The sequence below is a fragment of the Aquarana catesbeiana genome, linkage group LG03 (assembly GCF_042186555.1).
Source record: "Aquarana catesbeiana isolate 2022-GZ linkage group LG03, ASM4218655v1, whole genome shotgun sequence".
NCBI classification, from domain to species: domain Eukaryota; kingdom Metazoa; phylum Chordata; class Amphibia; order Anura; family Ranidae; genus Aquarana; species Aquarana catesbeiana.
Window position 1 is genome coordinate 736,261,644 of NC_133326.1, and position 288,358 is coordinate 736,550,001.

Genomic DNA, 288,358 nt, shown 5'->3' on the forward strand with positions numbered 1-288,358 from the left:
TCTAAAGATGATGCACAAGAAAGTCCACAAACAGTTTGCTGAAGACAAGCAGACTAAAGGACATGGATTACTGGAACCATGTCCTGTGGTCTGATGAGACCAAGATAAACTTATTTGGTTCAGATGGTGACAAGCGTGTGTGGCGGCAACCAGGTGAGGAGTACAAAGACAAGTGTGTCTTGTCTACAGTCAAGCATGGTGGTGAGAGTGTCATGGTCTGGGGCTGCACGAGTGCTTCTGGCACTGGGGAGCTACAGTTCATTGAGGGAACCATGAATGCCAACATGTACTGTGACATACTGAAGCAGAGCATGATCCCCTCCCTTCAGAGACTGGGCCGCAGGGCAGTATTCCAACATGATAACGACCCAAACACACCTCCAAGACCACCACTGCCTTGCTAAAGAAGCTGAGGGTAAAGGTGATGGACTGGCCAAGCATGTCTCCAGACCTAAACCCTATTGATCATCTGTGGGACATCCTCAAACGGGAGGTGGAGGAGTGCAAGGTCTCTAACATCCACCAGCTCCATGATGTCATCATTGCGGAGAGGAAGAGGACTCCAGTGGCAACCTGCAAAGCTCCGGTGACCTCCATGATCAAGAGGGTTAAGGTAGTGCTGGAAAATAATGGTGGACAAACAAAATATTGACACTTTCGGCCCAATTTGGAGATTTTCACTTAGGGGTGTACTGACTTTTGTCAGATACTGTATATACATTATATGGTAGGAACATATTATGTGGTAAATATAGAGAGAGGGCAAGGAAAGGAACAGATGCAGAGAGAGGGGGGAGGGAGAGATGAGAGGGGGAAGGGAGAGGTGAGAGGGTATCGGCTGTGGAGAACAAGCTGGGAAGAAGTTGGTAATAATCGCAGAATAAGGTTAATAAAATATATAAATCTTTATTGATTACAGAGTAAAAAACCTCAATGGGGTAAATCTATAGAGAATAACACCTTCCAATAACTAGGTAATAATATTGGTAGCCCAATAATCAATCAGGATAATCACGTCCCTTTGGGTAATGATCCATGACATGAAATGAATTTATCCATGGGTTGTTCTGATTACATTTAGATGATATAATAAATCATGTTGATAAAAATGGCAGCAAGTTGTCAGTGAAAGGCAAAGCGGCTGAACGGACTCGGCACAATGAAATCTTAGTAGCCGTGTTGGCAGAGAGTCATGCAGAGCAGAGATGGGGGAGTTGGCACAAGATGAACTTCTAGAAATGGGATTACTTGGCTAAGCTTGTCATTCAGGGGGATAAAGTTCTGGTTGTGGAACAAAAACTCTGATATAAGGCAGCAGAGAGCCGGCTATGAGATGTCCGTCTCTCCTTGGGATTGCTGATGGATCGGGTTCTGTTCTTATACAAGATAATGTCAGCAACATGGAGAAAGAAATTGTAGAGAGATGGAGCAAGAAGAGAGAGATACTGGGAACCGGGAATGCCGTATATGTTAGATAGAGCCGCATCACTTTATTACATCCAAGGAGAGGAGAGAGAGTATGGAGGATGGAGAGGAGTATGGAGTATGGGAGTAGTATGGAGGATGGAGAGGAGTATGAAGGATGGAGAGGAGTATGGAGGGTGGAGAGGAGTATGGAGGCTGGAGAGGAGGATGGAGAGGAGTATGGAGGATGGAGAGGAGTATGGAGGATGGAGAGGAGTATGGAGGATAGAGAGTAGTATGGAGGATGGAGAGTAGTATGGAGAGTAGTATGGAGGATGTAGAGGAGTATGGGGGATGGAGAGGAGTATGGAGAAGAGTATGGAGGATGGAGAGGAGTATGGAGGATGGAGAGGAGTATGGAGGATGGGAATAGTATGAAGGATGGAGAGGAGTATGGAGGATGGAGAGGAATATGGAGGATGGAGAGTAGTATGGAGAGTATTATGGAGGATGTAGAGGAGTATGGGGGGTGGAGAGGAGTATGGAGGATGGAGAGGAGTATGGAGGATGGAGAGGAGTATGGAGAGTAGTATGGGGGATGGTGAGGAGTATGGAGCATGGAGAGTAGTAGGACAGCAGTAAGAGGAAGATACAGTCTCTTTCTCTGTATTAGTGATTGTTCCAGTCAGCTTTTATTGATGAGAAAGTTTAGAAAATGTCTTTTTCCCACCATGAATGAGTCCTAATAATGAGTCGGATCCTCATCATCATCATAGTAAGTATTGATAATATTGGGAAGAGTGGAATCCTACAGAGGGGAGAAGAGGGAATTCACAATGGGAGGCGACCATTATATCCATGAAGAGTAGAAGGCTTTCCTTTAGAGGGTTGCAGAGAAATCCGAGGTGTCAGGGAGGACATCCTCTATACATGGAAGAGGTCCAGCAGACCCAACACCGGGACACAATCACCAGACAAATCTCTGGCTGTCTACAAGAGATAATTGTACAATTACACAGAGATATTACATTGTATACATTCCATGAAATGTTTCATCAATACATATATATGTGAATGTGATGTGTATTGCCAAGTTGTCTCCGGTGGTAATGAGGATGAAGGAGATGATGATGAGGTCACTGACGTGACTTGGGTGCCGGATAGAGCAGAAGAGGAAAGTGAGGGTGAGGCACGACCCCAATGAGGCAGCCATCATGGAAGAGTAGAGAGCAGCCCCCCTATTCCATCACATTGTGGAGCTGTCATCTCCCGGCCCACTTCCCACAGCTCAGCTGTCTGGACCTTTTTTAGTACATGTGCAGCTGATCGCACTGTTGCAATTTGAAACTTTGTCTCAAGCACATCAAGCGTGGCAAAAACACCAACCATTTGGGTACCACATGCTTGACAAGGCATTTAACCTCCCACCACTCAGCCTATTGGCAAGAGCACCAAAGTCTGCCAAAGAGACACCAGAATTTATCCAACAAATCTCTAATCTTGTTCCCAGTGCACTACATTGTGACCTCATCATACAGACCAACAAGCCGTTATTTATGAAGAAAAAAAATTGACATTTAAATAGTTTTTCCTGCAAGCTTTCTTTTATAAATGTCAGTTTTGCTACAGCAGGTTCTATACAGGGTACAGATGTGCCACTTTACAGGCAGACTAAGGAGACCCCCCGGCACTATATTCAACCACATGCCAACCGCTGCGCGCACATTTATGTTGGCAGAATGGACGGGTAGGCAACGGGACGTACACATACATCTCATTGAATTTGCCACCTAGCGGGCACATGCCCAACTTGAGAGTGTGCCTGCGGGTCCCACAAACTCGATATTCGCCGGCAGGAATTGCGGATTGCGGTGAGGAGAGGCAGAACGGGGAAACAAGGCATTTCCCTGTTCTGCCTAGCAACATGACAGGGATCTACTGATCCCAATGATCGGGAGCAGTGATCTCTGTCATGTTGTAGTGAGCCCATCCCCCTACAGTTAGAACACATCCAGGGAACACACTTAACCCCTTGATCACCCCCTAGTGTTTAACCCCTTCCCTGCCAGTGACATTTATACAGTAATCAGTGGCTATTTGTATTTCTGATCGCTGTATAATTGTCAATCATCCCAAAATAGTGTCAAAAGTGTCCGATCTGCCCGCTATAATGTCACAGTCCCGATAGAAATCACAGATTGCCGCCATTACTAGTAAAAAAAAATGCCATAAATGTATCCCCTATTTTAAAGACACCATAACTTTTGCACAAACCAATCAATATACGCTTATTGCGATTTTTATTACCAAAAATATGTAGAAGAATACATATTGGTCTAATTTGAGGAAGACATTTGTTTTTCTTATATATTTTTTGGGGATATTAATTATAGCAAAAAGTAAAAAACATTGCTTTTTTTCAAAATGGTTGCTCTTTTTTGTTTATAGCGCAAAAAATAAAAACCGTAGAGGCGATCAAATACTACCAAAAGAAAGCTCTATTTGTGGGAAGAAAAGGACGCCAATTTTGTTTGGGTACAACGTTGCACGACTGCACTATTGTCAGTTTAAATAAAGCAGTGCCGAATCGCAAAAAATGTTCCAGGGCTGAAGTGGTTAAAGGATTTTTTTTATTGTTTAACTTTAAGCATCATTAAAATCACTTCTCCTTTAAAAAAGATTGTTTTAATAAAAAAATGTCATTGATGTCCCCCAGGGCAGTACCCGGGCCCCCATACCCTCTTCATGGCCATTTACTTGCATTGAAAGCCTTCTAAATGGGGACTTTTGCAGTTCAGGTCTCATAAACTACAATGGGGTTTGTCATTCAGGTAACATTTTTTGTGATGTTTGAAATTTCTGACATGAAAAGAACAAGAGGGTGTTCCGTCCATCACTAGTGACTACACGTAATGCTCTGCAGTGGGATGTGTGACACGTAATGCTCTGCAGTGGGATGGGTGACATGTAATGCTCTGCAGTGGGATGGGTGACATGTAATGCTCTGCAGTGGGATGGGTGACAGGTGATGCTCTGCAGTGGGATGGGTGACATGTAATGCTTTGCAGTAGGATGGGTGACATGTAATGCTCTGCAGTGGGATGGGTGACAGGTAATGCTCTGCAGTGGGATGGGTGACATGTAATGCTTTGCAGTAGGATGGGTGAAACGTAAAGCTCTGCAGTGGGATGGATGACACATAATGCTCTGCAGTGGGATGGGTGGCACGAAATGCTTTCCAGTGGGATGGGTGACAAGTAATGCTCTGCAGTGGGATGGGTGATATGTAATGCTCTGCAGTGGGTTGGGTGACATGTAATGCTCTGCAGTGGGATGGGTGACATGTAATGCACTGCAGTGGAATGGGTGACATGTAATGCTCTGCAGTGTGATGGGTAACATGTAATGCTCTGCGGTGTGATGGGTGACACGTAAAGCTCTGCAGTTTGATGGGTGATATGTAATGCTCTGCAGTGTATTGGGTGACATGTAATACTCTGCAGTGGAATGGGTCACACGTAAAGCTCTGCAGCGGGATGGGTGATATGTAATGCTCTGCAGTGGGAAGGATGATATGAAATGCTCTGCAGTGGGATGGGTGACATGTAATGCTCTGTAGTGGGATGTATGATATGTACTACTCTGCAGTGGGATGGTTGACCTGTAATGCTCTGCAGTGGGATGGGTGATATGTAATGCTCTGCAGTGGGTTGAGTGAAATGTAATGCTCTGCAGTGGGATGGGTTACATGTGATGCTCTGCAGTGGGATAGGTGACACGTAATGCTGAGCAGTGGGATGGGTGATATGTAATGCTCTGCAGTGGGATGGGTGATACGTAATGCTCTGCAGTGGGATGGGTGAAATTTAATGCTCTGCAGTGGTATATTTGACACGTAATGCCCTGCAGTGGGATGGGTGACACGTAATGCTTTGCAGTGGGATGGGTGACACTTAAAGCTCTACAGTGGGATGGGGGACACATAATGTTTTGCAGTGGGATGGGTAAACGTAAAACTCTGCAGTGGGATGGGCGACACATAATGCTCTGCATTGGGATGGGTGGCACAAAATGCTCTGTAGTGGGATGGGTGACACGTAATGCTTTGAAGTGGGATAGGTGTCACGTAATGCTCTGCAGTGGGATGGGTGACACGTAATGCTCTGCAGTGGGATGGGTTACATGTGATGCTCTGCAGTGGGATAGGTGACACATAATGCTGTGCAGTGGGATGGGTGATATGTAATGCTCTGCAGTAGGATGGGTGACCTGTAATGCTCTGCAGTGGGATGGATGACATGTAATTGTCTGCAGTGGGATGGGTGACATGTAATGCTCTGCAGTGGGATGGGTGACACGTAATGTTCTGCAGTGGGATGGGTGACATGTAATGTTCTGCAGTGGGATGGGTGACATGTAATGTTCTGCAGTGGGATGTGTAACACGTAATGCCCTGCAATGGGATGGGTGACACGTAATGCTCTGCAGTTTGATGGGTGACATGTAATGATTTGCAGTGGGATGGGTGACTTGTAATGCTCTGCAGTGGGATGGGTGACCTGTAATGCTCTGCAGTGGGATGGGGGACATGTAATTGTCTGCAGTGGGATGGGTGACATGTAATGCTCTGCAGTGAGATCGGTGACACATAATGCTCTGCAGTGGGATGTGAGAAATGTAATGCTCTGCAGTGGGATGGGTTACATGTGATGCTCTGCAGTGGTATATTTGACACGTAATGCTCTGCAGTGGGATGGGTGATATGTAATGCTCTGCAGTGGGATAGGTGATACGTAATGCACTGCAGTGGGATGGGTGACATGTAATGCTCTGCAGTGTGATGGGTAACATGTAATGCTCTGCAGTGTGATGAGTGACACATAAAGCTCTGCAGTGGGATGGGTGATATGTAATGCTCTGCAGTGTATTGGGTGACATGTAATACTCTGCAGTGGAATGGGTCACACGTAAAGCTCTGCAGTGGGATGGGTGATATGTAATGCTCTGCAGTGTATTGGGTGACATGTAATACTCTGCAGTGGAATGGGTCACACGTAAAGCTCTACAGTGGGATGGGTGATATGTAATGCTCTGCAGTGGGAAGGATGATACATAATGCTCTGCAGTGGGATGGGTGACATGTAATGCTCTGTAGTGGGAAGGGTGAAATGTAATGCTCTGCAGTGGGATGGGTGATATTTAATGCTCTGCAGTGGGATGGGTGATATGTAATGCTCTGCAGTGGGTTGAGTGAAATGTAATGCTCTGCAGTGGGATGGGTGATATGTAATGCTCTGCAGTGGGTTGAGTGAAATGTAATGCTCTGCAGTGGGATGGGTGACACATAATGCTCTGCAGTGGGATGGGTGACACATAATGATCTGCAGTGGGATGGGTGATATGTAATGCTCTGCAGTGGGATGGGTGACAGGTAATGCTCTGCAGTGGGATGGGTGACATGTAATGCTCTGCAGTGGGATGGGTGACAGGTAATGCTCTGCAGTGGGATAGGTGGCACTTAAAGCTCTACAGTGGGATGGGTGTCACAAAATGTTTTGCAGTGGGATGTTTGAAACGTAAAACTCTGCAGTGGGATGGGTGACACATAATGCTCTGCAGTGGGTAGGGTGGCATGGAATGCTCTGTAGTGGGATGGGTGACACATAATGCTTTGCAGTGGGATGGGTGATATGTAATGCTCTGCAGTGGGATGGGTGACATGTAATGCTCTGCAGTAGGATAGGTGACACATAATGCTCTGCAGTGGGATGGGTGACATGTAATGCTCTGCAGTGGGATGGGTGATATGTAATACTCTGCAGTGGGATGGGTGACCTGTAATGCTCTGCAGTGGGGTGGATGACATGTAATTGTCTGCAGTGGAATGGGTGATATGTAATGCTCTGCAGTGGGATGGGTGGCACATAATGCTCTGCAGTGTGATGGGTGGCACGAAATGCTCTGTAGTAGGATGGGTGGCACGTAATGCTCTGCAGTGGGATGGGTGATATGTAGCGCTCTGCAGTGGGATGGGTGATATGTAGCGCTCTGCAGTGGGATGGGTGACATGTAATGCTCTGCAGTGGGATGGGTGACATGTAATGCTCTGCAGTGAGATCGGTGACACATAATGCTCTGCAGTGGGATGTGAGAAATGTAATGCTCTGCAGTGGGATGGGTTACATGTGATGCTCTGCAGTGGTAGATTTGACACGTAATGCTCTTCAGTGGGATGGGTGATATGTAATGCTCTGCAGTGGGATGGGTGATACATAATGCACTGCAGTGGGATGGGTGACACATAATGCTCTGCAGCAGGATGGGTGACATGTAATGCTCTGCAGTGTATTGGGTGACATGTAATAATCTGCAGTGGGATGGGTCACATGTAAAGCTCTGCAGTGGGATGGGTGACATGTAATGCTCTGCAGTGGGATGGGTGACACATAATACTCTGCAGTGGGTTGGGTGACATGTAATGCTCTGCAGTGGGATAGGTGACACGTAATGCTCTGCAGTGTGTTGGGTGACACGTAATGCTCTGCAGTGGGATGGCTGACACAGAATCTTCCTGGGGTGTGACAGAATCTTCCTGGGGGGTAACACAGAATCTACCTGGGGGTGACACAGAATTTTCCTGGGGGTGACACAGAATCTGCCTGGGGGGACACATAATCTTTCTGAGGGGGTGACACAGAATCTTCCTGGAGGGGTGACACAGAATCTACCTGGGGGGACATAGAATCTACCTGGGGGGTGACACAGAATCTTTCTGGGGGGTGACACAGAATCTTCCTGGGGGGGTGACACAGAATCTGCCTGGGGTGACACAGAATCTTCCTAGGGGTGACACAGAATCTTCCTAGGGGTTGACACAATCTTTCTGGGGGGTGACACAGAATCTTCTTGGGGGTGATACAGAATCTGCCTGGGGGTTGACACAGAATCTTCCTGGAGGGTGACACAGAATATTTTGGGGGTGACACAGAATCTTCCTGCAGTGTTTGCAGTGTGTTGGGTGACACGTAATGCTCTGCAGTGGGATGGCTGACACAGAATCTTCCTGGGGTGTGACAGAATCTTCCTGGGGGGTGACACGGAATCTTCCTGGGGGGTGACACAGAATCTACCGGGGGGTGACACAGAATCTTCCTGGGGGTGACACAGAATCTTCCTGGGGGGAGTGACACAGAATCTGCCTGGGGGGACACATAATCTTTCTGAGGGGGTGACACAGAATCTTCCTGGAGGGGTGACACAGAATCTACCAGGGGGGACACAGAATCTACCTGGGGGGTGACACAGAATCTTCCTGGGGAGTGACACAGAATCTTCCTGGGGGGCTGACACAGAATCTATCTGGGGGTGACACAGAATCTTCCTGGGGGTGACACAGAATCTTTCTGGGGGGTGACACAGAATCTTCCTGGGGGGTGACACCGAATCTGCCTGGGGGTGACACAGAATCTTCCTGGGGGGTGACACAATCTTTCTGGGGGGTGACACAGAATCTTCTTGGGGGGTGACACAGAATCTTCCTAGGGGGTGACACAGAATCTTCCTGGAGGGTGACACAGAATCTTTCGGGGGGTGACACAGAATCTTCCTGGGGGGTGACACAGAATCTTCCTGGGGGGGTGACACAGAATCTTCCTGGGGGTGACACAGAATCTATCTGGGGGGTGACACAGAATCTTCCTGGGGGTGACACAGAATCTTTCTGGGGGGTGACACAGAATCTTCCTGGGGGGTAGACAGAATCTGCCTGGGGGTGACACAGAATCTTTCTGGGGGGTGACACAGAATCTTCCTGGGGGGTAGACACAGAATCTGCCTGGGGGTGACACATAATCTTCCTAATGGGGTGACACAGAATCTTTTGGGGGGTGATGCAGAATCTTCCTGGGGGGTGACCCAGATTCTTCCTGGGGGTTGACACAGAATCTTCCTGGGGGGGTGACACAGAATCTTCCTGGGGGGTGAAACAGAATCTTCCTGGGGGTGACACAGAATCTTCCTTGGGGTGACACAAAATCTTCCTTGGGGTGACACAGAATCTTCCTGGGGGGTGACACAGAATCTTCCTGGGGGTTGACACAGAATCTTCCTGGGGGGGTGACACAGAATCTACCTGGGGGGTGACACAGAATCTACCTGGGGGGTGACACAGAATCTTCCTGGGGGGGTGACACAGAATCTTCCTGGGGGGGTGACACAGAATCTTCCTGGGGGGGTGACACAGAATCTTCCTGGGGGGTGACACTGAATCTTCCTTGGGGGTGACACTGAATCTTCCTGGGAGGTGACAGAATCTTCCTGGGGGGTGACACAATGATTGGTGGTTATTGTTTAAAATAAAACATTTTTTTCCAATGAAAATCGAGTCAGTAAAATGTATTGTCAGTAAACTTTGACACAACAGGACTTTATGAATAAAGTTTGTTGTAATGTTTGGCCCTTGTGCCGTTGTCACAGAACATCATCCAGAAGCCAATCCACATGCAGCTCTGAAAGTGCAAGGGCCGCTGTCACTCATAGAGAGGAGGTGGGGCAGAGGCGGTGCTCCAATCAGATGACAATGGAGGCGGAGCTCTGATGTGCGGTGCAGCCAGTGTGTCACTGCAGGCTTGTAGTACAATAGATGGGAGCGCGCATGCGCAGGTGCCCCTATCAGATCAGTGCTGTAAAGGGGGCACCGGTCACACAACTACTCAGGAAGTGGGCAATACTGAGCAGAAATGACGCCATTTAGAAGAGGAAAAGAACACAAAGATTACTATTACTGGAATTCTATATTTAAGGATCAGAAACAGAAAATAAAAGCTGAGAGTTCATATGACTTTACTCTGATATCATTCCGGATATTCTCTTCATATCTGGATCCGTGTATTACCTGAGAGGGGGAGGGGCTCCCACACACCATCTTCTTATCTTCATCTGGATATATATACTTCCCAGAGTCCATCACCCCTTCATAGAAGAATAAAATGGGAGTGTTAGAGGAGGAAATGTTGCTGTGATGATGTAGGGGGGAGGGGCTCTGTAAGAAATGATGGAAAAGTGAGGGGCCCTCACCATGGCAGGGGCCACACACTCATGTCCATCCAACCATTGGGATAGCAGACTGTATGACTGGTGTGCTGGGCTGTCATGTGTACAGGCTGAGAACACACATCTGATTGGCTCAGTTATACTGACACATTGGATGGACCTCAGGGGATGGGGGGTGTGACAGACCTAGCCAGGACAGAGGCTGTTGGAGAGGACTGAATGCAAGCCTCTTGCCTTTTGATTATGGGCCCTGGATTTTCAAGGGAACAATACTCTTTGTGAGGTAAATTAGAAATCCAGTCTGGACTGTACTAATCGGACTAAGTCGTGTATATATGTATATATTGTATGTTGTTTGATTCTGTTGGGGACTCCTTGCTGTGGTCATCTGGGATTTGTGTCTCTGAAAAGGGAGGGGGGATTCCTCCAGCAGCCCCCTGCTGATAAGACTGATTCATACTGTTGGGACACATCCTGTGAGGAGATGCTAATGTCATCAACTCCAACTACCTGTTTGATGTCAGCTGTAATGTGTTTAATGTAAATGAGTTTAGTCTGGCTTACCACAGGTTCTAGGGGTATTCAACTCATTGTTGTTTGCTCTAATTAACCCTGTGTTGATGTTTATGGTAATGTGTGTTGAATAGTCAATGAGCTAGGAGACGTAGTCACTTAGTCTGGGTAAATGATTTAGTAAATGAACTCATGTTAATTAGGTTACAGATGTATTGTTAGAGGAGGTTCCAACGGCATATAAAGTCTTGTACTTTTGATTCTAAATAAAGTTAGTTCATGTTAGCATCTAAGTAAGTGTCGCCTTGTTTTGTGTTTGGAAGCATTTGGAATATCTGATATCTGTAACCAGACTACAAGGCAGTGGTATATGGACAGAAGCACTCAAGCAGAGTGTGGGACGTTCCGTGACAGGGGGGTTATTTTTCTGTAAAGGTAAAACCTTGTGGAAGATTGTAGGACCTGACTAAGATTATTATTGGTGGATATGATTTTCCCCATCCCCCATCTCTAATGATAAAACTTGGGATGAGGAATAAATTCTCCATCATCTGGGAAATCTGTGACTGGCCCAGGAAATCTCAATCATCTCTCTCATTATCTGTAGAACTACAGAGACCTCCAATGGGTTCTACAGAAATTGTATAGAATGTCACCTGTCCTTCCATTTTCATTATAGTACAGCCCGGGTGTCAGAAGACCTCCCAACAACGTCCCACCTCCATCATCTCATCACCATCCAATGTTGTCTACATTTTACTATTCACATTCTAAGACTTAGTATGTGTGTTACCTCCAATATAACAGATCTTACCGTCTTCTTTTCACAGAGAAGCCGGCATTCCGGAGGACCTCACAACGTTGTCTCACTTCTGACTCCGACATCTTCTTATCATCAACCAATGTTATAGACAGATAGGTCAGAGTTCGGTTTGTGGAGATAACGGAGCAAAGATCATCACAGCACCATAATGTCCCTTTACAGTCCCAAACACTGGAGGGAGAAGCAGGAAAGAAAGAAAGAGGTGAAATGTTCTTCCAGGGAGGGGCAGAAGTAGACATATCCAATGAATAATCAGTGGGCGGGGTCTTAGAAAATGAAATGTTCTTCCAGGGAGGGGCAGAATTAGACACATCCAAAGACATTTATATATATTTTATATCTCAGATTGAAATCTTCCCTTCCCCCTCCCTGGGGCGGAGCTCGTCATTTTCGCTCTGCAATGCCTCCTGGGAGATTTGTGTCATTGATCGGCATCGCCGGGCCGTACCATCCCATTATTTGTAAACCGGAAATGACGTCATGCGAGGCAGCGGCCATTTATAAAAAGGGTAACCAGGAATTTGTTGCCATGGTGACCAAATCTTCTTATACACAGTGATGGGCGGTGGGGGAGGGGCTGGAACATCTCATCTCTCATTACATACAAAGCCTGGGGGGGGCGCGGATGGGACACACCATTACTAATCATTTATAATACAGGAATAGGAGGGGGCAGTTTTGATGGGGCAATTTTGATGAGGCAATAGAGTGGGGCAATTTTGGGGCAATAAGATGGGTGCAGCTTTCATGGGGCAGTATGGATGGGGGCAGTTTTGATGGGGCAATTTGATGGGACAGTTTTCATGGTGGCAGTTAATGGAGCAATTTTGATGGGGGCAAGTTTGATGATGGCAATAGGATGGGGCATTTTTATTGGGGCAATATGATGGGGCAATTTTGGGGCAATAGGATGGGAGCCGTTTTGATGGGGCAATTTTGATGGGGCAGTTTTGATGGGGCAGTTTTGATGGGGGTAGTATGATGGGGCACTTTTGATGGGCGCAATAGGATGGGGCAATTTTGATGGTGGGAGTATAATGGGGCCATTTTGATGGGGAAGTTTTGATGCGGCAATAGGATGGATGGGGGCAGTTTTGAATGGGGCAGTTTGATGGGGCAATAGGATAGGGCACTTTTGAGGGTGGCAGTAGAAAGGGGCTATAGGATGGGGCAGTTTTGATGGGGGCAATATGATGGGGCAATTTTGATGGTAGCAGTATAATGGGGCAATTTTGATGGGGGCAATTTTGATGGGGGCAATATGATGGGGTAATTTTGATGGGGGCAGTATGATGGGGCAATAGGATGGGGCAGTTTTGATGGGGCAGTTTTGATGGGGGCAATTTGATGGGGCAGTTTTGATGGGGCAATTTGATGGGGGTAGTAGTATGGGGCAATTTTGATGGGGGCAATAGGATGGGGCAGTTTTCAGTGGGCAATTTTGATGGGGGCAGTTTTGATGAGGCAGTTTTATGGGACAGTTTTGTTGGGGCAGTTTGATGAGGGCAATAGGATGGGGCAGTTTTGATTCGGCAATTTTTATGAGGCCATTTTGATGGTGGCAGTATGATGGGGCAGTTTTGAAGGGGCAGTTTTAATGGGGAAGTTTTGATGGGGTAGTTTTGATGGGGCAGTTTTGATGGGGGCAGTTTTGATGGGGCAATAGGATGGGGCAGTTTTGATGGGGCAATTTTGATGGGGCAATTTTATGGGGCAGGTTGATGAGGGCAATAGGATGGGGCAATTTTATGGGGCAGTTTTGATGGGGCAGTTTGATGAGGGCAATAGGATGGGACAGTTTTGTTGGGGCAATTTTATGGGGCAGTTTGATGAGGGCAATAGGATGGGGCATTTTTGATGGGGGTAATATGATGCTGGCAGTATGATGGGGCAATTTTGATGGGGTAATAGGATGGGGCAGTTTTGATGTGGCAATTTTGATGGTGGCAGTATAATAGGGCAATTTTGATGGGGCAATAGGATGGGGCAGTTTTGATAGCCGTAATATGATGAGTCAGTTTTGATGGGGCAATTTAGTGGGGCAGCTTCTGCCAAAGGTAATTACTTTTTAAACAATGCTAATTGTAAATGATAAATTATTTCTGTACAGATGTTATATATATATATATATATATATGATATGGACATTCTCTGTATTGGTGATTTAAGCACAAGAGACTCCATTTTGTTCTGACTGTTGAAATGTGTTCTGTGATCTTCACCTCACACACAGACACATCTTCTACTAGAAGCTCTCTCTGTCTCTACTCCCTCTCCCCCCCCCAAGGTTTTACTTTTACAATTGGTCTATTCTCCAGCTTTTAATAATATATTTCTATTTCTTAGCTTGTAATAACATCTCACACCTCCGCTTTCTTATCTATGTATAAAATAACATGTAATAATACATTTTTTGCATGGAACAGACATTTTACACACAGTGATTGACTCCTGTGAATCTCTTCCTACAGCTTCAGTAAACAAGGGATATCATTTACAGTTATCATCTTTTATAAAGTAATTACCTTTTGTAGAAGATTTTTGTTTTTCTAGATTTATAATCTTTGTAAATGTAGATAAACTTCCTGCTTCCTGGAGGGGGAGGGGAGGTTTCCATAGCTAAGGGGCGGGAACTTCCTCTGACACTGCTGTTGCTATGGAAACCCGACCTACAACCTATTACACAGCTCGTGCTGCTCTGAGCATGTGCAAGATCTGGAGGTGCATGCTGGGTAACCATGGAATACAGGAAGAGATACAGTCTGGCTTCAGATGCCCACACATGAGATGGCGGCGGCCTGCTGGGACTTACAAAAGTAAGAAAACAATGCTGCAAAAATACAAAGCGGACCTTGGATTACAGCGTACCTTTACTAGAATACATTCATCATGAGGATTATAGGGGGAGTTTTATCTACAAAGTAACTTTTCTCCCGGAGCTCCACTTTAAATATACACAAGTGCCTTAAAAGTCCCCCTTAGGGGTGTTTATTTTGTTTCTAACAAGTTTTTGGATGTGGCACCACTGAGAGGAAATCCTCACCGACTCCATTTCTACAATTACTGTATAAAGTTCTTACTTTTCTGTATAAAGTGTATCGATATCAATTCATTATTCTGCAGCACATTGTTCCAGCACTGAGGTTGTGGTAGTAGCAGACATATATTGTATGTAGTATTTGCTTTGTATTATAATTGTTGTTGTGTAATCATTATTTGGAAGTATCAAGATCAGGTGGTTCGGTGGTTTGTTACATAGTTACACAGCCGTATAGTAACACTGGGGTTGTGGTAACACTTACCTCTATCTGCAGGTAGGTTGTCTGTCTGTGTAATATAGAGCAGAGCTACACTAGTTTGTTATTTAGTGTACAAAATATGTACAAAGATAAGGAATGACAGAAAATACAACAAAGACAAAAGGACAGACACAGTCTGGCTGTGAGAATAAAACAGAAATAAACTTTTTCTGAGGATTATCCTGTGACAGGAACATGTCAGGAACATCCGCTATTCATTGGTTAGACCGGCACCATGGGAATCACCCTGTCCATATCTCAGGATCCTCAATTTATGGATGTGGGAGGAGTTTAGCCATCAGCCAATCAACCCTGGGGGGTGTTCCCTGCCCAGCCCACAAGCCGGTCCTGTGTTCTGAAGGAACCAGAGCTAAATGGAGCATGAATGGTTCTTCTGGATGAGGATTGGATTTCTAACACCTGCATGTCAGTCTGATCCCAACAAGACCAATCAGTGCTTGTCTGGTGTGATCAGACTCCATAGAAACATTCTGGGAGTTTCTCCTGGATTCTATCCTAACTACACATACAATGTTATATGTACATGTACCCCAACATGTCTACAATCAGGAGGAATTATTTCCATCTCTCTACAACTAATATTTTATTTTGTATGAGAGATAAAATAGATTCCTTTGATCTCTGATATAAATCAATGTCTGGCAGACAGTTCGGGGTCTTCTCACTGTATCGGCCTCGTCCCCTGCTGGGCTTGTAGATGAAATGACTAGGACTTCTCTTTGAGGCTCAGTGAGGTGACAATTTTATATCTACAAGGATGGGGGGATTTTATTGTCATCTAGGGGTCACTTCTGGTCTAGAGACTCGCTCTGTCCTTCCAGATTCTAATTGAGGACCATCTGTCTATGATTGGTCACTGAATGGGTCACTGAATGAAGAGAATACAGAGTCCTGTGCGTCTTCTGGTCTGTTTCAGGTCTGAATTCAACCCAAAATTTGGTCTGAAATCGGACCTGAAACGGTGAATGGAGACGCACTGGACGCCCTGCTGTGAGCTGCTGTGACCTCCAGTGTGAACCCAGCCAAAGTCTGATCTCTGATAGTCAGTGGAGGGGGGAGGGGATGAAAGCCAATAACAGTGATTGACCTGAAGGACTATGATGGGAACTCCCAGTGTAACCGGCCAATCAGAAATCTGTCTTTGTATAACTTTCATCTAGGTCAGTGGCGGAATTATAGGGGTCGCTGAGGTTGCCATGGCGACCGGGCCCCTTGCTGCAGGGGGCCCTTGAGGGCCCCCTGTATACATTACTTTGATAGGGGGAGCGGAGACAAGCCCCCCGTCCTAAGGCGAACTGTATTCGGCACTGTGCAGGGAGCTGCTCACATTGATTACAAAGTGAAAGCAGTGTGTGCTGTGCTCTTTGTCTCCCCCTACAGTGCAGTACCCGACAGGAAGAGCTAAGGTAAAGGTCTGCCGTTTTTTATCTACTGTATGTGTGTTTATGTTTATGTGCATGTATGTATGTGTGTGTGCATGTGTGTGTATGTATGTGTGTGTGCATGTGTGTGTTTATGTGTATGTGCATGTGTGTGTGCATGTATATGTGTGAGTGTGTGTGCATCTATGTATATGTGCATGTGTATGTATGTAGTGGCGGTGCGTCCATAGGGGCACATGGGCGCCGCCCCCTCTCTCCAGGCACCCCTCTATCACAAATAGATAGATTCATGCATAGCGTGAATCTATCTATGGCCGCCACTGCCCCCCTATTCTGGCGCCTGGCCCCTTTTTGGATGCCGGGCGCCTGAATTACACCGGGGGGGGTTTTAAAGCACTAATAGGCTTTAAAATAGGTGAACTGCGAGTGCCATGGTTGGCGCTCACAGTCCACCCAGGTGTGTTAGAAAAGCAAATAAATATTCGCTTTCCTAACACTGAACCGCCTCTCCATCAATCAGGTGCTCGGGTCTGTTACCCGTCACCTGATTGGCTGAAATGACAGGCGCCGCTATTGGATGCCTATCAGGAGGAGAGGATGGGAGGAGACGCATGGACCTGTCTTACCCACCGAGACAGGGTAAGTGCCGGGCAGACTGTGAGCGGGCAGGGGGGTCACAGTGGAAGCATTTGATGGCACAGTGGCTGCGTTTGATGGGCACAGTGGCTGCGTTTGATGGGCACAGTGGCTGCATTTTGATGGGCTCAGTGGCTGCATATGAAGGGCACAGTGGTGGCAATTGATGTGCACAGTGGCTGCGTTTGATAGGCACAGTGACTGCATTTGATGGGCATAGTGGCTGCATATGATGGGCACAGTGTTGACAATTGATGTGCACAGTGGCTGCGTTTGATGGGCATAGTGGCTGCATATGATGGGCACAGTGTTGGCAATTGATGTGCACAGTGGCTGCGTTTGATGTGCACAGTGGCTGCGTTTGATGGGCATAGTGGCTGCATATGATGGGCACAGTGTTGGCAATTGATGTGCACAGTGGCTGCGTTTGATGAGCACAGTGAGGCTGCAATTGATGCGTTTTTTAAAGAATTTTTCAGTTTGCTTGCGCCCCCCAAAAAATTTTGAGCACCATCTGCCACTGGTTTATATGTGTGTGTGTGTATTTATGTATGTATGTGTGTGTGTGTATGTGTGTTTACATGTATATATGCACATTTTATGTATGCGCTTTTAATCCTGACCCCCTATATGTGTCCCATTAGAACCGATTTTTTTTTTTTGCTTGTTCATAGTACCAGCAAAAAAAAATGCTTTTCTTCTGAAAAGTGATCCATGCTCAGATCGCTTTTCAGAGGCATTTGACAGCCGGTAAAGAGGCAATATGTTGCCTCCTGACCACCTGTTTTAACCCCTTAAATGCATCATCACTATGCTGCAACTGCATGCAATGCACACAGTTGCAGGGTGGTTGCAGTGCAGCCACTTCAAGGGTGCCCTGACTGGAAAAAGATTGAGAAACACCGACATAGAGGAACCCATCTCTCCATTTTCCTCCTGCAACCGCTGAATGCATGTGGGAGGGAGAGGAGGAGAAGCGGGGGGGGGGGAGAAATCTATTCCTTTACATGCAGCCACCCACTTGCGACCGGACCCTGGTGTCCCTGGACCCTGGAGAAAAGAGCCCTGTCCGGGGGTCAGGGGGGCCCTTAATGGTTTCTTGCATCGGGGCCCTGAAGATTCTAGTTACGCCTCTGATCTAGGTGACATGTCTGGATCCCTCACATAGAAGATTTATACCAGAATTCTGCAGAATATTATATCATTTATAGGATAATTCTCACTTCAGCCTCTGCAGAGTACAGCCAGGATGTCTGAGCGTCTCACATAGAAGTTTTATTCCAGAGTCTTCCAGATTATTCCATAATAAATACAGTGCGGTAAGGGATCGATTATTGATAAGAATGGATCGGAGATCATTACAGCCGGAGGAAGTCACACCACACCAATTCAACCTTCAGAGACAAATCCAGACACATGATATTATATTATAAGATGAATATGAGTTGTGAATATGAATTATTCCTACTTAGTGAAAAGTAACATAACATCACTAGAGCGGAATATCAGGATATACAGAATGTTATAAAGAGGAAAGATCTCCTTATTAGTGAAGCTGTTGTAGTACTTATGTCTACATAGTATAAAGAGGGGGCACTGTGACAGCTGTCACCCCCTTATGTACCCGGTTATTAAGCAGGACCTCACACAGTGTCTCATACAGGGGCTTCTGAAATTGATAGATAAAGGAAAGGATCTGGGGGAGTTTATGAAATAAAAGAGCAGAATTTCTGATGGTGGATACCCCAGTGACCCCAATATTCCATCACCTTCCTAAAGTCCACCAATCAGGAGTTCATATTGAAGGTCACCGGATTGTAGCAGGAATAGGATCCCTTATAGAGAATGTAGGGGGGAGGGGTGGATATACATTTCCAGCCTTTAGTGCTGAGACTTCTGGGGTATATTAGAGATACTATATTGGTGGATATTCCACATTTACAATGGGATTCTACATTCACATGGGGGACACTTCACATTAAAGCACTTTATTCTTCCATCCCCCATTCTTTAGTGTCTCCAGCAATCAGATATCATCTCCATAGATATAGATCATATACTAGGATGTTACAGGAATTATTACAGAGGATGGAAAGGATGAAGGTTTTTTACCTTAACCACTTCAGCCCCGGAAGGATTTACCCCCCTTAATGACCAGAGCACTTTTTACAATTTGGCACTGTGCTGCTTTATCTGGTAATTGCGCGGTTATGCAATGCTGTACACAAACTAAATGTGCGTCTTTTTTTTCCCACAAATAGAGCTTTATTTTGGTGGTATTTTATCACCTCTGGGATTTTTATTTTTTGCAATATAAATGAAAAAAGAACGAAAATTTAAAAAAAAAAATATTTCTACTTTTTGTTATAAGAAAAATCCAATAAACTCAATTTAGTCATATATTTAGGCCAAAATGTATTCAGACACATGTCTTGGGTTAAAAAATGTAATAAGCGTATATTTATTGGTTTGTGCAAAAGTTATAGTGTCTACAAACTAGGGTACATTTTCTGGAATTTACACAGCTTTTACTTTAATCTAATTTCTTGAGGTGCTAAAATGACAGGGCAGTACAAGCCCCCCCCCAAATTACCCCATTTTGGAAAGTAGACACCTCAAGGAATTGGCTGAGAGGCATGTTGAGCAAATTGAATATTTTAATTCTTTTTGTCACAAGTGATTGAAAAATGACAAAAGAAAGAAAAATTACACAAAGTTGTCACTAAATGATATATTACTCACACATGACATGGTTATATGTGGAATTACACCCCAAAATACATTCTGCTGATTCTCCTGAGTACGGGGATACCACGTGTGAGACTTTTTAGGAGTCTAGCCACGTACAGGACCCCGAAAACCAATCACCGCCTTCAGGATTTCTAAGGGCGTAAATTTTTTATTCACTCCTCACTATCTATCACAGTTTGTGAGGCCATAAAATGCCCAGATAGCACAAAACTCCCCAAATGACCCCATTTTGGAAAGTAGACACCCCAAAATATTTGAGAGGTATGGTGAGTATTTTGCAGATCTCACTTTTTTTCACAAAGTTTTGAAAATGTAAAAAAGAAAAAAAAAATGTCCTTTTCTTTCTTAATTTTCCAAAACAAATGAGATCTGCAAAATACTCACCATACCTCTCAGCAAATATCTTGGGGTGTCTACTTTCCAAAATGGGGTCATTTGGGGGTTTTGTGCTATCTTCATGGCCTCCAAAACTGTGATAAGTAGTGAAGAGTAGGGATGAGCCGAACACCCCATGGTTCAGTTCGCACCAGAACCTGCAAACGGACCGAAAATTTGCACGAACGTTAGAACCCCATTGACGTCTATGGGACTCGAGCGTTCAAAATCAAAAGTGCTCATTTTAAAGGCTAATTTGCATGGTATTGTCCTAAAAAGAGTTTGGGGACCCGGGTCCTACCCCAGGGGACATGTATTAATGCAAAAAAAACTTTTAAAAATGGCCGTTTTTTTGGGAGCAGTGATTTTAATGATGCTTAAAGTAAAAAAAAAAAAAAGTGAAATATTCCTTTAAATATCATACCTGAGGGGTGTCTATAGTATGCCTGTAAAGTGGCGCGTGTTTCCCGTGTTTAGAACAGTCCCTGCACAAAATATCATTTTTAAAGGAAAAAATCTCATTTAAAACTGCTTGCGGGTTTAATGTAATGTCCGGTCCTGGCAATATGGATGAAAATCAGTGAGACAAACGGCATGGGTACCCCCCAGTCCATTACCAGGCCCTTTGGGTCTTGTATGGATATTAAGGGGAACCCCACACCCAGATTAAAATAAGGAAAGGTGTGGGGCCACCAGGCCCTATATACTCTGAACAGCAGTATACAGGCGGTGCAAACAAGACAGGGACTGTAGGTTTGTTGTTAAGTAGAATCTGTTTGTAATTTTGAATGGGTACATTTTTAACGTGTTTAGCTCCAGCCAAAAAAATCTTTTTTAAGCTTTTTGGAAAACATAGGGAAGGGTTATCACCCCTGTGACATTTGTTTTGCTGTCTGTCCTCCTCTTCAGAAGATTTCACCTCACTTTTTGTCCCAATGACAAATGTTTTTTGAAAATTTGGGGTTTTTTGTGGAACAAGGATTGGAAAGCATCAGTGGAAAGGAGAAATGTTTTTCCCATATTAACTCTTACAGGAGAGAATTTCCCTTCCTAGGGGTAGATTTCATCTCACTTCCTGTTGTCTCCTTCCGTTTGCAAGTAGGAGTCGTTTGTAAGTTAGATGTTTGAAAGTAGGGGCCTGCCCTATATACTCAGCAGAAATTTGGGCCTTAGGTGTTGTTGTGGCCACAACACTGTAAGCCCTCACAGGGCCCTGCTGTGAAATATTAGATCAAGAATTGTAATTACATGCCCCTGTTGAACAGGGGCAGAAAAATTGGGCCTTTGGTGGTGGTGGTGGTGGTGCTGGTGCCACAACACTGTAAGTCCTCACTCGCTCTTGGTGGGTGCAGAAATGGGCCCTGCTGTGAAATATTAGATCAAGAATTGTAATTACATGCCCCTGTTGGGCCTTAGGCACTGGTGCTGGTGCCACAACACTGCAACCCCTCACAGATACTCTAGTTGGAACGCAGAAATGATCCCTGCTGCAAAGTATTGCATCAAAAATTATAATTACACGCCCCTGTTAAACAAGGGCTGAAAAATTGGGCCTTAGGCACTGGTGGTGGCGCCCAGAACCAAAAATGTTCTTACAAGCTATCAGAGTGATGATTGAGGAGGAAGAGGATAATTACTCAGGGATAGTCACTCAGCATCAGCATAGGCAGTCTTTGAAGAGATCTGAGATTTCAAAAAAAAATATTTGGTTACATCAGCATCAGGTGCTTGGTAGCTGGTGGTGATCCAAGACTGATTCATTTTTATGAAGGTCAGTCGATCGACTGAGTCGGTGGACAGACGCACCCTGTGATCGGTTACAAAGCCTCCAGCAGCACTGAATGTGCATTCCGAAAGAACACTGGATGCAGGACAGGCCAGTAGCTCAATTGCATACTGTGCAAGCTCTGGCCAGTGATCCATCCTCAAGACCCAGTAACCCAGAGGATTTTCGGTGGGAAAGGTGTCCAAGTCAGATCTTGCCCCTAGGTATTCCTGCACCATGTAAAACAGACGCTGGCGATGGTTGCTGCAACCAATCATACCTTGGAGCTGCAGACCAAAAAATTGTCTGAACGCATCGGTCAGACGGCCACCTTCTCCACCGCTCCTTCTTTGACTCAGCAACACGTTGTCCAGAAACAGGAGTTTGTAACCTCCCAGTCTCTGGGAACGCGTTGCACAGACCTTTCTGCAAGGCCTCCCGAAGATGTTTCATCCTCTGCTCCCTCTGCGATGGCAAGATAAGGTCTGCAACCTTACCCTTGTAACGTGGATCAAGGAGGGTTGCCAGCCAGTATTGGTCCTTCTTCTTGATACCACGAATACGAGGATCCTTACGCAGGCTTTGCAGGACCAGGGAGGCCATGCAGCGTAGGTTTGCTGGGTCACTAAGGACGACATGGTCTGCAGCCACCTCCTCCCAGCCACGTACAAGTCCATGTGTTCCTTGGGACTGATCTCTTAAAGACTGCTGCTGATGCTGAGTGCCAGGCTTCACCTCCATACTGACACAATCTTCCTCCTCCTCCTCCTCCTCCTCTTCCTGTGTGATCAGCGGGCATGCAGGAACACTGTCTGGATAAAGGGGGCCTTGAGAGCTAAGGAAGTCCTCCTCTTCCTGCCTCTGTTCTGTCTCAAGTGCCCTGTCCATTATTCCACGCAGCTTGTGCTCCAACAGGTGGACAAGGGGGACAGTGTCACTGATGCATGCACTGTCACGGCTCACCATCCTCGTGGCCTCCTCAAATGGTGACAGGATAGTGCATGCATCCCTAATCATGGCCCACTGGCGTGGGGAAAAAAAACAAGCTCCCCTGACCCTGTCCTGGTGCCATAGTCGCACAGGTACTCATTGATGGCCCTCTGCTGCATGTGCAGCCGATGCAGCATGGCCAACATTGAGTTCCACCTGGTGGGCATGTCACAGATTAGGCGGTTCTTGGGCAGGTTAAACTCCTTTTTTGGAGGTCCGCCAGCCGAGCACTGGCATTATATGACCGGCGGAAATGCACACAGACTTTCCTGGCCTGCCTCAGGACATCCTGTAAGCCCGGGTACCTGCCCAAGAACCGCTGCACCACCAAGTTAAGGACGTGAGCCAAACAGGGTCATTTGTCCCTGTCGGAGGGCAGAGAGGAGGTTGGTGCCATTGTCGCAAACCACCATTCCTGCCTTAAGTTGGCGTGGCGACAACCACCTCTGAACCTGCCCCTGCAGAGCTGACAGAACCTCTGCCCCAGTGTGGCTTCTGTCCCCCAAGCACACCAGCTCAAGCACCACATGGCATCTTTTGGCCTGCGTACTTGCGTAGCCCCTTGAACGGCTACCGTGCACCGCTGGTTCCGAGGACAAAGCACAGGAAGAGGCCATGGAGGAAGAAGAAGAGGAGGGGGTGGAGGAGAGAGGTGTGTCACAATCATTAGCATTTTGGGGGCGTGGTGGCGGAACAACCTCCAACACTACTGCACCTTGTCCTGCATCCTTCCCAGCTGCCAGCAGAGTCACCCAATGCGCCGTGAAACTTAGGTAACATCCCTGTCCATGCCTGCTGGACCATGAGTCAGCGGTAATATGCACCTTACTGCTGACCTCCCTGTCCAGCGAGGCATGGACATTGCCTTCCACATGCCGGTAGAGAGCCGGAATCGCCTTCCGTGAGAAAAAGTGGCGTTTGGGTACCTGCCATTGAGGAACCGCACATTCCACAAACTCACGGAAGGGGGCAGAGTCTACCAAATGAAAAGGCAGCAGTTGAAGTGCTAGCAATTTTGCCAAGCTAACATTCAACCGCTGGGCAGGACGCACCGCACTAACTTGTAGGTTTAGCTGAACACTGTGAGGTGGACGCACCGTACTAACTTGTAGTTTTAGCTGAACACTGTGAGCAGGACGCACTGCACTAACTTGTAGGTTTAGCTGAACACTGTGAGCAGGACGCACCGCACTAACTTGTAGGTTTAGCTGAACACTGTGAGCAGGACGCATCGCACTAACTTGTAGGTTTAGCTGAACACTATGAGCAGGACGCATCGCACTAACTTGTTAGTGAGAAAAAGTGGCGTTTGGGTACCTGCCACTGAGGGACCGCACATTCCACAAACTCACAGAAGGGGACAGAGTCTACCAAATGAAAAGGCAGCAGTTGAAGTGCTAGCAATTTTGCCAAGCTAGCATTCAACCACTGGACAGGACGCACCGCACTAACTTGTAGGTTTAGCTGAACACTGTGAGGTGGATGCACCGTACTAACTTGTAGTTTTAGCTGAACACTGTGAGCAGGACGCACCGCACTAACTTGTAAGTTTAGCTGAACACTGTGAGGTGGACGCACCACACTAACTTGTAGATTTAGCTGAACACTGTGAGCAGGACGCACTGCACTAACTTGTAGCTTTAGATGAACACTGTGAGCAGGACGCACTGCACTAACTTGTAGGTTTAGCTGAACACTGTGAGGTGGATGCAGCGCACTAACTTGTAGTTTTTGCCGAACACTGTGAGCAGGATGCACCGCACTAACTTGTAGGTTTAGCTGAACACTGTGAGGTGGACGCACTTCACTAACTTGTAGTTTTAGCTAAACACTGTGAGCAGGATGCACCGCACTAACTTGTAGGTTTAGCTGAACACTGTGAGGTGGACGCACCGCACTAACTTGTAGTTTTAGCTGAACACTGTGAGCAGGACACACCGCACTAACTTGTAGGTTTAGCTGAACACTGTGAGGTGGACGCACCGCACTAACTTTTAGGTTTAGCTGAACACTGTGAGGTGGAGGCACCGCACTAACTTGTAGGTTTAGCTGAACACTGTGAGGTGGACGCACCTCACTAACTTGTAGGTTTAGCTGAACACTGTGAGGTGGACGCACCGCACTAACTTGTAGTTTTAGCTGAACACTGTGAGCAGGACGCACTGCACTAACTTGTAGCTTTAGATGAACACTGTGAGGTGGACGCACCGCACTAACTTGTAGTTTTAGCTGAACACTGTGAACAGGACGCACCGCACTAACTTGTAGGTTTAGCTGCACACTGTGAGCAGGACGCATCGCACTAACTTGTAAGTTTAGCTGAACACTATGAGCAGGACGCATCGCACTAACTTGTAGGTTTAGCTGAACACTGTGAGCAGGACGCACAGCACTAACTTGTAGTTTTAGCAGAACACTGTGAGCAGGACGCACCACACTAACTTGTAGTTTTAGCTGAACACTGTGAGCAGGACGCACCGCACTAACTTGTAGGTTTAGCTGAACACTGTGAGGTGGACGCACCGCACTAACTTGTAGGTTTAGCTGAACACTGTGAGGTGGACGCACCGCACTAACTTGTAGGTTTAGCTGAACACTGTGAGCAGGACACACTGCACTAACTTGTAGCTTTAGATGAACACTGTGAGGTGGACGCACCACACTAACTTGTAGGTTTAGCTGAACACTGAGCAGGACGCACCGCACTAACTTGTAGTTTTAGCTGAACACTGTGAGCAGGATGCACCGCACTAACTTGTAGTTTTAGCTGAACACTGTGAGCAGGACGCACTGCACTGTAAATAGTCTAGCTGCCTGACTGTGGTACTAATAGGATCAAAAGAACACCAGCAATTTTCTTCAGGTAGCTTTAAATACTGTAACAAGACAAGCCTGCCTGTCAGTAAGAAGATAACAGGACCAGATCTAGCTAAACTGAATACAGTGTATATATATATATATATATATATATATATATATATATATATATATATATATATGCAACACCTGGGATGCATATATACACAATACACTGTAAGTGCAGCTAAACTGACTGACTGTTCTGCCTAATCTAACTCAAATCAAATGACACTGTCTGTCTCTCTCTCTCTCTATCTATGAACGCCAAAACACACACTACACAGGGCCGCCGTGCAGGCGGCCTTATATAGTGTGGGGCGTGTACTAAATCCCCTGAGCCATAATTGGCCAAAGCCTCCTTGGCTTTGGCCAATTACGGCTCTCTGTTCAGATGGCACTGTGATTGACCAAGCATGCGGGTCATAGTGCATGCTTGGCCAATCATCAGCCAGCAATGCACTGCGATGCCGCAGTGAATTATGGGCCGTGACGCGCCACACGAATTTGGCGCGAACGGCCCATATCGTTCGCAATTCGGCGAACAGACGATGTTCGAGTCGAACATGGGTTCGACTCGAACATGAAGCTCATTCCTAGTGAGGAGTGAAATCAAAAATTTACACCCTTAGAAATCCTGAAGGCAGTGATTGGTTTTTGGGGTCCTGTACGCGGCTAGACTCCCAAAAAGTCTCACACATGTGGCATCCCAGTACTCGGGAGAAGCAGCAGAATGTATTTTGGGGTTTAATTCCACAGATAACCATGTCATGTGTGAGCAATATATCATTTAGTGACAACTTTGTGTGAAAAAAAAAAATGAAACTTGTGTCAAAATATAAAATATTTCATGGACTGAACATGGCTCTCAGCAAATAGCTTGGGGTGTCTACTTTCCAAAATGAGGTCATTTGGGGGTTGAACTGTCCTGGCATTTTATGCACAACATTAGAAGCTTATGTCACACATCACCCACTCTTCTAACCACTTGAACCACCAAGTCCTTGCTGACACTTTTTTTTTTACATTAAAACATTTTTTTTGCTAAAAATGACTTTGAACCCCCAAACATTATATGGTAAATGTTTTTGCCATACCAGAAAAACTAGAGAGTTTGCCACATCCCTGTATATATAGAGAAAGTTAGAATACCCCCAATTGGGAATTTAAATTGGTAAAAACAGTGGAGTGCAGTAGAATACAAAAGTACGTATATAGAGTAGTTTCTCTCCAGTAACCAAGAACACTTTCTGGTAACCAAATCCAGTACCCAACGTGTTTCAGGTTCAAAGTCATTTCATCAGGGGTATTTGTATGGGAGATTTTAAATTTGAGATCTGGTGAATGGCACTGCAATCAAACACACAGAGTATTCAGGCAAGACTGAAATTAACACTGCCAGTGGATGGTGTATGTAGAGGTATTGAACCTATATTTGAAATTTAACGGCCCACAGGAAAGGAACGTGTCAGTGGTCCCTCAGGCCAGGGGATGTGCAGCTGGAAATGATAACTTTACAGCTTCTATGGAGATCTCACAGTAGGGGTCAGAATAGGACATTGGTCAGGGTCCTGTGTAAATGATGACACTATGTTGGAATGCTGTGTACTGTTCCTTAAGCTATGTACAGGGGGTCCATAAGGAACGCCATGCGGTCTGGCAAAGTTTGCAGACATATGTATCAAATTTTTTTTAAAGAGGCCCTACAGATAAAAAAGGTGGGTGTTATATTTTTTTTTCACAAAGTATTTGCGCAGTAATTTTATATAATATAAAAGATGATCTTATTCCGAGTACATAAATACCAAACACATGCTTTAAAATTACGCATACCCCCACGGCGGCGACAAACTATATACATTTTAAAAAGCCTTTAAATGCCTTTACAGGTTATCACTTTAGATTTACAGAGGATGTCTACTGCTAGAATTACTGCACTCGATCTGATGTTTGCGGTGATACCTCACATGCATGGTGCAATTGCTGTTCACATATGTCACGAGACTGACACTTGCATTCACCTTTACGCGTGTGCAAGGGGGGGACAGGGGTGGTTTTATTTATTTATTTATTTATTTATTTATTTAAATCATTTATATTGCTTTTTATTTTATTTTTACACTGTCCCTTTCATTTATTTTTTAATCATTTTTATTGTCATCACAGGGAATGTAAATATCCACTATGATAGCAGTATGTAGTGACAGGTACTCTTTTTTTGAAAAATTTTGGGTCTATTAGATTTTAGATCTCTCCTCAGCCCTTAAAAGCATCTGACCACACCAAGATCAGTGTGATAAGATGCTTTGCCAATTTCCCAATGGCGCTGTTTATATCCGGCAAACTGAAGTCATGAAATTCTCGTAGCTTCCGATTTTTTAGGCCATAGAGATGATTGGAGCCATTCTAGTCTCCGATCAGCTCTATGGTCAGCTGGTGGAACCACCGGCTGAATCCTCGGGTTCCACGGTGGGACAGGAGAGCCTGAGAAATCCATGGAAGACAGCAAAGGGAGACATTCCCTCTCACTGCTTGTAAAAGCAGTTTAGCGACTAATTATCCACTAGGATTGCTTTTACATGAAAGCCGACCACTGGCTGAAATGAAAGATACCAAGATGATGCCTAAACCTGCAGGCATCATTCCAGTATAAACATTCAAAGTCCAGCAACATACCAGTATGGTCCCTGTTGGGCATATATTGTAATGTTCTTTTTTTTCATGCAGCCATGAAAAAATCGGTGGTATGCCCACTGTCACGGAACGTCCCACACTCCGCTTGAGTGCTTCCTGGTTACATATATCAGATATTCCAACTGCTCCCAAGCACAAAATAAGGCGAGACTTGCTTAGATGCTAACATGGACTGTTTTTATTTTAGAATCAAAATTACAAGACTTTATATGCCGTTGGAACCTCCTCTAACAGTACAACTGTAACCTAATTAACATGACCTAGTTTACTAAATCATTTACCCAGACTAGCTGACTATTCAATACACATTACCATAAACATCAACATAGGGTTAATTAGAACAAACAACAATGTGTGGAATACCCTTAGAAGCTGTGGTAAGCCAGACTAGACTGTTCCTCTCCTAGCCAGTCCTGGAAGCTAATGTGATCAGCTCACTCAATTAACAGGTTGAGTTCAGAATCAATCAAACCAAGAATAGTCTCTACATACATCCTCTGAGATATTTTGGACAAATATTACTGACCCATTTTAAGTAGTCCAAGATATATTTTCTCACTCACCCTGTGCCAGGATAGCACAGGGTGACTTAGACATAAGAGGTGTATAGGGAGCTGGAACAAGGGCATCCCCTACTTTTCAAGGGATTCTGAGTTCCACGGGCCCTCCCATCACACCCACCATTAGAATACTGCTCTTCATCCACCCACTTCTAATGATGGGCATACATGCACCGCCCCACGGGCTGAACGGAAAAAAAGAACCTAACATATATCTCCATTCAAATCGATTGATGTGGATGAAGAAATCACTGCCAAGAAAATTAAACAAAAATATATGCTCCTAATGTCCACCCCTGCCCCCATGCTTCGGCATATATGCTTTTTTTTTTAACTGTGGTGGTGAAATCACCTCCTACAGTGCTGGAGTCACGGATTTACATATCGTGAGAGCAAACGCTGTTGTTGTCAGAATAAATAAACCTGTGCTGCAAATGAATGGCGTACCTGCAAAGCAAACAATGGTTAACAATAAAACACAGTAACAGTACAGTATAACAGCAGTGTTAGGGACTTACTGCAGCAAGATGGAGATGCCTGTGTGCGCGCATGGCAGCAGTGTGTGTGTGTGCATGCTAACTTCTGCTTGGTGCCAATGGGCCTTTAAAAGAACAGCAGCTGCACTTGTGCAGTGCTGTTGGATCTGCAGCTTACCCATGTTCTGAAACCTGTACCTGCTATCTGATTACCTGTACTGACCCGGCTCTGCTGACTTACCTGCTATCTTCAATCCTGACCTCGGCCTTCCCTGACTCTGCTAAAGCCTCTCCTGCATGATATCCTGTTGCCAACTACTAACTGTCCATTTGACCTTGCTCCAGCCTGCTGCCTTGCTCTATCTGATTACCTGTGGTGACCCGGCTTGTCTGACCCTACTCCAGCCTGCTGCCTTGCTCTATCTGATTACCTATGTTGACCCGGCTTGTCTCACCCTGCTTCATCCTGCTGCTGATCTGCATCACCCAGCTCACTGGATCGCTGACCTGCATCTTTTTTTTTTCTTTTTATGTTTTTTTTTTTACATATTTATTGTACCTATAAATGTTCCGTGTTAGGGTCTCTCAAAATGTGATGGCCATCTAACATCTTTGGAGACCCTGTGTAAGTGTGCCCTTGGACTGTGCTGTGCTGTACCCTATTCTAATACTCCACTAGTGTATGGTAGTGACAGAAACATTCACCAATGCAGAGACCAGGTTGGTCAGGACAGGAGGGACAATAAAAGCGGGTGTCACGCCTATATCTGTATTTTCTACAGACACAACATCTTCTTTGGGGTGCTCTTTGGGTAGAGGTACCAGGGAGGACATCTGGAAAATGCAGCCGGCTCACTGCATTTGCATTGGGAAGTTGGGCCACAGCACCATCTGGATACAAAAGGGCTGTGATGATCTCTTCCTGGAATTTAAGGAAGGATCCAGTTCTTCCTGACGCTTTGTATAGCACATAAGCGTTCAGCAGAGACAATTGAAATAAGTATACAGACACTTTATTGTACCAGCGTCTGGTCTTATGGGCAATTAAGTACAACGCCATCATCTGGTCCTTGAAGTCCACCCCTCCCATGTTAAGGTTATATTCATGGACACAGAGGGGCTTCTCAACAACACCAGTCGCTGTTGGAATTTGGACCGTCGTATGTGTGTGAATGGAGGACAGAACAAAAACATTCCGTGTGTCCCTCCACTTCACTGCAAGCAATTTATTACACTTCAAGCAGGCTCTCTCCCCTGTATAAGTCAAGAATCTACAAGTCGTTGGGGGAAGCCCTGGTGATTAGATTGTACGGCACCAATTCCAGAATCAAAAAGGTGACTAAAAAGTGTCACGGTTGTGTAATAATTGTCCACATGTAAATGGTACCCCTTTCTGAATAAGGGTGACACCAAGTCCCAAATAATCTTACTGCTGCTCCCTATGTAGTCTGGGCAGTTGTGGGGTTCCATGTTACTATCTTTTCCCAAGTAAACCAGAAAACTATATGTATAGCCTGTGGCCCTGTCTCAGAGCTTATACATCTTGACCCCATATCCCCATATCTGGCATGCTTGCTGGGGGCATACTGTTTGAAAGAAAGGCAGACAAAAAATGTAATTAGGGACTCATCAATGCAGACAACTTGATCGGGAATAAACAAGGCTTCAAATTGTTGGTTGAAGTGGTTTTAGAGGGGCCGAATTTTGTGGAGCTGAAGATGACAGAGTTCATTGTCGTTGAAGTGCATAATCTGCAAGATTTGCTCATATGTAGCCCTGGTCATGGAAGCAGAGAACACAGGCATATGATGAATTGGGTCAGTGGACCAAAAAGACTGCAACTCACACTTTTTAGTAATGCCCATGAGAAGGGATAGGCCCAGAAAGGTCTTAAATTCGGGAACTGTAATAGGTTTCCAGCCACATTCTCTGGAAAGGGTCAAATGAGGATTTGCGGCGATAAATTGCCCAGCGTATAAATTGCTTTTGTCTGCAATAGATCTCTACAGATCTTCTGTGAAAAACAGTAAATAAAAGTCAACGGTAAAGATGAGCTTGATGTTCGAGTCAAACGCCGGGTGTTCGCCTGTTCGCCGAACAGCAAAAAATATGGGGCATTCACGGGAAATTCAAGTTCCATACGGAATGCCCCATAATGCACTGCGAGATCTCAGTGCACTAGTGTCTGATGATTGGCCAAAGCATGCACCTGACCTGCATGCTTTGGCCAATCACAGCGCGCTCTGCAGAGAGAGCCATAATTGGCCAAAGACAGGGTGCCTTTGGCCAATCATGGCTCAGGGGGACTAATCCACGCCCCACACTATATAAGGCTGCTTACATAGCGGCCGTGTATCGTAAGTGACTGTGGACAGAGATAGATTGAGCTAGATTAGGCAGGCAGGTTAGTTAGTTGCAGTGTATTTGATGTGTGTGTGTGCGTGTGTATATTATTATACGAGATTTATATATATACACACACACACACAGTCAGTCTGCATTTAGTGTAGACTAGATATTCAGTCAGTGTAGGCAGTGTATTTGATATATACACAGTAATGCCCCGTACACACGGTCAGATTTTACGACGGAAAATGTGTGATCGGAGCTTGTTGTCGGAACTTCCAACCGTGTGTGGGCTCCATCGGAATTTCCGTCACACAAAATTTGAGATCTGGTTCTCAAATTCTCCAACAACAAAATCTGTTCTCATAAATTCCAATCGTGTGTACACAATTTCGAGGCACAAAGTTCCACGCATGCTCAGAATCAAGCAGAAGAGCCGCACTGGCTGTTGAACTTAATTTTTCTCGGCTCATCGTACGTGTTGTGCGTCACCGCGTTCTTGACGTTCAGAATTTCCAACAAGATTTGTGTGACCGTGTGTATGCAAGACAAGTTTTAGCCAATATCCGTCGGAAAAAATCCATGGATTTTGTTGTCGGAATGTCCGACCGCGTGTAAGCGGCATTAGTCTATATATATACATATATATATATATACGTATGTATATATACACACACTCGGCATTTAGCGTAGACTATATATTCAGTGTATACTCTATATTCAGGCAGCCCAGGCAGTGTATTTGATTTTATATATATATATGAATACACCGCCTGAAGTTTATTATATAATGAATGTACACCACTGAATGAACTATGTATATATATTATATATTACAGTGGGGACGGAAAGTATTCAGACCCCCTTAAATTTTTCACTCTTTGTTATATTGCAGCCATTTGCTAAAATCATTTAAGATCATTTTTTTCCCTCATTAATGTACACCCAGCCCCCCATATTGTACACACAGCACCCCATATTGTACACACAGCACCCCATATTGTCAGAAAAACACTGAATTGTTGACATTTTTGCAGATTTATTAAAATAGAAAAACTGAAATATCACATGATCCTAAGTATTCAGACCCTTTGCTGTGACCCTCATATATATAACTCAGGTGCTGTCCATTTCTTCTGATCATCCTTGAGATGGTTCTACACCTTCATTTGAGTCCAGCTGTGTTTGATTATACTGATTGGACTTGATTAGGAAAGCCACTCACCTGTCTATATAAGACCTTACAGCTCACAGTGCATGTCAGAGCAAATGAGAATCATGAGGTCAAAGGAACTGCCTGAAGAGCTCAGAGACAGAATTGTGGTAAGGCACAGATCTGGCCAAGGTTACAAAAAAATTTCTGCTGCACTTAAGGTTCCTAAAAGCACAGTGGTCTCCATAATCCTTAAATGGAAGACGTTTGGGACAACCAGAACCCTTCCTAGAGCTGGCCGTCTGGCCAAACTGAGCTATCGGGGGAGAAGAGCCTTAGTGAGAGAGGTAAAGAAGAACACAAAGATCACTGTGGCTGAGCTCCAGAGATGCAGTCGGGAGATGGGAGAAAGTTGTAGAAAGTCAACCATCGGGGCTTTATGGCAGAGTGGCCCGACGGAAGCCTCTCCTCAGTGCAAGACACATGACAGCCCGCATGGAGTTTGCTAAAAAAACACCTGAAGGACTCCAAGATGGTGAGAAATAAGATTCTCTGGTCTGATGAGACAAAGATAGAACTTTTTGGCCTTAATTCTAAGCGGTATGTGTGGAGAAAACCAGGCACTGCTCATCACCTGTCCAATACAGTCCCAACAGTGAAGCATGGTGGTGGCAGCATCATGCTGTGGGGGTGTTTTTCAGCTGTAGGGACAGGACAACTGGTTGCAATCGAGGGAAAGATGAATGCGGCCAAGTACAGGGATATCCTGGACGAAAACCTTCTCCAGAGTGCTCAGGACCTCAGACTGGGCCGAAGGTTTACCTTCCAACAAGACAATGACCCTAAGCACACAGCTAAAATAATGAAGGAGTGGCTTCACAACAACTCTGTGACTGTTCTTGAATGGCCCAGCCAGAGCCCTGACTTAAACCCAATTGAGCATCTCTGGACAGACCTAAAAATGGCTGTCCACCAACGTTTACCATCCAACCTGACATAACTGGAGAGGATCTGCAAGGAGGAATGGCAGAGGATCCCCAAATCCAGGTGTGAAAAACTTGTTGTATCTTTCCCAAAAAGACTCATGGCTGTATTAGATCAAAAGGGTGCTTCTACTAAATACTGAGCAAAGGGTGTGAATACTTAGGACCATGTGATATTTCAGTTTTCCTTTTTTAATAAATCTGCAAAAATGTCAACATTTCTGTGTTTTTCTGTCAATATGGGGTGCTGTGTGTACAATATGGGGTGCTGTGTGTACATTAATGAGGACAAAAAAGAATAAATGATTTTAGCAAATGGCTGCAATATAACAAAGAGTGAAAAATGTAAGGGGGTCTGAATACTTTCCGTCCCCACTGTATGTCAAAAGAGGAGGTTAAGCTCAGCAGCTTGGACGTAGCGGGAGGGTTAAGATTAACAGGGATGTTGAAGTCACCAAGAATGATTGTTGGAATTTCAGAAGAGAGAAAAAATCATTAAAATCACTGCTCCTGAAAAAACGGCCGTTTTAAAATCTTTTTTTTGCATTGATCCATGTCCCCTGGGGCAGGACCCGGGTCCCCAAACACTTTTTATGGCAATAACTTGCATATAAGCCTTTAAAATGAGCCTTTTAAATGTTTTTATTTTCACATTTGTGTCTCATAGACTTTGATGGTGTTCGCACAAATGTTTTGTCTGTTTGCAAGTTCTGGTGCGAACCGAGCTGGGGGGCTCATCTCTAGTCAAGGGTTTCCACCTGAATTCTGGGTTGTCCAATGAATGGGGGAGGTACGGGCACTGCAGAAGTGGTGGGCTTCCAATCAGGATTAGCAAACACATCAGGAAGGGCACTATGGGCTCTACAGGCCTGTGTTCAAACTCTTGGTGGCTGCAGAGCACTACTTGTGCTAGCCACTGCACCAGCTTGAACTGCACTTATGGGACTCGCCATGCCATGTCACCAATTGTTACTGCAGTGCTGGTTTGTCTACGACCAGGATGTACTAGGCTGCTGGTGCTTGCCAGTTCACCAGAAGGATGAGCGACACTAGTACTGGCTCTCTGCTCCATACAAGAACCATGCAGTTGTTACACCTCAGCAACAGAAGAACGGGGTCGGGTATGCCTGACCTTAGCAGGGACCACTACTCCATCATCAGAGCTATCGGTCAGGGTGCTCTGTACCAGATTGTATACTGAGCCTGAATCTGACAGTGAGGTCTCTTCAATGATGTACCTCTGTTTGGAATTTTTGGCCACTAAACCTATAGGTACAGCTAGTGTGACTCACAGGTAAAAGAGCACCTGGTTGTCAGTGACTGCTTCAATCGCTACAAATAAAAAGAACTGTTAGTGGTAGCAGGGATCAGGGGTGACTCTGCTAACGCTGCAGTTTTGTGTGCTGTGTTTTGTAAGTGACAGTGATCTTTTGATACTGCACTTGGGTGGGTTGGGCTGGGAGGAGGGGCTAAACACAGGTGCTGGCAGGTGTCTGGGCTGATCCTGCTAATGTCGTGCTTTTGGGAACACTATACTATTGGGGAAGCTAATATAGTTGTGATCATATTAAAGATATTGATCCGTTCAGATACTATACTAGTAATGGAGGTATATAGTGTGTGTGTGTATTAGTGTACCTGGCACTAATCTGACGCTGTCTGGGATTGACGCTGACCATAACTGACACTAAAACCCAACTGATGTCACCCGTGACACTAATACAGTGATCAGATAAGAGATCTGTACACTATACTAGTGACACTGTGACAGGGAGTGAAAGGGTTAACTGGGGGGACGATCAGGGGGTTAAATGTGTACCTACATGTCCTGGTGTCAGTGTAGTGTTGGTGTACTTACAATAGATGTCTTCTCCTCACTCACTGGAAACTAAAAGGGCTCCACGAGGGGAGATGACATCACTTCCTCTGCCTGTGTTTACATTACAGAGACAGAGGACAGTCTGCCATTCACCAGAACTAATCAGCAGGTCCAGGCCAGAAATCATTGACCTGGGCCTGTAGACTGATCGGTTCTGAAATCAATACAACTGTTGTGGGAATGGTGGGGGGGCGTGAACCCCCACCCACCCTTTGACTGATGTACAATGATGGCGATTTGCGCAGGAGAGCCAACCTGCTGCAGTACAACTGTGGCGGCTGGTCAGGAACCGGTTAATGTATTTTCTGTATTCTCTGTATGAAGGTAAAACATCTTCTGCATGCAGCTCCCCCCATCCCCAATACTTACCTGAGCCTGATCTCCATCCAGCAATGTGCACAAGAGCAGAGGCTCTCTTGGCTCTCTCCCTTCTCATTGGCTCAGACACAGCAGGGGGAGCCATTGGCAGAAGAAGACTTGGGACTTTTTATGGCAGACAAGGACTCATAAAGGGGATGGGAGTTAGGGATGTTCATCATTTCTTCTAGTGATGGGGGAGGGGTAACTTTCCAGGATTTATAACTCCTGTCCTGCAGAAGGGAGACAATGACAGATGATATTTCTGGAGTATGAGTTGTATTGGTTATGGGACGGCCTTTTGTACAGAAGTGAGAACTGTCTGAGGTCTTTGTCTTCAGAGGAATGGATCGTGTTTTCTGTCTTTATTATGGTCAGGACAAAACATTCCATTCAGAGATTTGTAAATATGAAATATTCGGGGGCGTGGCCTGGACTGGCATGGCGTAAGGAGTGAGAATCGGGAGCTCCGCTTGCCCATAATCCGCATCTATACATCCTAGCCTTTAAACTACCTTTTTTCGGTTACCGCTGGATTCCGCTCAATCCCCTGCACTCAGGGATCATGTCGCTGCCGAAGCAGAAGACAGACCCCGCTACCAAACTGGCAAAATACCGCAACACAGACAAGGAGCCCGGAGGAGAAAATGGCGCCGGATCCTTCTCTCACACAGAAGCGGCTGCAGAAGACACGGCACGTGTGCTTGAGGCCATATCGGACTGCAAGAGCACACTTACAAGCAAAATCGAGGAGGTAAAGGTGGATGTCTCTTTAATCCGCCAGGATTTACAAAAACTGCGAGATCGGGTCACTGAGACGGAAACCCGAATCAGTAATATGGAGGATGAGATACCGCCCCTACAAAACCACACTGAGCGCCTGCAACATCAGCTTTCCATGGTTCTTGCTAAGCAGGACGACATGGAGAACCGCTTACGCAGGTGTAACCTGTGGTTCATTGGCCTGCCAGAAGGGTCAGAGGGCCCTGATCCGCCTTCCTTCCTGGAAAACCTCCTAATCAACACCTTCGGGAGGACTGAGTTTTCTACTTCATTCGTGGTGGAGCGGGCACACAGGCTGGCGGCGAAACCTCCTCCCCCAGGTGCACCACCGAGGACATTCATCGCCAAGCTGCTCAACTTTAGGGACCGGGACGCGGTCCTCAGGCTCACTAGGCTTAAAGGCAACATTCCCTTCAAGAACACCGAGATCAAAGTATTCCCGGACTTCTCTGCAGATGTTCAGAAGAAGAGGGCATTATTCACCGAAGCCAAGCGTCAACTCTGGCTTCGCCACTACACTTATGCGATGCTCTTTCCTGCGAGACTGCGAGTGGTCAGTGAAGATCGTGCTCACTTTTTTGATACACCAAACGCAGTGTTTGCCTGGCTGGAAGATAAGGCAGCGCCGGAGCGCGAGCCCGCCTGACCCCATTCGATCTATCTCAAACCCCTGCCCACGCCACCACATGCACGGAGGGACATCTGCCAGCTACAACACTTACAGCGTCACAGGAATTAACAGGAACAACTACCTCACTCAGGTACTGTAATATCAGCGTCAACCCCTACCTTGCTGTTTTACCACCCGTGCACTAGTCCCCCTCCCCCTCAAGTCTCAGTGACCCTCCTGCTTTTTTGTCCCACCACCACTCTTTGCTCTAGAACTTATCCTTGGGTGCACACACACCCCCAGCCAAGAGTGCAATGTCTCCCCTTCATTCTGAAGAGATTCGATCAGATACCCAGCGTGTAAACAAGCAGCTGAACTCAAATATTTAAATCCTTATGGCAAGGGTTAACCCGAGGTGACACTTACAAAAGAGGACTCTGGACACTAGGCTTTCTTTTCCAGTAGTCCCCCCCCTTGCTGCCACTGTTTGTTTTACAGCGAAGTTTCGCCCTACTAGATACGGGTTTCCACATGGAACCCGCTATTTTTCAATTTCAATGCAACGTTTATTTTTTTATGTTCACAAGTTGGTTTCCCTGGTCTGCCTGGTCTCGACAAACTGCATTTGTTATACACTGGATGCATTGTTTACCCAGGCATTCTGGCGCGTTGTTACAGTTCCAATCGAACTGTTCTGATTGGGTTGGTGTTTGTCCTATGAATCACTTATTGAAGAGTAACAGTGACAGGTGTTTATATGTACAAGCAATAATAATACAGCGAACTAGAGCTATGTGCAACCTAGAAATTTGTCAACCTGCGTGGAATCGGCTGTCCCGCCTCGCGGGGCCCGCGGGAGTTGCTGGGAGACGCTGTGGACTCCCCCGATTTTGGGGCGGTCTGCGGCGCCCTGGACAGCGAATTCCTGGTATAGGCCTCTACCAAAGTAAACATTATGTCGGAAATTAAATGCATCACTTGGAATGTGAGAGGTATTAGAGCTAAAGCTAAACGGACTGCAGTCCTAGCTTTCCTCAAATCACAGTCGGCAGGTCTCATGGTACTGGTAGAAACTCACCTTACAGGCCAACTTCAGATGTCGCTCAAGAAACCCTGGGTGGGATGGTTGTACCAAGCTCCCTATACGGCTAACTCCAGAGGTATAGCAATATTGATAGCAAAAACAGTGCAATTTGTGTTGCTGACCCTCAGATCTGACCCCCAGGGCAGATTTTTATTTTTGCACGCCAAAATGAATGGGTTAGAAATACTTATATTGGCATTTTATGTACCCCCTCCCTTTCAATTCGGTGCAATACATGAAGGAATAGCGTTTATGTCCCAATTCCCTACCGTGCCTGCCGTGTGGCTTGGCGACTTTAATAATGTAATGAACAGGGAATTAGACCGTATCTCCACATCATCCCAAGTTGACCCCCCTCAGGCAGATACCAGATTTGGTAAAACCCTTACAGACCTGGCACTTGTGGATACATGGAGGCATCGCAACCCGCTCACTAGGATATATTCATGCTTCTCTGCATCACACAATGCCATGTCCCGTATAGACCTGATTTTGATATCTCGCACTCTACCCTTACTGGGAGAGGTGGGTTTCAGTCCCCGTATCCTATCAGACCATGCCCCCTACTGGATTAAACTCAACATTGACTCACCCCCATCAACATACAACTGGCGATTGAATCCCTTCTGGCTGACGGCAATCCCAGACCTAGAAGAGGCTGTTGAGGAGTGGGAGTTTTATTTCCAGACGAATAGGGGTACAGCACCCTTTGGCACAGTATGGGATTCTTTTAAATCCCATGCCCGCCTGGTCCTTTCCCACCGCATCTCACGTCACCGCAAGGCGTCTTCCCGAATCCTCCAACAAGCAGAACAATCTTTAATCGAAGCTGAAAAGAACTTCACAGATAACCCCTCACCGCTCACGGCAGATCTAATGAAACTGCAGGCTAGGGTAGTCAACAACCTGCACTTTGAAAAGGCTGATAGGAAAATCTATTATAGCAAACAAAGACACTATGAATGCGGGGAAAGGGCGGGCCGCCTGTTGGCGTATCTAGCACATCTAGATCATAGACCCCCTACGGTAGTTTCACTTCGGACCACTGATGGCAATCTGGTGACCGACCCTGGGCAAGTATCTGGAGAATTTCGGCTATTCTTTGAGTCTTTATATTCATCTACCGTGAATAACCCCACAGAGGAAATTGTCTCATTACTGTCAGATATAGAGTTACCTACCCTAACCCCAGCCCAGGTGGAGACACTAGAGGCTCCCTTTACTGAAAGTAAAGTCCATCCAAAGTCCATCCAAAGCTCCTGGTGCAGATGGGTTGCCCTTGGAATTTTATACGGCCTATAGTGAATTTTTAACTCCCAAACTTCATGAACTGTTCCAACACATATTTGATTCCGAGAGTTTACCCCCTTCCATGTCGGAAGCAAATATTGTACTAATCCCCAAACCGGGCAAGAACCTAGAATACCCAGAATCCTATCGCCCGATTTCTCTTCTTCAATTGGACATCAAAATTTTGGCCAAGGCCCTGGTGCTCCGTCTGAATAACGTAATCCATACATTGATCCATCCAGATCAAACTGGGTTCATGCCAGCTAAGAACACGGCGTACAACTTACGCAGACTTCACATGAATATCCAGGCCAACCATGATTCTCTAGGCTCCAGAGTCGTGGTGTCTCTTGACGCCGCAAAGGCGTTCGACTCTGTTGAGTGGATATACCTTTGGGAATGCCTTGCCAAATTTGGTTTTGGGCCTAGGTTCATTAAATGGATCAAGTTGTTGTACCAGAACCCACGCGCCAGGGTCTTGGTTAATGGCAAAACCTCCAATTTTTTCCCTCTATCCAGGGGAACGAGGCAGGGATGCCCACTTTCCCCCCTGCTATTCGCACTTGCGGTGGAACCCCTTGCCTCCTCCCTTAGGACTCACCCAGGTATTCGGGGACTGAGCAAGGGAAACATACTGGAAAAAGTCAGTCTCTATGCGGACGACATGTTACTATACCTGTCGGACGCCGGCCCCTCCTTACAGGTGGCTCTAGAGGTGATCAAAAAATTTGGTAAATACTCGGGCTTAAAAATAAACTGGGATAAATCCCAAATACTCCCACTAGACATAAGTGCCCCCACTGAACTGCAGGCCAACTCCCCACTCGTCAGAGTCAGCGTCATGACATACCTGGGAATCGTGGTGACCCGCTCCCCGGAAGACTTTATTCGCCTTAACATAGAACCCTTAATAACTACCTTGAAATCCAAAACACAAAATTGGGCTAAATTGCCACTTGGGGTGATGGGTCGGGTGAATCTAATTAAGATGGTGCTTCTCCCCAAGTTCCTATATGTCCTTTGGCACACCCCACAGTATATCCCGCTAAGGATATTTAAATCCATCGAGACCATCCTTAACTCCTTTGTTTGGGGATCGAGTCGCCACAAATTGTCCTGGCAAGCTCTGAAAAACCCCTCGGAGTTGGGGGGACTGGCATTACCTGACTTCAACTTATACTATTTAGCGGCACAGCTATCCCACTTCTTCCACTTGGATAAGCACGATAAGGAACGATACCTATCCCTTATGAACTCCCCCCTAGGACATAGATTCACACACCCCTTCCAGATTCTATTTCGAGGCACTAGTAAAATAGATAATAAGAAAGGGTTGCTGTATCACCATTGCAGAGTATGGGAAGTGATACAACGAAAACTCAAAATACCAGCTGTACACTCTCATACCCCTCTATGGAATAACCCGAGCTTGGGGGAACTGCTGGAGGTGCCAGGTCACGAATTATGGTTGGACCATGGAGTGGGGTTTCTGTCAGATGTTTATGCTGACAATACACTAAAATCATTCCAACAACTTAAGGAGGAATTCAACCTCCCTAACAATATGCATTTTCGTTACCTGCAACTCCGACACGCCCTAAGAGCGCAATTTGGCGATAGTCCCCCAACATTGGAACAGCTAGATGTGCTCTATATTATGCTAGATTCAGACCATCGTAAACTGATATCAGGATTTTATAATTCCTTACTAAGACCCACAGCGGTGCACATTGCATATAGGCTAAAAATACCCTGGTCTGAAGATATAGGCGAGTTGGAGGATGATGAATGGGAAGATGCCTTGGATACTTGCAAAAAAGTCTCCACAAAGTTATCAGACCGCCTTACACAACTTTACATTATGCACAGGACATACATGACTCCCCTCCGTCTGGCTAAATTTAAACCCAACCAGAACCCGCGATGTCCTAGGTGTGACAGCCCCTCTAGCACTTTCTTCCATCTTCTCTGGTCGTGTCCAGCAATACAGGATTATTGGTCCCAAATTGTGAAATTCATTCACGACGAAATGGGTTCCCCCCTCACACTATGCCCCAAACAATGTCTGCTGGGAATATTCCCAGATCCTGATTCAGATAAATTTCATAAGATCTTTCTCCAAGAAACACTTTTCACGGCCAGACTACTGATAGCCAGGAAATGGCTACAACCCATATCCCCGACACTTCAGGAATGGATTTTAGCCATAAATAATGTCTTACCGTACAAGAAAGAAATATATGTTCATAGGGGTTGCCCTGCAAAATATGGTAAAATTTGGGACACCTGGATAGGTAACGCCTCAACATGTAATGCAATAGCTGAATGAATACCCAAAATATACAAATTGATGAACAGTATGGATATAATGGTTAATGAATATGCAGTATAGACCTGTTGTACAATATATTGTTTTACTTAATACCACATACTATGCCTATACACTTCCCCTGCTACCTCTTCCTGTATATTGATGTCAAATGTATATTGATCAAACTGTTTAAATACCGCTGTCTAAATATGCACTGTATGCAACTTACTCTTCTAATAAAACACCATTTTGTTTTGGAAAAAAAAAAATATGAAATATTCTATATAAATAATTTGCATTTTCATTTTCAGACAGCAGGTGGAGCTGAAATCTATTTTCCACATGTTTACCTGCCTGTCCTTCCCGGATCACTGTACAATCCATGTTATTTACAGAGCTCAGTAGCTCAAGCTGTAATTTCCCTTCATAACTGAATGACTCAGGGGAGGGGGGAGCAGATTGCTGAAACCCACCGGAGGGACCTCACTGGATATTGTGTGAAAATTGAGGATGAATTGATCCGTGGTGTCTGTAGCTACAGAGGTCAGTGAGGTCTCGGTCACACGTGTGTCAGTACCATGTGATTATGTGACATTTATTCAGCATTTCTAAAGCCTGATAACCGTCCTTCCATGCCTGCCATGAATATTACAATGGCAGCACACAGTGCTGGTCACACAGGAGCGGTAGTGTTGTATTATAAATGAAGCCGCATGTCTCTGTCATGAGACATCCACGCTTGTCAGTCGCCTCCATTCATTTCATGGTGATGTCCAATAATCGCTGGGCATTGGAGGACAGACAGCGGAGGCTCCAGTATCCCAGAATGCACTGGGAAATAATAGAGAAGTAGGACAGAGCAGCTCCGGTCACTTCTGGTTGTACAGAACAGCCGTGTGGTAACTCCAATAACTTCTGTGTGCCGGCAAAATCACCAACCAGCTGGCAATACTGACAGTGCCAGGCAGGAAATGTGTCACTGCACAGCCAAAAACCTCTTATGCCCTGTACACACGGTCAGATTTTCCGACGGAAAATGTGTGATAGGACCTTGTCAGAAATTCCGACCGTGTGTAGGCTCCATCACACATTTTCCATCGGATTTTCCGACACACAAAGTTTGAGAGCAGGCTATAAAATTTTCCGACAACAAAATCCGTTGTCGGAAATTCCGATCGTGTGTACACAAATCCAACGCACAAAGTGCCCCGCATGTTCAGAATAAATAAAGAGATGAAAGCTATTGGCTACTGCCCCATTTATAGTCCCGACATACGTGTTTTAGTCACCGCGTTCAGAAAGATTGGATTTTCCGATAACTTTGTGTGACCGTGTGTATGCAAGACAAGTTTGAGCCAACATCCGTCTGAAAAAATCCTAGGATTTTGTTGTCGGAATGTCCGAACAATGTCTGACCGTGTGTACGGGGCATAACAATTATATATACTAATCAGCTGAACACAGAAGGATTCATCCACAAAATCCAACACCAAATACATAGAAAGAGAACTGTGCAGCACTACAAGTGAGACTCCCTAAACCTAAAAATAGTATTTTTATTTCAAATGTTTAAACAATCAACACGTGTTTCAGCACAATTATACAGGAATTTCTTTATCGTACATCACGGGACACAGAGCACCATAATAATGACTATTTAGGTTATACGCTACCTTTAGGTGATTGGACACTGGCAACCAATAGTAAGACGGTTCCTCCCATATAACCCCTCCTATACCGGAAGTGTCTTGAAGGTGATGGTCATGGCTGTTGAAGCTCTTCAAAATTCTTCAAATGATGTCCCAGTGAGGGCGTTATAATCGGATCCATTCGGATGGCATAAGAAAGCTAAAGTGGATGGTACCCGAGCCTCGGTTCAAGAGCAAGGTTTTGCCTGTGACATGTCCTATATGGCGCTGGACCCTTGTTAAGTTGGTATTCCTGGTCAAAACTTGCCCAAGGTAAACCAGAAGGGTGCCTTACAGGTCTAAGGGTGTGGACCCCAATGAAATGGGGGACCCGGTCCTTGAAGGTCCTCAGAGGTGCTACCCGCCATGATGGGGGAAGATTGGGCCTGATAAAACAGGCCCTGCTGCTTGGGACGGTGAGTACTCTCCTTGGGAATTTTTTTATATAATGTGATCAGTGCATTCTCAGGTTAAGCCTTTATAAGGATGGAGCTCCTGGCAGGAGATGGAGCACACAGAGCGATACTGGGGCACGTGAGTCTGGAGGTTTTTTGACAAAGTTGCGACGCTGGTTACAGTTGTGGGGAGTACTTTTTTGCTCGTATGTAAGCAATGTCTTCCAGAAAACGAGGTACAGGGAGCAGGGCAAGCACAGGGGTAAGAGTACCTCCCTTAAAAACAGGGGACCAACCCCATGCTGATGCAGCCTCAGTCTCCCCTGAAAGACCTGCGGCATCTGGCCTGGCTGAGCCATTGCATTTGTCAGGCATAGTGGCCACCACCAATATACCTGCCTCGGCCTATGTTACAAAGGATGATTTGGCATCTGCCTTAGCGAGCCTTGAAGGCAAAATAGCTGGCATGATTTCCTCTGTAACACAGGGTGGGAAAAAGCGTAATAGATCTCCCTTCCCTGAGCCTGGGCCAAGTGGAGAATCACTAGAGCACCAGGACTCTTATAGCCAGATGGGTCCAGGTGATCTGGAACCAGAGTGGGCAGAGGATTTGGAGGAGGTGGTCACAAAGGACCGGGAAGAAGGAGAGGCTGAAGAGTCCTCAGCTGAGGACTCTGGCTCAGAGGAGCCAATTTCAGCCTCCCATTCCCAAAAGTTCTTTATCCAATCTCTAAGTGAGATGGTACAAGTTGTGTTTAAGTTACCCCTGGTTCAGGGGTCTGGACTCTCCTGTTCTACTTTGGGATCCTTGCGACCTCAGCAAGGTTCCCAAGCGTTCCCTCTGGATCCATTATTGAAGCAGGTGGTTTACGCAGACTGGAATCACCCTGACAAGATATACTTACCTCCAAAAAGGTTTTCTATCTTATATCCTATGGAGGAGAAGTTCAGGAAGAAATGGGATATACTTTTGGTGGATGCTGCCATTTCTTCAGTAAATAAGAGTCCAACCTGCCCAGTGGATAATGCCCAGGTATTTAAGGATCCGACAGATAAAAAGCTAGAGTCCTTAATAAAGGCCTCTTTTGTGGTGGCTGGTGCAGCAGTTCAGCCAGCAGTTGCAGCTATTTGGGTATGCCAATCCCTAAAAGACCACTTTAAAAGGTTAATAAAAAACGTACCTTTCCAGGAGCAATCTACCGAGGAGTTTTCGGAAATTCCTCATGCTTTATGTTTTGCAGTAGACGCATTGAAAGACTCAATCCAGCAGATGTCTTGTTTTGCGTTGCTGTCAATCCATATGTGCAGGGTTTTGTGGCTAAAGAACTGGTCTGCTGAGACACCATGCAAAAGGCTACTCGCAGCTTTTCCATTCCATGGAAAACGCTTGTTTGGCGAGGATCTGGATAAGTACATTCAAAAGATCTCTGAAGGAAATAGTGCCCTTCTCCCTATCAAAATGAGAGGTAGGCAACACTCTTATAAAATTCCCAATGCTCCAGGACCTAGCGCTTCTTCCCCCAAGTGGTATCGACGGCCTCAGCTGTCTGGGTTTAAAAGACCCCAGGGTCAGAAGAAGCCCTTGACCCAAAAGCCAGACAAGCCCAACTCCAAGTCAACCTTGTGAAGGGGCGCCCCCGCTCTCAAGGGTGGGGGGCAGGCTTTGGCTGTTTTTGGATGCCTGGGGAGAACTGGTCCAAGACAGATGAGTCATTTCCACTGTAACACACGGTTACAGAATAGAGTTCCGGGAAATGTCCCCAAACCATTTTCTGTACTCAAGGGTTCGGTCGGATCCAGAGAAAAAGAGATCCCTATTCCTAGCTTTGCAGCATCTGCTGAAGCAGGGGGTAATTATCAAAGTTCCTCACAAGGAAAGATTCAAGGGGTTTTACTCAAACCTCTTTACTGTGCCAAAACCAAATGGGGAGCTAAGGCCCATTTTGGACCTCAAGGCTCTCATCCTCTTTGTAAACATCCGGTCCTTCCGTATGGAGTCAGTTCGTTCAATAATAAAATCTCTGAGAAAGGGAGATTACTTAGCATCCATAGATATCAAGGACGCCTACCTTCATGTACCGATCTTCGGTTCACATCAGGAGGTTTCTACGTTTTGCAGTAGAGGGCAATCATTTTCAATTCGTGGCACTGCAATTCGGTCTGGCCACGGCCCCCAGGGTTTTCACAAAGATTCTGGCCCCAGTGTTGGCTTCCCTAAGGTCCCAGAAGATCTCCGTGGTAGGATATCTGGATGATCGTCTCATAAGGGATTGCCCTTGGCCCGTCCTGATTCAAAATGTGTCAAGAACAGTATGGGTTTTACAACGCCTAGGTTGGATTCTAAATGTGGACAAGTCAGCCCTTTGCCCAACCCAAGCCTTGGTGTATCTGGGTCTGGTCTTGGACACCGCCCAAGAAAAGGTGTTTCTACCCCCCTTAAAGGTCATTTCCATAGTGGAACTCATCCAGAGGGTGAAAAAAGAACCAAGACCTTCTATTCGGCTGTGCATGAGGTTGCTGGGCAAGATGGTGTCATCCTTCAACGCAGTCCCATATGCACAGTTCCACTCAAGGGTGTTCCAGAACAGTATTCTGGAAGCCTGGGACAGGTCTGCTCGAACCTTAGATCATCCTATGGTTCTATCTCCACAGGTACTATGGAACCTCTCTTGGTGGTTGAGAACCAGCAATTTAAAAAAGGGAAAATCTTTTCCACCAACAGCCTGGAGAGTTGTAACTACAGACGCCAGTCTTCTCGGCTGGAGAGCAGTCCTAGAGGAGGCGTCTGTTCAAGGAATATGGTCCCAGGCAGAAAGGACCTTGCCCATCAATCTATTGGAGATTCGGGCAGCTCGTCTGGCTCTGCGATTCTGGACATCCAGATTGCGGGGTCTTCCTGTACGAGTCCAGTCCGACAACTCCACAGTAGTGGCATACATGAACCAGGGAGGTACCAGGAGTCGGGCAGCCCAAAGAGAAGTAAATCACATATTGACTTGGGCAGAAAGACATGTGCCGTTTCTTTCGGCAGTGTTTATCCCAGGATGGACAATTGGCAGGCAGACTTTCTGAGTCGCCAAAAATTGTTGCCAGGGGAATGGGCCCTGCATCACGAGGTTTTCCTACAGATCTGTCAACACTGGGGGACCCCAGATGTGGATCTGCTGGCGTCCAGATTTAATGCCAAACTGGACAAGTTTGTATCCAGGACCAAGGATCTGCTTGCTGTCGGGACAGACGCATTAGTGGTTCCTTGGAATCAGTACTCTCTGATATATGCTTTCCCTCTGATCCAAATTCTGCCGCACCTGCTACGCAGAATACAGGAGGAACGAAAGCCATTGATCCTGGTAGCACCAGCATGGCCCCGGAGATCCTGGTACACAGAGATTGTGAAGTTGGCTGTGGGGGACCCGTTGGTCCTTCCGCGCTGTCCAGACCTGTTGTCTCAAGGACCCATATACCATCCTTCTTTACGGTTGCTGAATTTGATGGCATGGCTATTGAGACCAGGCTATTGAAAGACAGTGGTATTTTGGGTTCAGTCTTATCTACTCTGATAAACGCTAGAAAGTCAGTTTCTAGAACTATTTACTATAGAGTCTGGAAATTGTACACTTCCTGGTGTGAAGGAAAGAAGTGGAACCCTCGTAAATATACGGTTGGAAGAGTTCTTGCCTTTCTTCAAGCAGGAGTAGACTTTAAGCTGGCTCTGGGGACAATTAAAGGACAGATTTCGGCCTTACCGTTTTTTTCCAAAGACCAATTGCATCCCATTCTTTGGTACGATCCTTTGTCAACGGAGTAACGCACCTAAGGCCGCCGGTTAAGCCACCTTTAGTTCCCTGGGACCTAAACTTGGTCCTGTCAACCTTGCAGAGATAACCTTTTGAACCTATTAAGCATATTCCTTTTGTCCTATTGATCAGGAAATTGGTCTTTTTGGTGGCTATAACATCTACTAGAAGGGTGTCAGAATTGGCCGCCCTTTCTTGCAAGGAACCTTTTTTGATTCTTCATCAGGACAGAGTGGTCATGTCCCCTCGTCCGGATTTTCTACCGAAGGTGGTTTCCAAATTTCATTTGACTCAGGATATAATTTTACCTTCCTTTTTTACAAACCCTAAGACTAGGGAGAAAAGGTCGCTTCACTCACTGGATGTGGTGAGGGCGGTCAAAGTTTACTTAAAGGTGTCAGCTTCTTTTCGGAAGACTGACTGTTTTTTTGTCCTGCCAGAAGGTCCTAAAAAAGGACAGCCGGCAACAAGTTTATCTATATCCAGGTGGATTCGCCAGACTATTATCCAAGCGTATGGATTAAAGCGCAGGGATTTAAAAGCACACTCCACTAGAGGGATTAGTGCATCATGGGCAGTACACCAACAGGTGTCTATGGCTCAGGTTTGCAAAGCGGCCGCTTGGTCTTCAGTTCATACGTTCACCAGGTTTTACCAGGTGGATGTGAGGTCTCAAAAAGAGACTGTTTTTGGCCACAGCGTGCTGCAGGCAGCTTTATAATCTCAGGCCTGTCAGGCTTAGGGATAATGTGTCCCCCCCTCAGGTGCATTGCTTTAGGACATCCCACATAGTCATTATTATGGTGCTCTTTGTCCCGTGATGTACGATAAATAAAAACAGATTTTCAAAACAGCTTACCTGTAAAATCCTTTTCTTTGAGTACATCACGGGACACAGAGGTCCCTCCTCTCTTTTCTGGGATCGTCATTGCTTGCTACAAAATGGAGGTACTTCCGGTATAGGAGGGGGTTATATGGGAGGAACCGTCTTACTATTGGTTGCCAGTGTCCAATCACCTAAAGGTAGCGTATAACCCAAATACTCATTATTATGGTGCTCTGTGTCCCATGATGTACTCCAAGAAAAGGATTTTACAGGTAAGCTGTTTTAAAAATCTATTTATTACAATGTTCGAAAAAACAATATAAGTAAGATATCATCAAAGTGTTCAATATTGCAGCATGATGAGTGAGACAACCCAAACTTTAGCATACTATGTACATGCAAAAAACCTACTTTGTGGTCGGCCAATTATGATTGGTGATGTGCAGTGACACCTCCCTTACAGGATAGATATAAAGATAGCTGTGCAGCGCTAGAAGTGAGACTCTCTAAACCTAAAAGTGTTAACTACTTGCCGACCGCCTCAGGCAGATATACTGCGGCAGAATGCACGGGCAGGCAAAATCACGTACCTGGTACGTTATCTGCTTCCCACGGGCAGGGGCTCCGATTGGACCCCCCCGGTGCCCGAGGCGGTCGGCTTCTGTCCCCGAGCGATCAGAGGTGAGGGTGAGACCATCCATTCGTGGCCCCCCTCGCGATCGCTCCCAGCCAATGAGATTCTTCCTCTGCTGCTGTATAGTAAACAGCGGCAGAGGAAGTGATGTCATCTCTCGGATTGGTATTTTCCGTTCCGGCGCCGAGGAGAGAAGATATCCGAGTGAGTGCACAAACACTACACACACAGTAAAACACACCAGGCACACTTTACACCCCCATCACCCCCTGATCACCCCCCTAATCACCCCCGTCAGACTGATACCAAGCAGTTTTTCTTTTTTTCTGATTACTGCATTGGTGTCAGTTCGTGACAGTGAGTGTGGTAGGGCAGTTAGGGTTAGCCCCCTTTAGGTCTACGATACCCCCCTAACCCCCCTAATAAAGTTTTAACCCCTTGATCACCCCCCGTCGCCAGTGTCACTAAGCGATCATTTTTCTGTATTAGTGTCACAGGTGACCCTAGTTAGGGATGTAAATATATAGGTTCGCCGTCAGCGTTTTATAGCGTCAGGGACACCCATATACTACCTAATAACCTAATAAGTGTTTTAACTCCTTGATTGCCCCCTAGTTAACCCTTTCACCACTGATCACCGTATAACTGTTACGGGTGACGCTGGTTAGTTTGTTTATTTTTTTATAGTGTCATGGCACCCGCCGTTTATCACCGAATTAAGGTTTAGCCCCCTGATCGCCTGGCGGTGATATGCGTCGCCCCAGGCAGCGTCAGGTTAGCGCCAGTACCGCCAACACTCACGCATGCACCGTACACCTCCCTTAGTGGTATAGTATCTGAAACGGATCAATATCTGATCCGATCAGATCTATACAAGCTCCCCAGCAGTTTAGGGTTCCCAAAAACGCAGTGTTAGCGGGATCAGCCCAGATAACTGCTAGCACCTGCGTTTTGCCCCTCCGCCCGGCCCAGCCCAGCCCACCCAAGTGCAGTATCGATTGATCACTGTCACTTACAAAACACTAAACACATAACTGCAGCGTTCGCAGAGTCAGGCCTGATCCCTGCAATCGCTAACAGTTTTTTTGGTAGCATTTTAATGAACTGGCAAGCACCAGCCCCAAGCAGCGTCAGGTTAGCGCCAGTACCGCTAACATCCACGCACGCACCGTACACCTCCCTTAGTGGTATAGTATCTGAACGGATCAATATCTGATCCGATCAGATCTATACTAGCGTCCCCAGCAGTTTAGGGTTCCCAAAAACGCAGTGTTAGCGGGATCAGCACAGATACCTGCTAGCACCTGCGTTTTGCCCCTCCGCCCGGCCCAGCCCACCCAAGTGCAGTATCGATCGATCACTGACACTTACAAAACACTAAACACATAACTGCAGCATTCACAGAGTCAGGCCTGATCCCTGCGATCGCTAACAGTTTTTTTGGTAGCGTTTTGGTGAACTGGCAAGCACCAGCGGCCTAGTACACCCCGGTCGTAGTCAAACCAGCACTGCAGTAACACTTGGTGACGTGGCGAGTCCCACAAGTGCAGTTCAAGCTGGTGAGGTGGCAAGCACAAGTAGTGTCCCACTGCCACCAAGAAGAAGACAAACACAGGCCCATCGTGCCCATAATGCCCTTCCTGCTGCGTTCCCCAATCCTAATAATTGGGAACCCACCGCTTCTGCAGCGCTCGTACTTCCCCCATTCACATCCCCCAACCAAATGCAGTCGGCTGCGTGAGAGGCATTTTCTTTATGTCCTCCCGAGTACCCCTACCCAACGAACCCCCCCAAAAAAGATGTTGTGTCTGCAGCAAGCGCGGATATAGGCGTGACACCCGCTATTATTGTCCCTCCTGTCCTGACAATCCTGGTCTTTGCATTGGTGAATGTTTTGAACGCTACCATTCACTAGTTGAGTATTAGCATAGGGTACAGCACTGCACAGACTAGGCACACTTTCACAGGGTCTCCCAAGATGCCATCGCATTTTGAGAGACCCGAACCTGGAACCGGTTACAGTTATAAAAGTTAGTTACAAAAAAAAAGTGTAAAAATATACAAAAAAATATATAAAATAAAAAAAAATAGTTGTCGTTTTATTGTTCTCTCTCTCTATTCTCTCTCTATTGTTCTGCTCTTTTTTACTGTATTCTATTCTGCAATGTTTTATTGTTGTTATGTTTTATCATGTTTGCTTTTCAGGTATGCAATTTTTTTATACTTTACTGTTTACTGTGTTTTATTGTTAACCATTTTTTTGTCTTCAGGTACGCCATTCAAGACTTTGAGTGGTTATACCAGAATGATGCCTGCAGGTTTAGGTATCATCTTGGTATCATTCTTTTCAGCCCGCGGTCGGCTTTCATGTAAAAGCAATCCTAGCAGCTAATTAGCCTCTAGACTGCTTAACAAGCAGTGGGAGGGAATGCCCCCCCCACCGTCTTCCGTGTTTTTCTCTGGCTCTCCTGTCTCCACAGGGAACCTGAGGGAACCTGAGAATTCAGCCGGTGATTCATCCAGCTGACCATAGAGCTGATCAGAGACCAGAGTGGCTCCAAACATCTCTATGGCCTAAGAAACTGGAAGCTACGAGCATTTTATGACTTAGATTTCGCTGGATGTAAACAGCGCTATTGGGAAATTGGGAAGGCATTTTATCACACCGATCTTGGTGTGGTCAGATGCTTTGAGGGCAGAGGAGAGATCTAGGGTCTAATAGACCCATTTTTTTTAAAAAAAGAGTACCTGTCACTACCTATTGCTATCATAGGGAATATTTACATTCCCTGGCATAACAATAAAAATGATTAAAAAAAATAAAAATGAAAGGAACAGTTTAAAAATAAGATAAAAAAGCAAAAAAATAATAATTAAAAAAAAGCACCCCTGTCCCCCTCTGCTCTCGCCCAAAAGCAAACGCAAGCGTTGGTCTGTAAACAGTAATTGCACCATGCATGTGAGGTATCACCGCGAAGGTCAGATCGAGGGCAGTAATTTTAGCAGTAGACCTCCTCTGTAAATCTAAAGTGGTAACCTGTAAAGGCTTTTAAAGGCTTTTACAAATGTATGTAGTTTGTCGCTACTGCACGTTTGTGCGCAATTTTAAAGCATGTCATGTTTGGTATCCATGTACTCAGCCTAAGATCATCTTTTTTATTTCATCAAACATTTGGGCAATATAGTTTGTTTTAGTGCATTAAAATTTAAAAAAGTGTGTTTTTTCCCCCAAAAATGAGTTTGAAAAATCGCTGCGCAAATACTGTGTGAAAAAAAGAAAAGAAACACCCACCATTTTAATCTGTAGGGCATTTGCTTTAAAAAATATATAATGTTTGGGGGTTCAGAGTAATTTTCTTGCAAAAAAATATTTTTTTCATGTAAACAAAAAGTGTCAGAAAGGGCTTTGTTTTTGTCTTCAAGTGGTTAGAAGAGTGGGTGATGTGTGACATAAGCTTCTAAATGTTGTGCATAAAATGCCAGGACAGTTCAAACCCCCCCCAAATGACCCCATTTTGGAAAGTAGACACCCCAAGCTATTTGCTGAGAGGCATGTTGAGTCAATTGAATATTTTATATTGTGACACAAGTTGCAGGAAAAAGACAATTTTTTATTTCATTTTTGCCCAAAGTTGTCACTAAATGATATATTGCTCAAACATGCCATGGGAATATGTGAAATTACACCCCAAAACACATTCAGTTGCTTCTCCTGAGTATGGAGATACCACATGTGTGAGACTTTTTGGGAGCCTAGCCGCGTAGGGGCCCCGAAAACCAATCACCGCCTTCAGGATTTCTAAGGGTGTAAATTTTTGATTTCACTCTTCACTGCCTATCACAGTTTTGGAGGCCATGGAATGCCCAGGTGGCACACCCCCCCCCCCCAAATGACCCTATTTTGGAAAGTAGACACCCCAAGCTATTTTCTGAGAGGTATAGTGAGTATTTTGCAGACCTCGCTTTTTGTCACAAAGTTTTGAAAATTGAAAAAAAAAAAATTCTTGTCTTTCTTCATTTTCAAAAACAAATGAGAGCTGCTAAATATTCACCATGCCTCTCAGCAAATAGCTTGGGGTGTCTACTTTCCAAAATGGGGTCATTTGGGGGGGTTGTGCCATCTTGGCATTTTATGGCCTTGGAAACTGTGATAGGTAGTGAGGAGTGAAATCAAAAATTTACGCCCTTAGAAATCCTGAAAGCGGTGCTTGGTTTTCGGGACCCCGAAACGCAGCTAGGCCCTCAAAAAGTCCCACACATGTGGTATCCCCGTACTCAGGAGAAGCAGAAGAATGTATTTTGGGGTCTAATTTCACATATTCCCATGGCATGTTTGAGCAATGTATCATTTAGTGACAACTTTGTGCAAAAAAAAAAAAAAGTTTGTCATTTTACCGCAACTTGTGGCAAAATATAAAATATTCCATGGACTCGACATGCCTCTCAGCAAATATCTTGGGGTGTCTACTTTCCAAAATGGGGTCATTTGGGGGGGGGTTGAACTGTCCTGGCATTTTATGGCCTTCAAAACTGTGATAGGTAGTGAGGAGTGAAATCAAAAATTTACGCCCTTAGAACTCCTGAAGGCAGTGATTGGTTTTCGGGGCCCCGTACACGGCTAGGCTCAGAAAAAGTCCCACAAATGTGGAATCCCCGTACTCAGGAGAAGCAGCTGAATGTATTTTGGGGTGCAATTCCACATATGCCCATGGCCTGTGTGAGCAATAGATCATTTAGTGACAACTTTTTGTAATTTTTTTTTTTGGCATTATTCAATCACTTGGGACAAAAAAATTAATATTCAATGGGCTCAACATGCCTCTCAGCAATTTCCTTGGGGTGTCTACTTTCCAAAATGGGGTCATTTTGGGGGGGGGGTTTGTACTGCCCTGACATTTTAGCACCTCAAGAAATGACATAGGCAGTCATAAACTAAAAGCTGTGTAAATTCCAGAAAATGTACCCTAGTTTGTAGACGCTATAACTTTTGCGCAAACCAATAAATATACGCTTATTGACATTTTTATTACCAAAGACATGTGGCTGAATACATTTTGGACTAAATGTATGACTAAAATTGAGTTTATTGGATTTTTTTTTTTATAACAAAAGGTAGAAAATATTGTTTTTTTTCAAAATTTTCGGTATTTTTCCGTTTATAGCGCAAAAAATAAAAACCGCAGAGGTGATCAAATACCATCAAAAGAAAGCTCTATTTCTGGGAAGAAAAGGACGCAAATTTTGTTTGGGTACAGCATTGCATTACCGCGCAATTAGCATTTAAAGCGACGCAGTGCCAAATTGTAAAAAGTGCTCTGTTCAGGAAGGGGGTAAATCCTTCCGGGGCTGAAGTGGTTAATATGTACACATTTTAAACAAACAACACAAATATACATGATGAAGCCCCGCCTAGGACGTAACGTGTAAGGTGGAGATGTCATCACGCCTGTCAGAAACACTAGAAGAGCCGCTACTATACTGTTATGAAGGAGAGGAGGGTCGCCTGCCGCTCTGTGCATTCTTACATGGATATATTGTGATTCTATGTGAGGATATATTACATGTTATTATTAATAAACTATTAATGACCCGAGTATCCCAGCTATTGTGACACATACAAATAAAACAGGTCTGGTAACAAGTCACCAAGCGGGTATTATCCTCAGACCGGGAAATCTGTCCTCCAGGGGGCAGGAGAGCGATAGTGAGTATGATGACATGGCGGCTGGTTTTCATTTTATAGAATTATTGTAATATATCCGAAATCCACATATCAGAGGAGATCATTTCCTCTACATCACTTCCCCTTTAGGCTCCTCCCACTAGAAGAGCAACCCCTCCCCCGCACATTTCTCCAGCATTCTTCTAGTGTTTTCAGAGCTTCATAAACACAATGAAGACACATCATAAATGTCATAGAAGTGTTATTGAGCATTGCTTCCTTCTACATAATCATCAGACGTGTGAGCGAGTCCTAAGGGGGTCTATTCCATCCTATTTCCTGCTTGTTAGGAATATGGAGGGTCATTCCATATGTACATAGCCTGGTCACTGTTCTACTATAAGGGGAACCCCAAATCCCATGGATGAGATTACAAAGAGAAAGATTCCCTCAGAGAGAGGAGAAGACATGAGAAGAGGACAGGTGATGGAAGATTCTACATGGGTGAGGATGGAGGACACCCAGAGATAGAAGGAAACACCGAGAGACGGGAACAATCACAAGACGTCACATTTCCCCATCACTGCAGATCACACATTTCTCTTACCATAATTCCTGAATTTTACTCTCCGGGTTCATCAGAAAGGAAAGAGAATCAGACTTCCATTTATATCCTGAAGAGGAGGAATCTTCTTCTTCTGCTTTGTCCTCTCCTGGACAATCTTTACTGGAAATAGTACACCACTTAAATCTAAAAGCCAATAATGAGATAATAATTAGCACCAAGAATGTATGACCTCTGACACCAAGAATAACAATGTAACACCCAACATTTCCCTTCCACATGGCTGCCTTCCCTCTGGCTCTACAGTCTCATACTGGACCTGATGAGGACTTCTCATTGCTGGCTATGAGTGGTCTTTGAAGTCACACTCCAGACAAAACTTAAAGGAGGCCCCTGATATGTATACGGGGTCTCCGGCCTTCCTACACAGGGGTCTCCATTCAGTTTCTGGAAAATCCTGGAACACCACTTTCTTTCCAGATATAAAATGCAGTCCAGACATTCCCATCTCCGCCCACTTCTGCAGACAATTGACGTTCAAAAACATGAAGATGCAGATGAATGGTAACACAAGTGTGATGCGCATTGCCACACAAAACACGCAGCAAAGCATGCGTTTTCTTGCGGGTTGCCGTCAGTTGTAAATACGTTTCCATGCATTCACATCTGTACATTTCCAACTGCAAAGCAACCTGCAAGAAAATCCATGCTTTGCTGTGCGTTTCATAAATGTGCGACAATGTGCGTCACACTTGTGTTATTATTCATTTCCTTCTGCACATTTTGAATGCATGGCAGACCGCAAGAATACATGCGCTTTGTTGTATGTTTCAAAAACGCACAGCAAGGAGCATTGCTTTTGCGATACCATTCATTTACATCTGTGCATGTGTGGCGTGCGTTGCTGTGCATTTTTTAGACGTATGAAAAAGCGCACATTTTCTGTGTGGGTCGCCTCGTATTCGGAAACACACAGATATGAATGTCGGCTAATTGTTAACGACACCCCAATCACAGTTATCAGACGCATGTTTTGCTGCCAAGATGCATGACGCTCCATGACTGAGAAGATTCTTGATCTACTTTGGGGTGTTTGTTGCATGTAGGGCAGAACATTTCAGTGAATGGGCTCCCTATACACAATGTGTGCTTACACATGAAAAATACACAAATAATGGAAGTGGGAATGTGGGTTTCCGCTACGCTCAGGTGTGACGGGGATGTGTTGGGAGGAAGATTTTAGGCAGCGAGGATGACCAGGGAGGAGAGGTGAGGGGTAAAGAAGCCTCAGAAGTCGCAGCAAAGTCTTAAAGATTCAGACAAATGTACGACTTTTTGGGGATTTTACATGGAACAAATCTGGAATAAATGGGAATCCCACCTAATATGAATATGCAGAGCTCACCGAATAAATATCGGGGGTGTAATCAGTAATATATTATACCAACAAACAAGAAATAAAAAGAGATGTACAACAATTTATTAGCACAATGACCCCCCCCCCCCAATATACTCCAACCCTCCCCAAAAATATTCCTCTTAAAACCAGACACACTATGTAGGGCAAAAGTACCCCTCATGAGACTGAGGGCCAAAAAAAGTGTAAAAACCCCACAATAGACAAGCCCACCCTCCCCCAATACAAAGCACCCCCTTAATTCCTATATGGTGGCTCAAAACCAGCTAAAACTGGATCCCTGCAGCTCGTTCCTAAAGCGGAGCCGTGTATGTCTGTGGGGCAAAAAAGTATTAAGTCAGCCACCAATTGTGCAAGTTCTCCCACTTAAAAAAGATGAGAGAGGCCTGTAATTGTCATCATAGGTAGACCTCAACTATGAGAGACAAAATGTGGAAACAAATCCAGACAATCACATTGTCTGATTTTTGAAAGAATTTATTTGCAAATTATGGTGGAAAATAAGTATTTGGTCTCCTACAAACACGCAAGATTTCTGGCTCTCACAGACCTGTATCTTCTTCTTTAACCACTTGCCGACCGCCTCACGCTGATATACGTCGGCAGAATGGCACGGGCAGGCAGAATCACGTACCTGTACTTGATCTGCCTCCCGTGGGCGGGGGGGGTCCGATCAAACCCCCCAGTGCCCGAGGCGGTCAACCTTTGTCCCCCGGCGATCGGAGGTGAGGGGGAGGCCATTCATTCGTGGCCCCCCCTCGCGATCGCTCACAGCCATCATTTCCTCTGCCTCTGTATAGTACACAGAGGCAGAGGAAATGATGTCATCTCTCCTCAGCTCGGTATTTTCCATTCCGGCGCCGAGGAGAAAAAACATCTGAGTGAGTTACACCAACACTACACAGTAGAACATGCCAGACACACTTTACACCCCCCTTTACCCCCCGATCACCCCCAATCACCCCTCCACCCCCCTGTCACACTGCACCAAGCAGTTTTTTTTTTTTCTGATTACTGCATGGTGTCAGTTTGTGACAGTGTGGTTGGGCAGTTAGTATTAGCCCCTTTAGGTCTAGGGTACCCCCCTAACCCCCCTAATAAAGTTTTAACCCCTTGATCACCCCCCGTCGCCAGTGTCACTAAGCGATCATTTTTCTGATCGCTGTATTAGTGTCACAGGTGACGCTAGTTAGGGAGGTAAATATTTAGATTCGCCGTCAGCGTTTTATAGCATCGGGGACCCCCATATACTACCTAATAAAGGTTTTAACCCCTTGATTGCCCCCTAGTTAACCCTTTCACCACTGATCACCGTATAACAGTTACGGGTGATGCTGGTTAGTTCGTTTATTTTTTATATTGTCAGGGCATCCGCGGTTTATTACCGAATAAAGGTTTAGCCCCCTGATCGCCCGGCGGTGATATGCATCGCCCCAGGCAGCGTCAGATTAGCACCAGTACCGCTAACACCCACGCATGCAGCATGCGCCTCCCTTAGCGGTATAGTATCTGAACGGATCAATATCTGATCCAATCAGATCTATACTAGCGTCCCCAGCAGTTTAGCAGTTTAAGCCCAGATACCTGCTAGCACCTGCGTTTTGCCCCTCCGCCCGGCCCAGCCCAGCCCAGCCCACCCAAGTGCAGTATCGATCGATCACTGTCACTTACAAAACACTAAACACATAACTGCAGCATTCGCAGAGTCAGGCCTGATCCCTGCGATCGCTAACAGTTTTCTTGGTAGCGTTTTGGTGAAGTGGCAAGCACCAGCGGCCTAGTACACCCCGGTCATAGTCAAACCAGCACTGCAGTAACACTTGGTGACGTGGCGAGTCCCATAAGTGCAGTTCAAGCTGGTGAGGTGGCAAGCACAAGTAGTGTCCCGCTGCCACCAAAAAGACAAACACAGGCCCGTCGTGCCCATAATGCCCTTCCTGCTGCATTCGCAAATCCTAATTGGGAACTCACCACTTCTGCAGCGCCCGTACTTCCCCCATTCACATCCCCAACCAAATGCAGTCGGCTGCATGAGAGGCATTTTTATGTCCTCCCGAGTACCCCTACCCAGCGAACCCCCCAAAAAAGATGTCGTGTCTGCAGCAAGCGCGGATATAGGCGTGACACCCGCTATTATTGTCCCTCCTGTCCTGACAATCCTGGTCTTTGCGTTGGTGAATGTTTTGAACGCTACCATTCACTAGTTGAGTATTAGCATAGGGTACAGCATTCCACAGACTAGGCACACTTTCACAGGGTCTCCCAAGATGCCATCGCATTTTGAGAGACCCGAACCTGGAACCGGTTACAGTTATTATAGTTAGTTACAAAAAAAGTGTAAAAAAAAAAAAAAAATTATATATATATATATATATATATATATATATATATATATAATTAAAAAAAAGTTGTCGTTTTATTGTTCTCTCTCTCTCTATTCTCTCTCTATTGTTCTGCTCTTTTTTACTGTATTCTATTCTGCAATGTTTTATTGTTATTATGTTTTATCATGTTTGCTTTTCAGGTATGCAATTTTTTATACTTTACCGTTTACTGTGTTTTATTGTTAACCATTTTTTTGTCTTCAGGTACGCCATTCACGACTTTGAGTGGTTATACCAGAATGATGCCTGCATGTTTAGGTATCATCTTGGTATCATTCTTTTCAGCCAGCGGTCGGCTTTCATGTAAAAGCAATCCTAGCGGCTAATTAGCCTCTAGACTGCTTTTACAAGCAGTGGGAGGGAATTCCCCCCCCCAACGTCTTCCGTGTTTTTCTCTGGCTCTCCTGTCTCCACAGGGAACCTGAGAATGCAGCCGGTGATTCAGCCAGCTGACCATAGAGCTGATCAGAGACCAGAGTGGCTCCAAACATCTCTATGGCCTAAGAAACCGGAAGCTACGAGCATTTTATGACTTAGGTTTTGCCGGATGTAAACAGCGCCATTGGGAAATTGGGAAAGCATTTTATCACACCGATCTTGGTGTGGTCAGATGCTTTGAGGGCAGAGGAGAGCTCTAGGTTCTAATAGACCCCAATTTTTTCAAAAAAAGAGTACCTGTCACTACCTATTGCTATCATAGGGAATATTTACATTCCCTGAGATAACAATAAAAATGCTAAAAAAAAAAAAAAAAATGAAAGGAACAGTTTAAAAATAAGATAAAAAAGCAAAAAAAAAAGAAAGAAAAAAAAAAGCACCCCTGTCCCCCCCGCTCTCGCGCAAAGGCGAACACAAGCGTCGGTCTGGCGTCAAATGTAAACAGCAATTGCACCATGCATGTGAGGTATCACCGCGAAGGTCAGATCGAGGGCAGTAATTTTAGCAGTAGACCTCCTCTGTAAATCTAAAGTGGTAACCTGTAAAGGCTTTTAAAGGCTTTTAAAAATGTATTTATTTTGTTGCCACTGCACGTTTGTGCGCAATTGTAAAGCATGTCATGTTTGGTATCCATGTACTCGGCTTAAGATTATCTTTTTTATTTCATCAAACATTTGGGCAATATAGTGTGTTTTAGTGCATTTAAATTTAAAAAAATGTGTTTTTTCCCCAAAAAATGCGTTTGAAAAATCGCTGCGCAAATACTGTGTGAAAAAAAAAAAAATGAAACACCCACCATTTTAATCTGTAGGGCATTTGCTTTAAAAAAATATATCATGTTTGGGGGTTCAAAGTAATTTTCTTGCAAAAAAAATAATTTTTTCATGTAAACAAAAAGTGTCAGAAAGGGCTTTGTCCTCAAGTGGTTAGAAGAGTGGGTGATGTGTGACATAAGCTTCTAAATGTTGTGCATAAAATGCCAGGACAGTTCAAACCCCCCCAAATGACCCCATTTTGGAAAGTAGACACCCCAAGCTATTTGCTGAGAGGCATGTCGAGTCCATGGAATATTTTATATTGTGACACAAGTTGCGGGAATGAGACAATATTTTTTTTATTTTTTTTGCACAAAGTTGTCACTAAATGATATATTGCTCAAACATGCCATGGGAATATGTGAAATTACACCCCAAAATACATTCTGCTGCTTCTCCTGAGTAAGGGGATACCACATGTGTGAGACTTTTTGGAAGCCTAGCCGCGTACGGGACCCCGAAAACCAAGCACCGCCTTCAGGCTTTCTAAGGGCGTAAATTTTTGATTTCACTCTTCACTGCCTATCACAGTTTCGGAGGCCATGGAATGCCCAGGTGGCACAAAACCCCCCAAATGACCCCATTTTGGTGAGTATTTTGCAGACCTCACTTTTTGTCACAAAGTTTTGAAAATTGAAAAAAGAAAAAAAAAAAGTTTTTTCTTGTCTTTCTTCATTTTCAAAAACAAATGAGAGCTGCAAAATACTTACCATGCCTCTCAGCAAATATCTTGGGGTGTCTACTTTCTTAAATGGGGTCATTTGGCAAGCAGCTTGGTGTGAAGAAATCAACTGTGGGAGCAATAATTAGAAAATGGAAGACATACAAGACCACTGATAATCTCCCTCGATCTGGGGCTCCACGCAAGATCTCACCCCGTGGGGTCAAAATGATCACAAGAACGGTGAGCAAAAATCCCAGAACCACACGGGGGGACCTACTGAATGACCTGCAGAGAGCTGGGACCAACGTAACAAAGGCTACCATCAGTAACACACTACACCGCCAGGGACTCAGATCCTGCAGTGCAAGACATGTCCCCCTGCTTAAGCCAGTACATGTCCGGGCCCGTCTGAGGTTTGCTAGAGAGTATTTGGATGATCCAGAAGAGGACTGGGAGAATGTCATATGGTCAGATGAAACCAAAGTAGAACTGTTTGGTGGAAACACAACTCGTCGTGTTTGGAGGAGAGAGAATGCTGAGTTGCAACCAAAGAACACCATACCTACTGTGAAGCATGGGGGTGGCAACATCATGCTTTGGGGCTGTTTCTCTGCAAAGGGAACAGGACGACTGATCCGTGTACATGAAAGAATGAATGGGGCCATGTATCGTGAGATTTTGAGTGCAAACCTCCTCCCATCAGCAAGGGCAATGAAGATGAAACGTGGCTGGGTCTTTCAGCATGACAATGATCCCAAACACACCACCCGGGCAACGAAGGAGTGGCTTCGTAAGAAGCATTTCAAGGTCCTGGAGTGGCCTAGCCAGTCTCCAGATCTCAACCCCATAGAAAACCTTTGGAGGGAGTTGAAAGTCTGTGTTGCCCAGCGACAGCCCCAAAACATCACTGCTCTAGAGGAGATCTGCATGGAGGAATGGGCCAACATACCAGCAACAGTGTGTGACAACCTTGTGAAGACTTACAGAAAACGTTTGACCTCTGTCATTGCCAACAAAGGATGTATAACAAAGTATTGAGATGAACTTTTGATATTGACCAAATACTTATTTTCCACCATAATTTGCAAAAAAATTCTTTCAAAAATCAGACAATGTGATTGTCTGGATTTGTTTCCACATTTTGTCTCTCATAGTTGAGGTATACCTATGATGACAATTACAGGCCTCTCTCATCTTTTTAAGTGGGAGAATTTGCACAATTGATGACTGACTAAATACTTTTTTGCCCCACTGTATGTCACACTATCCCGTCATGGAAAGATGTACAGAATAAGAACCACACTCTATAATATCTACAAAACTACCCGAGTCATGAGTCTGCCAGTCAGACAACGGGATTGGACATATCATGATACAGTCAAATATTTGTACATCCGTATTCCATGTGAGTGTAATAATGATTGTATTCAGTCCTGACTGCTTAATCCAGGTAAGTAGACATTGAGAACTAGGAGAGATAACATCACTGGAGAAAAACGGCATAAAATGCACAATACTCATCCAATCTGCTCAGATATTCATTCCTCGTACATAGGAGATTACAACAGATTCAAGTGAAGTAAAGCTCAGCAATGTGAAGGGATTCCCGCAGTGTGCAGATCATTCTATTCACTCCCAATTATAGGTAACATTTCTCAGTGTTTCTTCATGTAAATTTACTCTCAGATCCCTCTGGTCACTGTACAGAGATCTCCACCTACATTCAGGGGAATCGATCTGTCAGTGTGTTCCCGATACATACCGCTTTTCCAGCTGGCAATTTCCTTGACTATAAAGATTCAGATTGTGCTGATCAGTATTTCTGTTTCAATATATAGTATAGTGGTTCTCCAGAGTCCTTGGGAGGAGGTTGGATGATTTCTCCGGTCAGATGGACTTCTCCGGTCAGATGGACTTCTCCGGTCTGTACATAGGATGCTCGGGTTAGATATCCCTGAGAATGGGTGTCTGAGCCAAGTGGGGAAGGGGGGTGTCCCAGCATTTAGATGTTTACATGTTTCCTTCCTATACACCCGGAACTTCATCAGAACACGAGGGATAGTCAGCTGTCACTTGTTTAACCTCTTACTGACCAGCCATCGTCATTATACTGCGGCAGGTCGGCACAATCCCACAAGCCGTCATAGCTATACATCGTCTGCTACTTTAAGTGGGTTAGCAGGCGCGCGCGAGCTGCCGAAGGGTGCCGATGCTGGTGGCCAATGGTCACGATGACCGCCGGTCAAGAGTGATCGCAGGCACAAGAGGCAGAACAGGGACATGAGTGTGTAAACATACAAATCCCTGTTCTGTTCTGTAAGGAGAGAGGTTGTGAGTTCCTAATAGCTAGAACCCATGATCTGTCATCTCCTATAGTCAGTCCCCTCCCCCTACAGTTAGAACACACACAGGGAACACAATTAACCCCTTGATCGCCCCCCTAGTGTTAACCCCTTCCATGCCAGTGACATTTATACAGTAATCAGTGCATTTTTATAGCACCGATCGCTGAATAATTGTCAATCGTCCCAAAAATGTGTCAAAAGTGTCCGATGTGTCCGCCATAATGTCACAGTCACGATAAAAATCAGATTATCGCCATTACTAGTAAAAAAATAATAATAATAAAAATGCCATAAATCTATTTACTATTTTGTAGACGTTATAACTTTTGCGCAAACCAATCAATATACGCTTATTGCCGTTTTTATTACCAATAATTTGTATTATCGGCCTAAACTGAGAAAACAATTAGCTTTTTTTTTTTTTTTAAATGGGGATATTTATTATAGCAAAAAGTAAAAATTATTGTGTTTTTTTCAAAATTGTTGCTCTTTTTTCATTTATAGCAGAGATGATCAAATACCACCAAAAGAAAGCTCTATTTGTGGGGAAAAAAAGGACGTCAATTTTGTTTGGATACAGCGTTGCACGACCGCACAATTGTCAGTTAAAGCGACGCAGTGCCGTATCCCAAAAAATGCTCTGGTCATTGAGCAGCCAAATCTTCCAGGGCTGAAGTGGATAAATAGGGACCACTACCCACCCTTAATTATTCTAAATCAAAAACAGGTGCTGATAACCTATCAACCCCAATATAGCGGTATTACTACAAGTGCTCAACCCATATAAAATTGTACAGATTTGTTATATTATTATATACAATTTTAAATATATAGGCTGAGCTCCCATGTGAAAGTGCAGGGAACTCCAAATACTATGAGATTTTTTTTTAAATCAATATTTTTTATTGAATATTTCACAGAACACAAGTGAAAAAACATGTAGAAATATAGTCACTCAGACATGCACTTCTTCAGCTTATTACACAGTCTTGAGGATTATTCTATAACAAAGTCTGTATACAATAGACATGTAAACCAAACCAAGGTAAAAAAGGTGATCTATAAAGTATATCTTGTTAGATCAAGAGTGAGGAACACCAGTCCCCTGCTCAGGCACCCCAACTGGGAACACACTGCGCTCAGGAGGAGAGCAGCGACCCCCAGCCCCCTTTTGGGGGTTGTTGTATTGTTTTCATTGTTAGATAACGTCTAGTGTTAGACTAAGTAGTATATGAAAAAGACATTGGTGTTCGAAAAAGAAAAAAGCAAGAACTATAAAATATAAACGTATGAAAGAATACAAAATAAAAAATTAGGAAAAAAAAAGAAGAAAAACACAGTCTGATAGTTACTTCCCTTTCGTAGTACAGTATGGTTTATAAGTGATACATTTAGGTCTTATGTTTAATTGTGTACCAATCTACCTATTTTTCCATATTTTTTGGGCTTTACTATGATTGTTTTGGGTTGATGCATATAACATCTCGTACGCTGCGTGAGTGTTAGTCGTATTTATTACTTCATGTAGAGACGGGGTTTGTTGATCTCTCCAATGGTGCATTATCGTTAATTGTGCACTCAGAAGAATGTGCACGTCTATGGTCCTGTATTCTGGTGGAATTAACTCTATGTCTAAGGATAAAATTGCATTTCCCGGGACATGGGTACTTTAATACTCAATACTTGTGAGATTACTCCATAGACTCCTTTCCAAAAGGGGATTATAGTAGGGCAAGACCAGAGTATATGGTACAATGTTCCCATAGCACCACAGTTCCTCCAGCAGGTATTTGAACTTTGTGGTGAGAATTTAACTAATCTATGGGGTGTCAGATACCATCTGAAGAGGATTTTCTGCGATAATTCCAATAAGTTTACACTCTTTGTCACAGCGTGTGTGATGTGACGTGCCTTTCGCCATTGTTCCAGGCAGTAAGAGGTATCTATGTCCTTCTCTCAGGCAATCATATGAGTTATTTTCAAAAGTATATCCTTATTTTTCAGTATATTATAGAACAATGATATACCTTTCATTTTGGTGGTAGGGTTTGTGTAGTATTGGAGTACTCTGCATGGCATCTCAATATTTGTATTCAAGTTGGAACGTAGTAGATGTGTAATTCTATGGTATGTGTAATATTCTGAGTTAGCTAGGTTGTATTCTATTTGTAAGAACCTGAAGGTTTTTGGAGTTGCACCTATCATCATATCTTCAATTTTTTCTATCCCTTTTTCCGCCCAGCTTGAGACGTTTAAGTCAGGTATGATGTGTGTCAAGCTATAGGTAGGCATTGATAGCGTGGAGGTAATGGAGTCCTGAGATGGAGTGTTTAACAAAGCTCTCCAGGCATAAAGTGATGCTGTGATGGTGGGAGAAAGCGATGTGTAGGGATGAGCTTCGTGTTCGAATCGAACGCATGTTCGACTCGAACATCGGCTGTTCGACCGTCCGTCGAATTGCGAACGTTATGGGCCGTTCGCGCCAAATTCGTGTGGCGCGTCACGGCCCATAATTCACTGCGGCATCGCAGTGCATTGCTGGCTGATGATTGGCCAAGCATGCACTATGACCCGCATGCTTGGCCAATCAAAGCGCCGTCAGTAGAGAGAGCTGTAATTGGCCAAAGCCAGGGTGGCTTTGGCCAATTATGGCTCAGGGGATTTAGTACACGCCCCACACTATATAAGGCCGCCTGCACGGCGGCCCTGTGTAGTGTGTTCCGGTGTGCTGATAGAGAGAGAGACAGACAGTGTCATTTGATTTGAGTTAGCTAGATTAGGTTAGATCTGTTCCTGCTATTTACATTTAATGCAGTGCGTCCTGCTCACAGTGTTCAGCTAGATCCGTTCCTGCTATTTACATTTAGTGCAGTGCGTCCTGCTCACAGTGTTCAGCTAGATCCGTTCCTGCTATTTACATTTAGTGCAGTCAGTGCGTCCTGCTCACAGTGTTCAGCTAGATCCGTTCCTGCTATTTACATTTAGTGCAGTGCGTCCTGCTCACAGTGTTCAGCTAGATCTGTTCCTGCTATTTACATTTAGTGCAGTTCGTCCTGCTCACAGTGTTCAGCTAGATCCGTTCCTGCTATTTACATTGAGTGCAGTGCGTCCTGCTCACAGTGTTCAGCTAGATCTGTTCCTGCTATTTACATTTAGTGCAGTCAGTGCGTCCTGCTCACAGTGTTCAGCTAGATCTGTTCCTGCTATTTACATTTAGTGCAGTGCGTCCTGCTCACAGTGTTCAGCTAGATCTGTTCCTGCTATTTACATTTAGTGCAGTGCGTCCTGCTCACAGTGTTCAGCTAGATCTGTTCCTGCTATTTACATTTAGTGCAGTGCGTCCTGCTCACAGTGTTCAGCTAGATCCGTTCCTGCTATTTACATTTAGTGCAGTCAGTGCGTCCTGCTCACAGTGTTCAGCTAGATCCGTTCCTGCTATTTACATTTAGTGCAGTCAGTGCGTCCTGCTCACAGTGTTCAGCTAGATCCGTTCCTGCTATTTACATTTAGTGCAGTCAGTGCGTCCTGCTCACAGTGTTCAGCTAGATCTGTTCCTGCTATTTACATTTAGTGCAGTCAGTGCGTCCTGCTCACAGTGTTCAGCTAGATCCGTTCCTGCTATTTACATTTAGTGCAGTGCGTCCTGCTCACAGTGTTCAGCTAGATCCGTTCCTGTTATCTTCTAGACTATTTACATTTAGTGCAGTGCATCCTGCTCACAGTGTTCAGCTAGATCTGTTCCTGCTATTTACATTTAGTGCAGTGCGTCCTGCTCACAGTGTTCAGCTAGATCTGTTCCTGCTATTTACATTTAGTGCAGTGCGTCCTGCTCACAGTGTTCAGCTAGATCTGTTCCTGCTATTTACATTTAGTGCAGTGCGTCCTGCTCACAGTGTTCAGCTAGATCCGTTCCTGCTATTTACATTTAGTGCAGTGCGTCCTGCTCACAGTGTTCAGCTAGATCTGTTCCTGCTATTTACATTTAGTGCAGTTCGTCCTGCTCACAGTGTTCAGCTAGATCCGTTCCTGCTATTTACATTGAGTGCAGTGCGTCCTGCTCACAGTGTTCAGCTAGATCCGTTCCTGCTATTTACATTGAGTGCAGTGCGTCCTGCTCACAGTGTTCAGCTAGATCCGTTCCTGCTATTTACATTTAGTGCAGTGCGTCCTGCTCACAGTGTTCAGCTAGATCCGTTCCTGCTATTTACATTTAGTGCAGTGCGTCCTGCTCACAGTGTTCAGCTAGATCCGTTCCTGCTATTTACATTTAGTGCAGTGCGTCCTGCTCACAGTGTTCAGCTAGATCTGTTCCTGCTATTTACATTTAGTGCAGTCAGTGCGTCCTGCTCACAGTTTTCAGCTAGATCTGTTCCTGCTATTTACATTTAGTGCAGTGCGTCCTGCTCACAGTGTTCAGCTAGATCTGTTCCTGCTATTTACATTTAGTGCAGTGCGTCCTGCTCACAGTGTTCAGCTAGATCTGTTCCTGCTATTTACATTTAGTGCAGTGCGTCCTGCTCACAGTGTTCAGCTAGATCTGTTCCTGCTATTTACATTTAGTGCAGTGCGTCCTGCTCACAGTGTTCAGCTAGATCCGTTCCTGCTATTTACATTTAGTGCAGTCAGTGCGTCCTGCTCACAGTGTTCAGCTAGATCCGTTCCTGCTATTTACATTTAGTGCAGTCAGTGCGTCCTGCTCACAGTGTTCAGCTAGATCCGTTCCTGCTATTTACATTTAGTGCAGTCAGTGCGTCCTGCTCACAGTGTTCAGCTAGATCCGTTCCTGCTATTTACATTTAGTGCAGTCAGTGCGTCCTGCTCACAGTGTTCAGCTAGATCCGTTCCTGTTATCTTCCTACTGACAGGCAGGCTTGTCTGGTTACAGTATATAAAGCTACCTGAAGAAAATTACAGGTGTTCTATCCCAGCTTAGTGCAGCTACAGGCCATTAGTATGTCTGGAAGGCCAAGAAGGAGAGGCAGACAGTCACAAGCCAATAAGAGAGGGCAAGCAGGCTCTGTGTCTAGTGCTGGTCGTGGAGACGGTGCATCCTCATCAGCCCGTGGCCATGGGACACGCTTGGCCTTTTTTTCGGCAGCTGGCCGTGTTGAGCCGCAACATGCAGAAAACTTGGTCGAGTGGATGACCAAGCCGTCCTCATCCTCCTCATCCTCTCTCACCCATGCCCAGGGTGCTTTGTCTGGCAAAGCAGCGGCCTCTTCCCTCAGCTCAATGTCATCAGTGACTCCTTCCCTAGCTCCACCATGTCCTCCTGAGGATTCCCTCGAACTGTTTGACCACAGTGTTGGGTACATGCTCCAGGAGGATGCCCAGCGTTTGGAAGGCTCTGATGATGATACTGAGCTCGATGAAGGCAGTAACATGAGCACGGACAGAGGGGGTGCCCAAGAAGGACAGCAATCTGGCAGTCATGCTCCCCCTGCTGCAGCATACTGCCAGGTTTGCTCCAGTGATGAGGAGGGAGGGGATGATGAGGTCACTGACTCAACGTGGGTGCCTGATAGGAGAGAGGAGGAGGAGGAGGCGGCACATCACCAACGAGGCAGGATGCCCTCCAGGGGCCAGCCTAAGGGCAGCACATTGACTGCATCACACCCCAAAGCTCCACATGTGCAGGGCGCTGCAGTCTCTGCGCGTTATTCAAAAAGTTCTTTGGTGTGGGCCTTTTTTGAGACGAGTGCATCAGATCGCACCGTTGCTATTTGCAACATATGTCTCAAGCGTATCTCGCGTGGCCAAAACATCTCCCGCTTGGGTACCACATGCTTGACCAGACATATGTTGACCTGCCATGCAGTTCGTTGGCAAGCATATCTAAAAGACCCACACCAAAGAACAAAGAGGATCTCTCCTTGCTCCTCATCAGCTGAGATTTCCAACCCCACTAGACCTTCAGTCCTCTCTGAGACCTGCAGTGAGAGGAATGAAGGTGTAGAATTAGGTGTGTCACAGCCAAGTACTTGTGGGCAATCTGCTTTTGGTACACCGACGTCAGATTGTACCAGGCAAATTTCCCTGCCCCAGCTGCTGCACCGCCGAAAGAAGTTTGCTCCCAGCCATCCACATGCCCAGCGGTTGAATGCTAGCTTGGCAAAATTGCTAGCACTTCAACTGCTGCCTTTTCAGTTGGTAGACTCTGCCCCCTTCCGTGAGTTTGTGGAATGTGCGGTTCCTCAGTGGCAGGTTCCCAAACGCCACTTTTTCTCACGGAAGGCGATTCCGGCTCTCTACCGGCATGTGGAAGGCAATGTCCATGCCTCGCTGGACAGGGCGGTCAGCGGTAAGGTGCATATTACCGCTGACTCATGGTCCAGCAGGCATGGACAGGGACGTTACTTAAGTTTCACGGCGCATTGGGTGACTCTGCTGGCAGCTGGGAAGGATGCAGGACAAGGTGCAGTAGTGTTGGAGGTTGTTCCGCCACCACGCCTCCAAAATGCTGATTGTGACACACCTCTCTCCTCCACCCCCTCCTCTTCTTCTTCCTCCATGGCCTCTTCCTCGGAACCAGCGGTGCTCCATAGGCGTTCAAGGGGCTACGCAAGTACGCAGGCCAAAAGATGCCATGCGGTGCTTGAGCTGGTGTGCTTGGGGGACAGGAGCCACACTGGGGCAGAGGTTCTGTCAGCTCTGCAGGGGCAGGTTCAGAGGTGGTTGACGCCACGCCAACTTAAGGCAGGAATGGTGGTTTGCGACAATGGCACCAACCTCCTCTCTGCCCTCCGACAGGGACAACTGACCCATGTGCCCTGTTTGGCTCACGTCCTTAACTTGGTGGTGCAGCGGTTCTTGGGCAGGTACCCGGGCTTACAGGATGTCCTGAGGCAGGCCAGGAAAGTCTGTGTGCATTTCCGCCGGTCATATAATGCCAGTGCTCGGCTGACGGACCTCCAAAAGGAGTTTAACCTGCCCAAGAACCGCCTAATCTGTGACATGCCCACCAGGTGGAACTCGACATTGGCCATGCTGCAGCGGCTGCACACGCAGCAGAGGGCCATCAATGAGTACCTGTGCGACTATGGCACCAGGACAGGGTCAGGGGACCTTGGTTTTTTTTCCCCACGCCAGTGGGCCATGATCAGGGATGCATGCACTGTCCTGTCACCATTCGAGGAGGCCACGAGGATGCTGAGCACTGACAGTGCATGCATCAGTGACACTGTCCCCCTTGTCCACCTGTTGGAGCACACGCTGCGTGGAATAATGGACAGGGCACTTGAGGCAGAACAGAGGCAGGAAGAGGAGGACTTCCTTAGCTCTCAAGGCCCCCTTTATCCAGACAGTGTTCCTGCGTGCCCGCCGATCACACAGGAAGAGGATGAGGAGGAGGAGGAGGAGGAGGAGGAGGAGGAAGATTGTGTCAGTATGGAGGTGGAGCCTGGCACTCAGCATCAGCAGTCTTTAAGGGATCAGTCCCAAGGAACACATGGACTTGTACGTGGCTGGGAGGAGGTGGCTGCGGACGTTGTTGTCCTTAGTGACCCAGAGGACTCCGGACCGAATGCCTCAGCAAACCTACGCTGCATGGCCTCCCTGATCCTGCAAAGCCTGCGTAAGGATCCTCGTATTCGTGGTATCAAGGAGAAGGACCAATACTGGCTGGCAACCCTCCTTGATCCACGTTACAAGGGTAAGGTTGCGGACCTTATCTTGCCATCGCAGAGGGAGCAGAGGATGAAACATCTTCGGGAGGCCTTGCAGAAAGGTCTGTGCAACGCGTTCCCAGAGACGGGGAGGTTACAAACTCCTGTTTCTGGACAACGTGTTGCTGAGGCTTCGGTCAGTCAAAGAAGGAGCGGTGGAGAAGGTGGCCGTCTGACCGATGCGTTCAGACAATTTTTTGGTCCGCAGCCCCAAGGTATGATCGGTTCCAGCAACCATCGCCAGCGTCTGTTTTACATGGTGCAGGAATACCTAGGGGCAAGATCAGACTTGGACACCTTTCCCACCGAAAATCCTCTGGGTTACTGGGTCTTGAGGATGGATCACTGGCCAGAGCTTGCACAGTATGCAATTGAGCTACTGGCCTGTCCTGCATCCAGCGTTCTTTCGGAACGCACATTCAGTGCTGCTGGAGGCGTGGTAACCGATCACAGGGTGCGTCTGTCCACTGACTCGGTCGATCGGCTGACCTTCATAAAAATGAATCAGTCTTGGATCACCACCAGCTACCAAGCACCTGATGCTGATGTAACTGAATAATTTTTTTCAGATCCCTTCAAAGACTGCCTATGCTGATGCTGAGTGACTATCCCTGAGTAATTATCCTCTTCCTCCTCAATCATCACGCTGATAGCTTGTAAGAACATTTTTGGTTCTGGGCGCCACCACCAGTGCCTAAGGCACGATTTTTCAGCCCCTGTCTAACAGGGGCGTGTAATTACAATTTTTGATGCAATACTTTGCAGCAGGGCTTGTTCCTGCGTTCCAACTAGAGTGTCTGTGAGGGGTTGCAGTGTTGTGGCACCAGCACCAGTGCCTAAGACCCAATTTTTCTGCCCCTGTCTAACAGGGGCGTGTAATTACAATTTTTGATGCAATACTTTGCAGCAGGGCTCGTTCCTGCGTTCCAACTAGAGTGTCTGTGAGGGGTTGCAGTGTTGTGGCACCAGCACCAGTGCCTAAGGCCTAATTTTTCAGCTCCTGTTCAACAGGGGCATGTAATTACAATTCTTGATCTAATATTTCACAGCAGGGCCCTGTGAGGGCTTACAGTGTTTTGGCCACAGCAACACCTAAGGCCCAAATTTCTGCTGAGTATATAGGGCAGGACCCTACTTTCAAACATCTAACTTACAAACGACTCCTACTTGCAAACGGAAGGAGACAACAGGAAGTGAGATGAAATCTACCCCTAAGGAAGGGAAATTCTCTCCTGTAAGAGTTAATATGGGAAAACAATTTCTCCTTTCCACTGATGCTTTCCAATCCTTGTTCCACAAAAAAACCCAAATTTTCAAAAAACATTTTTCATTGGGACAAAAAAGTGAGGTGAAATCTTCTGAAGAGGAGGAAAGACGCAAAACAAATGTCACAGGGGTGATAACCCTTCCCTATGTTTTCCAAAAAGCTTAGAAAAGATTTTTTGGCTGGAGCTAAACACATTAAAAATGTTCAAAATTACAAACAGATTCTACTTAACAACAAACCTACAGTCCCTGTCTTGTTTGCACCGCCTGTATACTGCTGTTCAGAGTATATAGGGACCTTTCCTTATTTTAATTTGGGTGCGGGGTTCCCCTTAATATCCATACAAGACCCAAAGGGCCTGGTAATGGACTGGGGGGTACCCATGCCGTTTGTCTCACTGATTTTCATCCATATTGCCATGACCCGACATGACATTAAACCCGCAAGCAGTTTTAAATGAGATTTTTTCCTTTAAAAATGACATTTGGTGCAGGGACTGTTCTAAACATGGGAAACACGCGTCACTTTACAGGCATACTATAGACACCCCCCAGGTACGATATTTAAAGGAATATTTCACTTTTTTTTTTTTTACTTTAAGCATCATTAAAATCACTGCTCCCGAAAAAACGGCCGTTTTTAAAAGTTTTTTTTGCATTGATACATGTCCCCTGGGGTAGGACCCGGGTCCCCATACCCTTTTTAGGACAATACCATGCAAATTAGCCTTTAAAATGAGCACTTTTGATTTCGAACGTTCGAGTCCCATAGACGTCAATGGGGTTCTAACGTTCGTGCGAACTTGCGGTCCGTTCGCGGGTTCTGGTGCGAACCGAACCGGGGGGTGTTCGGCTCAGCCCTAGCGATGTGTATCTAGGGGTGTATTGTTGGCTAGTAAGAAGAAAGTGACAAAGATCGCCACCTTTAAGTTGCATATTTTCCAATTCTTTCCATCTGGTATTGGGGCTTTGGGGGAACCATGTTTTAATTTGCGCCAATATTGAAGCAATGTAGTAGTCTTTAAGTACTACTAATCCTACTCCTCCTGCCTTCCTAGTATTGATTAGTTTGGAGAATGCACACCTCGCCCTCCTTCCTTGCCAAAGATATCTGTTGATCATAGATTGGGCTTTAATAAAGAAGATGTTAGGCATGGGCGTCCGCAGTAGGGGGCAAGGGGGGTCAAGTGTCCCCCCCTGGAATTGTCAAGATGTTGCAGCAACCAGCAGGGTACGCCGCGGCCGCCGCCACACTGCAGACTTTTTTCTGAGTCCGCTGGCTGCTCTCTGCGTCTCTGAGACTCTGACATCTATCATCTGACGTCCTCCCTCCACCTGGCGCGATCATCCAATGCCATGCTCGCCTCGGCCGCTCCGCTCCAGTCATTGGCTGCCATTCTGATGAGAAATTCCCCGTCGAATAATGTCCCTGTACTGTGCTTGCGCAGTATGGAGCGGCCGAAAGCCGCCGAACATAGGAATATGCTTCTGATGCTCGTGCAAGTCTGCAAGGGGCGGACTTGTTCATGATGGGAGCATGTGAGGTGCGGATGGCAACAGAAGGGGGCGTATTTTGCAATGATGGGCACTGATATTGCATGGGAAAGATAGGCCACAAAGACGTGTAGGAAGAATAGCAGAGATACATATTTGTAGTAGATGTGTTTGAGTTTATTAATAAACTCCGGTCCGATCTTAACAACACTGCCCATCATTACAAATGACGCCCCCTTGTGTAGGTGTCCGTCCCTCACACGCGCCCATCATGTACAAATCCGCCCCTTGCAGACTTGCACGAGCAGCCGGGGGGGTGGGACACTATGTTGGCTATAGTGCGCAGGCGCCGTCAACAGCTCAATTCCGATGTTCGGTGGCTTTCTGTGGCTCGGTAATGCGCAAGTGCTGCCCATGCGCAGTGGCGGGCGGGCATTATTCGACAGGGGGCATTTATCATCACAACACCAGCGCGTAGCCGAGTCAGAGTCAGTGATACGCTGCCACCTGGCAGTTCTTCCCTGGGCCTAGGGAAATACTGAAGCATACACAGTGAAGAACCACAGGTAACAGCAAGACTCATGAGGACCATTTTTATGTAGAATAATATATTGCTTTTAATGGGAAGTGGGACAGCTGAGCTGAGCTATAATTGCAATTTGCTGGGAAGATATGAGTGTGTACAGTTTAGGAGATAATTCATCTTCACAATTCATCTATCACTTTGTATTGGATTGAAAGCATGTCCGCAAGGTTACTCAGGCGGTTGCGTACCATGCCCATATAGCCTAGAGAATATACATCCTTTTATATTGCGGTCATATTTTGATCTTGATGAAAACAGCTATACAGTGACAGTATGAAGATCAAAATATGACCACAACAGATGTATTGCAATGTAAAAAGATGTACATTCTCTAGGCTATATGGGCATGGTACTCAGCCGCCTGAGTAACTTCCAATACAAAGTGAAGATGAATTATCTCTTGTAGAACACACATATATCTTTCAAGTGGAAAGATTTTCATGAGATTGTCGAAAAGGGGCAGAGCATGAGTGGCCTTGAAATAATGCCCCCCCTGGAAAAAGTTCTGCGGATGCCCATGATGTTAGGCACTGGGATAGGGATGGTCCTAAATAGGTATAGAAATTGTGGTAGCAGTACCATTTTAAAGGCTGCCAGTCTCCCGGACCAGGATAATTCTGTTTTTGCTAGATCTTGGAGTTTGAGGTGTAGTTTATCTAAGAATATGGAATATGGAGTAATTAGCTTTGAACAATCCCTCTGTCTTAGGTGTTAAGGTGATGCCTAAGCAATTTATACCGGTGGTGTTCCACGTATATGGGTATAATTGTTCCATTTTGCTCCTAGTTTTAGGAGGTATATTGATGCCAAGGGTGTATGACTTAGTGTCGTTTACTTTGTAGTAGGATATACCGTTGAACATTTTGAGTGTTTGATGTATCAAGGCTAATGAGGTCTCTACGTCTGTGATCATGAGTATAACTTTGTCAGCAAATAGACTGATGGTGTGTGCTGAGTTGTTAAACCTATGTCCTATAATTTGAGGGTGGTTGCGTATGTAACTCGCCAGAGGTTCCATTGAAAATTAACAGTGAAAGTGGGCATCCCTGGCGAGTTCCATTTGTAATATTAAATGGAGTGGAAAGTGCACCCAAGGTGTAAACCTGGGCAGAGGGCTTGGAATAAAATGCCATAATTGCAGAAAATATGGTGCCTTGGAATCCAAACTTCTTCAATACCCTGGCAAGATATCCCCAATGTATCCAATTGAACGCCTTCTCTGCATCAAAAGCTAGGAGCAGAGAAGGTGTTCCCTTCAGATTTGCGTGGTGGATTATCTTAATTAGGCGCCTAGTGGAGTCAGTGGTTTGACGTCCTTTTGTAAATGCAGATTGATCCATATGTATAGGCTGTGGAAGTATGTTTATCAGCCTTAGTGCGATCAGTTTGGCATATAGTTTCAGGTCATTATTAAGTAATAATATCGGCCTGAAATTCTGTGGAAGAGATGGTTCCTTCCCTGGTTTGGGCAGGGTGATTACAAGTGCTTTTAACATTTCTGATGGGAAGGAGTAGGAGGCAGCTGCAGCGTTGAAAATATTGGTTAGGTGGGGTGTGAGGATGTACTTAAATGTTTTGTAGTATTCTCCTATGTATCCATCAGGACCTGGGGACTTGTTTAGTGGTAGCGTATCTATAGCATGAGACACCTCCTGGTTTGTGAAGGGAGAATTAAAGTGCTGTAGTTGTGTTGTGGTTAATTGGGGAAGAGACACTTTCTTCAGAAAGCCCTGTATAGCCTTGGGGGTTGGTTGAATGGTATTTGGATCATATGCCAAGTTATACAGCGATCCATAATAATGGCTAAATGTGTCGGCAAGTTTTTGTGGGTGTTGATGTTTATCTTTAGTGATTGGGTGTTGGATGTATGGTATCTTGGTTTTGTACTTGCAGCCCCGTAAGCGTTGTGCTAGGAGTTTCCCCGCCCTGTTACCATTTACATAATAGTTCATATTTAGACATCTAGTAGACTTTTCAAAATTTCCTAATAGTAGCAATCAAGGATCATAACGGTGTTGGGATAATTGTTTAGAAATTGAGGTTGTGGGTTTTTACTGATTTCTAAGTTGTGACTTTTTTTTGTGAGATCCTGTATTTGCTGTTGGTGCTGCCTCTTCCTCCTTGCCCCCAGTTTAATAAAGACACCCCTCATGAATGCCTTATGGGCATTCCACAATGTAAACTTATCATCCACAGAATTCACATTATCAATAAAATATTGCATTAAATGTTGTTGTTCCAATATCATTTTAGTAGGTTTTTCCTGTAAAAGAATCGAGTTAGCTCTCCAGATGGGAACAGGGTTCAAGGAAAATGAGTCACTGATTGTCAGCACTACAGATGCGTGGTCTGACCACGTAATATCACTTATGGATACTGCTACAGTTCTGGACAAGGTCCATTGATCTACTAGGAATAGATCAATTTGTGAGTATGACCTGTGTGGTGAAGAAAAAAAAGTGAAGTCTTTTTCCCCTGCGTGAAGACATCTCCAGGCGTCAAATACGTTTTGCTGATGTATGGTGTTTTGAAGCGTTTGGGTTTTTCTGATGGGGTTAGAAGTGGAATCAAGGTGTGAGTTTGGGATAAGGTTGAAGTCCCCACAGATCATCAGGGCTCCTTTTTGGTGGGCCAGTATCTTCCAAAAAGTTTTTTTAATAAAGCGTATTTGATTGGAATTTGGGGCGTAAAGGTTCACAATAGTATATGTTGAGGAGTTGATCTTGCAAATTAATATTATGAACCATCCTTGTGGGTCTGCAATCACTTCATGGAGTTGAAATGAGACAGTGTCCCTTATTGCAATAAGAACTCCTCTTTTTTTGAATCTACGTTTGCAGTAAAGATATGGGGGAACTGTTTATTTGTGCATTTTGGGTGGGACAAACTATTAAAATGCGCTTCCTGAGCACATAGGACATTGCTTTTGAATTGTTGAGCTTCCTTCCATAATGACTTACGCTTGACAGGGTAATTAATAGTATTTATAGAAAGAAATGTCACCCCCATGTGGACAAAGTAGGTTTAGATGTTTGACATTCAGTGTTCATGTACGTTCTTTTGTGGGTGGAGAGTTCCCTCAAGTGGTCAGAGCTGGTATAGATTGTATTGTTAAGTGCTAGTGCAGACCAGAGATTTGTTGTACTCACATTTGGCAGTGCAGGCATCTTTCCAGCCTGGCTATCCTGGTGAGGTCTCTGGTGAAGTCTCTTTGGAGGTGTTGACCTAGGAGAAACAGTAGTGGCTTCATCTGAGAACTGTAAAGTAATCTGTAAGTTCTGACTGTGTTGTAAAAATATAATAATAAGAAAAATAAAACTGACTATGAACATAAAAACTTGAACTTTGAATAACATGTTTGAGCTTTTCAAGTGAACATTGTGATCCAAGTATGGGTATTGCATACTCGTATGCAGCATTTTGTTGCTCAAGTAGTATCAGGGGGGTGAGTTTGTGAGCCGAGGCTACTCTCCCCATAGAACAGAAAATAATACTTATTAGCTTTCCAGGTATTCAGTGCCTTTTAGCATTTTTAGCCGTTACCTTTTGCCATCCAGGATCTGCATGGAAAATGCTCCTAGGGGAGTCAGGCCTGCTGACAGGCTCTGGAAGTATCTGCCATTCTTTGGGCAGGGACAGACCTTTTTCCAGGGAGTCTATGACCCTCTTTGGTAATTGTGATTTTTGTGGGGAAGCCCCATCTGTAGTTGATCTTATGATTACTGAGGGCTTTGGTGATTGTGGTGAGGCTTCTTCTTTTTTGGAGAGTGTATTGCGATAGATCTGCAAAAAATTGCAGATTTTGATGCTGTGGAGGGATATTATCCTTGGTGCGCATTGCAATTTTTCTTCTGCATTGTAAAAATGTAACCGTAGTATTACATCTCTAGGGATCTGATCGGGGAGGTATGAAGGTTTAGGCAGGCGATGGATCCTGTCTATGATCACATCTAGATCCGTGAGGTCAGGAAGGATTTCTTTAAACAGAGTAATGGCATACTCACGCAGGTCTCCTTGCTGTACAGACTCTGGGATCCCTCTGATTTTTAGATTGTTCCTTCTACTTCTGCCCTCCATGTCAGCCATTTTAGATTTGAGCCCTTCTATTACCTCCTCTTTTTCATCATGGGCATCTACCAAATTGTTCACAGTATCTGCAAACTCTCCCATCTTGTTTTCAATGTGCCCGACTCTAGATTCTACAGCCTGTATCTCCTTGTTGAACTTTTGCATGCAGGACATCATGTTAGTTTGGATTGAGCTCCTTAGGGACAGTAACATGTCCTTTAGCACTGTGTCCATAACTGGCTGATTATTCATTGGGAACACCTCTATGCTGTCAGGCAGCTCTCTAGTGTCCTCCCCAGAATCAGTGCTGGGGCTGGCTGTGGGGCTGCATCCAGAGCCATCCATCTGGAATTTGGCTTTAGCTGGGCTTGCAGACTGAGGGGTATTAGGGTAGGATTGTTGGCTGTCTGTCCATCCAATTTTCAGATGAGTTATTACAGAGGTGTAGCTTGAAGCTTGTGGGCCCAGATGCAAAAGTTGACATGGGACCCCCCCACTACCACCCCCCACTTCCACCGTGCGTGCAGATACACCCACCGCATGCCAAGATACTCAAAGTAGCTTAAGAGTTTTGAGTTCCCAGAATTCCTCCTTACATCAGAGGACAGGAATCAGAGGACAGGGATCACCGCTGAAAAATCAGAGGACAGGGATCACCGCGGAAGAATCAGAGGACAGGAATCGCCGCTGAAGAATCAGAGGACAGAGATCACCGCTGAAGAATCAGAGGACAGGGATCACCGCTGAAGAATCAGAGGACAGGGATCACCGCTCAAGAATCAGAGGACAGGGATCACCGCTGAAGAATCAGAGGACAGAAATCACAGCTGAAGAATCAGAGGACAGGAATCACCGCTGAAGAATCAGAGGACAGAAATCACAGCTGAAGAATCAGAGGACAGGGATCACCGCTGAAGAATCAGAGGACAGAAATCACAGCTGAAGAATCAGAGGACAGGGATCACCGCTGAAGAATCAGAGGACAGGGATCACCGCTGAAGAATCAGAGGACAGGGATCACCGCGGAAGAATCAGAGGACAGGAATCGCCGCTGAAGAATCAGAGGACAGGGATCGCCTCTGAAGAATCAGAGGACAGAGATCACCGCTGAAGAATCAGAGGACAGGGATCACCGCGGAAGAATCAGAGGACAGGAATCGACGCTGAAGAATCAGAGGACAGGGATCGCCTCTGAAGAATCAGAGGACAGAGATCACCACTGAAGAATCAGAGGACAGGGATCACCGCTGAAGAATCAGAGGACAGGGATCACCGCTCAAGAATCAGAGGACAGGGATCACCGCTGAAGAATCAGAGGACAGAAATCACAGCTGAAGAATCAGAGGACAGGAATCACCGCTGAAGAATCAGAGGACAGGGATCACCGCTGAAGAATCAGAGGACAGGGATCACCGCTGAAGAATCAGAGGACAGGGATCACCGCTGAAGAATCAGAGGACAGAAATCACAGCTGAAGAATCAGAGGACAGGGATCACCGCTGAAGAATCAGAGGACAGGGATCACCGCTGAAGAATCAGAGGACAGAAATCACAGCTGAAGAATCAGAGGACAGGGATCACCGCTGAAGAATCAGAGGACAGGAATCACCGCTGAAGAATCAGAGGACAGGGATCACCGCTGAAGAATCAGAGGACAGGGATCACCGCTGAAGAATCAGAGGACAGGGATCACCGCTGAAGAATCAGAGGATAGGAATCCCCGCTGAAGAATCAGAGGACAGGGATCACCGCTGAAGAATCAGAGGACAGGGATCACCGCTGAAGAATCAGAGGACAGGAATCCCCGCTGAAGAATCAGAGGACAGGGATCACCGCTGAAGAATCAGAGGACAAGGATCACTGCTGAAGAATCAGAGGACAGGGATCACATCTGAAGAATCAGAGGACAGGGATCACCGCTGAAGAATCAGAGGACAGGAATCACCGCTGAAGAATCAGAGGACAGGGATCACATCTGAAGAATCAGAGGACAGGGATCACCGCTGAAGAATCAGAGGACAAGGATTACCTCTGAAGAATCAGAGGACAGGGATCACCGCTGAAGAATCAGAGGACAGGGATCACCGCTGAAGAATCAGAGGACAGAAATCACAGCTGAAGAATCAGAGGACAGGGATCACCGCTGAAGAATCAGAGGACAGGAATCACCGCTGAAGAATCAGAGGACAGGGATCACCGCTGAAGAATCAGAGGACAGGGATCACCGCTGAAGAATCAGAGGACAGGGATCACCGCTGAAGAATCAGAGGACAGGAATCCCCGCTGAAGAATCAGAGGACAGGGATCACCGCTGAAGAATCAGAGGACAGGAATCACCGCTGAAGAATCAGAGGACAGGGATCACATCTGAAGAATCAGAGGACAGGGATCACCGCTGAAGAATCAGAGGACAGGGATCACCGCTGAAGAATCAGAGGACAGGGATCACCACTGAAGAATCAGAGGACAGGAATCACCGCTGAAGAATCAGAGGACAGGGATCACTGCTGAAGAATCAGAGGACAGGGATTACCGCTGGAGAATCAGAGGACAGGGATTACCGCTGGGGAATCAGAGGACAGGGACCCCTGGCAGGTCACTTGGCAGAACTCATTTCCCATCCGAGCCCTGTATACAGTTCCCCCCACACACTACACAGGGCTGGAATCACATTCCTTTACACACAGTCTATCAGCCTTCACTGGGTGTATCTGTCTTTTATGTCGCCCTTCTGACCTGTGAAATTCTCTGGTCTGAACGGCAGTGTAGTTGCAGTAGGCAGATACTCCCTGTGCAGATCGTGGCTGACTGGCTGTGTTGTAGAGGAATGTGATTTCAGCCCTGCAGAGGAGGAGCAGTATAGAGTGCCGTAATGGAAAAGGAGCTCAGCAGCCAGACATAGCATGCAGGGTGGAGGGGGTGGTCAGGGGGCTTTGGGGGGGCAACTTAGGTCTGGGAGGGCAAAGCCATGTGACACAAAATCTGGAGCCTGCAGCCCCTCAGGGCCCCCTTAGGAGGTGTTAAGAGATTTGTTTAAGCATTTTCTGAAGGTTTCTTTGTCAGTGTTGGCAGGTGTTGGGGGAAGGTCACCTCCCGGAGGTGTGTCTCTTTTTCCTAGCTGTCAGGGAAGTCAGGTAAGCAGACATCTCCGGGTGAGGGGTACAGATAATCCCAGCTGGTGACTAGGAGACACTGAGTGGTGTCATACCTCACCAGTAACATCTGTCCCATTGGCTACAGGATGGCACTCTCCTCCTCTTAACTTGCTGAGCTCGGTTACCATTCCATGTTGCCAGCACACAGCACAGACACTTCCCCATCCTGGGCTGTTCTCACCTCATGCTCCTCTCCATTCAGGAAAAGGCTCACAGCTTCTCTCCAGCTAAGGGGAACAGAGGGGTGTGGACTGTGGAAGGCAAAGTGGAAGCCCAGGATTGGAGCGTGGTTGTGGGGCCCTAGGGCAGATCAGAGGATATGTGGAGGATATGATAATATGACAGGGAGGCTGCAGGTGCCCCTTCGAGCTAGGGGCGGGGTTGCAATTGTGACCCCTGCAACCCCTTATGCTACGCCCATTGGTTAATATATACTTGTGTAGGGGATATATGCTGATCAAGCGACATACAAATCATTTGCAGTCTGCATCCAAGACCAAAACCGTATGACAACTCTTATAGCTCATCATAACTGTATATAATACCTACAATGAACCACAGACAGAGCCGATAACACATGGGTATGCACACAGCACACATAGATAGATCAGATCTGTCAGACGCAGACTGATATTGTGTCACTACTTGGATATAGACCAGTACTGAAAAATCAAAGCAATGGAATGATTTTAATAATAACTAGTGATTGTGTCAGGAAAGAAGCAAGTTCCAGTCTCGCCAATATCGCTGTCTTTCTTCGCACATGCACGGTAGAGCGGCACTCTGGCGCATCCCTGGGCACAATTCGGCTAAATGGCTAATGTGTGTGTGCAATTCAGTGCAATAGCGTGCGCACAACATGAGCCTCCCACTGGCCTATAAAGCCACTCTGTGCCATGACCAGATTTGGTCATGGTTTGTCTTTCAGCTCCCCGTGTGTTTCCTGCTTTGTATCCTGATTCTTGATTACCTGTTGTGACCCGGATTGACCTTGACCTGCTCTGATCTCTACCTGCATCTGACCCTCGGCTTGCCTCTCGGACTTCTCCACTTGCTTCCTGTGTTTGACCCTCGGCCTGTCTACGGATATTGCTTCCTGTCTCCAGTGATTGACCCTCAGCCTGCTCCCGGACTTTGCTACTGTCTTCAGTGCTCGACCCCTGGCTTGCTGACAGACTTTGCTTCCAGTTACCTGTGTTTGACCCTCGACCTGTTTACGGACTTTGCTATCAATCTTCAGTACTGAGTCATCAGCCTGCTGACAGACCTGCTAACAGTCCTTTGCACTAGACTGTTTTTGCCTATCTAGAGACTCTTACTAGTTTGACCCCCGGCCTGTTGATGGATCAGCTGTTCATCTTCCTTCTTGAGCTTCAGCATCTTCCAGTCCTGCACAGCTGTCTCCCTGCCGGTGACCTTCACGTAAGACCTGCCCAGCCTGCTGGTGACTCGTGTCTCTTTGTGCCCTTCACTCCCTGTACCTTCTCCAGGAGTGAGGTGCGCTTAGTCGCAAGAGGTTACCGCTCTCAGCATCTCTGCCTCGGTGAGTACCCATATCTGACAGATTGCACATTTTAAATACTCATACTTCATATCTCTCTCTCTCTCTTCCAATCCTCCACCCTGGATCTAAACTAGCAAAAATAATCCAATGCTGTTTATAGTTAGCACTTCCAATGTTATTTAAACATTATATCAGAGAGTTACAATATAGCCATTCCGAGTAAATGGTCAAAACAGACAAATATCTAATAGTAATAGCCGAGAGGTTATAAACCACAAATAGGATAAGTTTGGGATGTTCCCTCGCTCAAAGCTCTAATCTCTCGGCAGATGTTAAAGCGGAGTTCCACACAAAAATGGAACTTCCGCTTTTCCGAACCCTCCCCCCCTCCGGTGTCACATTTGGCACCTTTCAGGGGGGAGGGGGGTGCAGATATCTGTCTAAGACAGGTATTTGCACCCACTTCCGGCATAGACTCCCATGGGAGTCTATGCCTCTTCCTGTCCCTCCGCGCTGTCTCCTGGGAAACACACAGCTCCCAGGAGATAGCGGGGACCAGTTACGATGTGCAGCGCGACTTGCGCATGCGCAGTAGGGAACCGGGAAGTGAAGCCGCAACGCTTCACTTCCTGATTCCCTCACCTAGGATGGCGGCGGCAGCTGCAGAGAACCGAGTGGGTTCTCGGCGTCCCCTGCCGACATCGCTGGACCCTGGGACAGGTAAGTGGCCATGTATTAAAAGTCAGCAGCTGTAGTATTTGTAGCTGCTGGCTTTTAATATTTTTTTTTTGGCGGTTTAGGTGGACCCCCGCTTTAAGTTATGGCTATCTAGAAAGTCACACCTATAAACAGCATGGACAGTTCTCTTGTTCTGACTCAACTACAAGGCTATAAATGTTATCTTCAGCTTCACATAGAGCTTACATGACCTGGTGATCTATTTATCCCTTGCATCAATTCAGGCAACTTAACTCAATGAATAACTCACTGTATGGAAAGACAGATGATGAATCCTCTCGAATGTTCCGTTTAATGATGGGTATCCATAGGTAGAAAAACGTTGCAGTTGTAAGTCACATGTAAAGATGTTACAGCAATGAGGTATACTGTGCACAATGAATCAGAGAGAGGAAGGGGAGGAGAATATACAGAACTACAGTGAGAGAAAGAGTTCAGATAGACAGAGGGAACAAATCTTAAAGACACAGAGCATAATAAATCACATAGTGTAACACAACACTCCCCGTCTGAAATCTTTAGATTTCATAACCATAAACAATTATATATATATTCAATAAGTCCAATACTATTAAATGTCCTGGAACCTGTAATGAAAAACATGCAACAAGCAAGTATAAACATAAGTCCAACAGGATAGAAGAACATGTAGTCCAACGTATGACCTCTTCAAAGAATTCCAAAGTTCAGAGTAGAACCTGTTGATAGCAGCAATGTACTCCCGCCGTGCCAACAGCATGGCTAGTCCTTGCATAAGTCACTCACCTGGCAAAAGGAGTACTAACTCAGTAATTGTTCGAGTGAAGGTTCGTGTGGATCCTCCCTTGGTTACCTTGACTTCTACCTTCCGGACCTTGTTATCGTCACTGGGCATAACCTTAGTAATAAGACCCATAGGCCACTCATTCCGACAAACTTCCTTGTCTTTTAGAAGGATGAGATCTCCAACCTTAAGATTAGGCTTAGATGTTTGCCATTTGTTACGACCTTGAAGGTGATGAAGATACTCCTTCCTCCAGCGATGCCAAAACACATTGGCGAGATGCTGCACCTGCTTCCATTGACGCCTGTAGATATCCTTGGGTTCAGTCTCACTTGAAGATATTACAGCAGTCCCAATCTTTTGAGTAAGGTGCGAAGCTGGAGTAAGGATGACTGGAGCATCAGGATCTGAAGATACCGGCACTAAAGGGCTTGCGTTCACTATAGCACACACTTCAGCGAGAAAGGTAGACAAAGTATCATGGGTGAGTGGTAAAGACTGGTGAGTCTGCAACATGGAGTCAACAGGGGGTGAGTATGACTCCTCACACAAAAAGCTTTGAGGTGACAGCCATAAGTTGTCCAGAAGAACATCAGATGACATGGCTGTGGTCCCACAGTCAGCTGGATTGAGTTCAGTGGGAACGCAATGCCATTGACTTGGTAGGGAGAATCTCTTAATACGTTCAACCCTGTTGCTGACGTACACATGAAACTGTTTTGTTTGGTTGTATATGTAACCAAGTACTACCTTACTGTCTGTATAGAAGTTGAAAGAATCAATTCTAGTGTCCACTTCACTTCGTATGACTTCGGCAATTTCTACTGCTAGCACGGCTGCACAAAGTTCAAGTCTTGGTATGGTATGTGCAGGTTTGGGAGTGAGTTTTGCCTTGCCTAGAACAAAACTACAGTGTGATTCCCCATTCATTTCAGAGGTCTTCAAATAGGCTACAGTAGCAATAGCTTCAACTGATGCATCGAAGAAAATATGAATTTCCCTCCGGTAAACAGTTGAAATAGAACCTGGAACATAGCAACGGGAAATCTGAAGTTTTTCTAGTGACTTCAAAGAATGTCTCCATCTTTCCCACTTGTGTTGATTCTCACTAGGTAAGGGAGTATCCCAGTCTATGTTCTCAGTAGATAACTGTCTTAGCAGAATCTTACCTTGAATAGTAACTGGAGCAAGGAAACTGGAGTGGGTCATAGATGCTATTCACCACCGACAGGACTCCTCTCTTAATGAAGGGTTTGTCACAAGTTGACACTTGGAAGGTGAATGTGTCTTGTTCGATGTTCCACAACAAACCCAGACTTCGCTGTACAGGAGGCACATCTGTACCCAAATCAAGGTTTTTTAGACTGGTGGCATAGTCCTCAGAGTGAAAGGCATTCATAAGTTCCTGGCTGTTGGATATAATCTTGTGCAGTCTAAGGTTTGCTGTAGCCAGCATCTCCTTTGTTCTGGTGAGGAGATCAATCGCTTCTTTAGCGGTTGGAAAAGACTTGAGTGCGTAGTCAACGTAGAAGTTTCTTTCAACAAACTGACGAGCATCAGATCCATATTCTTCTTCTCCAGTCTGAGCTGTTCTCCTTAGCCCATAAGTTGCCACTGCAGGAGAAGGACTGTTACCAAAGACATGTACCTTCATTCGAAAGTCTATAACTTCCTTGTGGATGTCATTGTCTTTGTGCCATAGAAACCTGAGGTAGTTTCTGTTGTCTTCTCTGACAATGAAGCAGTGAAACATCTGTTGAATGTCTGCCATAACTGCTACAGGTTCTTGTCTGAAGCGAATCAAGACTCCTATTAGACTGTTGTTCAAGTTAGGCCCTGTAAGGAGCATGTTGTTGAGAGAAACACCTTCATGCTGAGCACTGGAATCAAAGACAACTCTGATTTGGTCTGGTTTACGTGAGTGATACATGCCAAAGGATGGAAAGTACCAGCATTCTTCTCCCTCCTTAAGTGGGGGTGCAGGCTCTGCATGATCTCTGTCAAATATATTTTGCATAAAGTCCACAAAGTGTCTTTGCATCTCTGGTTTCCTGCTTAAGTTGCGTTTTAAGGAGGAGAATCTACTGATGGCCTGTTGCAAGTTGCTGGGCAGTCTCTCTCTTGGGAGACGAAAAGGTAGGGGTGCTACCCAGTTATTGGAGTCGTCTTGAAAGAACTCATTGTCCATTACCTTGATGAATTCTTTGTCTTCCGTTGAAGGAGCCAGTATGTCATCTTCACTGGTTGTATTAAACACTGTAGAGCCGAAGTCGTCATCGTGGCAGGAGAAAGGGCTTGTGTTACCTGAGATACCATGTTGCCATCCGTGGCTGGCTATCTTCTCTTTCACCCAGTAGTGATGTGGGCATGGCTCAAAGTAAGTGTTTCGGCCATTTGGCAGAACATTTGTCTTGAATGACGAAATGTTGGTAGGTCTCTTCATTTTGCCTATACAGACGTTGCCTATGATAACCCACCCTAGATCCATGAGCTGAGCAAATGGGGCATCTGGGGGTCCACTGACTTGTCTGTGTACCTTGTGAACTCTTAGAATGTCTCTTCCTAACATCAGAAGGATCTGAGCATCTTTGTCAAGCGGCGGTATCTCATTTGCTATTACCTTCAGGTGAGGGTGATGGAAAGCAGCAGCTGGAGTAGGGATTTCTTTCTGTTAGCAGGTATCTGATTGCACTCTACAAGTGTAGGTAGGGGTAATTGCAAGTTACCTTTGAGAGAAGATACCATGAGTCCATGAGCCCTTCTTCCAGAAACCTCTATAGTTCCACTACAGGTACCCAAGGTGTAAGGATGAGCTTCGCCTTTTATTTCAAATAGATTAAACAGTTCTGATTTTGCAAGCGATCTATTGCTCTGATCGTCTAAGATAGCATAGGCTTTTAGAGTCTTTTCTGGTTGGTCCTTGTGGTATATGTTCACCAAGCATATTTTAGCACAGGACTTATCGCAGCGGTCTTCTCCACAAACTTCAGTGCAGGATGAAGAAATGATGGTAGAATTAGGCACTTGGTCTGTATTCTCCCCGCCATGCGTTAACCTGGGAGGAGAGTTAGCAGGTTGTGCAGAGCTGGGCTCAAGCGGATGTAGGGCTTGCACATGCTCTTCGGAGCCACACTCTATGCACTTGATTGATACATTACAGTCCCTTGCAAAATGTTCGGTAGAAGCACAGCACCTGAAACATACCCTAAATGTCTTTAAAAGCTCCTTACGCTCTTCAAGAGGCTTTTTCCTAAAGCCGATACATTTTTTGAGGGGGTGTGGCTTCTTGTGAATGGGACACTCTCTGTTAGGGTTTTCAATCTTCCTACTCTGTCTGTCCGTGGCAACAACTGTGGTAGGAGTGGGAAGGATGTCAGTCTTTTTCACGGATACTGGGCCTCTACGGCTTCTATAGTTGCCCTGAAGACTGGTACTCTTAGGAAATGGTGAGAAGAGACTGTACTCACCGTAGGAAAAACTTGGATCATTCTTGGTCTCTGCGATTTCCCTGAAGAAGTTGCAGAAGAAAGAGAATGGAGGGAAGGAAACCTTGTTCTCTTTTTTGTATGATGATCCTAGTGCAGACCATTTCTCTTGTACACCATACGGGAGCTTGGAGACAATTGGGTTTACCCCTCTTGCAGTGTCAAGGTAACTGAGTCCGGGTAGTTTTGGGTCTTCCTTGGCTAGCTGAAGCTCAAGGAGAAGGTCACTCAGTCTCTGGAACTCCTTGTTGTCCTTACCAGATATCTTTGGGAAAGTTTCCAGGCGCATGAACAAGGCATTTTCTATAGCTTCTGGACTGCCATAACTTTGCTCTAGTCGCTCCCATGCTGCTGTGAGGCCTGCTGTAGGATTGTCCATGAAAACTGATCTTAATGGCTTAACACGTGCAACAGATAGAGGACCAAGCCATCTAATCAGGAGATCCAATTCTTGAGCCGCTGTAATGCCAAGATCGCTGATTGCAGTTCTGAAAGCACATTTCCAACTTCTGTAGTTCTCAGGTTGGTCATCAAAACTTGTAAGACCAGTCTTTGTGAGCTCTCTGTGAAGTATGTACCTCACAAACTCTGCTGTCTCAGTTGTCTCTGCCTTTATGTGAGATGCTGTTGGCTGAACGGTGCTGATTGCACTATCTTTGACATTATTGTTAAAGGACACAGGTAAATATGGTGCAGCAGATGCGTTCAGGTGAGTTGCTTGCTTGAAGTCGGTTGTTCCAATGGTACGTTGATTCAATGCTGTACCGATGACAGGAAATTGATGACTTGCTTGCAGTTTGCTCTGATGCTCTGTGACATAAGAAGGAAGGTTAGGTAGGCAGGCAGGAAATGCACTGGAGTGATTTTGCGTGCAGGAAGTTGCTGGAACCTCTTTAACTTGCCAGTTGGTCACACACTAATCGATTGAAACCAAATGAAAAATCAATGGCTTGGGATGTTTCCTCGCTCAAAGCTCTAGTCTTTGGCAATTGTTAAGCTACGGCTATCCAGAGAATCATACCTATAAACAGAATAGACAGTCCACTCATATGTAGGTGGTTTTTGGCATGCACAAGTCGATCAAAAAGTGATCGATCATAAATATTAGATGTACTCATTAATTTATTAACACCTTCCGTATGCATCCATACCAAAATATTACACATGAGACACTCTAAAGTCACTAAATGAATATCAGGTGGTTACTAGAGAGAGGCTGATATATATACTGGTCACCACAAAGTGACACAGGGGGGACAATCTCAAATAGATGTATTGAGTAATAGATTGCCAATAACACAAGGAGGATGAGAGCATGTGTCACTCATAGCATATGAAGAAAAGAGAGAGAGACAATGAATCATGAATAATCAAAAATAATCAAAAATAGGGAAAAAGGGAAAGAGGAGACAGTCAGTTTGGGTAAATCTACAGATAGGTAATATATACTAATGGACCAGGTGCATGCGCGGCGCAAAACTGGCAGGAAGCTAAGAGCCGGAGCTCCGAGGGTGATCGAGACCTAATATCACTCCCCGGGGCTATCAACACAGCTATTTTTCACCTAACAGCCCCAGCTCCCCTGTGGGACCCATGGTAAATGCCGACGGCTAAGAGAAACAAACCAAAATCTGCGCAGCGGTCCCTGACAAACTATTTGCTCCAGGTACGGGAACAGACCAAGATGGCCCAAGATGGTGCCCGACCAAAGCCTGTTGTGCTGGACATCCCGGATCCAGCAGCTATTCCCACGGCATCATCAGAACAGAGTGAGTACATGCCTCATCTCACCAAAGCAGACCTAGAGGATAGCTTGTCCACAATGTACGACAGACTGGCACGTAAATTTCAGGCTGAACTGCACAAGTCGATGAACACTCTGACCCAGGAGATCACCTCATTAGGAGGGCGAACAGATATGCTAGAAATCAAGCATGACGAATATCACCTGGCTTATGTTGACCTCCACAAAGACCATGAATTACTCTCTGATACGGTTATACAGCTACAAAACCAACTCAAGGACCTTGATAACCATAATAGAAACATCAGGGTACGCAGAGTGCCAGAATCAGTCACTGATCTGTCTGACGCCATTAAGAGACTGTTCAGCTCCATGCTTCCAGACCAACCTGAGGCCTCATTCCTGTGTGACAGGCTGCACAGAGCCCTTTGGCCCAAACCACCACACAAGAAGCCTCCTAGGGACATTGTGATGTGCCTGAAGGACTTCCTAGTAAAAGAGGAGATCCTCTGTGCATCCCTCAACACCCCACGTATACAGCTGGATGGGATCGCCATGCAGATTTATCCAGATGTCTCCCCAACAACCCTAGAGAAGAGGAGAAGGATGAAGGATATCACCACTGTCCTGCAATCAACGAGGATTTGCTATAAATGGGGTTTCCCATTTAAACTGCCAGTACCCCACAATGGTACGACATACTCCGTGACCACTGTAGCTGAAGGCAAAGAAGTCCTGGTGAAACTGGGCCTCCTGGATCCTCAATCCACCCCAAAACACCCATCTACTCCCCACGCGTCACCGATATGGGCTACCCCATCTCCTCAACGTGACCGGAGGAACCGCCAACGCTCCAGAGACCCAAACACCTGAGCCCTGCTTGATGGCATCGTTCCAGCTATCGTCGGAGGAGTTTTGTTTGCATAGAAGCAATATTTAAAATTGAAATTTATATTTTGCTTTCTCTACCACCTAAAACTGGTTTTCCATCACACAGGAATAAATGCCACTTTCCACCCGTCTAAATAGCCCCCTCCCCACACCCGCTCTCAACTACATACCCTTATTTTTATTTTTTCTCCTCTACCTTATTTTTGCTGGGTGGAAACATTGACTTTCCTGTATTCCCATTTCTGCAGAACCCCCCCTCCCCCCTTTTCACCCCCCTCCCCCTCAGCGGGGATCCCGAGAGCCTGTGGAAGTTTGGACTGACTAAGTGCACAATTGTTGTGTACACAGGTTAGGATGACGTTTTCATCCTCACTAGGGATGAGCCGAACACCCCCCGGTTCGGTTCGCACCAGAACCCGCGAACGGACCGAAAGTTCGCACGAACGTTAGAACCCCATTGACGTCTATGGGACTCGAACGTTCGAAATCAAAAGTGCTCATTTTAAAGGCTAATTTGCATGGTATTGTCCTAAAAAGGGTTTGGGGACCCGGGTCCTACCCCAGGGGACATGTATCAATGCAAAAAAAACTTTTAAAAACGGCCGTTTTTTCGGGAGCAGTGATTTTAATGATGCTTAAAGTAAAAAAAAAAAAGTGAAATATTCCTTTAAATATCGTACCTGGGGGGTGTCTATAGTATGCCTGTAAAGTGACGCGTGTTTCCCATGTTTAGAACAGTCCCTGCACCAAATGTCATTTTTAAAGGAAAAAATCTCATTTAAAACTGCTTGCGGGTTTAATGTCATGTCGGGTCATGGCAATATGGATGAAAATCAGTGAGACAAACGGCATGGGTACCCCCCAGTCCATTACCAGGCCCTTTGGGTCTTGTATGGATATTAAGGGGAACCCCGCACCCAAATTAAAATAAGGAAAGGTGTGGGGCCACCAGGCCCTATATACTCTGAACAGCAGTATACAGGCGGTGCAAACAAGACAGGGACTGTAGGTTTGTTGTTAAGTAGAATCTGTTTGTAATTTTGAACATTTTTAACGTGTTTAGCTCCAGCCAAAAAATCTTTTCTAAGCTTTTTGGAAAACATAGGGAAGGGTTATCACCCCTGTGACATTTGTTTTGCTGTCTTTCCTCCTCTTCAGAAGATTTCACCTCACTTTTTTGTCCCAATGAAAAATGTTTTTTGAAAATTTGGGTTTTTTTGTGGAACAAGGATTGGAAAGCATCAGTGGAAAGGAGAACTTGTTTTCCCATATTAACTCTTACAGGAGAGAATTTCCCTTCCTAGGGGTAGATTTCATCTCACTTCCTGTTGTCTCCTTCCGTTTGCAAGTAGGAGTCGTTTGTAAGTTAGATGTTTGAAAGTAGGGTCCTGCCCTATATACTCAGCAGAAATTTGGGCCTTAGGTGTTGCTGTGGCCACAACACTGTAAGCCCTCACAGGGCCCTGCTGTGAAATATTAGATCAAGAATTGTAATTACATGCCCCTGTTGAACAGGAGCTGAAAAATTAGGCCTTAGGCACTGGTGCTGGTGCCACAACACTGCAACCCCTCACAGACACTCTAGTTGGAACGCAGGAACGAGCCCTGCTGCAAATTATTGCTTCAAAAATTGTAATTACACGCCCCTGTTAGACAGGGGCAGAAAAATTGGGCCTTAGGCACTGGTGCTGGTGCCACAACACTGCAACCCCTCACAGACACTCTAGTTGGAACGCAGGAACGAGCCCTGCTGCAAATTATTGCTTCAAAAATTGTAATTACACGCCCCTGTTAGACAGGGGCAGAAAAATTGGGCCTTAGGCACTGGTGCTGGTGCCACAACACTGCAACCCCTCACAGACACTCTAGTTGGAACGCAGGAACGAGCCCTGCTGCAAAGTATTGCATCAAAAATTGTAATTACACGCCCCTGTTAGACAGGGGCAGAAAAATTGGGCCTTAGGCACTGGTGCTGGTGCCACAACACTGCAACAAGCTATCAGCGTGATGATTGAGGAGGAAGAGGATAATTACTCAGGGATAGTCACTCAGCATCAGCATAGGCAGTCTTTGAAGGGATCTGAGATTTCAAAAAAAATTATTCGGTTACATCAGCATCAGGTGCTTGGTAGCTGGTGGTGATCCAAGACTCATTCATTTTTATGAAGGTCAGCCGATCGACCGAGTCGGTGGACAGACGCACCCTGTGATCGGTTACCACGCCTCCAGCAGCACTGAATGTGCGTTCCGAAAGAACGCTGGATGCAGGACAGGCCAGTAGCTCAATTGCATACTGTGCAAGCTCTGGCCAGTGATCCATCCTCAAGACCCAGTAACCCAGAGGATTTTCGGTGGGAAAGGTGTCCAAGTCTGATCTTGCCCCTAGGTATTCCTGCACCATGTAAAACAGACGCTGGCGATGGTTGCTGGAACCGATCATACCTTGGGGCTGCGGACCAAAAAATTGTCTGAACGCATCGGTCAGACGGCCACCTTCTCCACCGCTCCTTCTTTGACTGACCGAAGCCTCAGCAACACGTTGTCCAGAAACAGGAGTTTGTAACCTCCCAGTCTCTGGGAACGCGTTGCACAGACCTTTCTGCAAGGCCTCCCGAAGATGTTTCATCCTCTGCTCCCTCTGCGATGGCAAGATAAGGTCCGCAACCTTACCCTTGTAACGTGGATCAAGGAGGGTTGCCAGCCAGTATTGGTCCTTCTCCTTGATACCACGAATACGAGGATCCTTACGCAGGCTTTGCAGGATCAGGGAGGCCATGCAGCGTAGGTTTGCTGAGGCATTCGGTCCGGAGTCCTCTGGGTCACTAAGAACGACATGGTCCGCAGCCACCTCCTCCCAGCCACGTACAAGTCCATGTGTTTCTTGGGACTGATCCCTTAAAGACTGCTGCTGATGCTGAGTGCCAGGCTCCACCTCCATACTGACACAATCTTCCTCCTCCTCCTCTTCCTCCTCGTCCTCTTCCTGTGTGATCGGCGGGCACGCAGGAACACTGTCTGGATAAAGGGGGCCTTGAGAGCTAAGGAAGTCCTCCTCTTCCTGCCTCTGTTCTGCCTCAAGTGCCCTGTCCATTATTCCACGCAGCGTGTGCTCCAACAGGTGGACAAGGGGGACAGTGTCACTGATGCATGCACTGTCACTGCTCACCATCCTCGTGGCCTCCTCGAATGGTGACAGGACAGTGCATGCATCCCTGATCATGGCCCACTGGCGTGGGGAAAAAAAAACAAGCTCCCCTGACCCTGTCCTGGTGCCATAGTCGCACAGGTACTCATTTATGGCCCTCTGCTGCGTGTGCAGCCGCTGCAGCATGGCCAACGTTGAGTTCCACCTGGTGGGCATGTCACAGATTAGGCGGTTCTTGGGCAGGTTAAACTCCTTTTGGAGGTCCGTCAGCCGAGCACTGGCATTATATGACCGGCGGAAATGCACACAGACTTTCCTGGCCTGCCTCAGGACATCCTGTAAGCCCGGGTACCTGCCCAAGAACCGCTGCACCACCAAGTTAAGGACGTGAGCCAAACAGGGCACATGGGTCATTTGTCCCTGTCGGAGGGCAGAGAGGAGGTTGGTGCCATTGTCGCAAACCACCATTCCTGCCTTAAGTTGGCGTGGCGTCAACCACCTCTGAACCTGCCCCTGCAGAGCTGACAGAACCTCTGCCCCAGTGTGGCTCCTGTCCCCCAAGCACACCAGCTCAAGCACCGCATGGCATCTTTTGGCCTGCGTACTTGCGTAGCCCCTTGAACGCCTACGGAGCACCGCTGGTTCCGAGGAAGAGGCCATGGAGGAAGAAGAAGAGGAGGGGGTGGAGGAGAGAGGTGTGTCACAATCAGCATTTTGGAGGCGTGGTGGCGGAACAACCTCCAACACTACTGCACCTTGTCCTGCATCCTTCCCAGCTGCCAGCAGAGTCACCCAATGCGCCGTGAAACTTAGGTAACGTCCCTGTCCATGCCTGCTGGACCATGAGTCAGCGGTAATATGCACCTTACCGCTGACCGCCCTGTCCAGCGAGGCATGGACATTGCCTTCCACATGCCGGTAGAGAGCCGGAATCGCCTTCCGTGAGAAAAAGTGGCGTTTGGGTACCTGCCACTGAGGAACCGCACATTCCACAAACTCACGGAAGGGGGCAGAGTCTACCAACTGAAAAGGCAGCAGTTGAAGTGCTAGCAATTTTGCCAAGCTAGCATTCAACCGCTGGGCATGTGGATGGCTGGGAGCAAACTTCTTTCGGCGGTGCAGCAGCTGGGGCAGGGAAATTTGCCTGGTACAATCTGACGTCGGTGTACCAAAAGCAGATTGCCCACAAGTACTTGGCTGTGACACACCTAATTCTACACCTTCATTCCTCTCACTGCAGGTCTCAGAGAGGACTGAAGGTCTAGTGGGGTTGGAAATCTCAGCTGATGAGGAGCAAGGAGAGATCCTCTTTGTTCTTTGGTGTGGGTCTTTTAGATACGCTTGCCAACGAACTGCATGGCAGGTCAACATATGTCTGGTCAAGCATGTGGTACCCAAGCGGGAGATATTTTGGCCACGCGAGATACGCTTGAGACATATGTTGCAAATAGCAGCGGTGCGATCTGATGCACTCGTCTCAAAAAAGGCCCACACCAAAGAACTTTTTGAATAACGCGCAGAGACTGCAGCGCCCTGCACATGTGGAGCTTTGGGGTGTGATGCAGTCAATGTGCTGCCCTTAGGCTGGCCCCTGGAGGGCATCCTGCCTCGTTGGTGATGTGCTGCCGCCTCCTCCTCCTCCTCCTCCTCCTCCTCCTCCTCCTCCTCCTCCTCTCTCCTATCAGGCACCCACGTTGAGTCAGTGACCTCATCATCCCCTCCCTCCTCATCACTGGAGCAAACCTGGCAGTATGCTGCAGCAGGGGGAGCATGACTGCCAGATTGCTGTCCTTCTTGGGCACCCCCTCTGTCCGCGCTCATGTTACTGCCTTCATCGAGCTCAGTATCGTCATCAGAGCCTTCCAAACGCTGGGCATCCTCCTGGAGCATGTACCCAACACTGTGGTCAAACAGTTCGAGGGAATCCTCATGAGGACATGGTGGAGCTAGGGAAGGAGTCACTGATGACATTGAGCTGAGGGAAGAGGCCGCTGCTTTGCCAGACAAAGCACCCTGGGCATGGGTGAGAGAGGATGAGGAGGATGAGGACGGCTTGGTCATCCACTCGACCAAGTCTTCCGCATGTTGCGGCTCAACATGGCCAGCTGCCGAAAAAAAGGCCAAGCGTGTCCCATGGCCACGTGCTGATGAGGATGCACCGTCTCCACGACCAGCACTAGACACAGAGCCTGCTTGCCCTCTCTTATTGGCTTGTGACTGTCTGCCTCTCCTTCTTGGCCTTCCAGACATACTAATGGCCTGTAGCTGCACTAAGCTGGGATAGAACACCTGTAATTTTCTTCAAGTAGCTTTATATACTGTAACCAGACAAGCCTGCCTGTCAGTAGGAAGATAAGAGGAACGGATCTAGCTGAACACTGTGAGCAGGACGCACTGTACTAAATGTAAATAGTCTAGCTGCCTGACCGTGGTACTAATAGGATCAAATAGAACACCTGTAATTTTCTTCAGGTAGCTTTATATACTGTAACCAGACAAGCCTGCCTGTCAGTAGGAAGATAACAGGAACGGATCTAGCTGTACACTGTGAGCAGGACGCACTGTACTAAATGTAAATAGTCTAGCTGCCTGACCGTGGTACTAATAGGATCAAATAGAACACCTGTAATTTTCTTCAGGTAGCTTTATATACTGTAACCAGACAAGCCTGCCTGTCAGTAGGAAGATAACAGGAACGGATCTAGCTGTACACTGTGAGCAGGACGCACTGTACTAAATGTAAATAGTCTAGCTGCCTGACCGTGGTACTAATAGGATCAAATAGAACACCTGTAATTTTCTTCAGGTAGCTTTATATACTGTAACCAGACAAGCCTGCCTGTCAGTAGGAAGATAACAGGAACGGATCTAGCTGAACACTGTGAGCAGGACGCACTGTACTAAATGTAAATAGTCTAGCTGCCTGACCGTGGTACTAATAGGATCAAATAGAACACCTGTAATTTTCTTCAGGTAGCTTTATATACTGTAACCAGACAAGCCTGCCGGTCAGTAGGAATTTAACAGGAACGGATCTAGCTGAACACTGTGAGCAGGACGCACTGCATTAAATGTAAATAGTCTAGATAGAAGATAACAGGAACAGATCTAGCTAAACTGAATACAGTGTATATATATATATGCAACACCTGGGATGCATATATATACACAATACACTGTAAGTGCAGCTAACTGACTGACTGTTCTGCCTAATCTATCTAACTCAAATCAAATGACACTGTCTCTCTCTCTCTCTATCTCTCAGCACACCGGAACACACACTACACAGGGCCGCCGTGCAGGCGGCCTTATATAGTGTGGGGTGTGTACTAAATCCCCTGAGCCATAATTGGCCAAAGCCACCCTGGCTTTGGCCAATTACAGCTCTCTCTACTGACAGCGCTGTGATTGGCCAAGCATGCGGGTCATAGTGCATGCTTGGCCAATCATCAGCCAGCAATGCACTGCGATGCCGCAGTGAATTATGGGCCGTGACGCGCCACACGAATTTAGCGCGAACGGCCCATAACGTTCGCAATTCGGCGAACGATCGAACAGCCGATGTTCGAGTCGAACATGGGTTCGACTCGAACACGAAGCTCATCCCTAATCCTCACCCCCTAGAGCTTATTTTCTTCAATATAGTTTAAGTTTCATTTTATTCTGTACTCTGCCTATTAATGACTTTATAGTGATGGCTTCTTTTGATGGTAACAGGTAACTTTTAGGTCCCCATTTCCAAACATTTATCTATACTTACAACCCCCGAAGGTTATTCATCTACAATGGGTTTACGTATAATATCCCATAATGTAAGAGGATTTAACTCCCCTCAAAAAAGAAGGAAGGCATTTCAATATTATAAACAATTGGGGGCAGACATTATACTGCTGCAGGAGACCCATTTCTTCTCTGCCTCCCACCGTAATTTTTTTGAGAAAGCTTATAGGCTCCGTTATTTCACAACCTTTGAGTCCAAGGCCAGGGGCATAGCTATTTTTAATAAAAACACTGTACCATTCGAGATTAAGCATGTATATAAAGACCCTTCCAGCAGATTCCTGATAATCCAGGGTGAAATACAGGGTCGCGCCCTGACGGTGGTGAATGCGTATGCTCCTAATAATTCACAGGGCTCCTTTTTAGAACATTTTTCCAAGTACTAGATAGATATTCCTCCACACATATGTTACTAGATATAAGTGGTGAAGCACCAGGAGAATTTTTAAATATTATTCTCAATGAAATGTTGCCAACATCCCAGACATTTGTTAAATCGAAACCCTACAAGAGGGAAACAAGTACCCTCCGGTACATTGGGACCTTATGGGAAAACAATTGTGTATAAAATGTATAATTTATTTGAACACATTTGTTTAAAAAGCACATGTGGTATGACACATATAGCAACAGTTTGTATAATACATGAAAAGACAAAAATTGCTTATGGTAAATTGTTACAAATTCCAATAAGCGTTGATTTTCTCCTTTTGGCCTGACATGTTTCAGGAAAATGATCCCTTCCTCAGAGGCATTATAGGAGAGAGTACAATTATATTCTGAAAGAGAACAAGGATAGTAGTTTCAGCACAATGTTTCAAAGCCGCATCAAAGATATAACACATGAGCCTGTCCAACATACATACCAACATTGAAATGTAAAGAATTTTCATGTAAATACTTTAAAAACATATTTTCATAGAAGAGTGAATTTGTCCATCAGAAAGCGATGAACCCCGTCCGGGCTCGGAACAGCCCTCACAGCGATCCCCACAGAGCGACCCTCGTGGCATAGCCACAGAAAAAAGTATATCCTGGGAAAAATGATCAGATGTCCCATTATAATAAACAGTGTGTATAAATATATATCAAAACACAAGAGGGGGATACTCAAGCTATAGATATTTGAACCATATGGGGCTTCATAGCAAACATGCTGCATGGCCCCTTTAAGATATAATATAATGAGGAGGAGGAGGGGGAAGAAAAGGAGGGAGGAGGAAAAAACATCCCCTTTGGAAACCAATTAATATACTGTTTATGTCTGTAGAATCCTCATACTAGGAAAGGAAAGCGGAAAGGGAAGAGAACAAAATCTCTGCCTACCGCATATTCTCTACATATAAAGGAAGACATATTATAGCTGGCGGCAACAACAGGAGAAACAGAGAGACGCTCTACTTACTTAGGGCATGGGTATAACCGTCTAATGTTGAGAGGCCCGAGAGGCAAAGTCCACCCTGAGCCAGTGCGCCATCAGCGGGCTTTAAAAGCCGCTGGCGCATGCGCATTTAGCCATCTGGCTGCTAATGGCATTGCTTATTGGCGTCTATGGGAAGCGTCATCGCGTCTGGTGACGCGATGACATCATCACGTCTGGTAATGCGTTGACGCCATCGCGCCCAATGACGTGACGACATCATCCCACTGCGTCTCAGGGCAAGGCGGGTAAACAACTCGTGGTGCCCATAAGCTAAATGAACCTAGCATCTTGGTACGCTAGAGAAGAGAAGGGCGTATCCTTGATGGTAGCAGTAGCAACCACCAAATAATGATATTGAAAAATAAGTGACAAATGAGGAAAAAGGAAAGGAAACAAAAATGTTTAATTCAATATTGACAGAAAGGGAGATTTCTGAGCATATAGAAACCAATGAGGAAAAATGCATGGGGATCACCAGGATAAGAGCTGCACGGCGCCCACCCATGGCAGAAGAACCATGGGAGAGCATCATGCAGATCGAACCCACCGGTGCAAAAATCAGCCGCAAATGCCCGAATGTCCCAAGGACGAACAAGGGGCAAAAAGGCATGCAACATGTAACAGGCGCCCGCCCTCCCGACGGAAATGCGGGTGCCTGTATGCCGGGCGGGGATGGACCGAGCCCTGGAATGAAGGACGGTAATATGTATGGAATGACAATTTGTTACATTTGAATAGCTTAATGAGTATAAATAAGAAAGAGCTTTATTAAGTTTGTATGGAGACCGAAAAATAAATAACAGATAACAATGGCTTCATATTGTATACATCGAAAATAGTTATGCATGAAGGTAGGTGAGTGGACATCAGATGCATTCAATGGAAACCCTTGGGGAGTTGATCATAAAGGTATACAGGGGTCCCCGGGTTACGAACAAGATAGGGACGGTTTGTTTGTTTCTAAGACAAATTTGTTTGTAAGTCGGAACAGTACCTTTTTTTTAAGTGCAAATCCAGTCTTTTTTTTATTTTTGCATAATTTTTTTATTTTTAATATTCTTTTTCTTATTCTTTACTTTTTTTGATTACTTTTTTATTTTATTAATTTAATTATTACTGTATTTCTTATTTTTTTATTTTTATTTTTTATCAATTTTTTTTCACTTAACTTTATTGCTATCACACAGGAGAAAACAATTCCCTGTGTGATAGCAATTGGAGGTGGCAGGTTCTCTTTATTGACCCTGTCACCTCCAAAACAGGAATCCTAGCACTGTGCTAGATTTCCTATCACAGCTGAGAGGGGACAAGCACAGCTCTCCCCTCTCACTGTTTACATGGCGGTATGGACAGGAGACAGCAGATCTGCAGCTCATCTGTAGCCTTTGTCACATAAAATGCAGCCTCTGTCCCACCAAATGCAGCCTCTGTCCCCCCAAATGCAGCATGCCTGTGTCCCATTAAATGCAGCTTGCCTGTGTCCCATTAAATGCAGCTTGCCTGTGTCCCATTAAATGCAGCTTGCCTATGTCCCATTAAATGCAGCATGCCTGTGTCCCATTAAATGCAGCTTGCCTGTGTCCCATTAAATGCAGCTTGCCTGTGTCCCATTAAATGCAGCTTGCCTGTGTCCCATTAAATGCAGCTTGCCTGTGTCCCATTAAATGCAGCTTGCCTGTGTCCCATTAAATGCAGCCTCTGTCACTTCAACCCCTCCCCGTTCTTTAAGCATTACCAAATAAGCAGATGGTTCATTATCCAGTAGTTTTTATAGCACAGAGACAGCTGGAAATACCATTCTGCACCTGAGGCTCAGACGCAATTGCTCTACAGATGCAGAATTTATCCATGAATTTATCCATGAGGCCAATCTACTCAAACAGCGTCTCCTTGATAGAGGTTTCTCACCAACATGCCTCAAAAAGGCCTCTAGACATGCACGTGGACATTTAAGGCAGGAACTACTCTTCCCCCCAAAAAATCTGATATTTCAAAACCAACAACTAGATTGATAACAACTTTCAACAAGCAACACAAGGCCATAAAAAAAATCTTGCAAAAACATTGGCACCTACTATAAATCGACCCAAACTTAAAATCTCATATATCGGCTACACTAGGGTGACCACATTTCCAAACTGCCATTCAGGGACACCCCCCACCCCCGCGTGCCCACCCAAAAAAGGTGATTTTTGATACTTTTTTTGCCAATTTTTGGGAAAAATAAGCAAACAGTGGTAACCAGCAGCAGAACTGGGGGACACAGAGGAAAACTGGAGGGGGGGACAGCAGCAGAACTGGAGGACATGGAGGAAAACTGGAGGGGGGGCAGCATCAGAACTGGGGGACACGGAGGAAAACTGGAGTGGGAGGCCGGGGGACAGCAGCAGAACTGGGGGACACGGAGGAAAACTGGAGGGGGGGACAGCAGCAGAACTGGGGGACATGGAGGAAAACTGGAGGCGGGGCAGCAGCAAAACTGGGGGACACAGAGGGAAACTGGAGGGGGGCGGGGGACAGCAGCAGAACTGGGGACATTGAGGAAAACTGGAGGGGGGGGACAGCAGCAGAACTGGGGGACATGGAGGAAAACTAGAGGGGGGGACAGCAGCAGAACTGGGGGACACGGAGGAAAACTGGAGGGGGGGACAGCAGCAGAACTGGGGGACATGGAGGAAAACTGGAGGCGGGGCAGCAGCAAAACTGGGGGACACAGAGGGAAACTGGAGGGGGGCGGGGGACAGCAGCAGAACTGGGGACATTGAGGAAAACTGGAGGGGGGGGACAGCAGCAGAACTGGGGGACATGGAGGAAAACTAGAGGGGGGGACAGCAGCAGAACTGGGGGACACAGAGGGAAACTGGAGGGGGCAGGGGACAGCAGCAGAACTGGGGACATTGAGGAAAACTGGAGGGGGGGACAGCAGCAGAACTGGGGGACACGGAGGAAAACTGGAGGGGGGGACAGCAGCAGAACTGGGGGACATGGAGGAAAACTGGAGGCGGGGCAGCAGCAAAACTGGGGGACACAGAGGGAAACTGGAGGGGGGCGGGGGACAGCAGCAGAACTGGGGACATTGAGGAAAACTGGAGGGGGGGGACAGCAGCAGAACTGGGGGACATGGAGGAAAACTAGAGGGGGGGACAGCAGCAGAACTGGGGGACACAGAGGGAAACTGGAGGGGGCAGGGGACAGCAGCAGAACTGGGGACATTGAGGAAAACTGGAGGGGGGACAGCAGCAGAACTGGGGGACAAGGAGGAAAACTGGAGGGGGGGACAGCAGCAGAACTGGGGGACACGGAGGGAAACTGGAGGGGGGGGCGGGGGACAGCAGCAGAACTGGGGGACACGGAAGAAAATTGGAGAGGGGGACAGCAGCAGAACTGGGGGACACGGAGGAAAACTGGAGGGGGGACAGCAGCAGAACTGGGGGACACGGAGGAAAACTGGAGCGGCGGGGACAGCAGCAGAGCTGGGGGACACGGAGGAAAACTGGAGGGGGGGACAGCAGCAGAGCTGGGGGACACGGAGGAAAACTGGAGGGGGGCGGGGGACAGCAGCAGAACTGGGGGACACAGAGGAAAACTGGAGGGGGGGACAGCAGCAGAACTGGGGGACACAGAGGAAAACTGGAGGGGGGGACAGCAGCAGAACTGGGGGACACAGGGGAAAACTGGAGGGGGGAAAACAGCAGAACTGGGGGACGCAGAGAAAAACTGGAGGGGGGGAACAGCCGCAGAACTGGGGGACATGGAGGAAAACTGGAGGGGGGGACAGCAGCAGAACTGGGGGACACAGAGGAAAACTGGAGGGGGGGACAGCAGCAGAACTGGGGGACACGGAGGAAAACTGGAGGGGGGGACAGCAGCAGAACTGGGGGACACGGAGGAAAACTGGAGGGGGGGACAGCTGCAGAACTGGGGGACACGGAGGAAAACGGGAGGGGGGGGACAGCAGCCGAATGGAGGGGGAGCATGCTCACTGTAACAAAGAAGTGTAACACTAACCTGGAAGTTTGTCAATGTCTAGCGGCAAACTCGCGGAGCTCGTGGGTGGGAGGGAGGAGGACTCAGACGAGGCTAAGGCCCAGCTAAGGAGGAGAGAAGTTGAACTTGAATTGTGGAGAAGTCAGGCAGCACTGCTGGCAATGTGCTGCTGGCGCTGCTGCAGGGGCTACTGGAGTAGTGGCGGTGGCGGGCGGCCCCGGGACTGGCTGGCACTGTCTGACTGTCACTGTGGACACAGGCTAGCTAGTAAGTGTGGCTCTTTCTGGTGTCAGACTCAATGTGGTGTCTGTGGCTGAGTGAGGCTGCCTGGCTGGTGGCTGCTCTCTCTCGGAGGCGTGCTGCTCAGGCTCAGCTGTAGTAGCCCGTAGGGTGCGGGTGCCCAATGCTCTGACTGCCCACGTGACAATGTCAGCTGACATCACTGGTTGCTAGATGGGGGCGGCCCTAGCCTAGCAACCAGTAGGTATATGAGGTGTGTGTGTAAATGTTTATAAGGGTCAGGGTGGCGGAGTCGGACTAGCGCCTGGGGGTGTTTTTTTTTTTTTCATTCCGGGACAGTGTATTGTCTCGGAATGAAGGTGCCCGGGACATGGGACAAATATCACAAATAAGGGACAATCCCGGGCAATCCGGAACACGTGGGCACCCTAGGCTACACTCACCTTCAGAAAAGCACGCTCACTTAAAGACCATTTGGTCAAAAGTGAGTATGTCGGTGCCTCTCGGTCTGACACCTGCAAAAGCTTTGGCACTTTCACCTGCGGTGGATGCACATGTTGCCGATATATGAACACACAATTGAATTTTGTATTACCAAATGGCAAAGTATACAGACCCAGACACTTTGCCAATTGCAGGACGCCTTGGAGTCATCTACTTACTAATGTGTCAGTGCCAATGTTTTTATATATGAAAAACTAAACAAGAGTTTTATAAGAGAGCAGCAGGACACAACACAAGCATGAAATGTGCCGATCCCGACCTCCCTCTGGGGTGGCATGTACAAGATCATCAGGCCCCCCGGGTTCTATTCACTATCCTTGACCTAGTCCATTCGGACGGCAGGGGTGGTGCCTGGAACAAGATCTTGCTCCAGAGGGAGGTCTGTTGGATTGCTGACCTGAATGCAACCTCATTTCCAGGCCTTAACACTTAATTAAGTTTCCAAACTTTTCTTAGATGGGTTCACTTCAGGGGGATGTGAAAAGGAATAATTTTTCCAACAAAACATCACAGTTAACTACTATATCTTGTTTTATGTTCTCAAAAGACATCAATGAACTGTTTGACATGATGTGCATCTCTGTTTTTTTCTTTTCTTGATTGTTTATGGTTCCTACAATATCACAAGATGGCAAATGTATATGCTATACTTAAATATAATGATTTTCTGCTGTATGTCTTATTATGGACTCTTTGATTCTCGTTATGTCTAAATATTGAAGCCAGGATTATATACCTTTATGATCACCTCCCCAAGGATTTCCATTGAATGCATCTGATCATGTCCACTCACCTACCTTCATGCATAACTATTTTCGATGTATACAATATGAAGCCATTGTTATCTGTTATTTATTTTTTGGTCTCCATACAAACTTATTACATTTCTTTCTTGTTTATACTCATTAAGCTATTCAAATTTAACAAATTGTCATTCCTTACATGTTCCCGTCCTTCATTCCAGGGCTTGGTCCATCCCCGCCCGGTGCACAGGCACTGGTGTTTCCGTCGGGAGGGCAGGCACCTGTTACATGTTGCATGCCTTTTTGCCCCTTGTTCGTCCTTGGGACATTCAGGCATTTGCGGCTGTTTTTTGTGGGTTCGATCTGCATGATGCTCTCCCAAGGTTCTTCTGCCATGGGTGGGCGCCGTGCAGCTCTTATCCTGGTGATCCCCCATGCATTTTTCCTCATTGGTTTCTATATGACCAGAAATCTCCCTTTCTGCCAATATTGAATTAAATATTTTTGTTTCCTTTCCTTTTACCTCATTTGTCACTTTTTCATTTTTCAATATCATTATTTGGTGGTTGCTACCACTACCGTCAAGGATACGCCTGCATCGTCTCCGGCGTACCAAGATGCTAGGTTTGTTTAGCTTATGGGCACCGCGAGTTGTTTACCCGCCCTGCCCTGAGACGCAGTGGGATGACGTTGTTGCATCATTGGGCGCTTTCCATAGACGCCAATAAGCAATGCCGTTAGCGGCCAGATGGCTAATTGCACATGAGCCGGCGGCTTTTAAAGCCCGCTGATGGCGCACTGGATCAGGGTGGACTTTGCCTTTCAGGACCAGTGGCCTCTTAACGTTAGATGGTTATACCCATGCCCTAAGTAAGTAGAGCGTCTCTCTGTTTCTCCGGTTGTTGCCGCCAGCTATAATATGTTTTCCTTTATATGTAGAGAATATGCGGTAGGCAGAGATTTTGTTCTCTTCCCTTTCCTCTTTCCTTTCCTAGTATGAGGATTCTACAGACATAAACAGTATATTAATTGGTTTCCAAAGGGGATGTTTTTTCCTTCCCCCTCCTTTTCTTCCCCCTCCTCCTCCTCTTTATATTATATCTTAAAGGGGCCATGCTGCAAGTTTGCTATGAAGCCCCATATGGTTCAAATATCTATAGCTTGAGTATCCCCTTCTTGTGTTTTGATATATATTTATACACACTGTTTATTATAATGGGACATCTGATCATTTTTCCCAGGATATACTTTTTTCTGTGGCTATGCCATGAGGATCGCTCTATGGGGATCGCTGTGAGGGCTGTTCCGAGCCCGGACGGGGTTCATCGCTTTCTGATGGACAAATTCACTCTTCTATGAAAATCTGTTTTTAAAGTATTTACATGAAAATTCTTTACATTTCAATGTTGGTATGTATGTTGCACGGAATCATGTGTTATATCTTTGATGCGGCTTTGAAACATTGTGCTGAATGAATTAATGAGTGACTTGTATAGCGCTACCTATGTGAACTTAATCGCCTCAGGGTGCTTTTTGCCGCCGGTGTCCATCTGCGATATAGCACGGTCCTTTGCCCCATGGGGTCCCGACATGCTTACAAACACATATTTGGCCAATTTTTTCGACAGGATCTAATTAACCTACCAGCTTGTCTTTGGAGTGCTGAAACTACTATCCTTGTTCTGTTTCAGAATATATTTGTACTCTCTCCTATAATGCCCCTGAGGAAGGGATAATTTTCCTGAAACATGTCAGGCCAAAAGGAGAAAGTCAACGCTTATTGGAATTTGTAACAATTTACCATAAGCAATTTTTGTCTTTTCATGTATTATACAAACTGTTGCTATATGTGTCATTCCACATGTGCTTTTTAAACAAATTTGTCCAAATAAATGATATATTTTATACACGATTGTTTTCCTGTTCGCCCATAAAGTCCCAATGTACTGGGGGTACTTGTTTCCCTCTTGTAGGGTTTCGATTTAACACGCATGTGTTACTAGGGGGAGATTTCAATCTGGTTGCTCAATCTGCCTTAGACAGAAGTAAGACTACTAGTGTGGCCAATGCTTTTACCAAATCCCTAATAAAATCCCTGGGAACACATCAATTAATTGACACTTGGAGAGCCCTTAAAACGGGGGCAAAAGAATTTACCCATTACTCAAACCCTCATGATAGTTATGCTAGGCTGGATTACATTTTTAGCTCCCCAATCCTATGCGCAAACTCTGCCTCTGCTAACATTCACACTTGCCCCTGATCAAACCATCACCTTGTCTCATTCCACACTTCCCACATTGGACTATCTCCAATAACAGTCTCCTGGAGGCTGAATGACTCCCTTTTAACAGACCCCAAAATGACATGACAAATATCAGATCATTTACCTGAATATTTCAGACTAAACAATGTAGAAGACATCTCCCCACCTATACTTTGGGCAGCTCATAAGGCAGTCCTCCGTGGTCGCTTTATAGAGCTCGCCACACTAAAAAAACACCAAAAGATATCCAACATTAAGACCCTCACCATAGAATTGGATAAATTATACCATGAACATACCCTGACCCACTCCCCTGATGCACTTACACAAATCAACCAAAAGAGAGTAGAATTAGACACTATCCTTTCAGATCGAACCAAAAAAGCCATGAGATGGTCTAAGGCACGGTTACTCCTCTGTAGCAATTCTGCCTCTGCCATGTTCACACGTAAACTCCACCAATCCCTCCAACCGATTCATGTTTACAAACTAAAGAAGTGTCAACTGATTTGCCACTTCAAAGAGATATTACAAGTCTTTACGTCCTTTTATAAATCCCTGTTGAGATCCCCAGACACACCGTTACCAAATGACATGGACTCACGGCTGGAATCTATATCCCTTCCTTCGCTATCAGAGAATCAACTACACAGCCTGAATACCCCTTGCACTGATCAAGAAATCCTATCTGTCATAAAATCCCTAAAATCATCAACAGCCCTGGGTCCAGATGGATATAGCTCATCCTACTACAAAAAATTTTTCAGGTAAATTAGCCCCTAAACTTACAAAAGTAATTAATCATATCCTACAAGGTCATAAACTCCCTGAAGAGATGCTCTCTGCCAATATGACTCTCATCCCCAAACCTAATAAGGACCATTCCCTACCACAAAATTACAGACCGATCTCAGTTCTTAACAATGACACTAAGATTTTAAGCTGAGTATTAGCTGATAGACTAGCGCATTATCTCCAGGCTAATAGGCCCAGAACAGACAGGCTTTATCCCCACGAGACAAATCACAGATATATCCGCCCAGCGGCTAATATAATACATGATGCAGATATCTGTTCCCACAAAGTATTAATTCTAGGCCTAGATATACATAAAGCCTTCGATAGCATCCTCTGGACCTATATAGATGTTGTCCTGAATAAGTTTGGTTTCCTGGGGGAATTTGTTAATGGTTTTAAAGCATTATATCATAACCCACACACCCAAATCAAACTCCCAGGATGTTCCTCGGAGTACTTCCCACTCAGCCGTGGAACCAGACAGGGCTGTCCATTGTCACCATTGATTTTTGCCCTGGCCATAGAACCATTGGCCAGGGCGATTATCACTAACCCGAACATAAAGGAATACACAAAAGGGGAGAAGGATTTCAAATTGAGTCTCTATGCAGACGACGTGCTCATGTTCTTGCCAGACCCGTTAGTTTCCCTCCCCAACCTAATATCCACCCTACAAGAATTCCACCTAATTTCTGGGCTGGGAGTGAATCTAGCAAAATGCTCTGCTCTCCCCATCAACATTCCACCTCATATCTCCACTAGCATTAAAGACTCATTCTGTATCACCCTCACAGACAATTCCCTGCAATGCCTGGGAGTGCCACTAGCACCCTCCCTTTGAGCTAGGTACAACGCCAACTACCTTCAGGCCTTCTTTAAAACTAAACAATGGCTACAACTTTGGTCTACGTTTTCCATCCATCTGTTGGGACAGATCACGGCCATTAAAATGTCCATCCTCCCAAAACTGTTGTATTTTTTTAGAGCTCTTCTCCTATATTTGTCTCACCAAAACTTGATCCAGAGAGCCAATAACAAATTCATTTGGAAAAGCAAACCCCCCAGATATGGTAAATTACTCACACATAGACCCCTTTCACAGGGAGGATTAGGGTTGCCAAACATATGGCTGTACTATTTATCTGCCAGACTTGCACAAGCAGCCCAGTGGCATGCCCCCCGGCTATGATCCCATGGTTGCGGTTTGAGAGGATTTCAGCTCACCCACTTTATATATCTGGGCTCTTATGGCAAACTTTAATAAAAACCTAGAGAGATCGGCATACTAAATAATATTGTAGGCCAAACTATCCACCTATGGAATTTATACCATCAGAAGTTTAAACATTGAATAGACAGACCCCTCCTATCCTCATTCTTAGGAGACAAGAGATTCCCCCGCCTATGATCTACCCAATGAATTCCACGGGTGGGAACTTGGGTCCCTCACCACATTAAGAGCCTTAACAAATGGATCACAGTTTTACTCCTTTACACAACTACAAGAACAGTTTGATATCCCAAGAACTGAGTTCTATAGATATCTCCAAATAAGACATTTCTTTGAATCTCTATTCTCGTTGAATGGTAATCCCATATTCTCACAATACAAAAATATATGCCTTAATTTATCCAGAGAACAGGGGACCATCTCTACGATATATAGACACCTCAACAAAATAGACTTTCCTGAGAAATCAACAGCTATGATCCGTTGGGAAACCAATGTTGACCAGGTACTCTCTATAGAGGACTGGTCGGACATGCTGAATAAAATGCTTAAATGCTCCCACTCCATGGTCATTAAAGAGACTGTAGTTAAGCTACACACGAGGTGGTACCTCACTCCAGACAGAGTACATACATTTTACCCTGGAGTCCCAGTTACTTGCTTTAGGGGCTGTCAGGTCTTGGGTACCTTGCTCCACACTTTTTGGAGCTGCCCATAGCTTAAACACATATGGACTCAGGCAGCCACCAAGGTAGCACAGATATCAGGTACTATGGTCACATTGACAGCTCAAATGTGTTTGCTTTTCATACCTATCCCAGATGTGTCTCCCCCTGCTCAGAAATTGGTGGACATATTATTCTGTGCTATCCTGTGGGCCGTAGCCCTAAATTGGCGCTCCCCGATGGTTCTCTGGGCCCAGGTGCTTCAGAGAATGGAATCCATTAAACTAATGGAAAGGATCCATCACACTATACTGGACACCTTGCATATTTACCATAACAAGTGTCCGGATGGACTTCCTATGGTGATACATTATAACTAGCGCCCATATACACCACTATTATTTTCCCTACTATGAACAAGGGAAGCACCTAATGTGACTCCAAACTGATAAATGGAGCCTTGTTTTGATCTTGGTGTGTCACGTGGGTTGCATCCCAGCTTGTGATATATATCTTTGATATGACAAAACTGTATTGCATTATTTCAATCCCTAAAATAAAAAAATGTTTGTATTAAAAAAATATATATATATACTAATAGACAATGTACCGTATTTATCGGCGTATAACATGCACTTTTTTCCCCTTAAAATCTGGGGAAAATCATGGGTGCGTGTTATACGCTGATCCCCGCTGTCTTTGAGGGCAAGAGGAGTGCCGCCGACATTGACTGAGCCGAGTGTACTCGGCTAGGCTTGGCTCCACTCGGCTCCGCTCACAGTCACACCCAGTCCCGCCTCCTAGCCTTTACGTCCCACCATTGGACCGGTGTTGTGTCCATCATAGGAGCCAGGCCAAGGGGCGGGACGGGGCGTGACTGTGAGCGGAGCCGAGCGGAGCCGAGTAGCCGAGTACACAGTACACTTGGCTCGGCTGGTTCTATGTCGGCGGCGCTCCTCTTGCCTCAGAGACAGCGGGGATGAGCCGAGAGGAGCCAGGAGGAGCCGAATACACAGGACATCCAGCTCTGTGTATCTCGGCGGTGCTAAATTTAAAAACTCATCATGCTGCAATTTTGGGCAAAGGCTGCAGATGGACGCTGTGCAAGACTGCATTGATGGGCATTTAAAATGTAAGTTTTTTTCCTTAAACTTCCCTCCTAAAAGTTTTCTTCCTTAAACTTCCCTCCTAAACTTGGGGTGCGTGTTATACGCCAATAAATACGGTATTTTTTTATAGAAAGCATAGTAGGGGCAAGTCACTATTTAACCCCTTGGGAACCAAAGAGTTCAATAGAAAAATCAATTTTGCCTCCTTCTGTAGTTATATTTTGTCCCAATCTCCTCTCCTCTTAGAAAATTCAAGTTTATAGACAATCATACATTGCAATCTAGTAGTGGATGCCCCATGTTTATCTCTAAAGTGAATTGCATCCGGTAATGTATCATCTTTAGTGACTATACTGGAGATGTGTTCCCCCATTCTCTTACGGAATTCTCTGATAGTCTTTCCTACATATATTTTCCCACAAGGGAACAACATACAGTAAGGTCCATAAATATTGGGACACAATTCTAATCTTTTGGCTCTATACACCACCACAATGGATTTGAAATTAAACAAACAAGATGTGCTTTAACTGCAGACTTTCAGCTTTAATTTGAGGGTATTTACATCCAAATCAGGTGAAAGGTGTAGGAATTACAACAGTTTGTATATGTGTCTCCCACTTTTTAAGGGACCAAAAGTAATGGGACAGATTAACAATCAGCCATCAAACTTTCACTTTTTAACACTTGGTTGCAAATCCTTTTCAGTCAATTACAGCCTGAAGTCTGGAACACATAGACATCACCAGACACTGGGTTTCATCCCTGCTGATTAGGGATGAGCCGAACACCCCCCGGTTCAGTTCGCAGCAGAAACTGCGAACGGAACGAAAATTTGCACGAACGTTAGAACCCCATTGATGTCTATGGGACTCGAATGTTCGAAATCAAAAGTGCTCATTTTTAAGGCTAATTTGCATGGTATTGTCCTGAAAAGTGTTTGGGGACCCAGGTCCTGCCCCAGGGGACATGTATCAATGCAAAACAAACTTTTAAAAACGGCCGTTTTTTTCGTGGAAGTGATTTTAATGATGCTTAAAGTAAAAAAAAATGAAATATTCCTTTAAATATCATACCTGGGGGTGTCTATAGTAAGCCTGTAAAATGGCACGTGTTTCCCGTGCTTAGAACTGTCCCTGCACAAAATGTCATTTTGAAAGGAAAAAAAGTCATTTAAAACTGCTTGCGGCTTTAATGTAATGTTGGGTCCTGGCAATATGGATGGAAATTAGTGAGACAAATGGCATGGGTACCCCCCAGTCCATTACCAGGCCCTTTGGGTCTTGTACGGATATTAAGGGGAACCCCGCACCCAAATTAAAAAAAGGAAAGGTGTGGGGCCCCCAGGCCCTATATACTCTAAACAGCAGTATACAGGCGGTGCAAACAAGACAGGGACTGTAGGTTTGTTGTTAAGTAGAATCTGTTTGTAATTTTGAACTGGTACATTTTTAACATGTTTAAAAATCCAGCCAAAAAATCTGTTTTAAGCTTTTTGGAAAACCTAGGGAAGGGTTATCACCCCTGTGACATTTGTTTTGCTGTCTGTGCTCCTCTTCAGAATATTTGACCTCACTTTTTGTCCCAATGACAAATGTTATTTGAAAATTTGGGTTTTTTTGTGAAACAAGGATTGGTGATAAAGCATCAGTGCAAAGGAGAAAAGTTTTTCCCATATTAACGCTTACAGGACAGAATAACCCTTCCTATGGGGTAGATTTCATCTCACTTCCTGTTGTCTCCTTCCGTTTGCAAGTAGGAGTCATTTGTAAGTTGGATGTTTGAAAGTAGGGGCCTGCCCTATATGCTCTGCAGAAATTTGGGCCTTAGGTGTTGTTGTGGCCACAACACTGTAAGCCCTCACAGGGCCCTACTGTGAAAAATTAGATCAAGAATTGTAATTACATGCCCCTGTTGAACAGGGGCAGAAAAATTGGGCCTTTGGTGGTGGTGGTGGTGGTGGTGCTGGTGCCACAACACTGTAAGTCCTCACAGATACTCTTGGTAGGCACAGTAACGGGCCCTGCTGTGAAATATTAGATCAAGAATTGTAATTACATTCCCCTGTTGAACAGGGGCAGAAAAATTGGGCCTTTGGTGGTGGTGGTGCCACAACACTGTAAGTCCTCACAGATACTCTTGGTGTGCGCAGAAACGGGCCCTGCTGTGAAATATTAGATCAAGAATTCTAATTACATGTCCCTGTTGAACAGGGGCTGAAAAATTGGGCCTTAGGCACTGGTGCTAGTGCCACAACACTGCAACCCCTCACAGATACTCTAGTTGGAGCGCAGGAACTAACCCTGCTGCAAAGAATTGCATGAAAAATTGTAATTACATGCCCCTGTTAAACAGGGGCTGAAAAATTGGGCCTTAGGCACTGGTGCACGACTGGCGGCGCCCAGAACCAAAAATGTTCTTACAAGCTATCATCATGATCATTGAGGAGGAAGAGGATAATTACTCAGTATACCAGGATAGTCACTCAGCATCAGCATAGGCAGTCTTTGAAGGGATCTGACATTTCAAAAAAAATTATTTGGTTACATCAGGTGCTTGGTAGCTGGTGGTGATTCAAGACTGATTCACTTTTATGAAGGTCAGTCGATTGACCGAGTCGGTGAACAGACGCACCCTGTGATCGGTTACAAAGCACTGAATGTGCGTTCCGAAAGAAAGCTGGATGCAGGACAGGCCGGTAGCTCAATTGCATACTGTGCAAGCTCTGCCCAGTGATCCATCCTCAAGACCCAGTAACCCAGAGGATATTCGGTGGGAAAGGTGTCCAAGTCAGATCTTGCCCCTAGGTATTCCTGCACCATGTAAAACAGATGCTGGGGATGTTTGCTGGAACCGATCATACCTTGGGGCTGCAGACTAAAAAATTGTCTGAACGCATCAGTCAGACGGCCACCTTCTCCACCGCTCCTTCTTTGACTGACCGAAGCCTCAGCAACATGTTGTCCAGAAACAGGAGTTTGTAACCCCCCAGTCTCTGGGAACGCATTGCACAGACCTTTCTGCAAGGCCTCCCGAAGATGTTTCATCCTCTGCTCCCTCTGCGATGGAAAGATAAGGTCTGCAACCTTACCCTTGTAAAGTGGATCAAGGAGGGTTGCCAGGCAGTATTATTCCTTCTCCTTGATACCACGAATACGAGGATCCTTCCGCAGGCTTTGCAGGATCAGGGAGGCCATGCAGCGTAGGTTTGCTGAGGCATTCGGTCCGGAGTCTTCTGGGTCACTAAGGATGACATGGTCCGCAGCCACCTCCTCCCAGCCACGTACAAGTCCATGTGTTTCTTGGGACTGTAAATGATCCCTTAAAGACTGCTGCTGATGCTGAGTGCCAGGCTCCACCTCCATACTGACACAATCCTCCTCCTCTTCCTGTGTGATCGGCGGGCACGCAGGAACATTGTCTGGATAAAGGGGGACTTAAGAGTTAAGGAAGTCCTCCTCTTCCTGCCTCTTCTCTGCTTCAAGTGCCCTGTCCATTATTCCACGCAGCGTGTGCTCCAACAGGTGGACAAGGGGGACAGTGTCACTGATGCATGCACTGTCACTGCTCACCATCCTCGTGGCCTCCTCAAATGGTGACAGGACAGTGCATGCATCCCTGATCATGGCCCACTGGCGTGGGGAAAAAAAACAGCTCCCCTGACCCCGTCCTGGTGCCATAGTCGCACAGGTACTCATTGATGGCCCTCTGCTGCGTGTGCAGCCGCTGCAGAATGGCCAACGTTGAGTTCCACCTGCTGGGCATGTCACAGATTAGGCGGTTCTTGGGCAGGTTAAATTCCTTTTGGAGGTCTGCCAGCTGAGCACTGGCATTATATGACCGGCTGAAATGCACACAGACTTTCCTGGCCTGCCTCAGGACATCCTATAAGGCGGGGTACCTGCACAAGAACCGCTGCACCACCAAGTTAAGGACGTGAGCCAAACAGGGCACATGGGTCATTTGTCCCTGTCAGAGGGAGAAGAGGAGGTTGGTGCCATTGTTGCAAACCACCATTCTTGCCTTAAGTTGGCGTGGCGTCAACCACCTCTAAAACTGCCCCTGCAGAGCTGACAGAACCTCTGCCCCAGTGTGGCTCCTGTCCCCCAAGCACACCAGCTCAAGCACCGCATGGCATCTTTTGGCCTGCGTACTTGCGTAGCCCCTTGAACGCCTACGGAGCACCGCTGGTTCCAAGGACAAAGCACAGGAAGAAGAAGAGGAGGGGTGGAGGAGAGAGGTGTGTCACAATCATTAGTAGTGGCATTTTGGAGGCGTGGTGGCGGAACAACCTCCAACACTACTGCACCTTTTCCTGCATGCTTCCCAGCTGCCAGCAGAGTCACCCAATGCGCCGTGAAACTTAGGTAACGTCCCTGTACATGCCTGCTGGACCATGAGTCAGCAGTAATATGCACCTTACCGCTGACCGCCCTGTCCAGCGAGGCATGGACATTGCCTTCCACATGCCGGTAGAGCCAGAATCGCCTTCCGTGAGAAAAAGTGGCATTTGGGTACCTGCCACTGAGGAACCGCACATTCCACAAACTCACAGAAGGGGGAGGAGTCTACCAACTGAAAAGGTAGCAGTTGAAGTGCTAGCAATTTTGCCAAGCTAGCATTCAACCACTGGGCATGTGGATGGCTGGGAGCGAACTTCTTTTGGTGGTGCAGCAGCTGGGGCAGGGAAATTTGCCTGGTACAATCTGAAGTCGGTGTACTGAAAGCAGATTGCCCACAAGTACTTGGCTGTGACACATCTAATTCTACACCTTCATTCCTCTCAGTGCAGGTCTCAGAGAGTACTGAAGGTATAGTGGGGTTGGAGATCTCAGCTGATGAGGAGCAAGGAGAGGTCCTCTTTGTTCTTTGGTGTGGGTCTTTTAGATATGCTTGCCAATGAACTGCATGGCAGGTCAACATATGTCTGGTCAAGCATGTGGTGCCCAATCGGGAGATGTTTTGGCCACGCGAGATACACTTGAGACATATGTTGCAAATAGCAGTGGTGCGATCTGATGCACTTTTGGAACTTTTGGAATAACGTGCAGAGACAGCAGCGCCCTGCACATGCGGAGCTTTGCGGTGTGATGCAGTCAGTGTGCTGCCCTTAGGCTGGCCCCTGGAGGGCATCCTGCCTCGTTGGTGATGTGCCTCCTCCTCCTCCTCCTCTCTCCTATCAGGCACACACGTTGAGTCAGTGATCTCATCATCCCCTCCCTCCTCATCACTGGAGCAAGCCTAGCAGTATGCTGCAGCAGGGGGAGCATGACTGCCAGATTGCTGTCCTTATTGGGCACCCCCTCTGTCTGTGCTCACGTTACTGCCTTCATCTAGCTCAGTATCATCAGCAGAGCCTTCTAAACGCTGGGCATCTTCCTGGAGCATGTACCCAACACTGTGGTCAAACAGGTTTGAGGGACTCCTCAGGAGGACATGGTGGGGCTAGGGAAGGATTCACTGATGCCATTGAGCCGAGGGAAGAGGCAGCTGCTTTGCCAGACAAAGTACCCTGAGCATGGGTGAGAGAGGATGAGGAGGATGAGGACGGCTTGGTCATCCACTCGACCAAGTCTTCCACATGTTGCGGCTCAACACAACCAGCTGCCGAAAAAAAGGCAAAGCGTGTCCCACGGCCACATGCTGATGAGGATGCACCGTCTCCATGACCAGCACTGTTGCCTCTAGATACAGAGCCTGCTTGCCCTCTTTTATTGGCTTGTGACTGTCTGCCTCTCCTTGTTGGCCTTCCAGACATTAATGGCCTGCAGTGAGATGTAGCTGCACTAAGTTTGGAGATATATATATATATATATATATATATATATATATATATATATATATATATATACACTGATACTGCAGCTAGCAAAATCAACTGCCTGCCTGTAGTATGAGAACACCACCAATCTTCTACAGGTAGCTTTAGATGAACACTATGCAGAGGTCGCACTAAACTAACGTGTAAATAATGTAGCTGCCTGCGGTAGTGATAGGATCAGGAAAACACAACCAACTTTCTACAGGTAGCTTTAGCTGAACACTATGCAGAGGTCGCACTAAACTAACGTGTAAATAATGTAGCTGCCTGCGGTAGTGATAGGATCAGGAAAACACCACCAACCTTCTACAGGTAGTTTTAGCTGAACACTGTGCAGAGGTCGCACTAAACTAATGTGTAAATAATGTAACTGCCTGCAGTAGTGATAGGATCAGGAAAACACCACCAACCTTCTATAGGTAGCTTTAGCTGAACACTGTGCAGAGGTCGCACTACACTAACTTGTAGCTTTAGCTGAACACTGTGCAGAGGTCGCACTACACTAACTTGTAGCTTTAGCTGAACACTGTGAGGAGTACGCACTACACTAACTGGTAGCTTTAGCTGAACACTGTGCAGAGGTCGCACCACACTAACGTGTAAATAATGTAGCTGCCTGCGGTAGTGATAGGATCAGGAAAACACGACCAACCTTCTACAGGTAGCTTTAGCTGAACACTGTGCTGAGGTCGCGCTACACTAACTTGTAGCTTTAGCTGAACACTGTTCAGAGGATGCAAAACACTAACTTGTAGCTTTAGCTGAACACTGTGCAGAGGATGCAAAACACTAACTTGTAGTTTTAGCTGAACACTGTGAGGAGGATACACTACACTATCTTGTAGCTTTAGCTGAACACTGTGAGGAGGACGCACTACACTATCTTGTAGCTTTAGCTGAACACTGTGAGGAGGACGCACTACACTAACGTGTAAATAATGTAGCTGCCTGCGGTAGTGATAGGATCAGGAAAACACCACCAACCTTCTACAGGTAGCTTTAGCTGAACACTGTGCAGAGGTCGCACTACACTAACTTGTAGCTTTAGCTGAACACTGTGAGGAGGACGCACTACACTAACTTGTAGCTTTAGCTAAACACTGTGCAGAGGTCGCACTACACTAAGTTGTAGCTTTAGTTGAACACTGTGAGGAGGACGCACTACACTAACTTGTAGCTTCAACTGAACACTGTGCAGAGGTCGCACTACACTAACTTGTAGCTTTAGCTGAACACTGTGAGGAGGACGCACTACACTAACTTGTAGCTTTAGCTGAACACTGTGCAGAGGTCCCACTACACTAAGTTTTAGCTTTAGCTGAACACTGTGAGGAGGACACACTACACTAACTTGTAGCTTTAGCTGAACACTGTGAGGAGAACACAATACACTAACTTGTAGCTTTAGCTGAACATTGTGCACTACACTAACTTGTAGCTTTAGATGAACACTGTGCACTACACTAACTTGTAGCTTTAGCTGAACACTATGAGGAGGACACAATACACTAACTTGTAGCTTTAGCTGAACATTGTGCACTACACTAACTTGTAGCTTTAGCTAAACACTGTTCAGAGGATGCACTACACTAACTTGTAGCTTTAGCTGAACACTGTGCAGAGGTCACACTAAACTAACTTGTAGCTTTAGCTGAACACTGTGAGGAGGACGCACTACACTAACTTGTAGCTTTAGCTGAACACTGTGCAGAGGTCGCACTACACTAACGTGTAAATAATGTAGCTGCCTGCAGTAGTGATAGGATCAGGAAAACACCACCAACCTTCTACAGGTAGCTTTAGCTGACCACTGTGCAGAGGCCGCACTACACTAACTTGTAGCTTTAGCTGAACACTGTGAGGAGGACGCACTACACTAACTTGTAGCTTTAGATGAACACTGTGAGGAGGAAGCACTACACTAACTTGTAACTTTAGCTGAACACTGTGAGGAGGACGCTCTACACTAACTTGTAGCTTTAGCTGAACACTGTGCACTACACTAACTTGTAGCTTTAGCTGAACACTGTGAGGAGGATGCACTACACTAAATTGTAGCTTTAGCTGAACACTGTTCAGAGGACACACTACATTAACTTGTAGCTTTAGCTGAACACTGTGAGGAGGACACACTACACTAACTGTAAATAGTCTAGCTGCCTGACTGTGGTACTAATAGGATCAGAAGAACACAAGCAATTTTCTTCAGGTAGCTGTAAATACTGTAACAACACAAGCCTGCCTGTCAATAGGAAGATAATAACAGGAACGGATCTAGCTAAACTGAATACAGTTCATATATATATATATATATATATATATATATATATATATATATACACACACACACACACAACACCTGGGATGCATATATATACACAATACACTGTAAGTGCAGCTAACTGACTGACTGTCCTGCCTAATCTATCTAACTTAAATCAAATGACACTCTCTCTGTCTGTCTATCTCTCTCTCATGCTGGAACACACTACACAGGGCCACCGTGCAGGCGGCCTTATATAGTGTGGGGCGTGTTCTAAACCCCCTGAGCCATAATTGGCCAAGCATGTGGGTCATAGTGCATGCTTGGCCAATCATCAGCCAGCAACGCACTGCGATGCTGCAGTGAATTATGTGCCATGACACGCCCATATCGTTCGCGATTCGGCGAATGGGCGAACAGACGATGTTCGAGTCGAACATGGGTTCAACTCGAACACGAAGCTCATCCCTACTGGTGATGCTCTGCCAGGCCTCTACTGCAGCTGTCTTCAGTTCCTGCTTGTTCTTGGAGCATTTCCCCTTCAGTTTTGTCTTCAATAAGTGAAATGCATGCTCAATTGGAATTTCTCTACTTCCTTTTTCAGTCTTTCATTAAATTTACTAAACTTATCTAGACCCTGATATTCTTCAAGTGACCCTATGCTATCCTTTAGCTGCACCTCCAGATCCTGTAGCTGTATTCTTTCCTCATCAACAATCAGCTCAATCATAGGCAGTCCATGTTTGACAGACTTCTCAGTCCAAACTTTCAGAAATCTGTCATTATGGAGAGGGTCAGCAGCATAGGTGTGCACAGCCTATTGCATTAGGGTGTGCACTCCAAATCTTAAACACACATGTCTTTCTCTGCAGCCTCAGCTGCACTGGACTGTGAATGAATGGGAAGTGCTCTGTGCTGAGCTGCTTCCTGTTCATTCACAAACTGAAGCATAGTAAAAGCAGTTTACTATGCTTCAGTTATGATTGAACACAGTGAGTGAGTGTGATCACTGTCTTCATTGAGAAAAGAAAGGGGCCGGTAATGTCATATTGATTAGCCCCTTCCCCCGCTCTCCAAACTGAAACATCCCCCGCTGCAGCCGGGGGAAAAATGAGGAGGAAAGCTGGCAGCACTGTGGTAGGGGGGGCACAACACAGAGGGAAGCCAAGGCATTAGGGGCAATCAGCACCACACAGAGTGATTAGGGTGTGCCCAGGCACATCTGGCACACCCCCTGTGCACGCCTATGGTCAGCAGGTATAATACGCTCCCTAAGTCCTCGTGGGATCATACCTGCTTCTAGGTATGCCTCCAAGGAGATTATATTCCACTTCCTTTTCAGGTGTTTAACAGTTAAATTACTATGTTTCCTGAATATCTGCCTGAATTCATTTTGACTTTTTTATGGGCATTTTGTTTGTCCCAAACTGAACACCGATCTAATATCTTGTTCCATTCCACTATCAATACGAAATGCCATGTCTTTTATTAGTCTCTATACCTGAACAAAAATAAATACAATGCAACAACACACCTTGTGCAAACTTAAAATCAAATGTGCAGACTCAAAAGTCAAAATGTACTCAAAAAATATCCAACGTGGTACTACGGGGATTCACCAATTAGAAGGTCTAAACAGGGTAAATTAATATCGGCTGGCGACTTTAATTTTCCTATGGACCATAAATCAGATACTACGTCTACTGCACCGGATAGAGAAATAAAGCAACTAAAGGAAGATCAAAAAGAAATTATATGAACATCAATTAGTAGATGTATGGCAAGTACAACACCCAAGTATAAAGGATTACACATATTACTCAACAGTTCATGGAACATATTCTAGATTGGACTACATCATGGTGGAACATAGATCATTGGAGGAAGTATCAGAGACAACAATAGGAATATCATCATTTTCAGATCATTCCCCAGTTTTGCTGAAGATGAATTTTCAGGGAGAGTCCATGAGAAGAGGTACATGGAGAATAAATGAAGACTTACTAGAAGATGGTGAAACTGTAAAAAACTATAACAGACGAGATTGAAAAATACTTCTGGGAAAATGACACCCCTGAACTATCAAAAGCAACTCTATGGGAGGCGCATAAATCCATTATCAGAGGTAAATTAATATTGATAGGGGCAGGAAAAAAAGAAGGAAAGAGGAAAAAATATGATGAGACTTTTAAATGAAATTCACAACTTGGAACAAAGACACAAAAAGCAAGCCAAAAAGGAAATATATCGGTCCCTGACTCTAAAAAGAGACCAATTAAAAGACCTGATGGAACAAGAAGACAGAAAGGAGCTTAATAGAATATTACAAGAGAGATTCACGAAGGGAAATAAAGCAGGTAAACACCTTGCGAATATCCTAAGAAAAAGGAAGACCCTAAACTATATAGAGAAGATAAAAAAATGATAAGGGAGAAATATATAATAAGACTATGGATATTGCACAAGCTTTTGCACAATATTATAGCTCACTTTATGCAATAAAAAGCAAGAAACAAATCAACAAGTAGAAAAAAGAAGGAAGAAGATACAAATTTACTTACAAAAAGGCCAACTTACCAAAAATCAAACCCAAGTTATTAAAAGATCTAGAATGTGAGATAACACAGGATGAGATCAAAATGGCCCCGAAGGAAACCCCCACTGGTAAAAGTCCTGGGCCAGACGGGTTTACAATTAAATATTACAAAAAAATTCAAGAACAGCTGATTGCAAGGTTCTGTGAATACTTGAATAAAATAGGAGATGATTATGATGATGATATAAGAAGAGAGTCACTCTTGGCACATATCACAATAATACCTAAAGAGGGAAAAGATACAACCAACTGTTCAAGCTATAGGCCCATTGCCTTATTAAACACGGATACTAAACTCTATCCTAAAATATTAGCCACTAGAATAAAAAAATGAATGCCTCTATGGATAAACCTGGACCAGACTGGATTTGTTCCTGGGAGGGAAGGAAGAGATAACAGCATAAAAACAATTTTGATGTTGTGAAAGAAGGAAACCAACGGTTCCCCAGATCTGCTCTTGTCAATTGATGCAGAAAAAGCATTTGACAGAGTAGACTGGGGATTCATGATGGCTACATTACAGCACTTAGGACTGGGGCCTAAAATAATGAAGTGGATCAAAAATCTCTACAATGGGCCCACAGCAAGGGTAAGGGTGAACGGGAAAATGTCACCTGTGTTCGAGATGTTTAATGGAACGCATCAAGGTTATCTGCTCTCGCCTCTTCTATATGTATTGTCGTTAGAACCTTTTCTAGCAACCCTATGAAACAACCAGGGGATAGCGGGGGCGAGAGTGGAGGAAAAAGAACATAAAGTTGTGGCGTATGCCGATGATATCCTAATGTATGTGACTAATCCCAGGGTGACTCTGTCAAATATTCTGAAAGAAGTGACTGAATATGGAGAACTCTCAAACTTCAAAATAAATCCTATAAAAACAGAAATATTGAACATTGGACTGGGGAAAAAAGAAGTCCTTGCCCTTCAAAAAGAATTCCCATTCACTTAGGTAAAAGGCAAATTATCCTATCTGGGAATTAAACTAACATCATCATATGAGAAAATTTATTATGCAAACTATATTCCATTATTAAATGAGATTAACCCCTTCCCGACCGGCGCACGGCGATGTACGTCGGCAGAATGGCACGGCTGGGCAAATGGGCATACAGGTACATCCATTTGAATTTCCCACCGTGCCATTGCGCCGGGAGGAAGATCCATGAGTTGGGTCGTGGGTTCCACGGACTTGATCGCCGCAGGGATACCCGCGATCTTGTCACGGAGAGCATGAACGGGGAGATGCTGATGTAAACAGCATCTCCCTGTTCTGCCTAGTGACAGTGTCACTGATCTCTGCTCCTTGTCATCGGGAGCAGAGATCAGTGATGTCACACACAGCCCAACCCCCCACAGTTAGAAAACACTCCCAGTACTGATTTAACCCCTCCCCGCCCCCTAGTGGTTGACCCCTTCACTGCCATTGTCATTTACACAGGAATCAATGCATTTTTATAGCACTGATTGCTGTATAAATGACAATGGTCTCAAATGTGTGTCAAAAATGTCTGACATGTCCGCCATAATGTCGCAGTCACAAATAAAATCGCTGATTGCCGCCATTACTAGTAAAAAAAATTATGAATAAAAATGCCATAAAACTATCCCCTATTTTGTAAACGCTATAACTTTTGCGCAAACCAGTCAATAAATGCTTATTGCGTTTTTTTTTACCAAAAATATGTAGAACAATACGTATTGGCCTAAAGTGAGGAAAAAAAATGTTTTTTTTATTTATTTTTGGGGGATATTTATTATAGCAAAAAGTAAAAAATAATGCGTTTTTTTTCAAAATTGTCGCGCTTATTTTGTTTATAGCGCAAAAAATAAAAATCGCAGAGGTGATCAAATACCACCAAAAGAAAGCTCTATTTGTGGGAAAAAAAGGATGTCAATTTTGTTTGGGAGCCACGACCGCGTAATTGTCAGTTAAAGTGAAGCAGTGCCGAATCACAAAAAGTGCTCTGGTCAGGAAGGGCGTAAATTCTTCCGGGGCTGAAGCGGTTAAGGCAAAAATAAAGAAGATCAGTACACAACCACTATCATGGACTGGAAGAGTCAATATGCTTAAATCGGTAATACTACCAAAAAAAATGTATACAGTAAATTCCAGATGTTACAAATAGGGATTCAATATACAATATAATTCTGCGCTGCCATAAAGAAGAAAAAGCAGCTAACACGGCCAACAGGATATATGCCAAGTAGAAGTAAAACAAAATAAGTGTAGCGCTAAAAAGGTATTAAAAGGTCCAATGTCAAAGATAAAAAGTAAACCAACAGTTCCAAATGTAAAATGTGGGAGGAAATCATCCATGTACCGTATTTATCGGCGTATAACACGCACCGGCGTATAACACGCACCCCAATTTAGGAGGGAATTTTAAGGAAAAAAAACTTTTAGGAGGGAAGTTGAAGGGAAAAAAACTTACATTTAAATGCCCTTCATTGCAGCCTTGTCAGTGCAGCCATGTCAGTGCAGCCATGTCAGTGCAGCCATGTCAGTGCAGCCTTGTCAGTGCAGCCTTGTCAGTGCAGCCTTGTCAGTGCAGCCTTGTCAGTGCAGCCTTCCCCAGTGCAGCCTTCCCCAGTGCAGCCTTGTCAGTGCAGCCTTCCCAGTGCAGCCTTCCCCAGTGCAGCCTTGTCAGTGCAGCCTTCCCAGTGCAGCCTTGTCAGTGCAGCCTTCCCCAGTGCAGCCTTGCCCCAGTGCAGCCTGGGATCCCCTGTCCCTGCTTCCAGGGCTTCAAAATCGCGGTCCGTGATTTGAAAATGGCGCCGCCGGCGCCGAAGTACACAGAGCCGGTCCTCGGCTCTTTCCGGCGGCTCTCGTTTACTTTCGACTCCACTCGTAGTCCCGAGCAGAGCTATCCGAGTAGGTTCGGATAGCTCCGCTCGGGACTACGAGTGGAGCCGAAAGTAAACGAGAGCCGCCGGAAAGAGCCGAGGACCGGCTCTGTGTACTTCGGCTCCGGCGGCGCCATTTTCAAATCACGGTCCGCGATTTTGACATTTGGACAGCTCGGGATCGGCGGGGATCGGCGTATAACACGCACCTGCGACTTTCCCCTGATTTTAAGGGGAAAAAAGTGCGTGTTATATGCCGATAAATACGGTATGTATTATTCCAAATGATAGGAAGTCCTCAGGAGCTGTATGACTTCAAACAAAGAGCACATCAACAGGAGTATGACATCTCAAGTGAAGACAGACACACCACCACCGACAATGAAGAGGCTTACCAGATTAAATGGACCCAAAGGGGCATATGCCGAGTTGGGTCAGACAAGGCTTGGGTGGTCAGTGGCTGTAGATGGCCCGGAGGGGTGATGTATATGGGATGAACCATAGGTTGCTGTATCCCTCAGAACGATGTTGCGAACCAAGTATTGGTGATGACAATTAGGAAGAAAGGAGGAAAGGCCACATAGTGTAAATCCGTAAACAAATGTGGAATTGATTAAAAATAAAGAAATACACTCACATGTAGACCCATTAAAAAACAGCGCTGTAAAGAAGTGGTGGCAGTGGGGTCCTACCCGATGCGTTTTGTCCTCTTAGACGTCGTCTTTGGGGTTCCCCCCACTGCAGCCAACAAGGTATATATAGGGGATGCATCAATGCTGATGGGAAACAGCTCCACGAGTGCAAAAATTATCACTTCCGTTATTCGGGCAAGATGGCCGCCCAAGGTGCTTTCCACGCCTCACATTGAATACAATGTGGATACCGGAAGTGCAACTGATGGGGTCAAAGTAATATGCAAAACAAATCAGACATATTTAAAAATAGAACGTATTAGCTAATAAAGCATAAGAGGTGTCCAATGTGCAATGTGTGTGGATGTAGTGACAAATCTGAAGAGATCAAACCGTCTCTAAAAATTGATGTGTGGCTCGTTGCTGCGCGGCAGTATGCACGCGCATCCAGGTCCAACAGATAGTACAGCGCATGCGTGTCGTGCGCAGGTGTAGTAGAAGGAAGGATGTAAATATATCGTCTTTCTGACGCTGGTGAGGGGGCGGTCCTCTGCTGGGAAGACGACAACGTCTCAACCCAGCAGCACAACACAACCCATATAAACCAATGCAATGTCATACAGATGACCCAGAAATGCGTGAGGTGGCCCCAAATCAACAAAATAGAAGGGGCAAATATTCCGATGTGTATGTATGTGTGAACTTGTGTGAAATCGTAAAAAACTTGAATGACACGTATGTTTAAATCACATACCATTAATACATCGGGCATGTGTGTATAATGTGTGATAAAAATAATTGTAAAAAATATACCTAATGACAATTAATGTAATGCATGGTCATGCGATCGAAAAAAAAGCAAAAAGGATATATTGCCTTGAGAGCGTTACATGCGCCACATCAAAGACGTACAGTGATTCGTGTGAAAATGTCTAATATTAAATAAGGTGAAATTAAATAAAACAGAAAAATGGTATAATAATAACTGTACTCTAACTTAGCTTTCAAAAGTGCAGACTGCACTTTGAAGGTATCGGTATTCAAACAATTTCTTTGAAGTCTAAGAAATTGGCTCCGTGGCACAGAGTCAAGCCAGGACCGATGATGACAGCTGTCTAATGGTATGAAGCTGTTCCGCTCCGTGGCTTTAAAGTGTGTCTGGAACTGAAAATTACCATTGCGTATTTCAATTTCTAAGTCCGAAGAAATTATTCGAATACCGATACCTTCAAAGTGCAGTCTGCACTTTTGAAGGCTAAGTTAGATGACAAAGATTACGATCCTTACCTTGTGGATCGTGAGCTACAACATGCCCTTGAGACAAATAGGGAGTCACTACTTGAAGAAAGACCTAAAAAGGAACAGGGAGATATCTTCAGGTGGTCCCTGTTGACTTCCTTCTCTAACCAACACAAGCACGTTAGAGCTATTCTTTCTAAACATTGGGGTATTCTTAAGAACGACCGAGTTTTGGGCACAGTTTTGCCGGACAGGGCGAAAGTCATCTTTAAGGGAGCTCCCACTCTACAGAGCAAAATTGCTCCAAATATCATTAATCCTCCCATACACCAACCGCTTTTCCATGAGTTGGAAGGATTCTACTCATGTAGAAAATGCACTGTGTGCCAACATAATTCTGGCATTGGAAGGAAAACCGTGTCGTTCATCTCTTCGGTCACCCAAAAAAGATATTCCATTAAACAGTTTTGCACTTGCACCACTAGTTATATTGTGTACCTGATCACATGTCACTGTGGGAAACAGTATGTGGGCCGCACCATCTGCTCTTTTTCCATAAGAGTAGCGGAACATATCGCTCTCATTAAGAGCGGGGACACTAAACACACTGTCCCCCGACATTACAAACTACACCACAATTGTGTTATAGAGGGGACACAATTTGTGGTGGTAGATAGATACGTTCCTCCTTGTAGGGGGGGTGCCACGACCAGGGGTGTGTCCCGTTTAGAGACCTTCTGCATTCATGAGCTCCGTACACTTTTCCCACTGGGTATCAACGTGGAACTAGACGTCAATGCCTTTATTAATAGAGCCTGATGCCTTGTTTCATTTTATTTTAATTATTCCTTGTTGCTCTCTCCTTTTCACATTTTTTAAGTTATGTTTCACATGCATGTATTGATTTTGTCATTTTATATGTATGTACATGTTTTTATAATATACATGTATTAGATGTATACATGTATTCACTGACACATAATCACACACATAGGTTGGACTTGATGGACTTGTGTCTTTTTTCAACCTCACCTACTATGTAACTATGTAACTAAGATGAATATCCATCTGTACATCACTATGGGAATCCACTCCACGATGGTGTACTTATACATGTATTCAGAAGAGTACAGTTATTATTATACCATTTTTCTGTTTTATTTAATTTCACCTTATTTAATATTAGACATTTTCACCCGAATCACTGTACGTCTTTGATGTGGCTCATGTAACGCTCTCAAGGCAATATATCCTTTTTGCTTTTTTTCGAGCGCATGACCATGCATTACATTAATTGTCATTAGATATATTTTTTACAATTATTTTTTTCACACATTATACACACATGCCCGATGTATTAATGGTATGTGATTTAAACATACGTATCATTCAAGTTTTTTACGGTTTCACACAAGTTCACACATATATACACATCGGAATATTTGCCCCCTTCTATTTTGTTGATTTGGGGCCACCTCACGCATTTCCGGGTCATCTGTATGACATTGCATTGGTTTATATGGGTTGTGTTGTGCTGCTGGGTTGAGACGTTGTTGTCTTCCCAGCAGAGGACCGCCCCCTCACCAGCGTCAGAAAGACAATATATTTACGTCCTTCCTTCTACTACAAATGCACACGACGCGCATGCGCTGTACTGTACGCATGTTCTGTTGGACCTGGATGCACGCACATACTGCCGCTCAGCAACGAGCCACACATCGATTTTTAGAGACGGTTTGATCTCTTCAGATTTGTCACTACATCCACACACATTGCACATTGGACACCTCTTATGCTTCATTAGCTAATACGTTCTATTTTTAAATATGTCTGATTTGTTTTGCATATTACTTTGACCCCATCATTTGCACTTCCGGTATCCACATTGTATTCAATGTGAGGCATGGAAAGCACGCCGGGCGGCCATCTTGCCCGAATACCAGAAGTGATCATTTTTGTACTCGTGGAGCTGTTTCCCATCAGCATTGATGCATCCCCTATATACACCTTGTTGGCTGCAGTGGGGGGAACCCCGCCAGACGATGTCTAAGAGAATGAAACGCATCGGGTAGGACCCCACTGCCGCCACTTCTTTACAGCGCTGTTTTTTAATGGGTCTACATGTGAGTGTATTTCTTTATTTTTAATAAATTCCACATTTGTTTACGGATTTACACTATGTGGCCTTTCTTCCTTTCTTCCTAATTGTCATCACCATTACTTGGTTCCCAACATTGTTCTGAGGGATACAGCAACCTATGGTTCATCCCATATACATCACCCCTCCGGGCCATCTACAGCCACTGACCACCCAAGCCTTGTCTGACCCAACTCGGCGTATGCCCCTTTGGGTCCATTTAATCTGGTAAGCCTATTCATTGTCAGTGGTGGTGTGTCTGTCTTCACTTGAGATGTCATACTCCTGTTGATGTGCTCTTTGTTTGAAGTCATACAGCTCCTGAAGATTCCTATCACTTGGATTAATACATACATGGATGATTTCCTCCCACATTTTACATTTGGAACTGTTGGTTTACTTTTTATCTTTGACATTGGACCTTTTAATACCTTTTTAGCGTTACACTTATTTTGTTTACCAATAGGGATTCCACAGAGCTTTTTCAAAATTATACAAAAAATGCTGTCAAACTATATATGGCAAAATAAATAAACGAGAATAAAATTTGCACTAATTTCTAGGAAAAGACAGCACGGGGTGTTGGCAGCTCTGGATATTTTTAGATATTATAAAGCGGTAATCTTAGCACGTATGATTGAATGGACAAAAGAAAATAAAGAAAAAAAATGGGTTCAGATAGAAAACACTTTTAGCAGAACCACACTTCACAAAAATATTCGGATTTCAAATAAGTTTAGAACACTAGGTCCAGATTCTCATGAATTGACCAAAAATGTATTTAAAATATGGGATGCTGTTCAACTGTAACTACCCAGTTGTGAACTACTCATTGATCGCTTATTCTTTATCTCAAAACCTGCTGGTGCCCTTCCCCCCCCTTTTTCTCCCTCCTTCCCCCTACTTCCTCCCCCCCATCCCTAACCCTTCCCCGTCTAGAACCTATCACTACTCCACATCCTTTTTCACCCAACCTTTGTTCAAAATTTTACTGTTTTCATTTGCCATGGTGTTAATTAAAGAAAAGATTGTTTCTAGTCGGAACATCTGTAATTGTAACCACTGTTATGGCTATAACATGTATGTACCTTTTTGAAACTTCAATAAAAATTATAATTTAAAAAAATATGGGATGCACTTCACCGGAAGGAAAAATGGGTATATAACTCACCATTAATTTCCCTCACGGGAACACATTTTTTTACACCAGGAGAAGATATATTCTGTAGACTTGGATTAAAGAATCCACAAATCAAAGATATTATTACAAAGGGGAAGATGAAATCTGCACAAGAATTACAGATAATATTTGGTGGGAAGTTGCGTGAGTGGGAATTTCTTCAATTGAATCACTTAGTTAACACATCATCACACATGTTTAGAGACGGAGAGGGACTAAATCGGTTGGAAAAGCTTTGTACAACATCAACGCCATTGAAAAAGGTATTTAGAAAGTTTATGAAATATTGACAGACCTTGAAGGACAGGGAAGATCCTCCTTTATAGAAAAGTGGGAAAAAGAACTAGAAGTAAAACTAGAAGACCAGCAAGTCGATATGGATGATAGAAGCAGGATATAACTAAGCTTGGGATAGGAATACCATCGAGATGAACTATAAATTCCTGGTAAGGTGGTACTTAACCCCGGAGAGAATCCATAAAGAGAAAATGTGGACACAAAGCCACAATGACACATATATGGTGGGATTGCCCGAAAATAAAAGAATTCTGGCAGGAAATAATCAGTTGTACAAAGGAAATAACGGGCAAGAAGATAGATAATAACATACTGACATGTTTTTTTCATGACTCCAACACTCCTAAAAAACAATATAAGAAAACAGTGATGCTAAAACTTTTGAACGCTGCAAAGGGACTGATCCCAAAAAAGTGGTTGAATAGTAAAAGACCAGACTTAAGAGATTGGCTTAAACAAGTGGATTAATATAGTAAAATGGAATTCCTAAGCAGCAAGGATAAAGGGCAATTAGATAAATATAATAGTATTTGGGGAGGGTGTGGAAAGTATAAAATCTTGAACTATTACTGGCAGAAGATGTTGGAAGGCATAGGGTCTGAAGATAGAAAATAGTAGGGTAAGAAAGAAACAAATTAAAGGCGAGAAAAGAGGGGGGGGGGAGGGAGGAGAGGTGGGATGGTCGGTAGGTGGGTAGGGTAGAAAGGGGAAAAGGGGGAAATTCTTGTGGTTTTTGTATAAATATAAATACAATTTTCTAAATAAATTCTTCTTTTTTATCGATGCCACAATGATGTGAAATTGAGAAGGGACAAAATTTGAACGGCAAGTTGAAATAAGTCTCAAAAGTGTTCACTGAAGTGGAAAAAAAAATTGAAGAGGGGAAAGAAGATGAAAAACAACAAAGAGGGCTTGCCAAACTGTGGGTACTAAATTCCTATAAGTATCAATGCCCACAGAAACCACAGTAAGGTACGGGAAAATGGGGGATGGTAATATATGTATATATAGGGATCAAAGGGAAGATATATAATTTACACCATACAAAGTGCTAAATATCCAAGAACAAACTTGGTAAAAATGGTAGGACTCGACAAAATAACGAAGGTACAACCGATAACTATATATATACACAACAAATATGGAATAAATGGGAATCCCACCTAATATAAATATGCAGAGCTCACCAAATAAATATGGGGGGGGGGTGTAATCAGTAATATACTATACCCACAAACAAAAAATAAAAAAACACAAAGACTTCTACACACCCTAAAGAGTTAAACTACAAAAAAGATTTATTGCTTAAAAAAGCGATGTACAACAATTTATTAGCACAATGACCCCCCCCCCCCCCCTAATATACTCCAACCCTCCCAAAAAATATTCCTATTAAATCCAGACACACTATGTAGGGTAAAAAATACCCCTCATGAGACTGATGGTCAAAAAAAGTGCAAAAAAACCCAATAAGCAAGCCCACCCTCCCCAATGCAAAGCACCCCCTTAATTCCTATATGATGGCTCAAAGCCAGCTAAAACTGGATCCCTGCAGCTCATTCTTAAAGCAGAGCAGCGTATGTCTGTGTAGAACACATATGACATATGTCACACTATCCCATTACGGGATCTACACAGACATACACTGCTCCGCTTTTGGAGCAAGCTGCAAGAATCCCGTTTTAGCTGGCTTTTAGGCATCATATAGGAATTAAGGGGGTGCTTTGCATTGGGGAGGGTGGGCTTGTCTATTGTGGGTTGGAGGAATACTTTTGGGGAGGGTTGGAGTATATTAGGGGGGGTTGGGTCATTGTGCCAATAAATTGTTGTACATCGCTTTTTTAAGCAATAAATATTTTTTGCAGTTTAACTCTTTAGGGTGTGTAGAAGCCTTTGTGTTTTTTATTTTTGTTTGTTGGAATTTTACATGGAAGTCTATGGGAGTCAAGCAGCACAAACATCGCCCAAAAGTAGTGCAGGAAATATTTTCTTTTGTTGCAGTGACTCAAAACGCAGCCATTAAGACAGCGTCCATTAAAATCTTTGTGTTTTCACTTGACCTGTGACTTTACATGTCATCAGAATGTCGCTGGAAAATTGCTGTAGTGTGAACCAGGGCTTAGGGCTGAGCAAACTATGAGTTCCCAGGACTTCTAACAAGTGTGGTAGATGGAGAACATGTCTGATAATCACTATTATACTGTATGCAGGTTCCTGCCCATTCTCTGAATTCAGTTAGGATATCCTCACACTCACTTACCTGACCTTCTGACTCCTGTGTAGGAATGGAGATAGAAGTTTCTGGCACTCTGGACCCACAGTGAGAGATGAAAAATGTAAAGACTGAAAACTTTCTCTCTTCAAAGTCTTCAAGCAATAGTTCAGCTGCTTGGAATAATTCCTGTACATCCACAAGTGACCAGTATATGAGCCACGCAGAGACAAACTTGTACAACCAGACATGACGCTCCTAATGAAGTCCTCATCCTGAGTCTCATACAGACAGAAGATGGTCTCAGTATAGAAAGTCTGATCACTGTCCTTCATGGCCCATTCTATGATTGCAGGTTTGGCTCGGAGTGAGATGGTGATTCCTGTGATCTCTGAGAATATCTTCACCTGATTTTCATTTAGGAGGAGACCAAACAGGAATTGTACAGATAATGCTAAATGTGAGTAAAGTGAACTGAAGTCCTGGATTGATTTCCCTTTACAGATCCTTGGGAGGAAAGTATGTTTCATAATTCCAAACCAACCATCATCTATCACATAATAGAGAGCAGCAAGGAACTCCTGTACACTCAGGTGGATGAAGCTGTAGCAGGTTTGGTTGCGGACGTCCCAATGAAAGATGTTCTCATTCAGAAATACAGACTCCACCTCAGACAGAGAAAGTCCATGTCTTTTTAAATCTTTCTTCTCAAATAAGATTTGTTGGTTCAGAACTCCCTGATTGGCCAGAGCACACAGCTTCTTCAGACAGGTTTGTTTCCTCTGTACAGACTGCTCCTTCCTGCTGTGATGGGTTAGTAAAACCTCCAGGTAGAGAAGGTAAATTGAAGTCATTGTATTACACTGAATTAAAGCCAAATCTTTTCTTATTTCTTGTTTCATTACAGTGCAGACAATCCAGCATGTGATGGGGACGGCACACATGGTGTAAAGAACGTCATTGTCTTTTATTATAGTAAGAACCTTGCCTGCATCTTTTTTATCTCCAAAGAATTTATGGACATATTCCTCTTGATCGTCCCTTGTAAATCCCTGGATTTCCACATTGCGAGAATCATCGATGAATGTGTTAAGTTTCTCCATGGCCAGTGACCTTGTGGTGATGATCAGAGAAGATTGTGGGAGAACCTGTCCCCTGAACAAGCTTTGCAGAATTATTTCTTTATGGGTTTCCATAGAAATGTCAAGACAACCCTCAGATTTCTCCTCCAGAGTCCACCTCAGTTCATCAAACCCATCAACTATGGTAAGAAGTTTTCTCTGACTTCCAGGATCCTCCAGAATAGACGCCAGGTCATCTGAACTCAGTCTGCAAGTTCTGGATAAAAGTCCCACAAGGCTTATGTTTCCAGGGATGGTGTTGATTTCTCTACAGCTCAGATAAAACACAAAATCAAACTTGTCTTGGTAGAGATCCCCAGAGGCCCAGTCCAGCATGATCTTCTTGGAGGTCATTGTTTTTCCAATCCCAGCAGATCCGTGTAACACCACAATCTTAGGGATGAACTCATATTCATCAGGGTCAAAGAGGGCCTGGATTGTGGTTGGGGATCTTTTCTCCATGATCTGTAGATGTCTTCTGCCTGAACTCCTTATTTCTTCTTCTTTTCCTTCTTTATTCTGGGGTCCGTTTATCATCAATAACTTGGTAAATATTTCCTGTAGATGAACAGCCTCCCCCATACGGGAATTATATTCTAGAATCCTCTGGAACCTCTCTTTCTCAGACTCTCTGTGTTCCTTACTGATGTCTTTATGAGAGAAAAGAGAATATTTTATTCATACACACATGAAACAGTATTTATAAGACAGAGTTTGGAATATTGTATTCTAACCATAAACTCAAAGAATGGAACCCTAAAAGAAGATATCCCATGAAATACAGGAGGACTGTGGAAGCATCCAAACTATGGACACACCATCCAGACCAGAGGCATAAATAGAACCTATATGGCTCCGGTGCAAGAAACCATGAAGGGCACCCCCTGACTGCTGGGGCCCTTTCCATCAGTCCCTGGCCATTTCCTCTGGTCCCAGGGCCCTTTCCTCCAAGGTTGGGGCTCTTCTCTCTGAGGCAGGGGCCCTTTCTTCAGCCCATGGCCCTTTCCGCTTGTTCCTGTAGTGATGGCCTTTATAAGCCCTGGTTCAGACTGCTGTGACTTATGTGACTTTCAAAGCCGCATGACAAGTCAAAACACATTCATTTCAATGGGTGCTGTCCTAATAAGTGTGACTAAAGTCGCAGCAACAACAAAAAAGGCAATACTTTTCTATGACTTTGGTGTGATTTGAGTGGCATAGACTGCAATGTTAAATCACAAAATTACAAACAAGTCACTAGGAAATTGCAAGCAAGTTGCACAAGTTTTGGATCACAACAGTCTGAACTGAGCCCATGTTCTGCAGTGGGCCCCCTTCCTGCCATCTTGGGCCCCCTACGGTGGCAGAATGCCAGGGCCCAGTCTGAAGTGCAACATTTGCGACCCTGGTAGTTCCACCACTGATCCAGACTACAATAAAAACAAAATGTTCATCCAGAAGAGATTTCATATGAAACGTGGATGTCCTACTAACCCATAGTTGCCAACAGTCCCGATTTTCCCGGGACAATCCCAATTTTGGGACCCTTGCCCCGATTGGAGGCTGTCCTGATTCGGGATTTTGCCCAGGGAAATCGGGAATGTTTGCTTTTTCACTTTTTGAACATCTGGCTTCAGCAAAATGGCCGCCGGTGCCGCTGCTACATTTTTCCCTTTTGTGTTCAGTGGAGAGAGGAAGGGGGCTCGATCCGTGCAGCCAATGAATTGGCTTCTCCTCTCACAATACTGAAGCCGGGGTTAGCTGCACGGATTGGCCCTGTCCCTCTCCACTGAACACATGGTGCCGGCCGCTCATGCAATGTTCTTCTGCTCTTCTTGTCTCTGCAGCAATTTACCTTTAATGTACAGGAGGGGGGGGGTAAGCATATACAGGAGGAGGGGGGTTAAGTATATACAGGAGGGGGGTTAGCTATATACAGGAGGAGGGGGTTAACTATATACAGGAGGGGGAGAGTTAACTATGTACAGGGGGGGTTAACTATATACAGGATGGGGGTTTACTATATACAGGAGGGGGGAGGGTTAACTATGTACAGGAGGGGGGTTAACTATATACAGCAAGGGGGTTAACTATATACAGGAGGGGGGTTAACTATATATGGGAGGGGGGTTAACTATATACAGGAGGCTGGTTAACTATATACAGGAGGGGGAGGGTTAACTATGTACAGGAGGGGGGTTAACTATATACAGGAGGGGGGTTAACTATTTACAGGAGGGGTTACTATGTACAGGGGGAACTATGTACAGGGGGAACTATGTACAGGGGGATACTATGTACAGGGGGGTACCTATGCACATGGGGGTAACTATGTGCAGGGGGTTAACTAGGGGGAGAGGGGAAACTATGTACAGGAGGGGTAACTATGGCTCTGCCTGGGACACTGATGGGCTCTGCTGGGGCACCTGATACAAGGACGGACTCTGCTGGGGGCACCTGATGCAAGGATGGACTCTGCTGGGGGCACCTGATGCAAGGACGGACTCTGCTGGGGGCACCTGATGCAAGGACGGACTCTGCTGGGGGCACCTGATGCAAGGACGGACTCTGCTGGGGGCACCTGATGCAAGGATGGACTCTGCTGGGGGCACCTGATGCAAGGATGGACTCTGCTGGGGGCACCTGATGCAAGGACGGACTCTGCTGGTGGCACCTGATGCAAGGACGGACTCTGCTGGTGGCACCTGATGCAAGGACAGGCTCTGCTGGGGACACCTGATGCAAGGACAGACTCTGCTGGGGACACCTGATGCAAAGATGGGCTCTGCTGGTGGCACCTGATGCAAGGACAGACTCTTCTGGGGACACCTGATGCAAGGACGGGCTCTCCTGGGGGCACCTGATGCAAGGACGGACTCTGCTGGGGGCACCTGGTGCAAGGACGGACTCTGCTGGGGGCACCTGATGCAAGGACGGACTCTGTTGGGGCACCTGATGCAAGGACGGACTCTGTTGGGGGCACCTGATGCAAGGACGGGCTCTGCTGGTGGCACCTGATGCAAGGACGGGCTCTGCTGGTGGCAACCGATGCAAGGATAGGCTCTGCTGGGGACACCTGATGCAAGGACAGACTGCTGGGGGCACCTGATGCAAGGACAGACTCTGCTTGGAACACCTGATGCAAGGAAGGACTCTGCTGCTGGCAGGCAACATGGCTAGTGACACGCTCAGGGATACCACTGATTCAGCATTATGGTGAGTTGAATGATTTCAATTTATATTACAATGTAATAATAAAAATAATGCACTTCAGTCACCCTGACACCATAACAATCATGGTACCGGAATGATTGAAGCGCTAACACCAGGTTTTTGGAGTATCTTTATCTGCTGATTGTTAAACTTTCTAGAATACACATATTTCTATTGTTGTGTAGGATCTGGGGCTGCTGTCCCCTCGCTTCCCCTTTCCCTCTCCATCCCTCATTCATCTCAGACTCTAATCAAACCCCCTTTGAGCAACACCCATTTAGGCCACACCCACTATTCCACGTAAACCACACCCATATTTTGCCGCAGTGCAGTTTTCTATTTATTTTGCTATGCCACACCAACAAACACATGCCCCGCCCCCATAATTATTATACATATAATTATAATATTTTTATTTTTTTTGCAATGTTGGCAACTATGACTAACCTGATAATGTTTTGCCATGTGTCGTCTTCTTCAGTTTGGCTGGAAATAAGATTAGGGAAGTGATTAGTCCTGACAAACCTCTGAAATGTATAAAATAATAACTAAGAGAGTTATTAGTGTAGCAGATCCTCCCAGACACCATCATCCCACCAACCCTCTGTAGATTGGAGTCTCTCCTCCACCAGGTGATCGGGAGTGTCTTTGTCTGCCTGGTAACATCTCAGCACATTGCAGTGACATGTGACCATGGTGGGGGGACCAGAAAAGCCCCCCAATTCTCTATGCAGGTTTACAGGCACACCCCTAGAATCTGGAGCCTTGACTCCTCTTTCTGATGGAGGTTCAGGTGGATGCATGGGGCACAAGGCTCAGAACCCCGAGCAACAGTCATGAGGGTCTCCTAGGAATACAGCTATAAATATGGAGGTTCTGTATAATAGACAAGTGGCTGTGATTGTATTGCTCTGCTCGGCATGCTGAGTGATGTCATAGTGTTATGGTGACCAGGGCAGGACTTAGGGTGGTGGGGGCCCCTGGGCTTGAGTCACTTTCGGGCCCTACCTTCTATACATTACTTTAAATAGAACAAAATGATACATACACAAGCTATGTATTAGAGCTACACAATTCTGGATAAACTGAGAATAAAAATAGAGATCACAATTCTGAACAAACAACTAAACAAAATTACATAACTTATGTTAATTGCTGAAGTCTATTAAAAATGTTTAATTAATCTGAATTATTTTAGAAAAAATTGGGTTTGAATGAATGATTCAATTCCTCAATCAAATACACTTGTTTCATAGATGAATCAGCATTTTTGAATGAATCTCCTGAATGAACGATTCAATGACAAATGTTTTTTTTAAAGTCATTTATCGCCATCTGGTGGCGTAACAATATAATCGATCCAAACGTTATTTGAAGTGCCAAGCTACTTTTAAAAGGTGACTGGTAGACAGTGTTATATGTTCAAAAAAAACATAATAATCTATTTATATGACCACTGATTGAAGCTTGAAAAACTTTTTCCAATAAATAATGATTAAAAAAGTTCAAAGTGATCATGTGTTTATTGCAATGCACAAATGTCTTGGTCAGAATGAGAATAAAACACTTATTTACATGGAAAACATATTGAAAAACAAACAAATAACTTGTAAGGTTGCAATCATAACAAATCAATTGCAAGAATATAGCAAAATAACTCATTGATCAAAGTGCAAGATAAATGGTGTGTGTGTGTAGTACGTAAGTGAGTGTTGTAGTGAAAAATCTAAACTATGAACACAAATTAGAAATGTACAGTCAATAAAATAAAAATAGTACACTATCATATCTTAAGAAAACATTACATCAACAACAGAATCCAGGGGCTGATCATTTAAAACAACAACAGGCGAGGTAGAGAAAGAAAGAGAAAGGTGATCAGGTTATGACTTCATGCATGTCATCTCAATTTAAAGATATTAACATAGTACTATTTAGAAGTGGCATCTTCTGGATTTCTTCAGCAAAGTCTTTGATCAAATCATTAAAATCCAGTTTACATAGAAGGTCACTCTCAATTGACATCAGAGTGAGATGATTTAATTTCTGCTGTACAATTGTGGATCTTATGCCGCGTACACGTGAGCGGACTTTCCGGTGGACTAGGTCAGACGGGATTAGTCTGGCGGACAATTTGATCGTGTGTGGGCTTCAGTGGACTTTTTTCCCCCAAAAGTCAGACGGACCTAGAAATAAAACATGTTTCAAATTTGTCCAACGAACCTGAGTCCGGTCAAAAAGTCCGCTCGTCTGTATGCTAGTCCGACGGATTAAAACCGATGCTAGGGCAGCTATTGGCTACTGGCTATCAACTTCCTCATTTCAGTCCGGTCGTAGGTCATCAAGTCCAAATCCGTCGGACTTTGGTGTGATCGTGTGTAGGCAAATCCGTTCATTTGAAAGTCCGGCGGACCTATGCTGCAAAGTCCGTCGGAAAGACTGTCAAACCTAGTCCATCGAAAAGTCCGCCCGTGTGTACGCGGCATTAGTCTATTTTTTACTAGTTTCAGTTCGGAGAAACTGTGTTCCCCACTTGCATTTGTGACTGGTAATGTCAGGTAAAGTCTGAGAGCGACATCCACGTTTGGGAAGATGGTCTGTAGTTTTCTTTTTTTAATGCACAAAAGAAGTTCCCTAGCAGATGATGGCTCATCATGGCAGATGAATTCTTTGAACTGAATGATTTCTTCACAAAATTTATTTTCCAGGTTCAATGTGGTATCTCTTCTGTAGATCTGCTGCTTTTTTATGAAGATGTTCTGCAGAGAGGGTAGATATGTTGTTCAGGAATCCAAAAGTGCTGTTGAGGTCATTATAGGACTGAAAACGACGATCGAGTTCAGCCAGCAGCCTATCCATCACAACTAGAAACAAACCAGATGAGAACCGTTCTCTTCCTGATTAGGGATGAGCATCGAGTTCGAGTCGAACTCATGTTCGACTCGAACATTGGCTGTTCGCAAGTTCGCCGAACAGCGAACAATTTGAGGTGTTCGCGGCAAATTCGAATGCCGCGGAACACCCTTTAAAAGTCTATGGGAAAAATCAAAAGTGCTAATTTTAAAGGCTAATATGCAAGTTATTGTCATAAAAAGTGTTTGGGGACCTGGGTCCTGCCCCAGGGGACATGGATCAATGCAAAAAAAAGTTTTAAAAACGGACGTTTTTTCAGGAGCAGTGATTTTAATAATGCTTAAAGTCAAACAATAAAAGTGTAATATCCCTTTAAATTTCATACCTGGGGGGTGTCTATAGTATGCCTGTAAAGGGGCGCATGTTTCCTGTGTTTAGAACAGTCTGACAGCAAAATGACATTTGGAAGGAAAAAACACATTTAAAACTACCCGCGGCTATTGCATTGCCGACAATACACATAGAAGTTCATTGATAAAAACGGCATGGGAATTCCCCAAAGGGGAACCCCGAACCAAAATTTAAAAAAAAAATGATGTGGGAGTCCCCCTAAATTCCATACCAGGCCCTTCAGGTCTGGTATGAATATTAAGGGGAACCCCGGCCAAAATGTAAAAAAAAAATGACGTGGGGTTTCTCCTAAATTCCATACCAGACCTGAAGGGTCTGGTATGGATTTTAAGGGGAACCCCACGCCAAAAAAAAAAACGGCGTGGGGTCCCCCCAAAAATCCATACCAGACCCTTATCCGAGCACGCAACCTGGCAGGCCGCAGGAAAAGAGGGGGGGGCGAGAGTGCGGCCCCACCTCCTGAACCGTACTAGGCCACATGCCCTCAACATTGGGAGGGTGCTTTGGGGTAGCCCCCCAAAACACCTTGTCCCCATGTTGATGAGGACAAGGGCCTCATCCCCACAACCCTGGCCGGTGGTTGTGGGGGTCTGCGGGCAGGGGGCTTATCGGAATCTTACCCCTACCATTTCACTAAAAAACTGTCAAAAATGTTAAAAATGACAAGAGACAGTTTTTGACAATTCCTTTATTTAAATGCTTCTTCTTTCTTCTATCTTCCTTCATCTTCTGGTTCTTCTGGTTCTTCTGGCTCTTCTGGTTCTTCCTCCGGCTTTCTCGTCCAGCATCTCCTCCACGGCGTCTTCTATCTTCTTCTCCTCGGGCTGCTCCGCACCCATGGCATGGGGGATTCTCCCGCTCTTCTCTTCTTCTTTTCTTCTCTTCTTCATTTTCTTCTCCGGGCCGCTCCGCACCCATGCTGGCATGGAGGGAGGCTCCCGCTGTGTGACTGCACTCCTCGTCTGACAGTTCTTAAATAACGGGGGACAGGGCCACCCGGTGACCCCGCCCCCCTCTGACGCACAGGACATGACGGGACTTCCCTGTGGCATTCCCCGTGACGTCACAGGGAAGTCCCGTCAAGTCACCATGCGTCAGAGGGGGGCGGGGTCACCGGGTTATTTAAGAACTGTCAGACGAGGAGCGCTGTCACACAGCGGGAGCCTCCCTCTATGCCAGCATGGGTGCGGAGCGGCCCGGAGAAGAAAATGAAGAAGAGAAGAAAAGAAGAAGAAGAGAAGAGCGGGAGCCTCCCTCCCATGCCATGGGTGCGGAGCGGCCCAAGGAGAAGAAGATAGAAGACGCCGCGGAGGAGATGCTGGACGAGAACGCCGGAGGAAGAACCAGAAGAGCCAGAAGAACCAGAAGAACCAGAAGATGAAGGAAGATAGAAGAAAGAAGAAGCATTTAAATAAAGGAATTGTCAAAAACTGTCTCTTGTCATTTTTAACATTTTTGACAGTTTTTTAGTGAAATGGTAAGTACCCCCTTACCATTTCACACAGGGGGGGCGGGATCTGGGGGTCCCCTTGTTAAAGGGGGCTTCCAGATTCCGATAAGCCCCCTGCCCACAGACCCCCCACAACCACCGGCCAGGGTTGTGGGGATGAGGCCCTTGTCCTCATCAGCATGGGGACAAGGTGTTTTGGGGGGCTACCCCAAAGCACCCTCCCAATGTTGAGGGCATGTGGCCTGGTACGGTTCAGGAGGGGGGGGCGCACTCTCGCCTCCCCCCCCTTTTCTGCGGCCTGCCAGGTTGCTTGCTCGGATAAGGGTCTGGTATGGATTTTTGGGGGGACCCCACGCCGTTTTTTTTTTTTGGCGCGGGGTTCCCCTTAAAATCCATACCAGACCTGAAGGGTCTGGTATGGAATTTAGGGGGAACCCCACGTCATTTTTTAAAAAATTTTGGCCAGGGTTCCCCTTATTATCCATACCAGACCTGAAGGGCCTGGTATAGAATTTAGAGGGACTCCCACATCATTTTTTTTTTTAAATTTTGGTTCGGGGTTCCCCTTTGGGGAATTCCCATGCCGTTTTTATCAATAAACTTCTATGTGTATTGTCGGCAATGCAGTAGCCGCGGGTAGTTTTAAATGGGTTTTTTCCTTTCAAATGTCATTTTGCTGTCAGACTGTTCTAAACACAGGAAACATGCGCCCCTTTACAGGCATACTATAGACACCCCCCAGCTACGAAATTTAAAGGGATATTACATTTTTATTGTTTGACTTTAAGCATTATTAAAATCACTGCTCCTGAAAAAACGGCCGTTTTTAAAACTTTTTTTTGCATTGATACATGTCCCCTGGGGCAGGACCCAGGTCCCCAAACACTTTTTATGACAATAACTTGCATATTAGCCTTTAAATTAGCACTTTTGATTATTCATGTTCGTGTCCCATAGACTTTAACGGGGTTCGCGTGTTCGAACGAACTTTTTTCCTGTTTGCATGTTCTGGTGCGAACCGAACAGGGGGGTGTTTGGCTCATCCCTATTCCTGATAAGTGAACCTCAGGTGTTGTAGACTCACCCACATGAGTCTTGTGTTTTCTTTGTCTTTGTGTGTCTTGTTTGTATGTTGCTGAAACGGTGGGAGACGTCACTTTTGCTCGGTCTTCAAACACATCAAATTCATCTCTCAAACCAACAATATATTCCCGCAGTGACTTCACCAAATCAACAGCATTGCACAGGTCCAGATCCACAGCCTGAAGTGCAACACTTGTTCCATGAAAGCTTTGTAGAACATAATTCCACATAGTGAAAAGAAAAGCAGTCTCAAGCCTGTTCATTTTTTTATGCAGTGACCAAGCATCATTTTGTGTTGTCGGGTTCTGTTAGCTGTCTTCTGCAATGTTCATTGGTGACTCTGGAATATTGGCATAATTCCTGCACAGTGCCTTGGTGGCCTGTGCATGCGCAGCCCACCTAGTGTCAGAGAGAGATTTTAGTGTCTCAATGCAGTGGTTTTCATTAGGCTGCAAACCTGCAGTTACCAACTTCCATCTAGCTGTGGATTTCGAGCAGAAGTTGAACAAAGTCTGAATGAAGTTAAAAAAATTGGCGGTCTCTGTGCAGCAGTTTATACTATTAACTCCAGCCAGATTAAGCCCCATGCGCAGCGCACGGCACCCACTCTACTAGTGGATTAATGTCTTTGATGTGAGCTTGCAGCCCGTTGTACACTCCTGACATGTTTGCAGCATTATCATAGCCCTATTTAGGGATGAAACGGTGCTACCTGGAAAACCTGTTGGCTAAGTCTATATATACTTATATAAGAAGAAACATTCAATGTCGTCACAAATAAAAGAAATTAAAAAAATAAAAAAATGGGTGGAATACATATGTGTGGGTCAACATATAATTGCATGCATCCTACATAGAGAGTAGTGTATAAAGCATGTCAGAAAAAACTTATGTACACCCCATATATTCCTGATAGATCAATATTCACTCTCCAAATCAGGAACTATATTCACCACTAGTTGCAAAATGACAGAAAGCATACTATGTGTAGCAAAAAGCATATATAAATACAGTAGTGCTAATTCCTGTAAGGAAAGGTTACATGTACCATAAGCATATATATATATTAGTGTAGTGCAACCTCTGCACAGTGTTCAGCTAAACCTACCTGTAGAAGGTGGGTGGTGTTTTCCTGATCCTATCACTACCGCAGGCAGCGAAATAAGCTACAAGTTATTTTTTTGCGACCTCGGCACAATGTTCAGCTAAAGCTACCTGTAGAAGGTTTGTGGTGTTTTCCTGATCCTATCACTACCGCAGGCAGCTACATTATTTACATGTTAGTGTAGTACGCCCTCTGCACAGTGTTCAGCTAAAGCTACCTGTAGAAGGTTTTTGGTGTTTTCCTGATCCTAGCACTACCGCAGGCAGCTAAATAAGCTACAAATTAGTGTATTGCGACCTCTGCAGCGTGTTCAGCTAAACCTACCTGTAAACGGTTGGTGGTGTTTTCCTGATCCTATCACTACCGCAGGCAGCTAAATAAGCTACAAGTTAGTTTTTTGCAACCTCTGCACAGTGTTCAACTAAAGCTACCTGTAGAAGGTTGGTGGTTTTTTCCTGATCCTATCACTACTGCAGGCAGCTAAATAAGCTACAAGTTAGTTTTCTGCGATGCCATGTGGTGCTTGAGCTGGTGTGTTTGGGGGCAGAGGTTCTGTCAGCTCTGCAGGGGCAGGTTCAGAGGTGGTTGATGCCACGCCAACTTAAGGCAGGAATGGTGGTTTGTGACAATGGCACCAACCTCCTCTCCACCCTCCGACAGGGACAAATGACCCATGTGCCCTGTTTGGCTCATGTCCTTAACTTGGTGGTGCAGCGGTTCTTGGGCAGGTAGCCGGGCTTACAGGATGTCCTGAGGCAGGCCAGGAAAGTCTGTGTGCATTTCTGCTGGTCATATAATACCAGTGCTCGGCTGGCAGACCTCCAAAAGGAGTTTAACCTGCCCAAGAACCACCTAATCTGTGACATGCCCACCAGGTGGAACTGAACATTCATCTTTCCCTCGATTGCAACCAGTCGTCTTGTCCCTGCAGCTGAAAAACACCCCCACGGCATGATGCTGCCACCACCATGCTTCACTGTTTGGACTGTATTGGACAGGTGATGAACAGTGCCTGGTTTTCTCCACACATACCGCTTAGAATTAAGGCCAAAAAGTTCTGTCTTGGTCTCATCAGACCAGAGAATCTTATTTCTCACCATCTTGGAGTCCTTTCGGGTGTTTTTTTTAGCAAACTCCATGCGGGCTTTCATGTGTCTTGCACTGAGGAGAGGCTTCCGTCGGGCCACTCTGCCGTAAAGCAACTAAAAAATGCACAGTGTGGCGCTATTATGTGAATACAATATGAAAAAACTAAACGTAAATTATTCAAATCATAAACATCTTATGTGAGCACTTGTGACAGTGACTAGTGAAAGAATAATACATATGTGTGTTTAGATGAATTAAACATTAAAGGCAAAATCAAATATAGAGTCCATAACACCAAAAAGAAAAAGTCCGTGATAGCAGTGTATAAATGGTATACAGGTGTTTTTCTTGTATATGCAGGAAGATCAATTAGACCCAGTAGCCTGGTAGATAAATGGACCATAAACGACCAGAGGTGCACAGAAATTTGAAAACGGTGCCAGGACCATCACCAGAAGATATGGAGGCTTACCAGAAGTAGTGGCCTGAAATAGCGTATGCTAAAAAAGGTCAAGAAGGCTTGGTGACCAACTGGTCTAGATGTATTGTCTGGTTAGATGTCATCACACCACCAACGGAGGGAAGGAGGGGAAGCAATCAGCACGATTTCCTCAATAATAATCACACCACCAAGCCAAGCGAAAGATTCGTGTACCCTTCAGCCACTGAGGGAAGACTAATTAGTCACATCTTCCCTCAGTGGCTGAAGGGTACACGAATCTTTCGCTTGGCTTGGTGGTGTGATTATTATTGAGGAAATCGTGCTGATTGCTTCCCCTCCTTCCCTCCGTTGGTGTTGTGATGACATCTAACCAGACAATACATCTAGACCAGTTGGTCACCAAGCCTTCTTGACCTGTTTTAGCATACGCTATTTCAGGCCACTACTTCTGGTAAGCCTCCATATCTTCTGGTGATGGTCCTGGCACCGTTTTCAAATTTCTGTGCACCTCTGGTCGTTTATGGTCCATTCATCTACCAGGCTACCGGGTCTAATTGATCTTCCTGCATATACAAGAAAAACACCTGTATACCATTTATACACTGCTATCACGGACTTTTTCTTTTTGGTGTTATGGACTCTATATTTGATTTTGCCTTTGATGTTTAATTCATCTAAACACACATATGTATTATTCTTTCACTAGTCACTGTCACAAGTGCTCACATGAGATGTTTATGATTTGAATAATTTATGTTTAGTTTTTTCATATTGTATTCACATAATAGCGCCACACTGTGCATTTTTTAGTTGTTTTTTTCTCCCTGAGTCTACGGGTGTGTTGGCTGCTTACTTAGTTTGTTTTAGCGCAGCGCTGTATCATTCTTGATACTCTGCCGTAAAGCCCCGACTGGTGGAGGGCTGCAGTGATGGTTGACTTTCTACAACTTTCTCCCATCTCAAGACTGCATCTCTGGAGCTCAGCCACAGTGATCTTTGGGTTCTTCTTTACCTCTCTCACCAAGGCTCTTCTCCCCCGATAGCTCAGTTTGACCGGACGGCCAGCTCTAGGAAGGGTTCTGGTCGTCCCAAACGTCTTCCATTTAAGGATTATGGAGGCCACTGTGCTCTTAGGAACCTTAGGTGCAGCAGAATTTTTTTGTAACCTTGGCCAGATCTGTGCCTTGCCACAATTCTGTCTCTGAGCTCTTCAGACAGTTCCTTTGCCCTCATGATTCTCATTTGCTCTGACATGCACTATGAGCTGTAAGGTCTTATATAGACAGGTGTGTGGCTTTCCTAATCAAGTCCAATCAGTATAATCAAACACAGCTGGACTCAAATGAAGGTGTAGAACCATCTCAGGGATGATCAGAAGAAATGGACAGCACCTGAGTTATATATATGCGTCACAGCAAATGGTCTGAATACTTAGGACCATGTGATATTTCAGTTTTTCTTTTTTAATAAATCTGCAAAAATGTTAACAATTCTTTGTTTTTCTGTCAATATGGGGTGCTGTGTACACATTAATGAGGGAAAAAATTAACTTAAATTTTTTTAGCAAATGACTGCAATATAACAAAGAGTAAAAAATTTAAGGGGGTCTGAATACTTTCCGTCCCCACTGTATATATATATATATATATATATATATATATATATATATATATACATACACTCGACCACAGCAGACATTTTTTACTTCTAATCACATCACACAATTATTGAATTTCATTATTTTAATATATATGCATTTATGCACTTATATTTTATTTGATATATTTTTCTATATTATTTCACCTCATATAATAACATTTTGTATATCTTATTTTGTTAATCCATTTCATTTTATCATAAAATTATTTGGATTTTATCACGGTAGCACAAAGGCACCCTTATCTTACACTCACTTTCACCATTTCATGCACATTTACTTTCATTAGTCACACTAGTCAAATTTATTGTTTGGTTAGATTTTTTATTTGGTCTATTTCATCGATTGTTTAGGTGTGGGCATTTCCCTTGGTGGGATCGACATCCTTCACCCAGGCTCCGGTTCCTGGTTGCCTTTCACTGGTTTCCATCTCCCCACCTCACACCGCTCCTGGGGGAAGTTTGGTGGCATGGTTGGCATTTTATGTATTTATCCATTTTTGAAGTGTTCTTGTATATAAAAATTTAGGGTGGTATACCAACCAAATACATCAATTTTTGGACCACTCTATAACCAGTTAACTATACAATGCCAGTAGGCCAGGATTTCTCCATCAAATGTAAGTGGAACATACTGGATTATATATGAAAATGTTTGGCATCTCTCCCATTCCTCTCCCCCTTTTCCTTTTCCCTTTTTTTTCATCTGTTTATTCATTTGTTCACTTTGAGCTCCAGACATCTATCTGTGCTTCTCCCAAAGAATCGTTATACTTCTTGCGAAACGTGTCGAGACCCAACACAGCCATCCCAGACTATTGACAGTCAATTTCGTGACATATTATCCAGGTCTCATGGAAAGGTTTATTACATGAATGTAAAATGTATCAATATGTTGATGCCAAATATATTTTCTTCTTTCTGTATTACATGTGGTTTTACATGTTTGTTAATAAATCATTTAAAATTTTACTTTTCATGTCTTGAGGTGTACTTTTTAAAATCCCATAGGCAATTTTGTTTTTTGTTGTGTTCGTATTATATAACATATTATGAATGTATACAATGTATTATATAATATATCCTGTATGTATACAATGTATCCTGTATGTATACAATGTATTATATAATGCATCCTGTATGTATACAATGTATTATATAATATATCCTGTATGTATACAATGTATTATATAATATATCCTGTATGTATACAATGTATTATATAATATATCCTGTATGTATACAATTAATTATATAATATTATTATTATTATTATACGAGATTTATATAGCGCCAACAGTTTACTCAGCGCTTTACAATGTATAAGGGGGACAACACAATTACAGTACAGTTCAATACAAAAGGTACAGGAGGGCCCTGCTCGTAGAGCTTACATTCTAAAGGGAGGGGGTGGTGGTACAAAAGGTAATAGCTGCAAAGAATGATTTGATGGGGTGGCTCAGGGACAGTTATGTGGGTGTGGGATAGGCTTCCCTGAATAAATGAGTTTTCAAGGATCTCCTAAAGGCGGACAGGGTATGGGCTGATCAGACATACTGGGGCAGGGAATTCCAGAGGATGGGAGAGGCTCTGGAGAAGTCCTGAAGGCGAGCATGGGAGGACGTAACAAGGGAGCTAGAGAGCAGGAGGTCCTGGGAGGAGCGGAGGGGGCGATTTGGGCGATATCTGCAGATGAGGTTGGTGATGTAGATGGGGGCGATGTTGTGAATGGCCTTGTATGTTATGGTTAGCATTTTGAATTTTACACGGTGGGGTATGGGAAGCCAGTGAAGGGATTGGCAGAGAGGAGCAGCAGTCACGGATCGATTAGTGAGGTGTATTAGTCTAGCAGCAGCATTCATAATAGACTGAAGGGGGATAGCCTGCTTAAGGGTAGGCCATTAAGGAGAGAGTTGCAATAGTCGAGGTGGGAAATAATCAAGGAGTGAATAAGTTGTTTTGTAGTGTCATTAGTCAGGAAGGGTCGAATTCTGGAGATAATATATCCTGTATGTATACAATGTATTATATAATGTATCCTGTATGTATACAATGTATTATATAATGGATCCTGTATGTATACAATGTATTATATAATATATCCTGTATGTATACAATGTATTTTTTTTATTCAGTACAAGTTATACATGTTATTCCAGATACATAATCTTACTTCTAACATTCACCCACCCCAAAAAACAAACAAACACACAAAACAAAAACTAAAAGCAAAAAAAAAAAAAAAAGGAGCAAAACCCAACAACAAGAAAAATAGATTTCCTCCCCCCACTGTATCTCCCCCCCCCGTCCTCCCGTCCTCTCCCAATATTGTCCCTCTCCCATATTGATTGATCTTTTATTTTCATTGTCCCATGCCTCTACCCAGCTTTTCCAGATGGCATCAAATTTATCTTGGCTCCCTCTATGTGTATAAATAAATTCCTCCTTTATTATGGTTTCTTCTATTTACACTGCAATATCTCATATATTTTAGAGATAAGTCCCTTCTTTTGATCCCTTTCCTTCAACAATATTGTTATTTTAGAGACATTAAACTTAATTACAGATGTACGGGCCTGGACATGAAAAGCATACAATGTATTACATTGTATATACAATGTATTACATTGTGTATATATAATGTATTATATGATATATCCTCTTTGTATTATATAATATATTGTGTATGTATACAATGTATAATATATTGTGTATGTATACAATGTATTATATAATGGATCCTGTATGTATACAATGTATTATATAATATATCCTGTATGTATACAATGTATTATATAATGTACCCTGTATGTATACAATGTATTATATAATGCATCCTGTATGTATACAATGTATTATATAATATATTATGAATGTATTATATAATGGATCCTGTATGTATATGTAGCACCCACCACCTTGGGTGCTAGATAGTTTAGTTAAGGTAAGTGTTAGGTAAATTTAACCAGGGCCTTGCACTTTAAGGCCTGGTTGTCTGTCTGTTTGGGAGAGGAGGAGTGATAGGATAGCGGAGGGTGTGGCCACCTGCATTCTACCCTGAAAGATCTCCCTTACCTTCTATTGAAATGTTCTTGAAGGAAGGCGGGCTGGGGACTGGGGTGCAGGCAGTTTGTATGGAGAGCCCTGGTCCAATCATTAACTTGTATTGGCAAGGGCAGGACTCGTATAAATACTGGGGTCACATGTTCCTGAAAGGAGATGGGAGGAGTTGGATCCAAGAAAAGCAGAAGAAATGTAACCAGCAAGGAGCAGGCTTGAAGGCCTAGAGGTTGAAAAGCCTCCAGCGCTGGATAGCAGGAACAAAACCTGAAGGCCTGAGGGTTCAGAGACCTCAGTGCTGGATGGTTCAAGACTAAGCCCTCGGATAACTCCGGGAGTATTGGGTGGGCATCTCAAGCTGGGATGCACCTGACCATGCGGAATGGGAAGTAGCTGCTAAAAGGATGGAGTAGACTGGGATCGGCTTTCTGTGGCAATCATGGACTGTCGGTGGGAGAGAGAGCAAAGGAGTGCAACCCAGCAGTACTCATTTATTCAGAACTTTCCTGAACTGACGCAGGAGGACTGTAGGAGTCAAGATAGGCAGGTGAGGCCTGGGGCTTCCAGCATCTACATACCACAATGTCTTTCACAGGGGCATTGGTCAGTGTAAGGAAAATGGCTGCACTTTGGTTCACTATATATTTTTGATAAGAGGCCTGAATTTCTTTTATTATACAAGATAGATGAAACGCTTTTTTTATGCAAGGCTTTGACAATGTTTAAGTGCAAAATTTTACTGAGCTAGCTGTCTGCAAAAACAGAAACTTGCGGTGACAATTTTTTAGAAAATGTACGGGAACAAGTTAGAACATCCCACCGTAAGTCTGGGCCTAATGCCAAAAGGCACCTTATCGAAAGTGTCTTGAAAGGTTATTTCTATATTACTCCCTTTTCTCGGAATTAAGCTAAGAAAAATATATTTTGATAAGGAAATTTTGGGTATTTTTGTTAGGTACTTTTTAAGCACGCCATTTAGCAGAAATATCATTGTCTTTACATATATGTCATATACCATGTAACTTGTGATACTTGTACTCTTGTGATTGGATAAGCTAAGGGACCGCCCCTCGGTTTGCCTCTAATGATGTATAATGAATTGTTGCCATATATAACATGTGAGAAAAAATACAAGAGATATATTCTCGATATCCAACGTGCTGTGTGGTGTCGTTTATATCCAATCGATTGAAGAGGCCTTCTTGGTGTCTGAGTTCAGCTCGAGCAAAGGAAAAGGTTTGGGGGCGCACTTGAGCAGTTGACCTGTTGACCCCTAACCTCTCAGATGGGAAACATGGACATTTGCCACCACCATTAGGCCCGCTACAGGACTTACAGATAGACTTCACACACATGCCCAGGCTGAGAGGTTAGGGGTCAACAGGTCAACTGGTCAAGTGTGCCCCCAAACCTTTTCCTTTGCTCGAGCTGAACTCAGACACCAAGAAGGACTCTTCAATCGATTGGATATAAACGACACCACACAGCACGTTGGATATCGAGAATATATCTCTGTCACATCCAAAAACGTAAATGTATTTTATTGGGATTTTATGTGATAGACCAACACAAAGTGGCACATAATTGTGAGGGGGAAGGAAAATGATAAATTGTTTTCAAATAAATATGTGAAAAGTGTGGGGGAGGGGCATTTGTATTACACCGAGTCAATACTTTGTATAACCACTTTTTGCTGCAATTACAGCTGCAAGTCTTGCCACAAATTTTCAATGGGATTTGGGCCATTCTAACACATGAATATGCTTTGATCTAAACCATTCCATTGTAGCTCTGGCTGGATGTTTCGGGTCGTTGTCCTGCTGGAAGGTGAACCTCCGCCCCAGTCTCAAGTCTCTCAGACTCTAATGCCCCGTACACACGGTCGGATTTTCCGATGGAAAATGTCCGATCGGAGCGTGTTGTCGGAAATTCCAACCGTGTGTGGGCTCCATCGGACATTTTCCATTGGATTTTCCGACACACAAAGTTGGAGAGCAGGAGATAAAATTTTCCGACAACAAAATACGTTGTCGGAAATTACGATCGTGTGTACACAAATCCGACGGACAAAGTGCCACGCATGCTCAGAATAAATAAAGACATGAAAGCTATTGACCACTTCCCCATTTATAGTCCCGACGTACGTGTTTTACGTCACCGCGTTCAGAATGATCGGATTTTCCGACAACTTTGTGTGACCGTGTGTATGCAAGACAAGTTTGAGCCAACATCCATCAGAAAAAATCCTAGGATTTTGTTGTCGGAATGTCTGAACAAAGTCCGACCGTGTGTACGCCTTATAACAGGTTTTCTTCTAAGATTGTCCTGTTTTTGTCTCCATCCATCTTCCCATCAACTCTGACCAGCTTCCCTGTCCCTACTGAAGAAAAGCATCCCCACCACATGATGCTGCCACCACCATGTTTCACGGTGGGGATGGTATGTACAGGGTGATGTGAAGTGTTAGTTTTCCTCCACACATAGCGTTTTGCTTTTAGGCCAAAAAGTTCAATTTTGGTCTCATCTGACCAGAGCACCTTCTTCCACAAGTGGATCTCTGCAGCTCCTCCAGAGTTACCATGGACCTCTTGGCTCTTCTCTGATAATTGCTCTCCTTGCCCAGCCAGTCAGTTTAGGTGGATGGCCATGTTTTGGTAGGTTTGCAGTTGTGCCATACTCTTTCCATTTTCCAATGATGGATTGAACAGAGCTCAGTGAGATGTTCAAAGTTTGGCAGATTTTTTTATAACCTAACCCTGCTTTATACTTCACCACAACTTTATGCCTGACCTGTCTGGTGTGTTCCTTGGCCTTCATGATGCTGTTTGTTCACTAAGGTTCTCTAAAAAAACCCTGATGGGCTTTACAGAACAGCTGCATTTATAATGAGATTAAATTACACACAGGTGGACTCTATGTACTAATTAGGTGACTTCTGAAGGTCATTGTTTTTTAGATTTTAGTTAGGGGTATCAGAGTAAATGGGGCTGAATAAAAATGCCCCCCCCCACACTATTCACATATTTAATTGTTAAACATTTTGAAAACCATATATCATTTTCCTTTACCTTCACAATTAATGTCCACTTTGTGTTGGTCTATCACATAAAATCCCAATAAAATACATGTTTTTGGTTGTAACATGACAAAATGTGGAAAATTTCAAGGGGTATGAATACTTTTTCAAGGCACTGCAAATCTGTACTGGCAGCTGGGAATGCTATAAAGAGCATATAGAAGGGAAGGGAAATTAAATGATCCCCAATATGTCTATATGTACATTATCCTATGGAGGGATTTGTTTCACTGTGGAGATCTCACATGATTGCCTCCATAGGGGTAAGGTACCTCTCAGATGAATATTAGGTGCTATTTATTAAAAAATAATAAAAAAATATTAGGGGGGCTATTTATTAAAATAATCACATTCATGAATAATTCACATAATGTGTGTAATATGTTTATTTCCTATAATGTCATATATTACTGGTTGAGGTATTTCAAGAAAATACTGTATTATGGCCACTAGATGGAGCTGATGATCATAGAAAGTAAACCTGTTAGACAAATTACGGGGATTATCAGTGATGGTTGTAGAAATGACACAAGCTCATATTTTTTTTCATATATAGACCTCCTAATGTATATGTAGGGATTTTAAACATCATGTTTATTGATTATTTCATTGTTAACTGAAATAATCTATAAATCCTTTATAAAACCTTCCCCCCTGAATAATGATGAGTCTAATCATTGTGAACTAAGAACTCCGATTACCCCCAAATTCCCAGCAGTATGTGTCATGTGACACGGGGATGTTTTCTCCTTAGGATTATAGACAAAGGATTCCCCCGACCACTACACAAATCACCATAAAATTTGGGGTCCTCCAGTCATTATGGATCACTGGACCATCTCAGAAGATCATTTCCATCAATGATAAATAAAATCTGAAGACACAGGAATGTGATGGTGGAATTGATGAAAGCTCCCGAACTCTTCTAATGGGTGGACTGACCAGATGTCTACAGGGAATGTCCAGACTATGGAGATAGAAAATGTCCTATCATCTAATTCCAATCTCTGGAGATGTGAGATGGAGGAAAACATTGGAAAGGATTGTCAGGATCAGCAGTCATACCTTGTGAGGAGGAGGGTGAGGAGGATGAGGAGGAAGAGGTCGCCATGATGTTAGATGAGCCGAGATGACTTCACCTGGAAGGAGCACAAACAATAATAAACTCATTTGTAATGCAATGAACAGGAATTTGCTTCCTTATGTGAATAACGATTGGCTGTCTAGTTCATTCTTCTGATTGGTATATTGGGGTCACATAGGAATTTCACCCTGTTTAGGGCCACAATTTTTACAGGCTCATATATTTAGGTGTCACCTCCACAAATCTGTGCTATTCATAGCCAAGACGACTGATACTAATTATTAACAAAGTATCAGCCAGTAAGATGTCTACAGAGAGGTCAGGTGATAAAAAGGAGAAGACCCCAAAATGGAAGCCGTGTGTGGTCAGCAGAAACCTCCATTCACTAATAAGATGCTTCCAAGTGGATTCTTCAGGAAGGTCGGTATTTATTGATCATAAAAAGGTTAAACACCATTGATGAATTTTGTGTCTCTTTAGTGGCCACTTTGTCAGGGAAAGGTATACAGTACACTTCAATGGGTGGGATCTGTGTGTGTCCTTCAGCCCAGACTATACTGTACAGTATACTGAAATGTAAGGTTTTTAATATAATTACAATTATTTATGACCTATTAATATTCCTGGCCAGGGCCAAAACTAGGGGGGTAGGGGGAAGGCTGCCCCGGGCGTGGCATTGAGAGGGGTGCTGCAGCTGGCACTGATCCTCCTGCAACAGCTGAAAGGCCGCTTCTCCTCCTTTACCTCCTGCTAGCATTCAGCTGCTGCAGGAAGAAAATACAGGGATCAGTACATACCCATCAAAGCTGACCCAGCTGCCACTCCGGTTCCTGCCCCTTCTTCAGATCATGCCCCCCTCCTCTCCTCTGTCCCCCTCCTCTGGTACCACAGCAGTGCTCACCTCTTCTTCCTGGCTAGTCATGTAGTGCAGGCTGAATAAAAACATGATCCTGAGCACAGAGAAGCTCATCATACGATCAGGAAGACAGCCACACAAAGTTATAACATACAAAAAAAGGTGGGGGGGTGGAGCAAAGAAATGCCCCTGGAAAGCAATAAGGAGGGTCAATAACGGTATACCTTTTGAAAAAATAGAAAATAACTTTATTGTAATCTCAAAGTAGTGGGTAAAAATTGTCCAGCAGGGTGGACAATAACATGAATTGTAGAGTAATTCCCCAAATAACCCCTAATATAAAAAACACACACACATGCAATATTGAGAACGTTGTCACATATAACACACCGGTACTGAAATCTTCATGCATACATACCCAGACCAATGGACCTAAACGGAGCTGCTATGAATGGAAAGATTTAGCCAGGAAGCTGATCATAATTAATCTGTAAACATATGGCTTTTCTAAAACAGAATTGATATTGCTGCAAATGTTCATTGATTTAGAATACAAAAGAACAATGGGGCTTGGACTTTTTAGTGACAACCAAACGATTATACAAAAATATAATTTTATTATAAACACATAAAATGTCATTACATGATGTCTAAAAAATCCACATTAACCCCTGGGAGTTAACATACAAGCATTTAGATGGTGGACTGATAAGGGTCTTTACCGGATTGGCCACTTCCTTACCCCATCGGGACCCCTATCATTTTTGTACTGTAAGACCAAACTAGAAATGCCGGATTCCGAAAAATTTAGATTCACCCAATTGTCTCACTTTCTACAAACCATCAGGTGTAAATACTCCAAATCTCCACTTTTAACGCCCTATGAACATTGGTGCTTCAACACGCAGGACCAGAAAGGGAGCATTTCTCTAATTTATACGGAACTCATGACTAAGTCGGACATACCAGCTTACGCCAAGACCTGGGAGGAGGACACAGGCCGAACCTGGACACTTGCAGAACGGTCTAGTTCCTGGACACGCTCTTATAAAGGTATTTACTATATCTCTCTCATAGAGGCTAGCATTAAGGTTATTTCAAGATGGTACTATGTCCCTTCCAAACTGGCATTGATCTATCCGGGTACTTCTCCTTTTCGCTTTAGAGGGTGTTGGAGGGATCAATGATTCACGCATGGTGGACCTGCCCGTGCATTAGAACATTTTGACAGAAAATCTTTAGAACTATCAGCAACTTACTTCACACCTTGGTGTCCCCCAACATACACATAGCTCTGCTTAATCAGCCTATTCCTGGAATACCTAAAAATGCACGGACACTATCTTATTTTATCCTTCTAGGAGCTAAGAGTACCATAGCTAAATGTTGGAAAAAACCCACTGTCTCATACAAGAGCTGTATCAGGAAGATTTCTTGTATTATGTCTCAGGAGCAGTTGGTAGCAAAAATTAATGACAATGTGGAAAGATTCAGGTTCATATGGGAACCTTGGGCCTCGTCCCAAAACATCTCGCTCATCCAGAAATAATATTAACTCTTCCCTTCTCTGACTCAACTCTGCTTTCGCCTCCCTTCCTCCTCTCCCTCCTCATTTGTCATGTTTTCCTTCCTTCTGTTCTGGGACTTCCTTGTCCCTTCCATTTCGGAAGCATTTTGGGAATAGTATCCCTCCTCTAGAGGAGGATTGTTCACATACTTTATTATCTCCCCCAGGATTGCCGGGAGGCCCCCGCTCCTCCTTAAACATCAGTTCTCCACTATCCCTAAAGTTGAATAGTGCCATGGTGAGAGGTATGGCTTTAACCTACTATCTTCTCCCCAGGGATGGCTCTTGGGGATTTGGAAATGGATTGGGGGAGACCCAGCACTTTCCTTCAGGAAGATCCCATTGGGGAAGGTTGTGCGGGACTCCAAGTACGGTCCATACTTTATAGTTTGGAGGAAGTCATGGGCTCCCTGGCGGTCCGGGATTTGATAGAGACCCACTCGGATAACAAACAAAAAGCTCATTCCTTTGAAGTTGTTTTAATGGTTGCATCTTTTTTTTGTTTTATCTTAGCACCTAATACCAGAGACTCTTATTGATTTAGTGGATAGTACTGTCATCGATACACTATTCATGACTGTTTCTGTGCTTATATTCTGTACTATGTAAGAAAATCAATAAAAATATAAAAAAAAAAATTCACATTAATATATCAACACATATTGCAAAATACCGCTAAAGTACAAAACCATGATACATCTACAAGGAGACTAGGAGATGAATAGAAGTCATAATGTAAAATAATCCAGGAGTATGGTTTGGTTACAAGGAAGCGGATACGCTCTACATGTAACGCGCTCTCAGCGCTTCTTCAGGAGCGTTTTACAATGACTATCAAGAAATGGAAAAGAAATACATATATAAATATATTGTACAATACAGAAAAAACAAACAAAAATAATATACATTTTAGTGAGATAACCCGCCTATACCCCTAGTGGCCAGACCCAAGATTCTGTACAGAGAGCGGACAGAGAGTTATGTCTCAAAATGAATAACGATTAAAGTTCTTGGCCCATTAATTAATTAATTACTATTTTTGTTATGCTCCATTCTAGGTATTTGCACCCTGCTTATCCTTTTCTGTGTTAAGACTACGATCCAATTTAGCCCCCTACTCAGCGGCTTTATATATCTCCATTCGGTTCTCATTTTTGTTTTTAATTGCATATTTACTTTTTATTCCACATAAATTAGTAAATATAAATTTTGTTTCCAGTGTCAAATTGATGCTCTATTACATATTACGATATTGGTTGGTACTAGCAACTGCATTAGTTGTATTTGATTATTTAGGATTCCTTTTCTCAAGGATCTTGTAGCTGTATTTATATTTACCTTGCCTTGCTTGTGTCTCTAGACGCATTGTCAATACCATTTATATTTTCTGCCTTTAGGGGGCTCTTGCCTCCTTTCTTTATGTATTTATGCATTTGCTTTGTTATGTTATTATGTTATATACGTCCCCATAGTATTCTGGTTTGTCTCTCTCTATCCGCATTACAGAATCTTAGGTCTGGCCACTAGGGGTATAGGCGGGTTATCTCACTAAAATGTATATTATTTTTGTTTGTTTTTTCTGTATTGTACAATAAATTTATATATGTATTTCTTTTCCATTCTTTTCAGTCCAAGCAGTGCAGGCTTATCCTGGTAGGGCCAGGGGAGGAGATGTTAGTGCGGGAATACCACGCACATTAGCTGGTATGCATTATTAGAGCACAATGCTTATCCAGCGCAGCCCAGGTTGATGAATTTCGTGCACTCGATCGTGCACTTCTTCAGAACAAACAACACTAGTCTACATTCTCATTTTAAGGGAATAAGTATCCAATCAGCATTCATTACGTCAGATTTCAATTGGGGGCCATCTTGTGGTGACAAAGTATATTGCATGTATTAAAAAGACATAATAAAAAGTGGTAGAACATGGGACATGAATAGATGGGTGTTACAGCAGAATTTATTCCTACCCTGTTTCCCCAAAAATGAGACCTAGCATGACTGTCGGTGATGGCTGAAATATAAGCCCTACCCCCAAATAAGCTGTAGTTAAAGTCCTTATAGGTCTTATTTTCAGGGTAGGGCTTATTTTTGGGGAAACAGGGTAGGGCTTATTTGGGGGTAGGGCTTATATTGCAGCCATCACCGACAGTCACGCTAGGTCTTATTTTTGGGGAAACAGGGTATATTGCTGAGTATTCACCCTATAAATAGGTCGCGCTGAAACTGCACAAGTATGGAATTTGTTTAATCAAATATTTATTTAAGTTTGACAAATCTATTCAAATAAAGATTTTTTAATGATCAAATTGGTAGATTGGATTGATTCGATAAATGAGATAAACGTTCATTTAGGGAGGGTAACAACTGCCTTTGTTATTTTTTTTATACTAGTAATGGCGGCAATCAGGGATTTGTAGTGGGACTGCGACATTGCGGCGGACAGATCGGACACCTAACTGCCATTTTTTACACTTTTTTGTGAACCAGTGACATTATTACAGTGATGAGTGCTAAAAATATGCACTGACATTGTACTAATGACACTGACAGGGAAGGGGTTAGCACTAGGGGGTGATCAAGGGGTTAAATGTGTTCCCTGTGTGTGTGTTCCAACTGTATGGGGGATGGGCTGCCTGGGAAAACACACAGATTTGTCTTCCTACATAGCAGAAAGACAGGATCTGTGTGATCTCCCTTGTCAGTTCTGTCACATCGAGTCCACCCCACCCACTGATTTGCTCCCCCGCTGGCCAGTGGGAGCGCTTGCATGCCCACAATACCTGTTCCCGCGACCGGCATACAATGACAGCGATTCGCGGGAACAAGCTGACCTGCCGCAGTAAAATTATGCCAGCTGGTCAGCAAGTGGTTAAAATATCTAGTATTTATGTTTATCATCCATGTTCATTAATTAATGTGGATTACAATTGCACAGTACAGTGATACTGTTATCTCCAAATTACCTTAACTTGTATTATAGAGGAATTCCGGATCTATTACCTCCTCTGTGTAACAATATTCTCTGTGAGTTATTCCAGTAAATGTTAATAGAATATAAACGCACTGAGTTGTTTGACTTATTACTTTAAGGTGGTGCAAAGATGTCTGAACCCAGAGTGTCAGGTGGGTTGGAATGTTCACAAGGTCATGGCGGTGCAGATGAGCAGGTAAATCCAAGCAGTCCCCAAGGGGGTCGTGCTACATATACTTATAGATACTTATAGATAGTATGAATGTTACAAAAAATGGCCACTGCTCCCACCTATAACTGGTCATTACAGCAAGGAGCACTGGAAGGGCAACACATGTCAAATAAAACCAAAGAATTTCCAAGCTGAACTTACTGACTTTTCTTCATGGTTTAGATTCTATTTTTCCTTTTTTTCTCTTACCCTTCCTCTTTTCTTTTTTTCCCCTCTTTTTTCTTCTTTCTGTTGAAGAAAAGGTGGGGAAGGGAGATGAAGGTTTTTTTTGTCTTTCTCTCTTTCTCCACCTTTTATAATTGGCATCTATTGGCATTTATAAAGATATACTCTCTTACTCCCATATGTACTTTTAAGCTTTTGAGGTTACAAAATTCAGTATCTATTAATAAAGATATATAGCAGGTATCTCCTAATAATTGCCGTTCTCTGGTTGTGATACATTCAGAGACGCCACACTGGAAGTTTTTTCCAGTTTAGTATTTTCTTTGTTCAGTGGTCCTCTGAATCACTAATGTTTCCCTTTTTATTCTTTCCTGTTTTTCCTGTCTTTTCACGCATTGGCGGGGGTGTACTTGTTGTATCCATTTTTTATTTTTATTTAACTGATATCTGAGGTTATTATGGGTATTCTGAATGTTCAGGGCTTTAATAATCCAAAGAAGAGGTCCCACATTTTGTATAATATACATCAGCAGGAAATACATGTTCTTTTTTACAATAAACTCATTTTAAGGAGTCCTCTTCCCCCAAATATCCACGTGTTATTATACACTAAACATTGGTTTACAAGGAATTACCTGATAGTAAAACCAAAGGGGTCATTATAGGACTTCATGTCTCTGTGCTCTCCACTGTGATAGAAATCATTTCTGATTCTAAGGGCCGCTATCTTTGTCTTAAATGTATGCTTTATAATCAACTTTTTACACTTGTACATATCTACCTTCCCAATACAGGTCAAACATCTTCTTTTCTCTCCATTTTAACTAAATCAGAACAATTTGCCTCGGGATGCATAATATTAGGTGGAGATTTTAATTATATATTTGATCCCCTTTGGGACTCCTCCTCTGGGAAAAGTAGAGCACCCTTTCCAGATCTCCATTCTATTATCCATAGGCTTCAGATCGATATGTGGCTTATGCTGAATCCAACCATCAAGGACTATACTTATGAATCAGCAACACATTCTTCCTATAGTCAGATTGATTATAATTTTGCATCTCATCACACCTTGAGCCGGTCTCCTACAGCAACCATTGGTTCTCATATATGGTCAGGTCATTTCCCAGTCAGCACCTCATTTTGCCTTCAAATACTAATAATCGGACTGCTCTCTGGCCCCTGACTGAGATGCTCTTAGGAGACTCGTTAGTAGGGATGAGCTTCGAGTTCGAGTCGAACTCATGTTCTACTCGAACATTGGCTGTTCGCAAGTTCGCCGAACAGCGAACAATTTGGGGTGTTCGCGGCAAATTCGAATGCCGCGGAACACCCTTTAAAAGTCTATGGGAGAAATCAAAAGTGCTAATTTTAAAGGCTTATATGCAAGTTATTGTCATAAAAAGTGTTTGGGGACCCGGGTCCTGCCCCAGGGGACATGGATCAATGCAAAAAAAAGTTTTAAAAACGGACGTTTTTTCAGGAGCAGTGATTTTATTAATGCTTAAAGTCAAACAATAAAAGTGTAATATCCCTTTAAATTTCGTACCTGGGGGGTGTCTATAGTATGCCTGTAAAGGGGCGCATGTTTCCCGTGTTTAGAACAGTCTGACAGCAAAATGACATTTGGAAGGAAAAAACTCATTTAAAACTACCCGCGGCTATTGCATTGCCGACAATACACATAGAAGTTCATTGATAAAAACGGCATGGGAATTCCCCACAGGGCAACCCCGAACCAAAATAAAAAAAAAAAAATGATGTGGGGGTCCCCCTAAATTCCATACAAGGCCCTTCAGGTCTGGTATGGATATTAAGGGGAACCCCAGCCAAAATTTAAAAAAAAATTGACGTGGGGTTCCCCCTAAATTCCATACCAGACCCTTCAGGTCTGGTATGGATTTTAAGGGGAACCCCGCGCCAAAAAAAAAAAAAAAAAACGGCGTGGGGTCCCCCTAAAAATCCATACCAGACCCTTATCCGAGCACGCAACCTGGCAGGCCGCAGGAAAAGAGGGGGGGACGAGAGTGCGGCCCCCCCCCCTCCTGAACCGTACCAGGCCACATGCCCTCAACATTGGGAGGGTGCTTTGGGGTAGCCCCCCAAAGCACCTTGTCCCCATGTTGATGAAGACAAGGGCCTCATCCCCACAACCGTGGCCGGTGGTTGTGGGGGTCTGCGGGCGGGGGGCTTATCGGAATCTGGAAGCCCCCTTTACCAAGGGGACCCCCAGATCCCGGCCCCCCCCCTGTGTGAAATGGTAAGGGGTTACTTACCCCTACCATTTCACTAAAAAACTGTCAAAAATGTTAAAAATGACAAGAGACAGTTTTTGACAATTCCTTTATTTAAATGCTTCTTCTTTCTTCCTTCATCTTCTTCTTCTTCTGGTTCTTCTGGCTCTTCTGGTTCTTCCTCCGGCGTTCTCGTCCAGCATCTCCTCCGCGGCGTCTTCTATCTTCTTCTCCTCGGGCCGCTCCGCACCCATGGCATGAGGGGGGAGGCTCCCGCTCTTCTCTTCATCTTCATCTTCATCTTCTTCTTCATCTTCTTCTTCTTCTCTTCTTCATCTCTTCTTCCTTCTTCATTTCTTCTGCGGGCCGCTCCGCATCCATGCATGGAGGGAGGCTCCCGCTGTGTGACGGCGTCTCTTCGTCTGACGGTTCTTAAATAACGGGGGGCGGGGCCATCCGGTGACCCCGCCCCCCTCTGACGCACGGTGAATTGACGGGACTTCCCTGTGACGTCATGGGGAATGCCACAGGGAAGTCCCGTCATGTCCCGTGCGTCAGAGGGGGGCGGGGTCACCGGGTGGCCCCGCCCCCCGTTATTTAAGAACCGTCAGACGAAGAGACGCCGTCACACAGCGGGAGCCTCCCTCCATGCATGGATGCGGAGCGGCCCGCAGAAGAAATGAAGAAGGAAGAAGAGATGAAGAAGAGAAGAAGAAGAAGAAGAAGAAGATGAAGAAGAAGATGAAGAAGAAGATGAAGAAGAGAAGAAGATGAAGAGAAGAGCGGGAGCCTCCCCCCTCATGCCATGGGTGCGGAGCGGCCCGAGGAGAAGAAGATAGAAGACGCCGCGGAGGAGATGCTGGACGAGAACGCCGGAGGAAGAACCAGAAGAGCCAGAAGAACCAGAAGAAGAAGAAGATGAAGGAAGAAAGAAGAAGCATTTAAATAAAGGAATTGTCAAAAACTGTCTCTTGTCATTTTTAACATTTTTGACAGTTTTTTAGTGAAATGGTAGGGGTAAGTAACCCCTTACCATTTCACACAGGGGGGGGGCCGGGATCTGGGGGTCCCCTTGGTAAAGGGGGCTTCCAGATTCCGATAAGCCCCCCGCCCGCAGACCCCCACAACCACCGGCCACGGTTGTGGGGATGAGGCCCTTGTCTTCATCAACATGGGGACAAGGTGCTTTGGGGGGCTACCCCAAAGCACCCTCCCAATGTTGAGGGCATGTGGCCTGGTACGGTTCAGGAGGGGGGGGGGGCCGCACTCTCGTCCCCCCCTCTTTTCCTGCGGCCTGCCAGGTTGCGTGCTCGGATAAGGGTCTGGTATGGATTTTTAGGGGGACCCCACGCCGTTTTTTTTTTTTTTTTTTTTGGCGCGGGGTTCCCCTTAAAATCCATACCAGACCTGAAGGGTCTGGTATGGAATTTAGGGGGAACCCCACGTCAATTTTTTTTTTAAATTTTGTCTGGGGTTCCCCTTAATATCCATACCAGACCTGAAGGGCCTTGTATGGAATTTAGGGGGACTCCCACATCATTTTTTTTTTTAAATTTTGGTTCGGGGTTGCCCTGTGGGGAATTCCCATGCCGTTTTTATCAATGAACTTCTATGTGTATTGTCGGCAATGCAATAGCCGCGGTAGTTTTAAATGAGTTTTTTCCTTCAAAATGTCATTTTGCTGTCAGACTGTTCTAAACACGGGAAACATGCGCCCCTTTACAGGCATACTATAGACACCCCCCAGGTATGAAATTTAAAGGGATATTACACTTTTATTGTTTGACTTTAAGCATTATTAAAATCACTGCTCCTGAAAAAACGGCCGTTTTTAAAACTTTTTTTTGCATTGATCCATGTCCCCTGGGGCAGGACCCGGGTCCCCAAACACTTTTTATGACAATAACTTGCATATTAGCCTTTAAAATTAGCACTTTTGATTATTCATGTTCGTGTCCCATAGACTTTAACAGTGTTCGCGTGTTCGAACGAATTTTTTTCCTGTTCGCATGTTCTGGTGCGAACCGAACAGGGGGGTGTTCGGCTCATCCCTACTCGTTAGTACAAACAGATATTGAAGCAGCTATGCAGGAGTTTCATATACAAGACCCGACCCCTAAACCAATTCAATGGATACTAAGAGGAATATTAATTAAACATGGCTCCAGGTTGAAAAGAGCAAAATCGTTCGCAATAGAGACATTACTCCATGAAATCCGTACCCTAGAGGCAATTCACAAATAGGCCCCTGACTCTATCACCCTACAACCACTTCTATCTAAACATATAGAACTTAGTAAACTACTTGATCAACTTGATTTACTAAAGTATTGAGACGCCTGCCTTTACACACACAAACTTTAATGACGTCCCAGTCTTAGTCCGTAGGGTTGAATATTGAGTTGGCCCACCCTTAGCAGCTATAACAGCTTCAACTCTTCTGAGAAGGCCGTCCACAAGGTTTAGGAGTGTGTCTATGGGAATGTTTGACCATTCTTCCAGAAGCACATTTGTGAGGTCAGGCACTGATGTTGGACGAGAAGGCCTGGCTCACAGTCGGTGCTCTAATTCATCCCAAAGGTGTTCAATCATGTTGCAGGCCAGTCAAGTTCCTCCACCCCAAATGCACTCATCCATGTCTTTATGGACCTTCCTTTGGGCACTATTCCAAATCATTTGGTGGAAGGAGAATTATGGTGTGGGGTTGTTTTTCAGGGTTTGGACTTGGCCCCTTAACTCTTAAGGTGTCAGCATACCAAGACATTTTGGACAATTTCATGCTCCCAACTTTGTGGCAACAGTTTGGGGATGTCCCCTGTGATGGAACCATCCAGCAGTCTGCTTTGTTGCTTCCACCAATATACCGCTTCCTCCAGTCTGGACATCTGGATATCAGGAGCCAGATATTTTAGCTGACCATATAAGACTAGCCCACAAATAGCTTGTATGAGAACTGGCACACTTTATTGAACAGAAATACAGGCTTTTTATACACTTGAAAAATAGGTCAGTCACCACATGAACAATAACCCAAATATTTACCCAAAACATCACACAATGGTTTAGATAACGAAGTAGAGCTGACTCATGACTAATCCAATCATAGACTATCCTCCAAGAGTTATGCCCCGAACACACGGTCGGATTTTCCGATTTCCGTGTTGTCAGAAATTCCGACCGTGTGTGGGCTCCATCGGACATTTTCCATTGGATTTTCCGACACACAAAGTTTGAGAGCAGGATATAAAATTTTCCGACAACAAAATCCGTTGTCGGAATTTCCGATCGTGTGTACACAAATCCGACGGACAAAGTGCCACGCATGCTCAGAATAAATAAAGAGATGAAAGCTATTGGCCACTGCCCCGTTTATAGTCCCGACGTACGTGTTTTACGTCACTGCATTCAGAACGATTGGATTTTCCGACAACTTTGTGTGACCGTGTGTATGCAAGACAAGTTTGAGCCAACATCCGTCGGAAAAAATCCTAGGATTTTGTTGTCGGAATGTCCGAACAAAGTCCGACCGTGTGTACGGGGCATAAGTCAAATTAACCACCAGACAGACACAATAGGTGAAGGGAAATTCACACCTAGACAATGCTTTGATTATTCAGGATTTCCTAGTAGCAGACTGTACAGCTCCTACATTGAAGCCCATGGAACAGAGGCCAATGTGACCAGGTATTTCAATTAACATGTATAGTTCAGAATCAAACAAACCAGAAATTGTCTTCAGGGCAATTCCAAGAAAACAGTCTCTGAAAATGTAACAGAAAGAGAAATATAGTAATAACAAATGACAGGGTGAATGTGGGCAGAAAAGGTCCCTGCAGCCAGTGTCTGTGACAGTGCCTCCCCCGTCCCATATTTTGGCAGACCCAGCTAGATCCACCACAGGTCAGCTTGGGGCTGTGTCTTATAGTTCCATTTGCCAGGAAAGCCCATCAGCGTTCCCATGAGTGGAGACTGTGAGCCAGGCTTTCTCGTCCAACATCAGTGTCTGACCTCACAAATGCGCTTCTGGAATAATGGTCAAACATTCCCATAGACACACTCCTAAACCTTGTGGACAGCCTTTCCAGAAGAGTTGAAGCTGTTATAGCTGCAAAGGGTGGGCCAACTCAATATTATACCCTACGGACTAAGACTGGGATGCCATTAAAGTTTATGTGTGTGTAAAGACAGGCATCCCAATACTTTTGACAATATAGTGTATATGCAACATAAAGAATTAGCTCATTGTCACTTGCATAAATTTGGCAATAAGAATGGTCGGCTCTTAGTTCAATCGATTAGGGTTCCCACATGTATATATGTATATATCTAAGATATCATGCTCATCTCAGGGCTTGCTATATTCCTCTGAAGCCATAGCCAAAGCTTTTCAGTAATTTTACTCCTCCTTATATAACATTTCAGCCACATCATTGAATACTCGTGATTATTCACCTACTACTTCATTATTACACTATATTCAGTCACCTGCTATCCCAACTTTATCAGCGGATGCTGCTGAGGAACTCTCAAAGCCATTCAAGTCCTCTGACATTGTCTCTGCAATAAATCTTATCCTGTGAGGGAAAAGTCCAGGTCCGGGTGGCTTTACCGCACATTTCTATTCTCATTTTTCAGACTGTCTGTCTCCAGTTATGGAAGAAGTGTTCAATTCCATCTCAGACATTTTCCACGGCACTCTCAAGACAGGCATCTAACTGTTATTCCAAAAGCCAACAAAGATCCGTTATTAAGCTGTAGCTACAGACCCATTTATTTCATTCATTTGGATTAACCACTTTACGATCAACCTATTGTAGCTTTACTGATACAGGATGGCCACTGTGTGCAGGATCATGTATATATATATACGTGATTCCACACTTCCGGGTCACCGCTCGTATAATCACTGTGGGAACCATCACTGTGGTACTCGATTCTATTTGATACACTTTTGAGACCTGCACCAGATTGATATTGTTATATGAGTGGTGGGAGGAGGTATTCCCCGCACATCCTGCCCCCTATATGATTTGTGATTTTATTTTTTTGTATGGGTTCTTTCACTCTCTTTTTTTGTAATTATTGCTATACTCTAATAAAAAAATATATTGTTACATATATTATTAAAAAAAAAGGAAAAGAAGAATGATTGGTGTCTCACCTTGTTAGATCTGTCCATACATCCTCAGATTGTATGTTCTCTTCCGACAATGAATAGATCTGAAAATAGTTCTAGTGAGCAAAGATGTTTTTCTGCCTCGGAGGTAGAGAGGTGGGATTTCCAGTAACATAACACACCTCCACCCTTATGGACTATTCAGACGTCCTTATTCTCTAATACAACACAGCACTGGGTGTGTCCACATTCCTCATCCTGTATAACGAGCTGAACACGTCTCATCCAGAGGCTTGCCATATATTATACAATTTCTTATTTCATTTTCTTTAGATTTACCTTCAATTATGTAGTGCAAGGACCTGCCTGATTGCATGCAAATTCAAAGTGTTTAGGTTTGATCTTATATCATCTGGTTTTGGTAAATCTAAAGGGAAATGGTATAATGTATGGCCAGCCTAAGGGGTCTATTCATAAAAAGATCTGCAGAGCTATTGAACCAGCAAACTGCATGTCTATCTGTCATGGATGGGGGACTGAGGGTGGAGGGATGGTGGAACCTGATATACAAAATCAACCAATATTCTTGTAGATTTCATTATATATTTCATTATATATTGCTGAACAACTTGGATAGGATACAGGGAGCAGAGGGATACTCCAGAACACTAAACAGTACTAGGAGGACCCTCTTCACTGTGCAGATACTTCTTGGAAGAGTCCCTTCAATGGTAACTCAGGGAATGGACAGCACTGGGACACCACAAGCAATGTTCCAGGACAGACAAGTCTTAGCATTAGTGCACCAGGGGTTACCCACAGCAACAGTCACCCAGACCCTGCCCTCAGCTCTGTACTCACAAATCCTCGGGTACTTGGATGCCTCCTTCCATTGTCAGACAGAAATTTCCTTAGTGAACTCTCCAGACCGGATCCTAGGTGAAATCCCTCTTCTTTAGCTTCAGAGGTTCTTAGCAAGTAGCCCCCCCACCAGCTTTAGCATAGCTGGGACCTTGATGAGCTCAGGTAAATCTCAGCTGGGCCTCCTGGGTGGGCAGCAGCCCTCCAGGCTGGGAACTTCTCCTCTTGGACAAGAACAAGAACTTCTGTAGGCCTCAGGCTTTTTATGTGCTGTGCAGCCACCTACTGGCCACACCACCCCAGGGATTGTCTGAGACCTCATAAATATTCTGGATACTCATTTGGCCTATTCCACTCCTATGTTCTGAGTTTTCCAGAAGTCAGGGTGGAGCAATCAATCCTGCAGCCTGTGAGACACTGATCAGTCCAAAGCAATCAATCACCGCTCCACTAATTACAGAACAGCCCAAAAAAAAATATATACCTGACATCCCAGCACTTAACTAGGAGGTTGCTACATATAGATGTGAACAAAGGAGCCGGACATAGTTCTTTTCTTTCAGAGGGCCAGTAATTTTTAACACTCTGACTTTCCTTATAGAAAGAATAAAAGAGATGTACCAGTGTCAGAGTAAGGAAAGGGATGGTCTGCACTCAGGATGATATCCAAAAAATGGTATTCCTTTATTGAAAAGACGTGTACAATGCTGTAAGAACAGCCTCAGACTGTCCGAAAAGCATAGGCTGTTTTTACAGCATTGTACACATCTTTTCAATAAAGGAATACCATTTTATGGACGTCATCCTGAGTGCCGACCATCCCTTTCCTTAATCTGGTACACTGGAGGTGTCGGCAGTCTGGAGGTCTGAGCACCAGGTGGAGCTCTTATGTGGGAAGGTTGTAGCGCTTACATACCTGTTTTCCCTAAATGTACCAGTATATCTTCAGACAGGCTCTTCATATTGACAAACAGGAATGCAATTCAGTGCAAGAAAACTCTGTAACATTTCAGACTTTAACAATTTTGTATAAAACTTGGTTGTTCAGCTTGAAGAGGTAGGCAGCTAATGAACTAAAACAAGCATGTAAGGGCCCTTTCACACTGGGGCGGCATCGGCAGTAAAGCGCCGCTATTGTAAGTGGCGCTTTACCGTCGGTATTCCCCCGCTAGCGGCCGAGAAAGGGTTAAAAATCACCGCAAGGCACCAGCGGTATAGCCGCGCCGTCCCATTAATTTCAATAGGCAGGAGCGGTGAAGGAGCGGTATACACTCCGCTCCTTCACCACTCCAAAGATGCTGCTAGCAGGACTTTTTTTCCCGTCCTGCTAGCGCATTGCTCCAGTGGGAAAGTCCTCGGGGCTTTCACACTAGAGACACAGCAGCGGCTGTTTCGGGTCGGTTTGCAGGTGCTATTATTAGCGCAATAGCGCCTGAAAACCACCCCAGTGTGAAAGGGCTCTGAGTGTGGAGTCACATTTTACTGACTTACGACTAAATTCAGACATCAGGCCACACATGATCTGAAAGTTCCTGAAAACAAGGTAAGGACTCTTTACATGGTTATGGGATTTGTTTTTCTTCTTTACTTTAGTGCCTTTCTCTGGGCTGATTGAAAAAAAAATACCTTGGATATTATTGTACATTGGATGTAATGATGATAATATTGTACATTAGATGTAATGATGATATTATTATACATTAGATATAATGATGATAATATTGTACATTAAATGTAATGATGATAATATTGTACATTGGATGTAATGATGATATTATTGTACATTAGATGTAATGATGATATTATTGTACATTAGATATGATGATGATATTATTGTACATTAAATGTAATGATGATAATATTGTACATTGGATGTAATGATGATAATATTGTACATTAGATATAATGATGATATTATTATACATTAGATATAATGATGATATTATTGTACATTAGATGTAATGATGATAATATTGTACATTAGATATAATGATGATATTATTGTACATTAGATATGATGATGATATTATTGTACATTAGATATGATGATGATATTATTGTACATTAAATGTAATGATGATAATATTGTACATTGGATGTAATGATGATAATATTGTACATTAGATGTAATGATGATATTATTGTACATTAGATATAATGATGATATTATTGTACATTAGATGTAATGATGATAATATTGTACATTAGATATAATGATGATATTATTGTACATTAGATATGATGATGATATTATTGTACATTAGATATAATGATAATATTATTGTACATTAGATATAATGATGATATTATTGTACATTAGATATGATGATGATATTATTGTACATTAGATATAATGATAATATTATTGTACATTGGATGTAATGATGATAATATTGTACATTGGATGTAATGATGATAATATTGTACATTAGATGTAATGATGATATTATTGTACATTCGGTGTAATGATGATAATATTGTACATTGGATGTAATGATGATATTATTGTACATTAGATATAATGATGATATTATTGTACATTCGATGTAATGATGATAATATTGTACATTAGATGTAATGATGATAATATTGTACATTAGATATAATGATGATATTACTGATTAAAGTTTACATGTGAAAATGTGTTTGAGCTCTTATCTGATTATGTGTGGTATAAATTGTGTGAATTTACAATAAAGGGAGTTCCAGTTTGCACCAAAGCTTGTGTCGTCTAGTCCTCGGGTACAATTCCCAGCTATAATTCCTTGTTCCGGTGTTCCAGCAGCGAGGACGCAGCACCCAGACGGGGTGCCAGGTGGTCTGTCACAGTACTTTTTTGATATTTTTCAATGCTGCATTCTAACATGACTTGGGTCCACAAATGGCTTCTACAGTAATATGACTTTTAAATGTGAGGAGAAAAAATACTTAAAAATGAGCTCATCATCGGGGCTCAGCAGCAAAGGGGTTAAAATGGATATTAGCCATTTATAATAGTAAAGTAAAATGACAAGTGTCCTAACCCCCAACTCACTGTAGTACTTTATATTGGTTTCAGTTCAGAAAAGTGTCCCACCTCTGCAGGACCTCTGGGGTGGATGGCGGCTCCGATGGATAATGGATTGACCAATAATCGATCCCAAACATCATACAGGGCAGTAATGAAGGAGGGAATGTTGTCCAGTACAATGTTCTCATCCACACATAGAAAAGCATCAACTGTCTTGAAGAATAGTAGGATTGACCCAAGAAAAAATTCAAACAAATGGATAAAAACATCAATGGTCATTTTGTCAAACAAATCATTTTAGTTATATAGTTTTCATCAACAACATTTTTCATTGATGAAGACTGGACTAAAACGAAATAAAAGCGAAGCTTTGATGACTAAATCTACTGTATTTCATTAACTAAATAAAACTAGACTTAAATGTTAGGCATAGAAGAACAAAACTATTTGGACCTAAATCTGTGCATGTATTGCGTGTTTAACCACTTGATGACCAAGGAGGTACATTCTGACCTTCAAGGTATCGGTCCAAGATAATGGCTTCATTCATCTGCAGGTGTTATCTTAGTAGAGCTGGTTTTGTTTCTGCTTAGCATGGGGTAGGACATCCCGGCCCCGCCCATCCCCTCCCTGATTGGCTTAGTATAGTATAGTATATATTCTCAGCCTCTACGAGGGGTGGGTCAGCCTGAAGAAGGAAGCAGGGCCCTGGAAACACGTTGCAGCCCCCCCCCCCGGTTGTGTGCCCTGTCTTGTTGCAGCTCGTAGTGGTGCATAAAAACCTGTGACTCTGCCGTTCTCCTGCACTCTTATATGGTGGGTCTGGGCTTGTGTGAGTGGCTGTCCCTCCATCTGCCTGTTTACCTTCGGTCACTCGGTGGTGGGAGTCTTGGTGTTTGCTTATGACGTTAGCCCCAGTTGTCATTTCCAACGGGTCCCGACATTCCCAGCAGCCCTCCAGTCTACTGTCTTGGATTACCACGCATGATACCACAGCAGCTCTACATGCAGTCTCCAAGCTTTGTAGATGTAAGTGGATATTAGAACAAAGTGTTGTTTTTATTAACACTGACCTGTTTTCTCCTTTCATTTCAGTGCTAAAAAATATGCACTGTCACTGTACTACTGACACCGGCAGGGAAGGGGTTAATATCAGGGGTGATCAAACGATTAAATGTGTTCCTAGGGAGTGCTTGCTAACTGTGGGGGATGTGCTTTGACTTTGGGAAGACAGAGATCCGTGTTCCTGCTTAGTGGAAACACAGGATGTCTGTCTTCCCTTGTCACAGAACAGCGATCTGCCTTGTTTACATAGACACACCGCCGTTCTGCCTCTGTTGAGAATGATTGGTGGTTCCTGGCAGACATCGAGTCTGCTGGACCCGTTGATTGACTCCCTCTCTGTCCAATCACAGTGGGGAGCTGGCTGCCGGCACAAACCCGGAAGAGGCAATGATATACAGGTATGTGATTCTGCCTGTAGGAGCTCCTCCCCGCAGTAAATGTAAGTGGGGCAAATGGTTAAAGGGTAACTCCACTTTTGTAGGAAATAAAGTAGCAAAAAAAATCTAGCGTATACAATTGCTACACAAGTCATATTGTAATTGGACTTTATTAAAAACTTCCTTTCCTCTTCAATCTGCAGCCGCTGTCATTCTCTGTGAAATGCAATATGGCCACCTGGAGGCGCTCTGTACACAGAATGTATACAGAGCTCCGCCCCCCAGAAACATCATTTCCTGCTTGTGTGATTGGCTCACTGATTTTAACAGAAGTCTGCACTAACATAAATAAAAGCAGATTTCCTGCGCTCAGAGCAATATACCATCAAGGTTCTTTAGGGAATGCAGCTGGCAAAACTTTGCTGGCAACAAATAATACAAAATAAAAAAAGAATAATATGCAGCAATTTCACACAAAGAATAAAAAGTCTATTGCAGTCCCATAATAAAATCCAGGGATTGGTAGATACATCACAAGTGCTCTATTATCACAAAGGGTGATAAGAAGATCCTCCATCGATATCCCAGCACTCCAAGCCTCTTACCCTCCATTGTGGACCACCTAAATAAAGTGGTCAGCAGCGCTCCATTAACCATCAACCCCAAACGGAGGATCTAGATGGTCCTCCTAGTCCTCGGGACCGGACCATTCCAACAGAAGCAATGTTATACTATGCGGCATAGAGGGATGAAACAGAACCTCATTCCACAGTATGTCAAAACAGCTATGTTTATTGAAATCTATCAAAATATTCACAAACAGTGAAGCATAAAATACATGTCAAGCCGATAATCATGTCCGAGATTCCAACCAACAAAATGGCCAACTTCCGTGCATGGTGACGTCACGTGACCAGGCTCTACACTAAGATAAAAGTTAAATTTTGGGCATCCCCTGCAACAAAAATCTCATTTTTGGTGAGATCCTCCCAATAGGAAATCACTTCTAAAGGGATGCAGACCCTGCCACTTTCCTCATTAGTGCCCCGCAGGTGCAGCAGCTGATTGTTTATAATCATGAAACCATACAGATTAGCACATGGACACAGACAAACACACAGGGATTTCTTCAGAATAACAAAAGGTCAGAATCTGCAACAAAGTTTGGTATAATTTCTGCAATGTACAGAGATCACCCAGAGGGGAAGGTTTTTTCCTCAACAAAAGTGGAGTTGCACTTTAATATATTTTTACTGTTAAAATTAACAGTTGTGATCAGTTCAGGATTTTACAATTGTATTTTTAGTATTTACAGAATATTTGTGTAAATTTAACACATTTTTTTGCATTTCAATTTACAAAATTTTGATGCCATTTTTACGTAATTTTACAGGTAATTTCACAGACATTTTGTGCAGTGTAGGTTAAATGTTAGGGTTAAGGTTTATGGTTAGTGTTAAATGTTAGAGTTAGGCCACTTTCACACTGAGGCGTTTTACAGGCATTTTTTGCACTAAAAATAGCACCTGAAAAGCTCCTGTAAACTGCCTCTTCTGCAGCCCCAGTATGGAAGTCCCGGAGCTTTCACACCGGGGCGGTACACTTGCAGGACAGGAAAGAAACTCCTGCAAGCAGCATCCTGTGCGGGAGCGGTGAATGCATTCGATGGCCAGCACTCCCGAAGTGGCTGCAAAGCGCTTCAGCAGCTGCGCTTTGCAGTCATTTTAAACCTTCTTCCGCCGCTAGTGGGGTTAAAAACGCAGCTGAAACTATGGTAAAGCGCCACTAAAACTAGCGGCGCTTTACCGTCAATGCGGTGTCAATGCAGTGTGAAAGTAGCCTAATGCCGCGTACACACGAACAGACTTTACGGCAGACTTTGCCCGGCGGACAAGATTTAGTCGGACAATTTGATCGTGTGCAGGCTCCAGCGGACTTTGTTTTCTCAAAAGTTGGACGGACTTAGATTTGAAACATGTTTTAAATCTTTCCGTCGAACTCGAGTCCGGTCGAAAAGTCTGCTCGTCTGTATGCTAGTTCGACGGACAAAAAGCCACGTTGGGGCAGCTATTGGCTACTGGCTATGAACTTCCTTGTTTTAGTCCAGTCGTATGTCATCACGTACGAATTCGACAGACTTTGGTGGATTGTGTGTAGGCAAGTCCGTTCATTCAGAAAGTCCGTCATAAAGTCCGTCGAAAATCCGCCGAGCAAAGTCTGACATAAAGTCCGCTCGTGTGTACGCGGCATTAGGGTTAGTGGGAAATTGTTGGGGTTAGCATTTCAACCTTAACAATTACTGCTAACTCTAACCCTAACAATTACCACTAATCCTAACTTTAACCCTAACTTTATCTCTGACCCTAACTCTATCCCTAGCCCTTAACTTTAAATTGTAACCCTAACCTCAAAATGTAAAACTAACCCTAGACCTTAACCCTAATCCTAACATGCAACTTTGGACATATAAAGGTTCCTTCACTTCTTTGATGCAACTTTAACCACTTCAGCCCCGGAAGGATTTACCCCCTTCATGACCAGAGCACTTTTTACAATTTGGCACTGCGTCGCTTTAACTGCTAATTGCACGGTCATGCAATGCTGTACCCAAACGAAATTTGCGTCCTTTTCTTCCCACAAATAGATCTTTCTTTTGATGGTATTTGATCACCTCTGCCATTTTTATTTTTTGCGCTATAAACTGAAAAAGACTGAAAATTTTGAAAAAAAATTATATTTTCTAATTTTTGTTATAAAAAAATCCAATAAACTCAATTTTAGTCATACATTTAGGCCAAAATGTATTCGGCCACATGTCTTTGATAAAAAAAATGTCAATAAGTGTATATTTATTGGTTTGCACAAAAGTTATAGCGCCTACAAACTAGGGTACATTTTCTGGAATTTACACAGCTTTTAGTTTATGACTGCCTATGTCATTTCTTGAGGTGTTAAAATGGCAGGGCAGTACAAAACCCCCCAAATGACCCCATTTTGGAAAGTAGACACCCCAAGAAAATTGCTGAGAGGCATGTTGAGCCCATTGAATATTATTTTTTTTTGTCCCAAGTGATTGAATAATGACAACAAAAAAAAAAATTACAAAAAGTTGTCACTAAATGATATATTGCTCACACGGCCATGGGCATATGTGGAATTGCACCCCAAAATACATTTAGCTTTTTCTCCTGAGTATGGGGATACCACATGTGTGGGACTTTTTGGGAGCCTAGCCGCGCACGGGGCCCCGAAAACAAAGCACCGCCTTCAGGATTTCTAAGGGAGTAAAGTTTTGATTTCACTCCTCACTACTTATCACAGTTTTGAAGGCCTTAAAATGCCCAGATGGCAAACCCCCCCCAAATGACCCCATTTTGGAAAGTAGACACCCCAAGCTATTTACTGAGAGGCATGTTGAGTCCATGGAATATTTTATATTTTGACACAAGTTGCGGGAATATTACAAACTTTTTTTTTTTTTGCACAAAGTTGTCACTAAATGATATATTGCTCACACAGGCCATCGGCATATGTGGAATTACACCCCAAAATACATTCTGCTGCTTCTTCTGAGTACGGAGATACCATATGTGTTGGACTTTTTGCGAGCCTAGCCGCGTACGCGCCCCGAAAACCAATCACCGCCTTCAGGATTTCTAAAGGCGTAAATTTTTGATTTCACTCTTCACTACCTATCACAGTTTCGAAGGCCATAAAATGCCAAGATAGCACAAACCCCCCCAAATGACCCCATTTTGGAAAGTAGACACCCCAAGCTTTTTGCTGAGAGGCATGGTAAGTATTTTGCAGCTCTCATTTGTTTTTGAAAATGAAGAAAGACAAGAATTTTTTTTTTCTTTTTTCGATTTTCAAAACTTTGTGACAAAAAGCGAGGTCTGCAAAATACTCACCATGCCTCTCAGCAAATAGCTTTGGGTGTCTATTTTCCAAAATGGGGTCATTTGGGGGGGTTTTGTGCCACCTGGGCATTCCATGGCCTCCGAAACTGTGATAGGCAGTGAAGAGTGAAATCAAAAATTTACGCCCTTAGAAAGCCTGAAGGCGGTGCTTGGTTTACGGGGTCCCGTACGCGGCTAGGCTCCCAAAAAGTCTCACACATGTGGTATCCCCGTACTCAGGAGAAGAAACAGAATGTATTTCGGGGTGTAATTTCACACATTCCCATGGCATGTTTGAGCAATATATCATTTAGTGACAACTTTGTGCAAAAAAAAAATTGTCTTTTTCTCGCAACTTGTGTCACAATATAAAATATTCCATGGACTCGACATGCCTCTCAGCAAATAGCTTGGGGTGTCTACTTTCCAAAATGGGGTCATTTGGGGGGGTTGAACTGTCCTGGCAGATTTATGCACAACATTTAAAAGCTTATCCCTACACATCACCCACTCTTCTAACCACTTGAAGACAAAGCCCTTTCTGACGCTTTTTGTTTACATGAAAAAATATTTTTTTTTGCAAGAAAATTACTTTGAACCCCCAATCATTATATATTTTTTTAAAGCAAATGCCCTACAGAGTAAAATGGTGGGTGTTTAATTTTTTTTCACACAGTATTTGCGCAGCGATTTTTCAAACTCATTTTTTTGGGAAAAAACACACTTTTTTAAATTTTAATGCACTTAAACACACTATATTGCCCAAATGTTTGATGTAATAAAAAAGATGATCTTAGGCCGAGTACATGGATACCAAACATGACATGCTTTAAAATTGCGCACAAACGTGCAGTGGCGACAAACTAAATACATTTTTAAAAACATTTAAAAGCCTTTACTGGTTACCACTTTAGATTTACAGAGGAGGTCTACTGCTAAAATTACTGCCCTCGATCTGACCTTCGCGGTGATACCTCACATGCATGGTGCAATTGCTGTTTACATTTGACGCCAGACCAACGCTTGCGTTCGCCTTTGCGTGAGAGCAGGGGGGACAGGGTTGCTTTTTTTTTTTTTCTTTATTATTTTTTTTTTAATCTTATTTTTAAACTGTTCCTTTCATTTTTATTTTTTTTAATCATTTTTATTGTTATCTCAGGGAATGTAAATATCCCCTATGATAGCAATAGGTAGTGACATGTACTCTTTTTTGAAAAAACTGGGGCCTATTAGACCCTAGATCTCTCCTCTGCCCTCACACCAAGATCGGTGTGATAAAATGCTTTCCCAATTCCCCAATGGCGTTGTTTACATCCGGCGAAATCTAAGTCATGAAATGCTCGTAGAGCCATAGAGATGTTTAGAGCCACTCTGGTCTCTGATCAGCTCTATGGTCAGCTGGCTGAATCACCGGCTGCATTCTCAGGTTCCCTGTTGGGACAGGAGAGCCAGAGAAAAACATGGAAGACGGTGGGGGGATTCCCTCCCACTGCTTGTAAAAGCAGTCTAGAGGCTAATTAGCCGCTAGGATTGCTTTTACATGAAAGCCGACTGCTGGCTGAAAAGAATGATACCAAGATGATACCTAAACCTGCAGGCATCATTCTGGTATAACCACTCAAAGTCCAGCAACATACCAGTACGTTGCTGGTCCTTGTTGGGCATATATTGTAAACTTTTTTTCATGCAGCCTGTGGGCTGAACAAAAAAAAGGTATTGATCAGTGGGTATGCCCACCAATAGAATACCTCCCTTCATCCACCCACTTCTAATGATGGGCATACATGCACCGTATATATATGCCGAAGCATGGGGGCATCCTACCGCAAAAGGCAGGAGCAAATTGCTCCTCCATCCACTGCTGCCCCCACGCTTCGGCATATATGCTGAAGTATGTAACTGTGGTGGTGAAATCACCTCCGACAGCGCTGGAGTCACGGCTTTATGTATTGTGGGAGCAAACGCTGTTGCTGTCAAGATAAATAAATCCGCGCTGCAACTGAATGGCCTACCTGCTAAGCAAATGATGGTTAACAATAAAACAAAGTAACATTACAGCATAACAGTAATGCCCCGTACACACGGTCGGATTTTCCGATGGAAAATGTCCGATCGGAACGTGTTGTTGGAAATTCCGACCGTGTGTGGGCTCCAACGGACATTTTCCATCGTATTTTCCGACACACAAAGTTGGAGAGCAGGAGATAAAATTTTCCGACAACAAAATCCGATCGCGTCAATTCCGACCGTGTGTGGCCAGTTCCGACGCACAAAGTGCCAAGCATGCTCAGAAGAAATTCCAAGACGGAACAGCTAGTTCTGGTAAACTTAGCGTTCGCAATGGATACAGCACTTTCGTCACGCTGCAATGTTAAAAATGGTTTAATACAGCGCACTCTCTTCTTCTTTATAATGTGAGAAGAATTAAGCAGTTTTGCTGCTCATATTCACACAGACTTCTCACAAACTTATTTCTTTACTATTTATCGTGATTCACTCAATATATTTCGATTTCTCACATCTGACAACATTATGTTGGTGTATTTTTTTTTTTGGCTTTAATGTAGATTATTTTTTTTTGTGTTTGTATTTTTTTTAAGGGTGTTTGTTTGTTTTTTTTGGATTTTTATTTGTACTCCCGAAAATGTTTGTGTGTGTTTTTTGTGTGAAGTTACCACAACACCATTGATATGTTGTTATATTTAATCTGTAGGAGATTGTTTGGTGTTGTTGTCCCTTGTTTATTTCACATTTTATGTTAGAAATGTACCTGAATCGTCACCAACAAACTTTCCCTTTTGGATGAAAACACACACAGGAGAGTAAAATTTCCCAAAATAAAATTTTTATTAAGGGCTCACAACTAAACAAAGAGGGAGGCAATGCTGGAGAAACTGCAGAAATTGGCGAAGCCTTGGACCCCCAGGGCAGACATCAATAATTTTCAAGCAAAATTGGTGGCCTAAGGAGTCCTTATCTAAGGGAGGGCAGTCTGGTCCAGAAGTCCCAGAGATCCGGAAAGCAGCAGATGACATCTGTGTCCCCAGGCTGTGGTCATACGAGAGACTGCAGCTTCTGTCAGACCAGACTGAACCCAGGGCAATCACTCTCAGGTCTTCTTTCCACGCCTCCTTCCACGCTTCCTTCCACGCGGTGGCTGTGGTGGTGGAGTTGTGGCAGCAGGAGCAGGAGGAGGAGGAGGATGGTCCAACTCAATGACGTCCGTCTTGGGTGTTAGTTCCCCATTCACCCCCTTACTTAGGACTTTATAAAGCAGGTCCTCACATAGTTTGCGTTGACCCTCCTGCATGCCCTTCAGTTTGGTGGCAGCCATGCAGGCAAAGGCCTCTTCAGGAGTGGGTAAGGCTCGGAGGGACGCCAAAGCCTCCTGAATGAGCCTGAGCGCTGAATCCTGCACAGGAGTCGTCTTCCTCGCTCTTTTATATGGAAGGCGGAGGGGAGGAACCTGCGATTCAGTCAAGCTGCGACTGGTCCCAGGCTTCTCTTGGCTGACACTTAGCCCCGCCTCCTCCTGGCTGCCACTAATCCCCGCCTCCTCCTGGCTGCCACATTCCACAACCTCCTCCTGGCTGAGGTCTTCCTGTGTATGAAAAAGGGAGTAGTTTTAGTATTTTCTTCATCAATCACACACAATTTACTCACTCACAGATCGTACGTAAGACGCACACGTGTTACGCTTTATACACACTGCGCATGTGTGTAACTCCGCCCACCCCTGAATTATTTCTAGTCTATTCCCCGCCCCTTTTCGTTCTGCGCAGTGGGGGAAGAGCACATGGTGGATACACAGCAGGATCGTGATAATTGTAGCAACGAGGAGGAGGAAAGGCCGGATCCGGAAACGTCCCAATCCAGAAGGAGATTTAAGGCCTCAAATATGTCCTTTGGGGAGATGTTGGAGATGGTCGACATCCTGAAGAAGGCCGACTATGATGGGAAGTATGGACCTTACCCCAACCCCAATGTCAGAAAGGCCAAGATCATGGCGAAAGTAGTCAAGAGTCTGCACCGGAAATTTGGGGTACGTCGATCAAAAGATTAGCTCAGGAAGCGGTGGTCGGACCTCAAATTAAGAGAACATGAGCAATACAGAAAGATCCGGAGAGTGCTGCAAAAAAGTAAGTAGTTGTGCTGTGTTCCTATTCTTTATGTTTATTATGTTCGTGCTGCACCATGTGCTTTTAGGAACTGTTGTACAGTTTAAAATGGCAACTTTCATGTTCATGGGCACATTATTCGTTCGTATCAAACATTTTTCTTTCGGCCTATAAAATACCATTGTTTAGGCAATATGCATTTGGCCACCATTTTTACACCCTATACTTGTCTTAAACGAATTTGGTTGTGTAGATGGCTTTGTTACTAGAATGAAATGCAAACTAGATTGGTTGTAAGGAGAGGACACTCAGCAGCTGTTTTCACATCTGGACACTGGAGCACTAGTGTGGGACCCCAGAACACCCTTTTTATTAGGGGGCCACACAGGTGCTCCAGTGTATACTATAGGGGGGGCTACATCTGTGAAGCTTGTAACAAACAGGTAAAGTATTGAAGCTTCACAAAGGACACTGAAAATGCTACATTTTGGAACTCTGCCAAAATAGACAATTGTACCCCACTTCCAAGCAATGTTTACTATTTATAGTTCTGCCATCAAATATCTGTGTGCTAAGTATACCATTTTTGTTTTACATAGGGGAGAAAAGACTCAGAGGACACCCCTCATCCCAGGAGACCAGAGACCCCCCTCTGGAAGAAGGGGAAATCCCCCCAACACAAGCTGAGCAGGAGGAAGAAGACGTGGTGGAACTAGTCACCACAACAGGTGAGTGTCTGCGACAACAGGCTCAGGTAAGAGATGGATGGCGGCATATTTTTGAGACCTAATTTTTTGGGGGGTTCCTCTCTTTTTAGGTGATTGATCCAGATCCTTTCACATCCGAAAGTGCCCAGATCCTGATCGGGGAGATCATGGGGTGTAATTTACAATTGGAAAACCTCAAGAAAAACATCAATGATGTTATTCAAAAAAATAAAAACTTCATTGATGTTTTGGGGCGAGTTTAAAGCCCCTCCAAAACCCTTTGTTTTTTGGTGTGCTACAATGTGCAAAATGTTTTTGTGATTTTTCACAAAGCCAAATTTGGGGGATGCACACAGTGTGTCAACATGTGCTATCTGCCATCACGGGAGATCAATGGATGCATTTTGGGGGTGCAACCCCTTCCTCAATAATAAAGTAGCTGAGAGGAAGGGCTTTCTCATCCCAAACATGTCCCTTGATCCCCCGTGATGGCAGGTCGCACATGTTGAAATTCGTAAATTTGTGTGCATCTTCCAAATTTGGCTTTTCCTGGGGTGACTTCACCCCATCTGAACGCTATATCAAACACAGTTCCTAAATACTCATGTCTGATATTGCCTTCCAGTTCTACCAAATGTGAACTTTGTAAGTTCAAGATTTGTGTCTTTCTTGTTGGTTTTACACAGGCCTGTTTTATCTTAAATGGACATTTCTATTTTTGATAATGCTACCCCAAAAATTTTTATACAACAAACATGTTGGTTTGTTTGAAAAACCTTTGGTAAATGCACATGTGATTGTGCAGGTATTAAAAAGTGTGTTAATCAAGAATGCGTGGATTATTGTGTCAACGCTAAAACACTTTGGTGGTGATGTAATTGGTGTTTTCTGTGAAAATGGGGGTTATTTCCTAAGGGCAAATCCTCTTGGCACTACAAGTGCAGTTTCAGTGCAGTTGCAAGTGCACTTGTAGTGAAACTTTGCATTCAGTCAATAACACCCAACATTGCTTTGTATAAGGTTACACAATCACGCCATTTTCTGGAGTCCTTCCACATTGTCTTCTGGAGCTGGCAAGTCCAAGCTGCCATTCTGGAGACGCCTGTAGAACTCCGTCTGGGCGATGACTCCACCATCAGACATCCGGCCATTCTTACCCACGTCCACATACAAGAAGTCGTAATTAGCCGACACCACCACCGACATCACTATACTATTGAACCCCTTATAGTTAAAATAGTATGACCCTGAGTTGGGTGGTGGGATGATGTGGACATGTTTCCCATCAATTGCCCCTCCGCAGTTAGGAAAGTCCCACCGCTGGGCAAAGTCGGAGGCCACAGTCTGCCATTCCTGTGGCATGGAAGGAAACTGTAGAGGAAAAAATAAATTAGTATTTTTGCACATAAACATGGCAAGCAGATTAGACACAAACATTCTTGGCCAACCTCCAGATAGCATTTAGTAAGGGGAATTTAACAACGCCAAAGTATAAGGTACACCTATCATATTCCCCCTCCCCCCTCTCATGGGCCATTTCTAACATTATGGGGTGTGTGGAAATCTTGGACAGGTAACCCTCTTCACTTCATTGAGAGATGAATGCCTAAATACAGGGTATTACTTGGAACAGACCCTCCTTAGTTACACTATTGGCAGCCCACTGGACAGGTAAGAAGTGTCATAATACAAAGATATAAATACACATTGTACACATTTGAGGACATTTGGACATTCTGCTATTACCTGTCAAGATAATAATAGGATACAAAAACTTTTAACAGTACCATTTGAAAGTATACAGGCAGGCCCTTGCACTACATGCTTTGGGGAATTCATCCATAAATCTGACCAGTAAAGAGGTGGGTATAGTGTGTATGGGTTTGGAAAAGTCAGCAGATAGATGATTGTGGATAGATAGGGAATTGGGATCAGCTGACTTAGCAGTTGGGGGAGGAAGGGTTACTAAAAAGAATTTGGGGACACCACAAAAAATAAGCCTCTGCCACTCTGCCTGAATTTAAAGCTAAAATAACATTTACAAACATTTTAGGGGGTGTTTGGGGTAAAGCACTACTATGGAGCTGATAAATTACATTGTTTTAAGTGACTACATGCGGTGAATATAGGGCCAGGAGAGAACATGCTGGGGAGGTTATTGAAGGCCAATCTGTATGAAGGACCTAAAAAAATAATTACATAAAAATCCAGCATGCATGAGGACAAAGGGGACATTCACAGCATATTCCAATCATGGTAATTAGGGAATGAGGAAAGAAATACAATATATTAGCAAACATTCAATACAATAAAATGTGATATTAAAGGATAAAAATCTTATCTTCATATACTCCTTCTGCAGGACATGTATGAAGACAGAACAGGTCTCTGGGATAATGATCCCCAGAGCCTGGGGGGAGATGCCTGTTGAGAACTTGAGGTCCTGCAGGATTCTCCCTGTCGCCAAGTACCGCACGGTAGGGACGAGCCTCTGCTCCGGAGTGATGGCTTGCCTCATGCAGGTATCCTGCCTGCTAATATAAGGGGTCAGTGAAGCCAACAGACGGTATAACATGGTGTCCGCCATCCTGAGAAAGTTCCTGAAATCGTCAGGATTATTCTCACGGATCTCACGGAGCAAAGGCATATGAGAGAACTGGTCACGCTGAAGCAACCAATTCTTGGTCCATGAATTCCTCCCCACCCTGTTCATGGACTGGACTTGTGTCAAGGTCAGGACCCCAAAACCAAGCCCCCGCACAGCACGAACTCTACGAGGAGTACGCATACGAAACATGACTAGAAAACGGTCGGCTGCTCAGAACGAAGTAACAGAACGCACTGAAGAACAGCAAGGCCTGTGAAGAGCGACCTGAAAAACAGTAACGAACGAACAAGAATACAATGACTAAGTCACGCGGAACTGACTGCACGCACTGAAGAGCAGATACAAACCCACAAGCACAAACTGAACGGCAGAAAACAATCTGAAAACCACGAGTCTGAAAAAGCGCGAATCGTATCTCACCAAACTTTTACTAACACGAGATTAGCAAAAGGAGCCCAAAGGGTGCCGCGCTTGGTTCTGAACTGGCCTTTTCTAGTCTCGTCGTACGTGCTTGACGTCACTGCGTTCTTGGCAATCGGAAATTCTGACAACTTTGTGCGACCGTGTGTACGCAAAACAAGTTTGAGCCAACATCCACTGGAAAAAATCCTAGGATTTTGTTGTCGGAATGTCCGAGCAATGTCCGACCGTGTGTACGGGGCATAAGACTTACCATACCTGCAAAGCAAATACAAAAAAAAAATAGTAAAAAATAAAACATTTAACGCAACCTGTGCCCAAAATATATATATGCCGACGCATGGGGGCATCCTCCCACAAAAGGCAGGAGCAAAACGCTCCTCCACCCACTGCTGCCCCCACGCTTCGGCATATATGCTGAAGTATGTAACTGTGGTGGTGAAATCACCTCCGACAGCGCTGGAGTCACGGCTTTATGTATCGTGGGAGCAAACGCTGTTGCTGTCAGGATAAATAAATCCGCTCTGCAGCTGAATGGCGTACCTGAAAACAAAAAAATGGTTACCAACAAAACACAGTAAACGGTAAAGTATAAAAAAAATGCATATCTGAAAAGCAAACATGGTAAAACATAATAACAATAAAACATTGCAGAATAGAATACAGTAAAAAAGAGCAGAACAATAGAGAGAGAATAGAGAGAGAGAGAGAACAATAAAACAACAACTATTTTTTTTTTTTTATTTTTTTTTTTGTGTTTTTATTTTTTTTATTTTTTTTTTATTTTTTTTTTTTACACTTTTTTTAGTAACTTTAACTTTTGTAACTGGTACCAGGTTTGGGTCTCTGAAAATGCGATGGCATCTTGGGAGACGCTGTGAAAGTGTGTCCTAGTCTGTGCAATGCTGTACCCTACGCTAAAACTCAACTAATGTATGTTAGCGTTCAAAACATTCACCCATGCCAAGACCAGGTTTGTCAGGACAGTAGGGACAATAATACCGGGTGTCACGCCTAAATCCGCGCTTGCTGCAGACACAACATCTTCTTTGGGGGGCTCGTTGGGTAGGGGTACTCAAGAGGACATAAGGAAAATGCCTCCCATGCAGCCGGCTTACTGCATTTGGTTGTGGAAGGTGAGGTGGAGCACCGTCTGGATACAGAAGGGCTCTGACGATCTCTTCCTGGAATTTAAGGAAGGATCCAGTCCGTCCTGAAGCTCTGTATAGCACATGAGCATTCAGCAAAGCCAATTGAAATAAATAAACAGACACTTTTTTGTACCAGCGTCTGGCCTTACGGGCAACTAGGTACGGCGCCAACAACTGGTCGTTGAGGTCCACCCCTCCCAAGTTAAGGTTATATTCGTGGACACAGAGGGGTTTCTCCACAACACCAGTCGCTGTAGTAATTTGGGCCGTCGTGTCTGCATGAAGGGAGGTAAGAACGAAAACATTCTTCTTATCCTTCCACTTCATAGCAAGCAAGTTATTACACTTCAAACAGGCTCTCTCCCCCAGCCTAAGACGGGAATCTACAAGCCGCTGGGGAAAGCCCCGTCGATTAGGTCGCACGGTGCCACATGCTCCAATCTGTTGATCAAAAAGGTGACTAAAAAGTGGCATGCTTGTGTAATAATTGTCCACGTACAAGTGGTACCCCTTTCCGAATAAGGGTGACACCAAGTCCCACACTATCTTGCCAGCACTTCCTATGTAGTCAGGGCAGTTTGTCGGCTCTACGTGACTATCTTTGCCCTCGCAAACCATAAATCTACATGTATAGCCTGTGGCCCTGTCACAGAGCTTATACATCTTGACCCCGTATCTGGCACGCTTGCTGGGAAGGTACTGTTTGAATGACAAGCGGCCAGAAAATGTAATCAGGGACTCATCAATGCAGACAACTTGATGGGGAGTAAACAAGTCTGCAAAACACTGGTTGAAGTGGTTTAGAGGGGCCGAATTTTGTAGAGCCGATCGTATCCAGGGTCTCCACGAGGATGACAGAGTTCATTGTCGTTGAAGTGCATGAACCGCAAAATCTGCTCATATCGTGCCCTGGTCATGGAGGCAGAGAACACGGGCATATGGTAAATTGGGTCAGTGGACCAATATGACCGCAACTCACTCTTTTTAGTTATGCCCATGTTGAGGGAAAGGCCCAGAAAGATCTTAAATTCGGAGACCGTAATTGGTCTCCAATCTCTGGCAAGGGAGGACTGGGGATTAGCGGCGATGTGTTGACCAGCGTATAAATTGCTTTGGTCCACAATAGATCTATAGAGATCTTCGGTGAAAAACAGCGAATAAAAATCAAGTGGCATAAAATCAACTGTTTCCACCTGAATGCCGGATTGGCCAGTGAATGGGGGAAGTACGGGTGCTGCAGAAGTGGTGGGTTCCCAATTCGGATTGGCGAATGCAGCAGGAAGGGCACTATGGGCACGAGGGGCCTGTGTTCATCTTCTTGGTGGCAGTGGGACACTACTTGTGCTTGCCACCTCACCAGCTTGAACTGCACTTATGGGACTCGCCACGTCACCAAGTGATACTGCAGTGCTGGATGTACGACCAGGGTGTACTAGGCCGCTGGTGCTTGTCAGTTCACCAGAAGGAATAGCGGCGCTAGTACTGCTCTGCTCCATACGAGGGACCTGCGGTTCTTGCACATCAAGGACAGAAGAAGAAGTTTGGGGTCTGGTACGCCTGACCTTGGCAGGGACCACAACTCCATCATCAGAGCTATCTGTCATGGAGCCGCTGTCCTCTACAGGATCGTATTCTGAGCCTGAATCTGACAGATGAGTGACTTCCACTTCACTATCTGTCATGCTCAGAAACGTGTAGGCCTCTTCACCAGTGTACCTTCTAAACCACTAGTGTATATAATGCCAGCTTCCCCAGTGTCATCCTTGCTGGCTCTCAAGGGCGCCCATACCTGCAGCTGCCGCACCTTTGGTAAGTCCCTCCTGTAGACACTTGGCCATCAGTATTCCACTTTTCATTATAGATATATACCTTCATACTTTATAATTTGTTTATCCAAACTTCAGGTGTCCCTCCCTGCAGCATTGATCTGCTGTGGAAACCATCTTGGCCCAATGTGAATGGATCTATACATTCCCAACCAGTCTAGCTACTTGGTGGTCATGTGGGTGAGTGCTTTCACCCCTGTTATTACATTACCTTTGTGCAATCATTCACTTTTGAAGTTATTTGGTAGTATTTCTTTATATCTTCAATTCCTTTTTTATTCTAGTAATACCATCTCTGTCATAATATCCATCTTGGTGGAAATCCTTTCCATCTCTCCCAAACCACTCAGCCATTCAGCATCTTGGGCACCCCTGTGTTCCGTTTCTGTTTTTATTATACACATACTGTAAGTATTTTGAGGCTATGTTAGCCCCCCTTTACCTTGTTATGGTTTAACAATCCTATATCAGGATGCTAATATTATATTATTTTGTTTGCCCCCTGCTACCACGTATAGTTGCGGTGCAGGACCTCCGATCTCCCTCAGGGTGCTGTGTGCCCCTTGGTGTTCGCTGCGAGTCCTTGGCAGGTACCCATTTTTCCATATGGGGGTCTTTGGTATCTGCCCGGGCACTCATGAGAGGGGGTCATTTTTAGTCATGTCCAGCATTCATTTATTGATAAAATCGCTGACAAATTAATTAGTAGTTTATGTTTATCATCAGCACATACTGTTATATGTTTTTTTCTTTTTTAGAATTTGCAGAAGTGTACAGGTATAATCATCTTTCCCTGAGGAAGCCAAAGTTGGCGAAACATGTAGGAATTTATTACCTGTCAAAAAACCTGCCTGTTTACACACTGGCCGGTTCCCGCTGTATTCTCTACGTGTCTGTACAGTGATTTTACATGTACTGCACCCTTGTACTTTATACATTTTGTTACTTTGTATACCAATAAAATTATATATTTTTAAACAAATTTTGTGTAACAAATCCTTAAATTCCTTGGCACTGCCATAATCCCCTTCTCTATCCCCAATTGTTGCTCTAGACAGCCTTATCAGCAGGAAGGGCTGTTGGAGAAATCTCCCGTATAGCATCTAATAGCCGACAGTGATATAATTAACATGAGCTAATTAACTAGTCACTTAAACCAGCCTAGGTGACCAGACTATATGGCACCTACACCCTGGATACAAAGTACTGTACAATAAACATTCTCACAAGTATAAACACATAGATGAGAAGACAGACAGAAACAATAGGGGATCTAATTAGCTATGGAATCCACATCTAAGCAATGCTTTGATTAATCGGGACTCACAGACTGCATGGCAATGGTCTAAAACAGGCTACGAGGCAAAGCTCATGCAATGTCCCAGCAGTCTGATACAGTGGAATTAATTAATTAACCTACACATATTCCTTGCAGGATATTGTTGAGTCTGCTGTGGTTGTACGGTGAGTCTGGTTAGGGCAGACCCGACTGGGGTTCTCAGTCACCCTGTGCCCCGATAGACACAGGATAACTTGTACATAAGAGGGTTCGGGGAACTGAAAAAGGAGTTTCCCAACCTCTCTAAGGGAAGCTGGATTCTGTGGCCCCCCCACCCAAAGTGAGTCCCGTCACAAGGGGGAAGCTGCATGCTCATCATCTTCCCCAATTCCTGGCCAGCTAGGCTTGGAAAAAGGTCTGTGTAAGAGAACTGGTAGTTTGCGCCTGGCGCACACTCGTGCGTGGTCACGGACAACTACGGACTCTCCCGAACGCCAGGGCACATGTGCGTGCACAACGGATGGCGTGCACATGCAGGAGCATGTCCCTAATGCCAGTTGGTGCCAGACGGCCTGTCAGGAGACTAGTAGACCAGACTGTGTGGACTGCACAGAGGAGACCAGAAACACATGTAAGTGAAATGGTGTTTATTAACAAGTGATAAGTGACAGGAACAAACAGTGCAAAAACCCACACAACAACCCACTACAAACAACAATATATATATATATATATATATATAAGTAAAGGGAGATACCGTAATCGTAAACAAGCCAAGCCAAGGTCATACACAGGGAAGTCAGCAGAAGGGTAAGGACGGGAACCTGAACAGGACAAGGAGAGGATGGATGGATGGGGTTCAGGGCAGGGATCCAAGGGAGCCAGGAACAGAAGGGACAGGACTGGGAAGGCCTCAGGATAGGGATTGGGTCAGATCAGGACAAGGCAGATAGCAGGCTCAAGGTTAAACAGGCAGCAAGGTCAGAACGCAGGGAGAGAGAAAGATACCAAGGCGAGCAAGTGAGGGCTCGCCGGGTATTTATAGGGCTGACTAATTGGCTTCAAGTTACACCTGAGCGCAGGGAGTGTTGTCTGCCCCCTACTGCCAGGATCCATCCGCTGGTGGACATCAGTACTGCAGCCAAAAGATGACAGGACACCAGCAGGGAAATATTCTCCTGACAGTTCAACACTGCCAGGAGACACCTGCTGGTGGACCCCAGTACTGCATGCCAAATAATATAACTTACCAGCGAATGGACCCTTTCCTGACACGGCCTATTTAAAGACTCTCTAACAGTGCTGACTGGTCTTCAGCTGTGTCCTGATTCTCTGAACCCTGTTAAAACCTGCATGATACCCGTTGCTGATCCTGGCTTTTCCCTGACTCTGCTTTTGGACTCTGATATACTCTGACTTCTGGTTCCTGACTCCGGCTTCCACCTGACCTGCTCCTGCTGAATGTCTTGTACCTTGCTGCTCGCCTGTTACCAAACCCAGCTACCCTCACGACTCTGCTTTCATCCTCTGTTCAGCTCCAACACTGCCTCGGGGTACCTGTGCTGGCTCTCTATCATCCCAGATCTCCTGGGTCCAGTAACCTCCTGTCTCCTGACCACAAGGAGTGCTGGCAAGCCACGAAACCTGAACCTGCAAGTTGGTTGGAGTGCCTCTTTAACATCAGCTGATCTACTGAGCTGCATCCCAGCTCCTTGCCTGCTGTCCCCCCTGTGCCACCAAGCCTACAACTCCAACCGCAAGTCCTGCAAGCAACATTACCAGGCACTCATGTTCCTCCAGCCTCTAGCCACCATCTGTTCCACCTTCAGTGGGGCTTGGGTCGGAGATACAAGGGACTCTGACCTCGTCATGTCAGAATCCTACCAGGTATGTGACAGTCTAGTATGATTTTTAGGGAGACTTCAAACTTTTCTTGATTTTCGTGTGTAGTTTCCCTTGAATACAAATTAGACTAGGAAGGTCTGGTATAGAATATGGGGAGATCTCATAAAATTATTTTCTTATGTTTTGTGGGGTTTCCCTTAAAATTAATATCAGAACTAAAGGGCCAGGTATGAGGTTGGGTAACCCTTTTGTCATGTCTTTACCTTTCCTGGCTCCTTTGTTTCCATGGCTGGGGGTTCCCACCATGTATGTGAATGGGGCCAGTGACATTACTGGTTGTTAAGGACTCGGCACTCGCTGGATCTTTAGCAACCAGTGACAGTGGAAACCATCATGTGTAATAGTGGAAGTAATACTGAGATTATGTATGACGTTCAACCCCCACCAAACCGGTAAATGTTCCAGGATTTGGACCCATTTGTGTTCAGACCAAACCTTAAGCTCCTCCCTCCTCTTCTCTTCTACATGAGAGATGGAGCTGTAATGGGCGCTGCTTATATCAGCCTCTCCACAGTATAGGGAGGCATATTTCATAGAAACCAAATCAACTTCACTTTCCTATTAGAGAAAACAGCCGAGCCCTTTTCACCGAGAACGATAATTGTCAACATACTGACCTCCTCCCCTCCACAGACCAATCATATTTCACCAATGAATGTTTCCTCATATTTCTGTAAGAACCCCCTAGAGGCAAATCTCTGACACAGAAATCTTTACACGAAAAGATATTTCTACTGAAGAAGACAGAAAATCAGAAATACAAAATTTTACAGATTTATATCTTGTTTACTGTGTTATAGCTCTGACATGACATGTCCCCTCCCCCACAGTCACACTCTATTATTATTATACATTTATATAGCTCTGACATATACCACAGTGCTGTACAAAGATCGAGTATATGTTTATTCCTGCACTACCATGTGCGGGAGGATCAGAAAAGATCTGCTGCAAGCACCAAATAGGGGTGAATCCATACCCATGCAAAGAATAAGTTAAATGGGGGTTGGTGCTGCGCTGTTCACATCAATGGAAAAAATGCTGCTAAAGGTAGCAGTACAATGCACATATGTAAAAATAAATAAATAATACAAACAAAAACCATAGTAATGGATAAAGTGACGGGTTTCAAAGTGCAGAGTGCATAAATCAATGCTAATGACACTATAATATTTCTTCTGTGTATCAAATATGTGCAGAAAATATAAATAAACTGCAAAAATTGCAAAATAAACTGTGCAAATCCAGCAACAATCTTCCTGTGCAAAGTGCTAATGACCTGTGCAAAAATACAATACGAGTGTTCAGTAATAGAGTCCAAAACTGTGCAAAATGCAATGGAGCTGTGCAAAAATGCAATAAATTCCTTTCTTCTTTGTGCGACTGACATTCAATGTGAAGAAGCAGAAGGTGCTGAGGAATGGATCTCCTCTTCATACAGAGACACACACTGGGGAAAGTGGCCTCTTACCTTGTGGTAATGAGATAACCACAACTATGTATAGATCTGTAGTACTCACATTGACTCCGGCAAACAAGCTGGTCGCTCGTGGAGCAATGTCTATACTGTATTCTACTATGTGTGCCATGCTGCACCTCCCCACATATATATATAGTGCTAGGCCCTGCCACTGTGTGAGTATAGGGAAAAGCAACACAGGGTTTGCACTAATGCAGAGTGTGGGGCTCCAGAGTGTTGTGTCTGGGGTTTCTGTTTTCTCCTGGGGTTTGTAATCCAGGATCAGGGTCTGGAGCTTGGGGACTTTAAAGAGATTTGGGTGGTAAGCAGCCTCCAATTCTGTGTCCAGGTCTTACTGGAGACCTGCAAGCTGTATGAGTGTGCTCACTCGTTATTGGCAAGGACCTGACCATAGATCAGAGCTCCCATCAGGAGAGAGGTGTGTGCTCCATCTAAGAGACAGGTGTACGCATGGACATCCTGACCGGTCTCCAGCTAGAAAGCCCCATACACAACGAACCAGCCTTAACTTTTCAGCAATTTGAGCTCCAGTAGCTCTTCTATTGGATCGGCCAGCCTTCCCCCACATCCATCAATGAGCCTTCCTCCCCACCTCCATCAGTGAGGCTTCCCCCTCCCATCTTCAACAATGAGTCTTCCCTCCCCCCACCTCCATCAATGAGCATTCCCTCCCTCACCTCCATAAATGAGCGTTCCCTCTCCCCACCTCCATGAATCAGTCTTCCCTCCCACCTCCATGAATGAGTCTTCCCTCCCACCTTCATGAATGAGCCTTCCCTCTCCCCACCTCCATTAATGAGCCTTCCCTCCCCCCACCTCCATCAGTGAGGCTCCCCCCTCCCATCTCCATCAATGAGCCTTCCCTCCCCCCACCTCCATCAGTGAGGCTCACCCCCTCCCATCTCCATCAATGAGCCTTCCCTCACCCCACTATCATAAATGAGTCTTCCCTCCCACCTCCATGATTGAGCCTTCCCTCTCCCCACCTCCATCAATGAGCCTTTCCTCCCCCCACCTCCATCAATGAGCCTTCCCTCCCCCCAACTCCATCAATGAGCCTTCCTCCCCACCTCCATCAATGAACCTTCCTCCCCACCTCCATCAATTAATTTTTCTCCCCACGTCCATCAATGAGACTTCCCTCCCCACCTCCATCAATGACCCCCCACCTCCATCAATGAGCCTCACCTCCCACACCTCCATTAATGAGCCTTCCCTCCCCACCTCCATCAATGTGCCTTCCCTCCCCACCTCCATCAATGAGTCTTCCCTCCCCACCTCCATCAATGAGCCTATCTCCATCAATGAGCCTTACCTCTCCCACCTTCACCAATGAGCCTTCCCTCCACATCTCCATTAATGAGCCTTTACGCCCACCTCCATCAATGATCCCTCCCATCCTCCCCATCTTCATCAATGAGCCCCCCTTCCTTAAATGAGCATTCCTCCCCACCTCCATCAATTAACCTTTCCCCCACCCACCTCCATCTATGAGCCTTGCTTCCCCCACGTCCATCAATGAGCCTTCCCTCCCCACCTCCATCAATGAGGCTCCCCTCCCCCACCTCCATCAATGAGCCTCCCCTACCCTGTCCATCAATGACCCCCCCACCTCAATTAATGAGCCTTCCCTCCCCACCTCCATCAATGAGCCTTGCCTCCCACACCTCCCATTATGAGCCTCCCCCTACCTCCATCAATGAGCCTTCTTTCCCTACCTCCATCAATGAGCCTTCTTTCCCCACCTCCATCAATAAGCCTTGTTTGCCCATGACTCTGTCACCAGTTGGTCAGTTCTCCCTCCTTGGACCACCTTTGGTCTGTCCTGGACCACTGTAGACCAGGAACATCACACAAGAGCTGCAGTTCTGGAGTTGCTCTGACCCCGTTGTCTAGACATAACAACTTGGTCCTTGTTAATGTCCCTAAAATCCTTACACTGGTCCATTTTTTCTGCTTTTATCACATCAACTTCAGGGACAGCATGTTCAATTGCTGCCTAACATATCCCACCCACTTTCAGATGCCATTGTAATCAGATAATCAATGTTATTTACTTCACCTGTCAGTGGTCAGCATGTTGTGGCCAATCGGTGTATATTCAGTATACAGAAGGGAAAATACAGATTTGATCCCCTGCAGAATGTGCAAGTTTTGCCCACTTACAAAGAAATGAAGAGTCTATCATTTTAATCATAGGTGTATTTTATATGATAGAGACAGAATATCAACCAAAAATCCAGAAAAATCACATGATACAAATGTTATAAATGGAGTTGCAGTTCAGTGAGTAAAATAAGTATTTGCCCTCCTACCAACCAACAATAATTCTGCCCCCCACAGACTGGCTACAGTAGGTGCTCATGAGGTACACAGATTAGTCCTGCCAATGTAAGAAGGTTCTCCTAACGACAACTCGTTATGTGTATAAAAGACACCTGTCCACAGAATCTCTTTCTTCCATCCAATCCTCACCATCATGGGGAAGACCAAAGAGCTGTCAGAGGATGTCAGGGACAAGATTGTAGACCTAAACAAGGCTGGAATGGGCTACAAGACCATCAGCAAGAAGCTTGGTGAGAAGGAGACAACTGTTGGAGAGATAATTCACAAATGGAAGAAATACAAAATAACCATCAATCGCCCTCGGTCTGGAGCTCCATGCAAGATTTCACCTCATGGGGTGAGGATGGTCATGAGAAAAGTGAGGGATGAGCCCAGAACTACACGGGAGGAGCTTGTGAATGATCTCAAGGCAGTTGGGACCACAGTCACCAAACAAACCATTGGTAACACAATATGCCGCCATGGATTGAAATCCTGCAGTGCCCGCAAGGTCCCCCTCCTGAAGAAGACACACGTAAAGGTCCATCTGAAGTCTGCCAATGAATATCTAAATGATTTAGATTGGGAGAAAGTGCTGTGGTCAGACCAAAAGGGAGCTCTTTGGCATTAACTCGAATCACCGTGTTTGGAGGAAGAAAAATGCCTTTTAAATACTATAACTCTAATGCCGCGTACACATGAGCGGATTTATCGTCAGAAAAATCTTGGATGGTTTTTCCGACGGAATTCCGCTCAAGCTTGCCTTGCATACACACGGTCACAAAAGTTCGCTGAACTTTCGACCGTCAAGAACGCGGTGACGTACAACACTACGACGAGCCGAGAAAATGAAGTTCAATGCTTCCGAGCATGCGTTGAATTGTTTCCAAGCATGCGCAGGAATTTTGCACGTCGGAATTGCTACAGAGGAACGCATTTTCGGATAGGAACTTTTTCCGACCGAAAAATTGAGAACCTGCTCTCAATCTTTTGCTGGCTGGAATTCGGCCAGCAAAAGTCCGATGGAGCGTACACACGGTCGCATTTTCTGACCAAAAGCTCTCATCGGTCTTTTGCTGGATGAATTTCCAATCGCGTGTGCGCGGCATTAGAACACCATCCCTACAGTCACACATGGAGGTGGAAACATGATGCTTTGGGGCCGCTTCTCTGATAAAGGTACAGGCCGACTTTGCCGAATCGAGGGGGCCAATGGACGGGGCCATGTATTGTAAAATCTTGGATGAGATCCTTCTTCCCTCATCCAGAACACTGAAGATGGGTCATACATGGGTCTTCCAGCATGACAATGACCCAAAACATACCGACAAGGCAACAGAGGAATGGCTCAAGAAGAAGCACATGAAGGTCATGAGTGGTCTAGCCAGTCTCCAGACCTTAATCCTATAGAAAATGTATGGAGGGAACTGAGACTTTGAGTTGTCAAGAGACAACCAAGAAACCTTAAGGATTTAGAAAAGATCTGTAAAGAAGAGTGGACCAAAATCCCCCCTGAGATGTGTGCAAACCTGATCACCAACTACAAGAAACGTCTGACCTCTGTGATCGCCAACAAGGGTTTCTCCACCAACTACTAAGGGGATCAAATACTTATTTTACTCACTGAACTGCAACTCCATTTATAACATTTGTATCGTGTGATTTTTCTGGATTTTTGGTTGATATTCTGTCTCTATCATATAAAATACACCTATGATAAAAATTATAGACCCTTCATTTCTTTGTAAGGGGGCAAAACTTGCACCATCTGCAGGGGAGACGATCAGCATTTTCCCCCCACTGTATATTTTTATTTATTGTTCGATGTCCTTTTCAGAGTAAGAGAAAATGGGAACTTGGGTGAAGAATTTGCTTATTGTTCAGTTCTCTCTTTTTGTTTGTTGACTTCCTGAGATTGTGAGTAATCCGCTGACATTGCTGATGGTGGAATTTTCAGGGTTATGGTGGAAGGTGGCGCTGTGAGGTCCGATTCCCGTGTCATTGGCTCCTCGGGATCTGAAGATTTGTTCCTGGAATATTCTGTCCACAACCTGCACAGAACAACAATATCCTATATCCGCACAGTGGATATAGGTACAGATAGGATATAGAACTGCTCCCTCTACAGGTACAGTTCCACCTAAATGGAGTGTACTGGGATGAATATAAAACAAATGTAAGTATGGCGCTGTTCTAGTGGAGTGAGTGTTTTTTTTTTACAAGAAAACATTTTTTATTCAAGATTTAAACATTACAAGCAATGCATAGGCACATTTAAATATGATATCAGTATACATATAGTCACAAGATAGGTGATTAATTTCCACATGTAGACAACATAAAGAAGTATGAGAGCAATACATGACATTGCAGCAAAGTGTTGTTGTAGAAGTAACATATTAAAACAATCAATTAAGGAGGTACTGTGGGAGGGACTGGGGGAAGGATGAGGGGAGGGAGGCAGATTAAGGATACTTAGAAGATGGGGGGGCAGAAGGGGAGGCAAGGAAGGAATCACAATACCTCAATATCTTAACTGAACATGTACACTAGGTGAAGTTTAAAGAGAACTCAGTCATGTTGTATAGTCATATGGCTGGTATCTCTGCGCCAACTTGGACATCATTCACAACCTCTGCACACCATGCATCTATCCATCCCGGCCATATCTTATCAAATTTCTTGGGGCAGTTACGATTAAGATACGTGAGTTTATATAGTGGGAGTACAGAATTCATTGCTAGGCACCATGAAGATACTCTAGGGGGTAATGCATCCTTCCAATGGAGAAATATTTGGTATATTTACCTCTAACATTGGGGCTGAAAATATTCAATAGCATTGCCTTGGGATGAGCTCCCACATATAAGGAGGTAACCTGGCTGAGAGTGTTAGCTATTTCTGTCCAATAGTCTCCGAGGTGAGGACAAGACCACACCATATGAAGAAAAGAGACAGACTCCAGACCACACCTGGCGCAGGCCACTGGACTGTCAGGTGTCATAATTGTCAGACATTTTGGGGTGTAATAGGCCCTGTGGAGAAACTTGACCTGCATAAATCTCTCTCTGGCCGATATCGTATTTATCACAAAGGAGGATACACACGTTTCCCATTCCTGGAATTCCGTCAGGACCTGGCTGGAATAGTTGAGATGGTCACCGGGGAGGAGCTTTCCCTCACCAGCCATGCCAGCATACTGCCTGTTTTTTCTCCATGTTCGAAAATACGTTGTGACTGGTGTAAAAATGTGTTTTTTGTGGCCGCCGTGCGTAGTAAAAGAACGTCTCTCAACGCTGCCTGAAAATCTGAAAATATCTCAGGGGATCCCGTTGTGGAATATGCCGCCTCCAATGCTGCTACCCACCCCTCGGCTGTCTGTGTTTCTTTCCTCAGATCCTTCCGGATCTTTCGGATATGTGCTTGAAAGCTGCCCCTAGTGAAGGCCTTAAATGCGTCCCAGGATGTGGTCATAGTCACTGATTGGTCTCTCCAATAATGTATCGCCTCGGATCTATAGGGTTCAGATACTCTAGTGTCGTTCAGCCAGAATCTGGACAACCTCCAAAGATTCTCCCCCGGGGCATTAGATACACAAAGTTTTAAAGCAAGCGGAGCGTGGTCAGATATGCCACTGGGGAGTATATTGATGTCCCGGACCATGGGCAAGACAGACCCCCCCACATAGGCAAGGTCTATCCATGACAGGGTCTTGTGGGAAGCTGAGTGACAAGTGTAGGCGCGTCGAGAAGGATGACGCCACCTCCACACATCAGTCAAGTTAGACGCCTCAGCCCATGAGGACAGCTCTGATGGTGAGCCCGTCCCCGGTGTGAGCTGTCCATTGAAGGGTCCGGGACCAGATTAAAATCGCCCAGTATTACCACATTATCCGTACCAAAGGCAGCTATTTTAGAGATAATTTGGTTAAGTACCCGTATAGAGGCCGTGGGGGGGGTAGGTATAGTCTCACCACCACCAACTCTAATCTGTCCACAATGGCATGTAAGATTACAAATCATCCGTCAGGGTCAAGCTCCAGCGCCAGCAATCTAAACGGTGTGGACTTGTGCACTAAAATTCTAACCCCCCTGGAGTAGTTAGTATACGTGGAGTGGTATTGGTGTCTGATAGGGAAAGCCCAGAACTTAAGGACTTTCAATAACGTTGACTGCTGAAGCCAAATTATAGATGATGTATTTAATATACAAGCCCATAGTTTTAGCTATAGGCAGGGAGAACAACACAGTAAGTACATGGCATACATTCAATATGATTGTTCTGAAATGGCTGAGAGCCTTAGTACAATTTATACATTCTACAGGGGTGGCACCTTGAATAGGACTCTTTTGAAGTATCATTCAACTCTTTGGTGATATTCATTGATATACAGATGGTCATTTCACATATACACGTCACTTCCCAAGTTCTGTGGGAAAGCCAGATATAGAACTTTTCACAGCTGAAGGTGTGAATGGCATTTGATCACCAAAACAGCTGTTAACTCATATGACTTCTAAACATTTGTAAAAAGTACCTCTGCTTAGTCAGAATACATGTTTTGATAATCATAACTAAATATTTGATAAATAAATAGTTATTCCATTTACCCTATCAGTGTCCCACCCAGGGTCGTCTTAGACTCAACAGTTTACTTCCCATCAGATGGGTCTCTTGTAGTATGCATATTTGTGGGTGGTATGTTTTGAGGAATTGGAATACCAGTGATCTTTTAACAGAGGAATTCAAACCCCTGGTGTTCCATGAAATTAGGGTACAATCAGCCATCTACGCTCGAAAACATATTTTCCATCCATATATCACCATAGAGAAACAGGTGCAAGGCCCGGACCCTTAATAAGGTCAGGATATGGCACCTGGCACATCCTGTGACAGACATAAGTACATCGCTTGTAAAGACACAGCAAATCAGCAAAGTATAACAAAACTTTCCCAACCAAGCCCCCCACCCCGTCAGCCCTGTCCCAATCCTCGGGGAGGCTCAGGATCCCAATTCAGAACCAAGGTGAACGCGCCTGTAATGGGGTATCGTGAGCGGAACAGCAACCACAGTGTAGCAGTCAGATGATGAAGAACATCCAGTCCTCTGCTGGAGATCGGATCATAATAAGTGGGGGGGTGGGGTGTAAACTTAAACTTCAACGTTGCAGGAACAGTTATAGTTTCTTGGCCATGACCGACATTATCGGGGAGAATGAGGGAGGAGGAAGGGGGGAGGATGGATGCGCATAGAAACAATCATCTCCCATTCCTCCTGTTAAACATCTCAGGAAACCAATAGACATTTAGGAGGCCAGTGGACCCCCGGGCTCCCGTCTACCACAAGGCAAATTAGTGTAAATCACAGGGAACCGACTGGGTCAAAAGTGATGATCAGGCCATTAAACAAAAGAGGCACGTCTCTAGATCACCAGTCGGCCATGGCACATATAACTAGAAATAAACAGATTTTTCTTGTGTGGTGAAACTTATCTGCAAGGTAGCGTGTCGATCCATGTGGAGGCATCCTCAGGGGGATTGAAGAACCGCACTGATTCACCATCTTCCACTCGCAATCTTGCCGGAAACAGCATGCTGTATTTGATATGCTTGGCTCGAAGTCTGGCTCTCATTGCGTCAAAGGATTTCCGTTGTTTCTGCGTTTCCAGCGAATAATCTGGAAAGATCAGGAGTTTGGCATTTTCAAAACGAAGTTCTCCCTGTGCCCTCGCCCCCTTCATCACCAGGTCATGATCATGGAAGTGAAATAATTTAAAGATGAAGGTGCGAGGTGGCGCACCTTGTGGGCCTTTGGTGAAGGGTATCCGATGTGCTCATTCCACGGTGAAGAATGGCGAAAACCTTGCCAAGGGGAGTAATTGTTGCAAGAGATGCTCAGCAAACGCGGTGGGGTCCGTACCTTCTGCTCCCTCCGGAAGCCCCAAGATCCACAAGTTGTTCCTTCGGTTGCGATTCTCGGCATCCTCTGCCCTCGCCTCCAGCACTTTAACTTTTGTTTTTTAACATGTGTAAATCAGCCCCATGGTCACGTATCGTGTCTTCATTTTGTGAAACCCTCTGCTCCACCTCGTGCATGCGGCCTCTCAGGGTATCAAAGTCCTTCCTAATAAATTCCACATGAGTCTGTATATAATCCACTTTTTCCGTTAGGGAGGTTATGGCCTGCATGACAGCTTTAAAGTCTGCCGCCGAGTCTGGGGGCCGCTCCGGTTCAGTCGATCCGCTGGCCTGGTTCTCCATGTGGGCAGGGAGTTTAGGCGAGACCGCGGCCTCGGCCTTGTCCACGGTTCTCAGCTGCGCAGCCTTTTTCCGAGCTTTTTGCTGGGAGGTCCTCCTATACATACCCCAGAAATGCCTCGGGGATGATGGGGGCAGAGGATGGTCTTTTGCCCGGCATTTATACCCCAAAAAACTGCGTTTTTTTCCGGTCCGCACCGGCCTGGTTCTCTGTGCGGGCAGGAAATTCAGGCGAGGCCGTGGCTTCGGCCTAGTCCACGGTTCTCGGCGGCGCGGCCTAGTCCTGTGGTTTTTGGTGGGGGATTCCGCTAAAATATACCCCAGAGGTGTCCCAGAGGTGAGAGGGGGCACAGGATGGTCTTTTGTGCTGTATCTGCACCCCAAAATATCAGGAATATAGGCCGATCTGTGGGAGCTCAGGCCTCACACACCTGCTCCCTCTGCCATCCCGGACACGCCCCCGTGGAGTAAGTGTTTGATCATAAAACCACTATGTTACACCTTATGTAGTCTCCCAAACCAGACGTAGAAAGTTGGAGAGTTTGGAATGTGTATATTATAAATTAGTAGCAGATGCCTTGAACCTTGTGTGTGTACACATTTACCACGGTGTGGTGCTATAAACTTATGGTATCCATTAGCAATTAAAACTAATTCAAACGAAAAATAGGTAGATGAATAAAGAAAAAGTAAAAAAAAAAATGTGTTACAACCTCTGGCAACTAGTTAATGGTGGATTTTAAATGTGTCTGGGTTGTGTTACAACCTCTGGCGGCTGCTTATCAATGTAGTGTCAGTAGACAGAAGGAATGCTTCAGTGTATTTATTTATCTAATTGCAAAATAGTGTCTCATATGTGGATTACACCCTGTGGATGTTAACCAAAAAATTAGATATGTGCTTTTCCCCAATTTTGTGATAGGGTTACATTAAATATGTGACCAATTTTAATATCACATACAATAAATAAATCTTAGTAAAAGTGCATTTGCAGAAAGTGCTTAGTGATCAGAAAATATGTGCTAATTAGCAACAATAAGCTAATTAACAAAGTGACTTTTGCTCAAAAGAAAAAAAAAACAACAGTGTTCGCTGAAAAAACAATATTATTTTTGAAGGTCTTCTTATATGGCAAAGTGACTTGTGCTCAGAAAGAACCAGTCCTTATTGAAAGACAATATTGTTTAAAAGGTCTTCTTGTTCAAGTGCTGGCTTGGTGATGGTGCTTCTTTTTTTTTTATTCTATATTTTATTTTTCCAAAAACAAAAAGTACATTTTTTATACATATCAACAAATAAACAAATAACATTATTGCTGTTTGCGTATCACAGAGTATAGTTTAACATGTTATAGTTCAGTTTTCTTTACATATATATGACTTATTGTCAACCACAGCAGAACCAAAAGTAACACAGCATATACAAAGAAAAAGAAAAATAAATAAATAAATAAAACAATAAAAACAAAAAAAAGAAGAAAAAAATAAAAGAAAATAAAATAAAAAAAAAAAATAAAAAAAAACAAAAAGGAGAAGAAAAAAAAAGAAAAAAAAGAAAAGAAAAGAAGAAAAAAAAAGAAGAAGAACACAACCCACACACAGATTCTTCCCTTGTTTCTAGTATATCCATTTTACATACACGCATATGCGCATTTGTCCGTATATGCACCTTATGCACGCACACACATAGATACATACATATATCGTTTCCCCGTCCTCTTCCCCCCCCCAGCATTTCACAAATGCTAATTACCAGAAAGAGAAGAGAAGGAGGAAAAAAAAAACCCTTCCCATAATGCTCCCGCTCTCTCTCCCTTCTCCCTAGGCCTCCATCTGCTCTCCAATCGCACATCCGTATTCCCTAGTGCAGACCAGAAGGGACCATGAGTTCCATTTTTTTTTAATTTCTCCACCTTACCCTTTTTCCATAGCATATATCCCAGCTATTTTTTTAAACCATAATGAGATCGGGGGTGATTCCCGCTTTCAAAAGGCTGGGATACAAGCCTTTGCCGCATTCAGAAGGTGAACCACCAGGGAGTTCCCGATATTTGCACTTAGGAAGATCTAAAATATGGAGAAGATATCTTCCTGGATCGAGCCCCAAATCATACTCTGTTAACTGTCTTACGGTGTCCCACACTTTAGACCAGAAATCTACTATCTTCTTACATGACCAGAAGATATGGAGCATGTTACCCTCTGACTCTCCACACCGCCAGCATTTATTCGTCCTCTCTGGGTACATTTTTTGTAATAGTGATTGAACTTGGTACAACCTTGTAAGAATTTTGTAACATAGCTCTTGGTAATGGTGTTGGTGCTTCTTAATCGTGCTCCCAATGTGCATACACTCACCGGATAGCCTCACCCCTACAGGGGTATTGTGCGGTCACAGTATCTGCCACTGTGTAGCAACCCTTGGCAGCTCTGGTCTGTGCTTTTAATGTTGTCTAGCGACTTTTGATATGATCAACATGTGAAAGAGAAGGGATGCCCATAGCGTAAAACAGTTTTTAAAAGCTTCATTTTGTACGTAAGCAAAGATCGTACTCACATTTTAAACGATTGATACAAGCATGAAAAGATCAAAGGGTAAAAGCCATCAAAATAACCTGTGTTCGTCTAACCGGAGGTGACGCAAGACGTTCGTAAACCCTGCCCTACGCGTTTCGTTGGTTATTTTGAACGCTTTTACCCTTTGATCTTTTCATGCCTATATCAATCTTTTAAAATGTGAGTACCATCTTTGCTTACGTACAAAATGAAGCTTTTAAAAACGGTTTTATGCTATGGGCATCCCTTCTCTTTCACATGTTGAACATATCAAAAGTCTCTAGACAACATTAAAAGCACAGACCAGAGCTGCCAAGGGTTGCTACACAGTGGCAGATACTCTGACCGCACAATACCCCTGTAGGGGTGAGGCTATCCGGTGAGTGTATGCACATTGGGAGCACGATTAAGGAGCACTATCACCAAGCCAGCACTTGAACAAGAAGACCTTTTAAACAATATTGTCTTTCAATAAGGACTGGTTCTTTCTGAGCACAAGTCACTTTGCCATATAAGAAGACCTTCAAAAATAATATTGTTTTTTCAGCAAGCACTGTTTTTTTTTCTTTTGAGCAAAAGTCACTTTGTTAATTAGCTTATTGTTGCTAATTAGCACATATTTCTGATCACTAAGCACTTTCTGCAAATTCACTTTTACTAAGATTTATTTATTTATTGTATGTGATATTAAAATTGGTCACATATTTAATGTAACCCTATCACAAAATTAGGGAAAAGCACATATCTATTTTTTTGGTTAACATCCACAGGGTGTAATCCACTTATGAGACACTATATTGCAATTAGATAAATAAATACACTGAAGCGTTCCCTTCTGGCTACTGAAACTACATTGCTAAGCAGCCGCCAGAGGTTGTAACACAACCCAGACACATTTCAAATCCACCGTTAACTAGTTGCCAGAGGTTGTAACACACATTTTTTTTTTACTTTTTCTTTATTCATCTACCCATTTTTCGTTTGAATTTGTTTTAATTGCTAATGGATACCATAAGTTTATAGCACCACACCGTGGTAAATGTGTACACACACAAGGTTCAAGGCATCTGCTACTCATTTATAATATACACATTCCAAACTCTCCAACTTTCTACGTCTAGTTTGGGAGACTACATAAGGTGTAACATAGGGGTTTTATGATCAAATACAGCCTTATGGTGAAACAACCATGCCGGGAAATGACCAGAATTCCAATGATCGATTAATCTGGGAATATTCCACAGTGTTGGGTAATCTGGGAGATCCAAAGCTGCTAGATAAAGGACACCTGTCCCCGAATAGAGTGGCAGGTTGTCATATAAGTAAATGGGAAGTCCATCTCACCAGGAATAAATCCACAACAAAAGGTCCCTCAAATGGTTTTAAAGGGGTTGTAAAGGCTGAAGGTGCATTCTGTAAAAAAAACCTTCTGTGTGCTCCTCCCCCACCGATACTTACCTGATAAATGAGAAGGGGGAGTTTTGGGACTTTAAATCAGGCACAATGAAGGTGCCTCCATCCCTAATTCAGGTAAACAAGAAAGGAATGTGGCACTTTGAATGAGGCCATGGACTTGTGGAGGTAGAGTGGTTAGTAAAAATTATTTATTTGTGACAATGGTATGAAACAATGGGCCAGTGAATAAGTAATGAACCAGACTTGACTGAGCACCCCATGGAAACTCGACGCGTTTCATGGCTATAGGCCATTCATCAGGAGTTGGGTACTGAGATAAACTGTAAATACAAATGGGTATGTAGTATTAGTTTATTTTGGGTGGAAGACACCAGTTTCTATATAGCGACCTCCCAACACCTTTATACCGTCCGATACCACGCCCATTTTTTCTAATTACAATTTACCTACATACCAAAATATTTTCCTACTGGGCCTCTATATGACTATCCACACTGAGGCTGGTCTGGATTTGGGGATGTGGGGGGACACCTGTTCCTTGTCTTGATTCTGGAGCTGCGATACCTAGCAGTGCTTACCTTCCGTGTCTCTCTTGAGATATTGGCGGGGGGCCCTCCTACGCATCGGCGTCTGTTAATAAGATAATATCTTGTACTATAACTACAATGAATCATGCTCAATATTTATATCATTCACCTTATTGCCAAATGCCGTTCTATGACATGTGTACATGTATGTATTTATACCATTTTATCAATAATTAATCATTACTTCTCATGTGCTGCCAAGCTGACATACATGTATCGAGGTATCCATTATGTTCATGCCATGTGTGTGTATGTATATATATGAAATGACTTTTTTACTTCTTTCATACCATTGTCACGAATAAATAATTTTTACTAACTACTCTACCTCCACAAGTCAATGGCCTCATTTAAAGTCCCACATTCCTTTCTTTAATACTTACCTGAGCTCCCTCTCCATCCAGCCATGTGAATGGGAGTCTCGGCTGTCCCAGGACTCCATCTCCTCAACGACTGAGCCACTGGCTCCCACTGCTGTCAATCACAGCCTATGAGCCAAAGAGGAGAGAGAGCAGTGGCACGGGAGCAAGCACGCACCAGCAACTTGCTATTGGGGGCACTGGTCAAAGGGAAGGAGACAGAAGAGCCAGGGAGGGAACAAAAAGAGGATGATCTGGGCTGCTCTGTACAATAATCCTGCACAGAGCAGGTAAGTATGACATGTTTCTTAAAAAAAAAAAATCTGAGCTTTTAAAGGCTTTTTGGGTGTTAAAAAACATGAAATATAAATGGAGCAGAATCAGCAAAGGATGACCAGAGAAAAGTCCTTGTAGGTGCTGTGGGGCAGGATGTGGTGGTGAGAGGTAGAAAAGTGGCACTAGGAAGCAGGTAATGGTGAACTTGGGAACAGGTAGCGTGGAGAAGGTAGTAATGGTTAGGAGCAGGTGGTGGTAGGAGCAGGTAGTGGTGAATGGGTGGTGGCCTTATGGAGAAGGCAGTGGTGATGGAGAGCAGGCAGTAATAGTGAGAGCAGGAAGTGCTGAACAAGTGATGGCTCCATGAGGGAGGTAGTGGTGGGGAAGAGAAGGTGGTGTTGGGAGCAGATAATGATGAACAGGTAGTGGCCCTGTGGAGAAGGCAGTGGAGATAAAGAGCAGGTGGTGGTGTTGAGACCAGGTTTTGGTGAAGAGGTGGTGGCCTTGTGGAGAAGGCAGTGGTGATGAAGAGCAGGTGGTGGTGGGAGCAGGTAGTGATAAACAGGTGGTGGTCCTGTGGAGAAGGCAGTGGTGATGAAGAGCAGGTGGTGTTGGGAGCAGGTAGCGGTGAACAGGTGGTGGTCCCGTTGAGTTGGCAGTGGTGGTAAATAACAGGTGGTGCTGGGAGCAGATAGTTGTGAACAGGTGGTGGCTCTGTAGAGAAGGAGGTAAAGAGCAGGTGGTGGTGGAAGTAGGTAATAGTGAACAGATGGTGGTCCTATGGAGGAGGCAGTGATGGTAGGGGTAGGCAGTGGTAGTGGGGGCAGGAAGTGGTGAACAGCTGATGGTCCTGTGGAAGAGGCAGTGGTGGCGAAGAGCAGGTGGTGGTGGGACCAGGTAATTGTGTGACTAGCAGTGGCCCTATGGAGTTGGCAGTGGTGATGATGAGTAGGTGGTGGGGGTGCAGGTAGAGGTGAACAGGTGGTGGTGCTTTGGAGAAGGCAGTGGGTGATGAAGAGCTGGCAGTGGTGGGAGAAGGAAGTGGTGAACGGGTGGTGGCTATGTGGAGAAGGCAGTGTTGGCGAAGAGCAGGTGGTAGTGGGAGAAGGCAGTGGTCGACAAGTGTCAGTCCTGTGCAGTGAACAGTGGTGATGAAGAGCAGGCGGTGGTGGGAGCAGGGAGTGCTAGACAGGTGGTGGTCCTATGGAGTTGGCAGTGGTGATGATGAGTAGGTGGTGGGACCAGGTAGTTGTGTGACAGGCAGTGGCCCTGTGGAGTTGGAAGTGGTGATGATGAGTAGGTGGTGGGGGAGCAGGTAGTGGTGAACAGGTGGTGGCCCTCTGGAGAAGGCAGTGTTGGCGAAGAGCAGGTGGTAGTGGGAGAAGGCATTGGTCGACAAGTGTCAGTCCTGTGGAGTGAAGAGTGGTGATGAAGAGCAGGCGGTGGTGGGAGCAGGGCGTGCTCGATATGTGGTGGTCCTATGGAGTTGGCAGTGAAGGGTAGGAGCAGGTGGTAATGTACAAGTAGTGGCCCTGAGTAGTAGGCAGTGGTGGTAAGAGGGCAGGCAGTGATGGTGAGAGAAGACAGTGGTAAACAGGTGGTGATGAAATGAAGTAGGTGGACGGGATTATGTGGACATAAGCAGAGGGGGAATGCAGTAAATTGGGTTGTTGGGGAGCAAGCACTGGCAGTGGGGAGGAGGGGGTGGCTCTGCGTTTTGCAGAGATGAGACAGTGGTGGCATGGAGAAGGTGATTGTTCTGTGGTGGTGATGAATAGGTAGTGGGGTCATGATACAGATAACTGTGGAATGATAGTCACATGCAGCTGATGGTTCTGTGGTGGTATAATATAACAAGTATAGCCGCAAAACAAGTCAGACATCATACACATTCTGATACAAATCTGCTAAAAAGAAAAGGGAAGTAATGATAAAAATAGAGTCTGGTCAGTCCATAAAAATATCGGCTAAAAGAGTCTATTTAGAAATGGTGACAATGGAAAAAAAAGCATCCAAAAAATGCAAACATGGCCGCCATCATGATAGAGTAGAAACCAATTCCTCAGCTGCAGTAAAACACAAGTAGAGAGGCTCCTCTGAGTTCAGTATTGTAGAAATAACGCTTTCTATAGTAGATGTAGATCATCTCACATTTTGTAGGAATAAACAGGCCTGGTATTAATAATACAGTGACGCCTCCCCGAGTCCTGAGCAGTGTGGATTCCTGGCTGACAACTGTGAGATCTTCTGGAAGATGGAGGACGGCGGCTCCGGAGAGCGTCCTCAGGGCGAGGCGTTGGAACGCACAGGACAGCTTGCTGCGGACGGATGACGTCATCAAAGCTGGACGCGTTTCCAGAGCGTGCGCACTTGGCGATGTAAGCAAGTCGCGCTCCTTTGTCAACAGATTCAAATAGAAATACCATGACTGCACTTTATAGAGTGGTAAAAAACCGAACGGTGAACGCTGCGCTAGAAAAGTTTAAATATATATGAAAAAAAACAAAGCGTACAAAGCTGCTGACACCAAAAGTTCTAAATACAAAACTCAAATCAGTGTAAAACGTGGGGTGGGTGGGGCGCTAGATATGTGAATCCAAAAATAAAAAACTGAATGAAATAACAATCAGTGGCAGTGAAAAATCTAAATACAAAAACTAAAACCAAGTCCCTGGACCTCAAAAGCAAGGAAAAAGGGACAAAAACCAAATAAATGAACATTTGGTAGTGGTGAAAAAAAGTTTAAAAGGGAAAACTAAGGCAAGGTCCCTAAAAATCAAAATAGGGAAAAAGACAAAAGCAATCCTAAATACCAAATAAATGAACATTCAGTAGCGGTGAAACTTCCATGGATATTTTTAATTATCTGGGACTTTATTTGCTGAATTCTTTGTTTTTGTTATCACACAACCACCATGAGAGTCTCTTTGTACACCCTGTGATTACCTTCATATCTTATTATTTGGCTTCTTTTTTGATATTCTGTTAATTTTATTTTCTGTGACACTTCATTCTATTATTTATGACTTATATCATCTGTTATTTATAGGTTTATAGAATTTCTCATTTTTTCACTTGATGTTTAGGATTGCTTTTGTCTTTTTCCCCATTTTCATTTTTAGGGACCTTGCTTTAGTTTTCCCTTTTAAACTTTTTTTCACCACTACCAAATGTTCATTTATTTGGTTTTTGTCCCTTTTTCCTTGCTTTTGAGGTCCAGTGACTTGGTTTTAGACTTTATAGAGGGCTGACATGGGAATGTGGGCGGGGTCATGTAACAAGCGAGATAAAAGGGGCGTGTATATAAACAAACAACACAATATGAAGCTAAAGACGAAACGATTATAAAAAAATAGTGTAATTAACCACTTGCCACCCACCATATAGCAGAATGACGGCGGCAAAGTGGTTTCAATATCCTGACCAGACGTCATATGACATGATCAGGATATTAAGCATCGCGGCGATCGTTGTTGCAGGGTGTCATTCTGACACACCGCAACTCCAATCTAGGTAAAGAGTCTCTGGCGGAGACTCTTTACCATGTGATCAGCCGTGTCCAATCATGGCTGATCACGATGTAAATAGGAAGAGCCGGTGATCGGCTTTTCCTCACTCGTGTTTGACAGACGCAAGTAGATGAGAGCCAATCGGCTGCTCTCCTGACAGGGGGGTCTGTGCTGATTGATTATCAGCACAGCCCCCCTCGGATCCCACCCAGGACCACCAGGGAAGCTGCCCAGGACCACCAGGATGGCCACCACACTGGACCACCAGGTATGCCCCCCCTAGACCCCCAGGGAAATACTAATTTGTGCCCAGGCAGCTGCCAATCAATGCCCAGTCACAATGCCTACCACTGCCAGTGACACCAGGGATGCCTATCAGTGCCTCATATCAGTGCCACATATCAATGCCCATCAGTGCCCAGCAGTGCCGCCTATCAGTGCCCCTCAGTGCCCAGCAGTGCCGCCTATCAGTGCCCCTCAGTGCCCAGCAGTGCTGCCTATCATTGCCACCCATAAGAACCCATCTTTGCAGCCTTTCAGTGCCCAGTGTCACCTATCAGTGCCCATCAGTGCCCACCATTGCCACCCAGTGGCACCCATGAGTGCCCATCAGTGCTGCCTATCAATGCCCATCAGTGCTGCATATCAGTGCCCATCACCAGTGCCCATCAGTGCCCGCTCATTGGTGCCACCTCATCTGTGCCACCTTATCAGTGCCCATCACCAGTGCCCGTCAGTGCCCGCTCATTGGTGCCACCTCATCGGTGCCACCTTATCAGTGCCCATCACCAGTGCCCGTCAGTGCCCGCTCATTGGTGCCACCTCATCGGTGCCACCTTATCAGTGCCCATCACCAGTGCCCGTCAGTGCCCGCTCATTGGTGCCACCTCATCGGTGCCGCCTTATCAGTGCCCGTCAGTGAAAGAGAAAACGTACTTATTTACAAAATTTTATAACAGAAACAAAAGCAAAACTTATTTTTGTCAAAAATTTCGGTCTTTTTTTATTTGTTTAGCAAAAAATAAAAACCGCAGAGGTGATCAAATACCACCAAAAGAAATCTCTATTTGTGGGAACAAAATGATAAAAATGTAGTTTGTGTACAGTGTAGCATGACTGCGCAATTGTCATTCAAACTGCGACAGCGCTGAAAGCTGAAAATTGGTCTGGGCAGGAAGGTGTATAAGTGCCCCCCGGTATTGAAGTGGTTAAAAAACAATCAATCATATAAGCGGTTCTGGATGAAAGTCATATGTAATATAATGTTATCATTGGAATGATTTTTTTTTAAATAAATAAAAAATAAACACATGGCAGAGGTGACGTGAAAAAAATAAATAAACACACCCTCTGAAAAGCCTGTTCTCATCTCACTGGTCGGGATGTTTCAGTGCTGTAAGCCCCAATGCAAAACGTGCCAAATACGTTCATCATGGTCAAAAGTCCTTCACCACAAAAGGGAAAACGTATGAATTGAAGGACTTTTACAATCGCTCCTCAGATTTTGTTGTTTATGGGCTCAGCTGTCCATGTGGACCAGATTACGTAGGCCAGACTATTCGAGTCCTCAGGGTTAGATTCAGAGAACATAGGAGAGCGATTGAAGGTGGTACCGACCCGCATCGTGTCCCCAGACACTTCATTCAACCTCATCAACAGTCTACGGTTGGTCTGCAGGTCGGGGGATCGAGGAAATCTCCAACTCTCTCCCAGCAGCAGAAAGTTTTAAAAATGCTGTGTGCGAGAGAAACGTTCTGGATCTATAATTTAGACGATCTCTCGCCTGGCGGAATTAACGAAGGAATCGAAATTTCTACCATTTTATAAAAATATAAAATAACTTTCTATATTCCTTTGTATTAGTTTTTAACTTTGTGGCATTATCTCCAGCTTCCATTGGTTGTTTTTAATAGTATTTACTACACCTAGTCTCATTGTTCAGAAATATGATGTTTCACCTCACCTCTGCCATGTGTTTATTTATTTATTTTTTTCACGTTTTCACATTTATTTTCCATTCCAATGGTAACATTACATTACATATGACCTTCGTCCAGAGCCGCTTATATGATTGATTGTTTTTTATAATCGTTTAGTTTTTAGCTTCATATTGTGTTGTTTGTTTTATATACACGCCCCTTTTATCTCGCTTGTTACATGACCCCGCCCACGTTCCCATGTCAGCCCTCTATAAAGTCCGGTCATGGTATTTCTATTTGAATCTGTTGACAAAGGAGCGTGACTTGCTTACATCGCCAAGTGCGCACGTTCTGGAAACGCGTCCAGCTTTGATGACGTCATCCTTCCGCAGCAAGCTGTCCCGTGAGCTCCAACGCCTCGCCCTGAGGACGCTCTCCGGAGCTGCCGTCCTCCATCTTCCAGAAGATCTCACAGTTGTCAGCCAGGAATCCGCACTGCTCAGGACTCGGGGAGGTGTCACTGTATTATTAATACCAGGCCTGTTTATTCCTACAAAATGTGAGATGATCTACATCTACTATAGAAAGGGTTATTTCTACAATACTGAACTCAGAGGAGCCTCTCTACTTGTGTTTTACTGCAGCTGAGGAATTGGTTTCTACTCTATCATGATGGCGGCCATGTTTGCATTTTTTGGATGCTTTTTTTTTCCATTTTCACCATTTCTAAATAGACTCTTTTAGCCGATATTTTTATGGACTGACCAGACTCTATTTTTATCATCACTTCCCTTTTCTTTTTTAGCAGATTTGTATCAGAATGTGTATGATGTCTGATTTGTTTTGCGCCTCTACTTGTTATATTGTTTGCTTTTGTTGTAACCTTTGTGCTGCACAGCCAGTTCTCATTATGTCTAATTATGATTATCTGATAAGAGTTGTTCCCGTGTCCTGTTTTGTTTTGTTTTTTTTTCCTTTTCCCTTTCCTATTTTATCATGGATTTTATTAACCACTTGCCGACCGCCGCACGCCGATGTACGTCCTAAGTTTGCCGGTGGATATCGTTGTTATGGCAGCAGCTAGCTGACATAACCCTGGTATCCCCGTTATCGTGCGGTGGTCGGCTTTCAGATAAAAGTGGTCTATGCGGTGGATTCGCCGCAAGATCACTTTTATCGGTGGCGGGAGAGGGCCCTCCCTCCCGCCGCGATCCAGTGCCCTCCACCGCTTACCGGAGCTGTCGTTAGCGGTGGAGGCGATCGCGTCTGTCTCCTTGTTGTAGCTGGAGACGAGTGAGGGGAAGATGGCGCCCACCTGTCTCCATAACACTGCAGAGAGGAAGCAACGTCAAAACGTCACTTCGCCCATACTTCTTAAAGGCACATTTTTTTCAATGTCATTTTTTTAAATGAGTTTTTTTTTTTGCATTTTAGTGTAAATATGAGATGTAAGGAAAAATGTATAAAAACCAAGCGCTGATGTGGAAAGATATGTGTGATATAAATAAATTGTGCTTAAAAATATATATATACCAATATAGTTAGTGCTATGAAAAAATCAGTAAATTAAAGCTGCTATCAATATAGGGTGATCAGATAACCAAACATTAGTACTAAGTATAAAATTGATGCGCTTTAAATAAATAGTGCACAATATGCTGCTGCGACTAAGCTTAAATCCAGGAATAAAAAATGCATACATGTGAATAAAGTAAATTAATAATTATGGTGCTAATACATGTGTTAAAATTGCCAAAATAAATCTTCAAATTGGTGATGTGACAGTGAGTATAAATAAAATAATAATGACACTCTAAATACAATGTCCAGGCAGAGATAAATAGTGGGAAAAAGTAAAAATAATTAAACAGTTCCTTCCCTTTGAATGCTTCTAATAGACCGGGAGTTTGTGAGTGTATCTCTTGTCCCTGTTTTGCTTATGTACTATCTAATAAGTTCACTGCACAATGATCTATTTTTTCTTTGCTTGCTTTGCATAAAACCTTTATCCTGAGAGCCGAATCACCAGCAGTGTAAATGCTGAAGTGGGATACAAGAAAAACTAAATATCCTGATACAAACGATCCAACCCAGTGAGTCAATCAATCTGGACTAAGGGAAGGAACTGTTTAATTATTTTTACTTTCTCCCACTATTTATCTCTGCCTGGACATTGTACTCTGAGTGTCATTATTACTTTATTTATACTCACTGTCACATCACCAATTTGAAGATTTATTTTGGCAATTTTAACACATGTATTAGCACCATAATTATTAATTTACTTTATTCACATGTATGCATTTTTTATTCCTGGATTTAAGCTTAGTCGCAGCAGCATATTGTGCACTATTTATTTAAAGCGCATCAATTTTATACTTAGTACTATTTGTTTGGTTATCTGATCACCCTATATTGATAGCAGCTTTAATTTACTGATTTTTTCATAGCACTAACTATATTGGTATATATATATTTTTAAGCACAATTTACATCAGCGCTTGGTTTTTATACATTTTTTTAGCACTTATTACTTCAGAACACACCTACAGTCGCAGATATGGATATTTTTGATTTCGTAGAAAAACGCACAGTAAATTTAGATAATGTTTTCTCAACTGCACCTAGCACTGAAAAAGGAGATTTAGATACGAATTTCAGAAAATTTGGCCACCTGATGGAGAAAAAGGTGAGCCTATGGTGGGATATTGCTACAAATGAACAGTACATTAAAGACAAAATGGTGCCCAGGAGATTAAGATGGGAGGTTCCCATCTGTGATGGTCTAGTGGATCAAGAAGGAGTAAATGAATGGTACAAAAAAAAAAAAATTTTTAATGACAAAGGAATGGATCTAGTTCACTTTGCTTTAAAAAGGAAACAGAGGAAAATTACAGATAATTAACCAACATATCACAGAGTGCAAAAGCACATTGGAACCATTTAAAGATACAGCTCCATTTACAACTTTAACTAAGCAACTAAATAAAGTTTTAGAACAGAAAGATATAGAAATTAAGCAAAGGAAGAAAAGAAAGTACCTCAGAGATACCAATGATTATCATTTGGAACAGGTTTTTAATTGGCAGGTTAACCTTAAACAAGGTAAAACTGAATCCATTGCTTCATCCCCTGAGAGGGAGGTAAGAATAATCACTCCAAGAAGAGAATCTAACTACAGAACACCAGAAAGAAGACCGCGAACACCTGATGGTCTGAAATATGAAAGACAACCTGAAATAGAACAAAGTAGAACATATAGGGATGATGATGGCCCCAGAACTCCTAAACCTTGGTGGAAAAATAGAACAAAAAATAAGTCCCCCAGAAGACCTTATTGGAAAAATAATGGCAATAAAAGAAACAAACCATATCAGTCACCACGTAATTACTTAAAACCTTATCAATCACCGAATAATCGCATGAATGCTCCACAATACTATCGGGAAGACAATAGAAGGAATAATGGCTATGTGGACCAAGCACGCTATTATCAACAACCAAGAGATTACCAAACTAATAACTATAGGACTGAACCAAGGGAGTACTACCAATATGCACACAGAAATGAATCAAGAGATTATCACCAAAACCCTGAGAGAAATGAACAAAGAGAATACCAACAATATACGAATGGAGAAGAATATCGGGAATATCAATCCAACCGGAACAGGAATGAAGGAGGAGGAATTGAACAATCTAGGCATGAACCGACAAGAAGTCCCATTCAAACTAACAACAGGTATGAACCATTAAGGGAATATAATGATGAGGAGCAATCAAGGTCTTTTTTAGAATATCGCCGGAACGAAGACCCCCACAAACAAGAACACCACAACAGGGAAAAAAGCCCAAACAGAAAAGGGGATGCAGAGCAGGACGGAAAGTTCAAAAGAAAAAGAGAGTATTAGGAGAAGGCATATATAACCTCAGCGGAACAGAACTAACGAGAGCTGAACTTGCGACATTAGACAAAGGTTTAAAATATGCCCCTACAAGAAATCTTGATAAATTCCAAATGTATATTGACATACAAAAGTACACCAGGAAACTGAACATTAAAAAATACATGCTATCTAAGCCTCCCAGTATACAGAATTCGGAAACAGAAGCATCAAGAGGCATTATTCACAGTAGCCTCACAAACAGATCATTGTTTAATCCACCGGTACTGAACAATGAGCATATTCAAGTCTTCAATAGAATGGTAATACAAGATCTTGAACAATTAAAATACAAGAAAATATCTGAACCCAACAATATACAAATAGGCATTAAACGGTTAGAACAAAATAAAGGAATTGTAGTGAGACCTGCGGACAAAGGTGGAGCAATTGTGGTACTATCTAAAGAATATTACAATAATGAGTTACTAGGACAACTAAGCGATACTAATACTTATATTAAACTCAATGGCAACCCAACAAGAGAGTACAAACGGGAATTATCAGATGTAATCCGGAAAGGAGTAAGTAAAAATATTTTAAACAAAAAAGAGTCCAAATATTTATTGCCTGACACATGTAGAGTACCCATCATCTACACCGTGCCGAAAATACACAAGAATTTAGAACAACCGCCGGGCAGACCTATCATAAATGGTATTCAATCTATCAATGCCAGGATAGGTGAATATGTCGATAAATTTTTACAGCCGTTAGTATCTCAAACTAGAGCATTTCTGAGAGATACGAAACACTTGATACAAATACTGGATTCCCTTGACTTAAAACGAGATCAAAAAAATATCATTGCAACTGCGGATGTAGCTTCGCTATATACAGTTATCGATCATAGTGATGCAATAGAAGCAACCAAATGGGCTATGGAAAAATTCAGCCATCTCATATCCAAACAAAAAAGATTTGTTTTAAGAAGCCTGGCGTTTGGAATACAGCACAATTACTTTTGGTATAAGGACAACTACTACAGACAATTAACTGGGATTGGAATGGGAGCTAAGTATGCTCCAAGTGTGGCCAATGTTTTTATGGCCAAGTGGGAGGATGAGGCAATCTTCTCAAATACCCCAGACAATATTGTGCTTTACAAAAGGTTCATTGATGATTGTATAGTAATATGGAAAGGTGACGAAGCTAGCTTAATACAGTTTTTTAACCAATTAAATATCAACCAAAAGAACATCAAGCTTGAATACGAAATAAGTGAAAAAATAGTACACTTCTTAGATTTAGAAATACAGCTAGTAAACAATTCCATTAGTACTAGAACCTATTTTAAAACAGTGGAAAGAAATAGCTACATACCAGTGAACAGTTGTCACCATGAACCATGGCTTATCAATATTCCCAAGGGGCAATTCATACGGCTAAGAAGAAATTGCTCAGATAATAATGAATATCTGAAACAGGCACAATTGATGGGACAAAAGTTTGAAGACAAAGGATATAGCAAGGAATTCATAGCAGAAAAAATCAAGGAGATTAATCAAACCCCAAGGGAGGTTCTGATCCAGGATAAAATCAAAGATAATAAAGATAATAACGATATACCACTGATAATGAACTACAGCATTCAACATAAGAAAATGGAAAGAATCATCAGAAAACATTGGCCTCTTTTAAAATCAGATAAAACTCTCTGCAACATCCTACCGGATAAGCCTCGCTTCATTTATAGGCGAGTCCCCACATTAAGGGATCTAATTGCCAAAAACGTCCCGGAACCCCCCAAAAGATTAACGGAATTATCCTTTTTCCAGGGGAAAGGGCTCTTCCCCTGTAAAAGATGTTACGCTTGCATCAATACCCAACAAAATGGGCAAAAGTGTAACAAATTCACAGCAACAAGTACTGGCAATGAACATACTATTAAGGACTTCATATCGTGTAGGACGGAAGGAGTAGTATATGTTTTGCAATGCTCATGCTCACTACAATATATTGGTAGAACCAAGAGGCCTATGTGGAAACGCATAAGGGAACATATCCAGAACATCAAAAAATCTTTCCCTAAGCATAATGTCGCCAGACATTTTGCTATGCACCACATGCAAGATTTACTGTAAAAGTGCATGAGGATAGATTTGAAGATGGTAATTAATGTCACATCTTACCTTGCAGCAGCGGTCACATAATGAATGTCTCCCTCCAGCTCAGGCTGATAAAACAGCATGGTAAGCCGGTTTAAATCATCCCTCCACGGAGCCGGCGTGTGACGTCACCGGCTCGAGGCGGACGTGAGAACGCCTGTGCGCATGCACGCCGGCAGCTCCCATACCTCCATACTACATTAACCATAAGGTCACGCGGCGAAGGGGAGGATCCAGGCACCCCCAACATGGTTGGGAGTGTCCTGGAAAACTCCATCCAATCGCCGCGGTACCTGGGTTGGTAGAGATGGTAATGAGGGGGAAAAAAATCCTGGATGGCCAGGCCATCATAGGATTTTATGGGGGACTGCCAGGCAATGCCAGGCGTGAGTGCGGGCCTGCTCAAGGATGGTGACTGCAAGCCCTGGGCGTCCGTATGGTTAGGCAGAAACAGACGCCCAGGGCGGCACATCTGGAGACACAAGGCGGGGACACCGCACCAAGTGGAACATATGGAAGAAATGGCAATATGAGGAAATTAAATTGGGGCAAGACCACAAAAGGCCCCAAATGGGTAAAGTGTATCACATAGGCAAATGAGTCCATTTACAAAGTTTGGAGCATCACAAATAATTTGAATGTTGTATTAAAGGCAAAATATATCACACAAGAAAAAAACAAATGAATATTGTTAAATACATAATAATTGAATAATCTACTACATAAACAAACATATTCAAAAGTATATGGAATATAACTGCAAACATAAAATAAAATGTCAAAAATACTGAAATTACCCATGGGAATAGGAGAAGAAAAAAAGGAGGGGGAAGGGGGTTGGGGGATGATCAAGACGGGAGAGACAGGGGGGGGGGAATGGGGGGTTGTAGTTGGAAAGGGGGGGGGGGAATATGACAAAAGGGGGATGTATTGGGAAAGGAAAGGAATCCCTTTGGGATATGGAGCAAGTGACACATGGGAACCCAGACTAGTGGTAAGGACGGGAGATCTATGTAATGGAGGACTAAAGAAAGGATTTAAAGCTCAAGTTTCCATTCTGCAATTGTTGGTCCTTTTTCTTCCTTCCATTTACGAGTTATTATTGTTCTCTCCGCAGATCTCATTAAGTGTAAAATGCCTTTTCTGGTTTCTTTTTTTGAATCTGGTGTTGGAGAGAATAAAGAGGTTTTTATATTTGGAGTCACTATTGTTCCTGATACCTTCTGATAGATCTCCAAGATCTTCCCCCAAAATTCCCTCACCTTCTGACAACCCAACCGAATATGTCCCATTGTCCCCCCTCTCCATCTTACATCTCCAACCGGTCTCAGAGATTTCCTTCTTCATTTCATATTACTGGACTCCTATACCACCTCATTACAATCTTACAATTTCTCTCCTGATATTTACTTCCTATAGCCCATCTCTCTAATATTTCAAACATTTTCCCCAATCTTCATCTCCTATTGAAAATCCCAAATCTTCTCCCTGACACATGACTTAAACATCCGCCTCACCGCAAAATCATTGAATTATCATTAAAGGATTATATAAAGAACAATTCCAGTGCTGACATATCCTCTCTTACACTATGGGAAGCACAGAAGACGGTCCTTAGAGGTATTTTTCAACAACAATCAGGAATTCTTAAATGAGACGGTAGAAATTTGGCAAAACGATTAGAGACGGAATTTAATTCAGCGTTTATGTCCTTCCAAAAATAATCCCACTTCTTCTGCTAGAACTCGATTAGAAAAACACGTCTAGAAGATGACCTTTATCTCACAAACTCCGCTGATAAATCAATTCATAGAACTAAACATACTTTCTATGTGAAATCCAACAAACATGGTACATTGTTAGCTCAGGCATTAAAAACCATTAATAAATCTTTCAAACCTATAAAACTTAAATTGGCTAATAATATATATACGAGTAATCCACAAAAAATTGTACAGAAATTCAAATCTCATCTAAAAGATCTTTATACTGAAACAAATACATCTAACACTAATGAGGCAGATTCCTTTTTCTCCCAAATAAATATCCCTCAATTGACTGAAGCACAAAAAGCACAACTAGAAAACCACATTACAGGTAAAGATGTTACAGAAACCATTAAAGACTTAACAATAAATAAGAGACGTGGTCCTGACGGATATTCAGCATTGTATTATAGAAGTTATAGTGATATTATTTCTCCTATACTCACAGAAGCGTTTAATGACCTCTTATATAATAAATCGTTCCGTCAAGAGTCGTTAATGGCTTCCATCTGCATGATCCCGAAACCACAATCAGATGACACCCTCAGCATAAACTATCACCCTATATCTATGATAAACATTGATATTAAGATATTAGAGAAAATCTTAGCAGCTCGGCTAAAAAAGATTATTGTTACTCTTCTCCATAGTGATCAGGTTGGCTTTATACCTTCATGTCAGGCTGGTGACAATATACACAGAGCAGTCCTGTTGTCCCACATTGCTAAAACACGAAATATTCCTGCTTGTTTTCTCTCCCTTGATATCAAAAGAGCCTTTGTCTCTATTTCCTGGAGATATATGCAATATACGTTACAGAAATGTGGATTTGGTCCAAACTACCACTTTGCACTTTATAACAAACCAAAAGCATACGTCAAATATGCCGGTTATAAATCTGACTCTTTTGATATTGAGCGAGGTACTAGACAGGGATGTCCACTCTCTGCTTTACTCTTCACCCTTCTTATAGAACCACTAGCACAAGAAATTAGAAATGAACCGACAATTACTGGAATAGAAATAGCAGGTTATCATCACAAACTTTGTCTATTCGCTGATGACATTCTCTTATTTCTTTCCTCACCGCAAGTGTCTGGTCCTAATCTTGTGCCAACTGTCTGGCCCTAATCTTGTGCCAACTGTCTGGCCCTAATCTTGTGCCAACTGTCTGGCCCTAATCTTGTGCCAACTGTCTGGCCCTAATCTTGTGCCAACTGTCTGGCCCTAATCTTGTGCCAACTGTCTGGCCCTAATCTTGTGCCAACTGTCTGGTCCTAATATTGTGCCAACTGTCTGCCCCTAATCTTGTGCCAACTGTCTGGCCCTAATCTTGTGCCAACTGTCTGGCCCTAATCTTGTGCCAACTGTCTGGCCCTAATCTTGTGCCAACTGTCTGGCCCTAATCTTGTGCCAACTGTCTGGCCCTAATCTTGTGCCAACTGTCTGGTCCTAATCTTGTGCCAACTGTCTGGCCCTAATCTTGTGCCAACTGTCTGGCCCTAATCTTGTGCCAACTGTCTGGCCCTAATCTTGTGCCAACTGTCTGGCCCTAATCTTGTGCCAACTGTCTGGCCCTAATCTTGTGCCAACTGTCTGGCCCTAATCTTGTGCCAACTGTCTGGCCCTAATCTTGTGCCAACTGTCTGGCCCTAATCTTGTGCCAACTCTCAATCATTTTGCTGCAATTTCAGGTCTTTACATTAACCCTAAAAAATGTCTAGCTCTAAACATATCCCTCTCAAATTTGGAATTATCTTCTGAAAAAATTGGACTCCCATTTCCATGGACTGACAGATCAATCCCATACCTTGGTGTGGGACTTATATCATTATTATCTGATTTATTTTCAGCCAACTATCCTCAGGCATTGAAAAGTATATCAAATATGATTGATTCCTGGTCCCACCTTCCAATTTCGTGGTTTGGTGGAATAAATGCCATTAAAATGACATTGTTACCTAAATTCCTTTATATGTTTAGAGTTTTACCAATTCCAATCCCAACACATTATCTGAGAATTATACAAAGGAAAACAATGTCATTCATCTGGGGATCTTCCAAACCACGGATTCAGCAAAATACACTTTATCTACCTAAAATAAATGGGGGATTAGGGTGTCCTAATTTTGCATACTATTATAGGGCAGCACATTTAGAAAGTATCACTAAATATCATACTCATCATGAAGTCCCACTTTGGGTATCTATTGAAGCTGCTGAATGTGATCCTATTTCAATTTCCAACTTACTCTGGATGTCTTCAAAAGACCGTAAAAAAAACTAGGAAACCCGGTTACCAAACATTTTATTTCCCTCTGGGATAGATTGTAATTTAAAAATCAGTTACAATACTCGGGGGGGCGGAGCCGGCAGCCAGAGCTCATGGACGTGTGAGAGGAGAGCTCTGACACACCGGGTGTAATCAGCGGCTCACAGCACACCAAAAACAGCCAAAAAGCATACCATCTGAGAGAGGAGAGCAAGGGGCACACAGCAGGCACGATGTACAAAAGGAAGGAGAGAGAGGGACCCCGAAAACTGACTGATTTCTTCCGCCCTGCTGAGGGCCGAAAATTCCAAGATGGAGCCGGCCCCAGGAGCCGTTCATCTGCCTCCACAACACAGCCACACAGCAATCCAAAGCCATCCTCGGGTGAGTCACACTTTAATGACAATCCCTTGTCACCCTCCCCATTCTGCAGCCCTGTTAAGCAAAAAAGGAGGCTTGGGGAAGGAGGGGAGAATGAGGATGAGGCAGGAGCAGCAGGGGAAGAAATGGAGGAATCCTCCACACAGGCAGAGCAGCTAGATGCATTCCCCACCTCAGGTCAGCCTATTATTGACACTACAATGAAGGAGATGCTGCAAACCCTGAGGGGAGCTCTTCAATCTGATATGGCAGTGTTTATGAGCAACACAAAAAGGGAAATATCTGCTGTCAGCAATAGAGTGGAATATGTAGAGAATAAAATGGAGGAGTTCACTCTAGCACACAATGAACTGGTAGATGCCCACTTTGAGGTAGAAGATGAAATCAGAGCCATGCGCCTTAAAATGGCGGATATTGAGGACCGGGCCAGAAGGAACAATATCAAGTTTAGGGGGGTCCCTGAGATGGTCAAACCCGCAGAGATCACTACCTACCTGCAAAAGCTCATGATGACTGTCCTCCCCTCTCTAAGCCCAGCAGACATCACTATTGACAGGGCACACAGACTGCCAAAACCTTCCTTCCTGCCTGAACAAACACCTAGAGATGTGATAGCAAGAATCCATTTCTACCACATTAAGGATCAACTCATGCGATTCGCAAGACAACATCCCTCTCTACCTGACCCATATGCTGGTATCGCACTTTATGCAGACCTGTCACAAGCCACCCTGTCAGCCAGACACAACTTGGTGCCTATCACTAAAATTCTGCACAACAATAAGATCCTCTACAAATGGGGATTCCCTGCTAAACTCCTGGTTGACATGAACAACGAATCGCATGCGATAACATCGCTAGAAAAGGGCCTGGATCTCCTCCGAAAATGGTGCTTGCTTCCCGCAGACGCAGTACCTGAGGACCCTAACCCACAATATAACAGACGCAACAACCACCGTTCAACTAAGAACTACAAGTAGCAACCTGCCTCAGTTGATGCTACTTGATGCTATTTCTTTTAGTGAGCACTCTCCCCTAATAACTGTCATCTGGCTAGTTATGGTGCTTTGCAGCTCTCTAGGAAGCTGTTCTTTCTGATCAACCACCCGATGTTCGGCTGTTCAAGGATTTACCTTGTTGAACCCCCCTTGTTAGTTACGAGATGATTCCCGTGACCTACTATCCGCAATTCATGCGGCCTACATCCCATCATTTATCAACAGTTCAAGTTTGTTCAGTTAAACTGTTCATTTACAAAGCTATGAGGACATTGCTTTCTCAGACCCCATGCATTATAACCATATCCAAGATCTCAACTCCAATTCCTGGAAGTACCACTAGATGGCACTACTGCACAACTTTCCACAAGAATGAATCTTAAACTGATGTCATACAATGTGAGAGGCTTGAACAGCCCCTACAAAAGGAGGGCCCTTTGGAAGTCAACCTTAGAAGAGAAATGTGACATTCTATGTGTGCAGGAAACCCATTTCGCCAGTGACAACTCCCCAAAATGTACACATCCCAAGTTTCCGCACGTATTTATGGCCAAGAATACGACAAAGAAGAATGGAGTAATGATTGCATTTAGGGACACACTAACCTTCTCTCTCTTACAGGAACATATAGATCCCCAAGGTCGCTTTCTGATCGTGGTCGCAGAACTGGACCACATCACATATACTATAGTTAACCTGTATGCACCTAATGTTAGATCTCTAAGGTTTATTCGCAAAGTTGTAAGTATGGCTAAAAAGGTACAAAAAGGCAACTTAATAATATGTGGTGATTTTAACTCGATTATGAACACAGAATTAGATGTGTCCTTGATGGCCTCTAAGCGGCGGCCCTCTCTAGATTCGCTGTGCCACGAACAGAGACTCTATGACCCTTGGCGCTGCCTTAGAACCACCGAGAGGGACTACACATTTTATTCGGCTGTACATAAGAGCTATTCTAGAATAGATTTTTTCCTCACTGACCTGTATACTCTGCAAAATGTCCAGAAAGCTGACATCCACAATATCACATGGTCTGACCACGCCCCAGTGACTATTGAAATTGTGGATGCCAACAAACACTCCCACAAACCATTGTGGCGTAACAATACGTTTCTCTTATCACACCCCAAAATCAGAGACGAAATTGCAGCAAAAATTACGGAATTTTTTCAATTCAATAATAATGCAGATTGTTCACCTATGACCATCTGGTGTGCACACAAAGCATTCGCTAGAGGCGCCCTTATACAGGTAGCCTCTAGGGAAAAGAAAAAGAAACAGCAGCGCATGACAAACCTACTTGAGAAGATAGCAGATGTGGAAGCACAACACAAGAATCCTGCTACCTCCTCAAGTGAAATACTCAAAAGCCTTAATAACTGCCGGGAAGAAGTAAGACAGGAAATTAGAGCGGACAATGATACTTTTTAAAAAAAACTAAAAGTCTCCTACTACTCCCAAAATAACAGAGCAGGTAAAATCCTAGCCTCCCAGCTTAAAAAAAAACAGGCACGTTCTAATCTCAAAAATCTCAGACATCACAGTACCAAAGCCCTACATCACAATCCCAAAGATATCACCAACGCCTTTAAGGACTATTATGAATCCCTATACAATCTCCAGACGGACCCACTCACTTACCAACCCTCGGACATAGAGATTGACGAATTCTTACAGACTGTTCACCTTCCCTCAATAGACAAAACTTCCCTACAAAAAATAAACGCGCCCATCACACTCACAGAGGTTGAATACGTAATTCACTCTCTACCCATGCACAAATCGCCAGGAGCAGACGGGTTCTCCGCTGAATATTACAAGGCTTTCTCTGCCATCCTTGCCCCTGAACTGGTAAAGATATTCAATATAGCAGCCTCTGATGGTACCTTCCCAAAAGAAATGCTCCAAGCCATCATTATCACTATCCCTAAACCTGGTAAAGACGTAGCGGATCCACAAAACTTCAGGCCTATTTCCCTACTAAACTCCGATTTAAAGATCTATGCAAAAATTTTAGCAAACAGACTTATGGAAATAACCCCCTCCCTCATAGGACTGGACCAGGTAGGTTTTGTAAAGGGCAGACAGGCACCAGATGGGACGAGGAGGATGCTAGACCTCCTGCGCATATCAGAATTAAGCAAGCAGCCCAGCATCTTTTTAGCATTAGATGCAGAAAAGGCCTTTGACAGGGTCCATTGGGGATACCTGTCCAGGACCTTACTCAAGTTTGGCCTATCAGGTCTAATACACTCAGCAATTATGTCTCTGTACTCAGACCCATCTGCAAGAGTTTTCACATCTAGCTTGCTATCCGACCCCTTTGCACTAACTAACGGCACTCGGCAAGGATGCCCATTATCCCCAATTATTTTTTCTTTGGTCATAGAACCACTAGCAGAATCTATTAGAGCTAACGACAAAATAGAAGGCATTAAAGTCGGTTCTGTTAACCACAAAATAGGACTGTTTGCTGACGACATAATCCTCTCTATATCAAACCCAGCCACTTCTTTACCCATCGTCAAAACGCTATTACATAAATTCGGACAATTCTCCTTTTATAAAGTAAATACAACCAAAAGCTATGCACTCTCGCTTCATATATCAAACGAGAACAAAAGCAGGTTGAAAAATATTTTTCCTTGCAACTGGGACCCACCTTCCATTACTTATCTTGGTGTGCAGCTGACTTCCTCTTCCTCCAAAATCTATTCCCAAAACTTTCCTCCATTATTAACAAAAATCGAAGAGGAACTACATCAAATTACCAAACTACACCTTACATGGTTGGGGAGGATAGCTGCATACCAAATGCAAATCTTACCAAAACTCCTATATTATTTCAGATCATTACCCATACCAATTCCCCAGAAATTTTTTATACAACTAGAGAACTGCCTGAAAAAATACATATGGGGGGGTAAAAAACCCAGAATAGCATTGGCCCACCTCTATAAACCTAAACATCTAGGGGGAGTAGGGTTACCTAATGCACAGACTTACTATAAAGCTGCAATACTGGACCAAATGAAGTACTGGTTCTCCTGCCAAACAGACAACCGCTGGTCAGACATTGAACGCACCGTAACACCAGGTCACGACCTCCCTGCATTGGCTATAGCAGCCTGTATACATTGCAGACCAAACGCCCCACCTTACTCAACTATACGAGCAACAATAGATGCCTGGTCCTCCATAGTGCATAAACACTTAACAGACACCCCAATTAGAAAACTAAATGTACCACTGGCATCCTACGAATACCTAATCCCAAACTTCTCAGTCCAACCATGGAAATCCTCGGGAGACAACTTCACCACACCTGCTCCACCTCATCAAAATGCGATAGATAGATATAGAGAGTACCAATTACACCACTACAAGAGCAAAAACCCAATACGACAAATAGCTATACCACAGATTCTGTGGGACTTCCTCTTAAGCAAGACTTCTAATAAGCGTATGGGTATATCGCTCTTTTACAAATTCACCACCCCCCTCTACCTACACTCCAAAACCCCAAGCATGATGAAATGGGAATTTGAATTACAAAAAGAATTTTCTATGCCTCAATGGCATGAAGCGATAAAATATAATCATAAATCATCAGCATGCATAGATCACTGGGATAATGCACAAAAACTCTTACATAGATGGTACATTACTCCGCACAGATTAAACAAAATGAACCCTAGTATTACACCTCTCTGCTGGAGAAACTGCCAAGCTATTGGCAATATCCTCCATATATTCTGGAACTGTGCAGCTATAAAACCTTTCTGGCAAAAAATACAGTCACTAATTAGAAAGGTGACCAGCTCTGATTGTACCATCAACCCTGCTCTTGCTCTTCTAAGCTTTGGCATCGAAAACTATCCTCCTCTGAGGAGAAAGGTAGTCACCCACATTTTGTTTGCTGCACGTATAGCAATAGCCAAGGAATGGCGCTCTACTTCACCTCCAAAAATTGCAGAAGTCATATCAAGAGTGAATGCTCAATACACTATGGAAAAAATCCTAGCATATACAGAAAGAAGAACCCCGAGTTTCCACAAACATTGGGAAACTTGGAGTTCCTCTAAATATGCCTCCTCACATGTATGAAAACTATTCCTAATCCTCCACTACTGAAACACAACCATCAATGATCTAGTGGTACAATCCATAATTGGGTATGGTCATATATGATATGGTATTATACTAAGCACACAGCATAGCAACACTACGTGGTTTACCTGTTATCAAAAGAATGAGAAAGTCTAATTAAGATGAATCAGTCATTCTAAGTTTATTATTATTGGTTAACAACAAATTTACAGGGAACTTACGTGATAGTATATTTGAGGGGACCCTCAGTAAGGTCCTCTCAGGGCTAACTTTGAAAACTTAAGCAGAAAGTCTGTTTACAGTGTGTACCCACAAGGGGTGACAGGCTTGACAAATGTACAATGCTTCATTGAGGATATTTCTTAGTAACCCTACCAGGTAATCTGTTTTACTCTATTAATGTAGTAAGATCCTGAATGGCGAACAATATGTACAAATGAGAAATGAGAAATCTGCTTGTATTTTGTATACTTTGGAAAAATACCAATAAAAATGTATTGTTTAAAAAAAAAATCAGTTACAATCCTTACATAATCCTTTACTCTCTTTTTTCAAAAATCCTGCGTTTTACCCTGCATGGGTATATCCCAAATCCTTCAAAGAACGGACATCTAGAGATGTAATTCACATGCACACATTTGTAAATTCTTCATCATTCATTTCTTTTCCCAATTGATGTGAAATGTATAATATACCACAATCCGAGTTGTTCAGATACCTCCAAATCAAAAACTTTTCCGCACCGTTATTAAATACTGTAACATCTCTAACCCACTTGTCCACTATTGAAGCGATTTGTAAGAATAACCCACATTCTAGAGGTACTATTTCTGTATTATATTCACATGAAATGGTTCATACCAATCATAACCAACCACAATATATACAGAAATGGGAAAAAGACTTGAAAAGAAAACTGGATAACTCTGAATGGAATCAAATATGATCTTCAACTAAAGCAGCATCACCCAATATATTGGCACTTGAAGCGAGTTATAAAGTGCCAACAAGATGGTACCTTGTACCCGCCAGGGTGGCAAAATATCTACCAAATGACTCTGCACAGTGTTTTAGGGGACGCTCTGAATTGGGAACATTGTTTCACGTTTGGTGGATGTGTCCAAAAGCTCAAATATATTGGAAGGAAATTTTTAATATCGCATCTAAATTATTTGATAAGATAATTCCCTTTGATCCTGAAATAGCGCTAATTAATCTGAAACCTGAAAATATAACACATGCTCAATTCAAATTGCTAATACAATTCTTTACAGCGGCTAAACAAACACCAGCAAGAGCATGGAGATCTTCTAATCTAATCGTAAAAGAAGCATTAGATAAAATGAATAATACTATGACCCATGCTAAAATGATAGCGATTGACATGGACACGATCCCTGAGTTTGAAAGAACGTGGCAACCCTGGACCCTGGATAAACAATACTATACCACAAACCTTCGATAATCAAGTACTATTGCTGTGGTAAAATGAATGAAGAACTTTAACATTTATGCTTCTTTAAATAGTAGTAATGGATTCTGGTCTTACCTCGCGGACTTCTCCACTCTTCCTTCTCTTCTTCACCTCCTTTCTCCTTTCTTTTAGTTTTTATGGTATATTTTTTGATTTCATAATATTCATATTGTTTAATTTATACATTTTTTTATTTTTCATATTTTCCACTCAACAGTCTCTTTGATATTGTCAAGATTGTAATAAATGTCTATCACTATTATAATAATACATAATATCTCGAACAAGTCTTATGTATTATCAATAACATTTTAATTTGTTCTTGATATTAATATATTGTCTCTAAGGATATAATATTTGATTACTTACATAAATATAATTAACCATCTTCTACAAGACTGTATTATCACTATTATATGTTCCTTGTACAAAGTCATTTCCATACTGAAATATAGAATAAAATATTTTGACAAAGAAAAAAAAAGTAAATCTCTGTTTTTTAGTTTTTTATCTCCATCACATGTTTTCTCTCCTCTCTTTTCTCCTCCACTAGGGAAGAGCTTTGAGAGGATGTGAATATCAGTGTGACTTCTGTTCCATTGTATTAGGCACATCCCTTGTCAGTTAGGGCAGGAAAGGTAGTTATGTGACAATGACAATGCAGTGTGTCCTGGGGCTGTCCATTGGTAGGTACAGGTGTACCTACCTACCTATGAGAGCTCTGATATGGGTGACAATACACGGCTGGACGGGAGAGCTTCTACTAAGCCTTATCACCATACAAAATATACAAGGGACATTTTATATTAGGAATTGGCAGGATCAACAGCTAATATGCCATAGATTTCATTAAGAAACCTACTACTATATATATATATACATGTACACACTATATTACCAAAAGTATTGGGACGCCTGCCTTTACACACACATGAACTTTACTGACATCCCAGTCTTAGTCCGGAGGGTTCAATATTGAGTTGGCTCCGCCCTTTACCCCTCCAGACCGTCCACAAGGTTTAGGAGGGTGTCTATGGGAAGTCTGTCCACAAGGTTTAGGAGGGTGTCTATGGGAAGGCCGTCCACAAGGTTTAGGAGGGTGTCTATGAGAAGGCCGTCCACAAGGTTTAGGAGGGTGTCTATGGGAAGGCCGTCCACAAGGTTTAGGAGGGTGTCTATGGGAGGGCCGTCCACAAGGTTTAGGAGGGTGTCTATGGGAATGTTTGACTATTTTTCCAGAAGCACATTTGTGAGGTCCGGCACTGATGTGGATGAGAAGGCCTGGCTCACAGTCTCCTCTCTAATTCATCCCAAAGGTGTTCTATCTAAAGGTTGAGGTCAGGACTCTGTGCAGGCCATTCAAGGTTTTACACCCCAAACGCACTCATCCATGTCTTTATGGACTTGGACCTTATGTGTCTGATTTGGGAGATTTCCCTTCACTTTCTGTCCCCAAAACAGGAAATGAGAGGAAATCCCTCCAAACAAAGTAAGGCAATGGCTGGTTGTCACCGGGGTCACTAGAACTAGCGTCCCCCTAGGTAGATCCCCCTCTGTTTGAGGAAAATACAAAACGTGGGATTTTCTTTCACTTTTTGGTGATGACGGTAAACAGGACACAGAGAGCAATAAAAACCTTCCAGGGGTTCTAATCCCTCTCCACTTTACACAAAACAAACACAATAAAAGGTTTTACCTTCAGATAAACTTTAAGGTGAAACTTCAACAGATATAAAAGGCAGAAAATCCTGGAAGTCTGTAATCATTAATATATCATGAAATCTATTGATTGTAATGAAAGGGCCCTATTTTTACTTGGTCTCTGCCTTTTTTGCAGTCCCTGTACAGCAGAGCTCAGACTGGGAGAGGGAGAAGAAGCAGTTGCTTGTGTTGCAGTGTAAGGATCTGACAGAACGATGAGCCAGTTTGCTGCTTCCTTCTATTTTGCAGACACTGGGTGGGGGTGGGGAGGAGACCTGTATATGAAGGGGAGACTGCAGGAGACAACGACTGGCTCTCCTAACATTGTACACAGGACTGGGCTGTGGGGCAGAGCTGTGAAAAACTCAGAGCTGGATGGACAAATACAAATCATTCTGACAGGTAAAACAGCTGCTAAATCTGCAAGTCATGAAAGTATTTGTCTGTCTGTCTGTCCTGTGCAAAGTAACCAATCAGCTTCTAGATTTTATCTTCAAAGATTAAAGTAGAACTCCAGGTAGAATATATATAGGATAGACTAATGCCCCGGACACACGCTCCGATTTCCCCACAGAAAACGTTCGATGGGAACTTGTTGTCGGAAATTCCGGATCTCAAATTCTCCGACAATAAAATCCGTTGTGGTAAATTCCGATGGTGTGTACACAATTCCGACGCACAAAGTGCCGCGCATGCTCGGAATCAAGCAGAAGAGCCGCACTTGGCTATTGATCTTCATTCTTCTCGTCGTACGTCTTGTACGTCATCCCGCGTTCTTGGCGATGGGAATTTCCGCCAAGATTTGTGTGACCCGCGTGTAGAGAAGACAAGTGTGAGCCATGGATTGTGTGGTGGGAATGTGCGATCGTGTGTACGGGGCATTAGGCGACTTTCACACCGGGGCGGTGCCAGCGTTATCGGTAAAGTGACGCTTTAGCGCTGTTGTAGCGCCGCTTTTCGGAGGCTAGCGGGGCACTTTTACCCCCTCGCTAGGGGCCAAATAAAAGGTTTGAAGCGCCCGTGTTGAGGCCGCCGAAGTGCTTTGCAGGCTCTTCAGGGGCGCTGCCCATTCCTTTCAATGGGCGGGGCGTTTTGGGCGCGGTCTATACAACAAAGATGCTGCTTGCAGGACTTTTTTTTCCTGTCCTCCAAGTGCCCCTCCCCCGGTATGAAAGAACTCGGGATTTACAGGCGCCTAAAAAGCACCCCAGTGCCAAAGGGGTGTAACGGAGGGTTAGGACCCCTGTCTGATTTATTTTTCAACATCTGTGTTCCATTGCAGAGATTTCCCTTCACTTCCTGTCCCAAAGCCAAACAGGAAGTGAGAGGAAATCTCTGTAAATTGAGGGACTTCCTTGGGGACCCCCCAGGTCACCGGAACTAGTGTCCCTATTGGAAGATTTACCCCCCTCTTACTTTTCTGGGGACAACCCAACATTTTACATTTTCTTTTACATTCACATTCAATGTTAATAATAAACAGGAGAAATAGAGGGGGGTAAATCTCCCTAATGGGGGCGCAGACAGCAATACCAACTCACAGGGTTCTAATGCCTTTAGTTATACTTACATTCAACAAGCCAACATTAGAAGCTGATTGGTTGCTATGAAAAGCTGCACCACATTCTGTGTGCATCTGTTTTAGTAACTCTCCCCCATAGCAGAGCTCCCAACTGTCCCGGATTTCCAGGGACTGTCCCGGATTTCCAGAGACTGTCCCGGATTTCCAGGGACTGTCCCGGATTTCCAGGGACTGTCCCGGATTTCCAGGGACTATCCCGGATTTTGAGGGACTGTCCCGGATTTCTAGGGACTGTCCCGGATTTGGAGCAAAGTCCCTCTGTCCCTCTTCCCTCCTCATTTGTCCCTCATTTTGGTCTGATCTCTAGAGTTGTATATAAAATTCACTTATTATCTTTCAAAATAGTGTTTCCCGCCACTAAACCTTTCATCCAATCTCTAGATTGCTGCATTTGTAAATGTCACAATCCAGTATAAAGGAATAGTCGTGGTGAACAATAAAGCACTAGTGGGTGGAACTATTTTTTTTTAATATAATTTCACTTTAAGGCCTCATACACACGGACGTTTTTACAGCGGATTTTTTCAGCGTTTTTTGCTGCTTAAGAACGCCCCTCCATGTTATTCAATGGGCTCATACACACCGGGGCGTTTTTGAGCTGTAACAGGCATGGTCGTTTATTAGCTCCAAAAAAAAACCAAGGACCAGCGCGTTCTGAGGCTCCAGCGCTAGAGATGTTTTGACGCCGAAAAAAGCTCAAAAAAGCTCAAAAACGCGCATTAGCGCTATACTGATGTTTTTTAGCGTCAGCATTTATAAGCTGTAAAAATGTTTATGTGGGTAATTTGGGAGTGGAAAATAGCAGAGGGATGTTATTTTTAAAAAAACGCACCTTAGCATTAACGCTTACAAACGACATTAAACGCACATTGACGTCAAATCAAAACGCTAATAAAATCGCGTTTTTAATGCTGCTTTTTTTCCAGGTGTTGTTACTAGCTTTACAGCCCGTTTTTTAAAATGTCCGTGTGTACGAGGCATAAGGCCCCAATGACACGGACGTTTTTACAGCCGCTTTTTTGAGCGTTTTTTCGCAGCTTAAAAACGCCTGTCTATGTTAGTCTATGGCTTCATGCCCACCTAGGCGTTTTTAAGCTGTAAAGAAAACTCAGGACCAGTGGGTTCCGAGAGACATTTTTCAGCTGTAAAAATGCTCTAATGCTGATAAACGCTCAAAAACGCTCAAAAACGTCGCTCACCAAAGTTTTTTAACGTTTTTTATCCATTGAAAAAAAAAAAACTTGAAAAAAAATCTGCTAAAAACGCTAAAGAACGCTATTGCAAAAACGTTGAGAAAAGGTGAAAGGAAGTTAAAAATAAATCTCTGCAAAGATCCTGGCGTTTTCATAACGTTATTTTAACATCCCGCGTGCATGAGGTCTAAGGGGGCGTGGCAGGGGGTGTGTCCTATGCCTACATACTTTTACTAATAGGCGCCCCTCGTTCTCATCTCATACATTTGGGAGGTGTATTATAGTGCGGCGGTACTGTAAGTGTTTTCCTGCATTGTAAAACATCTGTCATTACAAGGACACACACAGAACAATTGTTTCCTGCATGTCCCATTCACGCTGCAACGTAGACCGGAGCCGTGCTACAGCATAAAACGCTGACATGATACATTTTATTGCAGCAGGCTGTACAGATCCGCATGGCTGCTGTACAGCAAACTGTATTAAGTGTACTTTATTACGCTTCAAATAAAGTTTGTACAAATACAAAAAAAACCAAGCTGTGTATGATGAGCTAAATGGTGCATCACACTGCCCCCTGCAGTCAGGAACAGAGAACTGCCGGAGAGGTAAAGCGCTCCATCTCTTCCTATGTGAATACATCAAACAAACTTCTTTTTATGTCTTAAACTTTGTAAGATGTAAATATATATATTTTTATATATATTTTATAATAATTTATAAAATGCAGCATTTGAAGCTCAAGCAATGCTATTAGCGATGTTGTCAGTGTCTCTATGAATGTATTGATAAGATGTACGGATTTAATGCCGGCCATACATTTACATGTCATGATAAACGATCGATAGACTTGGTCATTTCAAACAATCTTTTATTCCAAATTGATTTTTTGGCCATAAGAAAGAAAAAGATGAATTTGGTGGAATTTGACTTTATTTTGCACCAAAGTCCTTCATTTCTATTGGATAAAAACGATTGTTCATTGTTCAGCTTATCACAAACAATTATATGGTGAGAATGAAAAGGAGAGAGAGAGAGAGAGGGGGAGAGAGAGAGAGAGAGAGAGAGAGAGAGAGGGAGAGAGAGGGAGAGAGAGGGAGAGAGAGGGAGAGAGAGGGAGAGAGAGGGAGAGAGAGAGAGAGAGAGAGAGAGAGAGGGAGGGGGGGAGAGAGAGAGAGAGAGAGAGAGGAGAGAGAGAGAGAGAGAGAGAGAGGAGAGAGAGAGGGGGGAGAGAGAGAGAGAGAGGGGAGAGGGGGGGGAGAGAGAGAGAGAGAGAGGGGGGGAGAGAGAGAGAGAGAGAGAGAGGGGGGGGGGGAGAGAGAGAGAGAGAGAGAGGGGAGAGGGGGGGAGAGAGAGAGAGAGAGAGGAGAGAGAGAGAGAGAGAGAGAGAGAGAGGAGAGAGAGAGGGGAGAGAGGGGAGAGGGGGGGGAGAGAGAGAGAGAGAGGGAGAGAGAGGAGTGAAAAGAAGGTTTGTGTGGGGGAGGGGTGGTGAAGAGAATAAAGCAGATGTAACCTCAATCACTAAAATGTCATTGAAGATTTAATATGATAATTATCATTTCACAAATCATCTCTATATTTTATAAATCTGCAACTTTGCAATAAAGTGTTTGTTCAGCAAAAATATTTTTTTCTTTTTGATGTAATGGGGAAGGATTAGAACCCCCGCTTTCTATGAGCTCCATTCCAGTCATTTACTCTTACTTGGGGTTATCCAACAGACAGAGAATATATATATATATATACTATATTGCCAAAAGTATTGGGACGCCTGCCTTCACACGCACATGAATTTTACTGGCATCCCAGTCTTAGACCGTAGGGTTCCATATTGGCTTCAACTCTTTAGGGAAGGCCGTCCACAAGGTTTAGAAGGGTGTCTATGGGAATGTTTGACCATTCTTCAAAAGCGGATTGGTGAGGTCAGGCACTGATGTTGGACGAGAAGGCCCGGCCTGCAGTCTCCGCTTTAAGTCATCCCAAAAGTGTTCTATCTGGTTGAGGTCAGGACTCTGTGCAGGCCAGTCAAGTTCCTCCACCCCAAACTCGCTTATCCATGCTATATTGCCAAAAGTATTGGGCCACCCCTCTAAATCATTTGTTGGGGGGATTATGGTGTGGGGGTTGTTTTTCAGGGGTTGGTCTTGGCCCCTTAGTTCCAGTGAAGGGAACTCTTAAGGTGTCAGCATACCAAGACATTTTTGACAATTTCATGCTCCCAAGTTCATGGGAAGAGTTTGGGGACGGCCCCTTCCTGTTCCAACAAGACTGCACACCAGTGCACAAACAAGGTCCATAAAAACATGGATGAGTGAGTTTTGAGTGGAGGAAGTTAACTGGCCTGCACAGAGTCCTGACCTCAACCTGATAGAACACCTTTGGGATGACTTAGAGTGGAGACTGCGAACCAGGCCTTCTCGTCCAACATCAGTTCCTGACCTCACAAATGCACTTCTGGAAGAATGGTCACACATTCCCATAGACACCCTCCTAAACCTCCTGTTCAGTTACTTCCTATTATAGGGTGGCGATGTATTTTCCCTGAATAAAGAATATTCCCTTATGGTGCTATCAGAAAAACCTAAATAAAGGTTTAATAGTCTACTGTGAAAATATATATTATACAATCCCTACAAAACATAAATACATCAACACAATTCTCTTCTGCTGTAATAAGACCTCTGGGCCCCTGGTAAAGTGAAGAGGTGGTAGAAGGGCACAGAGGGGCACAAGGGCTGTACTCCAATGTTCTATTGGGTTTGTCTGCCTTGGATCACAGGATGTGTATTGCTGTGAGGAAGGAGGGAGGGGGGATTCCTCCAGCAGCCCCCCTGATAACACTGTGTACTGATGAGAAGCACACCTGACCTGTGTGTCCATTGTGATTGGACAGTGTAACCCGCCCTCTTTTCCAAGGGTGGGGGGGGGATGTTTTGAAGTGGGATCTGTATAACATGTGTTTTTTTTAATACATTATGACAATATTACATATTTGTAATTTTCTTTAATATACTTTCATGACATATGTAAACAACTTTGTTGTACCAATGTTTTTACACTCAATAAAAGTTTGTAAACAAAAAAAGATTCATTTCCTGGTTGGAACCTGAAGACAGAGCCGTGTCTCGTTTTTGGGGTGGATTATTTGTACGGGTTCCTTGTTCGGCTGATTGGAGGGTTCGGTAGCGGCCTTTGTGTTTTGGGTATGAAATGTCCTAAACGACTTTAACCCCTTTCATACTCGGGGTGTCGTTACAGCCTCATATGTATAATTAGTCCCTTATCCTCGCCGGGGTGACCCATACAAACGGCTGGAAAAACTTCAACAATCTTATATTGACTACTGTGTTACATACAAGTCCAGAAAAAAAACTATTGTTTACATTTACCATAAGGGAACCTGGATCTTTATTAACCCCGTACAATCATCAGAAAAATACTTACAATTCTTTAAAATGTTTTTTTTTCTAAAAAATTCCTTTGCTAAAATATATGTGTACACACACATGCACACGCTACCCATCCATATGTGTCTACACATGTTATAGGGGAAGATCTTTGCCACAAATCAATTCTTTCATTTAACAGTAAATGCAGGGAGGGAATACTTAGTGCTCCTATAGGCATGTTAAATATACTGAATGTTTGAAAACAGTAAAAATTAAAAAAGAAACAAAAAAATTTGAAATAAAAAAACTAAAATAAAAAAACATGAATACACAAAAGTAGAAATAAGAAGAAATAAGAATAAAAATAAAAAAAAAAATGAAAAAATATATAAAAAAAAACAGAAAAATAAATAAATAAAAATAAACATAAGGATGGGGAATAATAAAATAATATAATAATAGAAAAATGAAAAAAATGTAAAAAATATAAAAAAAAGAAAAAAAAAAAAAGAAAAGAATGGAAAAAATGTAAATAATATAAAAAAAAATGTGAAAGTCGAAACTCAGCCGCACGCCGACGAACGGGACCAACAGAGACCCTTACCACTTCATACAAACCACTGGAGAAGCTTGGTGCCAGTATAGGGGCACCGGAAACATGTGAGTTGCACAACTTTTATCTAATCTTTTAATAAATGGTCAAAACATATTGCGCTACGAAGGCTGTTTGTTTTTCATGAGGACATATTCATATACCAAGCGGCAGCTGCGAGTGGATTGGTTATCCCTTAAATGAGCCGAGGGCTTGAATGTATTTAAATTCTGGTGAGTGGCCAATCCTTAAGCGGTGGTGGATTTGGCACTGAAAGTCACATTTTAACAAATAAGGAGGAGAACCGCAGCAGCACAATTAATGGTGGAGAAGCTACAACTTTACTATCACAAGTGGATAGAAAACTATTAACACAAGTGGATATATATTGGACTTTATAATCTGTATAAGTTTTTTTTATTGATGAATTTGAGTGGTGATATGAAGAGTCATGTATAATCACATATGTATATGTAAATAATTGACTTGAAAGGTAGCGCAGTCTGCACCTCATACACATAGATTTTGCACAATTCTTTCACAGTTGGAGGAATAGTTTGTTTTGACTGCAGCAACCAAGGGTTTGAATTCCTAATTTCTAATTTTTAATTTTCATTTAAATTTATTTCAATTACCTAGTATTTCACATCTAAACACATTGTGAGTGCGCCGGTGGCACTTTTCCACATAATACATGGAGAGAGCTAAAAAAGAGAGAAAAGAGTAAGAAAGAGAGAAGTGGAGGGAGAGATGGAGAAAGAAAGAAGGAAGAAATATATAGAAAAGGGGGGGAGACCCGTCAGCTATAACATTATGACCAATGACAGGTAATGTGAATAACATTGAATATCTTGCTACAATGGCAGTAATTAGACAGCAAGTGAACATGTTTTCCCTGAAGTTAATGTGCTGAAAACAGAAAAAATGGGACGGCCTAGTGGTAGACTGGTCAGGGTGCCCATGCTGATCTGTGTCCACAACCAAAAGTGCATCCAATGGGCACATAACATTACCATCACCAACCATAGCACTCCTCTAGACCTCTGAAGGTATGATGTAGTACCAAGTCAGTAGCAGTTCTATAAGATGAGAGGTGGGGCCTCCATGGATCGGGCTTGTAACTCTAGGGCATCCCACTGATATTCAATTGGGTTGAGATGTGGAGAATTTGGAGGCCAAGTCAACACCTCATACTCATTGTGTTCCTCAAACCATTCTTGAATTAATCAGACCAGGCCACTGCCTTCCATTGGCCCATGCTCCAGTGGGCCTGTGTGCAAGATCATAAGCCGGCCCCCATTGCTTGATTAAAAAAATTGAAGCGTGCTTAGTGCATTGTGGCAAATAGTGGGCATGGTTTTCATTGTGGCTGGGGTGCTGCTAGGATTGTAAAAGACCCGGGCCTGGTGTTTTAGCATAGTAATGTGGCGCATGTAGCGTGCCGTGGCGGACAGTGGGTTTGGCCAAATTGTGTTAACAGTGGGAGGGGCTTAAAGGGGAGTGGTTAACTAAAACAAAAGCCTTCTTGTATCCATAAAATATGCTCACATTGCTGCGCCACAAGCAAGAGTCTCACAGACATGTATAAACCTATGCATTATAATTAGAAGATAAAACTCTTCCATCACACATAAAAACATTCAGAGATTTAACATTTTATCTGAGCCTATCTTATAGAAGAACTTCACTAGAATAGTCAGGGAGTGCTGACCTACCAGAAACTGCTGAGACAAGAAGTCTGTAATGTACAATATAGTGTATATAGTGCATCCTCAGTCTTCACAGTCCCCCCTATTCTCAGTCTTCACAGTCCCCCCTATTCTCAGGCTTCACAGCACCTCCCCAATCCTTAAGCTTCATAGTCCCCCCATCCTCAGGCTTCACAGCCCTCAGTCTTCACAGTTTCCCCCATCCTCAGGCTTCACAACCCTCAGTCTTCACAGTCTCCTCTCATCCTCAGGCTTCACAGCCCTCAGTCTTCACAATCTCCCCCATCCTCAGGCTTCACAGCCCTCAGTCTTCACAATTTCCCCCCATCCTCAGGCTTCACAGCCCTCAGTCTTCAATCTCCCCCATCCTCAGACTTCACAGCCCTCAGTCTTCATAGTCTCCCCCCATCCTCAGGCTTCACTGCCCTCAGTCTTCACAGTCTCCCCACATCCTCAGGCTTCACAGCCTTCAGTCTTCACAGTCTCCCCACATCCTCAGGCTTCACTGCCCTCAGTCTTCACAGTCCCCCCATCCTCAGGCTTCACTGCCCTCAGTCTTCACAGTTTTCCCCCCATCCTCAGGCTTCACTGCCCTCAGTCTTCACAGTCTTGCCCTGTCACGGAACGTCCCACACTCCGCTTGAGTGCTTCCGTCAGTATACCACTTCCTTGTAGTCTGGTTACAGATATCAGATATTCCAACCGCTCTGAGCACAAAACAAGACGACACTTGCTTAGATGCTAACATGGACTAAATTTTTTTAGAATCAAAATTACAAGACTTTATATGCCGTTGGAACCTCCTCAAACAATACAACTGTAACCTAATTAACATGAGCTAGTTTACTAAATCATTTACCCAGACTAAGTGACTACGTCTCCTAGCTCATTGACTATTCAACACACATTACAATAAACATGAACACAGGGTTAATTAGAACAAACAACAATGAATACCCTTAGAACCTGTGGTAAGCCAGACTAAACTCATTTACATTAAACACATTATAGCTGACATCAGACACGTGAGTAGAGTTGATGACATTAGCATCTCCTCACAGTACAAGTCCCAACAGTATGACTCAGTCACTATTGCTACTATGGCAAATACAGGGTCCCCAGAGTCTGTGTGTCCTGGGGGACAAGGACCGGAAGCCAAAGTAACAACACCTCAAGGGTACCCCAAATGCCAGGGCCCATAATCTGTAGGAAAGAGGCTCACATTCAGTCCCCTCCAAAAGCCTCTATCCCGGGTGAGTCTGTTACATTTCTCCCCCATCAAAAGTTGGCTAACAAGGTCCCAGACCTCCACCTGGTCTGGACATGCGTTAGTCAGGCAGAGTGAACTCACAAAGTCTGTCCGCATGATCTCCTTTCTTGGTTGCAAGGAATAGTTGACCTCAGTAGGTGTGAGGCAGAGGTCATTGACTCTCTGTCCGTCTGTCAGCGCTTCATCTGGGTGGAGTTTACCATTCCATGGCTTGGCCTGTTGCTGGGCCAGAGGGGCCCACTGTCCCAGTTCTCTGAAGCTGAGAAGAAACTGTAGGTGCTAGGCAGAGGCCAGCAGTGCTCTGCCCTGTTGCCAGCGATTCAGCTGGGAGTAGCATCTCCACTACATCAGCTTGTCGCTGGAGAGAGGGGCCGACTGCCCCGGCTCCCTGGGACTCCACAGTTGTTGCCGGTGCTGGGCAGAGGTTGGTAGCACTGTGCCCTGTTGCCAGCACTTCTGCTGGGGACTCCGCATCCTCCGCTCTGGCTAACCGTTGGGGCAGGAGGCTGGCTTCCTCAACTCCCAAACTGTGCAGCTGCCATTGGGGAGGTGAGCCGGTTGCTTCCTTTTCCATTCCCTCATCTGGCTGCTGGGACAACATGTCTATGGTACTGTCTCCCAGGTGCACAGATATTTGCTGGGGAGAAAAGTCCACTTCCTCCACCCTGGCCAACTGTTGGGGAGGGACAACACACACCTCCTCTCCCTTCTCCCCCTGTATCTGCTGCTGGGAAGTGATTGCCACCTTCTCACCCTGAGCCTCCGAAACTGCCACAGGTGTGGGGCAGAGGTCTTGGACCCTCTGTCCGGTTGCCAGCACTTCTGCTGGGGGTTTGCTAGGTGGTTCCTCCTCTACAGAAACGTCTATTAAATCCCCAGTCTTTGGAATTGCTAAAAGTGTGGGGCAGAGGTCTTGGACCCTCTGTTCTGTTACCAGATCTTCAGCTGAAGAAGTTTGTTGTAACTCCATAGATGCTGCTGGCAGAAAATCACATGTCTCTGTCAGTGTTGTGGGATAAAGGCCGACTACCTCTTCTCTCAAGAAGGCCGAAGCCACTGTTGGTGCTGGGCAGAACACAGTGAACTTTGGCCCTGATAGCAGCTCTTCTGCTGGAGGCTCATCAGGTTGTTCTTCCTCAGCAGAAAAGTCTATCAAATCCCATGTCTCTGCAACTGATCTCTGGGGATAGAGGTTCACCATCTCCTGTCCATGGAACCCAGAAGATGCTATCATTGCTGGGCAGAGGTTAGCAGAGCTCTGCCCTGTTGTCAGCACTTCAGGTTTGGGGACGGCAATCTCCAGATTTTCCACTGCCGATTCTCTTTAATGCTGCTAAACGTGTTCTAGCAGTTTCCTGTATGCCCTTTCTAGATGCTGTTCCTTCCTTAGAAAATGGTCCAGATCAGGTTTGAGCTATGAGACCCCCGCAAGACCGAGCATAGCCTCTCTATATTCTCGCAGGTCCTCAAGGTCAGGTTCCCTTTCATCGCCAAACACAAAATGATCTGTAAGGCTCTCCCACAGCAATCCAGGGCCTCCAAAGTCATATCCCTCCGGAGAGTATTCAGTTGTCTCCCCTAAATATCCCTCCTCTACGTGCCATTGCAGAGCCCGATAATGATTGTCCAGCTCTATCTCCTGCTGGACCAGCCTGTTCAACTCAGTCACCCATTGCTCCTGGGGCCGCTCTCCCAAGAATGCCATCCGCAATGCCCGTTGGTCACTGGCCTGTTGCTCTTGGGTCGGAAAGCACTTGCCCTGTTTTATACCAGTGAGCTGGAGGGCTCCAATCCAGAGCTCCACCCGAATCTGCTGCCTGAGCTCCAGGTATTCATCCTCACACACAGTCCTGGTGTACGTTGAAAGGATGATCCGCAGCAGACCCGGGTACTCTGATGCCAGGTCCATATATCCGCTGGGGTGACTGAAGTCTGCTATGCTGATCTTGGATCCAGTTGGAGGTTTGGATGTCCCAGACTGCAGGAAGCATCCCACTGCTTGCCACCACTGTCACGGAACGTCCCACACTCCGCTTGAGTGCTTCTGTCAGTATACCACTTCCTTGTAGTCTGGTTACAGATATCAGATATTCCTACCGCTCTGAGCACAAAACAAGGCGACACTTGCTTAGATGCTAACATGGACTAACTTTTTTTAGAATCAAAATTACAAGACTTTATATGCCGTTGGAACCTCCTCTAACAATACAACTGTAACCTAATTAACAAGAGCTAGTTTACTAAATCATTTACCCAGACTAAGTGACTACGTCTCCTAGCTCATTGACTATTCAACACACATTACCATAAACATGAACACAGGGTTAATTAGAACAAACAACAATGAGTTGAATACCCTTAGAACCTGTGGTAAGCCAGACTAAACTCATTTACATTAAACACATTATAGCTGACATCAGACAGGTGAGTGGAGTTAATGACATTAGCATCTCCTCACAGTATGAGTCCCAACAGTATGACTCAGTCACTATTGCTACTATGCAAATACAGGGTCCCCAGAGTCTGTGTGTCTTGGGGACAAGGACCCGAAGCCAAAGTAACAACACCTCAAGGGTACCCCAAATGCCAGGGCTCATAATCTGTAGGCAAGAGGCTCACATTCAGTCCCCTCCAAAAGCCTCTATCCCGGGTGAGTCTGTCACACCCCCGTCTTCACAGTCTCCCCCCATCCTCAGGCTTCATGGCCCTCAGTCTTCACAGTCTCCCCCCATCCTCAGGCTTTACAGCCCTCAGTCTTCACAGTCTCCCCCCATCCTCAAGTTTCACAGCCCTCAGTCTTCACAATCTCCCCCCATCCTCAGGCTTCACAGCCCTCAGTCTTCACAGTCTCCTCCCATCCTCAGGCTTCACAGCCCTCAGACTTCACAGTCTCCTCCCATCCTCAGGCTTCACAGCCCTCAGTCTTCACAGTCTCCCCCATCCTCAGGCTTCACAGCCCTCAGACTTCACAGTCTCCTCCCATCCTCAGGCTTCACAGCCCTCAGTCTTCACAGTACCCCCATCCTCAGGCTTCACAGTCTCCCCCCATCCTCAAGTTTCACAGCCCTCAGTCTTCACAATCTCCCCCCATCCTCAGGCTTCACAACCCTCAGTCTTCACAGTCTCCCCCCATCCTCAAGTTTCACAGTCCTCAGTCTTCACAGTCTCCCCCCATCCTCAGGCTTCACAGTCTACCCCCCATCCTCGGTATGAACAGACCTTCCCATCCTAAGGCTTAACAGCCCCCCCACCCCATGATAAGGGTCTGGTACTGGTGAATGGAATCCTTTGCTGCTTTATTTACAGACAGAAGTAAGTAACCAGGAACTGCCATTTCCCAGTGATACAAACAAAATTTTTGTAAATGTCTATACTGGAGGTTTTACTCATTGCACAGATTTGCCACTTCACAGGCTGGTTCTAAATATCCCCCAGGCTATTCAAACAAATTTAGCATTTTTAATAATTCACAAGCATTGCTAAAATCTCTGCCACCCCCAAAGGGAATGTAAACTTGTTTTTTTGGTACATGTTCCCAGCAGTGGCCAGCCACCCCTGCCATTTGTTTGACAATCGCTTGTCTATTATCCTAGAAAATGGGCAGCAATGTTTTTAACATTTGTCTCTCATTGACTTCAACAGGGTTCAGATTCAGCCCCGAGATTTTGTCATCTTTGCCAAACCCACCAGAAATCAAACCCAGGTACATTTGTCTCATCTCTAGTCAACAGTGGGTGAGTTCCAAAGATCTATGCTCAGAGCAAAAGGATAAAACCCATTGTGACATCACTGCTCCACCTCCCCATCTTGTCCAATCAGAGAGCGCTTTGAATTCATTAAGAAAATGCAAAGGTTTCCCTGAATGGCGCTCATGCCTGGACCTTTAAGCCACCTTTAAGGCAATCACTGTAGTAGCATTCTACTTCCAGCTTCTAGGGGGAACATGGCACATAGCTCAACCATTCTTCACACCATAGAAATGCAGTCCGGGTGCCTTCCATGTGCTTTTCAGCATGTGCGTTTTTGATGCCTTCAAGTGCGTTTTTGATGCAGTCCAGTGCTTTTTTCCCCCCTCTTTTTTTCTTAGCCATAAATAAGGACAAGTGTGTTCCGGTGCATTTTTGGTGCATTTAGGTGTGTTCCAGTGCATTTTTGAAGCGTTTTACAGCGTTCCAGTGCATTTTTGAAGCGTTTTACAACGTTCCAGTCCAGTCCAGTGCAGGGAAAATGCAGCATGTTCTATTTTTTTTCTGGAACTGGAACGCACTGGAACTGCAAGTACTGGTGTGAACTATGCCATTGTAAACCATATACCCTACTTTCCATGCGTTTTTGATGCAGAGAAAAGCACACTGTATTTCATGTGGTGTGAACTGACCCAAACATGTTGCATTTTTCCTGCACTGGACTGGACTGACACGCAGTAAAATGCATCAAAAACGCACTGAAATGCTCTGGAACGCATCAAAAACGCACTGGACCCTAGTATAGTGGGGAAATAAACAGGAAAAGAGAAGAAAAAAAGCACCTGGAATGCGTCCCGAAATGAATAAAAAATGCACCAAAATTGCACTACAGAAATGTGCATAGAGAAAGGTGTCCAGAACTGATGTGTGTTTCTATGGTGGGAACCAACCCTGAGTCTAGGGTCACACTAATGTGATGCGGGAAATGATTACAGCGCTGGTTCCCGCATCGCTCCTCTCCCGCAGGAAGTTCAACGCGGCCTTCTGCGAATCGCTGCGGGTGTCATTACATTGTTAATGAAGCCCCCCAGATCGGTTCACAGATCGCAGTGTGAACTATGAACTTGCACAGGAATCGGATGGCATAGGTGAGAACGCCCAGGAGATCCGATTCTAGTGCGGGGAAAACAAGTCCCTGCACTTCTTTCTGTGTCAATCTACAACTGCATGTCTGAAATCGCATCACACAGACATCGCATGCGATCGGTACTGCAGGTGCGGGTGCGAATCACATGCCATGTCTGTGATGGCAGTAGTGTGGACCTGGGCTTAGGGCCGCTTCACACTGCTGCAATGCGGGAGGCTTGCGAATCCACTGCGGGTTCCCGCATCGCATGTTTCCCGGCGCAAGTTCACACTGCCCTATATGCCAACTGCTGGGAGTGTCTGGTAAAACGTAATGACACCCCCAAATCAGTTCACCTATCGCAGTGCAATCTGCAAACTCGGACAGGAATCGGATCGCATTGGTGTGAACAAACAACAGGGTCCTGTGCGAGTTTGATGCAAATTCAGCCATACGATCTTTATAGCTGAAATCGCACAGACATCGCATGTGATTTTCAGTGCAGTACGGTGCGAATCACATCCGATCTCTGACATCGCACCAGTGTGAACCGGCCCTTAATGTTCTAAAAATATCATATACAATATAACATTTTTATAAAATATTGTAAAAATATAATATACAATATAATATATCCAATCTTACATTTTGTATAAAATATTATAAAAATATAATATACAATATAACATTTACAATATATACAATATATCCAATATAACATTTTTATAAAATATTATAAAAATATAATATACACAAAAACAACAAAAAAATCCCTCTGAAGGTTTAATACTACTTTAAATAAAAAAAAGAGAAACATTTAATAAGACAGTAATGGGGAATCCAGAGGGGCAGATGACTATGCAATGATTCCATGATGAAGAAGAGATGTGTAGAGCTCCCAGCACTGATAAATTCGGGGGGGGGGGGGGGGGGGGTGGCTAAGTGACAGCTCTCCCCGCCCCTCCTCAATACTGTTGCTACTGCCATCGCCGATCCGATCAGTAGCCGGTGTTCTGCCGAGAAAGTTCCCCTCGGCGGATAAGGACCCCCCTGTACTGCGCAGGCGCATCGCTTGCGCAGTACGAGCCGGCAGAAATAGCTGAAGCCGAATAGTTGTAAATCAGCTGTACACGGCGCCTGTAAGAGGGCCCCTCGTGGGCATGCTTCGTTTGCCACGCTTCGGGCACAACCTCCCTTCGCTCTGCACTTTTTTATTCTACCTCTAGGTCCTCTTGGATGGTGTGGCTTGAACATGGACTCAGGGCGCAGGCGCCGTGTACAACTGACTGAAGGTTTTCAGCTTCGGCTATTTTCGGCGGCTCCTTAGTCATTCGTACTGTGCAGTACATAGGGGTCCTTATCCGTCGGGGGAACTTTCTCAGCAAGACACCAGGAGCGCACACTTCTTCGTACATAGCCCCACTCGGCTGCCTGTAGAAGTGTATAGAAGGGGCGGCGGACAAATCCCTGAGCCAGGAGAGGGTGACGTTCTTGTTTTGCGGATGAACACCTTGGCCACCTTGTGGCTGATAATAGAGCTGCAGTCAGATCGCTGTTCATCACTTTGCTTAGGAACTGGTTGCTGTGGGCTGTGTGTGTGCAAAGCTCTGTATAGAGGCAGGGCTGTGTGTTGTGTGTGTGCACAGTGCTCCCTCCTCTACACCCTGATCATTGTGCTACACAAGGCCATACATTTGTAACTAGCAGGAAAACACAACAAAAGAAAAAAAGAAATAACCAACTCCAGGAACTGTCCAGCAGCTTCACCTCCTGAACATGAAAGTCCCTCATTTCTACCTGCTTGGATTACTTGTCACCAGCGGGGAAGGTAGGAATCCACTACCATTCATCAACTCTCAACTAGTTGTCATCCTTCACCCTGATCAGCCACTTATCCATCTGCATGTATGGAGGGGAGGATCATAGAAGTCACACTATGTCTAGGGATCTTCTAGGCATTGCATTCTTTATTAGTAATGTTGTGTTGGTTCTGACAAAGATATGAACTGTGATCAGAGATTAAACAGATCCAAATTTCCATTTTCCCTGCTGGAATAAATTAGGACGACATCCGATCCTTTTTTTTCTTGATCGCAATGACCGCTGCGTTCCCTATTTGTTTGTGCGATTAAGGTCTTCTTTTTATTTATTTTTTATACTAAGTGTCTCTTGGGTGACTTTTATAATCACATTGTCTGTTGCCATACTTCTTCACTTACATTTTAGCCTTGAAGTTCAAATGATTTTGATGACGGCCGGTATCAATCCATTTCTAAAATTGTTTCGTAATGTTCCATTTTTTTTTTTTTCTTTTGCGAGCGAAGGGTTGTAATTATGAAGTCACCAAAACATCAAGTTGTGCATGTTAATATTGGGCTATTATCACCAAGGTTGGAGCCGTCTTGTTTTCCTCCAGCAGGGGGAGCTGGCGTTCCATATTTGAACTTTTTTTTTTTTGGTGGCTGGTTCACCTTCTTGCCTAAACTATGTGTTGGAAAAAGCTTTGACACGCTCCTTCTATAATACCTCAAGCATGACTTGATATTTTGGACAAGAATCCTTTGTTTCTTCGGGGAAAAAAATGAGCATTCAGGCTACAGTCATGATTCTTGGGTGCAAAAAAAAAAAGAATGACTAAAAAAAAATGATCATAAATTGAGAAAATAGTTATAGATATAAATGAAGCTATTCTGATAAGGCAAGCCTGGTAGCCAAATAGGGAGCAGGGGCTTGGAATCCAATTAGTGTTCAGTAGAAGGGCTGCCTGCTAGTATAATGAGATGTTGGAAGCAGCTACATTCATATTTCAGCTCAGGATGGGGCTGAAAACAAATACGGTGGCCATTTCATGGTCAGTTTGTGGAACTGTAACAACATCCTTACTCTTTGGAGATGCATGCCAAGCAGGATGGTCTCTTTATTAGCATTATCATAGTGGTGCTTTCAGCAGAATGGTACAGGGATGGGATAGGCAGGGACCGCCAACTGCTTGTGTTTACTCAGAGAAGGTACTACTGGCTTATGCTGTCCCTGCTCCATTAATATGGCAGCGGGGAGTCATGAGAGGCAAATTTAAAATCATCGATTGTGCAGTGTGCGTAAAGAAAAGATCAAGCTTTTTACTCTTGTGTGTACATGGGAAAGTGAAGAGATCACTGGCTGAAAAAAAAAAAAAGGATCAATGATGTGCAAACCATTGCTCCGAAAGGGCAGAAACCGCATCCAAAAATTGAGCATGATCATTTATTTATTTATTTATTTATTTAGAGGGGTGGTGAAAAGTCTGTAGGGTTCTCATGATCACATCAGTGCTTTCCATTTGCATTAAGTGATCCTGATTTATTATATTGGCTATATATAGATTGCAAGCTTTATGAGCCCTGGTATTGGAAATTCATTTCATATTATTGTATTGCTATAGTTTAAAGTATTGCTGTAGTTTATTAGTTAAAGTGTTTTTAAACAATGTAGATAATTTTAAAAAAATGATAATAATATTAATAATACTATTAATAGAAAATAGAATAATTGTATTTATAATACAAATACTACTGCTACTACTATTACTTAAAAATAACAATAATAATAATAATAATAATAATAATAATAATACTATTAATATGAATCATATTATTATTGTTATTATTATTATTAATAATACTAATAATACGAATAATAATAATAATAATAATAATAATAATAATAATAATAATAATAATTATATTAATATGAATCTTATTATTATTATTATTATTATTATTATTATTATTATTATTATTATACTATTAATATGAATATTATTATTATTATTATTATTATTATTATTATACTATTAATATGAATCTTATTATTATTATTATACTATTAATATGAATATTATTATTATTATTATTATTATTATTATTATTATTATTATTATACTATTAATATGAATCTTATTATTATTATTATACTATTAATATGAATCTTATTATTATTATTATTATTATTATTATTATTATTATTATTATTATTATTATACTATTAATATGAATCTTATTATTATTATTTGTAATAGTATTATTATTATTATTATTATTATTTATAATAGTATTATTATTACTAATATAATAATAATTAATATATTTATGTATCTATGTAGTATTTTTGTATTTTGCATTTTTAATTCCAGAAATACTATTTACAAACAGAAGCCCTACTAACAATACGGTATTTTAACGTTAAAATAGATGTAGATACAGAACATCACGCCTGTAGATGTAAGCACATAGCATGCAAGTCATCGCATTTTAAGGGGGAAACAACATCACATCTTTTTTTTCTTTTAAAGTTGTAATCAGTTACTAACTTTCAGCCTAAAATGTCAGAGCTGTTGAAAGCCATTAAGGTTCTGGATAGTCCGAGCCAATATTAGTGTATTTCTACTTAATTTTCCATGTTATTCTATTAAATTCAATTTCAACGTAATGACTAGAGGTTGGAACTAGTGAAGCACAATTAAAGCTGGGATAGTCAAACTAATTAATATTTAATTCTAAATGTTTTTTTTTTTTAACATACGGGTGTTTGATTTGCCTCTCAGTTTAACACCCTAATGCCCCGTACACACGATCGGACATTGATCGGACATTCCGACAACAAAATCCACGGATGTTGGCTCAAACTTGTCTTGCATACACACGGTCACACAAAGTTGTCGGAAAATCCAATCGTTCTGAACGCGGTGACGTAAAACACGTATGTTGGGACTATAAACGTTGCAGTAGCCAATAGCTTTTGTCTCTTAATTTATTTCGAGCATGCGTGGCACTTTGTGCGTCGGATTTGTGTACACACGATCGGAATTTCCGACAACGGATTTTGTTGTCGGAAAATTTTATAGCCTGCTCTCAAACTTTGTGTGCCGGAAATTCCTATGGAAAATGTGTGATGGAGCCTACACACGGTCGGAATTTCCGACAACAAGGTCCTATCACACATTTTCCGTCGGAAAATCTGACCGTGTGTACGGGGCATTAGAGCTATGCTGAGCAAAGTCTGTTTTTTCTTTATTTCTTTTTGATTTGTTATTTTCCTTCAGCATTGCTGTACTAAGGAAAACCCCCAAATAAAATTTCTTTTATAAAAAGAGCTATGCTGCTGTTGGGTATTTTGACAGATTACGGTTGTGTAGGTCACATTATTAGGAATATTTAATATTCTAATTATAAACAATGACATGATGCATCACACACAAGATCCACAATAACCACATTACCCCTTTTGGAGATCCAGGGATTTCTGTAATGCTTTGTGCTGGAGCATAACGTTTGCTTTATCTATATTTTATACAATTATTTCATTTCTTGCTCGTGATTGGTCAGCCTTCTGCAAAAATTCTAGATGCCTTCATGCAATGGAGCTTTCTTTGCTCTGTTTCTGCACGAGCTGTGCTGATGTAATGGGTGGAGTAGGTAATGCCATCTTCATTTATATATTAGTATCCTTTTTGTAATGGTTTGTAAAAAAAAAAAAAACATTCTGCTAAGCTTTATGTGTAACTAAAAGCCTAAATAACAGAATTCTAATATTTGGGAAACATACAATCATCTTTGTAAATATATGGTATTCACATGCACCGAACTGTAAAAAATATACCAGGGAGTTCTGAATTTCTGCTGCTGTTTGTGGCCACTCCTTCTTAGCAGGTCACACCTGATTGGTTGAAACCAGCGAACCAGAGCATTTCTTGTGATGCAATTCATGTGTGACTCCTACTTGATACAAAATTTACAAAGGTGTCAGGTTGTCAGGTACTGAGCGCCAAAGCAGCACCATTAAATGTAAAGTAGAGAGACTACTATGTACTGCTTGTTATAAGTCATTTATTTCTATGTGGGGTTTTTAAGACCTGCATCTATGCTTAATTAGCTAAACAACGCTTTATGATATGTATTATTATGTGATATGTATTGTTATTATGATATGTATTATTATGTGATATGTAATGTTATTATGATATGTATATTAGTTGGAAAGTATGGTGATGATTTACTAAGGGCAAACAGGCTGTTCACTTTGCAGGAGAAATTGCACTTGGCAAGTGAATTAGCCCCCAGGCTTAGTGAACATGCTGAAGCTCTGCTGACTTCCATCATCCAATGATGTGCCATAAAATAGTTGTTTTGTTTTTCTTGCATGTGATTGGTTATACTTTGCTAGTGAAACTTCACCACATTGGGGTAAATTCCATTGCAAAAGCGCAACTTCCCTTGGAAAGCGGACAGCCTATTTGCCTTGATAAGTCAAGCCTTCTGTGTGAGTAATGGTGTGGCCCCTTGTGGGTGTGCATGTAGGTAGGTATGTGTGTCTAGCTCAATAGCTGGATCATTCTTCCAAAAGGAATAGTTAAAGTAGGTTATGTAGCGGCTGAGCACATTGATCAGCATGTACAGTATGTAGTCATTCCAGTTCACTGCTTCTTCTTACACAAGACTTTTTTTTTAAATTCTGATGGGAATTTTCCAGTGTGTATAAATCATGGTAAATAAAACTCGTATTAATGCAGAGCGGATCACTGGCAATGGAGAGTTTCCATATCATGAATCCTTACTGAGATTTATCTTTACAGCTGGAGCCGTCACATCTGATGTCACACTACATACTGTCGGGAAGCCCCACTTTCACTGATCAATTAAAGTTCATTATAGTAAATAAAAATATGATATATATATATATATATATATATATATATATATATATATATATATATATATATATATGCATTGCATATGGGATTTACATTCTCCTACCCAGGACTTTTTTTTGCAGGTACAATGCATGGGGCCACCTACTGCTTAGAATGTTTATGTTGATGATGATCTGGTGTTGTGGGAACTGCTGAGTGATGTGAACATGACGGATGGACTTTTCTAGCCCTAAGCACTGTACAGTCCTTGTTTCTTCCTTTCCTTATATAACAATCAGAGAGAAATAAAGAGTAAGTTATTGTAGTCTGGTGCAGGTTTTCAGGCAGAGATAGCTTAGTGCTGTGTGAATAAATACTGGTATCCCTTTCATTTTTAGAGATAATATTTTCACCACTGGCAATGTTGGGAATAAATGTATTGATGTGATAATGTATAGACAGTTAAAGAGTAATGTATAGAGGTTAGGCTTTGGGTTTAACCACTTGCCTACAGGGCACTTTCACCCCCTTCCTGCCCAGACCAATTTTCAGCTTTCAGTGCTCTCACACTTTGAATGACAATTACTCAGTCATGCAACACTGTACCCAAATGAAATTTGCCTCCTTTTCTTCACACGAATAGAGCTTTCTTTTGGTGGTATTTAATCACTAGTGGGTTTTTATTTTTTGTGCTATAAATAAAAAAATACTGAAAATTTGGTGAAAAAATGCCTTTTTCTTTGTTTCTGTCATACAATTTTGCAAATTATTAATATTTCTAAATAAATTTTGGCCAAAATTTATACGACTACATATCTTTGGTAAAAATAACCCTAATTAGTGTATATTATTTGTTTATTGTGAAAGTTATAGAGTCTACAAGCTATGGTGCAAATCATTGAAAATTGATCACACCTGATGTACTGAAGACTTATCTAATTCCTTGAGACACTAACAAGCCAGGAAAGTACAAATACCCACAAAATGACCCCATTTTGGAAAGAAGACACCTCAATGTATAATCTATGAGGCATAATGAGTCTTTTGAACAGTTCATTTTTTTCCAGAAGTTTTTGGAAAATGTGGAAAAAAAGTGAAAACGCATTTTTTTTCCACAAAGTTGTCCATTTTTAAGATATTTCCAACACATAGCATGTACATAGCAAAAATGACACTCCAAAATACATTCTGCTACTTATCCTGAGTACAGTGATACCACATGTGTGAGACTTTTACACAGCCTGGCCACATATAGAGGCCCGCCAGGCAAGTAGCACCTTCAGGCGTTCTACAAGCATAAATTACACATCTCATTTCTCAACCACCTATTACAGTTTTGAAGGCCCTGGAGCCCCAGGACAATGGAAACGCCCACAAAATGACCCCATTTTGGAAAGCAGACACCCCAACGTATAATCTACGAGGAATAATGAGTCTTTTGAACGGTTCATTTTTTTCCAGAAGTTTTTGGAAAATATGGAAAAAAAATGAAAATGCATTTTTTTCCACAAGGTTGTCCATTTTTAAGATATTTCCAACACATAGCAAAAATGATACCCCAAAATACATTCTGCTACTCCTCCTGAGTATGGTGATACCACATGTGTGAGACTTTTACACAGCTTGGCCACATACAGAGGCCCACCATTGAAGTAGCACCTTCAGGCGTTCTACAAGCATAAATTACACATCTAATTTCCTGACAACCTATTATTTTTGAAGGCCCTTATATTTCTAACACATTGCATTTACATACCAAAAATTACACTCCAAAATAAATTCTATTGAGGAAAGGGTAAAAAAAAAGTATTACCTGTGGTTTTAGTAGTGTCCCCAGAGGAGAGAATTGGTGCAGGCAGCAGGCAGCAGGCAGGGATGTGCTTAGCAACAATAGTAATTATCCAGGCAGCAGGCAGGAATATTGTCTATAGTCAGCACAAGGATATCGTCAGCACAGCCAAAAGCATTTGTCCATAGAAATTGTCCAGGCAGAGACAGCCAACACAGCCATAATATTGGCTCTGGTACACTGTTACCTCCCTGCACTCATTATTGTACCGCTCTCCAGCCCTTCATAAACATACTGCCTCTTGCTACAGCTAATTATTTCAATAGTCCAGGTAGCAGGCAGAGGTGTGGTCAGTTTAGGCTGCAGGCAGGGGGATGGCGGCAGTAAGTCAGCAGCAGGCTGAGGACCGCAGTCAGGTAAGACCTCTGCACAGGGGCACAAGGGTAGAGGCTTCGACCCACCCAAATCTCTATGAAGCCTCTGGACTCCAGACCCTAATCTGAAAATTACGAAACCCGGAGACAACAAAAAAATTGTTTTCTCCATCTGGAAAAATATTTCTGGAGCCCCTCACATGTGAGACTCCTGTGTCCTACAGTAGCAGGGCAACAGATCAGTCCAAGCGGTAGGCAAAAGCATAGTCCATAAAACAGGCTAGGGTCAGATGACGTGCAAGCAGTCCAAGCGGTAGGCAGAAGCATAGTTAATAAAACAGGCCAGGGTCAGTTCACATGGAAGCAGTCCAAGCAGTAGGCAGAAGCGTAGTTGGTAAAACAGGCCAGGGTCAGTTCACATGTAAGTAGTCCAAACGGTTGGCAGAGGCATAGTCAAAAAACAGGCCAGGGTCAGTTCACGTAGAAGGCAGTGGCATGGTTATGGGAAATGGTCAGCACAGATGATGAAAATGGGGAAATGGTTAAGAATATGGCCTAATATTTTAGGGATGTGTGATATAGTCTGAAGCATTCACCAATGAATTTGGAGGGACACCGGGGACAATGGTAGCTTTTATCTCTTCAAAATCCTTTATTGCTGCATACTCGACATCTTTTTTGGCGTCTTCGACCTGCTTCAGATGGTGGAATGTGGTCCGGGAAGTGGCGTTCATGAAGTTGGCTAACAGCATCAGAGCAAAGGTTTTCTGGGGGGGCTTTGATGGTAGATGAGGGACATGACAACTTCTAAGCATTATAAATGGCCAAATGAATTAAATAGAGTGCTACTTTCTTGTACCAGAAACGGGACCTCCTTATTGCTAAATAGGGCTGAAGCATTTGGTCGTTGAAATCCACCCCCCCATGTACAGATTGTAATCTTGTACACATTTTGGCTTTACAATGGGACCTCGTCTTCTCTGAACTTCAACTGTAGTGTCGTCATGGATGGTGGGCATCATGTACACATTCCTGGCATCCTTCCACCTCAAGGCCAGCACTTCGTTGCATCTCAAAGTTGCTCTTTCTCCCCTTTGCAATTTCTTATTTACTATGGCTTGTGAGAAGCCCTTCCTATTCTTTCTGGAGGTTGCACAGGCCAGGGTTTGTGCAAGGTATAGGTGTTTAAAAAGGGGCAGGCTGTTGTAGAAGTTATCCAGGTATATGTGGTAACCTTTCTTCAGCAGTGGGTATGACAGGTCCCATACAATTTTACCAGTTGTGCCCATGTAGGCCAGGCACTCAGGGGGCTGGAGCTTGGAATCTCTTCCTTCATATATGCGGAACGCATACAGATATCCCGTGACTCTTTCGCAAAGCTTATAAAATTTCACTCTGTATTTGGCCCTTTTGATAGGAATGTATTGTTTTATTCCTAGCCGGCCTGAAAAGGGTACCAGGGACTCATCTACACATATATGCTTATCGGGGACATAGAGTTCTGCAAATTGTTGGGAAAAGAAATTAATGAGTGGGCGAATTTTATATAATTTATCGTAATTTGGATGATTGCGGGGAGGGCACTGGGTGTTGTCACTGAAATGAAGAAAGCGCATTATCATCTTGTATCGGGACCTGGACATTACGGAAGAATAAATGGGCATGTGGTGGATGGGGTTGGTGGACCAATAGGCATGTCCTACATTTCTTTTTGTAAGCCCCATGTTTATGGTGAGGCCCATAAACACTTTGAACTCCTCCAGAGTCAAATCCTTCCACTCAAATGGACGGGCATATGAAGTTTGGGGATTGTTGGCAATATGCTGCTGGGCATATAAATTGGTCTGGTCCATGATGAGTTGCAGCAAAGTGTTGGGCAAAAATAAATTAAAACTATTTTAGAAAAATTTTGGGTATTGGCCTGCACACCTGGCTGTGTGGTGAAAGGGGGAATTCTTGCTGATCCTGAGTCAGAAGGCAGCCATGTTGGATTGGCAAGACCATCTGGGAGATATGTAGCGGCCCTGGCTCTTGGGGGACGTGGCACTTCAGTGCTGGTAGTTGGAGTTCCTGTGCTGGCATTTGGGCATGATGCTGCGGCAGTGCTAGTACTGGGCATTTCTTGCGGCCTTTCGCTGGCAGCAGCTCTGGTACTGGGCCTTTGGTTTTGGGGTCTATCTCTGGCAGCAGCGCTGGTACTGGGCCTGGGAATTTGATCCTGGGGTATATTACTGGTGGCTGCCTGGTTTCCAGAGCGCCGTGCTCTTTTAGCAGAGATCCATTCTTCCTCTGATTTATTTGCCGATCCACTACTATCGATCGGTTCAAATACTGAATTTGATTCACAATCGGAATTGGCATTTGAATCTGCTGAGAACTCCCCGCTGCTCTCATCAGTCATGGAGAGGATCTGGAATGCCTCCTCACTTGTATAGAATCATTTGGACATTTTTTCTGATGGGCTGTGCGACGGGTGACAAATGACGGTCACCGATGGGCAACAGGTGATGGGTGACAGGTGACGGTCACTGATGAGCGATGGGTGATGGGTGACCGGTGACGGTCACTGATGGGTGACAGGTGACGTGTGACGGTCACTGGTGGGTAGCAGGTGCCGTGCGATGGTCACTTGTGGGTGACGGGTGGCGGTCACTGATGGCAGTCTCTGATGGTGACTGGTGCACTTTATGGGACTGATAGGTGACAGATGAGGGTCACGGATGGGTCACTGATAACGGTCACTGATAGCGGTCACTGATGACGGTCACTGGCGATGGTCACTGATGGGTGACAGGTGCACTGCTGACAGCAGTCTCTGAAGGTGACAGGTGCACTTTGTGGGCACTGATGGGTGACAGGTGCACTTTGTGGGCACTGATGGGTGACAGGTGCACTTTTATAAGCACTGATGTGGTGACTGATGTGACTGTTGGGTGACAGCTGCAATGGGGGGCGATGAGACAGGTTCACTTTGTGGTGTTGGTGCAGTACACTACAATACACACAGATCGGTCACTCACTGCTCCTGGCTCTTCTCTCCTCACACTGGAAATGGTATGTGAGGAGAGAAGAGCCGGTAATAGCTAGTAACCAGTCTTTGTTTACATTTAGTGATCATGAATGGATCACAGCCGATCGCGTGGTAAACAGCCGCCAGCCATTGGCTGTTTACCCTTGTCAGTGATGAGCAGTGTTCCTGGGAACACGCCGCCACTGACGTGACCGTGCTGCGCGCTCTCGATCGCGCGTATGTGCGGTCTGAAGCGGGGAATACCCATTTGTGATGGGCCGTGACAAAATTGCGGCCGATCACATGGTGAACAGTCATGCTCAAATGGCTGTTCACCCTTGTCGGTGATGCGCTGTGTCCCGGGGACACGGCAACACCGACAGAGCAGGGCTGCGTGACTGTGATCGCGCACATGCCCTGTGTGAATCAGCCACCGTCATATGATGGTGGGTGAGCGCCAACAGGTTCAAATCACTGCTGCCAAAAAAATGGCAGTTTTTAAAAATTTTTGCATTGATACATGTCCCCTGGGGCAGGACCCGGGTCCCCAAACCCCTTTTATATAAGCCTTTAAAATTAGTACTTTTGATTTTTCATGTTCGTGTCCCATAGACTTTAATGGTGTTCGTGTGTTTGAACAAATTTTTTGCCTGTTCATATGTTCTTCTGCGAACTGAACAGGGGGGTGTTCGGCCCATCCCTATCAGTGACTTCAACATCCCTGGTAAGACTAATGCCTCGTACACATGGTCGGACTTTCTGGGAAGTTAGGTCCGACGTACTTGCCGCCAGACTTCCGGTAGTCCGCCGGACTTTCTGAATGGACGGACTTGCCTACACACGACCGGACTTTCCGGAATCCAGTCTTCCCGACGGACTTCCACCGGAGTTTCAGAATGAACGGACTTGCCAACACACGGACAAGTCTGTTCATTTTGAACATGACTCGGGTACGACGGGACTAGAAAAGGAAGTCAATCTCACCGCTTTTATCAGAGAGATTGACACCTTGTGAGCCCCGTCGCGGGGCATGCCAGGCCCTTAGGTCTGGTATGGATTTTAAGGGGAACCCCTATGCTGAAAAAACAGCATGGGGTCCCCCCAAAATCCATACCAGACCCCAATCCGAGCACGCAGCCCAGCCGGTCAGGAAAGGGGGTGGGGACGAGCGAGCAGCCCCCCCTCCTGAACCATACCAGGCCGCATGCCCTCAACATGGGGGGGTGGGTGCTTTGTGGGAGGGGGGTGCCCTGCGGGGCCCCCCCACCACAAAGCACCTTGTCCCCATGTTGATGAGGACAAGGGCCTCTTCCCGACAACCCTGGCCGTTGGATGTCGGGGTCTGCTGGCAGGGGGCTTATCGGAATCCGGGAGCCCCCTTTAATAAGAGGGCTCCCCAGATCCCGGCCCCCCACCCTATGTGAATGAGTATGGGGTACATGGAGCCTGCCTTTGCGTCATATCTCGTCCATCGGACCAGCATACAGATGAATGGCTTTCCGTCAGGAACTGAGTCCAGTGGACTTACGACGGAAAGATTTGAAACAGGTTTCATTTCTATGTCCGGCGGACTTTTGGGAAAAAAAGTCAGCGGGAGCCTATACACGATCGGATTGTGCGCCGGACTCTGGTCCGCCGGACCAAGTCTGCTGTAAAGTCCGGTCGTGTGTACGCGGAATAATACTCCTTCTAATTCTAAACTTTTTAGTCTAACCTCCTTATTTAACCTGAAATAATGGGTACAGGCTTCTATTTACACTGATGGCAACACCCTTGATCTTATATTCTCCTACCTATGCACTCTGTGCAATCTCTCCAACTAACCTCTCTCTGATCACCACCTTATTAGATTTCTCTCTCCCCTTGTCTTCCACCTCTTCTCCTTCCAACCACCTAACATCTAAAACCTTAACCACCTCAACCCTTCTCTTCTCTACTCTGCTACTGACCACCTCTATGACAAAATCTCAACCCTGTCCTGCACCAATCTAGCCACATCTGTCCACAATAGATCCCTGTCCTCTGCACTGGATGAGCTTGCTCCCCTCACTACACACAGAATAAGGCCCTGATCCCTACAACCCTGGTAAACAGATGACACCAGAAGTCTCAAAAAACGTAGCTGCGCTCTTGAGTGTCTATAGGATAAGACTAAATCTAACAAAGACTTTAACCAATACAAATCTGCTCTCCAAGAATACAATTCTTACCTCCACATTGCCAAGAAGACCTATTTTATCACTCTCATTAACACCTTCTCACCCAGTCACTGTCAACACTTCTCTACTTTCAAATCTCTATTTTGTCCTCCACTGCCTCTACCTACTAACTCACTCACTGCCCAGGAGATTGCCAATCACTTCAAAAATTAGATCAATTCAAATTGTAATGAAATCCCCACTCTACAGATATCCCCTCACTTAACACCCCATGTCCACAGGTACAATCAACACTTCCCTTATTCAACCCTGCTACTATTGATGAGGTTGCTAAACTTATTTCCAGCACCCACCTAACCACTTGTCCCCTGCACCCAGTTCCCACTCCAATGCTACGGACACCCTCTGATTCTATTCTACACTCTCTAACCCAAATCTTCAATCTCTCCCCCTCTTCTGGCATCATACTTAAAAAGCCTTCCGTGGACCCCACAAATCTTAACAACCTACACACCATCTCCTTGCTCCTCTTTTCCTCCAAACTCCTTGAATGCCTGGTCTACAACCAACTGAGTGACCACCTCATTAAAAACAGCCTTCTTGATCCTCTTCAGTCTGGATTTCCTCCTTAACACTCTACAGAAACAGCTCTCCTAAAACTCACAAACGACTTGCTAACAGCAAAAGTGGACACTATTCTGTATTCCTACTTCTGGAAAATTTGGCTGCCTTTGATACGGTTGACCACCCCCTCCTCAAAAAAAAAACTTTACTCCTTTGGTGTGCTCTTTGCTGGCTCTCATCCTACCTATCCCCTGCATCTTCGGTGTCAATTACAATTCTACTTCCTCCTCTCCTCTTCCTTTCTCTATTGGGGTCCCCCAAGGTTCTGGTCTTGAACCTATCCTATTCTCAATCTACACCTCCTCTTTAGGTCAGCGGATAGCCTCCCATGGCTTTGAATACCATTTCTATGCTGATGACACCCAAATCTATCTCTCTACCCCTTGGCTCACTCCATCGGTCTCCTCATGCAACACTAATTTGCTAACAGACATATCAGCCCAAATGTCACAGCACTTCCTCAAACTCAACCTGTCCAAAACAGAGCTCATAATATTTCCTCCCCCATGATTTTCCTTCCCCTGACTCCTCTGCCAAGATCAGTGGCACAACCATCAACCCATCTCCACATGCCAGGGTACTAGGTGTTATCCTGGACTCTGAACTCTCCTTTCAGCCCCACATCCAATCACTTTCCAAAGCTTTCCGTCTCAACCCCCACAACATCTCTAAACTATGTCCCTTCCTAACCAATGACACCACAAAGCTCCCATTCCACCCCCTGGTCATCTCTCGCCTGGACTACTGCAACTCTCCCCTCATTGGCTTACCTTTACATAGGCTATCCCCCTTCGGTCCACCATGAATGCTGCTGCCAGACTTATCCACCTTATAAATGGCTCAGTGTCTGCTACCCCTCTCTGACAATTCCTCCACTGGCTGCCACTCACCCAACAAATTGAATTAAAAAATCTAACAATAACTTACAAAGCCATCCACAACTCTGTCCCCAGGTACATAACTAAGCTAGTCTCAAAATACCAACCAAATCATTCTCTTTGTTCCTCCCAAGACCTCCTGCTCTCTAGCTCCCTTGTCACCTCCTTCCATGCTTGCCTCCAGGACTTCTCACGAGCCTCTCCCATCCTATGGAACTCTGTACCCCAATCTGTCCAACTATCTCCTACTCTGTCCACCCTACTGACCACCCCCACTTTAAACCACACTCACAAAAGTATGTATACGTTTTTACCATGCCCTGAAACAATCAGTCACAGAATTTGGGAAGAAGAGGCCGACAAAATGCCTTGGGAACCATGAGCAGAAGAATGATGTGGTGGGCGTAGCATGTCCTGGCAAATTGTGGTGCATAGACTACAGGGGTCAGAAGTAAATAACACACAGAGTGCCAGGGTTGGGGGTAAGGAGAAAATATCACACAGTGTGCTGTGGTCAGGAGTATGTATCACACAAAGTGTAGAGGTCAGGTGTAAGCAATTCGCAGAGGACAGGGGTAAGGAGAAAGTAACACAGGGATCAGGAGTAAGTAATGCATGGAGCATAGGGGTCATGTGTAATGTTGGAAACATTTTCTCAATCAGCTTCCACCGCCCATCAGTTTATTCTTACAGCAGATAATCCCGTTGTCAGAATATAATGTCTCAGTGGGGAGGATTCCTTCGTCCTTCACTTATGTGGATAGAGGAAATTAATCAATTTTTTTCATTAAGCCCACTGGGTGATCAATAAAATAAGTCATCTATAGCCAGCTTCACACACAGAGTACACAGGTCAGGAGTGAGTATGCACAGAGTACAAGGGTCAGGAGTAAGCAATAATCAGAGTGCAGAGATCAGGAGTAAGTAATAATCAGAGTGCAGAGATCAGGAGTAAGTAGAACAGAGAGAGCAGGGGTCAGGAATAAAGAACACAGTGAAAGCAGGGGTCAGCTGTATGTAACACAGAGAGAGCAGGGGACAGCAGTAAGTAGAACAAAGAGAAAAGGGGTCAGGAGTAAGTAGAACAGAGGGAGCAGGGGTCAGGAGTAAATAACACAGTGAAAGCAAGGGTCAGTAGTAAGTAACACAGAGAGAGAAGGGGTCAGCAGTAAGTAACACAGAGAGAGAAGGGGTCAGGAGTAAGTTGAACAGAAAGAACAGGGCCAGGAGTAAGTAAAACAGAGAGAGCAGGGGTCAGCAGTAAGTAACACAGAGAGAGCAGAGGTCAGGAGTAAGTAGAACATAGAGAGCAGGGACCAGTAGTAAGTAGAAAAGAGGGAGCATGGGCCAGGAGTAAGTAGAACAAATGGATCAGGAGTAAGTAGAAAAGAAAGAGCAGGAATCAGGAGTAAGTAGAACAGAGGGATCAGGGGTCAGGAGTAAGTAGAACAGCAAGAGCAGGGGTCAGGACTAAGTAGAACAGAGGGAGCAGGGGCCAAGAGTAAGTAGAACAGATTGATCAGGAGTCAGGAGTAAGTAGGACAGAGAGATAAGGAGTCAAGAGTAAGTAGAACAGAAAGAGCAGGGGTCAGGACTAAATAGAACAGATTGATCAGGAGTCAGGAGTAAGAAGAACAGAGGGATCAGGAATCAAGAGGAAGTAGAACAGAGTGAGCAGGGTCAAGAGTATGTAGAACAGAGAGAGCAGAGGACATGTCAGGAGCAAGTAACACATAGTTTGCAGGGAAATAAGTACAGCTGCAGTACATGTTTAAAATATTTTATATCTTGTCCCTTGGCTTGGTGGTGGCTTACTGGTTGTACTTGGTTTCCCCCATGTGAAAGACCAGCATCTGTCTATCATCCCCCTTCCTTATCTTCCCCGGTATAATTTAAAGGTGGTGGGACAATGACAGGAATCCCAAAGAATATTCCTGGGAACCCATCAGCTCAGAGTAAACCTTGCAGTGCACAGGTGCCAACTCAAGAGCCGTATAGTGCAAGCTTCAGTCCAATACAATGCTAAAATGACCCTCAACATTCCCTATATTCCTCCTTATAGTGGTCCTGCCTTTCCATATACTCATCCCCGTAGTGATAAGCCCCTTCCATTCTGTATACTCATGTTTATAATGATGAGCCCCCACCTCATCTTTGCATATACTCACCCTCATTGCTTCAAGCCCCCCAACACTCTGTATACTCATCCTCATAGTAACCAGTCCCAAGGTTTCCATATACTCATCCTCATAGTGATGGACCCCCGCCTTTCTGGATATTCATACTCATAGTGATCAGCCCTCATCATTTCATATACTCATTGTCATAGTGACTAGCCCTCATCATTTTGTATACTCATCCTCATAGTGAGGAACTACCCATTCCATATACTCATCCTTATATTGATGAGCCCTCATAGAGACAATCCCACATCATCCAATACACTTGTAGCACCTTCTTGTGTGCAACTAGTGGAGGTACATTTATTTGGTATGACTCATGGTAACTGTGTGAGTCTGTAATTAGGTCGGGTTACTACAGGTCAGGCTGGATGGGTCTACAGGGCAGATCTCTGGTACCTCATCCTGGATCAGAAAACTTGGAGAAGCTTCTGGAAGTTGGTGGACAGAGGCCATCAGGTCCTGATCTGCATACTTGAGGGAATCTGGCCAGTCCCCAGGCAGAGGGCCTGCCACAGTGGCCTTTAAATATGGTGGAGCCTGGCCAGCAAGGGAGTCAGGTGGAAGATGAAGCGCTGAGGTTGCTGTTGCGTGGCCTAGGAGGGGACCCTGGGTCTGGGGCTTTGCCACCAGGCTTGAGCTGAGGAAAGGAAGGTGAGGAAACCTAAGAGAGGAATCTCCATTACCTTTGGACATCCGGGCTGGCATGGGAAGATCTGAACAGTTGGAGGCCTGTACAGGAGTCCTGCAGTGGGGACAGGGGACAAAAAGGACAGTGTGAGTATCTCAGCACATCCAGGGGCATACAAGTGGAAAGACTTCCTGGCATACTTTCCAAGGACAGCGTTGTGCTAAATCCTGATCCCTTGTCCTGGAGAGTTCTTCAGAGCAGCCAGATGGGCTGGTAGTCAAGCAGCCAGATGGGCTGGTAGTCAAGCAGCCAGGTGGGCTGGTAGTATCTGCAAGCATCAGAACTGGGTGAAGTTCTATAGAGGAAACAAGATACTTCTGCATACAATTAGCAGCTTTGCGCTATTTTTTTAAAGGGAACTGAGAGTTCCTGGTCTGTAAAGGATTTGGTCAACGATCCATAGAAACTGTGTTTGTTCCGGACAGAATACAGTCCAGGATCTTAATTTTTGTACATAGAGAAGTTTGTTCTCATCTGTTGTTCTTCAAGTCAACTTGAGCATCCCATAATTCCTATACCCTATCCAAGTTGTTTTCCACAATAAAACAACAGAAACAAGCCCATGGACTGATTTCTTGTGTCCGGATGCAAGTTGGAAATGTGTGTTGCTTGGCTGTGCAGGAATAGGGGGAACCAGTAACCAGTGGTTCCTGTGGAGGTAGCGCTACATTTGGGGTTCTTGTCCAGGATCCCTTTATAGTAGCCTGCCTTGGCCGTTGCCCATAGCAACCAGGAACCAACAAGCCAAAGAGCTGTCAATTAGTTACAAAGTGAGCCAGAGAAGAGATGCTGTGTGAAAGTACTGTATCATACTACTAGGAGTGCTGTTTTTATGCTTTTTCCCATAGCAACTATCCTGAGTAGGGATGAGCCGAACACTCCCCAGTTTGGTTCGCACCAGAACCTGCAAACGGACCGAAAATTCGTACGAACGTTAGAACCCCATTGCCATCTATGGGACTCGAACGTTCGAAATCAAAAGTGCTAATTTTAAAGGCTAATTTGCATGGTATTGTCCTAAAAAGGGTTTGGGGACCCGGGTCCTGCCCCAGGGGGACATATATCAATGCAAAAAAAAGTTTTAAAAATGGCCGTTTATTCGGGAGCAGTGATTTTAATGATACTTAAAGAAAAAAAAGTAAAATATTCCTTTAAATATCGTACCTGGGGGGTGTCTATAGTATGCCTGTAAAGTGGCGCGTGTTTCCCGTGCTTAGAACAGTCCCTGAACAAAATGACATTTTTAAAGGAATAAAAGTCATTTAAAACTGCGGCTTTAATGTAATGTTGGGTCCTGGCAATATGGATGAAAATCAGTGAGACAAACGGCGTGGGTACCCCCAGTCCATTACCAGGCCTTTTTGGTCTTGTATGTATATTAAGGGGAACCCCGCACGCAAATTAAAAAAAGGAAAGGCGTGGGGCCCCCAGGCCCTATATACTCTGAACAGCAGTATACAGGCAGTGCAAACAAGACAGGGACTGTAGGTTTGCTGTTAAGTAGAAACTGTTTGTAATTTTGAACTGGTACATTTTTAACGTGTTTAGCTCCAGCAAAAAAATCTATTTTAAGCTTTTTGGAAAACATAAGGAAGGGTTATCACCCCTGTGACATTTGTTTTGCTGTCTGTGCTCCTCTTCAGAAGATTTCACCTCACTTTTTGTCCCAATGACAAATGTTTTTTGAAAATTTGGGGTTTTTAGTGAAACAAGGATTGGTGATAAAACATCAGTGGAAAGGAGAAACGTTTTTCCCATATTAACTCTTACAGGAGAGAATTTCCCTTCCTAGGGGTAGATTTCATCTCACTTCCAGTTGTCTCCTTCCGTTTGCAAGTAGGAGTCGTTTGTAAGTTAGATGTTTGAAAGTAGGGGCCTCCCCTATATACTCAGCAGAAATTTGGGCCTTAGGTGTTGTTGTGCCCTCAACACTGTAAGCCCTCACAGGGCCCTGCTGTGAAATATTAGATCAAGAATTGTAATTACATGCCCCTGTTGAACAGGGGCAAAAAAATTGGGCCTTTGGTGGTGGTGGTGGTGCTAGTGCCACAACACTGTAACTTCTCACAGTTACTCTTGGTGGGCGCAAAAACGGGCCCTGCTGTGAAATATTAGATCAAGAATTCTAATTACATGTCCCTGTTGAACATTGGCAGAAAAATTGGGACATAGGCACTGGTGCTGGTGCCACAACACTGCAACCCCTCACAGATACTCTAGTTGGAGTGCAGGAACGAGCCCTGCTGCAAAGAATTGCATCAAAAATTGTAATTACACGCCTCTGTTAAACAGGGGCTGAAAAATTGGGCCTTAGGCACTGGTGCTGGTGCCACAACACTGCAACCCCTCACAGATACCCTAGTTGGAGCACAGGAACTAGCCCTGCTGCAAAGAATTGCATCAAAAATTTTAATTTCACGCCCCTCTTTAACAGGGGCTGAAAAATTGGGCCTTAGGCACTGGTGGCGGCGCCCAGAACCAAAAATGTTCTTACAAGCTATCAGCATGATTATTGAGGAGGAAGAGGATAATTACTCAGCATAACAGGATAGTCACTCAGCATCAGCATAGGCAGTCTTTGAAGGGATCTTACATTTCAAAAAAAAATATTCGGTTACATCAGCATCAGCTGCTTGGTAGCTGGTGGTGATCCAAGACTGATTCATTTTTATGAAGGTCAGTCGATCGACCGAGTCGGTGGACAGACGCACCCTGTGATCGGTTACAAAGCCTCCAGCAGCACTGAATGTGTGTTCCGAAAGAACGCTGGATGCAGAACAGGCCAGTAGCTCAATTGCATACTGTGCAAGCTCTGGCCAGTGATCCATCCTCAAGACCCAGTAACCCAGAGGATTTTCGGTGGGAAAGGTGTCCAAGTCAGATCTTGCCCCTAGGTATTCCTGCACCATGTAAAACAGACGCTGGCGATGGTTGCTGGAACCGATCATACCTTGGAGCTGCGGACTAAAAAAATGTCTAAACGCATCGGTCAGACGGCCACCTTCTCCACCCCGGCTCGGAGGGTTGACTGCCCACCGCTCCTTCTTTGACTGATTGAAGCCTCAGCAACACGTTGTCGAGGAACCTCCCAGTCTCTGGGAACGCGTTGCACATACCATTCTGCAAGACCTCCCGAAGATGTTTCATCCTCTGCTCCCTCTGCGACGCTAAGATAAGGTCCGCAATTTTACCCTTGTAACGTGGATCAAGGAGGGTTGCCAGCCAGTATTGATCCCTTTCCTTGATACAACGAATACGAGGATCCTTCCGCAGGCTTTGCAGGATCAGGGAGGCCATGCAGCGTAGGTTTGCTGAGGCATTCGGTCCGGATTCCTCTGGGTCACTAAGGATGTCATGATCCGCAGCCACCTCCCCCCAGCCACGTACAAGTCCATGTGTTTCTTGGGACTGTAAATGATCCCTTAAAGACTGCTGCTGATGCTGAGTACCAGGCTCCACTGCCATGCTGACACAATTCTCCTCCTCCTCCTCGTCCTCTTCCTGTGTGATCGGGAACACTGTCTGGATAAAGGGGGCCTTGAGAGCTAAGGAAGTCCTCCTCTTCCTGCCTCTGTTCTGCCTCAAGTGCCCTGTCCATTATTCCACGCAGCGTGTGCTCCAACAGGTGGACAAGGTGGACAATGTCACTGATGCATGCACTGTCACTGCTCACCATCCTCGTGGCCTCCTCAAATGGTGACAGGACAGTGCATGCATCCCTGATCATGGCCCACTGGCATGGGGAAAAAAAGCCATGCTCCCCTGACCCTGTCCTGGTGCCATAGTCGCACAGGTACTCATCGATGGCCCTCTGCTGCATGTGCAGCCGCTGCAGCATGGCCAACATTGAGTTCCACCTGGTGGGCATGTCACAGATTAGGCGGTTCTTGGGCAGGTTAAATTACTTTTGGAGGAGGGCGTGGCTTGCCAGCACCGTGAATGGCTGCTTAGAATCTCTGCTCCGCACAGCACCCGGCTATTAGCGGCTCCACAGCGCTAAAAACGGGATGAAAATCACCCGACCGAACCCACAACCACTTCCTCATCAGTCAGGCATCATGCTGAAACGAAGGAAACAGATCCCCATGCCTCAGAAGCTGACGGACTTCTTCTGTCTGGCCGGAGCGGGAGGGGGACAAGATGGCGCCGGCACTTCACACAGATTCCCTGCTCAGCTATCACCTCACGCTGGCGGCGGCGGATCACAACGCCCAGGCTATCCCACGATTACAAATTGTGAGTACTCTCCCCCCCGCTCTCCTGCCTCTGCCTCTCCAGTCAAATCTAAGCCCAGGAGAGAGGAGGATGCCCCAGGTCAGAACACCAGCATACCTTTCATCCTGCCTCCTCCTAATGTACAGCATCCTGCAGCCATTGATAACTTCCCTGCCTCAGACCAGCCCATCTCTGAGCAAACAATGAAAAACATGCTCATCTCCCTTAAACAGACCCTGTACACTGATCTCTCGGCTGCAGTGTCCTCGCTGGCTACTGTAGTACAGCAACAGGACCAATGTCTGCATTACATAGAAAACAAAATGTCTGATCTCCTCACAGCCCATAATGATACCGTGGAAGTATGCACAGAACATGAGGCAGACTTGCAGACGATCAACCTTAAATTGGCGGATCTCGAAGACCGTTCACGCAGGAACAATATTAAGTTCCGCAACATACCCGAATCGGTACCGCAACCTGATCTGGTGCGATTCCTGCAATCTCTAATGCGAGCGCTAGTACCTGAGTTATCCGATAGAGATCTGGAAATTGATAGAGCCCATAGGCTCCCAAAGCCATCTCACCTCCCACCTGAGAAGTCTCGAGATGTATTAGCACGCATACATTTCTACAGCACTAAGGAAAAAGTGATGTTTGCCGCCAAGAGGTCCCCAAACCTTCCTGATCCGTTCACTGCAATTGCGCTGTACACAGATCTATCTAAGGCAACTATGGAGAATCGTCGACAACTCGCCACGATCACTAAAGCACTCCAAAACCACCATATACAGTACAAATGGGGGTTTCCCACTAAATTGCTGATCACATACCAGGGCACAACCCATGCTGTGCGCACGCTGCAAGCTGGCCTACAACTTCTGCGGCTCTGGCGCATAATCCCTGAGGAAACTCCACGTCCTCCTCCTTCACCTCCTTCGCAAATGGAAGCTGACTGGTCACTTCAAGATGCCTGAATTATCCCGTCCGCACATTTGACCCTACTTTATACAAGCCGGGCTGCAGCGGATTACTGCCTCTCCCAAGCCTCTCTTTCACTCCACTGGCTCTGTGTTCCGAGACGCCACTGGAGGAAATCCCCCCCGTTTCAAGTTGTTAGCAGTTACTCTGTACATTGAACCCGTATTCCTAACGGGCTCTTCTTTTTTATTCCCTGCCCTGTTCCACACCAGCATCCCGCTGATTATTGCTTACTACCACAGCCCGCATATAGGCGAACCGAAATATCCTGTTCCCCCTGGGCCACACCCCTTAGCCATTACCTGATTCTATCGGAGAAACCCCATACCTACTATTGAAGTCCTGCCATAAAGAATTACCGCTGACTGCCTTACAATGCTGATAAAACTGACATCCCTGAATGTCAGGGGCCTGAACAGCCCACACAAACGAGCCAATCTACAAAAAGAACTGACAAAACAACATGCAGACATTGCATTCCTACAGGAGACGCACTTTGCGGAATCCAAAACCCCTAAGTTTAGACTTAAGGGATACGAAACTGTCTTCTTCGCCTCGGGCCCAAAGAAGAAAAATGGAGTGATGACAGTTGTCCGAGACACCCTTCAGTTCCAGCACCATCACACCTATGCTGATCCGCAGGGCCGATACCTGATACTCATCTGTACCGTTGCTCAAACCACCTACACCTTGGTCAATATATATGGACCTAATTCCAGACAACTCCGCTTCTTCCGACGCCTCTACAAGAAGGTCAACAGCCTGCGCAAAGGAATCATAATAATGGGAGGCGACCTCAATATAGTTGGCGATCCCTCCATAGATGCCTCTACTACCAAAGGCCAAAGCCGGCCGGCTTTGAACCCTCTACTCCACGACCTAGATCTCTTTGATGTGTGGAGAGCACAACACGGCTCAGAACGCGACTACACATACTTTTCTCACTCACAGCTATCTTACTCAAGACTTGACGCCTTCATAGTAGATAAATGGACCCTGCAAAACGTCACGCAATCTGACATTGGCCTAATATCATGGTCAGACCATGCCCCTATTTCCATATCCCTGGGCAATCAACGACCTGGACCTCAGAGACTTTGGAGACTAGACCCCTCCTTGTTAGAAGACCCTAAAGTTCGACAAGAAATTGAAGCCGAGCACCACTCCTTCTTCGAACAAAATGAACTGCCTGACACTGACAAATTTGTACTCTGGTCAACATACAAAGCGTACCTTCGAGGAATTTTTATAAAAATGAGTAAAAGAGCGAGACGCCTGAGGACCCAGCAGATTGACGAGGTCATGTCCCAAATATCTAACATAGAAAAAACAAACAAATCCTCTCCCTCTCACACACAAGCCACCCAGCTCCTGGAGCTCCGACAGAAATTACGCGCTCTCCTACTCCACAAATTTGAGCACAACTTTAAATTCTCAAAGGCCAATTACTATGCCCTAGGCAACAGAGCCGGGTCAATTCTAGCAAAACAAGTTAAGGCCCAACGTATGAAAGCCAAAATTCTATCTCTCCATCACCCTACTTCAAAACGACTCTTAACCAACCCTCAGGAAATTGCTAACGCATTCAGTGAATATTATGCATCCCTATATAATCTAAAACATGACCCTCTCACCCCACAACCAACTACAGAACAAATACAAAACTTTCTCACCCCGATAAATCTCCCCAAAATATCTAAGTCCCAATTCGACTATATCTCTAAACCATTCACTCCAGAGGAAGTCCTTAGAGCAATCAAGGCTCTCCCTCTGCATAAAGCTCCAGGAGAGGATGGCTTCACCAATGTCTTTTACAAATATTTGCCGACACCTTAGTCCCTAGACTGACGGACCTCTTCAATGCTGCTGGCTCCTCGGGCTCCCTACCTACTGATATGTTAAGGTCAATCATATCCACCATCCCAAAGCCTGGGAAGGATACCTCTGCTGCCTCTAACTATAGACCAATATCGCTCTTGAACACCGATATCAAGCTACTTGCTAAAGTTATTGCCAACAGACTGATGGTGTTCCTCCCTGAGCTAGTACATCCGGACCAGGTTGGGTTCGTCCTGGGTAGACAAGCCCCTGACGCAACCAGGAGAGTCCTCAACCTCATTCAACATGCCGCACACACTCAAACGCCTTCTCTGCTATTATCCCTTGATGCAGAGAAGGCGTTTGATAGAGTCCACTGGTCTTTTCTTCAAGCAGTGTTGACTAAATTTGGTATTACAGGGTGGTTTCAAGCTGTAATTTTGTCCCTATACTCCAACCCATCAGCTAAAGTACTCACGGGAGGGACTCTATCCACCCCTTTCGAGATTACCAACGGCACACGACAGGGGTGCCCCCTCTCCCCACTTATCTTTACCTTGCTGATGGAACCCTTGGCATCCAAAATTAGATCCGATCCACTAATAACAGGTATTCCCCATGATGGCACAGATCACAAAATTAGCTTATTTGCCGATGACGTGATCCTGATGATCACTAATCCCATTCAGTCCATACAAAAAATTCAAGACACCCTCCACCAATTTAGCTCTGTATTCTACTATAAACTAAATACCACAAAATCTACACTCCTCCCCATACTCCTGCCACCACAAATGACTGCCCGGTTGAAATCTACCTTGCCCTACATGTGGGCGAGCACATCTATCTCATATTTGGGAATTCAGATTTCCCCCAACCCAAAACGACTGATTGACTTAAACTACCTTACCTTCTCTCGAAACTTACCTGCCCTACTAAAATCTCTGCGCAGCACAGGCCTCTCTACCTTAGATCGTATAGCTTCCTTTAAAATGATCATACTGCCCAAGCTGCTTTACTTATTCCGAACACTCATTCTGCCTCTTCCCCGCTCTCTCCTGTCCTCAATCCAAAGTCAACTGACCAAATATATTTGGAATTCTAAACCACCTAGATGTGCTGGCTACATTCTCACTAGACGCCAGGACCAAGGGGGAATGGGCTTACCCAATATCGACAACTACTACTATGCCTCAGTCTTAGACCAAATTTACTATTGGTGGCATCCTACACCCGAAAAAATATGGTCCGGCATAGAAGCTTCTTATGCACAACCCGCTACCTTGACAGACTACCTCTTACTAATGACAGCTGGATACTCTCCGGCCCCTCGGAAAATTAACCCAATGATATCTGCCTCCATGTTGGCTTGGAGAAAACTTTTAAATATTTACCCGCAAAACTCACCTAGTAGAACTCTACCGATACCATTAAAAGCCATATCCCTCTGCATCCCTGATCTGAACCTCTCCAAGTGGCAATCCGCTGGTATTCTGACCATTGGCGACTTGAGAGGTCATGGTTCGCTGCTTACATTTGAATCTCTCCAAGTCAAATTCAAACTCCCAAGCTCAGAAGCTTTCACATACATGCGAATCTCACACTTCCTAAACCTTGTTAAACTACCCTCCACAGTGAATATCCCTGTACCAATCTACCACTACTACTCCACTACTCCATGCCCCAGTAGAGGTATCTCCCTGATGTACTCATGTCTCAGCGACACTCGACCGTGCTCCCAAGTGCACTCCCTAAACAAATGGGCGGAGGAGTTGAAAGTCCCCCTCACCCAAACCCAGTGGCAACGAGCATTCACAGAAACTCATAAAGCGTCTCGCTGCTCAAACCACTGGGAATCCTACCAAAAGACCATTCACAGATGGTATCTCACCCCCTACCGACTGTCTAAAATGTATCCAGGCCAATCACCATCCTGCTGGAGAAATTGCGGCAGTATAGGCTCCATTGCACATACGCTGTGGTTTTGCAAATCCTTGAGCTCTTTCTGGAACCAAGTATTTGCTCTGATCTCCTCCATCACTGGGATTTCATGCTCCCCGACTCCTGCCCTGGCTCTCTTACACATTGGCATAGAAAAATTTCCACCTCAAGCTAGATGTGTAATTCTCCACCTACTATATGCCGCTAAATTAAACATCACCAGACTATGGAAAACCACCACAGTCCCCTCCATTTCTAGTACTGTCGCTGATTTCAACTTCCAGTGCGAAATGGAAAGGATAGTGGCTAGGAAAAATGTAACTGTCCAAAAACATATGGCTTTGTGGTTACGACACCCAAAATGTACTGTTCAAGTGTAATTGAATTGATATGAACATTTCTGTCTTTATCTCTTATCAGCTGGTGCCCTGCCCCCCCCCCCCCAACTCCCTATAACCCAATTCCTCTCTCCCCCTCCCCATCCCACCCCCCTCTCCATCTAGATTCTCTCCTTACTCGACTACCTGCTTCAGCCAACCCATTTGAAATGTTGCTGTTTACTTTTATTTTACACATTGTTATCTGTAAAAATAGCTTGTTTCTAGATGGAACATCTGTTCCTGCTAATACTATTGGTTTGGTCATGACATGTATGTACCTTTTTCTGAAAATCCAATAAAGAATTATTAAATCTAAATTACTTTTGGAGGTCTGCCAGCCGAGCACTGGCATTATATGAAATGCGCACAGACTTTCCTGGCCTGCCTCAGGACATGCTGTAAGCCTGGGTACCTGCCCAAGAACTGCTGCACCACCAAGTTAAGGACGTGAGCCAAACAGGGCACATGGGTCATTTGTCCCTGTCGGAGGGCGGAGAGGAGGTTGGTGCCATTGTCGCAAACCACCATTCCTGCCTTAAGTTGGCGTGGCGTCAACCACCTCTGAACCTGCCCCTGCAGAGTTGACAGAACCTCTGCCCCAGTGTGGCTCCTGTCCCCCAAGCACACCAGCTCAAGAACCACATGGCATCTTTTGGCCTGCGTACTTGCGTAGCCCCTTGAACGCCTATGGAGCACCGCTGGTTCCGAGGACAAAGCACAGGAAGAGGCCATGGAGGAAGAAGAAGAAGAGGGGGTGGAGGACAGAGGTGTGTCAGAATCACCAGTAGTGGCATTTTGGAGGCGTGGTGGCGGAACAACCTCCAACACTACTGCACCTTGTCCTGCATCCTTCCCAGCTGCCAGCAGAGTCACCCAATGTGCCATGAAATTTAGGTAAGGTCCCTGTCCATGCCTGTAGGACCATGAGTCAGCGGTAATATGCACCTTGCCGCTGACCGCCCTGTCCAGAGAGGCCAAGACATTGCCTTCCACATGCCGGTAGAGAGCCGGAATCACCTTACATGAGAAAAAGTGGCGTTTGGGAACCTGCCACTGAGGAACCGCACATTCCACAAACTCACGGAAGGGGGCAGAGTCTACCAACTGAAAAGGCAGCAGTTGAAGTGCTAGCAATTTTGCCAAGCTAGCATTCAACCGCTGGGCATGTGGATGGCTGGGAGCGAACTTCTTTCTGTGGTGCAGCAGCTGGGGCAGGGAAATATGCCTGGTACAATCTGACATTGGTGTACCGAAAGCAGATTGCCCACAAGTACTTGGCTGTGACACACCTAATTCTACACTCTCAGTGCAGGTCTCAGAGAGGACTGAAGGTATAGTGGGGTTGGAGATCTCAGCTGATGAGGAGCAAGGAGAGGTCCTCTTTGTTCTTTGGTGTGGGTCTTTTAGGTACGCTTGCCAATGAACTGCATGGCAGGTCAACATATGTCTGGTCAAGAATGTGGTGCCCAAACGGGAGATGTTTTGGCCACACAAGATACGCTTAAGACATATGTTGCAAATAGCAGCGGTGGGATCAGATGCACTCGTCGTAAAAAAGGCCCACACCAAAGAACTTTTGGAATAACGCGCAGAGACAGCAGCGCCCTGCACATGCAGAGCTCTGCGGTGTGATGCAGTCAGTGTGCTGCCCTTAGGCTGGCCCCTGGAGGGCATCCTGCCTCGTTGGTGATGTGCCTCCTCCTACTTTCTCCTATCAGGCACCCACATTGAGTCAGTGACCTCATCATCCCCTCCCTCCTCATCACTGGAGCAAACCTGGCAGCATGCTGCAGCAGGGGGAACATGACTGCCAGATTGCTGTCCTTCTTGGGCATCCCCTCTGTCCGTGCTCACGTTACTGCCTTCATCTAGCTCAGTATCATCATCAGAGCCTTCAAAACGCTGGGCATCCTCCTGGAGCATGTACCCAATACTGTGATCAAACAGTTTGAGGGACTCCTCAGGAGGACATGGTGGGGCTAGGGAAGGAGTCACTGATGCCATTGAGCCAAGGGAAGAGGCTGCGTTGGCAGCTGCTTTTCCAGACAAAATACCCTGAGCCTGGGTGAGAGAGGATGAGGAGGATGAGGATGGCTTGGTCATCCACTCGACCAAGTCTTGCGCATGTTGCGGCTCAACACGGCCAGCTGCCAAAAAAAAGGCCAAGTGTGTCCCACGGCCACGTGCTGATGAGGATGCTCCGTGTCCACGACCAGCACTGTTGCCTCTAGACACAGAGCCTGCTTGCCCTCTTTTATTGGCTTGTGACTGTCTGCCTCTCCTTGTTGGCCTTCCAGACATACTATTGGCCTGCAGTGAGATGTAGCTGCACAAAACTGGGATGTATATATATACTGATTATACTGCAGCTAGCAGAATCAACTGCCTGCCTGTAGTATTATTAGTATGCTAACACCTGCACTTGTCTTCAGGTAGCTATACTGTAGGTGCAACTGTGCAGGGTACACAGTACAGTGACTGGAAATACTTCAATGAGCCTACACAAGCACCTGGCTGCAGGTAGCTTTACTGTAGGTGAGACTGTGCGGGGTACACAGTACAGTAGCTGGAAATACTTCAATGAGCCTACACAAGCACCTGGCTGCAGGTTGCTATACTGTAGGTGAGACTGTGCAGGGTACACAGTACAGTAGCTGGAAATACTTCAATGAGCCCACACAAGCACCTGGCTGCAGATTGCTATACTGTCGGTGAGACTGTGCAGGGTACACAGTACAGTAGCTGGAAATACTTCAATGAGCCTACACAAGCACTTGGCTGCAGGTAGCTATACTGTAGGTGAGACTGTGCGGGGTACACAGTACAGTAACTGGAAATACTTCAATGAGCCTACACAAGAGCCTCATCCCCACAACCCTGGCCGGTGGTTGTGGGGGTCTGCGGGTGGGAGGCTTATCGAAATCTGGAAGCCCCCTTTAACAAGGGGACCCCCAGATCCCGCCCCCCCTGTGTGAGATGGTAAGGGGGTACTTACCCCTACCATTTCACTAAAAAACTGTCAAAAATGTTAAAAATGACAAGAGACAGTTTTTGACAATTCCTTTATTTAAATGCTTCTTCTTTCTTCTTTCTTCTTTCTTCTATCTTCCTTCATTTTCTTCTTCTTCTGGCTCTTCTGGTTCTTCTTCCAGTGTTCTTGTCCAGCATCTCCTCCACGGCGTCTTCTATCTTCTTCTCCTCGGGCTGCTCCGCACCCATGGCATTGGGGTAGGCTCCCGCTATTCTCTTCATCTTCTTCTCTTCTTCATCTTCTTCTTCATCTTCTTCTCTTCTTCATCTTCTTCTCCGGGCCGCTCCGCACCCATGCTGGCACCCGCTGTGTGACGCGTCTCCGCTTCTGACGGTTCCAGCATGGGTGCAGAGCGGCCTGGAGAAGAAGATGAAGAAGAGAAGATGAAGAAGAAGATGAAGAAGAAGATGAAGAGAAGAGCGGGAGCCTCCCCCCATGCCATGGGTGCGGAGCGGCCCGAGGAGAAGAAGATAGAAGACGCCGTGGAGGAGATGCTGGACAAGAACACCGGAGGAACAACCAGAAGAGCCAGAAGAAGAAGAAGAAGAAGAAGAAGAAGAAGAAGAAGATGAAGGAAGATAGAAGAAAGAAGAAGAATTTAAATAAAGCAATTGTCAAAAACTGTCTCTTGTCATTTTTAACATTTTTGACAGTTTTTTTAGTGAAATGGTAGGGGTACTTTTGTACCCCCTTACCATTTCACACAGGGGGGGGCGGGATCTGGGGGTCCCCTTGTTAAAGGGGGCTTCCAGATTCCGATAAGCCCCCCGCCCGCAGACCCCCACAACCACCGGCCAGGGTTGTGGGGATGAGGCCCTTGTCCTCATCAACATGGGGACAAGGTGTTTTGGGGGGCTACCCCAAAGCACCCTCCCAATGTTGAGGGCATGTGGCCTGGTACGGTTCAGGAGGGGGGGCGCTCTCTTGTCCCCCCTCTTTTCCTGCGGCCTGCCAGGTTGCGTGCTCGGATAAGGGTCTAGTATGGAATTTTAGGGGGACCCCCACGTAATTTTTTTTTTAAATTTTGGCTGGGGTTCCCCTTAATATCCATACCAGACCTGAAGGGCCTGGTATGGAATTTAGGGGGACCCCCACGTAATTTTTTTTTTAAATTTTGGTTCGGGGTTCCCCCGTGGGGAATTCCCATGCCGTTTTTATCAATGAACTTCTATGTGTATTGTCGGACCGGCAATGCAATAGCCGGGAGTAGTTTTAAATGTTTTTTTTTCCTTTGAAATGTCATTTTGCTGTCAGACTGTTCTAAACACGGTAAAGATGTGCCCCTTTACAGGCATACTATAGACACTCCCCAGCTACGAAATTTAAAGGGATATTACACTTTTATTGTTTGACTTTAAGCATTATTAAAATCACTGCTCCTGAAAAAACTTAAAACTTTTTTTGCATTGATCTATGTCCCCTGGGGCAGGACCCAGGTCTCCAAACACTTTTTATGACAATAACTTGCATATAAGCCTTTAAAATTAGCACTTTTGATTTCTCCCATAGACTTTTAAAGGGTGTTCCGCTGCATTCGAATTTGCCGCGAACACCCCAAATTGTTCGCTGTTCGGCGAACTTGCGAACAGCCAATGTTCGAGTCGAACATGAGTTCGTCTCGAACTCGAAGCTCATCCCTATACACAATACACTGTAACTGCAGCTAACTGACTCGACATGCCTACTCTATCTAACTTAAATCAAATGACACTGTCTGTCTCTCTCTCTCTATCTGAACGCCGGAACACACTACACAGGGCCGCCGTGTAGGAGGCCTTATATAATGTGGGGCGTGTACTAAACCCCCTGAGCCATAATTGGCTAAAGCCTCCTTGGCTTTGGCCAATTACGGCTCTCTGTTCAGACGGCGCTGTGATTGGCCAAGCATGCGGGTCATAGTGCATGCTTGGCCAATCATCAGCCAGCAATGCACTGCGATGCCGCAGTGAATTATGGGCCGTGACGCGCCACTCGAATTTGGTGTGAACGGCCCATGTCGTTCATAATTCGGCGAACGACCGAACACACAATGTTCGAGTCGAACATGGGTTTGACTCAATCACAAAGCTCATCCCTAATCCTGAGCCTTCACATACCTGAAGTGCAAGAGTAGGAGCAACCCTGTCTAAACTCCAGGGTGCTACAAATATATAATACAGTGTGTACAGTTTCTAATACACTTCAGGTGGTGTACACAGTTTATAATACTGACCCTTATCTGAGCATGCAACCTGGCAGGCCACAGGAAAAGGGGGGGCAAGAGAACCGTACCAGGCCACATGCCCTCAACATGGGACCCCAAAGCACATTGTCCCTATGTTGATGGGGACAAGGGCCTCATCCCCACAACCCTTGCCAGTGGTTGTAGGGGTTTGCGGGCAGGGGGCTTATCAGAATCTGGAAGCTCCCTTTAACAAGGGGCCACCAGATCCCGTCTCCCCCATGGGAATGGGTAGGGGTACATTGTACCCCTACCCATTCACCAAAAAAAGTGTCATAAAATAAAAACCACAATACAAAGTTTTTTACAAGTCCCGCAATGTCCATCCAAGTTCATGGCGCCCATGGACCCGAAAAATAGAAACAAAAAAACCTCTGCCTCGATAAGATGTGTCCTGCCAACTGCTGTCTCTTGGCTGTGACAGCTGTTATATAGGCAAGGGAGGGGACACCCGGTAACTTAACCGAGTGACCCCGCCCCTTCTGATGTCATTTGCCATCAGAGGCGGGCGGTGTCATTCGGTTACATCAGCGGGTGGCCCCGCCCTTGCCTATATAAGAGATGTCACAGAGAAAAGACAGCAGTCGGCGGGACGCCTCCCATTTTTAATAAAGGAATTGTCAAAAGCTGTCTCCTGTCGTTTTTACTTTTTGACACTTTTTTTGGTGAATGAGTAGGGGTACAATGTACCTGATACCCATTCACATAGGGGGGTGGGATCTGGGGGCCCCCTTGTTAAAGGGGCTTTCAGATTCTTATAAGCCCCCCACCCACAGACCCCCACAACCACCGGACAAGGGTTGTGGGGATGAGGCGCTTGTCCCCATCAACATGGGGACCCCAAAACATCCTCCCCATGTTAAGGTTATGTGGCCTGGTATGCTTCGGGGGGTGGTCTCTCACCCCCCTTTTCTTGCAGCCTGCCAGGTTGCATGCTCGGATAAGGGTCTGGTATGGATTTTGAAGGGGACCCCAATGCCATTTTTTTTACATTTTGGCATGGGATTCACCTTAATATCTATACCAGACCCTAAGGGCCTGGTATGGACTGGGGGGGACCCACACAGTTTTTTTCAATGATTTTTTATGTATATTGCTGGGATCCCGCAATACATTACAGCCAAAAGCAATTTTAGGTAATTTTTTTTCCCTTTTCTGCGGTACTGTTATAAACATGGCAAAGTTGCGCTACTTTACAGGCAGACTAAGGGGACCCCTCAGGCACGATATTTAAAGAAATATTTCATTTTTATTGTTTCACTTTAAGCATTATTAAAATCACTGCTCCTGAAAAAAACTGCAGTTTTAAAAACTTTTTTGCATAGTTAGGCAGGACCCGGGTCCCCAAACACTTTTTATGACAATAACTTGCATATAAGCCTTTAAAATGAACACTTTTGATTTTTCACATTCGTGTCCCATAGACTTTAATGATGTTTGTGTGTTTGCACACACTTTTTGTCTTTTTGCATGTTCTGGTGCGAACCGGGGGGGTGTTCAGCTCATCCCTATAAAAGAGTCTTTCTGCTGCCTAGATGTGGCTGGAGCAAAAGACTGTGCTATGTTTTAAGCTGCTTATCTCAGTGAAAATTGTGTTATATGCAAGCTGTTGCGCAACCACAGCGGGCTGTCATGTGTCAGGGGATTGCAACTGTCATCCAGTTGCCCAATCATGGCTGGGATGTACATCTTTCTGTAAACCCTGCTAATGTCAGTAAGACCTGTGCTATGCTGTTTGTTATCGCCCATGGCAACCATGGTTGGCTGTCATTGTCAATGTGCAGTGCCTAACAATGGCTGGAATTAATGACTGTGTGTTTATGCATCCTGCTAACCTCAGTGGAGAATGCATTGATTCACCTGCTGTCGTCATCCATAGCAACCGGGGCAAGTTACTATGTTGCTGTCATCTTTATGTGTCTCAGTCATCCAACAATGGCTGAGGCTAAAGATTGTCCGGTACAAACACCTGCTCAAATCAGTGGGACATGTGTTACACCCTTTGCTGTTGCCCATAGCAACTACCACAGGTCATCACTACTATCAACACCCAGTTGTCTAATCAGTGCTGGGACCAAGTGTTATGCCCAGACAAGTCCTGCAAATGTCAGTACACATGGACTGTCTGTGTGTTCTTGTCCAGAAACTACTCCTGCACAGTTCAGTTTGGCTGTGAAGGGGTTACAGCCAGCGCGGGAACAGTCCTGTTTATCAGAGCTGCTGGTGCCAGAGTGTCTGGTTGAGGGGAGGGGTTACAGTTCAAGGTAAGCCCAGTACACCCAACACATGGAAATGAGAGAGAGAGAAGCAACAAGGCGTGTCGCCTGCAAACATGCAGTATGGTTCCAAACTTTGTGCAGGGAGCAGTGCTAGAATGTCAGATGGTGGATTGTGTGTTTGGAATACCGGGAGGACTCGCTCTCAACATGATCAATGGTGTGTAGAGATTGTGCCTGCTGTGTCCTACAGGAAAAAGACACACCACAGCTATTATGGCTTGGCTGAAGTGAGGGCACTCTGAGGAGCCACTGGTGAAGTTGGTGCCCAGTGACCTGCCACCAGTCACATACACAGTGGATCTAAAATCAGGACTGTGCATTGAGTGGAGAGAGGAATCCTGGTCAGCTGGAGGAGATCAAGAGGTGTGCAATCAATTAGGCATCTGGCACCACTACTACTATGGAAGAGGCCAGAGGTTTGCAGCAGTTCAGAGCTGGGAAGTGGATACAGAGCAGGGTTGAGGGCAGAGATTCCCCATGAAGATGAAGTACACCCATGGCAGAGGCTGGAAGCCCACCACCACTCACAATCCAAGAAGAAACATTGCTGAGAGGTCGGTGCCCACCAGTGCTGTTCAACAGGAGCAGGCAGTTGTATCAGAGAACCCAGCTGTTCCAGTGCACCCAGTCAGCCCTGTGTGAAGGGAGCCAGATTCAGGGGAGTCCTCTCCAGGTGAGCTTTTGAGGAGTGACAGTGGTGGGGAGATCACTCAGACTGGAGTTTGGGCCCCTGGAAGCAGATGTGGAGTGGTCTCCAGAGAGTGAGTCTAAAAAGGAATGGGACTTAGGGAACACTCAGGATATCAGAGATCTGCAGGCAGGACCATCCGAAGGGGAGGTTCAACAGTTGGAGAGGTCTGTTACCCCTGAAAAGGCAGAATGGGCAACAGAAATGTATCAGCTGTTGTCCTGTGCTTATGGACTGCAATTAGACTGGGCCTATGCCCAACATCAGGTCCAGGCGGGGAGGACAGAGGCCCAGAACAAAGCCTACAAACTGGATCACCCGGTCTCCACAGGCATGTGTTCTCCCAGGGCAAGGCAAGGTAAATGAGCTCCCCAGATTCTCCAGGCTTCAGTGAAAAGTACAGAGAACAACCGCATTGGAGTGGGGATTGGACCTCCCTTATGTCCCCAGGGATATTATGGACACTATTGAGGCACCCAATACCCAGTGGGAGGAAGAGTTGGTTTGAAACTATCTTCATGTCCCCAAATCCCAAAAGAGGCCTCATAATCCAAAAGTTTGGGCTTGGTTCCAAGACATCAGACAAGAGTGGAATCTGAGACAGGCCATCTACAGGGATTGTGTGGTGAACGTCAAGGCCAGATGGTCCAACCGGAGTTATTCAGTGGCCACACAGAATTCCCAGGGAGAAATTACAAGGCTTCTAAATCCTAAACTGTACTGTTAAAAAGGGGCTGATGCAGGATTCCAACCCAAAGACACAAGAAATGGATGGCAGCTGCTGCTGTGATTGCAAGGAGAGATCTGTTACCCTTGCCCTTACTTTTTAAGTGGACTAACACTGGATCAGAGTCACCCACCTTTCCTTCAAAGATGTGATCCAGAGAAGAAGACCTGGGAGAGGCCTAGATTACTGCTAGGAGACTGCTATTGTGGAGGAACTCCTCCTCAATATTGCCTTAAAGACTTTTTTTAAAGACTTTTGCCAACTGTAAAAGTTCTGCTGGGAGGGTTTTCCTTTAGGGGGAAGTGCTCTGTTTGAAAAATGCTTATTGGTAATGTGAAAATTGCTTGTATATATGTTTCTGTACTGATGTTTGCTAGCTGCAGAGAGCTGTAGTTAGGATACTCTATGTATTTGCTGCTGTATAAAAACCAAATGAACATACTCTATTTTTTATTTATGTATACATAGCCCTTTCCAAGTTTGTTCCCTTTTCCCCTACCAATTTTTCATATGGGATGCACTTGCTCCTAGATGCAAGAGCCATTTTTGTGTTTTTACGGGCCAATGAAGACATGGCCGTTTCAGAGGTGGGGTGGAGCATCATCTAGTGTGCAACTAGTGTAGGTAAATTTAATAGGCGTATATTGATTGGTTTGCGCAAAAGATATTATGTCTACAAAATAGAGGATAGATTGAGGGACTTTTATTTTTTTTTATTGTTTTTACTAGTAGTGGCGGCGATCTGCAATTTTTAGCGGGACTGCGACATTTTGGTGGACAAATCTGACCCCAAATGACACTTTTTGGGGACCAGTGACAGTATTACATTGATCAGAGCTATAAAAATGCATTGATCAATGTATAAATGACACTGGAAGGGAAGGGGTTAACACTAGGGAGCGATCAAGGGGTTAACTGTGTTCCCTCTGTGTGTTCTAACTGTAGGGGGGATGGGCTGCCAGGGACATGACAGAGATCACTCTTCCTGATCAATGGGAACAGAAGATCTCTGACATGTCCACTGTTATGCCCCGTACACACGGTCGGACTTTGTTCGGACATTCCGACAACAAAATCCTCGGATTTTTTCCTACGGATGTTGGTTCAAACTTGTTTTGCCTACACACGGTCGCACAAAGTTGTCGGAATTTCCGATCGACAAGAACGCGGTGACGTCAAGCACATACGACGAGACTAGAAAAGGCCAGTTCAGAACCAAGCGAGGCACCCTTTGGGCTCCTTTTGCTAATCTCGTGTTAGTAAAAGTTTGGTGAGAGACGATTCGCGCTTTTTCAGACTCGTGGCTTTCAGATCGTTTTCTGCCGTTCAGTTTGTGCTTGTGGGTTTGTATTTGCTCTTCAGTGCGTGCAGTCAGTTCGTATCGGAGTTTTCTGTGCGATCTTGTCCGCTCGTTGCTGTTTTTCAGGTCACTCTTCACAGGCCTTGCTGTTCTTCAGTGCGTTCTGTTACTTCGTTCTGAGCAGCCGACCGTTTTCTAGACATGTTTCGTATGCGTACTCCTCGTACAGTTCGTGCTGTGCGGGGGCTTGGTGTTGGGGTCCTGACCTTGACACAAGTCCAGTCCATGAACAGGGCGAGGAGGAGTTCATGGACCAAGAATTGGTTGCTTCAGCGTGACCAGTTCTGTCATATGCCTTTGCTCCGTGAGATCTGTGAGAATAATCCTGACGATTTCAGGAACTTTCTCAGGATGACGGACCCCGTATTTCACCGTTTGTTGGCTTCGCTGACCCCCTATATCAGCAGGCAGGATACCTGCATGAGGCAAGCCATCACTCCGGAGCAGAGGTTGGTCGCTACCTTGCGGTATTTGGCCACAGGGAGAAGCCTGCAGGACCTCAAGTTCTCGACAGGCATCTCCCCCCAGGCTCTTCTTTGTGGACATTTACTGCTTGTGTTTGTTTGAGCTGACCCTGACAGAAATGTGTGGAGTGCAGAAAATGTCGTGATTGTGTAACCTTATACAAAGCACTGTTGGCTGTTATTTACTAAATGCAAAGACACTTTTCACTACAAGTGCACTTGCAACTGCACTGAAACTGCACTTGTAGTGCAAAGTGGATTTGCCCTTAGGAAATTACCCCCATTTTCTCATAAAACAACAATTACATCACCCCAAAAGTGTTGTAGCGTTGAGACAATAATCCACACATTCTTGATGAACAATCTTTTTAATACCAGCACAATCACATGTGCATTTACCAAAGGTTTTTCTGACAAACCAACAGGTTTGTTGTATAACATATTTTGTGGTGTCATTATCCAAAATCAAAATGTGCATTTTATAGAAAACAGGCCTGTGTAAAACCCACAAGAAAGACACAAATCTTGATCTTACAAAGTTCACATTTGGTAGAACTTGAAGGCAATATCAGACATGAGTATTTAGGAACTGTGTTTGATATAGCGTTCAGATGGGGGGAAATCACCCCTGGAAAAGCCAAATTTGGAAGATGCACACCAATTTCCCAATGTCAACATGTGCTATTTGCCATCAGGGGGGATCAAGGGACGTGTTTTGGGGGAGAAAGCCCTTCCTCAACGCTACTTTATTATTGAGGAAGCAGTTGCACCCCCAAAACGCGTCCATTGATCTCCCGTGATGGCAGATAGCACATGTTGGCACACTGTGTGCATCCTCCAAATTTGGCTTTGGGAAAAATCACAAAAACATTTAGCACATTGTAGCAGACAAAAGAAGAAAGTGATTTTGAGGGGCTTTAAACTCGCCCCAAAACATCAATGATGTTTTTATATTTTGGAATAACATCATTGATGTTTTGCTTGATGTTTTCCAATTGTAAATTACACCCCATGATCTCCCCGATCAGGATCTGGGCACTTTCGGATGTGAAAGGATCTTCATCCACAACCTCACGATCACCTAAAAAGAGAGGAACCCCAAAATAAATTAGGTCTAAAAAAAATGCCGCCATCCATCTCTTATCTGAGCCTGTGGTCGCAGACACTCACCTGTTGTGGTGACTAGTTCCACCACGTCTTCTTCCTCCTGCTCATCTTGTGTTGGGGGGATTTCCCCTTCTTCCAGAGGGGGGGGGCTCTGGTCTCCTCGGATGAGGGGTGTCCTCCGAGTCTTTTCTCCCCTATGTCAAACAAAAATGGTATAATTAGCACACAGATATTTGATGGCAGAACTATAAATAGGAAACATTGCTTGGAAGTGGGGTACAATTGTCTATTTTAGCCGAGTTCCAAGATGTAGCTTTTTTAGTGTCCTTTGTCAAGCTGCAATACTTTACCTGTTTGGTACAAGCTTCACAGATGTAGCCCCCCCTATAGTATACACTGGAGCACCTGTGTGGCCCCCCTAATAAAAAGGGTGTTCTGGGGTCCCACACTAGTGCTCCAGTGTCCAGATGTGAAAACAGCTGCTCAGTGTCCTCTCCTTACACACAATCTAGTTTGCATTTCATTCTAGTAACAAAGCCATCTACACAACCCAATTCTTTGAAGACAAGTATAGGGCCTCAAAATGGTGGCCAAATGCATATGGGCTAAACAATGGTATTTTATAGTCCGAAAAAAAAATGTGTGATCCGAACGAATAATGTGCCCATGAACATGAAAGTTGCCATTTTAAAATGTACAACAGTTCCTAAAAGCACATGGAGCAGCACGAACGTAATAAACACAAGAACAATAGGAACACAGCACAACTACTTACTTTTTTGCAGCACTCTCCGGATCTTTCTGTACTGCTCATGTTCTCGTAATTTCAGGTCCGACCACCGCTTCCTGAGCTGATCTTTCGATCGTCGTACCCCGAATTTCCGGTGCAGACTCCTGACCACTTTTGCCATGATCTTGGCCTTTCGGACATTGTGGTTGGGGTAAGGCCCATACTTTCCATCATAGTCGGCCTTCTTCAGGATGTCCACCATTTCCAACATCTCCCCAAAGGACATATTTGAGTCCTTTAATCTCCTTCTGGATCGGGACGTTTCAGGCTCCAGCCTTTCTTCCTCCTCCTCCTTCTCCTTGCTATAATTAGCACTATCCTGCTGTCTCTCCGCCATGTGCTCTTCCTCCACTGCGCCGAACAAAAAGGGGCGGGGAATAGAATAGAAAGAACGTCAGGGGCGGGCGGAGTTATACGCATGCGCAGTGTGTATAAATCATAACGCGCGCGTCTTACGTACGATCTGTGAGCGGAGGAAGGAGCATCGGAGACGCCGATCGTGCTAATGAAGGTAGGATCTAAACTTGGGCCTATACTGCTTCGAAATTGAAGCCTATATTGTAACAAGATTAGGGGAGTTTGGCCTGACATTAGGGTTTGTCTTGTGTTGTGTCTTGCAGAGAAAATGGATGGGTTCAACGACCACAATTTCCTGCCCCTGTTTATTGACAAGTACAGAGAGCTGCCCTGTCTGTGGCAGGTGAGACACCCCCATTATAACCATAAACAGAAGAGGCAGGCAGCGCTGGAGAAACTGCTGGAGTTGGTGAAGCCGGTGGTCCCCACAGCAACCATCCCCTATTTAAAAGCTAAAATTGGTGGCCTGAGGAGCACGTATCTTAGGGAGCGCAAGAAGGTCACGGATTCCCAGAGATCCGGAGCTGCAGCAGATGGTGTTTATGTCCCCAGGCTGTGGTACTATGAGAGACTGCGATTTCTGTCAGACCACACTGAAGTCAGGGAATCCCTCTCCACTCTTCCTTCCACGCTTCCTTCCATACCAGCTGAGGCTTCCGATGTCCAACCTGGGCCTTCCAGCCAGGAAGAATTGGAGGAGCCCAGCTGGAGTCAGGTATAGCATTCTTCTACAGATTTCTGGTCAATAAAGAAATGATGTTTACTAGATGTTATTATTGATCACTAATTGCTGATTAAAAAAAGTGTTTTACATATCAATAGACAGTAGTGGGCACCCAAAATTGGGACAAGAATGCAAAATGCTGGGCTCAGAAGGATAGTCTGTTATATTTGTCAGCAGTCAGGAGGTGACAATTGTGTGTGATTGATGAAAACAATACTAAAACTATGTCCCTTTTTCATACACAGGAAGACCTCAGCCAGGAGGAGGTTGTAGAATGTGGCAGTAAGGAGGAGGCGGGGATTAGTGGCAGCCAGGAGGAGGCGGGGCTAAGTGTCAGCCAAGAGAAGCCAGGGACAAGTCGCAGCCTGACTGAGTCTCAGGTCCCTCCCCTCCGCCTGCCATATAAAAGGGCCAGGAAGGCCACTCCCAGTCCTGTGCAGGATTCAGTGTACAGGCTGATCCAGGAGGCTTCGGCGTCCCTCAGAGCCTTCCCCAGTCCTGCAGAGGCCTTTGCCTGCATGGCTGCCACCAAATTGCTGGGCATGCAGGAGGGCCAACGCAAGATCTCTGAGGACCTGATTTATAAAGTCCTTCGTAAGGGGGAGAGTGGGGAACTGACACCCAAGACGGATGTCATGGAGAGGGACGATCCTCCTCCTCCTCCTCCTCCTGCTGCCACAACTCCACCACCACAGCCAAAGCCTGGAAGGAAGCGTGGAAGAAGACCACAGAGTGATTGCCCTGGGTTCAGTCTGGTCTGACAGAAGCTGCAGTCTCTCGTATGACCACAGCCTGGGGACACAGATGTCATCTGCTGCTTTCCAGATCTCTGGGACTTCTGGACCAGACTGCCCTCCCTTAGATAAGGACTCCTCAGGCCACCAATTTTGCTTTTAAATAATTGATGTCTGCCCTGGGAGTCCAAGGCTTCGCCCACTTCTGCAGTTTCTCCAGCGTTGCCTCCCTCTTTGTTTTTTTATAGTTGTGACCCCCTTAATAAAATATTTTTAGGTAAATTCTACTCTCCTGTGTGTGTTTTCATCCAAAAAGGACAGTTTGTTGGTGACGATTCAGGTACATTTCTAAAGTACAATGTGAAATTAACAAGGGACAACAACACCAAACAATCTCCTCCTACAGATTAAATAGAACAACATATTAATGGTGTTGTGGGAACTTGTCACAAAAAACACACAAACATTTTCGGGAGTACAAATCAAAATCACCAAAAAATAAAAAAATAAAAAGAGAAACACAAAAAAAGATTCTACATTAAAGTAAAAAAATAAAAATAAAAAATATGTTGTCAGATGTGAGAAATCAAAATATATTGAGGGAATCCCGATAAATAGTAACGAAAAAAGTTTGTGAGAAGTGTGTGTGAATATGAGCATCAAAACGACTTAATTCTTGTCACATTATAAAGAAGAAGAGAGTGCGCTGTAATAAACCATTTTTTACATTGCAGCGTGACGAAAGTGCTTTATCCATTACGAACGCTAAGTTTACCAGAACGAGCTGTCCCGTGTCGGAATTTCTTCTGAGCATGCGTGGCACTTTGTGCGTCGGAACAGGCCACACACGGTCGGAATTGACGCGATCGGATTTTGTTGTCGGAAAATTTTATCTCCTGCTGTCCAACTTTGTGTGTCGGAAAATCCGATGGAAAATGTCCGATGGCGCCCACACACAGTCGGAATTTCCGACAACACGCTCCGATCGGACATTTCCCATCGGAAAATCTGACCGTGTGTACGGGGCATTAGAATGGGGATCTTCCTTGTTTACAAAGGCAGATCCCTATTCTGCCTCTGTACTAGGCGATCGCGGGCCGCCGGCGGACATCAAGTCCACCAGACCCACAGGCACAGTCCAGAAGCATGCAGCGGGCATACAGCTACGGAGATTCGTGCAGGAGAGCCAACCTGTCGCCGTATAACGACGGCAGCTGGTAGGTAAGTGGTTAAAGGGAACTGAGAGCTCCTAATCCATAAAGGATCTTGTCACTGATCCATAGAGACCTTGTTTATTCCGGAGGAAATACAGTCCAGGATCCTTATTTTGTACATAGGGAGATCTTCAATTTTGTATATAGAGAAGAAACTTTTTCTCATCTGTTGTTCTTCAAGTCAAGTTCAGCATCCAAAATCCCTATACCCTATCCAAGTTGTTTTCCCCATCATTCCCTATAGTGAGAAGACCCCATCATTCCCTATAGTGAGAAGACCCCATCATTCCATATAGTGAGAAGACCCCATCATTCCATATAGTGAGAGGACCCCATCATTCCCTATAGTGAGAATACCCCATCATTCCATATACTCATCCTCTCTCAGGGCTGGCTCCTGCTATTTACAAGCAGCTTATTTTTTTCAGTGTACAGAGGTTGCTCAGCTGTTGGTTAATTACCAGCCACTAATTGTTT

At 44.5% G+C, this 288,358-nt stretch overlaps 1 protein-coding gene across 3 annotated transcripts; it reads right to left on the reverse strand.

The window, feature by feature from the left end:
- Nucleotides 1–892: 892 nt before the first annotated feature.
- Nucleotides 893–167,406, reverse strand: LOC141133851 (NACHT, LRR and PYD domains-containing protein 3-like). 3 transcript variants are annotated; one of them, XM_073623431.1, is made up of 9 exons: nucleotides 167,310–167,406; nucleotides 154,099–154,172; nucleotides 137,256–137,294; nucleotides 132,544–134,266; nucleotides 56,002–56,145; nucleotides 18,353–18,523; nucleotides 11,783–11,962; nucleotides 10,298–10,374; nucleotides 893–2,394 (listed from the first exon to the last, which is right to left on the reverse strand). In XM_073623431.1, the coding sequence occupies exons 2-8, from the start codon at nucleotides 154,142–154,144 to the stop codon at nucleotides 10,338–10,340; spliced, it is 2,340 nt and encodes a 779-aa protein (XP_073479532.1). In that variant the 5' UTR covers nucleotides 154,145–154,172; nucleotides 167,310–167,406; the 3' UTR covers nucleotides 893–2,394; nucleotides 10,298–10,337. The 3 variants fall into 3 exon arrangements, with proteins under 3 accessions (XP_073479532.1, XP_073479534.1, XP_073479533.1); XM_073623432.1 differs by lacking the exon at nucleotides 893–2,394 and adding an exon at nucleotides 9,587–9,720; XM_073623433.1 differs by lacking the exon at nucleotides 18,353–18,523.
- Nucleotides 167,407–288,358: the final 120,952 nt, after the last annotated feature.

Coding starts and splice junctions, on each gene's coding strand:
- LOC141133851 (XM_073623431.1), bottom strand. CDS start 154,144: ATGGCGACCTCTTCCTCCTCATCCTCCTCACCCTCCTCCTCACAAG. Junction 134,267..137,255: donor ACATGGCAAAACATTATCAG/GTTAGTCATAGT, acceptor TCTCTCATAAAG/ACATCAGTAAGGAACACAGA. Junction 11,963..18,352: donor TGTACTCTGCAGAGGCTGAA/GTGAGAATTATC, acceptor TTCTCCCTCCAG/TGTTTGGGACTGTAAAGGGA.